Here is a 229,471-nt window from a genome sequence, read left to right as displayed (position 1 = left end):
CAGGAAGTCACAGGCTCTGGGCTGGTCCTCCAGGTCTGGCCGCGCCCGGAAAGGCGCCTCTGTAAACCGCCCGGGAGAGACGCTTATTCCTGGCCCCTGAGCGCGCTAGGTATTGGGGAGGCACAGACTTTACAACAAGCACAGGACAGGGCAGCGGGGACCAGGACGCGGAGGGCCCCAGGCGTCTCGGAGCACAGCGAGCGCGCGCACCGCAGTCCGAGCTGGAGGCGACCACAGCGCTGCCAAGCGCTGAGACATGTCGTGGGCAGCGCTTGTGGACACTCCGGCTCAGATCGCAGTGCACGTTCAGCGTGCACGCGGCTGGCGTGGGCCATGCCGGTGACCGCGTGGGGCAGGGGCACCACGGAGCTTGTGGCCTGCTGAAATGCTGGCGCAGCCGCGCTCATCCCTGAGCTTCGAGAGCCTCTGTCACTCGGCAGAAGGTGAATGTGCAGGCACCCTGAGGGGATGGAAGGTTCTGGGATGCCATGGACCGTTTGGAATGGCATCCACGCGTCGGTGAGCCCGGGTGTGCTGGCCCAGAGACCCAAAGGAGAGTCGTGAAGTCCCCCGCAGGCGGACTGTGGCCAAACACGTGGCCCCCAATGCCTGCCTCACTCACGTCCACAGGCTGACCCTACGTCTGGCCGGTGGGGCTGCAACTTTCTTTACTTCCTCCCTCCTCACACGCTCCCAATGACCCTTGCGCAGCTGGGAAATGTTTGCCGTGGATCAACTCCACACCCCCCCCCCGTCCCCCTCCCGCTGCAGGGGCGGGTGCGCGGAGGGAGCCCACCCTGCTAGGGACTGGCATGCCTGAGCCCACCCACAAAGCTTCCACAAAGTAGGCGGCTGCTGGTCTGAGCCTGGAGCTCCCGGCCTCTGGCTCCGTAGTCATTGCCCACCCATCCCTGGGTGTTGAGCTCAGGCCCAGCGGGAATGAGGACACTGTCCCTGGTCGAGGTGCAGTGCAGGGAGGGGTCCCAGTTTCCTCGGTCACAGGTGACTGGGGCCTGGCAGGAACCATGTGGCAATTCCTATATGGGGGGCAGGGGGGAGCAATTTCACCAAGGATCCATCTGATGACTCAGGGAAATCCCAAATTAGAGGCGTCCAGATGTCATGAGCTGAGGGCAGCATCGCTGGAGTGGGACATAAAGGCCCAAGGTGGCTATTTCGAAGTAGACGGGACTTGAACATGTACCTTGTGGCCGATCTGCAATAAAATCCCTTTGCTCACATTATAAGTGGCAGGTTTTGTGTGCATGCACATGTGTATGTATTTTATGTGCTTGTGGGCAACCCAGCCAAGGTGCCCCAGCCTCTCACCCTCCACAGAGGTGTGACCAACCCAGCACAACCCTGTCCCAGCCCTCCAGCCCCCAGTTCCCATGGAAACCTGTCTGTGTCTCCCCTATAGGAACAGCACCCTGTCCCAGGGGCCCATGGTCCCCAGCATTTGCCTGCTCAGACTGTGTGGCCCGTGTGCCCTGCTCCCCACAGCAGCCCACAGACGGCACAGCCCTGCACTGTCCCCTAGGAGATGTGGGACACAGAGGACCTGGGCAGACAGCCGGGGCAGCCTCCTTCTGCCTCTTTGCCCAGGTCAGAGAGTGACCCGAGAGAGGAAAACTCAAATGCGGACTCACTTGGGTGCCTTCACCCCCTGCTGTGACAAAAAAAAAAAAAAGTGACCATCTTTCCATGCTCCCAGACACTGGGGGGCTGAGATTCAGAAGGCACAGTGGAAGCAGCACGTCTATGCCCCAAGACAGTTGGGGTGGCAAAGGCGGGAGGCAACTTGTGTCCAGGGGCTGGAAGCATCTGGAGGTGCATGCATTCGCCCTGGGGACAGTCCGCCCACCCCCGTGTGGCCTCTGCCTGGCCAAAGCCCCACATGCAGGGCTGGCAGGTGTCACTTCCGCCACACCCCTGGCCAAGCCAGCACAGAAGTCAGGCTCAAGGGGACGGATGCAGCCCCAGGTTCTCAAGGGCGGACAGGTCAGAGCTGCAGTGGGGATGAGGGTGGACGGCTGGGGACCGGCCGCATGCAGCCTGCAGCTGGGGTGTCCACCTGTGCCCTCCGACCAGTGTCCACACTGCCTGCTGGGTCAGGCCAGGTGGCCACAGGTGCAGCAGTCTCAAAGGGACCACAGTGTGAGTCCCACGTTTGAGGACCCCCTTCCTCACTGGCCAGGAATGGACATTTGCAGTCGGAAGGACCTCAGTCTAATAAAGACAGGCAGGGTGACCCATCCGTGTCCTCTCCAGGGGTCCTGAGCTCCCACCCCCTGTGTGTGCAAGCCCCCTCAGGCCTGGCGCCCAGGATTCCCACCCTGCTGTCCCAATTCCCTACAGACGGGGCTGATTCATCAGGCTTGTCAGAACCACAGTCGGCTGAGCAGAGGATGAGCTGGGAAGGATTGAAACCCCCTGTTCCCGGGCTGAGGAGACCCTGAGGGTTCCCACACTCTGCTGCTCATGCGGGCTGACCTCCCTGAGCGCCCAACCTGTGTGTGGTGCCAGGGCCACCTGAGACCAGGGCAGGTGACAGCGGCCAGTGGCTTCATTCCGAGCAATGCAAAGCTGATTTTTTTATGAACTCTGGCATTTCAAGAGGAATGTCAACCTCCCTTCCCTTCAGCTGCCCCCAACTCAAAATATATTGCCTGGTTTTCCTAGTTAAGACGGCTTCCACATGCAGGGACTTAGCGAGCCCTCTGGCATTCCTAGTTAACCCACTGGTCACGGTGCTCTGGGCGGTGGGCCAGGCTGATGGAAATGACAGCTCCTGGGGTTGTTCACTGTTGAACCCCTGCCAGCCTTCAACCCCCAACGCTCACCAAGACACTGGGCCAGGTGCCACCATCTGCGGGTGACGCAATGCTGCTGCAAGACTTGGGCCCGCCAGACCTGAGCCTGGGGCCAGCGACAACAGAGCCAGAAACACAAAATAGGACTCGCCACACCTCCTCCTTGCCCCGGAAGGGAGTCATCCACACCTCAAATTCCATGGGACCTGCAGATAAAATCAGGCGACCCTTACCGGTGGAACTGGTATTCCCTTCCTCAGTTTACCTCCTGTAGGTTCTGCTGCACAAATTTCAATCTGCCAAACTGAACATAATGAGGCTTCATTCATCAGAAAAAGAGTGAAAAATTCAATGAAAGATGACAAGTAACTGTCCTGAAATTTGTCTTGAACTCAAGATAGTGTTTTTTTATTACGAATGTCAAAGTCCTATCGTTTTTTTGTTCTGTGTTAGTAAGAGGAACTAGATAATCCTCCAGTATTCCTGGAGTTAAAAAAAAAAAAAAAAAAGATGAAGAGCCCTGGCTGGGTGGCTCAGTTGGCTGGAGCGTCGTTCAGTACATCAAAAGGTTGCAGGTTTGATTACTTGTCCGGGCACACATAGGAAGCAACCGACCGATGTTTCTCTGTCTCTGAAATCAATAAACCTATACATGGGTAAGGATTAAAAGGAAAAAAAAAAAAAAAAAGACTCCAGGACCGTGTGATAGGAAGTTGCTTCCTGCAGTGGAGACACAGTGGCTGCGGGGAGCAAGGGGCTTGCCCACCTGTTCAGTCCCCATGGACAGCACACCCGAGGGGACTTCTGGGTCCTCACGCCGCAACAGTGCTTTTGGGTCTCAAGACCTTTTCCACTCAAAACCTCTTTGGGGTCCTTGATTTTTATCTGGGTTACCTCCACCGCACAATACTGGAGTTAAACCAGAAAAACACTCATTTGAAAATAAAAGCAAGCTACTGTTTCTTAACATTAACACTGTTTTGAAAAATTACTTTCTAAAACAAGAAAATCAATGACCGCGGCATTTCCTGCCTCACTCGAAGACGGCTGCAGCCTCCTTGTGGCCTCTGCAGGCCATGTATTGCGATACATTGTTTGGGCTGAAAGATGGGAAGCAAAGCTGGCTTTATACAGATTTATGTAGTTGGAAAAAGGGAGGACCTCGTGGCCACCATAAAAGGGACTTGGGAATCCCAGGGGGCCTCGCACGGGCTCTGAGAACCTCTGTCCTAAAGACTCACGCCAGCCCCCTGACCTGGGGTTGGCCCAGGACTGCGGGGGAAGACAGCTGGGCCTGAGTGAGCCCACCTGTCTGCATGCGGTCTCCCGGGTCCAGGGTCCTCAGAGAGCTCTCCGGCGACAGTTCCACCAGCAGCCACTCAGCCAGGACCAGCTGACCCAGATCGCTGGAGATAAATGCCGTCTCTCATTTGCCACTGACTCTAGGGGCAGTTTGTAATGCAGCCAAGGCGGGCTGGCGACAGCCCTGGCAGGTGTGGCTCAGTGGGTCCCACATCGTACTGCAAACCGAAAGGTCCCCGGCTGATTCCCAGTCAGGGCATGGGCCCGGGTTGCGGGTTCAGTCCCCACTTAGGGCACGTGCAGGAGGCAACTCATTGATGTTTCTCTAGCACATCAAAGTTTCTCTTCCCCTTTCTCTGTCCCTTCCCCTCTCTCTAAAAATCAATAAAATCTTGAAAAACATACCATACATCTTATGAAAATTTTGAACCCATTTGGTCACACGTAAGTCCCCAGAAAAAACTTCCTTTTCTCTTTGGATCTTCTGATGTAAATGATTGGGTCCCTGAATAAACAGTCTCCCACCACGAAACACCCACTGTGGGCCCATGTGGTACCACTGGCCTCAGGTCCAGCGCTCTAGGCCTATCCCCAGCCTGCCCCACACGGCCGAGGGGGCCCAGGGCCGGAAGGGACAGCCCACACGACTGCCCTGAGTGCCCCCAGCTCCCAACACCAGCTGCGCCCCCGACCCTCTTCACTCTGCTAATGACCACTCCTTTGTCACCAAGCGAGTTTGGGTTTTGCCACCAAAACCACCTAGCTGGACCAGAGTGGCTGTAACTGACGTCCCGTCCCAGACAAACTCGTCCTGTGGCAGCGGCACGCCACCTATGTGAGTCTGACCCTGTGGGACACTGGGGCGCGAGGTTTGGCGACGTGTTTTATTCATAGGGAATGAAGACTTGGGCAGGTACACGACATCAGCAGTGTGTACAGTGCGCCTGGCATGACAGGAGCATGACAGCGCTCAGGGGCCCGGCCCGACCGGGTCGCAGGCCGCTTTCGCCAAGACACCACCCGCCTCTGGGGGGGTGGCTGAAATCAGCTCTGGGTGTGTTCAGGTAATACTAGTCACCCCCTGTTCAGAAACGGTTAGTGAATTCGGAGTAAGCTGCATTATTTATAATTCGGCTGAACGGTTACACAGTACTTCCAACGTGCAGTCTGGGCGAGGTGCCACACTGGAAGGAAGAACACACACTCTATTGCACCCACAAGTAAAAAGGCTTTTTATTCGTTTCTGGGAGGCTGCAGGTCAGTATTTATATAAACATGTACACTCTTTAGTAAACACGAGAGTCCGACACGCGATGCAGCATTGCGGGTGAGGACACCCTCGGCGTCTCGGCGACGCCGGTGTCCACCCGGGGCGTCGAGCGAGGCAGATGTCCAGCAGCGCTCGGGCCCCGAGCCGCACGCCCGCCGCACGCCTGTCTGGGAGGGGACGCCGTCCCCGCAGGCACCTCTGCGGCCCTCCACGCCCGCTCAGTGTCCCGTCAGGTAGTCCTGCGTCGAGTCTGAAGCGAAAGACTCCGCGTCCTCGTTCTCTGAGTCGGCGCTGCTGTCCTCGGCCGCCGGCTCTCCTGTGAGGGCGATGCGCGCGTAGTCGTCGGTGTCTATAGATTTGCAGAAGTGGATGGCATACTTGAGCTTCTCCTCCAGCACCCGCTTACACGAGTACCGGGGCAGCTTCAGCAAGAAGAAGCAGGTGTAGGACTCAGGAAGGAAGTGGTCAGGGGGATTGTACTTGTCCAGCACCTGTGGGTGAGAAACGGAGAAGTAGCCAGAAATGAGTCAAGGGCAGGCTCCACCCCTGGCTGGTGTGGCTCCGCGGATGGAGCACTGGCCTGCTAACCACAGGGTCGCAGGTTCGATTCCCAGTCAGGGCACATTGTGGTCCAGGTTCCCGGTAAGGGGGGCGCAAAAAGCAACCACACATGAATGTTGCTCTCCCTTTTTCCCTTCCCCTCTCTAAAAAATAAATAAAATCTTTAAAAAAACACAAAAAAAAACCCCACCAGACTCTACTCACAAAACCCTTGCACGCTTCTAAGCAGAACAAGTATCATTAACGATATAATCCAGCTAATTTTAGAGCTAAAAAGGAAGGACACATTAGCTCCTAGACTTGTAGTAAAAAATACCGATTGGTTGTTCCTACGATTACTTTTGCCCCAATCAGCGCTCGAAGAGGGTGGGAGGGCTGGGGCGGGGCGGTGGGCGTGGCCTGTCACTCGGCTAGAGCGGCTCTCCTCGGTGCCCGAACCAACCAGTTTCCGCCGCTGCAGAGGAAGGTGCTGGGAAGCCAGCAAGTACCATTGGCAAAACCCAGAACTGCCTACGTTTTGAGAGAATACCTAGCTGTGCTCTCTCAGACATCTCCCTCAGAGATGAGGGTCAGGCTGCGCTCATCGCGAACGCAGGGGGTGGCGGGACCCTCCATCCTGCCCCGCCCCCTACGGTACTGCTACCAGGAAAGTCTGGGGTGGGGGAGGGGTGGTCATGGCACCCGGTGATGGGTCCGTTGCTTCCTGGCCCGTTGGATGCGGGCGCCTGGCCACGTCCTGTTTCAGACCATTGGACCACGGAGTTAGGACGCAAAGCAGAACCGTTCAGCTGGGTTGAGCACTCTGGTTTTGGTAGGGGGCAGCGTCAGGTGGTGATGCACCCAATGCACCCAGAGAACCGGGCAAACGCTCCAGGCGGAGTGTGCGCGCACACCCACGACGCGCCGACGGGACAGCAGAAGGTTCTGCCGGCGCCAACACACGTTTTGTAAAGTGGGTAGTGCCACCCAACGTCTGCAGCCACAAAATTCTGAGCTCTCAAATCAAAGGAGTGGGGGTGTTTTTCCTTTATTTTTTTTTTATCTCCAGAAAAAGGCACAAGCACACAGGGCCGCAGACCGGTTCCCGACCTGCCGCAGGAGAGAGCGCGGCCGCCCTTGCTGCCGGCCAGCCCCGCAGGAGCCGCACCTGGATGACGAAGTCCCGGCCGCGGAAGTCGGCGATGGTCCTGGGCAGCCGGGTGCGGCCCCACACGAAGCGGAGGAAGAGGGAGCGCTCGGTGTTGGAGAAGGACTCCATCACCTCCCAGAACCACTGGGTCAGGGACGCGGACGGCTCCACCCCTTTGTACGTGGCCACCGACTTGAGAAGGTGCAGGGGGATATCCGGGCTGCCGCACACCTGCGAAAGGACACACGGTCAGGGAGGTGACACTTCCCAGCCTCCCTGTCGGCAGGGTATAGACCGCGCTTTCTTCCCACCCAGGCCAGTGGGGGAGGGGAGGGGCGGGGACAGGTCACGCACACATCCAAGTGGACCTGCATTCGGCTTGTGACCCCGTGGCCCGCCGTGGGAAGGGGCGGCAGAGGGCACTGGCTTCCTGGGCACCTCTCGGACTTCCGAGTGCTTGGTGTAACTGAGATAATCGAGGGGCACGGATTCGGGGGGGTCACCACGCAAAAGGCAGTTCCCTGGGTGGCAGTTAGCAGAGGCCGGCGTACCATCGTCTCCAACTCGTACCCGGTGAACAGAGAAAGGAGGGGGACAGGCACGACACGGGCCATCCCCTCCCGGACGGCAGCAACCTGCTCATCGAATTCATGGAGTCTGAAAGAGAAAACTCTGCTTTTCTAGGTGACACAGGTCTTGTCCTCGTCCCACCTAGCATCACCCCACAGAGGATCTGGGTGTGTGCTTTACAGACGAGGCCTCGCAGTCTCCGTCCTGAGGTCGCCCAGGCTGGCATGTGGAGGATGGCCACACACTGTCCACAGTCCTCCACCTCCCTCCTCCCTTCCCCTCTGACAGCTGCCTCGCAGGCCCCACAGATAGAGCCCTCTGGAAACACACTGCCTTTGGGGCCCTCAGGACTGGCGAGTTAGGGCACCAGGCAGAATGGGATGCAGGGGACAGAAGAGGACACCTACCAGGACCACCCTCCACCAAGGCCCAGCAAGCAAAGCTGGCCCGTCACGCACCAGCTCGGTGCCCCTGGGGCACAGGGCCCGAGGCCTGTGCAGCATGGACCCAGGCGTCAGGGGGCAGGGGGGGGGGCAGCGGTGAGCGGGGAAGGGCGAGTGCTGTTGCGAACCAGCCACGCAGCAGCCACGCCTGAACACTGGGGTGAGGGCCACATGTGGGCAGAGACGGCCTGACTCGGTCCTGCCCCAGAAGAGGCGACAGAGGACGGGGGCACACAGATACCGTGTCCGCAGAATGTGGGCCAGCCAGCAGCCTCAGGCGAGCGCAGCCAGCCCCCTGACCCTGACCTCAGAGTTGGCTCTAAGGGCTGCAGGTCAGCAGCCCTCGGAGCTGAGTGCGTCAGCACCTCGTGCACAAGACCACGCACGCAAACCCCGCCCACTGTTTTTGCGGAGCCGGGGCGGGGGGGGGGGGGGGGGGCCGGGGCCTGCGCACCTGTAGTTTATGGCCAGCCGGACGTACTCCGCGCGGTTGTCCAGGGTGATGTGAGTGTACTTGGAGCTCAGCTGGATGTCCTGGCCGCTGGCGCTCGGCACAGTGAAGGGCAGGCTCATGGCCTCGAACTCCTCCGACGTGGCTTCGTTGTCACGGATGTACATGAGCCCTGGGATGAAGTCTTTGTCCACCTTTCAGGGGCCAACGGGAGTCTGTGTTGGTCGGGGGCTGTTCTCACACCCCAGGCCCCGGCTCACAGCCCAGCGCCACTCAGGCCCGCGGGGACTCCGCCGGCCTGGGGAGCGTGGCCAGGCGCCCATGCATCCGACCGGCCGCAATGCAAGAACCGGTAGTCCAAGGACCTCCTTAAGAGGAACCGCTGAGCGCGCACTGGCCACTGCAGCTGGAGGCTCCACCCCCGCCCTGCCCTGCCCTGCCCTCAGCTCCCTCACAGCAGAACTCAGGAGCCCCGTCTGCCCAGATGGTCTAGCGAAGTCTCGGAGCTGACCGGCTTGTGTCCACACGCCTCAGCTGCTCTACAGGACGGCATTGTGCAGCAAGCATCCCAACCACCACGAGAGGGTCAGAGCCTTGGAACAGGCTGCACCTCTTAAGCGACCCGGGGACCCCACTTTCCCCAACCCCTCCCTCCTAGGGGTTACCTCACTGAGGTCTGCGATGGTGAGGCTCATGCCCGCGAGCTGCTTCCAGACGGGCTCGGCCAGGCTGAGGCTCAGGGGGCTCCCAGTGCGGATGGCGATACCCAGCAGCACACCTACAAATCCAGGGCACAGAGACGGGAGGGGTTGGAAACCACAGGCAGGACGCCCCAGCCACTCGACCCCACGGGGACTGGCTCTCCCCTGGGGCCCTGGCACTTTCTGACCCACCCACCCCAACTCAAGAGGCCCGTCGTTAAAGCAGCTGCCCTGTTTCAAATTCCTCGTGGCTTTGGTTACCAAGGGCCAGTTTCTGACCCTCCCCCTCTGTCCAGCATCAGGCATCAGCTGCCCTGAGGCCCAGCCCCACTGCTATGATGGTGAAACCCCGAATGGAAAAGGCGTGAGGGACGGAGAAGCCACCCAGAGCCCTCAGCTCCGACCCACCACTCCTGACACAGGCAGGACACAGAAACGTGTTGCCCCTCTATGTGCCCAAGGTCCTCCCAGGCCCCAGCAGGTCCCCGCTACTGCAAGCAGAGGAAAGCTAATGGTGGACATGCAGCGTGCCACGGCCCCTCCCGAGACACAGCGAACACCAGGTCAAGGGAGGGTGCCCAGGGGCCCCCAAACCACTCATGCCGGAGGCGCACCCAGGAAGCGGAACATGTTGGCGTGCACGGGCGCCCTGGCGGCTGGGCTGAACAGGTAGCAGTCGCGGTTGGCCCCCGACTCGTCCCTCCCGTTGGGCGTCACGATAAGCAGGGGGGTGAGTCCGTTCTGCAGCTCCTCACAGATCTCGGCTATGGACTCACTGTAGCCGCCGCCGCAGTCGTCCACAGATTCACCTGGGGGGTGGGGGGAGAGTTGGCTACACGGTCCCCCAGCAGAGCCCGTGGGAGCAGACGCCCCAGCCCTGCCTGCACATGGCTCTCACCCACAAACTTGACTTTCCAGACGCGGTGGGGCAGCAGCAGGCTGTCAGCGCTGAACGAGCTCATCTTGGCACACATCTGCCCGAAGACGGACTTGGTGCCGTCAGGGCCCGCCAGGCCGCCTTTGCTCCGCGAACGCTTGACCTGCAGGAGAGAGGCGAAAGGGACAGCAGTCGCAGAGGAGGCACATGGTAGATAGGCCCGGGGACGCCGGTGGCCAAGGCTGAGCCCTGTGGCCACACGCCTGTGTCACTACACTGCACTCCCCCTCCGGTCACCTGCACTCTGTTGCAGCAAGGCTCACAGACAGTGAGCTGCACTCATGTGGGCCCCCCAACAAGTCAAAGTGAGGCCCACTGAATTCCCAGTCAAGGTGAAGGGCTTCTGGACTAGCTGCACCTCATAACCGCCCCCCCCGCCCGCCCTGTCCCTCACCACACGCACCCCAGCACCCAGGCCCTCCGAGGACCTCAAAGGCCAACCAGGAGCTCCTTTCCCCGCGTGACGCCACGTGCTTGCTCCTGGGCCCTCACGTGCAGGAGGCCCACTGGATGCACGAGGCTCACCCCTCGGCGTGATGCCTAAGCAAACACCCCCAAGTGCGCCCAGACCGCGGTGCTGCGTGATCAGTCCCTATGCTTGGTGACCGTGACCTGGCTCACCCCATGGCCTCGGCTGACCACCTCCCCACAGGGCTTCGGTGAGGGAGCGGCCTTCCAGGCAGAGTCTGGGTGCTCGGAATGCTGGCACACGGCTCTGAGACCCAACAGGAAGCGTGGCTCTGCCAGGACCTGCCTTGTCTCCTTCCTGTCTGGTCCTACTCAGCTCGCGGGGTCACTTGTCTCCAAGAACGACCCCTTTTTCTTCCCGAAGGTCTCATCCCAGTCTAAGACATCTAGCCAGATCAGACAAGGGCCTGCAGCCCCCGCTGCAGCCACGCTCAGAACCACCTGGACGGTCAGTCACAAACGAGGCCATGTGACAAGTTAGGGACGAAACCATTATGAGAATGTGCCTTCAAGCTGATCCCTCCGGCTAAACACCCACCACCCGTAACTCCACGACAAAGACAGTAACAGATGCCCGTGGGATGAACTTTTCCAGCGCCAGGCAGTTCGCTTTGTGTCCACGGACGTTAGCAGCCTTGCGGGCCACCCAACCCCTGCAGGGAACTGAGCTGCGGGCAGGAAGGGAGGGTGGTGCCTGCACATGAGGCATGAGACCTGGACCCGCTTCCTGCCCTGGGCGTCACACGGCCGCTGTGTCCAATGCCCAGTGACAGACGGCGCTCTCAGCTGCTACGAAGGAGCGGGCTCTGTGACCCCAGCGGCCCCATGAGGACAGGGACCGGTGAGCTGAAGGGGTGGGGCGAAGGGGGGGTTGATCTGCAGAGCAGGAGCCCAGAGAACAGTCACAGGCTCTAGTCACAGCAGCCTAAGTCTGCGGAAGGGAGCATGCATACATTCCGCACTAGCTGTGTAGTGAAAACGTGTTGACGTGCGCTGATTCTCAGATGCTGTTACACACCCTACGTGCAGCATCTCTAGGCCACTTCCCACGGGGTGTCCCCACGGGGAGAGGCCTGGTGCCCTCGAGGCCTGCAGCCATGCCCGGGGCAGGAAGGGGCCAATTGTTTGCTTGAATTCCCCTCCCTGCCCCCGCCCGGGCTCTGCTTTTGGTAAGAACAATTCCGTTTCCATCTCTGGGGAGGGCTCTCCAGCCACCATGCGCATGGCACCGGTGCTGGAGGCTGTCTGCCTGCCTCGCAAAGACACCTAATGCAAATCTGGGAGCCCTCTCCCCACCTGCTCCCTCACCACACACTGAGCAGGCCCCCTGCCCCAGCCCCCGGGCTGGGATGCAAGGACGGGAGGGGAGGAGGCACCCAGCACAGGACGGACACACCCGAGACACAGAGGTGGCGCCTGGCATGACATCCGGATAGCCCAGAAGCCGGTTCCCGTCCGAGGCTGAGGTGGGCACATGATCCAGGAGGCTATGATCTGTGGCCACTGGCTCAAACTTCAGTATCTAAAACCTACTAATGCAGAGACAGACAAATGCTCCTCGAAGGTGTGGAAATAAAAGCTTTTTCATGAGCCTCACTCAATAGCCCGTTTGTCTGCGGAGCGGGCTGCCTGGCCTCCAGCGCAGCGTTACGCATGCTGACGTCCGTGAACGGACCACTTCCATCAGCGCGGCCGCACGTGTCCTCCAGCAAACCACGAGCGTTGGCATTTGATTCCAAGTGCCCCAGGTCTGGGAAAGCTTCCAGTCAGGAACCCACAGCAGGGTGGAAATCATGTGTTACCACAAAGGCGCAGGAACAAACTATCTGTTCTTTGTGGCTCCGCCTCTGTGCAGGAGGCAGGGCCCGTGCCGAGTGGACTTGAAATGCCAGGTGCCGCCGGGCTCCTCATCAGGGGTAGTGACGGACTGACGGGCGCTCGCCACACCGGCGGCAGCAGCAGGAAGGCAGAGCTGGTCCACGTTCCACGTTCTCAGTTACAGCCATGAGACACATTAGTGACCAGCTTGTGAACTGTTTAGTATGGGGGGAACCCCCCAAAAAACTCCCCTGGAACTATCTTCTGGAGGGCGGGCCCATGTAGTCCAGGCTTCCCCCACTAGGTGAGTGTTTTAGGAACCTATCTGTATCAGTGCACCAGCTGGCGTTGTTGTGAGAGGCTGCGATCGGCTTCAGTGCTTTTTTTTTTTTTTTTTTTTTTGAAGACTATTCAACGTGTTTGCCTATGTCATGATGGGCAATTTTCAAGGGCACCTGCCCACACCGTGCTGAGTGTTCCACAGTTTTTGACAAAAAACGGCATGACCCCTGTGCCCCACCCTCCCTATTCATCTGATCTCACCCAAGCAACTTTTTTTTTGTTTCCCTGGATGAAAAAAAGTCCTCAAAGGAAAACGTTTTGCCAACATGGAAGAGGTGGAAAAGGTGAAGCATTAAAACGCAGCAAAATCAGCAAATTCAAACCCTATTGGAAAAAAGGTCTCCCTAGGTGTATTGTATCAAATGCAGAGAACTTGAAGGTGACTGAAGTTTAAACGTGTCAGAACGCATACACAAATGTTTATAAACAAATGCCAGGGTTTTTGCTCACCCCCACCCCGTAAGCCCTGAGAGCCAGGAAGCGTGTGAGGCTGACGGCACAGGGACAGGGACGGTCACCACCTGCACTCGAGGCCCCTGACCAGACCTGCTTCTCAGAGCCAGCCACAGGGGACAGAGAGGCACGGCCAGCACCCCAGGGGGCACAGCAAGGTACAGCGGAGTTGCCTGTGGGGCTGCCAGAAGCACCCCCCGCAGCCCTGCCCCTGCCCATCAGCGGCCGTGACCACCATGGGGCGGAAGGTGGCCATGGTTACTTTTCCCACTTTGCTAATCTGTCCTTGTGCTTCCGGATTCGGGCTTCTTGCTTGTTATAAAGAAAATACCTCACACCCCCACCCGCGGCCTCGGTACCCAGGATGGCTGCACCGCGGCACTGGGTCTCCAGGACAAGGGTGTGGCTGAGGCCTGCCCACCCGGGGCCACCCAGGACACCATCACCTCTGCAGGTCAGCACCCGCCCCTGTGGTCACCTGGATCCGGTTCAGCTCCACCACGGGGCCGTGCTGGCGGTCTCGTACCATCGTGGCTTGAACCACCTTTCGGAAAGCCACCTCCTAGAACAGGACAGACAGGGTGAGAACGTGACGCAGAAAGTGAGACCCACAGACAGACAGATCATGACGTGGTTTTAAAACCCACCAGTCCCCGCAGTCCTACTTCCTCAAGAACAGGTAACTACAAACACTCTTCTCCAGGTTGTGAGGCTGGCCTCCACGTCCACACAGGGCGCTCGGGACCCATCAGGGGGACGGAGGGCCACAGGTGCTGAGGGCCCGCTCCAACTGGGGTCTCGGGCCAGGCTCTGAGGAATGACCAGGGAGCCAAGGCCTCCCGGGCAAACCCGAAGTCCCCCCGACTGACCCCAAAGCCTAACCACGCCTCAGTGTCACTGCGCGAACCACACAGCAGCAGCAAGGCCCGGGAGCCCCAGGGAGCGGGCAGGCCAGCCCCCGGAGGGGAAGATCAAGAGGGCGTCATGGAGGGACCTGGCCAGCAGGGGGGTGCCCCTGGCCACACACCCTCATCCACCCCCACATGCTAATTCTGCCCTGGCCCGCTGGTCCTCTGCTTTCCACACTCCTGGCCCGCAGCCAAGCAGCCTTTCTGAGCTCTGAGTGTGTCCTGGTCATTACGCTCCAGTCACCTCCCCAAATCCCCCAGCAGAGGGGACCACCCTCACAGGACTGGGCAGGGCCCACCTGCAGGAGCCTGGGGCTGAAGGCGCCTCTGAGAACCCCCCACTGCACTGCCATCCTGCACTCACAGCCTCTGTGGGCACACCCTACCGCCCACCATCCTCTCCTGACGAGGAAAGGCTATCCCTCCCTGCCCAGTGCCCCCCATTTGGAGGGGTAAAAGTGGTTGAAGTCAGGTTTCCCATCCGTTTTCCCTGTTCCCCGTCATCAGCCGCGTCCTGTCGTGACCACAGCCTCACCACTGTGCACATGCCTCTAAACCATACGCGACGATGACCCGTGTGCGGTCCCCGTCCGCTCGGTGGGAACAGAGCCAGTCCTGAACCAAACCTGTCTGGACGGGACTCCCAGCACCTGAACTTTATTTCAGTATGAACAGACTGTCATCTTGGAGAACTGCGACATCACAATCCCAGGCTCGCGGGAGCAGGGCCCCCATCCCGACTGCTCCGCCTTCCCTGCACAAGCATCCCCCCCCACCAACCCTCCACACCACCTCAGAGCCTCTGCTAGACGGTCCCGCCCAGCTGCCTGTGGAAAACTCAGCGACTTCCAGTCACGGGAAACCCGGACTCCTGAGTTGGGTACCCCATTTCTGGAAAGCTCAGACGACTCCAAGTGTCGATGGGCTGGGCTCTATCTAGAGCCTTTCAGATGCTCCTTCACGGTCTGCTCACAGGCTGTCAAATCAGCCTCCGACCCGCAATCCGCACAGCCCGGGGCGGAGCCTCCTCGGGGTGCCCAGGACAGTAGCGCTCACAAAGCCTCAGGGCCAGGGGAGCAGAGAGCACAGCAAGGATGGAAGCTCAATCCCGCGAACCCCACACAATCCATGCGGGGAGGGGAGTGGCAGAGACCACAAGGGGGAAACGCGGCACCAAACGCAGAAGAGATGTCTGTCTGTCCGTCAAGGCGCGCTCTGACACCCAGAGTAGAGCCGGGCAGGCAGCAGGTGCCCGAGGAGCAACTGCGGAACGAGCTGCACGCAGGCAGTCCCAGTGTGCGTTTTCGCCCGGTTACCTTTCCCTGGGATATCAGGATTCCCCGCAGGGTGTCGAAGCCCACAGACGGCCCGAGCCCGGCCTCGCCGAGGGCGCCCTCCAGGTCGAACATGGGGATACAGGGGCAGAAGAGCTCGGACAGGTGGTGCAGCAGCAGCAGCCGGTTGCGCAGGGCGACGATGGGGATCTCCTGCAGGTGGTTGTACTCCATGGGGACCTGCAACATCGGCACCCGTTAGTGCGCCTCGGCTTCCAGTGCACAGACGAGCACTGCACTCCAGGTGGATTCTGAAACACTGCTTTCAAAACAGAGATGCAGCCCTGGCTGGTGTGGCTCAGTGGATTGAGTGCCAGCCTGCGAACCACAGGGTCGCCAGTTCAATTCCCAGTCAGAGCACATGCCTGTGTTGTGGACCAGGTTCCCCAGTAAGGGGCGTGTGAGAGGCAACCACACACGGATGTTTCTCTCCCTGTCTTTCTATCCCTCCTTCCCCTCTAAAAAAATAAATCTAAAAACAAAACAGAGATGCGCCTGATGAAAAATCTCACTGTAATAATATTCTGGCCACTTTGCTTCAGCCAAGTAACATAAACTGAGGAGAATGCTGATAAAATTAGTCTACACAGACATAGTTCACTAAAGAACAGGGGCGGCCTGGACTACCAGAACGGTTTTACATAGTTCCTAAGATTTGGAATGAAGGCGGCACATTTCACTGATACACACAGACTGTTGGATGATGGGAACGTTAAAGTTCTCAAAGCGCTCATTTCAACACAGTGAGCCTGAGTGGTTTCCAGTGGGGCGCCTGGCCACGCCCAGCTCGGTGCGTAAGCAGGAGCTCTGCCCCGACATGCATGCCCAGCCTGCCCGCCCACCAGCACTGACCTGTGCAGGCAGCTTCCCAGCGCTGGCAGGCTTGCTGGTGGACCAGGCCAGAGTGTGTGCCGAGCCGCAGGCCACGCGGTTGACCTTCTTACCCTGAAGGGCAGCGACCAGCCGAGGCCTCTGGATGGCGTTTGTCGTTCCGTCCCCTAGCTGCCCCTCATCGTTGTCACCCCATGTGTACACCTCACCTATAGCAGCGAATGCAGGAGGGAAAGTGGGTGAGGACTGACGTGTGCGCAGTCCCTCTGTGTCTCCCCCACAGAGGGTCATCACTGCCCATCATCCGGGGTGACCTCTGGGTGACCAAAGGCTCTGACAACAGTTCCAGAGGCACACGCCTCTGAGATTCTCGGCAGCCCTGTGGCCAACAAGGCTTCTCTGGTCTCAGACATCCAGTGATGTCCACAGGATGAAGCACGGGGGGCAGCGGCTCTGAATCGGAACAACACATTAAAACAGACGGTAATAGCGGCTGACTTCCAGTCAAGATGGAGGCGTAGGCAGACATGGCTCTCCTGTCCACACAACCACATCAAAACTACAACTAAAACAGAGAACAACCATCACTCAGAACCGTCAGAAATCGAGCTGAATGGAAGTCTGACAACTATGGAATTGCAGAAACCACCTCCATCCAGACTGGTAGGAGGGGTGGAGGCGCAGAACAGGCTGGTCCCACACCCACGTGGGGTGGATAAAAATTCAGGAGGGATATCTTGGGAGGGAGGAGTCCCAGCCCCATACCAGGCCTCACAGCCCGGGGTTCCAGTGCCAGGAAGAGAAGTCCCCACAACCTCTGGCTGCAAAAACCAGTGGAGATTGAGTCAGTGGGAGAAAATTCTGGAGCCCCAAGCAGTTCCTATTAAAAAACCCACACACAGACTCACCTACTCAGACTCACTCCCTCTGAGCTCCAGCACTGGATGGCAGCTGGGAAATCACCAGTGGTATACGGGGAGGAACTGAAGTGTCTGGCATCAAGGTGAGCGGAGGCCATTGTCCCCTTTCTAAACCCTCCACCCACAGTGCCGGCAAGCTGGTACCCTATCTGAGACTCCATCAACCTGGCTAACTCTGTTTGACCCAACTTGGAGATCCCCAGACTTCGCTCCAACTTAGGGGCCCACCCAAGCTGCCTTTCCATCTGAATGGCTGGTCTGGCTTATGCTTTACGACTTCCTAAATCCTCTTAAACAAGCAGCAGCTGGCCTCAGTGAGTCCCAGGCCCAGCTATAACAGCAGGCAGCCTAGATTCACAGCTTGGCTTCGCCTGGGAATCTCCAAGCCCAGCACAAGGAGCAGCCATCTCAGATTGCCTTATAGCTCAGGCAGGGTGGCCCCGGGCAGAACACAATTGGGAGCTGACCCTTGGCCTGCACCACCCGGGAAACCCCAGGGCCTGTGCACCCAGTGGTCAGCTACAGACCACTTCAGAGCGCCACCACCCTGCCCCTGCACAGCTCAACCTCCACAGAGGGCGGAGGTTGGAGGTCAGTGGTCACAGCCAGTCCTAGCAGCTGACTGGCCTGGGTAAATCCTTCCCATTCATCTGCCAACCAAGGCTCAACTACAAGAGGAAGGTGTACTCAGCCCACACGAAGGGTGCACCGGGAGTATCCAGCTTGGGTGATAAGGAGGCTGTGCCACAGGACCCTACAGGACACCTACTACATGAGGCCACACTGCCAAGACACGGAGTCAAAGCAGCCCTTCCTAATACATAGAAACAAACACAGGGAGGCTGCCAAAATGAGGAGGCATAGAAACATGGCCCAAATGAAAGAACCGATGAAAACTTCAGAAAGGGCTAAAGTAAATGGAGATAAGCAATCTATCAGATGCAGAGTTCAAAACACTGGTTATGAGGACGCTCAAGGAACTGAGCGAGGACCTCAGCAGCATAAAAGACCCAGTCAGAACCAAAGGATGAACAAATTGAAATAAAGAACTATGTACAGGGAAACAACAGTCGAGTGCATGAAGCTGAGAATCCAATCAATGATTTGGAACATGAGGAAGTAAAATACCACCTACCAGAACAACAAGGAGAAAAAAGAATCCGAAAAAATGAGGACAGTGTAAGCAGCCTCTGGGACAACTTCATGAGGTCCAACATTAGCATCATAGGGGAGCCAGAAGTAGAAGAGAAAGAGCAAGAAATTGGAAATCTATAATGAAGGAAAACTTCCCTCATTTGGTGAAGGAAATAGACACGCAAGTCCAGGAAGCACAGAGAGTCCCAAACAAGACGGACCCAAAGAGGCCCCCTCCAGGACACATTCTAATTAAAATGCCAAAGGTTAAAAATAAAGAGAGAATCTTAAAAGCAGCAAGAGAAAAGCAGTTAGTTACCTACAGGGGAGTTCCCATAAGACTGTGAGGTGATGTCTCAAAAGCAACTTTGCAGGCTAGTAGCACCTGGCAAGAAATATCCAAAGTCATGAAAAGCAAGGACCTCCAGCCAAGACTGCTCTGCCAGCAAAGATATCACTTAGAGTTGAAGCCAGAGAGAGAGAGCTTCCCAGACAACAAAAAAAACTGAAGGAGTTCATCATCACCAAACCATTATTATATGGAATGTTGAAGGGACTTAGTCAAGAATAAGATCAAAACAATGAACAATAAAACGGCAATAGATACAAGTCTATGAACAATTGAATCTTAAAAACCAACTAAACAAGAAGAACAGAGACAGAATCATGGATATGGGGAGGATTTTGATGGCTGCCAGATGGGAGGGGGCTGTGGGCGATGGGTGAAGAGGTGAGGGGATTAAGAAGCACAAATAGGTAGTTTCGGAAGAGCCACGGGGATGTAAAGCACAGTACAGGAAATGGAGCAGCCAAAGAAGTTAGACGCAAGACCCAGGGACACAAAGGTGTGGGGACTGACTGAGGGGGTGGGGGTGGAGGGGGAGGGGGAAAGAGGGACAAATCAGGACAACTGTAACAGCATAATCAATAAAATAGTAATTAAAAAAAAAAAAAAAAGATGGTAGTGGCCTAAGCAGCCCAGACTGATTCCAAACAGAAGACAAAAGTCATTTTCTAACTAAGACCCATGTTTCCGAAGGAACACGGGCCCTCCCCACAGTTCATCAGTGGAGAGTCCCCATCCAGCGTCCTGCCCCAGGTCCCCACCCTGAGGCACCCCCACCGCTCTGAGGGTGGGTCGCTGCTGGCTGCATGAAGGTCAGTTCTCTGCAGACTCCTCTGAGGTCAGGGGCAGGGCGCCTGCGTCCCACCCCTTCCTGCTCTCCTCAGGTCAGCCCTAAAGCCACGGGGTGGCGGTCAGCACACAGGCAAGGACAGGACCCACTCTCTGTGGAGGCGCAGCTGGGGACAGGCAGTCAGCGTCCATGAGTGACAAGGGCTTCCACACAGGGGCCCTGGGGGCAGAAGCTGCCCAAGAGGGGGAAGGGTCCACTCGGCAGAACGCAAAGGCAGTGACGGCACACTGGTCCCCTAGAGGACCTCGACCGAATCACTCTGTCAGGGAGGACGGGGTCCGGGTCTGCCACCTCAGGAGAGAGGAGGTACAAGTGTGGATGGAGGAGACACAGCAATGGGCCCCGTGGAACGGAGCTGGAGCCCAGGGGCCTGGTGCGAGCAAGTGGTATGAACACACGGATGCCAAGCCCTCCCAGAGGCAAGCTCATGCACCACACACAGACAGACACACACACACACACACACACACACACCCCTCAGGCTCTGTCCCCCTGGAGGGCCTGGGAGCAATAACCCCCCAGTGGCACTGAGCACACCCAGCAAAGCCCATTCTTTGAACACAGCTCTCCTGCAAAGGCATCAGCTCCTGGGGGGGGGGATAGTCGAGCCTACATTCAGGGCCAGGAGAGTCAGGGGGACCAAGTGTCCCACTGTGCCGGCAAGCGAGGGGGATGCTCCGCAGACACAGCTGCCCAAACAGAATGTAAGAGCATCAGAAAACGGCACCCAGGGACGAGCGAGGGCCATCTTGGAGGGGAGGAGACAGGACGTGACAGCTAGGTTCGGCCTCTCTGCCCCGGCGCTGTGCCAGGACGCGTGAGGCAGGGCCGCTTGTAGGACACAGACAACGCGCCAGGGGACAGGCCCCGGGGCAGGGCCTGGCTCCCCATGGATCAAACCATGTTCTTTGTACCGGCTCCCACCTGTTCTGTGAACGTGGGCTGTCTTTCACAAGTTAAAGAACTAAAAGAAAGCAAATAAAAGGCATGCCTTCTCCTTCAGCTCTGGGTCAGATCCACCGGCAGGCTCGCTGGGCCAGCGCCAAGGTGTCGACAGGCCGCCCCTGTCTGGAGGCCGTGGGGGAACCTGGTTCTTTGCTCATTCAGCGGCCCCACTTCCTGGCTGGCTGTCAGCTGACGGCTATTTCCAGCTTCCAGGGGCCACTACATTCCTACCCCGCCGCCCCCCACCAGAAATAGTAGGTCAAGCCCCTCTCACACTTGGTAAATCCCCCCTTTCCCCTCTCCCTTCCCATATATCACTGGTCTCCCGCCCCTTTCCACTCTGAAGGGCCGCCTCTGATTTCACTGGGCTCACCCGAAAATCCAGCATAACCCCCGTGCCACAGGGTCAGCTAGTCAGTGATCCCAATTCCACCTTTAAGTCTCTTTGGTGGGCTCCCCAAGACACCCCCAGGTGACCGGAGGTGTCACAAGGTTCCGCACACAGTCACATTCAGAATCACGATTCATTCAGCGAGAGGACTCGGCGCAAACTCAGCCAAGGGAATGGGTGCGGGGCGGGGTCTGGGGGACACCAGACACCAGCCTGTCCCCGTGGGGCCCCACGGGACGCATGAGCTGGGACTCATGTATGCGTGAGGTGCCAGCTGCCCGGGAAGCTCTGCGGGGCCCGGCACCCAGGGCCTCCACGGGGCTGGTCACCTGGGCACCTCTGCCTGGACAGACCCCGGCTCCAGACCCCAGAGGGAGGCAGGTCACGGCCGAGACCATGTTGTTAGCGCCCACAGGTCAGCACAGTGAGGCCTCCTGTCACTCAGGGAGCGGGGTGGGGGCGCCCTCCCGAAGTCCAGGCTCCCAGAGGCCGGCTGAGGGCCCACCGAGCACCCAGAACTTTCCGAGGCCAGCAGTCTTGGGCCGGCTGTGTGCCTTCTCTGCGCAGCCATTCAACATACCTTACTCACGGGGGCTGTCCCCAGGGGCTGGACCCACCCTCTCAGGACACGGGTGACCACCCCCCACCCCCACCACAGCTGCACAGGACCCTGGGCCGACTCGGAGATCCAGGGCCCTCCCGCCTACCGTCCTCCGTGCAGCACACGCAGTGCAGGGAGCCCGTGGCAATGGCAATGACCTTCTTCCCCTGCAGCCCCTGCACCTGCCGCGGCCTTCTGACGTGGTCGTCGGATCCGTGGCCCAGCCTGTGGTAATCGCCCTTGCCCCTGTGCACAAGGAGACCCGGGGCTCAGCAGGGCGCCCCCTCCTGGTGAAGCACTGAGCTTCAGGACCCATATCACAGCCAGCCATGGAGGTCACCCACCAACCACCCACAAAGGGCAGCAAACATAACCTCGAGCCAACAGCCTGCTCCCAGTGGGGTCACACAGTCTTGCCTACCAAGTGTACACAGTGCCGGACTTGGTCAGGGCCACGGAGAACTGGGACCCGCACTCCACCTTGACCACTCCGAGGCCCGTGAGGGAGTCAATCTACAGGGAAAAGAGTCAGTTAGGCGGACCCCAGGAAGTGCCTGCCTTCGGCCACCCAACAGAGACCGAAACCCACCCAAGGAGGAAGCAGGACAGCCTTGCCCGAGTCACACCTGTTTTAATCCTCACCTGAGGATACGTTTATTGGTTTTAAAGAGGGGGCGGGGAGAGAAAAATCAAATGAGAGAAACAGCAATCAGTTGCCTCTTGTACGCGCCCCAACCGGAAATTGAACTCGCAACCCGGACATGTGCCCTGACCATGAACTGAACCCGCAACCTTTTGGTGTACGGGACGACGCTCCAATCCACTGAGACACCCGGCCACAGCCCATGCCAAATATTCACCATGACTGAAAACCCGCCTCCACCCAGCAAGGAGAGGTTCCCAAGAGGAACAGACGGCCTGGCCCTGCGGGGATACATGCTGACAGGTGGCTCCTAGCCCAGGCCACCGCCGATGAGCTCTGGGACCTTTTCCCCAGAATTCACTCTCGCCACTCGGTTTCCCTTTGGGGCACGGCGGCCCCTCCTCCAGCCAGCCCTGCACCTGTCTGCCCATGGCCGAGAGCACCAGGGCTCTGCCTGCACCCATGGTGCCTCGGCCAATGCACTACAAGACCAGCTCAGCCTGGCCAGGCCTGGAGCCCACCTTGGCCCCTCACAGCTGGCATCCGGGGGCCACCGGGGCCCACTGACCTACCTAGTCATCAACTTTCCTTACCACCTGTGACTGCTTTCAGACTTCAGTTCCCACATTTACATTTAAATTAATGAAAACCTCACTGTCTTCATTCATTTTCTCCCGGCCCCACCCCCGCTGCCAGTACCTCAGTCAAGGCCTCTGCCCACTCACTGTGCACCATCCTGGTCCCTGGAGGTGCAAAGCCTATGTCCAAGCCTTCTTACAGTGAGAAAGCCCACAACAGTTTTTTTTGCAGGGATGTGGAAGCCTAAATAGCTTCCTCGCCTTAGGCTTGTGAGGGAAGAGAGTGAGCAGTGACAATGACAAGGGACAGCCGCTCATCCCTCCCAGCAGGGCTTTCCAAGGCCACCGGAGAGGAGAGTGTCTCCTTGGAGCCCCAGGCACAGTGCAGCCTCCAGGCCACGCCGCCCCCACCCTCTGTGTGAGGTGCTGTGCTACACCCCTGGGTTGAAACCACCAGCCACATGCAGTTCCTGAGCCAGCGATGAGGCCAGTGCCTCCAAGGGACTGAATTTTCTTTCTAGTCTTAATGGATTTAAATGGAAACTGAAGCCGCCACACGTGGCCAGCGGCCACTGCCCTGGGCAGCCCTGCTCCGGGAAGAGGAGCTGTGCAGCTTGGGCCAGGCTCCTGGGGACCTGTGGGGCTCCAGTGGCAGGCAGCCCCCGAGTCTCTGTTCCACCCGCACCAGCCTGGGGCCCCAGGGAGAGGCCCCCATGCAGATGGCTTCTTGCACCCTGGCACCGCACTCACACTCCCAAATCCACGGCAAATGCCGACGTCCTGACAGCCCTGACAGCCAAGCACTAAAGGCCACTCAGCGGTCACCATGCGACCGAAATGCATCAGTGAACGTCACCTCTGCCAACTACCAATCGCAGGGCGAGGGAGTCCCGCAGGTCAGGGCACCGCCCAGGTGCTCAGCTGGAGCAGGGCAAAGCCATCGGACCCCAACCTGACCCGGGCTCCAGCCTCTTCTGTGGCTTCTCCCGGGGTGTCCATGTCTCAGCCAATTGCAACAGCTCCGGTGCCACGACTGTCCACTGTCCACAACACAGACCAGCTGACGGGCGTGAACACGTGCTGTCCTTCCTCTCAAAGGTCTACACCTGCAGCCCTGGCCAGTGGCTCGGCTGGTTGGAGCATGTCTGCACACCCAAAGGTGTGGTTCGATCCCCAGTCAGGGCACGTACGAGATGCAACCAATCGATGTTTCTCCCCCCCCCCCCCCCCCCAATTCCTCTCGCTCTAAAATCAGTGAATCCATCCTTGGGTGAGGTGTGAGAAAAAACGGCTCCGTGGCGCCCGCTAGATCCCACGAGCTTCCCGCAAGAGCAGAGGCAGCATGTGCAAGGACCCATTACACTGTCTGTGAGAAGGTAAAGGCGGGCGGGGCTGCAGCCAGGAGGTGTGCAGACTGGGAAGGGGCAGCAAGCTGACCCCGGCGCACAGTGGACGGCACCCATGAGAGGCCCGAGCTCCAGGTCAGCCTGGTGCGTGGGACCCAGGGGGCGCCAGGCACCAGGGTACCTTCATGGGCACTTTGCAGCCGTCGCTGCCTCCTCTGCCGAGCTTGCCATAGTCACCGTCACCCCAGGACCACACGGTGTCATCGTCGGTGAGGCACAGGGTCTGGGCGTCTCCACTGCCGCAGGCGACGTCGACCACGCGGTGGCCCTGCAGGGCCTCCACCTTCAGAGAAAAGCGACAGGGAGGTTGCCCGACCGCAGCAGGCGGGGGTGCGTCTAAGGGGAGGCTTTTGGGGTGGGGGTGCCCACTGAAGTCTTCACAAAGACGGGGATATTTTAATGACCCCGTGGGACAAAACGGAAAGCTCCTTCATCCAGCTGAGCTCGAAGCGTCTCAGCTGCAGGAGGTGGGTGTCCCCCCACAGAGCCGGCCCCACCACACTGCCTGACCACACGGGCTTCTAGAATGCACAGCGTTTCCTGAGATGCCAGGCAACACCTACTAGTATAAATAAAAACACATTTCTTGCACCATCCTGTTTACGTGACCCACGGAATACAGACCAAAGACGGTTTTCATTTCCACCAAAAATAAAACCTGCTTGTATATCCTGAGGCTGTGACCCTCAGCTCTGAAACGACGGAAGCCGCGCCCCCAGACCCAGCGCTGCCTCACCAGCTTGGGCTTCAGCTGGTCCTCACTGTCGCTGTGGCCCAGGCGGCCGTACCGGCCCTTGCCCCACGTGTACAGGTCCCCGGCTGAGGTGACGCAGGCACTGTGGGCTCCTCCGGCAGCGATGTCGACCACCTCGATGCCCCGCAGAGACTCGATGACGCGCGGGCGGTCACACGGACTGCAAGAGAGGTCAGCAAGTATGACGAAGGAGAATTTAATTCTCATGCGTTTTTACACGTTGGGCTTACTCACATGGTTGCTGTTCATTGAATCAATGTAGCCCTCTCAGTCTACATCCTTCAACTCGACTGTTTTATTTTCAATTTTAGTTTTACTTTTTTTAAATCATTTTTTATTTCTTGATCACAGCTGCCATACGGAATTATGTGAGTGTTAGGTGTACATCCTGAAATATTAGACATCATATAACTGATTATCCTGATAAATCTCGTACCCACCTGGCACTGTACCTAGTTATTGCTATGCTATTGGCTGGATTCCCTAAATTATCCTTTACCTCCCGGTTCTGTAAATACCAATCTGTGCTTCCTAACCCCTTCCCCTTTTTCCCCCCCTCCCCCCAGCCCCCTCCCATTCGGTAACCATGGAAATGTTCTCTGCATAAGTGTTGCTGTTCTGCTTGTTCATTTATTTGGTTTTTTAGGTTCCATTGTTGATAGATATGGATTTATTGCCATTATATTGTATTTTTAAAATCTTTTTCTTCTTCTTAAAGATCCTTTAACATTCCTTGTAATACTGGTTTGGTGGTGGTGAATTCCTTTAGCTTTTTCTTGTCTGGGAAGCACGTTATCTGCCCTTCCATTCTAAACAATAGCTTTGCTGCGTAATCTTGGCTGTAGGTCCCTGCTCTTCACGACGTTGAATGTTTCTTGCCTGTCCCTTCTAGCATGCAAAGTTTTTTTTCAGACAGTCTTGTGGAAACTGCCAGTTTCTCCCTTGCTGCTGTTAACAGTCTCTCTTTGGCTTTAACCTGTCGCGTTATTATGACGAGTCTTGGAGTGGACCTCTTTGGGTTCATCCTGTTTGGGACTTTCTGTGCTTCCTGGGCTGGTATGTCTATTTCCTTCACCAGGTTAGGGAAGCTTTCTGTCATCATCTTTTCACATAGGCTTTCAATTTCTTGCTCTCTCTCTTCTCCTCCTGGCACCTCCGTGATGCAAACGTTGGTACACTTGAAGGTGTCCCACAGGTTCCTTACGCTGTCCTCATTTGGGGGAATCGTTTTCTCTTTGCCGTTCTGATTGTTTTCTGCTTCCTTTTCTTCCAAGTCTCTGACTGGATCCTTTGCTTCATCTACTCTGCTGCTGATTCCCTGTAATGCATCTCTTCACTGGAACCCTGGGCTGGGGTCTGGGGCGGGGTGCAGACCCCTCACTACTCAGGAGCGACCTCCACAGCTGAGAAATCCCTCTTGATTTTTACCCATCACACGTGGGTGAGGGACAAGCTCATTTTGTGTCTCCCACCCTCCTACCAGTCTTGACGTGGCTTCTTCTTTGTATCCCTAGTTGCCGGGCTTCGGTTCAGCTAGGTTTCAGGCGTTTCTGAATGACGGCTGCTCTGCAGTTTTAACGTGGATGTGGGAGGATGCGAGTACCTGGTTTACCTGCGCCCCATCTTGACTGGAAGCCAACTCAATTTTTAAATCAATCAAGCAAAAGTACTCAGACCGGAACTCAAATTCCCACAATTTGCCGCCTGTCTTTTTACCCGAGCTGCCCTAATGCCAGAGCAGGGGGACTTTCAGTCCCAATCAGGAGCTGGATGACTAACACCCACCTGTGGGCCGAGTCTAGCCCATGGCCTGTTGCTGAAGGCCAGTGAGCTGAAAATGGGTTTTGCGTTTTTAAAAAGTTGTTTAAAAAAAAAAAACTTGAAAAGCAGTGTATACAACAGAGACTGTGTGGCTGGCCTGAAATATTTACTACCGTCTGGCCCCTGTGAGACACAGCTTGCTGTGAGTCAACACTTCATTCAGGGAGTTGAATCACATGAATGCCAACCGGCCCACAACATGGCGAGCGTCAGTAATGAACTTGTGTTCTTATTAGTGAGTGTCGAAGACTCTAATAATTCCAGATACATAAGATCCTAGATACAGGATGGCAAATATGCTTCCCCAGTCTGTGGGATATCTTTTCAATGGCTTGATGGTGTCTTTCAAAAAGCAGAAGTGAATAATTGTTAGGAAGTCCACATTTTCCTATTTTTTAAATTAGATTGTGCTTTCTAAGCTCTGCGTAAAAACCTTTGTTTGATCTAAGGCCACGAGGGTTTTCTCTCATGTTTCCTTCTAATTTTCAGTTTGTTCGTTTTTTTAAAAGATTTTATTTATTTCTTTTTGGAGAGGGGGAGGGAGGGAGAAAGAGAAGGAGACCTGGCCTGCAACCCAGGCATGTGCCCTGACTGGGAATCGAACCAGTGACCCTTTGGTTCGCAGTCAGGTGCTCAATCCACTGAGCCACACCAGCCAGGGCTAGTTTTCAGTTTTATATTAATGGCTATGAATCATTTGAGTTAATTTTGGCTACCATACAAGGTAAGCATTTAAGTTCACTGCTTGGCATGTGGTTATCCAATCATTCAAAACCACGTAAGAAGTTGTCTTTACACTTTAATGATTGTGCGTTGGAAACTAAGAGGGAGAATCCCAGTTCCACTTTCCCTGCACTCACTGTGCGGGCGTTGTGGGTACAAACCGACTTCCTGCTTGCTCTGCGTTGCTCCTGTCAGTGTTTTCATCTGTGATGACGCCCACGACTGTAGTCACCTCTTCACACCAACACCCGCTGTTGTCCTGGTAACTGTAGCTTTCCAACGAGGCTTAAAGTCGGGAAGGGCCATCCTCCAACTTTGCTACTGATTTTCAAAGTTGTTCGGACTACGCTACTGCTTCCCACTCCCACGCAAATCTTACAATCGGCTTGTCAGTTTTGACAGGAATTCTGAGTGTGAAGGGCTTGAACTGTAGGTCAATTCGGAGAAAACCGACCAATCAACAAGATTGAGTCTTCCTTCCACCCGTGTTACCTCTGGTCACCACACACCCCAGCAGGTCCTCAGAACTTACTCTCCTTCTACCTGGGGGTCTGTACGCTCTGACCACAGCCCTCCCCAGTTCCTGGCAACCACCAGTGTGCTCTCCATGAGTTCAGCTTTTTCAGATTCCACATATTAGTGAGAGGCATGCCCGATAATTTGTGATTAGATGAAGAACATCATCAAGTTTATCTTGCTGGGTATTTGATATGTTTGTATTCACAAAAATATTCTTGAGGTCTGCCCTGGCCAGTGTGGCTCAGCTGGTTGGAGCGCCCTCTCATAGACTGAGAGGTTATGGGTTCAATTCCCAGTTGGGACATATATCCAGGTTGTGGGTTTGGTCCCCAGTGAGGGTACGTAGGAGAAGGCAGTCAATCGATGTTTCTTTCTCTCTTTCTCTCTCTCTCTCTCCCCCCTCCCTTCCTCTCTCCCTCTCAAAGCAATGACACAAAACGTCTTCAGGTGAGTTTACATATATTCTTGACCTTTGATTTCTACAACATGGTTAAGTTACTTAGAAACAGTTTAATCCTTCTAGGTCTTGCTTTTAAGCTTTGTTGGTGGTTCAGAACAACGGAGAGGCCATGGAGCGTGTTCTCCCCTTCCGCACCAGTGCCCTGTGAGTCACGAGGCACGGGCAGGAGCTTTGCCTCCGGGAGCTCCAGGGACTGTCCCTGCAAATCATTCGGGTGGCTTGCTCCTCGGCCTCAGGAATGCTCCTCATACACACGTGACCTGTCATCATTCACCTCTGCAGACCTGTGCGTGTACTTTATGGCACGTCAGTCAATGTTTTAGAGCTGCTGTTTCATGCATTGTGGCTGGTGCTTTAGTTATTTGAGATACAAAGGCCCCTGTTGCTCCAACTTGGCAGGTAGTTCCTACTAATTTTTCAAAATAATGAGTTTGGCCCCTGGCTGGTGTAGCTCAGTGGATTGAGCACAGGCTGAGAACCAAAGGGTCGCCGGTTCAATTCCCAGTCAGGGCATATGCCTGGGTTGTGGGCTAGGTCCCCAGGTGGGGGAGCGCGAGAGGCAAACACACACTGCTATTTCTCTCCCTCTCTTTCTCCTTCCTTTCCCCTCTCTCTAAAAATAAATATATGCTGCTGTGATTCAGTGGACGAGTGGGGATCAGAGGAAGGGGACTTGGGGGAGGAGGATGGAAAGAAGCTCATCCCACTTAGTGCCTAGAAATCGAAACCGCAACATGGACTCACCCCAATCAGGGTGTCAAGTACACAAGACCACACCTACCGCCCCAGAAACTTATTTCTGCCCAAGAGTCCTCACCATTTAAGTAGATTACGGTCAGTGTCACTCTGAAAAGCAAGCGCCGATATCCCATGCAAGCGTTAGCACGAACTAGAAAAGGCAAACGCAGCACCACGAATCACGCTTGCACGCCGTACCTCCGGTTGCCGTGGCCCAGCTTCCCATCTTCCGCCTCGCCCCAGGAATACACCTCTCCTTCCGACGACAGGGCCAGACAGTGCTTCCCCCCGGAGTTCACCGCCACCTTCTTAATGAGCACGTGCTGGATGGACTCGAGCAGCGTTGGGGTGGACACCGACTCTGTCCCTCCCACTCCCAGGCGGCCGCCAGCACCGTACCCAGTGGCGTACAGCTAAGACAAGAGAGAGCGACAGAGGCGTCAGATTTTGTCCCGTGTCTTAGGGACTGCACCCCAACCAATGCGCTAGACATTTCTACCACAGGGAAATGACACTGAAAATGAGAAATAGCAGGCATGTTAAGGCTTTATGTGGGCTTTATCACAGCGCTAACAATGAGAGAAAACGTTACGGCCGTTAGAAATACCAAACGCTCAAAATGTAGTTTGGACATGAGGTCTTTTTCTGGAAGCATTTCTATTTTTGTGCAGAGTGCAAACTATAATTAATACCACGGAAAACAAAAAAAGATTGAGTTATCGACCACATATGCAAATCCCTGATAATAACACCCAGAGAAACACCCATAGGAAAATTATAAATAATATTCCAGAGAGGCGGCATGTAAATCACACAACAGAATACTCTGTTTTTCTTTCACTCTAAATGGGTAATTGGTTTGGGACATAAAACATCTCTGTCATTAATTTTTAAACAATCCAATGGCCATTTCCAAATGCAAGTCGAACATCTCTCCTGTAAGAATTAAATGCTGTTGCACATTGTTCCGAATGCCTTGCTGCGTGGAAAGGAAACAACGATAAAAAGGGAAGTGAAACCAAGAACACAGGTGGATGAAAGAGCTACGGCCAACTGCCCCGGGAAGGCAGGTCTGCGGATTCGAGCACTCGGGCTGTGGGCCGTGGGGGGTGAAGTGCTGGGAGATTCTGCAGGAGGCTGGGGCTCCCAGGGGCTCCGACTGTGCATGAGAACTGAGCCAAGAGCAGAGAGAGTTGCCTTCTCTCAGCATCAGCTCCGAGGGAGGGAGGGAAATCACTCCTGAGAATTCATAACCACAAACACTGACCACTAAAAGCTGCTTTCCAGGCTGAATGTACGGTCTACATTTCTGAGGTGGAGAACTTAATTTACAGTGTCTTAAGTTGGATACTACCAAAGGATTACAAATTCTCTTTTGGTGACTGATTTTGATGCCTAAATGTCAAAGAAGTTCTACGTAAAATTTTCCAAGGAAGATGGTCAGCTCGCAGGTTGAAAAACTCACATCATGGGAAAAGGAAGGACGGGGCCACAGGTTAGCGTCAGCAGAACAGCAGTTCAATCTTATGTTTAAAGAAACAAAAGCTTGAAAAAATCCCTAAGGAATAAGAGACTATAAAATACCCCAAAGCAGAACTTCCAGAAGTTAAGAAGATATTACTTGAAATTACGAACCCAGATGTAAGAAACAGCAGACGATAAACCGGGGAAGCAAGATTACTGATGGGGAGGATAGAACGGAAGGACCTACAGCAGAGAGACAAAGGACAGACACAGGACAAAAGGCCAGAGCAGTGAAGCGCAGACCCCACCGGGACACCAGTCAGGACTCGGCGGGGCAGGCGGAGATCGAACAGAGAACACGGGAGAGCAGTATTTGAAAAAAAATCACGTCTAGCGTACGGCAGTCCCACCCTGGATGTGCCCGATCTCATCTGAAAAACGTCACGTCGAGCTTACAGCCATACCACCCTGGACGCGCCCGATCTCGTCTGAAAAACGTCACATCTAGGATTTTACCAGAGTGATCGAAAGACCACTTCCCAGAGCCAGGAAGCCCACCCCCACCCCTCACACCGCTGAGCAAAAACAAAAAAGGGCAGCGTAAATTTTAAAAATTGCCATCTAAATATATTATAATGAAACTGCAGATCACTAAAGAAGTTTCTTAAAAGCGGTCACAGAGAAAGATCTACCATCTTCATCTGGGTAGAAATTATTCTGACTACTGACGTCCCATTAGCAACAACGAAGGCCAAAACTCAGAATAAAACTTCTAATAGGCAGACTGAAAATAACACTCAACAGAAAACTTTCTGCTCTAGAACAGGGGCTTGCCAGTAAGGGCCCACGGGCCGGACAAGGCCCCCCACCTGCTTCTGTAACGGCGTCTCACGGGAGCTCGGCTGCGTACGCTCATGCACTGGCCCCGCTGGCTCCGTCGACAGTTGCGACAGGGACTAAATGAGCTGAGCAGCCGTTGACACCGCTGCGCCCTGGACAGAAAAGGTTTGCAGCCCTTATGCTGGGAAAGGACAAGATGAAGACACTTTCAAAGAAAGAAACAAAAACAATCAGGATTAACCAACAAAATACCCCGTATGAGGAAATGGAAAAGCTCTGCTTAAAGCGGAAGAAAAATGGTCAGATCCCCGAGACAAGAAAGGATGGTGAGCAGAGGCGTGAGTTACACTTGGGTGAACCCAGAAGAACCGCGGTCTGTATAAAACCACCACCACGCCTGTCACTGGGGGCTTAGGTTCGTGCCAAAACCCAGCATGACAAGGGATCAGGGTTAAGTGTTATTTGGGCAGAGGGTAGAAATCCTAATTAACTTTAGATTCTAAATACTCGTATGCATGTTAAAGGAACTGTGAAACAACTAAAAGACAGAATTCTCCACAAAACAGAAAAGAAAGGGATATATTCCAGCCCTTTAGATGAGGCTAGGACACGCCCGATACTCTTGGGGGCAGCCTCGGACGTGGGTGCCTAGGGTCCCTGCTTGCGGCCCCCCCATCCCCCTTGAACATGGGCGGGACCTACTGCCTGGCTCCTAATGGAGGGAAATGGCAACAGGTCCCACAAGACTGTGACCTCCATCTTGTCGTCACTCCTCTTGCTCCTCCTCCCGCTCAGTGTGACAGAGGCAGCTGCCACGCTGTGTGAGCTGTGAGACGGCCAAGCACAGCGGCCAGGGACGACCCCTCCTCCTACAGCCTCGAGGCTGCTCCGGGCACAGGGCCGAGCTGAGCCGCCTCTGGCGCCCTGGCCGAGGGAAGGGGGAGACAGTTACCCTGACTTGCCACGTTAATCCACTGAAGGAGAAAACATGCAGAAGAGTATTTTTAATGCAGAAAGAGTGTTTGGCAAAAGTCCATCTCCACTCTTGAACAGAAACAGACGGGAACTTCCCGAATCGGATGGTGGCCGTCTACGCAGACCCCACGGGGTGCGTGGGACGCGCCCGCACCCCACAGCCTGGACCCAGATGGGAAGGGCCGGCGCAGCGCCCCCTCCATGTTACACCGCAGCCCCCCGCAACACTGAAAGACCCCCATCCCACACACAGATGGGGAAACCAGAAAGGAAGGAACAGGATTCACGGAGAGATTATGGCCCTCCATAAAGAAGATACGGAAAACCTTGAAACACGTAAGAAAGAAAGGAGCAGAATAAAGCAACTAGACATAGAGTCTACACATAAACATCAACTATTTCTACACAGCAGTGGCGATTTTTTAAAAGACAGCCTAACAACAGAGAAGAAAAAAAGGAATGCATCCCATTAATTATTGAATTGGAAACAGCTCCAACCTACTCATATGTACGCTGTGTTTCGGGGTTAAAAACTGTAATGCTTAGAACACAGGAAAGCTCAGGCAGGACTCTCTCAGGCTAACTGCTGCCTGCACACTAAGGCTGTCAACCTTTGGGGGGTTGGGGGGCCTCCCACGCAGCGCAAGCCACGCCCTGCACTGCAGCTACCGTGCCTCTCGGGGCTAACGTCCACGACCCAGAAAATGCCCCCTCACCTTCCCATCGGCCGTGACCGCGAACAGAGTCTGTTCTCCGCCAATTAACTGCACGGGTCGGAGGGTTGCCAGGGCTTCACATGGAGTGGGCACCTTAACCTTGGCCCCTTCGATGCCCCCGAGCTGGCCCCTGTGATTATGGCCCCATCCATAAATGGTGCCACTGCCGCCGGCCGACAGAGTCCAGTCGTCGGGTCGCCTGGAACCGACAAGAAGCGAACAGCTGGCGTGGGCGAGGCCCGCGCGGGAGCGCTTGGTCTCGCACGCAGCGGTTCTTGTCCCTGACGCACCGACCTGTTCATCCACTGCACCAGCTGCTCGTCTTGCTCCCTTTTAAACACGTCGTGGCTCTCGTGGAGGACATCCATGGTCTCGCTGTCTGCCATTAACTCACGGATTTTCTTCGCCACCTAGACAACGTGACGGTGAGATTGCAAGTCAAACGGTCATTTCCATACTGAAGTCAGAAGACAGGAGGGGCCTCGCGCGAGAATATGCGGGAACGCCAACATCACTGTGGTTTCACGGTGACTAAGCAAAACCAGTGATTGTATGCAGTCTAAGATACGAAAAACACCTATGCATTTATCTTAACTTCCTACAACTTCAAGTGAAAATCCCAATGTCAGTTTGTGAATTTTCACCTATGTGTTCTTTTCTTTACAGTATGTCTGGGCGCCAGACATGTTGCCGTGTCTGGTAACATCGGCCCCGTCTTCCCCTCTAGGTGCACGCAAAGCCAGCATCTTTGCGTTCCACATGCGATTCCGAAACGACGTGTCGTACCTCGTCGAGGAACAGCCGGGGCAGTGGCGCTCTCTTGTCCAAGGCCACAGCCACGCGGGAGGCCGTGCAGTACCTGCGGAACCAAGCCCACTTGTGCGTCTCGGCACAGCAGGGAAGGGTGTCCAGTTCCAAGTCACAAGCCAGAGCCACCAGCACCTGCAGCCGACACAGGGACGCTCAGAACGGCAGCTAACACCCCCGTCGCCAACACTGCGTGCCACAGAGGGTCACCCTAATAGGCCTGGACCTCATTCGGGCCTCCTGCCACACGCCCAGTGAGTACATGCGCATCCCTGCGCCCCAGGCGATGCACCCAACACACAGACCCCACGGCCGCGGCAGTGCTCCCACCTCAGTGGGCGCCTGGTGGAGCGCGCTAACCCCTGAAGTGGAAGGGCTTAGATTGCAGCCACTTCTGGAACACTGTCGGGTAATACTCCGTCGGTGCCTGCCCCTGTCCTCAGGAGGCCTGACAGGGGACGCACCGCACAGGACAGCTCGCTGGCTCTGCCACCGGCTAAACCAAGCCAAGATTACCTTAAAGAACGGGCTGTGGAGTAGCTGCTTGCCACCCCGCACGATAGGGTCCTCGTACTCGAACTGCCGCTCCAGAGCTTCCGGAAGGCCTTTCACCAGGGCGGCCAGCGCGCTGCCTGTGAGACTCTAAGCAAACACCCCGATTACAGCCTCGCCCGCGCCCCCACAATGCAGGGACAGGGAGGGACTTGTTCCTAAGGTCACGCGTTTTATCACACTGGTACCATTCACCCTAAAACATGAGCGTTGACAATTTCAAATAGGAAAGAAAATACCTCAAAGGACACAACAAACACTAGGAGAAAAGGGGAGTTCAAAATTCGCCAAAGACTCTGGTGTAGCTCAGTGCATTGAGCGTGTGCCTGCGAACCAAACGGTCGCTAGTTCGATTCCCAGTCAGGGCACATGCCTGGGTTGAGGGCCAGGTCCCCAGTAGGGGGCACGCAAGAGGCAACCATACACAGATGTTTCTCTCCCTCTCTTTCTCCTTCCCTTCCCTGCTGTCTAAAAACATTTTTTAAAAATTCACCAAAGGATCCTTGATTTCATTCAGTAAAGCCGCTCCCACGGAGCCCGTCCTTTCCCGGCCCACACACTGGTCTCTCAGCATGGTTAGCGTCGGGAAGCCCTCCAACAGAACTACCTCACCCAGCAAAACAAAGACTCGCTGTGAATTCCAGCAGGCACTGAGACGCCACTGTTTTTAAAATCAAGGCCTTGCCCCACTCAGTGTACGCAGCCATGTAAGGGCGTCTGTGTGTGCCAAAGGCCGACTTACTCTAATGTGGGAGTTCCCAATTTAAATGACCACACCAACATTTTATTCCCAGAGGGCCAAGCGTCTGGGGACCGTGTATTCCTGCTCCATACCAAAGCTCTCGCTTCCCCATCGTTGTCCCCCAGCAGCCGGTGGATGTTGATTGATTGTCCGAATTCAGTTGTCAGCAGTTTCCGCAACCTCTGCAGGGCCCACATTCTGTGGCTGGCAGCTGCAGAGAGCAGACAGAACACATCAGGAGCTCGGCCACTTTCCCGTGGAGTGCGACAGGCATGGTGGCAATCGTGGTGCCATTTACCTAAGGCGCTCAGCTGCGCGCACGCTGCTAGTGATGCAGCCAGGCGCGGGACGATGCTTCTGTTGGAGGCCAGATTGAGCCGGAAGTCGAGCAGACACGTCACCAAGTCCATGGACGGGCAGGAGAGGACGCATCGGTCAGAAAGGAGGTCTTTAGGGCCTGAGGAGTGAACACCACGAATGTCCTGTGTCCGACAGGCCAAGGGCATAGGGACACTTGCTTCCTCTAACTGACAAGGAGTGAGCCTTGCCCACCCAAAGGCTGTGGTTAGAGGGCCACCCACGGACCTGCCACCATCCACGTCACATAGCTAATCTGTACTCTGACATTTTATCTGAAAACCAAATGACGGAACAGCCACACCAGCAACTGCCGCTCTCCTGCTGGCGAGGGTGGGGCGCTACCTGGGGGCAGCTGGGGGCTCTGCGAGGTCCTGACCTCGGCGCCGTGGGGCCCAGGCAGGGCAGCCCCCCACACAGCAGGAGAAGGCAGACCCCAGGCCCTGGAGGACACAGTGGGCACTGGAAGCCCCCCTTACCTGCCGCTGGCATGATGGGATAGACCGTGAAGCGCCAGCCCCACCCGTTCACGGACCCGTCACTGATGAACTTCCACTTCAGCTCGTCTCCCGGGATCCGCAGCTCGCTGGACCAGTCGGACCACTCTCGGCCTGGGGAGGGAAGCACACCCTGGTGTCAGGCCCACTGCACCACCCGATCGCCACAGGTTGCTTTAGGTATAAAGCAGAGTCCTGCACACCCTGTCTGCAGAACGTGACCCATGCCCAGGTCGGGGGCCACAGGGGGCCCTGGGGAGGGTGTGATAGGATGGCTGTTACCCAGGGAACAGGAGAAAGAGCCCCAGCTTCCCCACAGAAGTCGCCTGCGGGCCGCCCCTGGCCAGATCTCTGTTTGGAAGGGCCCTGCAGCAGTGCTGTGGGAGTGCCTGGTGGGGATTCCAACTCAAAGCACTGATGACAGGCACAGCCAGCTGCCGGAAAGCTGTGTCGGCATTCGTCAAGCTGCCGGAAAAACATCAGTACTCGTCACTGGCTACACTACTTTGCCCAAAGATTTAGACTGGGGTTTAACTGAGGAACACCGTGTAAGACAGTTCTGCTAGGACTCGGCCAGGCCCGTCACACACGCTCAGGCTGCGGCTGCTTTCCCTGGAAGGGCAGAGGGGAGAAGTGGTGGCAGGAAAAGGCTGCAGACCCTCACTGGAGAGGGAGGATGGAGAACTCCCGAAAGGCATGCTCACAGACACCCCCTCCCCAACACGGACAGAAAGGCCGAGTGAAAGAGCACTGAACGAGCCACCCAGACTGGGAGGTCTGGCACCTGTCTGCCGAGCAGACAGGTCCACGGGTGCCATCTCACGTCCACTCCAGCGCTCCGTCCACACGTACCAGGCACCCAGTCCGTGTGCAGCCCCCAATTGCGCTCAGTTAAGACACCAGTCCCTTTAAGAAGCTTTGTGGCCCGTCAACCATTGCCTGACAGGAGCCTGGCTCTCCCATGGGGGAGGCTGGGCCTTCCAGGCGGGGACTGCTCTCTGGCTTGCCACCCAGTAATCCCGCCCATCCATGCCAACACGCACAGCCACTCGGATTATTAAACTCACTGAAAGCGTTGGGAAAAGGCAGATAAAACCTATATTCTTTGAGGCTAAAAAGCTTCCTGTCCCTTCCTAAGCCTCCATGATAAGCAGCACCACGGTGCTGTTAGCGACCATACATCTGAGCAGGCGGGCCCACCCGACCTGCCTCCCCCACCTGAGCGCACGGAGACGATCCTGTTGACGCCATCCATGACGGTGAGCGGGTCGTGGCGCCTCTCTGTGGAGCACTGCCGGTCAAACTCTACCCTGAGTCCTTCTGCACCTGGAGGACAGGGAGTGCAGAGCAGAGTGACCACCCCCACCTGACGCAGCGCAGGTGAGCCCGCGAGCCACCATGCACCGCGCAGAAACAGTGAGGCCAGAGCGGCGTCTAACACCAAAGGAAAAGCGGGGTGTCGGGCAGGACGGCCCTCAGAGACAGGGCCAGGGACTGACTGCCCTGCTTCCGCAAGAGACTGGCCTCCGAGGGAGTGGCCAGAGGGCGCTAGAACTCAGCCGGTTTGCTCTGAGCTCGCACTTCTGGGCTGGTTTTCGTGCTACAAACCGTCCGCAGACCAAGCTTTCTTATCCCGCCCGGCATTTAAAACCACATACGTCCGGTACGTAGCATTGGATCTAGAGCTTCTGTGGGACAAAGCAGCTCACAAAAGAATTCACAAGGGGCAGGACTTGGGCGTGGTGGCGAAAAGGGGGTAGCAAACCTTCTCCCCAAACAACTACAAAACCACGCAAAATAGTAAAAAATAAGGCTTCCAGGTCTTGGCAAATCAGTTAAAGGCAAACTACAAACTGAGAAGTGTTTATTCATGAACAAACTGCTGGACGCGGGTCGGTGGGAGCCCTGGGGATCCTGCCAGAGTTGCTCCCCCCAGAGCTGGGGCGGGGCTCCGCCGGGAAGGGGCGGGGCTCTAACAGGAGGGGGTGGGGCTCTGCCGAGATTGGAGATTGGGTTCGCCTAGGGCAGCCCCATGTGCTGGGGGCGGTACCAGTAAAGGACCAGCTAGAAGGCCCGCAGTAATGCCTTACTATTTTTAACAGTCTTACTATTTTTAAAAGACGAAATATTGCATAAAGCAGATCTTAGGGAACTGGAGTCCACAGGCCAGATCTGTGCCTCCTTCAGTACCTGCGTCGCCTGGGAGCTAAGAATGGTTTGTGCTTTTAAGTGGTTGGGGGAAAATTCAAAATAATATTTGGGGACGTATGAAAGTCTGCCCGTCCCTGGCATAATGCAGTACAGTTACTAATGTGTTGCACAGATGTGCAAGTTATATAAATGCAGTATAGATAGCATTGATTTAAAAAAGGAGGGCAGAAACACTAGAACTGTACTGAAGCAAAGCTGCAACTTTTAACCACAAGGAAAGTACTCACTTCAACTAGAGTGTGATACATTAAAATGCATGTCTTAATCCCTAGAGCAAATACGAAAACAAAAGGGTGAAAGTCGACAAAATCAGAATTAAAATGGCACACTAAAAAGATTTTGTTTCGCACAAAAGAAGCACTAAAGGAAAAACCAAAAATGCCATCAGGCACAGAGAAAATACACAGCAAAATGGCAGGTGTAGATGCAACCACATCCGTAATTATACTAGATGTGAACGGCCTAACCCTCCCTCTCAAAGGGCAGAGATTGTTAGGCTAGATTGGAGGGGGGGCAAAAAAGATACAACTAAAAAAGAAAAAGGTGCAGAGCCAAAGACAAACTTGGAGTTCAGAGTAAAAGGATGGAGACACATGTAGCACGCAGCGTAAGCACAGGAGAACGGGAGTGGCTACTCCCATATCATCAGAACAGAGTTTCAGAAACATTACGAGAGACAGAAAAGAAGATTTGGTAGTGAAAAGAGGGTCAGACATCAGGAACATGTAACAATTACAAAGGTTTGCACACCTAACAACAAAGCCCCAAAACACAGGAAGGAAAAAACGATAGAAAAGAAAAGTAACAAATTCACAGTTACAGCTGGGGATTTCAGTGCGCAGCTCTCAACCACTAAGAGAACGCGCAGACAGAAAATCAGTAACCCCCCAGAAGATTTCAACAACACTTCTGACCACCTGAACCTCAAAGACATTTACAGAACACTCCCCCCCCACCCTCACCCCCCCCCCCCCCCCCCCGACAAAGAAGAGTGCCCGGTCTTATGAAGCAGGCCCAAAACATTTTCTAGGACCACAGGCTATCAAGCAAGTCTCAACAAAGTTAAAGGAACTGAAATCATTCCATGTATATCCTCTACTTATAATGGAATTATAAATTAACAACAAAGAAATTCAGAAAATCCCAAAACGCTTAAACAGCACTCCTAATTAATCCATGGCTCAAACAAGAGATCTTAAAAAGAAAACTAGAAAATATTTGAGGCTGATCGTAACTTAGGGGATTCAGCTAAAGCAGTGCTTGGAGGGAAATTTGTCACTTAAACCATATTAACAGTAAAAAAGGTCTCATATCAATAATCTATGCTTCTTTGTTAAGAAAATAGAAAAAAAGCAAACTACAACAGCAGAAAGAAGAAAGTGATAAAGATCACAGCTGAAATCAATAAAAGATAAAACGGGAAAACAAGGAAAAAAATTAATGAAACATTAAGCTGGTTGTTTGAAAAGATCAACAAAAAAATTTTATTAAAGAAGAATTTTTTAGTTTTATTTTACTTATCTATTCTTAGAGAGAGGGAGAAAGAAGGGAGAGAGAAGGAGAGAAACATCAATGTGAGAGAAACACCAATCAGTGCTCCTTGCACACACCCCAACCGCGCCCCACTGGGGACCGAGCTGCAACCCAGGCACGTGCCTGGACCAGGAATCGACCTTCCCAGTTTGCAGTCTGATGCCCAACCAGCTGGGCCACACCCCACACGGGTCAGGGCAAGATCCACAAAATCAACAAACTTTTAACACGACTGACCAGGAGGGGAAAAAATTGAAGCCGCGGATGATCAAAAGCAGGAAGGGAGAAGGGGCCGCACTACTGTGGCATAATAGGAAATGTATTTGATCTTAGTTTTCGCCTCCTGGCTCCTAAAACAGTAGAAATTTCCCGACCTGAGCATCTTTTGTCATTCCGAAGAAGCCTTTGGAGCCCCCCTGCGTTTATGCTAACGAGGTAACTTAGTGTATGGCTGGTCAAAACAATGACCACGTGGTTAGAGGGATGGACCTTTCCGCCCCACCGAGGGGCCTCTGGGAAGGTGGAAGGAGCTGCAGATTAAGCTCCATGGACACTTCGGGTCAGTGAGGTTCCATGAACTGGTGCCTGCCAGCAGGCGACAACACCCCAGCTCCACCGGGACAGAGCTCCTGCACTGGGGGCCCTCCCAGGCCTCACCCTGCGTACCTCTCCATCTGGCTGTTGCTCTGTATCCTGTATAACGAATTCAGGAACGTAAGTAACTGTTTCTCTCAGTTCTGGGAGCTACTCCAGCGGCAACAGAGCCCGAGGAGGGGCTGGGGGACCTCTGAGGTCACAGCAGGCTGGTCAAGGAGTGCAGGTAAAAATCTGGATTTGACTGGCATCTGAAGTGGGGCGGTCTTTGTTTTGTTTTAAATAGATTTTATTGATTATGCTATTGCAGTTGTCCAATAATTTTTCTCCTCTTTATTCCCCTCCACCCTGTACCCCCCTTCCACCAGCATCCCCCGCCCCCTTAGTTCCTGCCAAATAGACAGGAGGAGGTTAAGAATGGTATGGGAAATGGAGAAGCCAAAGAACTTATATGAAGGGGGGCGGTCCTGGGAGGCTGAGCCCCGAAGCAGTCGGGGGGAGGGGGCCTGGCGCGACCTCCAGGGTCAGGATTCCGTTACACTGTAGGACACCCCGCTGCTGTCTCAGAACTGTAGATGCTCAGGAAACCCGCCCCTCTGGTGGGAACAAGTGTTGCAAGAGAGGGCTGATAGGGGGCTACGCGGGAGAGTGGTTTCTCGTTGGAACCAAGCGACCGACTGAAACTCATAAGATTTTGAGGGATGCTAGGAACGACTTTGTGCCAACAAACCAGGCCACCTGGATGAAACGAACAAATTCCAGAAAGACTCTGTAGTTTGAATCCTGGCCTTTGTTTTCTTTTTTGTAATTCAAGTGCCTGACTTCCTTCAGTTTTGATTTCCAAGGCACCCACTTCTGAGATGTCTCTCAGGGGAGACACTGCCCCCACATGCTAGAGCAGGGGTGTCAAACTCATTGTCACCGGGGGCCACATCAGCCTCGCGGTTGCTTTCAAAGGGCCAAATGTCATTTTAGGACCTTTGTATAAATGTAACTACTGCTTAACAGTTAAGTGCCAGCTTGGCGCTGCTGCCAAGTAAAAACAAGGCCCCAGGCCGGGAAAAACAAGGTGGAGGGCCGGATTCGGCCCGCGGGCCTGGTGTTCACCACCTGTGCCCCAGAGGAAGAGCCAGGCCACCACCCCCAACGCTGCTCCTCCTTCCTCCCAGCTCTCGGTTGATTTCAATAACTGTCTGTCTGGGCCACTTGTCTTCTTTTCCACAGCTTTACATCACCACTCTTTTCATTCTCATTAATAAAGAGTGAGCCCAGAAGCCCTCAGCCCCCGTCCTCGGCCCCAGTAAAGGCAGAACCCAGCCATGCGTGCGTGCTCTCTCTGTACCCATGACCTTGCTGTGTGGCCCCACGCCTTGTGCTGTGCTACATAATCCCCAGGCCTTGTAAGTAATGAACCTGCATGTCTTCCAAGTCTCCTCCGTGGTTATCACTGATGGGATAAGAACAAGGGTGGGCACAGTCATACCCTTGTTTCAGAAAAGCACAATGCCTGAGGGAAGTCCGCCCGCTGGGCCCCGGTGCGGGCCCGCAGGCTGAAGCTGGCACAGAATAGACCCATTCACCCACCAACTCAAAGGAAACACCATTTGACAGAGACAAGCCCAGGCTGAGACGGCTTCACAGTGAAGTCTATCACCCACTCAAAGAACAGCACCGATCCTACCCAGACGCCTTCAGAGGACAGGGGGAGGGAGCACTCTGCAATTCAACCTCTGAGGCCAGAGCTGGCCCCGTGCCAAAGCCAGACAAAGACAGCAGAAGCCAGACAAAGACTACAGAAACAAACAATTCACAAGGCAAAAAAAAGGCAGGAGAGCGACAAACCAAACCATTCATGGAAAGAGAGGCAAAAATCCTACACAAAATGCTAGTGCTGCTTTCAATCCGCTGAGGGTCCCGGGACCATCCGTCCCTGGACACGCTGGTGAACCAGCCCGAGGGTGAGGGGCAACGTCTCCCCATGAGGTATGCAATTAAGAAAGGAAGGAAGCAATTTGAGGAGCACCGTGTGGCAACCCCCACAGGCCAGCGACCCCGGGTGCTGGGCTGCTGACATCATCACAGAGCGGGGGACCAGCAGAGCCGGGAGCTTCCAGATGCTGGGCCACAGCCAGCCAGCGGTCTTGCTGAAGGGCCCCCACTACCTGGGCCTCCGAATCCAGCACATGTGCGACCAGCAGGGCCTGGGGGGTGGGCTGCAGTGCAGCAGGGGTGTGCACATCCAGGCCCAGGAAGCCCAGCGGGTCAAAGGCCCACGTTCCCCAATAGGTACATCAGTGAGAAAAGGCAAACAGTCAATAGAGAAACTTAACAGGTGGAAATCAATAACTAAAAGACTTAAGAGAATACACATCTGGGGAACAGAAACTGCCCAGAAATGCGGTTCAGGGACAGCTCTAAGTCAGGGCTCTGTCGCTTTGAGCGGGGCTCCTGGGGTGGGCACCGGGCTAGTTCTGGACCTGAGGTCTGGGCGCTAAGGCCCCCATCTGGCAATCATTAAGAAACATCCACGATGCCTGGTTTTCTGCCATGTTTTATTTTGAAAAGAGACAAGCCTATTTTAGGAAAAGTGGGGAGAAGTGTGTCTAAAGCGACCGTGAACTCTGCTCTGTAAGATGGTGCCAGCCGCCGCAGAGGCCGCAGAGGCCGCAGAGGCGAGGCCGGCAGCCCCAGCCTCCCCACCGCCCACAATACCTGGGATCTTCACTGTGCCGCTGGAGGAGGTGTCGTCCGTGTACGGGTGGCTGCTCTCCACCACCACGGGCTGCGAGGACAGGCGGCCGCTCTGCGAGTCTGTGGCCACGTCCTCCAACTCGGTGACGCAGAGCTCCAGCAGCATGTCCGCCACCTGCGGGAGGAAGCGCGATGCAAATCGGGAGCTCCTGGGGTGCCACCTCTGCTGGCCCAGCGTCCGGGTCCTTCTGCGGGGCAGGGTGGCAGAGCAGAGGACTCGGGGGGTTGAGAAATCTAGCTCACATCAGGGCTCGGTTTCCTCGAGTATGAAATGATGACAGTGCAGGGCTCGCAGGGGGCTGTGACGCTTGGGAGTAAACCGGGTACCAGGAGCGGGACACAGACCACCCAGCACACGCCGACTGAAGGAACAGAACGCCTGTGATGGCAGCAGTTTCTGTTCACCCCAGACGAGAGGACGTCCCCAAGAGGGGAGTCAGCGTCAGGAACAGACGAACCGAGGGAAGGAACAGAAAGGTGACCACAATGGCCAGGACCCAAAAGGCACAGGGCGTCCAGCTGGAGCGCAAGGTTACGACCCCAGACCCAGCAGGGGCTCCTGACCCGGGACTGGAAGGGCCAGCCGCAGCCACAGCAGCGGCCGCTCCACAATCCACAATGCCCAGATCCCGCCCGGACATTTGAGTGACTCGCGTCATTTAAGTGGTCCGTACTGGTGATTATAAACTCCTTGGATGCTGTCCCCAATAACAAGCAAGGACATGTCATTCCAGCAATAATACATCCACCGACACACATTTTTTTAACTTAGAAAGAAATGAAACTATTCTCTGTTCTATACTTTTCAAAAATATGTAACTGTTTCCTTATACGAAGGTAACCAACAGAGCAGGGAACGGCAGACGGGCTGATACCACTGCCATCTACGCATTATCGTTGTAAACTTCGGTCTCTCTCTCTCTCTTGTTTTTAAGAGTCCCCAGTATAAGAAAGGACACAGGAGTAACATCCTCCCACTGGCCAGGGCGGTTTGAAGACAACCCTACCTCTGTCCCCGTTCCCCTTGGACCTGGCGTGAGTCACTGACACACGGACACCGGTGTTACCCCACTGCTGCTGCACAGCCCAGCAGTCCCCCAGAGAGGCCAATGAGCCGCACGGGATGGCAACAGTGGGGTCCCAGGCACACAGGGCACTCTGGGCCCCACCCCCTTTCTCCTACCGGCCCACCACCTAGGTAGCCCCTAGGAACAATCTCTGAGGACGCCCACTGTCCCATCTGTAGCCAGAGGGGACACCTGCGCCTCGAAGCGGGTGCAGCAGGCATGTGCGTAACATTGTAGGGCTTGCCGCCTTGCCTGTGTGTTCTTGTCCGTGTGTCCTTCCTGCTCATGGTAACCGTGCGCACAATCAGTATTTTGCTTGTGGCTATTCCCCTTCATTAACCTCCCAGCATTATGCCAAGCGACTCGCCTTGGAAAACTAGAAAGCAGGAACCTGTAGTTTTTTAGTTCTTCCTGAATATGATGAAGAAATGACAAGCCCCTGAAGTATCTGCAACACCAATGACTGTGTCCTCCAGGCCACACCACTGTCTCCTCAACTACTTTATGGTGCAGGGGCGGCAGCAACGTGGGGCCCAGGGGAACAGATGGCGCAGCATGAGTTCCCCTGGCAGGGAGGTCAAGCCCACTGATGGACAAGCCCCTACGGAAGCCCCGGGACCTCAGGGCTGAATGATCCCGTTTGTAAGACATACTCATGTAACACCGATGTCATACCCTAGACCAGCCATATGTGGCTATTCAAATGCAAGTTCAAGTTAAAGAAAAGGAGTCCCCAGTTCCTCAGGTGCATCTGCCATGTTCCGAGTGCTCAGTGGCCACGTGTAGCTAGCTGGTGGCCGCCACACCGGAGGCTCAGGTGCAGGACATTTGCAAGGCAGGAAGCCCTCCTGGACCCAGTGCCACCAAATACTGGAACAGTCAAGACACTGTGGTATATTAGAGAGCAAAGAGTTAGATGAATGGAACACAGGGGCCTGTAAATGGACCCAAATACACGCGGGAATTAAGAATACAACAAAAGTCGTTTTCAAATTCCTGGAAAAAGATGAACGATTCAATCACTGATATTGACATTGATATTGGATAAACATTGATATGTTTATCTAGGAAAGAATCAAGTTGGATCCTAACTTACCCCTTCCATTGAGATAAATCTCAGGTGGCTCAAAAAGGCAGATATAATAAATAAAATCACAAAAAATTATTAGAGAAAAGTGGATGTCTTTCAGCAACATCACGGTGGCAAGCATATTTTCAGCACAACACAAAATCCAGAAGCCATAAACAGAAACCTGGCAGACCCGATGTCATAAACAAGTAGAAATTTCTAAACAGCTAACTACATCGAAGTGACGTCAAAGGCGAATTGGGGGGCAAACCTGTGGCACATTTGATAGAGAAGGGACTTGTTTTACCCAGAACCCTCCTAAACTGCCATCTACTAGAATGAAATCAAACACCAGATAAGAAGTCACGTCAATAGCCGCTTTGCCCGTGGAGAGAAGGGCCCACACCTCCCGCCCGGGGCTCACCTGGGGGTAGGCAGTGCCCATGCCAGACAGCACGGCCGAAAGCACCTCCCTGCCCTTGTCCCCGGCCCGGCCGCACACGGACAGCTTCAGCAGGTCCACCAGCACACGGGTGTCGTCCGAGACCAGCAGACTCGTGAACTCGTCCAACGACTGAGGTTCTGGGCCTGAGGCTTTATTTTGGCTTTCAACATCCTGAAGAGTCCAAGAGTGAAGTGAGGAATAATTATGTTACGAGATAGTCACCAGCTTACCCTGAAACTCAAAGGGTGTGTGACCACCACAGGTAAATAAGGGACTTTGTATGCGACGTTGAAGACCATGAAAACCCAGATTAAGAAGGGAAAGGCCCCTATTTAAAATCTCTGCCACCATGTACCGTTTCTAAGACCAATGAACTTTACAAATCAATAACAGCATTTGTCAGAAGGGATGCTTAAACTATAAAGAAAGGACAGTTCACACTGTGACCAAGTTCGTCTCACAGGCGCTCCCTGCAGGCAGGCTGGGGACGAGGCCTTGCATGTGAAGTCTATCCCTGCCCAGAAGACAGGCCTGGGCGTTTTCTATCAACTACACTTGTACAGAGTTTTGCATATTTTGTCTATATCCTCCCCATAATTCTTGCCTAGAGGCTCATCTGAAGTGACTCATTGGCATGCAAAACACATTATCCATCATCTCGTTCCTTGAAAAATATAAAGTAAGAGTCTTCATTTATCTCTGTGGATCTTGAAAAGAAATAGCATCTGCCAAAAAGGAGTCCTCGTCGTCAACAGTGCCCAAAGTCACAAGCAAAGCCCAGCAGTTGCTGACAGAGACCTCTCCCACACATGCTGCCGTTCAGGGAAGAGCCACAGACTCAGCTGCCAGCAGCGCCACCCCCCTCCCCCCTCAACCCCCACCCCCCCGCCGCCCACTGAGCGGACCATATAAAGGAGCTCCTGGTGTTGTATCTCAACCAATTGACCAAGACCTACCCCATCAATTGGTGCCGCACCACTAGATGCTCATTTGCATCTTTATCAACCAATCAGAGCAGCTCCATAATGACCAATCAGAAGGGGCAATTCAGGGCAATCAGGACAGTGCTATGTGGACCAATGACACTATGTAAAATTGGAGTCCTCATTTGCATAAAATGGACCAATCAGGGGCAAGGGCGGACACTTTCTCTATACAAACAGGCCTCCGCTTTGTCTCAGGTTTGGAGACTGCATGTCCTGTTTAAACTTCCTGAATAAAGTTTCTCCTTCTACTGTACCCTAGATGGGGGGGGTTTCTGTTGGCATTAGATTGATGGCAGTGACCTTGTGTTGACACCCTCCCTCTCCCCTTCAGCAGAGGAAGGGAGACATGTGCTTGCCTGGGGCGGCATCACTGCCCTAGCGCACCCCCTGGGGGTGTCCCGCCAGGCAGCTACCCCCAGCCCTGCAGCCTCCGGGAGGGCGGAGGTGGGGTTCAGTTTACAGAAACAAATGAGAAGCTGCCAGCACTGGGCAATCCCACACTTTTGAGCTTAGAGGGAGTGTGAGTCATTGACTGAACTCGGGAGGACCCAGGCCCCTCTGGGTCCCCGCAGACTCTGGCTCCTCAGAGGGAGGACAGACACCCAAACGCCTCTGCCCTTCTCACTGGCTTCCTGGACCTCAGCGAGAGCAGTGCCAACTCTCTCCAGAAACAACAGGGGGAAGAAAACCAGAAAGAATCCTGTGCCGTCATTAGAATGGACTGTGCTGCCGTGGACCAGGGGTTTCCTCTGTGTGTAGATGCGCAATGAAATAGACATGCAATGAAACAGACATTAGTGAACTGATGCGTTACTACCCTGTGGGCACAGGCACATCTATTCCCGAGCTCAGTCCGCTGAGAGAGACTGAATGCAAGACCCCAGTAACAGCAAGCATGCGAAGGCCCAAATCTGAGCTTCCAAATACCGTTCGCCACTAAAAAGAACCAAGACTTCGTGCAGAAACGTCTGATTGCCGTGCTGGAGCGGGAAACAAGTTGCTGAGCCCAGAGTTTTGTGTTGCAGCCGGAAGCCGAAAACACTCAAAGAGTGATGGGCACACGTAGGAGGACAGATAAAATCCTACCAACTACTTAAAGAGGAATTAACACCAATCCTTCTCAAAGTCTTCCAAAAAAAACCAGAAAAGGAAGGAACACTGTCCAGCTCATTCAGTGAGGCCAGCATTTCCCTGGTACCCAAACCAGGCAAACACATCACAAAAAACAAACACACACACACACACACACAAAAACTACACATCAGCACTCCTTATGAGAGAGGTGAAAAAATCTCCAACAAAACAGCAAACCCAGCCGGCGACATATAACAGGGCCACACGCCCCGAGTACAGCAAGGGTGATGCCTGGTCAAACCCTGGGGCGCTGAAATGGCACTGAAGCGCTGGTCTGTCCCAGCCGCGGAGGGAGAAGCCAACGCTCCCGTGCCCAGGGAGTCCCCCCCGAGGGCCCGCAGCAGCAACCAGCTTCCCAAACTCCCCGATGCTGTTTCCAAAGCTTATGGCCCATCGGAAGGAGCCAGGCCTCCTGGGAGAAACGGCTGGTCCCGGGCAGGGACAGGACAGTGAAGAATGAGTCTGGAACACACCATGGTGCCATACGGAAGTGGGGGTTCACACAACTATATGGGGACACGTCAGAAGGACAAAGGAATCAGCCAAGCGGGGCTCCCAGGGGCTAAGTCTAGGACAATCTGGTTGCCAAATGGTAACAGTAATGTGTTAAATACGATCCCATGACTCTACACCAAAAGAGACAGACAGACAGACAGACAGAAAGAGGAGGGGAAGTTCTCCCTTACAGGAGACGGACAACGATTACAGTCCCAAAGGCATGATGAAGTTGGAAGCAGCGCCCTGTGACTACGGCCCCAGCGACAACGTGTTGAGCCGGGCTCCTCAGGAGCTCCTGAAAACCGGTGGGTGAAATACAGTGAGGAAGCAGGTACTCTCAGGGGCTCGTGGCGTCTCCCCGGGCACCCGACTCACGACACGGTTTTATTAACCTCTCGCGCAGAAGCCTGGCCGACGCTCCTTGGCAAGTGGCAAGTCAACAGCGCGCACACCCCAAAGGGGTGCACGGAAAAGCTGGTCCCACGACTACAAGAGACACACACCTGGGCTGGGGGCGGGGGGCCTAGACCTAGAAAGGTACAATCAGGATGAGGGGCAAAGCCTGCGTGGGTGGGAAGGTGAAACACCCTGACCGGAGGGACACGCACTGCTGAGCGGAGGGGGAGGGCTGTGCCCACGGCTCTGCCACCCACACAGTGGGCCTGCGGGCACCCAGAGACACAGGGAACGGTGACTCCGGTGGATGCCGCGCCCTTGTTCTATGTGCTACTCCCGCCAGCCTCGTGCACATGCAAGATCATTTCAAAAGAAAATATTCGAGAAGCCCCTGGACCTCTTTGGTTTTGGTCATGGTTTCGGCAATGATGCTGGCAGCTCCTGGATCATCAGTCACTGGGATAAACGGCCGGGAAGAAGCTGAGGAAGCAGATGGGGTCACTGCGGAGGGGGTGACAGCGTCCTCGGAGGAGAGAATCTAGTTTAAAAAATACACAGAAAGAGCAAAAACTCAGCAGCGTGGCACACTTCCCACACAATTCCCGAAAGCCTTACCTGACCGCCCCCTGGCCATCTGGAACAGTCCAGGTTTTACAGCAGTGACTGGGTGCTTGTACCTAGCGGGGCTTGTAGCCCAGTGGGGTCAGGGGGCCGCCCTTCAGAGTCAGACGCCTTTGCGTTCCCAGGGAAACCCAGGGCTGTTCACAACAGGTCATGTGAGAAAGACTAACATGAGCTCACATCTTTTCAAGTTAGATTTTCCCCAAAAGTTCCAAAAACTTTTGGCTTCACGAGCTATAAGGTTTTAGAATTGCAAAGGACTGTGGACTTGAATTTAGCAACATTTTTTTTTTAAGATTTTATTTATTTATTTTAGACAGAGGGGAAGGGAGGGAGAAAGAGAGAAACATCAATGTGTGGTTGACTCTTGAGCTCCCCCTGCTGGGGACCTGGCCTGCAATCCAGGCATGTGCCCTGACTGGGAATCCAACCAGCGAACCCTTGGTTCAAAGGCTGGCACTCAATCCACTGAGCCACACCAGCCAGGGCATGCATACAGCAACTTTTTTAAAGAACAAATCGAGTTCCATTCACATGCTAAAAAGTCTTTTTAAATAGAATATTTTCTTTTATCATCACCCAAGGACACACGTACTGATTTTAGAGAGAAGGGAAGGGAGATTGAGATGGGGGGAGAGAAAGGTGGATGTGAGAGAGACATCAATAGGTCAGATGCCTCCTGTACACGCCCTCACAGGGAACCGAACCCACAGCCCAAGCACAGGCCCTGACCGGGAATCAAACCTGCGACCTTTCAGTTTCTGGGACGATGGTCCAATCAAGGGAGCCACAATGCCTGGGGCATAGAATATTTTCTAACTCAAGCCCCGAACCACAGCAACAGGCAGGAAAACACTCTGAATTAAGTGACAGAGTGACGAGACTTCCCTGGCCCTTCCCCTCGCTGCTCTAACACTGGCTGTCTTCATTCTTACCTCCCCTCGCTTTTCTTGCCACGGACTTGGACTCAGCCTCTCTTCCAAGTCAGCTGCCAGCACGCACTCATCTCCGTTCATGGGACTGGCCATGGCCGACGCATCAGAAGTGGGTGCCGAGGAGGAGAACGAGGGACACTCCACCGGGGCGATCATGCCAGCTGGCATCAGGGCCCCCACCACAGCGTCCCTGGCAGGAGAGAAAGCGGGGCGTGGGGTAGCTGCCCTCCCCACTGGAGGGCGGCAGGCCGGAGACCAGCCAGACACTACCCAGGGGGCTCCCTCGTTTGCACTGGATACACAAAACAAAACTTTTGGAAAAACACGGAACATCTGAATGCCCACGGTCATAACAGGAGAAATTCTGCCAAATGAAGAAATGAGCGGAGTGAGCCTCCAGCTTTCCCCACACAATCTTCCTGGGCTGTTAGAGCCGGAGGGTAATTTGGTGTTTGAGCTACATCCCAGGGGCGCCTCGCAGGAAGCGGCAGGGACTGCCCATCCTCTCGCGTGGTCTGCGGTCTGCAAGTGCCGTTCCCGGGAGCACTCACATCTGCTTGTCAGGCCCATAACCCCAACCCACTGACAGACGGGAACTCCTGAGGCTGGAAGACAGCAGGCGAAGGGCTGGGAAACACCCAGCTGCCACACCTCTGCCTTCCTGAGTGACTGAATGAAGGGGATTTCGAATGGCCTTAAACATTGCTGAGTATCAGTGTCAATGAATTCTTCCTCTGCCCCCAAAGATTCATGCTTAAGGTACTTTAATGGACAAATCTATTTTAACTGGGTTTTCTGATTCAAATTTCAAGCGTCAAAGTGTACGTGACCTAAAACTCACATTATTTAAAGACAGTAACACCACACTGTCTGAGAGATATTGGGTCAACCAAAAAACTGACACAAACCGCCAGCTTATGTAACTGCAGGACTTCAAACGCCGGCGAGCAAGCCTACCTGGCGTACATAATTTGCAGCGCGGTCAGTATGTGAGATAGGGCCTGCTGCTTGGCCAGGTTCCCGTCCAGGGACAGGAGGATCTTGGCAAGGGAAGGCCGATTTGGCTTGGAATTACTCGCACCACTGATTTTGTTACTGGCGGCAGAGGCATCGGCATCGGAAGGCACACCTGCAGAGAAAATGAGAGTTCGGGTCCAGTTTTGAAGATCACGGTTGGTTCATGTCTGTGATTTAAATCTTTCGGTTTAGTTCCAAAACACAATGCAGTCTGCATTTTGGTATTTCACAGGTGAGGTGTTAGGTTCATCAACGACCTTTCAAGGACAGAGAACCCATTTATTTTATCTTATTTATACTTCTGTAACTTCTAGAAAGTTATTTTCAGCAAAGGTTCACTGACACTGCAAAACAACGTAGGTACTTTTGCAAAATGCATTCACTACAATCTATGTTATATGTACAAACTGTAAAAATGTTACAATAGCTATCTATAAGTACTTACCATTGAAGAGTAAGGCTATGAATCTAAAACAATGGCAAGAAGACAAGATGCTCCCAGCAGCCCTGGCTGGTGTGGCTCAGTGGATTGAGTGCCAGCCTGTGAACCCAAGGGTCGCTGGTTCGATTCCCAGTCGGAGCACATGCCTAGGCTGTGGGCCAGGTCCCCAGTAGGGGGCGCACAACAGGCAACCACATATTGATGTTTCTCTACCTCTCTTTCTCCCTCCTTCCCCCTCTCTCTAAAAATAAAATAAATAAAACCTTTTCTAAGAAAAGAAGATGATCCCAGTAAAGTCTTCCTGGATGCAGGTCTCAGCTCACGGCCGAGAGGGGTGGTGGGGGAGCAGCAGTCTCACGAATACAGGAGGCAGAGCTCTGAGTGAGCGAGGCCCCTTTGGCCACAGTTCACAGGACAGGACCAGAGAGGAGAGGGTTGCCCAGGGGCGCCTTGGGGATGTGAAGTGCCCCATGCACCCTGGCTGAGGGTGCAGCAGAAGCTGATGGGTGCCTCTGAGCGGGGAGCTGCCCACAGCCATCAGCAGACCTGCACAAAAGACAGGATCAGGCCCAGCACACAGGCTGGGAAGACAGCGAGGGCTCAGCCCAGCGCCCCGCTCCATAGGTCACGTGACAAGATCTCCTAACTCACGTTCACCAGGTGGGCGCTCTATAAACTTTCTATGATGCTGCCATACTGTACGGGAAGGAGTCAGAAAATGCAAATCGGTGTTACCTAAATACGAAGCACCTAAAGGGTCCCTTGCAGTCTGGAACAGGACGGGCTCGTGGACGGCAGGCGTGGCCACATCGACAGTCGTCCACGCCACACTGTGTGACGACCCGCAAGCCACTCGCGTGATCTTCTGGCCTTCCAAGCCCTGCACCAGAGTGGGCTTCCTGTTCACGGTGGTCGTGCCGTTGCCCTGCTGGCCGTGGTCATTGTCCCCCCAGGCGTATACCTGTTCAGGGGAGACAGCCAGAAATTTTCTGCATTTCAGGACATTTTGTTTAAACTTCAAAATTCTTGCCAATGACTATAAATGATCATTAACTTAGTATCAATCCAATGAGTTCATCTATTGTTTTGTTAGAGGAAGCAGGAGTGGGGTCTCCTCATCATAAATGCAGTAACTTATTTTTTCCTATCCTAGTTTATTTTTAATCCTCTCCCAATTAAATCAATCTTTAATGATTTGAGAGAGAGAGAAAGTGCGGGGGAGGGAGAGAGAGAGAGAAACATCCATGTGAGAAACAGCGATTGGTTGCCTCTCATATGCACCCTGACTAGGGATCCAACCCACAATCCAGGCATGTGCCCTGACCGGGGATCAAACCCGCTGCCTTTTGGTGTACAAGACAATGCTCCAACCCACTGAGCTACCTGGCCAGGGCTACTTTTCCTTTATTTGCAAAGAAAAATGATCATAAACAATATGCTCGGTTTTGAAGTACAGCAGTAGTCCCCCTTATACACGGTTCTGCTTTCCATGGTCTCAGTGACCCTTGGTCAGCTGCAGCCCAGAAGCACTCCTTGCAGCTCAGGGCGCAAGGCAGGGCCCCACCCTGGGCGGGACGTTGGTCCATGGCAGGGCCCCTCACACGGGCTCAGATGGGGACAATTCTAACACGTGCCCATCTGCGGGATGTGGGAGCCCCCAGTCAGACATGGCAGGCACTGCACACGGACAGTGGCCCCGGCCAGAAACCGATTTCTCCCTCATCGATGTTACATCAAAACAACACTGACTGCGACACTATCCGAGGACCCACGATACATACAGGGCTCAGCACAGCCCACGGTCTCCCGTACCCACTGGGGGTCTTACAGCACACCCTCCACAGATAACGGGGGACTCACAAAATTCCCTTCTTGGTTTTACAGATTGAGAAGTTATAGCTGACTTTTCATTCATTTTGATTAAAAACCAGTGTGCTGCCCTGGCTGGTGTGGCTCAGTGGATTGATTGCCGACCTATGAACCAAGGGGTTGTCAGTTCGATTCCCAATCAGGGCACATGCCTGGGTTGTGGGCCAGGTCCCCAGCAGGGGGAGCTCAAGAGTCAACCACACATTGCTGTTTCTCTCCCTCTCTTTTTCCCTCCCGTCCCCTCTAAAAATAAATAAATAAAATCTTTTTAAAAAACCCACAAAACCCGTGTGCTAATTTGCAGTCAGACATGAATCTTAACAATACAACTCCCATGAGCCTGCTGTGGCAGAAGAGCCTCTCATAGCGGACGAGTGATGAGCATGTGGGGAGGACCACTCTTTCTGGGATGAAGCGCATCCATCTCCCCACTGGCTGTTCGTCCCTGAAGTAAAATACGGCTCCTACCTTAGCAGCAGGAGCGCCTTCAGTGGCAATCTCTTCACATTTCCCCGGGGACTTCAGAGTCAGAGAACCCACTCTGTTCTAACATGCATCGGTCAGGGACACTTTCCCGGTGTCCCCACCACTGACAACAGGGCAGACGCATGCAGGAACCAAAGCACATGGCCCAGCTCCTGGTCCTTCAAGCACGAGACGCACCTCACCCCATGGCGAGTTACCCCTTTGACACCACGGCCCATCCCGACCTCGGCTCACCTGCCCCGCGTCTGTGACCGCCAGGCAATGCAGGGCTCCGACGGCCACGTGCACGATCTTCTTCCCCCTGAGCCCTTCCACCACCTGCGGCTTCCGCACGTGCACATCCGAGCCGTGGCCCAGCCGGAAGTAGTCCCCCTTGCCCCTGCGGGGAGGTCAACACTGCGCTTCAGGATGCGATGGCAGCCTGGCGATGTGCCGCAGGCCGACACCCTGACAGCACATCCGAGCCAGCTCCACGCCAACACCACCCACCGCGCCCGAGGTCTCTGACGTGACGCCGTAAATCCGAACACCGCTCTTCTCTAGCAAGGTCCTGAGTGTGTTTCCCAATATTAAAGTTACTGATGCAGGTTTTCGTACATAGAGATCGAAAACTTGACAGCTCCAATACCTCTGACAGGTCCTACTCTGACAGGTGTCATTCTTTCTCAGCTGCCCCCGGGGCATGATGTTCCCGCTGTCCCCCGCTGGCGGGGTGCCCAGCTCCCCGTCTGGTCCTGAACTCCCTCAGGATCAAATAAATTAAACTCCATCTTCCACCCGAGTGATCCCCGGGGTTTCTGAGAAAGCTGAGCCACCTCACACACACCTCGCCTCACCAGGAGAGACACGCTGGGCTAAAACGTCCTCAGTTATGGTTTGCAAACAACTCAGTTATGGTGGGAATCTCCTCCTTCACTACCGTCAGCGATCCCGAGTTGAGATAGATAGATATGGGACAAAGGGGCCAGCACGCCTCCGGGGTGGGCGCAGGACAGGGCGCACACCGCATGGCACGCGTGCAGGGTGGCAGGGAGAGCACATACCACGTCCACACCACTCCTGACTTGGTGAGAGCCAAGGAGAACTGGGCGCCACACTCGATCTGGCACACGCCCTGTCCGTTCAGCCTCTCGATGTTCTGGGGCACGTTGCAGCCCTCACTTCCTCCCCGGCCCAATTTTCCAAAGTCGCCATCACCCCAGGAGAACACCAAGCCTAGGTTTAAGGAAGACACGCTTCAGCACAGAGTCTGCCCATGTCCACCCCCAGGCAGGAACGGAGAGGCAGGACGGGGCGCACCTTCGTCGGTCAGGGCCAGGGTCTGCGCATCTCTGCTTCCGCAGGCGACCTGGATCACTCGGTGCCCGAGCAGCACCTTCACCTGCTCGACCGCAAACGTGAGAGTAGAGTCAGGCGGGGCACTGAGCCCGTCTGAAAGCCCATCACGCACCGGTCTTCACGGACTTTCTCAGACTCCAAGCGTAGGTTCTCTGGAAATCCGCCAATGGTAAGGGTTCCATAAGTGACAGAAACGGGCGTACTCACCATCTTGGGCTTCAGCTGCGTCGTGTTATCGCCATGGCCCAGGCGGCCGTACTCGCCGAGGCCCCAGGTGTAGAGCTCCCCGCTGGACGTGAGCGCCGCACTGTGCGAGCTCCCGCAGGCGATGTCCCGGATGCGCTTGCTTTTCAGCGCCTCGATCAGCCGCGGCTTGTCGCAGTTCCTAGGGCAAGTTCAGGCAACACTCCCTATGATCGACCAGCTTTTGTTTTTTTAAAGGAGGAAGACAAGGACATCTACAGATCCACTTAAATATGGGCACACCTTCATACAGAACGTGTGAGGCAAAGCCACGCTCCTGGATAATGTTCAAAATACATTTTAGGTTCACTTCTCATCAATCACCCGCCCCGCGCCATTTACTTTTCTGAGAGAGAACGGTCAAAAGGCATTGGCTATTACCGGCCCAGATTAGCAAGCGACGAGGGGAGCACTTACAGCCTGCTGAAGTGTCCCAGCTTGCCGTCGTCACCTTCCCCCCAGGAGAACACCTTCCCGTCAACGGTGAGAGCCGTGGCGTGCCGGCCGCCTGCAGCGTGCACACGGGTGTGGCCGTCAGAGGCGGGTACGCGGGGTCACCACGCAGCCGCCTATTCTGCCTGGCGTGCAGGAGGCACTCAAAGAACACGTGTTAGATAAATGAGTGAAAAACAGGACCAACGTTTCAGGGGGAACAGGTACATAACATAAGCGAGCTTTTATTAAACTACAAGGGTGAGATCCTAGAAAGAATTTCACTTGCAAAGCAGCAGCAAAATCACGTCCTTTATTAACGGGACTGCTGCTATGTTAAATCTGTCAAGATTGAATTTCAGAAGGACAAGCAGGAGGAAGGACACCTGTCATCAGGCAAACCCTCAAGGGCAAGGGCAATCGAGCCTGTGAGGACTGCTCCCCGGCTGGGACCCACTTAAGCCAAACGCCATGGTGTGCAGGCAGGGCACCTCACTCTTCCCAGACATGTTGGCCCAGGCTCTCTCCCCAGGAAGAAGCCGTCTCCAGCCCAACTTCCCCTGAAGGAAGGTCACTGGCGTCCCTGGCAGATGCTGGGCCCCCAGCCTCCGCACCCCACCCCACGTATCATGCCAGGTTCCTTACCACAGGGCCTATATAAGAGAGCAGCAATGTGCTCAGCTAGAAACTACATTTCCCAGACTCCCCAGCTCAGAGAGGATGGAGAGAGATGAGAGACAAGTACGGCTTGTGTAAAAGAGCTTCAGGTGGGGGTCTGTCAGTGAGGGGGGACCAGGGGAGCCCGCTCCACCTGGGCACGGAGCTGCCATACTGGCCCTGGACCCACCCCCGGACAGTTACAGGGAAAGCAAGTATGCACCTTGCTCGAGCCCCTGCCGCTGGGAGGCTGCACCATGGCGAGACAGCTCGCCCCCTTGGCCCAGGCACACGCCAGGCTTCGTATTGGGTTCAGCTCCCGTCAGCAGGGGCCTCACAGGGTGCTTTGAAAGATCCGCTACATGGAAGGCGTGTGATCTTTGAAAGGACCTTTCTCATCACTGGGGCACAGGGGCACTGCAGCAATCTAAAGGAAGCTACAGGCTACTTCCCAGACAGAGGGCACACCTCCAAGCACAACCTGGGACCATTTCAAAGGGGCTGTGACACCAAGCCCACGGCTCCCAGACTGAAAGCTGCTCCCGGCAGGGTGGTGTCACTGGCAGAGGGGCCCCAGTCGCTGGCGGAGCACGAGCGTGAGGCTAATCCCCATACGAGCAGCAGCCCTGGGCAGGTACCTGAGTGTACGGCCACCTTCTTGACCATGTAGTTGCTGAGCGCCGTGATCTGGCGCGGGATGGGCACGGTCCCGCTGGACATGCCCAGCCCCAGCCGGCCGTTGGTGGCCTCTCCACAGGCATACACCTTTCCCTCCAAGGTCACTGCAGGAACCAGAGCGAGGACAGGTCTCACTTCTCACGCACAACAACTGTTTTTGAGCGCAAAGCTCGACCCTTAGAAATGTTTATATTGGAGTAATTGTACCTGCAAACAAACTTTTAGAGCCGCCAGCCACCTGAACCACATTCAAAGCAGACAGCGTCTCGGAGAACGAGGGAACCTTTATCTAGAGCAGGAGGAGAAAAAAGATCGTTTTCCTTACACTTTTAAAATTACAAGTAGCCTTATTAGGTGATACAAGGGATTACCGTTAACTTATATGATATTAACCAGAGGTTATTTTCTCTTAGGGATACACACTGAAGTATTTTAAGGATGAGATGAGGTTCTGAGGCTTACTGTAAATAAACAGGGGCAGGGCGTGTAGAAAATAAAAACAAAGCCGTGACCATCTGCTGGTAACTGCTATACGCTGGGACCAGGACACAGGGACGCTGGGGCCACAACCTAGTCTCTCTACGTGGTGCATTTAACACCTCTGTAATTAAAGGTGAAAAATAAGTACACAGAATGTAGACTTAAACACCTGATAAAGCATACTGTATTTCTGGTCATGTCCTGCTTATTCTCACATGATTCTGGCATCTCTGGAAAATTACAGGCTTCGATTTCCCGTTCCGATGCATGTGAGTGACTTTAAAATCCTCAGAGCCCTTAGGGACCCTTCCCCGCCCCGGTGGCAGGAACTAACAGCCGCTACCAGGATGGCAAAGGGTTTGCAGCACAACCACGGAGGGGCACCACACCTCTCCTTCCCGGGCACGCACCAACACGGGTGTGTCCCCAAGACCCCCCAGATCCCCCTCCCACCACGACCAGCTCTCGGGGATTACTGCCCCGCCCACCTCTGAGTGGGTCCAGGGCTGTGAAAAAATAAATAAAGATACAAATGCGTTAAGCTCGAAAGGACAGACTCAAATACGTATGTTCTAATGTTCCTGCTCCATGTCCCCACAAAGCAGGGAATGAGAAATCCTTCTACAGCCAAGTTGTGGAGAAACTGCTCCCGGCGCTGGGAATGGCAGGCACTGCTTTGTGACTCCCCAGGTGGGACACACTGAGTGACCGAAGGGACACTGGATGGCACGCCAGTTCAGACGCACGCTCCGTGGCAGCGAGTCATTAAATCACATCCTGCTCACCTCTGCACCTCTACCTACGGCACTTTCACGCACTATTTCGTTCATGTTAAGCAAACTGTGTACGTATCGAAGGCAAGATCAGCACAGTTATAGTCGGTAATTGTCTTTGATGCTCTTATCAAATCTTTTCAAGACTGTATTTTCTAGTTTATGAAACAGTAATAATGCAAGTAGAACTAAAGCGCACTATTTGCCCAAAACAGAGGTTTTCCCGAAACTCGCTTTGGCAGTGCCTATAAGGCGCGGCAGGATTACTTTGGGGAGCCCATCTGTAAAACGCAGTAGAGAAAGCCGGCCCATAGGTGGGCCTCTGGGACAAGGGCAGCGCTGAGCTCCTGCCGGGGCAGGGAGACAAGTGCAGCCACAGGGATGTACCTTAGAGCCCTTCAGGCCGCCCAGCTGGTCCTTGTCGTTCAGCCCCCACACAAACACCTTTGTCCTGATGGTGGCCGCCGACTCCAGCCCTGCCGCCTTCTTCCTGACGAGGCTGACCAAGGGGAAGGGGACAGGGACAGAGCCAGTCAGCGTTAAAGCACGTTTAAAACCAAAGGAAAGCGACTGCGCACACCCAGTTTGCCGATTACTACGAGAACTCTTCCGCATCTTGTTTTAACAGAATAAAACCTACAGTAAATACAGGAGTTAGTGTTCCACAGGCTCAGCCTGCTACCTTTTAACACTGAAGTGTCATTTCCGCCTATTGTTTTGGTGGCGATCTTTCTGTGACATACCATGTGCGACCTAGCGGCTGTGTGCAGGCTCAGAGCGGCCCCTGTCCGTCACCTCGACACCGCCCCCTACATACAGGTGTAACTGCAGAGAACGCTGGCTAAGTGGCCCAGGAGTCACCACTGGGGCTGGCACTGTGTCTGCTCATCGCCCCCCCGCAGAAGAAATAACGTAACAGATGTCACCATATGACCTCTGAGGCACTCTGACACAAAACACCACTGTCTTCCTTTTCACCGCCTGCCCGCCACACAGGCCAGCTGGGCTGAGGCCCCGCCTTCCTGCCCCACCGGCCAGAGGCTCCTCCCACCGCCCACTCCATCCCTACCCTCTGCCTGCCCACAGTGGGCTGCAACCCTAATCAAGGGAGTGCTCCCGGTCCGGAACTTGCGGGACCACACAGTGCGTGGGGCGGGGTTGCATTTTCCAGGTGGGTGGTCTGATGCCAGGTGCTAAGCACGTACCTCTTCTGCATGTGGGGTTCCTGGCTTTCGCTTGCTTTGTTCTACTTTCATAAGCCAGGATGGAACCCCAGAGCTTGACCAGGTTCTAGATGCGTAAGGTTTCTTTAATATTGACTTTAAAGGTCAAACTTTTATGGTTTAGGGATAAAAAACAAATGTAGGAAAACTCTTTCATCGGATACGAGGCACAGGAGAGCAAGCCCGTGCACACCGCAATTACCTGAAACATCTCAGAACATATTTTTAACTGAAAAGAAGCACAGGACGCCGGGAGCGCTACTCTGGGTATACGGTGACCAGTGGCACCTGCGCGGCGACCAGCCAGAGCGGGGCCGGCGGGTGGCCACTGTGGGCACAGCCCAGCTTCCCCACGGGAGACGGCCTGGACCACCATTCACCCTGGAATTATCAGCTAATGAATGACACCCCACAGAAAAAAGAATTACATTCAAATATCTAGACGTTCTTTTGTTACTCTAATCAATTATGTGGAAATTTCATCAATGAGTAACGCTCAAACGTTTTTGGTTACTTCTCATCTGCAGTTCATGTACTGATCCTATTATGCCCAATTCATTTGACTAAAATGCTAATCTATAAGCCTTCCCCTTAAGAAACCTCTGTGATTTATTTAAGTAAACTGGCATTTGCCTTAATTCATGTTTGTAACTACAATTGGCTTGAACTGTATCAGACAGTGTAATGCATACTCTAGGTAAGGTGATGTCACACACAATATTTCCTTTTCAGCTGCTATGCAAAGCTTTCAGAATAAAACAAGACAGAACCCAGACTCAGGGTCACGGGGCCCTAGAGAAATCCCTGGATCGTGACCACGGGTCTCGCCACTCATGACACAGAGCCCCTCTGTTGGCAGAAGACACACTACTCGGGCCACACATGGGAGAGCAGCAGGTGGCAGGCCGGGCCCGCAACACCCAGCAGCGCAGGACGCAGCCACGTCTGCGATGCGGCACCAAGTCGCATCGAGGGACTGTGCTTGTCTTCTGACTTAGCAATTCCACTTTTGGCAACTTAAGTAGGAAAATACAACTTATCCGAGGACCATGAGGGTTGCTGTTTGCTGCTGGGAGCCAAGGGGGGCTCAGGACAGCCCTCCCCCGCCCTCGCCCCCTAAATCCCGCATCCACACCTGGGCATGGAAAGCCAATGTAGGCAAACCCGGCAGTCGGCTTTCCTTGCCGTCAGTGCAGGCTGGTCCTCTGCTAGACACACCAGGTCCCGCCCACTCCGCTCTGATATCTGACCTTTCCCCAGAGTCTGCCTTTGGAGAGACGTCCCCTTGTTCTGACAGATCAAGGCTCCCTGGCAGCCTCAAAGCACCAGCGCTCCCCCTTCATGCGTGCCGGTGGCTGCAAGACCACTGGGCTGTGTGTGAGTCTCTCTGATCTCCCTTTGTGCATCCGCCCCCAGACAGAAAGCAGGGCCAGCCCCCGGTAGGCGCTCGGCAGACGTGGTGAGCACATGCACACACCAGTCACCAACTGGGGGGAGGAAACAAGAGCGCACTGGGAGAGGAGGCTGACAACAACGTCCCACAGCCAACACCAGGGCGCAGAAGGCCACGGAGGCAACGTGAGCGTGCATGATTCCACCGGACCACGTGCTTCCGAACAGTCCGCCTGGAAAATTCTGTCACGTGTATTTTATCACAATACATTTTCTAAATTCAAAAGTCAACAATAAAACGCTTAGCAAAGAAGGTAATAAAATATATGCCACACCATACCGTGTGTCTATAGGAAAACACAATTAGGGACAGATGAAAAAAAACAAGGATATATACATACCAAAGTATTAGGCATGATATTTCAAGTAGAATAATTAAACATGTTTAGTCGCCTTCTTTAATGGGGTTTTTCTAAATACAACGTGTTTCTACACTCAACACGCCCCTGAAGTTGATCAAATGATCATTTTTGCGAGCGCATCCACACCTGTCTACCATTCCCACGGGCGTCTCACTAGGAGACACCCGAATGAATGCTAACTTGTGGAAGTGCCAGTTTGGGAATGAGCGGCAGCACCCAGCGGCTCTCACCTCCCGTTGCTGCCTTTCTCGTCCTCTTCCTCCTCGTTGTCCGACGCCAAGAACGGGACGGCAGCCAAATCCTCCTCTTCCGGGCGGATGCGCCCCAGCAGGATGAGCCCGTGGATCTTGCAGTCGATGCCAGAGCTCCGGCACTGCTTTATGGCGATTTCGATGTACCTGTGGTACTGGACAGAAAGACGGTAAGCTGCGGACTTCTGAGCAGGACACGTTCATTCGATGCTGGCAGCGGAGAGCAGGACGCTTCAGATGTGGAGTGCGCACAACGTCAGAGCTCCTGGACGTCCGTCCTGGGGATGTCGAGCCAGTGAGGAAACATCTGGCCGTCTGCATAGGGTCTGCCTTCAGAAGAAGTCAACTCACCAGCGTGTGGGACTCACGTGGATTTTCATACAACAATGAGATAGTCTGACAGCCTCACTGCGTGACTGCCCACCCTTCTAAAGCTTTCTGGAATCAAGATGTATTAAGAAAGAAGATAAAGGTCAAGAAGTTCACAGAGCCTTCGTAATTTTTAAAACCTAACGAAAATACATGAGTATCTATAGATTAGAGTGAATAGCACAAAGAGCCCTGTGACTCCATCACGTAGCCGAACAACTACAAACGCACGACCGAGTTTGTTCAGGTGGGGGTTATCTTCAGAAGGTTTCAGGAAGCCGGCTGCTCCGAAACTTTGGCGAGCAGCCCTGAACTACAGGCATGCAGGTAACACATCCACACTGTGACTGTCACAGCTAAAATGGTGTCCCCTCGTGCCATCTAACACACTGCCAGTGATCAGATGGTCTCATCAACACTTCTGCACCGCTGGTTTGTTCAAACTGGGGTCCAGAAGAGGCGCGACCTGTCTGTGACACCTTTGCCGCATGGGTGGAAGCTGGCCCCGCCCCCCTCCCATGCACGCACGGGACACACACGCTGCCGATGACTTCTCCTCGGGACCTGCTCAGACCCCACAGTCTATCTATGACATCACCGGAAGCACTGCTTGACCAAACCATCGGGATGTGCAATACAAACCGAGAAATGAGGAATTCTACAGGAGGAAAAGACCCAGTCTCTTCCTTCCCTCAGCAAGGGAAAAGCAAGAGAATTGAGAGTTAAACGAAGTGCAAAGTGCAGGGACTGTTGGAATCACGATTCCCACAAACGGACCGCTAACGGGCATGAATGAGACACCTGGGAAACGGCAACACTGACGGGGAAACAGATGACGCTAGTGGCTGTTGGGTGTGCCTACGGCAAGGTGGCCACACTGCTAGGTCCTTATGAGAGAGGGACGCTAGAGCACACACTATTGAAACAAGGTCACTTTGGGGACTTGCTTCTAAAGAGTCCAGAAGGAAAAACACGGGGGGAGTGGACAGATGGAGGGAGATAGTGAAACGTGATTTGCAAAAACGTTGATAACTGTTGAAGCTGGCTTTGGGTTCATGGGGAATTCGGTATACCTTCCCTTTCTGGTTGTGGTAGGAAATCCCCATAACAAGCTATTTTTCTAGGGAAGGCAATGCTACAACATCTGGTAGCTTCACAGGAATGGTAATATTCTGTTTCGGTTTTTATAGTCCTCGCCTAAGGATATGTTTTTATTGATTTGAGAGAGAGAGGAAGGCAGGGGGCCGGGGGAGAGAGAGAGAGAAAGAGAGAGCAACAACACTAATGTGAGAGAGAAACATCAATTGGTTGCCTCCTGAGTGTGCCCTGACCACAGATTGAACCCACAACCTTGCGGTGCACAGGACAACGCGCCAACCCACTGAGCCGCCTGGCCAGGGCTATTCCGGTTCTCGAGTGGCTTACAGGGATGAGGAGTGGGTTACAAGCTTTCTGATTGTTCAAGGTTCTTCATACATCTCATATACGTGATATGCATTATTCTATATTCAGCAAATGTTCTATAATAAATTACTGTAGGAAAATTGATTGGATTGAAGTTAACGCATCTCTTATGAATAATAATCTCAGTTTATTGATTTAATGAACTCTGTAGTTGTTGATTTCCTTAAATACGAAAATATTCAGGACTATAATTAATATATTAGACAAGTAGTGTTTAGTTACCTAGCATCCATAAAACAATAAACTAAAATTCAATATCTCTTTCCAGAAAAACTCAGTATTATCGTTCATTTTAATAATTTGCCAGTGCACTCATTTATTAACACCACTGGTATTAATTAATCAAAGAGCATATCACAACATGGCTCAACGACATTCAGGAATGACTGGCGCCCCCCAATTCTATTTGCTGACGACTAAAAGAAAATACACAAAAACAGTAAGCCTCCCGGTGACATAAGGCTGGACCACCAAACCTGGGGCCCCGGGAAAGGAGCTGGCATACCCCCATAGACTCCAGAGGCACGTTACCAACCTCTCACCCTTGAACAAATTAACCTGCGGCTGTGGATCAGCTTCTTTGATGTTAACATACCTTGTCTACCTTTATTTGCACAGACCAAAAGTAAAAATAATAATGAGTGGTAGTCCTGGCTGGTGTGGCTCAGTGGATTGAGCACCAGCCTGTGAACCAAAGGGTCACCGGTTTGTTTCCCAGTCAGGGCACATGCCTGGGTTGTGGGCCAGGTCCCTAGTAGGGGGCGCTCGACAGGCAACCACACATTGATGTTTCTCTCCCTGTGTCTCCTTCCCTTCCCCGCGTCTAAAAATAAATAAATAAAATCTTTAAAAAACAATGATGAATGATAAACTTCATTTACTCGTTTAAAAATAAACTCACTGAATATTAGATAAATAAAAAGCCAGTTCCTTGATATCTTTATCCAGTACCATTTTACCAAGTAGCGTCCTCACGAGACAATGATATCGGCAGTACAAAAAGCCGTCTTCATTTGTATCACTGTAAACGCATCTATCACCATGACGCTGACACCGTGTGGACAGATGCGTGAGGCGGCCTCACTGCTCTGCGACACGGGGCACTGTTTAAAAGAACCTTCATCGAGCGTCCCCGACAGAGTTTTCGAGAGATACCATACACTTGGATGTGTTTGGAAAATCACCTTCTTAGTCATCCAAACCAATCCACAGCTCAGCACCTCACGACAAGTCCAGCACTTGAGGCCAGGAGGTGCGCACACAAAAAAGCAGCTTCGATGTGGTGTGCAGTGCAGGAAACCATCGTGCACAGACAGACGCTGTGCCCAGTGCGCAGAGCGGCCCATCTGCCGCCTCGCGACTCAGCCAGGCGCCCTGCGGCCACCTCTTACCAGAGGGAGGGTGTAAGTTACCCGCTTCCCTTTCGAGCTGAGCTCATAAACAGTGGTGTGCATGCCAAAGTTTAAAATAAATATAATTCAAAGCAGTGGGGGCTCCATATCCATACGGAAATGGTCAAAAAGGCCACCTCGTCGTGGTCTGCAAACTGTCACCATGGGGCACCACCGTACCTACTTACCTCTGCACAGTCACTCAGAAGGGGCACTGTGGTGTCCGTGGAATTGATATTGATTGTCTTTAGTTCGATTAGGTTATTCAGGGAATTCCCACCTAGAAGGGAAGGGGGCGGAGAGGGGATCAGCCCGGCAGGTTTTGTTGTATGACAGACGAGGGTCTCTGAATGAACGAACGCACTACCTGACACCACGACCAGGGAAGGCATGTAGCTGCTGTCCGCAGGGTCGACAGTCATTTTCAGTCGGTGAACAAGAACGTCGGGGAAAATCTCCAAACGGATCCAATGCTTAAAGAAAAGAACTCTCAGTAAATTTTCAGCTGCTAAAATAGTATCACGGAATCCCTGGCTGCTGTGGCTCAGTGGATGGAGCATTGGCCTGGGAACCAAAGGGTCACCGGTTTGATTCCCAGTCAGGGCACATGTCTGGGTTGTGGGCCAGATCCCCAGTCGGGGGTGCACGAGAGGCAACCACACATTGCTTTCTCCCTTCCTTCTCCTCTCTCTAAAAGAAATAGTATCACTGAAACCTGAATCCTTAAGTCTGTGAATACATCACTGGCATCGAACAGCGGGCATGGGGGACCACATGGTGGAGAGAAAGCCCCTCACCCTGTGTCTGACCTGCATGTCCAGAGGATATTACCCGCATGTAAGCGCAAATCCAGTAACATCCCAAAGGTCAGCTAGGACATATGAGAGACACTTCTAACCAGAGCGAATCCGAACCCTATTCTGCCCTCTATTAATGGGTCAGTGAGATAAAATCTGTCACCTGTACTGTTTAAAATCTCTGACAATAAAAACTGGATGGCACAGTTAAAGTAATTATAAGCTGAAGTACAAAATGAGTACGGACAGGTGCCAATACAGCCTAACCGAGTAGGTTTCCAACGTTCACCTGCAGCTCCGAGAGGTGAGACCATGCAGGCAAGGGAGGGTGGAGGGCCGACAGGTGAGGGGAAGGTGGGGAGTGAGGGAGGGCGGAGGGCCCGGCGCGCACGCTACCTTCCCCTGCGAGCCGGACGACTGCCAGCAGGGCTCGCTGCCGTCGATGAGCCGCGAGGCCTGGTTCACGGAGGACGACACGGTGAGGGACTTCACCATACGGGACCAGCTGTCCAGCAGCGTGCCGGGTGGACAGCTGTGACACCGCTTCAGCTGCCTCCCGGACCGGCCGCAGAATATGGCAGACTGCCCTGTTCGCGGTGACCAAACAGTGTTAATACGGCGGGGCGGAGCCCACACAACCAAGAAATCAAGAGCTTCACACAGCGATGAGCTTCCTAACCCAGGCGAGACACACTCCAGCCCTCAGGAGATGAAGCTCACACACTGCTGTGGTTTCTGCCACGTGACCCTCCGGGCAGCACCCAGTGGCACACTCCCAGGGGGAGGCGACACTCAGTTGGGGGCGAGTCCAGTCACAGGGGAACACTCCTATTAACAATGCTTTCACACGTGCAAAGCACAGACGTGCAAAGGGTTTCTTCCTCCACTGAGGGGGAAACTGAAGACTCCTCCCACTGAGGAAGGCTGGGAGAGGCGAAGCCTGGAAGAGGAATGAATCTCAAAAGCATCAGTTACTGAGGTGGCCGAGGATAACAGGGCAGGGACCTGACGGTATGAGGGAGGCTGAGGTGGGAGAAGGGATAGGGTGGGGGTGCAGTGTGAATGACAGGCTGCTTTCCCTGGGGCATGTGTCACTTCGTAAGGAGAGCCCACGGGCACTTTCGACTTTCCACGGGCTTGTAGGGGGGTATGGGGGGAGGCCAAGAGCTGGAGTCCAGAGCCCACCAACCAGAGGAGGGGATGACCGCAGGAAACCCACACTTTGGGTTGAGATCCCAACAGGAAGAAGCCCAAGAGGAAGGGCAGACTACGCACACAGGGCTGTTTGATTGTTTCTACAAATTTCGGCTCCACGTGACACCACACCGTGCATGCGATGGGACGGAGAAGAACCCAGAGAGTCACCTACCCCAGTAACCGGAACGGCCGACCCTCCCCCCAATCTCTGGAGCGATCTCTTAGGCCTCAAACTGACTCCAGAAACAATTTTGAAATATAATGTCCAGTACACAACGGCATGGGAGGAGGCTGAAGACCAAGACTGAAAAGCACCAGAAATAACAGACAACAGAACAGACCCACAGGGGCTCCGTAGAGTAGAGTTACGAGACGCATATTTTAAAATAACTCCACTTTCTATCTATGTTCAAAGAAGTAAAACACTGAATATTTCAGCAGAGAATCAGAAACTATTTAAAAAAAAAAAAACAGAAAGACTAGAAGTGTTCCACTAATCAAATGAAGAACTCACTGAATAGGTTTACTAGCAGGCTAGACTCACGTGAAAAGACAATGAGTGAAAACTATCCAGAATAAAGAATGGAGGAGCGAAAGTTTAGAGAACATAAATGGGAAGGTGAGAGGCTTACAGCAGAGAGAGACGGTCTAGCACAGGTGTGATAAGTAAGATTCGTGTTAATTCATAAGTCCGACTGCGGGAATCCGTTTGCAAAGCACCCATGTACTCAATTACCGCGCTGAACTCCTTAGCCTCACACGACGTTACAGGGCAATGAGACTGCCCTAAGGTGGGAAGGAAAAGAAATAAAAAACAAAATAAATAAATAAAAAGTCTCATGGACCCAAAGATACAATGTTACAGAGCACACCTCTACGCACACGTAACACGCGCATCAGAGAAACATGAAAGACTATCGCGGACGCAGCGCGATGGGCGGTGCCGAGACTGACGGGCGTGGACGGGCGGCGGCCACCCTCTCTGACGGCTTCCGCAGAAATAAGTGACCTGAGTGACAATGGAACAGTGTGCATAAAGTGCTAGCAGACACTTCACTGCACAATAGTTTTCAAAAACGAAGGAGAAATAAAGAAATTTTCAGAAACGTATGAGCAGAATTCATAACCACAGAAAAGCAAAGTATGAAGGGCCATTCTTCAGGTGGCTGGAAAATGATAATAGATGGAAAGGGAAAGATGCAGGAAGGAACAGAAAAATTACAGTGTTAAGTATGTGAAAAAACCTAAACAAATATGCAATAAATACTAGTATGTTTCACATAGTTAAAAACGTATACATAAGCCCTGACCAATGAGGCTCTGTGGGTTGGGTGCCGTCCCACAAAGCGAAAGGTTGCGAGTTTGATTCCTGGTCAGGGCACATGCCTGGCTGCAGGTTCAGTCCCTGATCGGGGTGCATACGAGAGACAACCAATCAATGTTTCTCTCCCTCTTTTTCTCTCTCTCTCTCTCTCTAAAAAATAAATAAATAAAATCTTTTAAAAAAATGTGTATGTGTAAAATTTTAAAACATGATAATTTAAATCAGAATAAGGGCAAAGTTAAAAGGATCTAAGGTCCTTGCTTAGGACGAGGGGAAAATATTAAATAATAGATTTTAATAAGACAAAGAAGAGTGTTATAATGAAAACTGTCATCGGTCCAAAGATGGAGTGGAGAAAAGGGACCAGGAAATGAGAGGACACGTAAAAACACTGAGAAGCTGTTCAATATAAATAAAAACATCAGCAATTGCCTTAAATGTAAATACCTAAATGATCCAAATAATGGACAAAAATCGTCACATAGAAATTTTTAAAAACTGTTCACAATGTATAAGAAATATAGCTACCCCTGCCTGGTGTGGCTCAGTGGATTGGGTGCCAGCCTGCGAACCAAAGGGTCAATGGTTCGATTCCCAGGCAGAGCACATGCCTGGGTTGCTGGCCAGGTCCCTAGTAGGGGGCGCACGCCAGGCAACAACACATGGATGTTTCTCTCCCTCTCTTTCTCCCTCCCTTTCCCTCTCTCTAAAAATAAATAAATAAAATATTTTAAAAAGAAAAGAAAACCTCAAATCAAAACCACCAATTAGGATGGCTGTAACTGAAAAGAAAGGAAAATAAATGTTGTTGAGGCCGTGGGGGAAGCGGAAGCCCCTCCACGCCCGTGGCAAGAGCAAATGGTGCAGTGCTGGGGAGAGCCTCTGGCAGCTCCTCCGACAGAGAACCGCACGTGGCCCTGCAGGTCCGCCCTAGCGCTGAGAGCAGGGACTCCCAGTCGGTACAGAATGCACACACATCCTCCCCAACAGCGACCATGGCCGTGAAAACACACAACGAACGAAACGCGGTGTATACACATGATGGAATGTAACGTAAGTATTAAAAAGAAGTGGATTTCTGACACGTGCTGCAATATGGAGGAGCGCTGGAAACAGAACGTGAAGTATTTCAGGCTGGTCACAGAGACAAATGTGGGGCGGTTTCACCTAAGACACAGGCAGCAAGGACAATCTCTGGAGCGATCTCTTAGGCCTCAAACTGACTCCAGAAACAATTTTGAAATATAATGTGAATATATTTCAAAGGCCCGGCGCCTTGTTTCTCCCTGGTGGAAACAGCGAGCTCTCGCTTCACTGTTAAGGAGTGGTTACATTTATCCAGTCCTAAAGTGACATCCGGCACTTTGAAGGCAACCGTGAGGCTGATGTAGCCCCCGTTGAAAATGAGTTTGACACCCACCCCTGACTTCAGGGATACCTAGAGGTATCAAATTCAGAGACGGAAAGCAGATTAGAAGTTGCCAGGGGCTGGGGGAGGACATGAGGGGCCTTTTTGCTCAACGGCTACAGAGTTTCTGTCTGGAATGATGAAAACGTTTTGGAAATAGTGGTGACAGTGGTGTACTGGTCCCTGAATTATACCCTGAAAAATGATTAAAACGGCAAAGCCTATGTTGTATAAATTCTGCCACGATAAAAAAAATATATAGTAAAAGACACACAAGGAAAAAGACTTGCTCTCCATCTATCCGAGTCCACGCCCACACAATAAACCATGTTATTAGCTACTTGAGGTCTTTTCAATGTTCTTTATGGAGAGACAAGCAAGCAATTTCCGTGGCCCCTCATCGCTGAAAAAGAGCCAGTCACCAAGCGGGTAGGATCCTCTTCCCTGCTTCTCGCTCATAAATGTGAACTTCAGAGAGCAAAGTCACCCCCTCGCTGTCACAACAGCGATGTCATGGAGAACACAACCGTTCCACCATACCTGGTTCGTTTATTCTGCCAAACGTATGCCTGGCGTTGTGCTTTCTGGTCTTGAAGCACGTTTCACAGAAATCGAAGTCATCACAGTTCCGGCACTTGAACCTGGGCCCGTTAATGGGGAACATCTGACAGCCGTCGCACCTGTGTGGACAACAGCCGTGAGATACTAAGAAAAAGAGGAGCCGCTCATTACACTTCATTCCAAAGAAGGCCACTCCTCCCAAGCAAACCCAGCAACAGACAAATACAGACTCACGTGACCCCGGGGTGGACGCTGGGCACCAGCTCCATCTCAGACAAGAGCCCCGTCCAGTGGGACTGCTGAGGGAAGTCGACGATGACGTCTTTCCCGTTGGCACTGAAAGCTGGGACAGAGCAGAACCTCCTGAGATCTGTGTCACCAGTAAGAACGTAAAATACAATTTGAACAATACCTCCCCGTGTGACCTGCATGTGTCACAAGGAATGTTTCGGTCTTAGAGAGACTCACAGAGGTGCTAGCCTCTGACCTCGAGGATTAGCTTCAAACTCAGGAAGGATGGGTCACGGGGTGTGGTGGGGGACAACTTGGGCCAGGAGTGACAACTGTGGAGGCCCGCCCATCGGTACATGCAGGCTCATTAGACTCCATTCTCTACTTTCGGATGTTTCAAATTTTCCACAGTAAGGTTGGCTGGTTTGTAATCACGCCACATCAGTTACCGTTCAGTACTTCCCGGAATGCCAATCACGTTAATAACGTGGAAACATTTCTCGCCCTCCGATGAGAGAACGATGCTACTCCAAGCAGTTTCCTCTAAGCCAAGTTCTTATTTTTACAATTTATCTTTGCTTTGACTTGTAAAGCTTTTAATAATCTCCTAAGAAAAATGTTAAGCCCAAGTGAAATGCTCAGTAAAGCCACTTGTTCTTGTGAAGCAGAGAAACGCCGTCCCCCAGGCAGCCCCTCCGCCACCGGCTGCCATCCCCAGCCGCAGCTGTGAGACAGCAGGGACTTTTCCACGAGGCCGGAACAAAACAGAACAAGGTGGGATCTCTTTATGACCCTGCGTGAGTTTAAAGATAAACTTACAGCGCACGCATGTTTAATTCCTTCCCAGGCAACGGTTAACACCGACACAGCGCACCTATGAAAGTACGCCACTTGTTTGACCTACAGGCTGAACGTCGTGTTAAATATGAAGTGAGGAGAAGTTTGTGTTTCCAGCTTCCTAACTCCCATCATTTGCACATTTCCGTTAGGTTTTAGTCCTGAATTTTCATAAAGCATGGAGGGAAAGAGAAAAATGGTCCCGGACAGAGGGAGCTGGCTCACACGCAGGCCACCAGGCGGAGCACGGGTACAACACTATCGGACGAGGCCCCCTGGGACTGATGGAGGAGAGAACAAACCCGCCCTCAGGCCTGTCTGCTGCAGTCCCGGTCCGTCCAAACCCGGAACAACCAGGCATCCTGGCTGGAATGAATGACGGCCTCCTTCTGCCAATCCTAATTTCTTCCTGGCTGCATTCTTCCAAAATGTTTATTAAGATACCCATCCCTAGAGTTAGCCCACTTCCTCGAACTCTCCCCAAAACACCCAGCACACACCCCATTAGCCCTTTGTGATGCCACTTATGGAGACGCCCCAGTTTCCAGGGTGCGCATCCTCCCAAGATGCAATGCGTTAGTGCCCCTGACCTGCAACTACAGGTGTGCTCCCACCTGGAGCCAAAGAACACTATTTATTTATCAGGAGGCATTCTTCACACTGGCTTTTCCTGCCCTTAGTAAAAAAAAAAATTTTTTTTTTTAGAAGCTCACATCAGTTGAGAATTGGGAGTTCTGTTGCACGGAGACATTAGTTACCTTTCACAACGCCCACGCTCTGGTGCGTCACGGACCCCCACTTGTACTTGGGGGTGGTCACCGAGGCTTTGACATGTACCTTGTCGCCAATCTTGATGTGGGAAGGAAAGCTCGGCGGGGGGTAGCCTGCGGAGACCAAAGACAAAGGCACCGCCGTTAGCACCCCAGACCTGGGCAGGTAGTCCCGAATGCGGAAAAGCCAAAGGACGAAGGCGGCAGTGGGCAGGCTCACCTGCCAGCTCCACGTGGATGTAGCGGACCCAGTACGTGCCGCCTTTGTGCTGCCAGTCGCACTGCACGTTGAGGTCGTGCAGCCCGTCCCTGTCCAGCTTGATCACTTTGCCCATGTCTCCTTCACACACCTCCTCGTACGTCCGGCAGCACCGCACCATCATCCCCACCTCAAAGTGAAATCAAGTGAAAGATGTGGCCCAGTGCATAGTGCGCATGAAGGGACCGCTGTCAGTTCTGGCGTTACTCCTGATGGGGGTTTCCTCCAGCGCGGAGGGCAAGCTCAAGCCCCTTTTGTATAAGGGGCACCAGGGCCCTTGGAGAGCCGCAGGCTCGCTGTGTGAGGCCAGAAACGCATCTGATGGGCTGGACCCACTGGGGCCAGAAAGCAAGGGGGCGCCCGAAGACACACATGCTCACTCCACAGAGCAACCTGATCAAGGGGAGCAATGACCGAGATGCAGCAAACCCAGACGAGCCAATGAAGTCACTGCAGCCATGGAGTACGAGGTTCTGGTCGCCCTCGTAAGGACCAGGGCAGCGATCTGCCATTCAGAAAATTGATGAAGCAAAAAACAAAACGCGACAAAGCGTTTATCCTGTCTTTCTTATATAAACTGTATTATCAAAAGTAACCAGAGTTGACAGGAGAGTTTTCTTCAAAGAACAGAGACCTCCGGCTAACAACTTGGAAGGGACAACAGTTAGAAAATCGCTACCCTGCAACACGCTGTGACAGTCTAGGCGAGGACACTAATGGCTGTGGAAGCGCCAAGAGGAACAACAGCAAAGGGAGACGTAGGCCCCATTCTCAATGGACGGGGCCAGCGGAGGGGCTGACGCAACCTAGCCCAGCAACACCACGGGCTGGTCCATGTGGCGCCTTTGTGCTTAAGAGGCCACCTGAGTCTGGACCCCACAGCTGTCACTCCGTATACAGGACACATAGAGGGAGGAGGAGGTGGGCTGGCGCAGCTTTAGCCACAGATAAACGGCATGAAAAAAAAAGGCAGGGAAACTGCTCTGAGTTACGAGACACATCGCCCTAATGTGAGGCATACAAGCTGGATCGTATCTGAATTGTTTTAAGTCCCATAAAAAGGTATCTTTGAGAACACTGGGAATATCTGAGCAAGCACTGGATTGAGATGGTATTAAGCAGTTAGTGTTCATTTTGGTAACAGAAATGTCACCTTAAAAATAAAATCCGCCCTGGCTGGTGTGGCTCAGTGGATTGAACACAGGCTGCAAACCAAGGGGTCACTGGTTCGATTCCCAGCCAGGGCACATGCCTGGGTTACTGGCCAGGTCCCCAGTAAGGGGCATGCAAGGGGCAACCACACACTGATGTTTCTCTCCCTCTCTTTCTCCTTCCCTTCCCCTCTCCCTAAAAATAAACAAATAAAATCAAAAAAGCAAATAAAATAAATTTTAAAAAGTAAAAAAATTTAAAAGTCCTTTCTCTATTAGCAATACATACTGACATATCTATTGGAGAAATGAGATGATTTGGGGGTTTTCTCTGGAGTGCCCTAACAGATGAAGTAGCACAAGAAAGGATTTAAGTGAAGGAAGGACTACACGAAACACATAACTAGATTTTCTAAGTTAGCAATGAGAATGACATATGCAAGCAAATACAGATTTGAAAACACATCCAATATGGGAAGCACGCGCCTCTGTGCCACGTCACTGTGGCACAGCCACCGCTTGCTCTCCGGCCCTGTCGCCCCCTCAGCCCCTGCCTTGGGCTCCTCTGTCCCCGGCCCCAGCCACAGAGACCTCCCTGCCAGGCGCTGTGCCTCCCTCTCCAGCTGCTGATGTTCTGAGAGGCAGGAACACTGGCTCACTGAGAGGCTGAGCGAGGCTCCCGCATCAGACATCGACTCACCTGAATGTTCTCCCTCACGTACACAGCATAGTCATCGTTGCTCAGGAAGTCCGCTCGTTTTTTGTAAGTCTGGCTCTCCGTTACCACAGCACCGGTAGACTGCAGAGGATGAAATAGGTTTTTTTAGGATCGTGAATCAGATAAACCTACTTAAAAAGAAAGAAGTGTGTGAAATCTCTAATATTAAGATATGAAATATTTACCATATTTTTCCATATAAATTTCTATGGATTTTTTTTGAAGCAGGGAAAAGTTTACTCATTGAGAAGGCCTACCTCAAGAAGATGAAACAACTAATTCTAAATCCATTTGAAGAGCTAAAACTCTTCATTTATGCATGTTTTTTTTTAAAGATTTTATTTATTTCTAGAGAGAGGGGAAGGGAGAAAGACAGGGTGAGAAGCATCAATGTGTGTGGTTGCCTCGCAAGCACCCCCTACTGGGAACATGGCCGGCAACCCACGCATGAGCCCTGACTGGGAATCGAACCGGTGACCTTTGCTTCACAGGCCAGCACTCAATCCATTGATCCACACCAGCCAGGGCTCAAATTTTTCATTTAAATAAGATTAATAGCAATAGCATAGTAAGCAGAAAGAGACTCAGAAGCTCAAAGTAGAGAAAATTCCTGAGGCATTTCCCAATTAATCCCAGGAAAGAATTTGCTCAGATCATTAGTAAGGTGTCATATAAAGCATGATTTTTTAACAAAGTATCTCCCAACGCCTACCCAACACCATCAGATGTTGGAATGAGGGTCTGTTTTAAAGCCAGAGTGCCCCCGTGTGCCCAGCAGGACTGCAGAGAGCCCGCTGGAGTGGACCAGAGGCACCTGGCACGGCGGACAGGTGGGCACAGGCGTGGGGGTGGCACCCGGAACCACTGACCATAGCGTAGGCCATGTCGTCGAAGTCCTCCATCACCTCCTCGTCCGAACAGTCCTCAGACCCTGTGTCTGCGTCCGAGAGGTCCGTGACCTGCGCGTCAGCGTGGTCCAGCAGCCACCCCACCAGGGCCTCCACGCCTGCGAGTGAGCACACAGAGCACACCCACAGTGGCCCCACGGCGCCCGCCTGCCCGCCAGCCGAACCTGCAGGCACACGCGTGTGCCATGCGGCACCCACGGGGAGGGCGAGTACCTGGCAAACCAGCAGCGTTCCCAGAGGTGCCCGTGAGCGACTTGAGCGCGAACTCGATGTTCCTTCTGGGGAACCCCATCTCCATGAGCTGACGCACAGTGGGTGGCGCGGGCGCTGGCGACTGCTTGCGCTTCTTGGCTCGGACGGGGCGCAGGTGCTGTGTGGGCACGGGAGTGGTGGCCTCGCTGGGGCTGCCATCCTCCGACGCCGGGCTGGACGGGTGAGTGCACTCCACAGCCAGACACTGACACACGGCCAGAGCAGCCGCCTAAGCAGAGGACAGCATCGCTGTGACACCCAGCGACCTCAGCCAGGCTAACGCGTACGCATTTGAAAGGATGGTAAAACCCGACACAGACGGCTTTCGTAGTTCAGTGCAGAGGGAAGATACGATTGCCTATTAACACTCGCCTGGCACTCACAGAGCCTGGGAATTTAGCCAGTTTTCAAAGTCCTTTAAAGAACGTTGCAGCAGCAGCCCTGAGCACTGAGCAGGATGCGAACTGAGGGCATGAAGGCAGAGTGAGGGGCCCCTCCCCCCAGAAAAAGCAGCGCCCACCACCTCCCCTGCCAAGTACCAAACTGTCTGCGAGACAGACTCCCGAGTCCTGCACCCAGTGCTGACAGATGCCAGAGCCACGACAACGCAACATCCCACACGCCCGGGATGCTACCGAAACCGTCAGGTACGCAAGGAGGCCAGACCAGGAACGGAGTGCAACCAAGAGAAACACCGCCAAGGGCAGACCAACGGGCAGCCCAGACATCAGAACTAGCAATGACGAAATTCAACCCAACTACCGAGACCTGCCTCAGAGTGTCCAGTACAAGAGGGACACGCGGGGTGGAGCGGGGGAGGCAGTCGGGGAGCTGTAAGGCACTGGAGCAAGAACCCCGTGGAAACACGAGGCCTGAAGACATAAGCCGAGGAAGTTCCTGGTGGCTTGAGGCAGACTACACCCACAAAAGCAGAGCGGTCTGACCCTGAAGACAGATGACACAGCTGACCGGGCTGATGGACCACGAGGAAAGACTGAACATAGAACCTCATGAACGTCTACCAGCTGTGCAGTGCATCGTAGACAAGAACAGGGAGTGCAGGACAGGAAAGAACGTCACCGTCAGCAGGGTCCGAACCGAGAGGGGGCAGGGGGTGCAAATGAAGCCCAAGATGCAGGCCGCCAAGCATGACCCCAGGAGCACAGAGGGGACACGCACACACGGATGCGTCTCAGTGAGAACCACAGGGAAACAGCACACGGCCCACCCACAGAATAAGAACCACGGGAGACAAACATGGAACGTGCTCTCCGGGCCAGCAGCCCTTCCCAGTCCTCAGAGGGCAGCCCCTCCCTTCTGGTTTCCTCTCCGCCTCTCTCCTGACCCCTGGGGACCCGGCGTGACTCGGGGCGCACTCTGCCTGGCACCCTCCTCCTCAATGCCCAGTGTCCTCTTCTATCTCTGCAGGTGCCTAGAGACACGGCCACGGTGAGACCATCGCTATCATTTTGAGGTTTGCAGACCTAACCAGTGGCTGGCCGGGTCACTGAACCCCTGCCCCCACCATTTCTGGCCTTTGCCCCCAGAGCTCCACCACACACTGGGGACCGCCGCCAGCTTCCCCATTGGCCACCAGAGGCAGCGGCCCTTCCCTCTGGACCCCGGCTCCCCACAGGGTCCTGGCCTCTGAGGATTTCTACCGGATGCTTTCTGCCTGCCAAACTGAGCATTGGAGCTCTTTCTTTGTTATTTCATCCAGCACTGTCTATGTATTAAGCAGCAAAAAGAGTTTTTAAACATATTGCGTTCTCCACGTCTCAGGCCTCGATGGCTGCCACCCTCAGACCAGGTCACGTGTCATCTCCTCTGGGGACACACGTCCACAGCCCCCACCCCTGAGCGGCTGGGAGTGCAGGGGTGGGCGGGGCCGGGGTTGAGGGCCCAGACCCTGGAGGAATGGAACATGTCCAAGAAAGGCTTTGGACTCAGTGGACAAATGAGCCAGTGCGACCGTCACAGGTCAAATGAGCTCCTTCCTGAGCAATATTTCCTGGGAAAAGACCCCTCCATGAATACTGACACATTTAACCCATGCTGAGTCTAATAATCTTTTTTCCAAATAATTCACAATAAGGCTAAAGTCCAACCCCTCCATTCTCTAGCTAGTATGAGGACGTTCTACGACTAAGAACCAATGTGACCCATCATTTAAAATTCACAACATATCAGGGAGGCCCCCCGAGCTCCACAGGGGCAGAGCCAACCCTGGGGCTGCACGAGGCACCGACACTGAGAAAGAATCTGTAAACAAGAAAATTCACATCTAGGGAAAAGCAACGTTCACCCAACGCTGTGCAGGGGACCGAGCGGCGGGGGACACTGCGGTACCTCGAGCTCCTGCTTGTCGAATATGGCCTTCACCGGGGACGGCTGGGTGGCCGAGGCCAGCAGCTGCTGCAGGAGGATCATTGGGGGCTGCGGCCCTTCGGGAGACATGTCCCCCAGGTCAGGGGATGCGGCTGCGCTGTCATCTGGATCGGAAAACAAAACATGCGTGACATTAACGACAATACGCTGAGCATGCTGAGTGGAGAGGATCGCTATCCCATTGCACGCTAGACAAGCCAAACCTTCAAGGCCCAGATGTCCCAAACTGGCCTCTGCAGAGCTCCCCAGCCCCTGCTTTTTTCAGCTCAGTCCTTCGTCAGGGCACCTGTCTCCTTAGAGCCGGCGCAAGACAGTGCCAGGCTCCCCTCCACCCCCACCCATCCCACATGCGTGTGTTCTCGATCTCGATCTCTCTCTCTCTCTCTCTCTCTCTCTCTCTCTCTGTGCGCACTCACCACTCAGCTGCCCATCTAGGGACACTCCACATACGTGCTTCTAGCCCTGGCTCACCCTGCCATCCCTTGTTCACAGCACAGTCAGGCGATGTCTGTCCGTCTGCCTCACACTGAGCAGCTCTGTGAGGTGGCTAATGCCCCCATCTGCCCCGGCCCCGACACCCACTGCCTGGAGCCCACTCAGCCCCTCGCAGCACTTGAGCTGGCTGTTTACTTTGGTGACACCTTCAACTAATCCTCTAACTGGAAATCTTTCCCTTGAAGGGTTAGAGAGTAAACGGTTACCATGGGCTGCCACTGACGAGGGACAGCGGCCAGGGTGTCCCCATGAAACGTGATCAAACCAGGTGGCCAGGGCACTTTGGGAGGCCCTGCCCTAGACAGCTCCATCTGGGGCCCATGCTTCCCCAGAGTGGGATGGCGACCCGACTCAGCGCCACCATGTGGGGGACCACACGGCAGCCAACCAGACTTCCAGGGCTCTGTGTCGTGACCTCCCACCGTGGTGGGCTACCTTCCGGGTCCCTGCTGCCCGACGCAGGATGAGTTTGCACCTGGGTCATCCTCACCTCCCACTCGGCACATTAAAATGAACTCACGATACCCACACCTCACACTCCATGGGATTCTCCCACTTTCTTAAAGGCACTCCTCACTGGCCTCCCTGAAACAAGCCTGAAATATCAGCCACCTTTGACTCTTCACTGCTTTTCCAGAAGTTTCTCATCTAAAAGACCGCACCATCCATGTCTCCTGGGACCTCTTTCCACTTCCCACACTTCCCCTGGGAGACACCTTCTCACCAGGCAGAGAAGCAATCCTCCCACCTCCACGACCCCCGTTACAAATACCCCTACATCTCAGCATCCAACTGGTCATCCTCAGATTCAGCCCTCCCTCGTGGGTCCCACCACAGCTTTCCACATGAGCCCGCGTCTCGCCCGGGCTCCCCGTCACATGACATCATGGGCGTCTCCAGCTTTACCCACAGTCATCCACAACCCAAGCCCCTCCCGGCCCCTCCACCGAGCAGAGACCTGGTCCCCTGCCCCAAGGGTCTGCCACACCCTTCAAAGCCCTCCCTGGCCCTGGGCCACTAGCGTCCCCAGGACATCTGTGAAACCATGCACACAAGTCTCGGGTCACTGGCCTTGGACAGAGTGGGCCGGGTTCGTGTCCTCTCCCACCCTGACCTCAGAGAGTAAGGGGCACAAACAAGAACTACCTTGTTCACATAACACTCAGCACGCTGTCTTCCCACAGACGATCAAGAAATATTTCATAGCTTCGTTTTTTCCTACTCAGAAAGCTCATTGCAGAAAACGGAAGTAGCTTTGAAAGTGTAAGGAAAGTCAGCTGAAGGTCCCTGGTCAGCGTCTCAGTGAGCAGATAAATCTACGGCCTAACCACCAACAGCGATACCCCACAACGGGCTTTGCTGTTTGTGTTTCCATGGCAATGAGCAAGTGTGCGTTTCACCACCCTGAACGGAGGCGCCAAGTTTCCCGCTATGCAGACACACCCCCCGGCAATGGCACATAGTTGTCTCCATATTAAAGACAGAACCCCGCCAACCAAGCAGCCCCAATGTGCATCTGTAAACACGTGTCTGGGCCTCAACGGGCGGGGCCTTCCCCAGGTGACTTGTGGCCAGTGGACAGAGAACAGGTGTCTGTACGCACTTCCTCCCATGCCCACTAGACAGCGGCACTGACATCGGCCCCAGGGGCAAGGAGTCCAAGCTGAGCTCTGGGCCTCGAACCAGCGCAGGGCCTTGTTGTGGTGCAGGCTCTTGCCTCAGAGGTCGGGGTGCGGCCTGAGAGTCTGCGTTTCTGGCACGCTCCTCTGCGCTGGCATCCATGCCGCTGGTGCCTGGGCCACACTTCCCAGCGCAGTGGGAGCCCTGTCCCCCTCCTCCCCACCTCAGCCCTCGGCCTTCATCCTTTAGGGCAGTGACCACGTCGGTCACAGCGCCATGTGACTCCTGGCCAGGTGCCCGCCCTTCTCGTACACTTAGGAGCCACCCCTAGCTCCTCACTATGGAGCGCCCACCTTCCTTGCCAAGGTACCTGTCTGCACGGCCACGGCCTCCTGCACGGCGGGCTGGGACAGGATCTGCCGCAGCTGGTCCTGGTGGGACAGCAGCGCACGGCCCGCCTTCAGGATGTACAGCTTCAGCTGCTGACTCCTCAGCAGGTCCAGGTCCACCTGTCCTGTGGGAGAACAGGCCTCAGCGGGAACGCATGCCCTGTACGGGCTCTGCTCCCCGAGGCAGCAATGCAGCGTAAACAACGCCCACCGTGTGGGAACTGGCTGACCAGGCCACGGGCTGTCAGGAACGGGGGACCGGTCTTCCCAGCACTAAGACTGGGGATTCAGGAAATCTCCCTCGCCTCCCCAGGCTTCCTCTCTCCTGCTCCCCACGCGACTGCCTTGGTGGGTTGGGCTGAGGATTAAATAAAAGGTCTAATACAGTTAGAAGTCTGTTAGCTATTCTCAGTAGAGTCCAATGTTTCCCAAATGGCTAAAATTTTACCCAGATACCCATGTCACAAACAAAAGACTTCCACCTTTTCAGCCAAGGCGCCACCTAGACAACCTGCCGACGGTCCCTGCCCAGAGCTGCTGCCTCATCAGGATGGCAGCCCTCCCCTCCACAGACCTGCCTCCAAGCGGAAGACAGAGCAGGGCCTGCAACCCCCAGAGCAGCAGGCAGAGGAAGTGCCCAGGGATGCAGGCGACGCAAGGAGCTGAACGCAGCCGTCACAGCGGCGTTCCCAAGCAGGACAGGCTGGAGGTCCTGGAGGCAGCATGGGGACAGGGAGGTGGGGGACGGAAGAAGCACAGGTGGCCTTCAGGCACCCAGCTTGACTCCCAGGCAGACGGGCTTGTTCACTGTGACCAGCTAAGGGGCAGGTGAGCTGAATTCTGGATGGACCACGATTCACATGCACCCACCCTCCAGCCAGCGGTGAGAACCGGAGATTCAGAGTAAAAGGCAGTCACCACTGCCAACGCCACAGCAGCAACCACAGCAGTGGGGGAAATGTGTGCGGAAACTCGAGAAAACAGGGCAGGGGGAGCCAGAGATGGGGTACCACCACAAGGATTCCCAACAGGCAGAGAACAGTCGGGGAGAAGGAGGCCCAGAGAGCACGCAGGGGCAAGGTAAGGAAAATGGAGAGGCCGGGGTCCAGACACGGGAAGCAGGAGTTTAAGCACAGGCGGGCCTAACCCACCATCCACAGGTGTGATGCAGAGCAGGTCCTACAGCGAAGGTCCCCGGAGGGTATATGGGGAGCAGGAGGGAACAGACTGCTCGCCAAACGCTCATTCAGCATACACCGGGCTGGCCACTGCCAGCACCAGGTCCCTCTCTGCTCTCCTTACGCACGCCTCTCAGCACGCCTCTCAGCACGCCCAAGGTCCCACACCCAACCGCCGCTCAGCAACGTCAGTCCGTCTAGGCCCCAACAGCGGCCACGTACTAACCTAAAAATCCCTGTTTGGGTGACTTCTTTATTTTGTGCTTCTCCAATTTGCTTCCGGCGAGGTTCACCAGCTGGGCCCAGACAGACAGCATGGGCTCTGAGAAGGGAAGGTTGGTGATGCTGAACGCCACGGCGGGCAGCTGGGGAGAGAGCAAGAACCGTCACCGCGTGGCTGGTGGCATGGACAAGTGGGGTGTTCTGGAAGTTATTGTGACCACAAGCTTAACTCCGAGAGACCTCACACAGCCAGAGTCTGATGACATCTGAGAATGATCATTTTAAAAGATGATGCTAAAGGAAAGATGTTTACATGTATAATAAATATAACCTAAATGAAGCTTTTTCTTCATTTACTTCTCAACAGTAATTATATCAGGGTGGTAGTTATATATTTATCTACTTAGGCATTTTCTATACGTTTCAAGTATACTACAACGTATATGTATTTTTAAAACAATCAAAAACTGTTTTATAGAAACACACAGTCAGAACACAACTTAGGTTTACGTGAGAATAACATAAACCGCTCCCTTTCCTGGGCAACCCTATTTCAGATTTCAGATGACAGTGGCTGCTAAAGAAGCCATATCAAGCAAAACAATTAAAAAGCATTTTCTCCATTGGTTATCTTTTTTAAAGATTTTATTTATTTCTTTTTAGAGAGGAAGAAGGGAAAGAGAAAGAGAGGGAGAGAAACATCAATGTGTGGTTGCCTGTCATGCGCCCCCTGCTGGGGACCTGGCCCCACAACCCAGGCATGTGCCCTGACTGGGAATTGAGCCAGGGACCCTTTAGTTCACAGGCCGGCACTCAATCCACTGAGCCACACCAGCCAGGGCTCTACATTGTTTTAAAGGAAACATTTTTAGGCTTTTTAAAAAGTTGAACTATTCAACAAAAAATAAACTTCAATTGCCGTTTTAAAATAACGTACAGGCTCATGGCGCCTGCTAAGTTACTGCGGCCCCCTCCCGTCTTTTGAGGCTAAAACGAGGCGTGAACTACTAATGTTCATAATAACCCTGTGAGCCAGGCCCTACTCATCTGGAGCGCACAGCCCAAACCAGAGAGAAAGGCAGGCAGCTTTCCTGAGGTTGGAAAGCCCCCGGAGGGCAGACGTGAAGCACAACAAGCCCTGGCACCGACGTGAGAGCCCAGTTCCGGTACTAAACCCCTCTGCCTGACTGCCTGGGGAACCGAGCACAGGCCACCTACCGGCTTCAGCTGGCTCAGCGGGCAGACGCGGCACGCCCGCATGTCCGAGAACTGCACGGTGATCCTGCCCTTTGGGGTGATGCGCGTCACGGTGCCTTCCCCAAATTCCTCGTGCGTGACCTGGCCCCCCAGTCTCAGGCGGCCATCGATGCCCCCGATGACAGCCAGGACAGCCATGAGGCCCCCCACCTCGGGGCTCTCGGGATCCAGGGGGCAGTCCTCCAGCAGGGCCTGAGGAGGACAGACAGCGCAGGTGAGGACAGACGGGAGCCGCGGAGCTGCCCACATCCTACCATTTACAGATGGGCCAGATTCACTTTTATACCCGTGTCTTTAATATTTATTGCCGGTAACAAGTACTTTAAAACGTATCTCTGAAGAAAACACGCAGCATTTGAAAAGATAACCCGTAAGTTAAAGTAACGTTCTGCAGATGCCAGCGAGCAGACGCAAACGCCAGGCACCCACCCCGTCAGCTGTCTTGGCCCCACAACTGCGGGTGACGGATTGCAGCTGGGAGTTGATGTACTTGTTGATGAGGCCGTTCCACTGGCCCAGCGAGTGCAGTGTGCGCAGCAGGGCCACCGCCTCCTCCGCCAGGGTGCTGCTGTGGGTGGCAGTCAGCGAGGCCTGAGGCCGGGCCCTCCGCCTCCGCAGGGTGGACTCTGCAGGAAACGCACAGACCGGGAGCTAGGCGGCGCCCGCTCACCCCACCGGCCAGGAGGAGAGAGAGGCGAGCGGCCCACCTCTGAGAAACGGGACGTCAGAGGAGCAGGTGGTGAGCAAGCTGCCCAGGAATCCGAAGAGCTTCTCCACCAGGCCCTTCATGTCCTTTGCCCGTTCGGTCTTGTCCCAGGACGGAAGCACGGCTTGCAGTAGATGTAGGGCTAAGATCTGCACAGGGTGATTCAAAACGGCCGACGTTAAGGAAAGCCACTATCTGACACGTGAGGAGACAAGAATTTTATTTTCTCTTTCTTTTCTGTTCCTATAATGGAATTAATCATGTGAGAATTCTGATTTCATTATTTAACAGCCAATCACACCCACGTCAATTAATGGTATGGATGGTCAGCCGTTAAAAAAAAAGAGCTACTTTACAATGCATGTATTTATTTAATTAAAAAATAGCCCTGGCTGGTATAGCTCAGTGGATTGAATGCAGGCCAGCGAACCAAAGGGTCACCGGTTCGATTCCCAGTCAGGGCACATGCCTGGGTTGCAGGCCAGGTCCCCAGTAGGGGGCGCAAGAGGCAACCACACTTGGATGTTTCACTCCCTTTCTTTCTCCTTCCCTTCCCCTCTGTCTAAAAATAAATAAATAAAATATTTTTTAAAAAATTTCCTCTCAGTTTGATTTTCCTCAAGACCATCACTCTACAACCCCTGGGAAGCAGATGAGATTTCACCCCTCACAGAAAAGCCCCTCGAGGACCTAGGCCCCTTGCTTCTGCAAAACCAACATTGGAGAGTGCCCTCCTAGCTGCGAGATGGGATGCTGCCCGCTTCTGAATCAATTAATAAACCCTCTTCCATTTTCAAGTGTTTAAAAATCTGCTTTCTGTCGGTTCGAGTTCTTGTCTACACTCATAGCTGAACCCAGCCGCCTGATTTCAAGAACCGGCAGTGTCGGCATTTTGATGCTGCTCCTCCCAGCGGTCCCCACAACCCCGAAGTCGCGCCGAGCAGGACAAGCCGGGCAGCACGTTACCTGGCGCTGCAGCGAGGCAGCCGTGAAGGGCGCATGTCCCTCGACGACCCGCATGAGCAGGGTGATCCACGGCGGGGAGCTGAGTGCAGCGCACATGTGCGGAGTGAGCGCAATGCTGCGCACGAAGCCCAGGGAGCACCAGCCGCGGTGCTGCTCCCGGCTCACCAGCCTGCTCGGGGAAGCTGCGGGCGACAGAGTCTGCTGACAAGGGCTCTTGAGAGACGCCCCGCCCGACCTGAACGTACAATTCATCTGCTGCTCCTTTCAATTAATAGGCTGCCTGGCAAATGTATGGCAATTTCATGCATTCAAAATGAGACAGAAAAGCGGGGGGAAGACTTCCGGGTTATTTCAAGGAACATCGTACAGCATTTCTAAAACCTTTAGGTGACGAGTAATGACTCACGGTGGTTAAGAACTGTATCTACGGTTTCCGGGTCGTAGGAAAATGATTCCCAATTCAATAGCATGATTTGTGGGAGTGCGCCTGTTACATTTGTTTGAATGTTCAGTTTTAAATATCCCCCATAATGCTGTTTGTATTTAACCTGCACCCTGAATGACCAACCCAAACATAACAAGTCTGTGTTAACAGAAGAGCTTGATCCCAAGGAACTCCGATGAGGCCCTACTGGCTGACTCCACCCACCCCGAGTCTGGGCCAACCTCTCCCCTCAGGGGCCCTGCCCCAAGGCCACGCCCCCAGGGCCCCGCCCTCCTGCTCAGCTGCCTTACAGGCCATGGGCTCACTCCTGCACTGCCACACCCACCCATTCTTGTGCACTCACGCCCACATACACAACAACCTTTACAGGTCCACTCACACCCCACAACCACACACACTCATAAACACTCAAAACCCCCCCCCCCCCCCCCCACCCACAAACAAAAACACACTTAATAATAATATCTCTCTCAATTATAAACATCTATATATATTATATTATTATATCTATTCATACCCTTAATAATATAATATATTTTAGGCACTCACGCATGCACTCAAACACATGCCTGTACACACACACTCACACCCCACTTCGTAACTGATTCTCCCCAAGCCCCCACACACTCACGCTCACACACACTCGAACACTGCAGGGGGCTGAACTGGGCCCCCCGCCCTCCCCCCCCCCCACCCCCGAATCCGTATTCATCCAGGACATCAGCATGTGACCTTATTTGGAAACAAAGTCCATGCAGCTGTAATGAAGGTCCTGACGAGGGTGACCCTAAATGTAGCGAAAGTCCTTCTAAGGGACAGAAGAGGGTGCACAGAGACACAAGGGAGGCGTCCATGTCCCTCCGAATGTGGCCTCACTCGGAAATAGCCACAGAAACTGTGACCCATTAAGTTATATGAGGTCACACAGAGCACAGGACCCTAACTGAAGGGACCTCGTGTCCTTACGAAAAGGGCAGTGTGGAGACAGACGCTCCCCGGGGAGAATGCCCCGCAAGGATGAGGGCAGACCTGTACCCAGGGGGGGACATCCGAGAGGGTCAGCAAACCACCGCAGAGAGGAGGGGGCCTGGGACAGAGGCCCTGGAGGCCCTGGAGGGAACAGGCCCTGCTGGCTGACACTGGATCTCAGACTTCCCGCCCCCAGGACAGAGGACAATGCCGTTGCGCTGCGCCAGCCCCTGCTCTGCGGTGCTTTAACGTGGCAGCCCGAGCAGACTGAATCAGCTACCAAGTTTGTGGTGACTGTAACAGCTGCCCTAGCACGCTCATGCACACAAGCACGCACACACACACACAACACAACCGCCACCCGGCCCTGGCTTAGTGAAACCCACAGACCCCACCGCGTACAGGTCTTGTCTGCTGTCCCGCTCTCCACCAGCGTCCGCAGCAGCCCACACAGAGTCTTGGTGGCTTCGCTCTGCATGACGTCGGCGTGGACGCCCGCGGAGAGACACAGAGTCTGCAGCAAGTTCACGGTGCTGGTCAGCAGCATGGCCGTGGGGTGCATGTTCCCGTCAGCTTGCTCAGCTTCTGAAAAAAAAAAAAACAGAACCTCTACTTCCAAGTAGAACTGGAAGGCGTCTCTGGGTGTAATTTAAGGCGCTTACTATCACATTGTTCTTTTTTCACTGTGGACAGGGAGGCGGCCCTTTACGAGAATAGGGGCAATGCCGGGCACACTGAAGGCCCAGCTTAACCATCTCTGTGTTCACCGTCCTCCAAGAAAGCAAGCTCCTTAAATTAAATTTTTGGAAACAATTGCAGCACACAGCTCGGAAGCACTGAGATGATTCCAAGGACCCCCCTCCCTGAGGGAGACGACCTAGCAAAGGTCACAGGCTGGCTGCTGACGAGCTGGCCATCCCCAGACAAAGACAAAGTCTCCAAGGACGGGGATCACAGGCTCGCCAGCCCAGGCCCCTGACTTTCAGACAAGGGGGCATGTGGCAGCCAGGCCCCCTTTCTGTCACTTAGCCAAGCCTACGCAGGCTCCCACTTCCCTGAATGAAGCCCGGGACAGAGAGCTGGGAGGAGGATGGGCACCCGGCCTGGACACGGCAGGCAGATGCAGTGTCAGCAAACCCGTGCTGACCCGTGAGGCAGGCCCACACGGCTTCTCAGGCGCCACTGCTGAGAGCCCACAGGGGAGGCGTTGCCTATTTACACCCGAGGGCCACGGCACCCACAGGTACACGCGCAGAGACCAGCCTTTCCCACCACCGCGCCGCCTCTGCTCTGCTGCGCTCAGCCTCTTAGCTTCCTGCTCCTACTCCTAACCGGGGAAGTGGCTTCGGAAGCCTGACCACACTGCTCATACAGCCGGCTCCTGAGCCCTGCAAATCAGGGCCGGCTGCCTGGACCTTCCCACCAAGACCAGCCATGGGACGCTTCACTCACACATCCCAGTGTCTTTTGGGCACATCTAGAAAAATGCCATGAAGCACTACTCTGAACACCATGGACTTCCTTTACATAGGACTTAACTTTCTGGGTCACTCCAAATTCTCACCTCTGCGTGTCTCAAGGCCATTAGTACTAAGGAACAGCATTCTGAGTGAAGGACCTTGGAGGGCAGGTGAGAGGAAGAGACAGACCCAGCCCAGGTTCTGACTGGGCTCCAAGCAGGGCCAGGCCCCGCCTCCCCACAGGCCCCACCTCCCACCAGGCCCCACCTCCCCCACTGCACACTCTCTCTCTGAGGGAGCATGAGAGGCCTGTCCAGCACAGTCGCCAGTGCCCAGAGGCAGCTGTGCCCCTGTGTCACAGCCACCTGGGGCTTACTTGACCTGGACTCTGGGGGCAAGCCCAAAGCCACGGAGCACCGTCTGCAGCTTTTTCCTGTGTGCCTCGCCCAGATGAACAGGCTGGCCAGCCATCCCATGTGACGTGGCATGCCAGGCTGGGCTGCACTGGACCCCACAGCCCCCAGGCACCCACCTGAGTCATCCTCCGTGTCCGAGTCCTCTGCCGAGGCCTGCACAGAGGCCGGCAGCTCCGCCAGCTTGAGGTCGTACTTGCCCTCCTTCCCCATCCTGTAGGAGTTGGTGCTGCCCGTGTCCCACTGGACCCTGATCCAGCCGTCCTCCCCCAGCTCACCGATCACACGGCCCAGGCCAGGGGGAGGGCCATCCTGCAGACGCCAAAACAAAGATCAGCTACAAGGGTGCGCGTCTGTCCTGTCCTGCAGAGAGGGCCTGGGAGAGCAGCCATGTCACTGCGCACAGACCCCGTGTATGCACACCACTCCCCCAAACACGCCGCAACACACACCGTGCACCAAGCACCAGACACCTGCCTCACACTCCAGAGGGGTGCGGGGGAGACTGTCGTCTCAGATCGCTCCCTTGCTGGGGCCCTGCAGGGACCAGGCTGCCCAGCCGTCCGGGCACCCTGCTCCTCGGCCCCCTCAGTCCCTCACGGGGCTTCGCAGCCTGCAAATCTGGAATGAGCACCTGTTCAGTTCCCCCTGCCCCTGTCTCTCATTTCTGAGTGAAAGCTGTTTCTGGCGGGCGCTACCCAGCTATTCCAGGACACATGGATTTCTGACGTGAGTGGGACAGGCCCCACTTTCAGGCAGGGCTGAGAAAGCCTGGCTGTGACACAGATGCTCCCACAGCGTAGGAAGGAGAGCACTGTCCTTGGCCGTGACAATGGTTATGACACAGCGACTGGCCCCCAGCCCTCTACCTGGGAGACCTCACCAACACTGGGCGCCATGTGCTACAGCGAGAAACGGAACCGCGGCCGCTGCCTGAGACTGCTGGGCCGGGGCACGGAGAGGGTACTCGCCCAGGGCACAAAGGCAGCACCGAGGGGCCATCCAAGAGCGCTCAGGACTCGCCAACCCAGACGAGGGGCCCACTCACCTGCTCCCTCCCACCCTTGTTCTGGCTGCACCTCAATCTGAGCCCCCGCCAGGAAGTTTCCCCAAAACAGCCACCACGCCCCACAGGCCTGAACTGCGCAGGCGCCCCAACGCAGGACGCTGTTACTCTCTCCTTGTTTCGACTCTATGCACCTGTCAGCAGGAAGCAACCACCGGGTCACCTGGCAACTGCACACATCCTCAGTGCACGGGGGTATTTGCTCCAAGCTCCACCCACTGAGAGAGCAGCTGAGGACGTGCAGCAGCTGCTGCGTCCGAGTCAGCCCTGAGTACCTGATCGCCCCACTTCCAGTCCACGCCCCGCATGACACGGGTGCCAATCTTCATCATGGCGGCCAGCTCCGGCCCCGAGACCGGGAGCTGTGCTGGCGTCGTCTCCTTCCTAGTCTCTTCCAGGACGGTGGCCGAAGCGCCTCGGGCAGATGCGCTCATATCTTCTTCAACATTGTCACAACTGGGGCCTGTGAGCACATCGAAAACAGCAGCCGTAAGGGCTCACAATTTCCTTGTCTCCACACGGTTTTGAAATGAATAAGCACTGAAGAAAATAATGATTTTAAAGCACCTATAGCGTAGAGTCTATTTTTTATCAGTGTCTCAGAAGATATAAAAGATATAAAAGCAGAGTCAGTAAGCTGAAAAAATGCTCATCGCGTTTTTATTAGAAGAGACAAAAGATAACCACCTAAATGTCTAACAATGAGAAATTACACTTTAATTACGGTGCTGCGTGGAGAAGAGCGCACACAGCTGGTCCGAGACTGCTCTCCACGGAAAGTTCTGGGTGCTCGGTGGGCCCTTGGCCAGCCTCTGGGAGCCTGGACTTCGGGGGGGCGCCCCCCACCCCGCTCCCTGAGTGACAGGAGGCCTCACTGTGCTGACCTGTGGGCACTAACAACATGGTCTCGGCCAAGACCTGCCACCCCCTGGAGTCTGGAGCCGGGGTCCATCCAGGCAGAGGCGCCCAGGGGAGTAGCCCCATGGAGGCCCTAGATGCTGGGCCCCGCAGAGCTTCCCGGGCAGCCAGCACCTCCCGCATGCTGTCCCAGCTCGCACGTCCTGTGGGGCCCCACTGGGACAGGCTGGTGTCTGGTGTCCCCCAGACCCTGCCCCACGCCCGTTCCCTTGGATGAGCTTGCCCCGTGTCCTCTTGCTGAATGAATTGTGGTTCTGAGTGTGACTGTACACGGGGTCCTGGGAGGTCTCCTAGTCTGTCATCGAACCTGAGGATGGTCTCGGGGACCCTGACAGAGGGATGGCAGTGGTGGAACCCTCTGGAAAGAACCACCCTCACTGTTAAAAGGATGAAGCAAGGCGGAGGGGGGCAGGAGGATATGCTGGTCTCTGGGGGTATGGGATCATCCTCAGTATACAACGGGAGCTGAGGGTCAGTGGGAAGCAACGCTTATCAGGGCTGAGAACAGTAAGTCCAACCCTAGGAGTCGCTTGCTGGATGCCCGGGCCGCTTGTGGCCTTGCTGGCTGAAGTGAGGGAGGCACATGGGCCTGAAACTCCTTCATCCTTATTCTCTCCTCCAGCAGGGGCAGAAAGGTACCCAAACATCATTCCTGAAGGTGGTTTGGGTAGGCCAAAAATGTAAAGCTTCTGTTCCTCTCCTCAGAGAGGGAGGAGACAAGGCACTACATTCTCGCCAAGATGCCGCCTCGCCTGCTGTCACATTAACCCTGGAGATGCCAGATGCACTGTGGGGGCTGGGAATGCACTGCATTTGTAGTTAGAAAAAAGGGGATCTTTTCGTAAGTGGCTTACTATTTTGTGGCTATTGTGCCTGGATGTATTACACATAAAATGACTATAAAGTATATGAAACAGAAACCACCTGGTCAGGGGAAGCGGCACATACAGGCATGAATTCCTGGGACATGGCCCCCTGGCTTTTGGCAGCCAGCCAGGAGGCTGGACTTTAAACTCTAGAGCACTGGGAAAAAGGGAGACAACATAAAAAGAGGGGCAATTTCACCCTGGCTGGTGTGGTTCAGTGGATCAAGTGCCAGCCTGCAAACCAAAGGGTCGCCGGTTTGATTCCCAGTCAGGGCACATGCCTGGGTTGCAGGCCACGTCCCCAGTAGGGGGCGTTCGAGAGGCAACCAATGATGGTTCTCTCTCACACAGATGTTTCTTTCCCTCTCCTTCTCCTGCCCTTCCCCTGTCCCTAAAAATAAATACATTAATTTTTTTTTTAAATGAAGAACAATCTCAAATCCGTAACTTAACTCTACACCTGGATGAACTAGAAGGTAAGAACAAAGTAAACTGGAAGTTACCAAAAAGAAGGACATAATAAAGATTCAGTAAAATCAAAAGATGGAGTTTTTGAAAAATATCAACAAAACTGACAGTCTTTTAGGCGCATTCAGAAAAAAGGGAGGATCCAATAACTAAAAGCAGAAATGGAGGTGGCAACAGCGCTGATTCTTTAGAAATAAAAAGGACTGTAAGACAGCGCTGTGAGCAATTGTATGCCGGCAAATCTGCACACCTAGATAAAATGGATAAATTCCTAAAAACACAAATTACGTGAACTGACTCAAGAGGAAACAGAAAATGTTCATAGACCTACATAACAAGTAAAGAGATTGCATCAGTAATGCAAAGACCTCCCAACCAAGAAAAACCCACGACCACGTGGCTTAACTTCTGAATTCTACCAAACAGTTAAAGAATTAATGCCAACTATCTAAAGTCTCCCCCAAAATAAAACACTTCCCAGCTGTGTTCTGGCAATACTTTCCAATTCACTCTATGAGGCCAGTATCACCCCAATAACAACAAAACTACAAAATGCTATTCAAAGACGACCTAAGAAGACCTTCTGTAAGAAGACCTACATAAATACCAAGCCATCCCAAGTTCAAGGAATGAAAGGCTTCATCTCATCAGAGGGCAACACTCGCCAGCACAATCTACAGATTCAGCAGAATCCCTGTAAAACACCAATGGTTTATTTTGCAGATGTGGGGAAAGCCAGCTCTGAAACTCATATGAATATGCAAGGGACCCAAATACCCAAAATAATCTTGAGATAAAACAATGGCCCTGGCTGGTGTGGCTTAGTGGATGGAGTGGTGGCCTGTGAACCAAAAGGTCGCTGGTTCAATTCCCAGTCACGGCACATGTCTGGGTTTCCAGTAGGGGGCGCACGAGAGGCAACCACACACTGATGTTTCTCTCCCACTCTTTCTCCCTCCATTCCCTTCTCTCTAAAAATAAATAAATAAAATTTTTTGTTTTTTAAATAAAGTTAGAGGGCTTATGTGTCAATTTTGAAACTTACCGCAAGGCTATCATTCAAAACAATGTGGTATTAGTATAATGACACACAGACCAAGAAGAACAGAAGTCTAGGAAGAAACCTATATACCCATGGTGAAACCATTTTTGATTAGGGTACCAAGACCTTACAAAAGAATTTTTTCTACAAATGGTACCCAGAAATCTGGATAACCCAAAGAAATAAAGTGAACCCTTGCCTCATACCATGTTTTCAAAAATTACCAAAAAATGGACCAAAGACTTAAATATAACAACTAAAAATATTAAGCTTAAGAAAGAAAAGACAGTGGATAATCCCCATGATTGTGAATTCGGCAATGGTTTCTCGGACATGACGTCAAACACAGGAACAACCAACAAAAGACATAAATTTTTGGATTTCATCAAAATTTAAAACTTCGGTGCACCAAGGAAAACACACCCCCACCAAGTGGGAGAAAATATTTCCAAATCATGTAACTGCTAACAGTGTAATAATATCCAGAATATTTAAAGGACTCCTACAAGTCAACAATACAGAGACAAACCACGGAATCTAAAAATGGGAAAAGGCTTTGAACAGACATTTATTTCTCCAACAAATACACATAACGGCCAGCAGGCACGGGTGAAGAGGCTCGGCGACATTTCTCACTAGTGAAATGTAAATCCAACCACAAAGAGAAACCAGTTCACGCCCACTGTGGTGGCCTCAATCCTGAATCCGAGACTAACAAGTGTTGACAAGGATGCAGGGGAATTGGCATCCTGTTGATGGCTGGTGGGGACCTGAACCCGTGTGGTGCCGTGGGAGTCTAGGGGACCTCAGCAGTTAAACACAGGGTTTCCACATGCCCCTGCAGCCCCATTCTGGGGTGTCCACAAAAGACCCGAGACAAATGTTCCCAGCAGCGCTGCTCACAGTGACTAAAGACAGAAACTAGCCAAATGCCTATAGATGGACAAATGGATAAATGAAATGTAATGTATTCATTCAATGACGTTCTTTTTAGCCTATAGTCTGACACATGCTAAACGAAATACGCCATAAACAAAAGGCTGAAACTGTACAGTTTCAGTCACGTGAAACGTCCAAACCAGGCAAAGCCGCTCTGTTGCTGCCAACAGCCGAAGGAGTGGGAAACCAGGAGTCGCCGCTAAATGCGAGCGAGTTTGCATGTGGGGTGATGGAAAGAGCCAGAACCAGGTCGTGGGAAAGCTCGTACAACCTTGTGGGTGCACTTACTGCCCCTGAATTATATAAACTTAAAGTGGTTACCATGCTCAGTTTTATGTTATTTGTATCTTGCCCCAGTAAAGTAAATGACAGAGACGGAGCTCGGCAAAACCGCAACATTTCCACCGCGGAAATGCACGGGGCACCCACCGATGAGCCGCAGCGCGGTCTGCGCCAGGGCGAGCGTGCCGGAGTTGAGCAGCAGGTTGAGGTTGTGCGCGCCGTGCTGCAGGGTCAGCATGCTGAGCATCACCAGGAGGAAGCGGGCCTGTGGGGTGGTGCCCAGGCTCGGTCCTGCGGGGTTCTCGTTGGTGATGGTCTGCAGGGGCACGGGCTGGATCCCTAAAAAGCATTGGCACCACCTAAATGTCTTGTGCGTGGACACTGGAATGGAACAGACTGGGTGCGGAAGGCATGAGCGAGTTTTTGAAACTGCATCTGTTTCGCAGGGGGTTCCACAGAGCATGGACGTCGGGGAGCCCCTTGTCGCTCTGTGATCACCCTGCCACCGGCACACCGCACGCGGCTGTGTCATCTGTCTACAAAGTCACCGCCGCTCCCCCCGCCCCCCTGTGTGGCTGACGCCTGGCACTGCGCATTTCAGAGTCCACGTCTCTTCCACAGAAGCAGTGCTAGCCTGTGTCTGCAGATGTTCAACTTACCATCCGAGCGAGCAAGCACTAATACAGGATACACGTTTTAAGGTGTCCGGTAGTGAGTGATACACGTAAAAGGCTAAGACGGCAGAGTTTTATATTAGGATACTGCAAGATTGTGTCATCTGCCAAATTTTGAACGTGTTGTTGAGAATCTGAGAAAGCTTAAAGCAGCTTCGATGACCATTCTCATGGACGAAGTTATTAAAGTCTTTTTCCAAGAGCTAAAATGGGCATTTGCAAGTTCCCACAACACATAACAAAGAGCCAGACTAGAAAATAACACTACTGTCATCGCTGACGTAACTTCAACAGCAGTTTTAACACAGCCTGTTAACCACGCGATTTTCGTAAAACTCACCGAGCTCTTTAAATTTGGCGTGGGCATCCATCAAAATGTTCCGAATGTTCTGCACGGCCCAAGTGTACAGCTTGCCAAACGTCACCTCCAGCAGCATCCGGTTAAAAGGTGGGATCAAATCAACATCCTTTAGACAATCCGTAAGGGGCTCCCTTTCAAACAAAGACAGAGAACGTCACGCACGCTACTGCCAAACTTTCAACCTCAGAAGAAGGATGCATTGTTGCCACTGCTTTCCTTAATTAAGAAATCTAATGAACAAAAGAAACTAACAAAGTAGAAGCTGACTCATAGATGCAGAGGACAGACTGACAGCTGTCAGCGGCCAGGGGTTGGGGGCTGGGTGAAAAAGCAAAAGGGATTAAGCAGAGAACAAACCTCACAGACACAGAGAACAGCCTGGCGATGACCAGAGGGAAGGAGGGGGTGGGGGGAGGTAGGAAAAGGTAAATGGGGGGGGAAGTGTTAGTGGAAAGAGATTTAACTTGGGGTAGTGAACGCACAATACAGTATACAGATGATACATTATAGAATTGGACACCTGAAACCTATGTCATTTTTTAAAGTTTTATTCATTCTTAGAGAAAAGGGAAAGGAGGGAGAAAGAGAGGGAGAGCAAAACAATCAACGTGTGAGAGATACATTGAGTGGCTGCCTGTCGCACACGCCCTGACCGGGGACTGGGCCCACAACCCCAGCTGGCATGGGCCCTGCCCCGGAATCAAACCAGTGACCTTTCACTTTTCGGGACAACGTCCAACCAACTGGTCGGGGCGAAATCTACATGATTTTATGAACCGATGGCCCCCTGATACATTGAATAAATAAAAAAGAATACAAAAACAGTAACAGAACATTTAAAACGTTAAGAAGCTTTACCCGATGTCGATCCCCTCAGGGATAAGCCGCTGCCACCCGCAGAACATGGCATACTGCACAGACGGCAGCAGGAAGGTTTTGGCCGCCAGCTTTAAGATGGTGTCTATCCCTTCCAGGCGAACCTCTGCTCTCTCCAGCTGCGAAACATCAACACGCGCAGGTCAGGGTCACGGGCACTGCGCACAAAGCCGCGAAGAGCACTCTCAGCAAGAACCTCTACCTGTTTCAGGAGGCACTTCCTCATTTTTTCCACATCCACCGGCTCTTCTTTCAGGGCGAACTCGGCAATGGTCCCGAGCAGCGCGGACTGCGGGTAGAGACCCTGGACGCTCTGCTTCAGCCACTTGTACCTGTGAACGCCGGTCACCGTGCTCAGCAGCGGCTGCCACTTATCCTGAGAAAGGAACACCACGTCACCGCGAGTCTGCCCTACTGACATCACGCGCTCCCGGAACAGTTACTCAAATACTACAATGTACATGCCCATGGGTTTAAGTTGGAAAAATATTTTACACTTAGGAACTAACGTAGAGTAAAAATAAGGAGGTCATAAGTATGCCCATAAATGAGGTTTACATCTCCTTGCTCGTGTGCATGGGAAGGGCTGCCTTGGCATACATACAAAGGTAAAGGATCACGCCTGTTAACACTGTCGGGGACCTGGCCAGTTCCTGAAGCAAAGGAAACAGCCATGAAGAATGAATGAACCGGTGGTGAGCGAGTAATGCAGCAATGCACCGCGAACAGTGAAAGGGACTCTCCTCCGGGGCGGCTCTGGCTGGGCACCACCAGGCAGCCTTGCTGAGTGGGGCGCAGTTACCCAACCTGCAATAGGCCTGTGCGGCACCCCCAGGCCAGCGGGCGCTGAAGGACAGAGAGAGGGGCCCAAGGGATCCCTTTGCTGTGTGCTGTTTCTCCACAGCCCGCCTCAGAATCCCAGCAACTCCTCACCTTGGGTGACTTAATTGCAATGGGTCTTTTGTCCACATTTATGGGACTGTGAGGCAGAATGCAAGCTTCTTCTAAATCACTCTCTTCGTTGCCGATTTTTTCTTCATCGTCGGTAGATTCTGGCTTCTTAGGAACTGGGTTTGAAAAAATCATTCCTTATAAAAACCACTGACTTAAACATAGTTTTAAATTATAAAATACTGAAATTTGCATAGAAGCACAGGACGCAAATATTTCAGTATCTACAAAAGTGTCAGTTACTCTCACACGGTGTCCACAAATAATCCTCTGCCACCCTGCCACCCGCGTCAGGGACAGGACAGAGGAAGCGAGGACCACCACGGAGAAGCCCAAAGCAGCAGTGCAGGTGTTGGCCAACTTGTTCTTAAAGGGCCAGACGGTGACATTTTAGTCTTTGCAGGTTATCTGTCTATTGCACAAATTCAGCTCTGCTGAGGCAGCGTTAAATGCAGCTAACTTTATTTATGAATATCGTCATTTAAACTTTAGGCAGTTTTCATGTGTCAAACATATGGTTCTTCAGATTTTTTTATAAAAACAACTTTAAACTGCAAACTCCGGTCCCAGCTCATGGGCAGTGGTCAGCACGCAGCAGGCTGCCCCTGCCCCTGGTGAGCCCACCCTGGACCGGTGCCGAGGGCGTCTGGAGCCCTTTGCTGTGTTAATCTCTGTAAGTACGGAGAGTTCTGAATGTGCCAGGTGCTGTGTGCTCTTGCTTCTCTGTTTTGGTCCCTTTCAAGGCTTTTAGTCTCCTTGTTCTCAGCACAGAATATAAACAACCAACAACACAGTAATACACCTGGGCAGCGAAACACCAACCCAGCAGGCCCGGTTTGCTTGAACCCTGTGAATTCCCAGAAGAGGCTGGTCCCTTCAGCACCGGCCACCGGCCAGCTCCCTCGAACTGGGCCCTGAGCCCTGGCCCTTGCTGGCTGAGGGGAGCGTTTCCGCATGCGCGAGGCCTGGGACCACGTTTACCAGTCTGATCCGCAAGTCTGTGCCAACAGTGTGACTGAGGGGAGTGCTGCCTCCGCGCTGGGGGCTGGAGTCCCAGTAACTGATAGCGGTCCCCGAGGCCCCACAGGTTGGTGGGGCCAACCTGAACAACCTCCCTGACACCAAGGCTCTGAGAAGCGTCACTGGCTGACAGCCCTTCACACACGGTGCCACCTGCCACTGCTAACAGAACTGGGCCCAAGCCATGCGATGCCCCTGGGAGGGGACCCTGGACGCCTGCAGGCCCTGGGTGCTGCAGAATCCCTCCCCGTGCCTTTCCTTCTGCTCACTGTCACCTGCACCTTTTCTCAGTAATCCATGGCACCTGGAGCACGACAGGTCTCCTGAGGCCTATCGAGCCCTACAGGCGAATCACTGTTTGTGCTACTTGGTTTTCTTTTTCACAAAAGAAAAAAAGAGAGCTTCAAACAGCAAACAGTTAAATACATGAACCCACAACAAGACGCTTTAAGAGGTGACAGCGTGGGCTCAGAATGGGCGCAGCTGGTAACCTGCTGGGGAGGGAGCGCTGTCCCCAAAGCTGAGACGCCAGCTCCTGCTTCTGCTCGGCGTCCTGGCTCCCTCCTGGAAGGGACCTCAGGAGTGTCCTGGCCCCAGCTCCCGGACCCAGGGCATCTCTAGTGGTTTGGGGTTTGCTGGGGAACAATCCAAGCAAAATGGTTTCTAGCACAAGTTAGTCTTTCGTAACATTATTGTTCACGATTCCATCAAACACTCAGTCATTAATGCTGTTCAGTGAGCTGGTCTTTGAATAAGTCAGTATGAGTCCAAAGAATCTAATCAGAAGTTTCTGCAGACTTATTTATAATTACGAGTGACTGAATTCTACTGTATTTTTATTCAAATTTGGGTTATTTAACGCAAAGAGTCTTTTCTATTATTCCTGCACAATCGCTTCCGAAAATCCTAGTAATTCTTCTAATTCCTTTTATAGCAATTCTCTGTGTATCAGAAAACTCAATATTTCCAGAGAAAAATATTTCTTTACAAGAATGACGAGATAAACTGAAAGCTCAAACCTTCCCACACATCTCGTTGGCAGGACAAGTGGTAAAAGCATTGCGTTTTCACCTTCGGCATAATCTAGTTTATAGCACTTACCTCTTTCCACCTCAATGTGCTAGCGACTGAATCGCAACCCATTCCACCCCAAAGTTGCACCCACACCTGGTGTCTGGGAAAAGTCGGCAGGGCTTGCCGATGTGACCCTAGCGCTCACTCTGGTTGTGGTGGGAACCACGGGTGGCACCCAGCAGCCAGCGACCCGCATCATCCAATCCCAGGTGCCACCACGCCTGGCACAGCACTTTCCACCCATTCCGGCCTTACCTCTCTTTTTCCTTCGTTCTCGAATTATCTTCTGCGCGATCCTCCGCCAGCGGGGCAAGGAGCTCAGCAGTTTGAACTTGGACATGATGGAGAGGTCGTTACAGACTGCGGGTCTCAGTTCATTAAAGAGGAACCTCAAACGTTCGATGACCGGCGCGCAGACCTCCTTGTAAGAACGGCCCTGCTCCTGGTGCGTCTGCCAAGTCAGAGATGACAAGGCAGCTTAACGACATGCTACCGACCGTCTACACAGCGCAGAAGGAAGAGTCGCGGGCCCTACGCACCTTAATGAGGGAGCACTTGGCTTGGTAGACAACCCTACACACATCCACCACAGACTTCGGCAGCGCTCTGCACTTCACTTGCTCGACACCAAGCGTGCCGGCATGAACTAAAGACAAGGCCACGTGCCCTGGAAGAGACATTTAGGAGGGTCAGGTAGGAATGGCCGGGGACTTCACGGACATCCGAGACTGCAGGACTATTAAAACACCGAGCTTCGTACCTAAATCTTCATGTTTCAGGAGGCAGCACAGCAGCAGGCGGCCCACCTCTTCCACGGGGTGTTCGGGAGGGAACGTGATTGGCGTGGTCAAGTGGCACTGCCTACAGCACCTCTCGATCTGGCACAGGAAGTCCTGCGACAGAAACAGCGGGAGGTGACTTCCGAGCCGCCCCGGTGCCTCGTCGGGAGACCTAAACTATGCGCGACCTCCAACGCACCCGCAGTCAGCCACGCTTCTACAGCCTCGCTGACACAGTGACCCCGCCAACCTGTCACCTCCAACCCCTTCCCCCCCCCCCAGGAGCACGCAAACCAAGTCTGTGAAGCTAATGGAAGAGCGAGCGTTCACACACATCAGAGTCCCAAGGGAAACGGGGACGGCGAGGGCGGGCAGGCCTCGCACACCTTCACAGTGTGATCCTGGATGTTATTGTCGGCCAGGGCTTGCAGGAAGGCCTGGGAGTGGTCGCCCAGGGCCCGTTTGTGGGTGCAGAGGCGGGACTTGCTGGCGGGGGTGCCGCCGGGGGAGCTGCAGTGGTCCTCGTCTTTCTCCTCATTGTAGCTGTAGTGGATCTGGCTGGTCTGCAGGCCTCCCGAGAAGATGGACGACTGCAGCCACTCTGGAGGACACGCGTGCAAACATTCATTAAAAAAACCCTGAGTGCGCTCTTCAGAAGTAAATAATGGGAAAAGAGAGGAAGAGCCGAGGGCTTCACTTAGCCGGTGAAATTCAGCATTGTTTGTATGACAGTCGCATCTAGTCCAGTCACATAGACGGTTATGTAACTGTACACGGATATCTTGTTCCACTGCACGTGGCTTTACTGTGCTTTGTGGATACTGAGTCTCCTCCATCAGCATCAGAGCAAAGCCATCCACCTTCTGCCTCCCTCTACTCAGACACGTCCCAGCCCTGCCCCCTGGCTGATGGAGAAGAAGCCTCTCTTCCCACAGACCCACAGGTCTTTGAGGGAGACGGGTGAGCCCGCCCCCACCCCGGCAAGGCTCAGCACACAGCAGGGCGGGCAGGGCTCTGCTCCAGACGGCTGCCAGATCGGGCATCACAGCCGCCCGGACCCAGAAGCCCCGCTCCTCTCAATGGTGTGCCTCACGGGCCTGAATTTCTGCCCACAAGGCTCAGACACCAGTTTACTTGGTCTCCAATTTCACACGTGGTTTGCTGCTACGGACCTTTCCGCCCCCAGGACCACGTACTGTCTCCACTGATCCACTACCCTGTGTATCTTCACCCGCTTCTCCTGTCTGGCTCATCAGCACATGGGAAGCACCTAAAAGCAGGGGTGTGTCTAATTACGCACCTGACACCCCGAGTGTCTAGCACACACCGGTACAGATGACCCTTGAACAACGCGGGTTTCAACTGCACGCCTCCACTTACATGGCGGTTTTTCCCACTGACCCGCAACCTGGGGCTCAGGGATGCACACATACAGAGCGCTGACTTAAGTTATACACAGGCTTCTAACTGCGTGGGTGGTCAGCACCCCGAAGCCCTGCACTGCTCAATGGTCATGTAATTACTCGATAATGCCTGTTGGATGGTTGGTGGACAGATGGATGGGGAAATGCACAAACGCATGAAGAAAAGCCCGTATTAGAAGAAATTTCATTACTGGCCCTGGCTGGTGTAGCTCAGTGGATTGAGCAATGGCCTGCAAACCAAAGGGTTGCCAATTCGATTCCCAGTCAGGGCACATGCCTGGGTTGTGGACCAGGTCCCCAGTAGGGGGCGCATGAGAGGCAACCACATATTGCTGGTTTCTCTCCCTCTCTTTTTCCCTCCCTTCCCTTCTCTCTAAAAATAATTATTTTTTTTAAAAAAGAAATTGAATTACTGTGGGTGATTACAAGGCTGCCATACCAAGCTATATTTGATTTGAGTGTGGCGAAAACAGAATACTGAAGCAGAACGGAACTCCCGACAGGAGAAGCTGATGCACGGAGCGTTGATTCCGGGGCACGCAGGCTGCTCACCACGGGCTGGGCCCATCCTTTAGAGCAGGGGTGTCGAACTCATTTTCACTAGGGGCCACTGCCTTCAAAGGGCCAAATGTAACTTTAGGACTGTATACATGTAACTACTCAACTGTCAAGCGAGAGCTCGGTGCTGCTGCCGGGTAGAAACAAGGCGCTGGGCCAGATAAAACAAGGTGGAGGGGCGGATTTGGCCCGCGGGCCTTGTGTTTGCCATCTGTGCGTTAGAGGGTGTGCGCGGGAGAACACACTCAGGACCCCCCTCTACACTTGTCGGCTCCCTCCGCTGCCACAGACGGTGACAGCAAGTGAATGCCACAGCTTGTTCTAACTACCTGTTGAGTCTCATTACCCTCCTTTTCATCATCAGCATCTTTGCCGATTCTTCCTCTCCTGCTCCCGCGGCCCATAAGGTGCAGCTGAAATAAACTGCCCATCTGTCAGCGGAAAACGAAAGTTTTCTTACTGGCACATTCGACCTCCACGGGCGACAGCGGCGTGCTCATAGCCAGGTAGGAGGCGTGCAACCCGAGTAGCAGGCCCAGGTTCCGCTCCGTGTCTATCAGAGGTGACGACAGGCTCCCCAGGTCTGGGATGGTGACGACTTCTTGGTCAGGCTGGGGAAGAGAAATGTCACCATCAGCCTGAGGACACAGGGTCAATGCAAACCATAAAACCCAGAGGAGCACCAGCTTCTATCCCCAGACCAGACGTGCGGCCATGAGGAAGAAGGCGTGTGCTCTGCGCCCCTGTTCCTACGTCTGCTCACGGTGAGCTCACACCCCTGGCAAAGTGACAGGAGCGGAAACCGCACACATCCTACAGGCGGACAGTGGCTGCTCAGGTCTGCGGGGATTGGTAGGGGGGGAAGCCAAAGAAAGTAAGCGACTTCCCTAGAGCAGGCCTTAGGCAGGGGTGTCAAACGTATTTTCACAGGGGCCACATCAGCTTCGCGGTTGCCTTCAAAGGGCCAGATGTAACTTTAGGGCTGTATAAATGTAACTACTCCTTAACTAGGGGCAAGGAGCTCAGTGCTGCCACCGGGTAAAAACAAGGTGCCGGGCCAGATAAAACAAGGTGGAGGGCCAATTTGGCCCGCAGGCCTTGTGTTTGCCACCCGTCCGTGATGGGATCAAGTAGAAGTCTCCAGAGTGACTGTATCCAACGCTTCAGAGAATATTACACGAAGACCCTGCAGCGAGACCTAAATAGGCCAAGCATTGCCGCGTCAGTCAACGGTGCCCGTGCGTGGAGGAAATAAATTCATGCAAATGGAAAAGACACAGTTGACATGAAAATAACCTTAAACTGTGCCTGTCGCACCAGACACATTTCAAATACAGTGCTTCAAGCCCTACCTTTGTTGTATTTAATAAACTTTACTGCCTCTATAGCCATACCTGGAAAGCCGATCCCAGTATATAAATACCAATGCATAGGAATAAGTAGAAAGGACCTATTTCTATTCTAACGGATTACACTACTAGATAGTTCTTCCCCCCAAAATATGGGACGTCATTAACCCCAAGACGGTAAATCCTTCCAAATTTCCACATAAGCTTACAATGAAATGATAAATACCAAACGTTAACCTGTCTATTATGTGTGGGAGTAGCCATGTTTCTTACAAGTTAATAATGTTAAAAGTCAGGTTTTAAGAGCAGTACATACATCATCAATCTGAACATGCATAAATGTAAATTTACTTATAAAAAGGCCTCTAGAGCATCTGTATGATTACCACGTAATGATACACCCACCCCCACCCCACAAAAGGCCTGGCCTCCATAGTTCCCGGTTAAAGCCACCCCGAGTCAATACACAGAGCAAGGCCGGGGCCGCCCGCCAGGTGGCGCTCGCCTCCCGCAGCCTCACCTCCAGGTAGTGGCCCACACAGAAGGCGTGCATGGACTCCCGCGTGTCTTCAAACTGGAGAGCGGCTTCCAGAGCTACCACTGGGTCTTCCCCGGCAAACTGAGCTGAAACAAATGACAAATTGACGTGATCCATACAATCTGCCCACACCGCCCCCCCCACAGAAACGGTGACAGGAAGTAGATTCAGATGGTTAATGATCTCTCACCCTCTCCCAGGGCTGCCTGGGCCAATTGAGAACCTGGAACACGTTCTAATAACTGTTGGAACAAAAAACTGTATAATGAGCAATGCTTCGAATGTACCTGAATTCCTTGACAGGAGAGACACCAAAATCATAGAGGGTTTAAAATGTGAAGGTTCAGGAGAAGCACCAAACCGATCACTGAAAATCCAAAAGCTTTTATACCGTGTTCAGGAATAGGAAGAATGAACATCATTAAAATGTCCATACTGCCCAGAACAATCTATAGATTCAACGCAATTCCTATCAAAACACCAATGGTGTATTTCACCGAACTAGAACAAATATTCCAAAAGTTTTTACGGAACCACAGAAGACCCCAAATAGCTTCAACGATCTTTACAAAGTTGAAGGTATCACACTACCTGATACCAAACTATGCCACAAGGCCATGGTAACCCAAACGACATGGTGCTGGCGTAAAAACAGACACATAGGTCCATGGCACAGAACAGAGAGCCCAGAAACAACTGCTTGCCTTTGTGGTCAATTAATACATGACAAAGGAGGCAAGAATACAGTGGGGTAAAGACACTCTCTTCCATAAATGGTGTCGGGAAAACTGGACAGATATGTGCCAAAAAATGAAACGTGACCACTTCCTCACACCATATAGAAGAATAAACTCAAAATAGATTAAAGACTTCAATGTAAGACTTAAAACCATAAAATTTCTAGAAGAAAACATAGGCAGTAAAATCTCTAACATTTCTCGCCCTGGCTGGTGTAGCTCGGTGGATTGAGTGCGGGCTGAGAACCAAAGGGTTGCCAGTTCGATTCTCAGTCAGGGCACATGCCTGGGTTGCGGGCCAGGTCCTCAGTACGGGGCGCACGAGAGGCAACCACACATTGATATTTCTCTCCCTGTCTTTCTCCTTCTCTTCCTCTCTCTCTAAAAATGAACAAATAAAATCTTAAAAAAAAAATCTCTGACATTTCTCGTAGTAACATTTTTTTCTGATCTTTCTTCTCAGGCAAAGGAGATAAAAGAAAAAAACTAAACAAATGGAACTACAGCAAACTAAAATGCTTTTACACAGCAAAGGAAACCTGCAACAAAATGAAAAGACAACCCACTGAATGGGAGAACGTATTGGCAATGATACATCTGCTAAGGGATTAGCACCCAAAATTTATAAAGAACTTACAGAACTCAAGTTAAAAAAAAAACAAAAAAACACAATCCAATGAAAAACTGAGCAAAGGACCCAAATCGACACTTTTCCGCAGAAGACATACAAATGGCCAACAGATACGTGAAAAGATACTCAATGTCACTGATCATCAGAGATGCAAATTAAAAGCACACTGAGATACCACCTCCCACCTGTCAGAATGGCCACCATCAATAAATCCACAAACAGCAAGTGTTGGAGAGGATGTGGAGAAAGGGGACCCTCATGCAGTGTTGGTGGGAATGCAGACTGGTGCATCCCCCGTGGGAACCAGTATGGAGGGACCTCAAAATATTAAAAATGGAACTGTCTTTATAACTGACCCAATCTTTACAGTTTGGGGAATGTATCCAAAGAAACCCCGATCACTAACTCAAAAGAATATATGCACCCCCACCTTTACTGCAGTGTTATTTATAATAACCAAGATTCCGAAGCAACCAAACTGCCCATCAGTAGATGAGTGAATTAAAAAAGCTGTGATATATTTACATAATGGAATACTCCTTGTCTGCTTTAAAAAAAAAAAAAAAAAAAGGAAATCTTAACTTTTGCAACAGCATGTGTGGACCCAGACAGCATTATGTTGAGTGAAATAAACCGGTCAGAGAAAGACCATACGATTTCACTTATATGTGGAATCTAATGAGCAAAATAGAGACAGACTCACAGACACAGAGGACAGACGGACAGCGGTCAGAGGGGAGGAGGACTGGGGGCTGGGTGAAAAGGGGAAGGGGTTAAACAAAAAATAAAAAACCTCACAGGCAGAGACTATGGTGATGACCAGAGGGAAGCGGGGTGGGGAGCAGTTCCAAGGGGATAAAGGGGGGACACGTGGAGAGGGAATGAAGGAGAATAGACTTTGGGCGGTTAACACACAACACGATATACAGCTGATGTAGTACGGAATTGCACACTTGGAAGTTACATGATTTTATAAACCAATGTAGCCCCGATAAAGTTACTTAAAATGCATACATATATGTATAAAAGAAAGGAAAAGCCTCACGTGTTGCTTAAAATGACGCAGGCTACAGCGTCCAGCCCTGCAAGAAAGGCGAGCCCTTACCGAGAATGCTGCTGCCGGTAAGGGACTGGGCCTGGAAGTCCTTAATGTCGTACACTTTCCCGTCGATGACGGTCCAGAAGCCCCCGTCTTTATTGTGGTTCTCCAAGTCAGCTTTGCGAATGAGGGTCACCTCCTCATTGTTTCTACAGTTCTGTCCCGTAAAAAACGACTCTGCATATAGAGAGACCATCATCAATCAATCGGTCGATGCATAGATATAATGACTAGAACTGTGTGGAAGAAATACAAGGGGAAACAGCCAAATTCACAACCAGAACAGGAGAGTAACACACCGCCCGACGTGCAAAAGTTCAGCAAGGACACGGAGTGATTTTAAACAAACAGAAACACCACCACGGCAGCAGCATTTGCAAACCTGACCCTAGACCAGGCAACAGAGGAAATTACAACAATTTCAAAGATTTACTGTTACAGAGCGTGTGCGCTGACCACGATGTGGTTAAATTAGAATAGGCAACAAAATAAAATAAAAATCCTCTATAGACTTGAAAACTGTGAAATGTATTTATAAGTCACCCAAAATTCCCAGAAAAAAAATGACTGTGGAAATTAGAAAATGCATGGAAATAAACAATACTGACATCCAGCTGAATGTACGTTTGATGGCATTTATAGCTTTAAATGTATGTGTTAGGAAAAAAAGAAAAGCAAAAAAAGTAAGTAAGTTAATGAACATCAAGTCAGTAAAGTTCTACAAGTTCATAATGATACTCCAAAAAAGTCACTGGTCCCCTTTGGAAGCCCTAGGATGCCAACTGAGTATTGTGAAAACTGGTCACAGGGAAGTGGGGGAATGAGAGACCGGAAGCACTTATCAACCAACTGCAACCTGGAGAACTTTTTATTTTTTAATCTTTTTTTTAAAGATTTTATTTATTTTTCTTTTTAGAGAGAGGAGAAGGGAGGAAGAAAGGAAGGTAGAGAAACACCCATGTGTGGTTGCCTCTCGCATGCCCCCTACTGGGGACCTGGCCCACAACCCAGGCATGTGCCCTGACTGGGAATCGAACCGGTGATCCTTTGGTTCACAGGCCTGTACTCAATCCACTGAGTGACACCAGCCAGGGCCAAAAACAGGCTTTAAAATGAGTGAGTGGGAACTGCTGATCCAATTAAATGCCCTCAAGCATACTTTGTATAAAGACAAAACAACAAATACCCATTTAGTTCACAAAAGTAGGTGAATGATGCTAAAAATATAAAAGAGTGCTACATTATAAAACGTAAAAACCACACCCAACAATCTAAGACCACCTTCCTTGGGACGACTGCTAGTGGGAGAGAAACAGCCCACCTGGCTTGAGCTTCCCTATAAAAGGTGGTTTTTTTTTTAATTTTTAGAGATGAATTATTAATTGGAAAGTACTATACAATTATAATGTAAAGCTTGTTTTGGCCACTTTTTCCAATTTAAAAAGGTGTGCAATTGATCAAAATATTTACTTGTATCATAATAATTTCAGATCCGATGGCCTCAATTCCCCCTCCTCACTTTGGGAATTTAGTATTGCCCAGATGTGGCCTCCTGGTAATAAAATGAAAAGCCGGACCACAACTTCAACTAATTCCATGAGTCCAGGAAGTCGAAACCATTGAGAGTGTGGTTACGGAGACTCAAAACGTCCAGGTAAGAAGACAAGTCTCGTCCCACAAGGGTAGGGTGAGCACTCCAGGCAGCGGCTGGGACGGGGAGCGCCTGGCCGACCCAGGGCCTGCACCCGCACTGCTATCAGATGACACTAACGGTGCAGAAAGTCACCGGCTGCCTCCAAACCTGCACCTACCGAAGCACCTCCACGGCCCCTTCGGGAGACACCCAGGGAAGGGTTTCCCAGGGCTTTTAAAGCCATCCGCTTCAGGACATCACAGCTATTTCTAAGAGAAAAGCGTTCCTTAAATGCAACCTAAATGTCTCCTGACTGAAATCATCTCCACTGTCCTCTTAGCGCTACCACCAGCGGTAAAAACAGCAGGTACAAGGTCTTCCCGATCGCCGAGTCTTTCCGATGGAGAGGCCAGACCAGGCCAGACCAGGGCAGAGCCTGCTCAGAAGAGCCCCGTGCGTGAAGGTGCCGTACCCATGATGCCGGGCCACGCCAACTCTTCCTGGTCGTCTCTCTCCTTCCCCGGCGCCAGGTCATTGAAGCGGTCCAGCTGCTCTAAGAGGCCGCCCAGCAGCGGGACTGCGCCGGCCTCCTGCATGAGACTGGCGTTTTTACTGAGTAGAAGGACGATGGAAACTACAAGTTCTGGAAGGAGGACACCTAGAGAGGAAAAGGCAAAAAAATTTTAAAAAGCACTGAGATTTAAACAAAAGCGGTTTATCCTAGAGAAAACCAGTTTATCTGCCTGCTCGATGTTTAAATTCTGAAAAATCACAAAATACGGAATGTCAGTCCCGTAGTTCTACGGGAGTATTTTATCTTTCATTTTGAAAGAGACAGATAGAGATGTCAAATAGGACCCTTTGAGTTACAAGAACATATTTCAAAACCACTGTTTCAACGCAAAAGTATTAACTAAAATCTTTTATTCAGAGAAAGAAAGTGTCTACAACTAGTTTACTATCGGGAAAAAAGCACTCAATATTCCTCATCTACTGTCACAGAATTAAGTTGAAAAATATTAAGCAATATCGGAATTTATAAAGGTCCTGAAAGGGGCAACAGATTTTTTAAAGATATTATTTATTATTTTTAGAGAGAGGGGAAGGGAGGGAGACAAGGAAACATCAGTGTGTGGTTGCCTCTCATGCGCCCCCTACTGGGGACATGGCCCACATGTGCCCTGACTGGGAATCGAACCAGCGACCCTTTGGTTTGCAGTCTGACACTCAATCCACTGAGCCACACCAGCCAGGGCTGGGGCAACTAATTTTTATGCGGCTGAAACCGAACTAGACAATCACCACGGAACTCATTACTGGAGTGTCAATAATGGATATGACTCTAAGCCACTGATCATATTTACAGTGGTCTGATTCCAGTACCAGGTTGCTCAACAAGGTAATTGGCAGTAACGTACCCACAGAACAAAGGGCAAAGGGCAGCGGGTTACCAGGCAATGACAAATTGTAACTCTCATCACTCTCTGAAAATAACGTGCGCAGGCAGCAGACAGGAACCGTACCAGTGAAGTCCCCTTCCACGATGCTGGCCACCTCGGCAAAGTGGCGCCAGCTGGCGGACGCGATGCTGGCGGCCACAGGCAGAATGTCCCCGATGTGGGTGCACAGGAGGGCCGTGTACTTCTTCAGCAGGGAACCCACCCCCATGAGCTCGGGACCTTGGAGGAGGAGTAAGAAAATGTCATGTTCGCTACTCAAATTCACTTTGTAAATAAAGTGACTGACTCACTCCTTCGCTATCACCTACAATAACTTCGGCTGATTTACATCACACCATTTGAAACACAGTGCATTGGGTTATGATGATTTTCAGGCGCTGTCCTAGCCAGTACCTAGAAACCCTGGGTACGTAAACACTAATGTCATAATTTAGAGTTTTTCTTAAAGCCTTATGTTAACTATACGATGTTAACTACGTCCAGGTCTTAACGCTTGTCAATTATTCCCAATGAACTAAGGTGTCCTTCGATCTCATAAAGTTGCGACTTTTCTCCCTCCACGGTTCCTGCTAGCTTTTCAGTCCCTGTGACTTCATGTCTTCGAGACGGTCACCTCTTTTAGACCTGAAGCTCCCTTATTTCAGTCTGAAACCGTCCATCATCTACAAGAGCCTCATTCTTTGCAGGAGGTAACTAAGTTAGTGTAGAACAGACTAGCTCTGAAAAAACTAACAAGAGCAGGAAGGCTCTCCATCCGTGACAGAGAGCTAGCTTCGGGAGAGCCACAAGGGGCCTCTCTCTGTGCCCCGCAGAGCAGGGCACTCACATATTGTCCTATTTTAATCCTTGTAGGCTCCCTCAGCTGTCACCCCAATTCTGCAAGGGAGCAATCAATCAGCAGCCCCCAGCAGACCGAGTCCCCAGGCCACCAGCCAATAAACCAGAACTACAACTGAGACCCAGTCTGGCCCCAGTGCTGACTCACCCCTCCCACTCCCTCTACCCCGCTTCCCAGCGTGACGCGCATGTGCGGTGGCACCATTCTCTTCCCACACTACGTCAGTCCCAATCCGTTCATCACTGACACGTGCAATGAGTGTGGCAAATCGCCCACCAGACTAACCTGGGTGGAAAGAAAGGATGCTATTTGTGGTGTCTAAGGGAATGTAATGTTAAGACAACGAGATTAAAAACACTGATGAGTCTAAGACAGAAGGATTCATCAGAAAAAAGTGGATTTCCACAGTACGAGAAACGCGCATCTGCACGGGCACAACAGGCAGTACAGGCAGGTCAGGAAAAGCCTGACACTTACAAGACATTAACATGCTAGGCAACTTACTAGGAACCTCTGCCATCTGACAGATACTTTCTCCTGGGTACAGTTTACTGATAAGTAGGCGCTGAAACCGCAGCAGCAAGTCCAAGGACGCAGATCTGTCCCGACTCTGCTGCTCGAAGTCCATACATGATGAAATGCGCCGGGCCACGTCTTTCAATCTGGCCACCGTCTGGGAAGCGATGTTTCTATGCAGGTGTGAGAGAAGTGCGAAATGAAGCGAGTTATGTGTGTTTTAGACAGTGAAGGTGTCTTTCAAAATCACGACACACTGAAGTCAGAAACAGGCTGTGACCTGCAGCTGGTCTGTCCCCCCACAGTGTCAGGGGTGCCTGTAATGGCTCAGTCTCTGCCCAAAGTGAGCAGGAGGCAGAGAGGACGTGGGAGATAGGACGCTGCCCTCCGCTCTGCAAACGGGCCCCTGTGGGCTGCATGGGAGGTTCCAGGGTGATAGAAACTCCCATACAGCCCCTGGGAAGGAACAACTGTGTAGTCACTTTTTGACCAAGGCTGCATTCCTGAAGACAAGAATCGCTCGCATTTCTGTGTCTGCCTCTCACGTCTGACTTCAGACTTTTGAGGAGCACCCAGGGGCACCACGTGGGGATCCTCAAGGCTCACAGAGTACAGACGAAAGAGGACGAAAGTGGGTAACTGACCCAGCTCAGGGTCACGGGTGTTTGGAGAATATGACAGCAAGGAAAGAAGCAGAGGCTCCAATTTTGATGTGAGCCAAGGACCATCAACCAGGGGGAAGAAGGAGAAGAAACGCGTGTCCCGGAAGGTCCCCGTGGGACAGCGGTCAGCAATCCGGCTCCCTGAGCAGAATGCAAAGAACGGACAGGGTGGTCCAGCAGAGAAGGGAGCAAGGCGAGGCAGGGACGGAGTGCCAGGCCGCGGGGACTACGCCTGTAATGCTGAGCCACTGGGGTCCCGCGAGGAGAGTGGCCTCCTGTTTGTGCGGGGGGTGGGGAAGTAACTCTGACGTCACTGTGAAGGCAGATGAGAGGGGACCGGATCACCAGATGAGACATGCCGCCCAGGGGTGGTCCAGTGCCAGGTGGGAAAGCCTGATGCCCGGCATGTGAAGAGAAGGGGGGATTGGGTATAGCCCTGGGGCTGCTGTCAGAGAAGCCCTATCACGCAGCCCCCTCCCAGCCAGGAGGGTGAGGGCCAGCGGGTTGACCCCTGGGACGGCCACAGGGCGGGCGAGTCGGGGCCTCTGCACGATACCAGGCGGCGGGCAGGCACTCTGCTGCACGCGTGGGATCCCTGATGGGGCGCAGGTTTGAGGACGACCTGTCCATGGCACCCGGCACGAACAGCAGTGTAGTGGGGACAGACAGAAGCAGGGGACACCAGGGCTCCCCCCAGCTCTCCAGCTTGTATGCAGAGCCGCTGAGAGCCTGGGCTCCGCCTACTCTCCCATCCTGCACCAAACAAAGGTGGGCGCGCCGACCCACCAGTCTGCTTGGTGCTGGGTTGCCACCCTGATAACCCAGGTCTTAGCTTCTTCCCACCACCAACCACACTGAGTTAATTCACTAGACTTCCAGGTGTTATACTAAAGATCAGAATGTGCAAAATACTGATCAAAGGAAATATTCACAGATTAGAAAAACTCCAAAATTAGAAAAAGGGTTTTTAGTGTCAGCACTTACTAAACTCTATGTGAGGAACTTGCTCGAAAACTCCCTTTTGTTTTTTTTAATTTTTAAAATTATTATTAATTTTAGAGAGAGGGGAGGGGAGGAGAAAGAAAGGGAGAGAAACAGCAACGTGAGAGAGAAACATATCAATCGGTTGCCTCTCCGACAGGGGATAGGGACCCAACCCACAACCCAGGCGTATACGCACTGACTGAGAACTGAACCAGTGACCTTTCAGTCTGCAGGACGACACCCAACCCACTGAACCACACCAGCTGGAGCTAAACACCCCCTCTTCTAAAAGTTCACTGTGTGCCCACCCTGGCTGGTGTAGCTCAGTGGACTGAGTGCTGGCCTGCAAACCAAAGCATCACAGGTTTGATTCCCAGTCAGGGCACATGCCTGGGTTGCAGGCCAGGTGCCCAGTAGGGGGTGCTCAAGAGGAAACTACACATTGATGTTTCTCTCCCTCTCTTTCCCCCTCCTTTTCCCCTCAAAAAATAAATAAATAAAATCTTTTAAAAAATAAATAAATAAAATAAAAGTTCACTGTGAGCCCAGGCGCACCAGCCGCTGCTGCTCTGGACGCACACACAGAGGCTCCTGCTGCCGGGACCTGGCTGCCTGAGCCCGCCCATAGGCCTCTCCTGTCTCAGTGCATGGACGACAAACCAGGAGCCAGCTCCCACAGGGCAGACTCTGTCACAGAGCGGGGCAGTGCCCAAAGCCGTCAGCAGCTGCCCTCCTCCTCCCTTTCTGAATGGAAGGCATGGAAGGGCCTGTGGACATCCCTCGACAACCACGTGGGACCGCTTCCGCCCTTGTCAATGTCAGCCTCTGTGTGTGTCCTGAGTCGGACCGAGTCTCACCTCTTCCTGATGAATCCTTCAAAACCCATGCTCGCCATTCTTTTACTTACTTCAACTTCCACACTCACGTTTGTCTCACAAAGCAACAGGTGCAGAAGACGACGCGCAGAATGAGGCAATGGCACAACCAGCTTTTTAAAAGGCGACCTGACCTCCACGATTTCTGTGTGCTCCTGCCTGCTCGGGAACGAGGGCAAGAATCTCCTCCCGGGTTTGTCGCACAACCCAATCTTCTCCGAGTGAAAGTTGTTAGTGTCTCCAGCTCTCCCTCCTACAGCGCTCCAGCCTGCCCTCTTGTCGGTACTCAAGATTCTGCTCTTTATTATCCTAAAGCCTACCCGAGGTGATTTTCAGAGTATTTCCTCAACAGCCAAACACATTTTTGAGACCCTAGTTCCCAACTCGACTATCTTCATATGAAAGCAACAATCCCGTTAAAACATATCTAATACCATTTACCTAAGAAGCTGTTGAATGAGCTGAACCAGAGGCAAGCACTGTTTTCCAGAAGATTCATAGATGCCTGTGTTAATAAGGTCTTTATCCAACGGAGTCCTACTTCTGTGAAATGTCGAGGCATTTGCTTCCTGTTCGTCAATTTCTTTTTCCTTCTGGGCTTCTTTTTTGGCCTCGATGTCCTATAATTCATAAAACAGAGTCCGGTTACCAGTTATCTTAGGAACAGGTGTGGAGACACCCTGGGCTGAGCCCTGGTCCCACAGCCCGGCTGTCCCTTCGCCAACTCACACACCAGGAGACACTGGCCCACGCCCACCTGCTGAAATTCTGTCGCTCTGCTGCTCAGTTGCTGGACCTAGAAACCCAATATCCAGGCTGCCAGTGCTGATGGTCCCCAGCCCCCTCCTGGGACGTCCCTAAAATCCTGACCCCTGCTGCTGGCGCTCACAGACACCCCAGGTGATCTGCGCAAGCACACAGTTTGTCTGCTTGGCAGACGTCAACAACAAGGCGCAGAATGAAAGGATGTATTCCCAAGTCATATATCAGGAAAGAGACACGTGTCCAGAATGCAGAGCAAATCCTTATAGCTCAACAGTTCTAGCGACCCGATTTAAAAACAGGCAAAGGATTGCAAGACGTGGTGTCTTCAGACAAGATAAACAAGTGGTGGATAAGCACAGGAAAGGATGCTTGACGGTCAGCCACCGTCGGCAATGCCTGGGTGACTACACGGAACACAGTGGAGAGAGGCAAGCACTGGCAAGGGTGTGGAGACACGGGGACCCCCACGCACTGCGACTGAAAGGTAAAACGGCGCGGCCATGTACGGAAGCCATCGGGCCATTCCTCGGAACACTGAACTAACACCCCACTCCACGGCACAAGTGTGCAGCCGTAAGAAATAAAAACGTATGTCTGCGCAGCAACTCACAGATGAGTGTTCCTAACAGCATCCTTCATGATTTAACGGTGGAAACAACCCAAAGACCATCAGCTGATGAACGGGTAAACGCAACGCGCTGTATCCACACAAAGGGATGTCGTTGGGCAAGTTAAAAAAAACACAGTGCAACAGAGATGCTGCAACCTGGATGCACTTGGAAAACACTACGCAGGGTGAAAGAAGCGAGACACAAAAGGCCACAAATTGCAGGAATCCGTTTCTGTGAAAGGTGCTAAACAGGAAGTAGGCAGAGACAGGAAGTGGATCCGTGGTGGTCAGCAGCTGGGTGAGTGGGGGTGGGGCGTGTCTGGTAGGAGACACAGAGCCGCCCTGTGGACTGAGGGGAACGTTCTGAGATCACAGAGCAGCGGCGGTATGGCCACTCTGCGAATACACAAGACAAATCACTGAGTTATACACTAAAACCAGTGGATCTTACAGTATGTGTTTGTGAAGTATATCTCAGTAAAAGCAAGTACTAACAAGGAGGGGTATCTTTCGCCAATCTAATGAAAGCAATATGCCTGAGGACCTACTGTGTACCAAGCATTGTTCCAGTAACCAAATTTACCGTGAAAAAGTGACACTCTTTCTTTCTGGGCTTCTGTTCTAATGTGAAAAGCCAGAACCCCCTAAACACTAAGAAAAGCCCTCCCCAGTCCTGGGGAGTCCAGGACAAGGACCTCGCCTCAGTGGCGGGGATGAACGAGACCACCCAGTCCTACAGATAGAAAGGCAACGCGGGAAGCTTTGAATGAGTGTGCTTTTGACCCAGCAAGTTCAAGTCTAGAATTTTTCCCTAATCATCATTCTCATACTCAGTAGCTGATAATCTACAGGAACTAAAAATGAACGTACAGAGGTCAAGTCTAAACCCTCAATGGTCAGCAATGGGAAGTTGTTAGTTGTTTAAAAAAAAAGAAGTGATCCCTCTTCCAGATGACAGACTGCCCCAACGCAACCAGACAAACGGACACAGCAGCAGCATGGACAGTGAACACGGCTGATGAGTGAGGAAGATGCAGTCATACAGCGGTGAGACCGATTCCGGCATCATTATCAAGATCAGCAGTAAACACGTGCATCTTTGAAACTCTGGAAGACTACGCACCAAAACTATTAACAATGGTTATTCTGAAATGACAGGGGTTTTCGTTTGCTTTTACCGTTCTGTAGCTTCGAAACACTTCTGTTTTAAAATAAATGGCCTTCTGGTTACTTTTTGGCACCTTGATTATTGTGGCAGAGGTCACAATCGGCGTGTCTCTGTAGCTGTCCCCCACTCCCGGAAGGTCGGTCTCTCTCTCCCCCGCAGGAAACCCAGAATAAACATCTGCGACCTGAATGAACAGGCTCCACAAACACTGCAGAGGTCACATCACAGCGCCTGCCTGGCCCCCGCGTGGTCCCCAGCTCGCTGCCTGTGCGCTCCCGGTGCCCGCATCGGGCCAGCTGCCGCATGGGGCCTCGTGGGGCCCAGGACGAGAAGGCAGAGGCTTGGAGGCAGCAAACCTGCCACACACTGGTCACGACACCTCAGCAAATCTCTGCACGTCTATGGCACTTACGTCCCCGTCTAAAAAGTGCAATTTTAAAGGAACTTTTTCCACGGGACATGGCTGACAAGGTAAAAAGAGAAAAAGAAAATAAAGCACAGTGCCCGGAAAAGAACAGGGAGGCAAAGAATCCCCATTCTTTGCAACGTGATCACTTAGGATTTCTTCTCATGTTCCTCAATTTAATCCAAGTATTTGCCTGTTTTCTTTCTTTTTTTAAGATTTTATTTATTTATTTTTAGAGAGTGGGGAAGGGAAGGAGAAAGAGAGGGAAAGAGACATCAATGTGTGGTTGCCTCTTGAGCGCCCCCTACTGGGGAAGCTGGCCCTCAACCCAGGCATGTGCCCTGACTGGGAATTGAACCCACCACCCTTTGCTTCGCAAGCCTGCACTCAATCCACTGAGCCACACCAGCCAGGCTTGACTCTGTTTTCAAAGACACTTCATCTGACTTTGTCAATGTAAGTTTTCAAATCAAAGGTAATACAATGAAAGCAACAAAAGAAGCTATTATAATGGCCAATAAGCACATGCAGATACAAATGAGAACCAAACCACCCAAGAAGAGGTCAAGTTCAGAAGGTTGACACCCTCGGGTCCCACAGTGAGGTCAAGACGGAGCGCGAGCTCCCTCCAGGCTGGGCCGGGTGCAAAGGGCGCAGCTACTCTGGGCTCTCAGGCAGCCCAGGACGCAGCAGATTCTCACTCAGAGTCCTCGCTAAAGAGAAAAGGTGTGTGCCCACTGGAGGCCTCTGCACGGCGTGGTCAGAGCAGCCTTTCAAAGTCAGAAGCCCTGTGACGTCTATGAAAGTGAGAGCAGACAGACAGAGGGCCACACGCACGAACAGCAAGGGCAAAGTGCAGACACATACAGCAGAGATGGCTCGGACGCCCGTTACCTAGGCCAGTGCAGCAGACACAACAGAGCGCATGCGCTACAACTCTGTCCACATCATTTCCACGGGCACTTAAAGTGGGTGCATTTAATCATGCTTCATATCCCAATAAAAATGTTTACACTAGCAAAAGACTTGAATCACCAAAAATACTGCGTTGCTACTGAAAGCCTTATTTGAGTTTTTCAGTAATTATGGCAAAAGGCTGCTTGTTATTCCTTCACGAGCAGCAGCCGGGCGTTCCAGCCTCGTCTCCCCACTGGAAGGACCGCCTCCTCGGCTCCCACACACACGCCCCTGGGGCCGTACCTGGATCTCTGCAGTGATGGCCGCATTCAAGGCCGACTCTAAGCCCCCGTCAGCCATCAAGCTGCCCACCAGGAGATCGATCATGAAGCGGCGGCCTGGACTCACGTTAACTTCGTTGCCTGAAATTGGAAGAGGGAAAGAGTTTTCGGCCATGTGAGCTGACGCCCTGTCCTGCCCGCACCCTTCCCTGCTTCCCCCCCAGCCCCACCCCCTGGCTCCCCACCCAGCCCACCTGCACAGGGCAGGAGCGCAGAGAGAGCCCGGGCCCGCTCCTCGGCCGTGGGCAGCAGCACCGACCACCCGCTCTGCAGCACGGCCTGTGCAGCCGCCTGCACTGTGCCCAGCACGCCCGCACTGCTGGCCAGGGCCACCACCGTCTGCTTCAGGCTGCCCAGCAGGACGCTGCCCAGACCCAAACCAAGCACCTCCGGGTCAACCTGGTGGCTGATGGCAGCATGCAACTGAAATGACAGAAACAATCCTCACTCAGAAACCCTAAAAGCAAGTGGGCTTCCAATCTCATTAGACCCGTAATTCCTTCAGTTGAGTTTCATTCAAATAATAAAGGAAAAACTTCCAGTGTCTGTATTTGTAAAACTAGACTGGAAACTTTGAGCCATAGTGGTTGAGAATCCATAGTAAGGTATTTTGTGAGAGAAGTCTTTTTTTTTTAATTGGTTTATTGTTGTTCAAGTATAGTTGCCTGGATTTACCCCCAATCACTATCCCCAGACCCCAGGCACCCCCACCTCCCTCCCCTGATTCCACCCCGCCTTGGTTTTGCCCATGAGTCCTTTATAGTTGCTCCTGAAAACTCTTCCCCCCATTATCACCTCCCACCTCCCCTCTGGTTACTGTCAGATTGTTCTTAATTCCAGTGTCTCTGGTTCTATTTCACTTGCTTGTTTGTTTTGTTGATTAGGTTCCTGTAAAAGAAATGTTTAAAACCCAACTATAAATACTTACATGGAACACCTGTACACTGAAAACGAACAGAGGTTAAACCACGTGGAAACAACCACCTCCACCCCACCCCCAACCATCTGCACCAGACATAGAGAAACAGTGAATATATGACAGTGAAAAAATTGTTAAAAGATGTACAGCCAAGGTGCAAACCGGAACTCAGACGGGCACACCCAGCAGGTGCCGAGAGGCTCTGCGCCTGAGACCCAAACTGCCTGCAGCGGCCCTCGGAACCCGAGCTTCTGCAGAAGGCTGGGAGCCGCTCAGGATCACCTACCTCCCAGCCAGGTCCTGAGGGCAACACTCTGCCCATACACAGCTCTGGGTAAGACAGAGCCCACAAAAGAATCAGAGAACCGGCTGCCCTGGGACCACGTGTGAAATCAAATGTACACCGACCACCTGGGTACAGATATCCTGAGTCAAGAATCAAACACCGAAACTCATCGAGAGCCTGAGAAACTCCTGGAAGCCAGGAGGTGCAGATACGAAACCTCTGTCTGGGGACGTCTCACAGCCAAGGGCAAAGGGATCTGCCCAGTACACACCCCCCAGAAATCGGCCTCACACGAATGGGTCACCACGGGGGAGAGTACAGGCAAAGAGGCAAAGGACATGCCCCAAGAGGTGGCAGCAATAAAAAACTGGAATGAAGCCATCAAATAAGTGAATGTTCTCAGAGATCAAGGAAGGGAGGGAGCCCAGAAGAGGAGGATCTCATAAGCAAAATAAAAGCCTTGGAAAAGCCCCAAATAAAAATTCAAAAAATGAGGAAAAGAGCCACTGGAATAAAAGCCTCAAGGATGCAAAGAGGCCCCCTCCGAGACACATCATAATTAAAATGCCAAAGGTTAAAGGTAAAGAGAGAACCTTAAAAGCAGCCAGAGAAAAGCAGTTCGTTACCTAAAGGAGCGTTCTCATAAGACTGTCAGCTGATTTCTCAACAGAAACTATGCAAGCTAAAGGGACTGGCAAGAAGCATCCAAAGTCGTGAAAAGTAGTACTTAAACCAAGATTGCTCTACGCAGCAAAGCTATCACTTAGAATCAAGGGACAGATAAAGAGCTTCCCAGACAAGAAAAAGCTAAAGAAGTTTTATCACCAATATTATATGAAATGTCAATGGGATTTCTTTAAGAAGAAACACATTAAAAAATATGAACATAATGGCAATAAATACATATCTATCAAATTGAATTAAAAAACAAAATAAGCCCTGGCTGGTGTGGCTCAGTGGACTGAGCACTGGCCTGTGAACCAAAGGGTCACGGGTTCAATTCCCAGTCGGGGCACATGCCTGGGTTGCAGGCCGGGTCCCCAGTAGGGGCCACAAGAGAGTCAACCACACACTGATATTTCTCTCCCTCTCTTCCTCCCTCCCATCCCCTCTGTCTAAAACTAAATACATAAAGTCTTTTAAAAAAATAAATAAATAAAAATAAATGAACAAGCAGAACAGACACAGACTCATGAAAAAAAAAATTATGGCTAAAAAAGGCTAATCATCACCTGAGCCCTAAGTGAGGCATAATCCTTTTGCTGGGGGAGGGTCTTACCTTCAATTTGTAAAAATCACAACACCCATGAAGCGCAATAAAGTGCAATTAAAAAAGAAAAAGAAAAAGAAATCTGACAAAAAATAAATAAAAATATGATGTCTAACCTGCCATTAAATGTATGATGTAATTATCTTCTGAGGCAGGGGGGCCGGGGGGAGGGGGATTAAAGTACATTCTATCCTAGGACTATTGTTAAATGACCTTAAACTAGCAACAAGAATGACAGATGGAAAGCGCAAACGCGGAGGTACTGGCAATGAAGACCCAGAGGTAGGGGACCCAGTTTTCATTTAATTTGTGTGTTATCTGAAGGAGGGGTTCATGGCATTGCAAGGAACTTTTTATCTTGTGGACAGTTTTGGAGGGCTTTTTTAAGAAATAAAGAGTACTGGATTAAAAAAAGCTTCACAAGGGTATCTAACCTCAGAGTGAATGAAAATCATAACCTCAAGTTATATATACAAAAATAAAACCTCACCGAAACATAATGTATTAAAATTACAAAACAAGACAGAAAAATCTAAAAGGCTCCCAGAGAAAGACCAATCAGCTACAGAGTTGCACTGGGTGAGATTTCTCATTGGCAACAATAAAGGTCTGAAGAGAGCTGAGAGCCCTGGCTGGTGTGGCTCAGTGGATTGAGTGCCGGCCTGCGAACCAAAGGGTCACTGGTTCGGTTCCCAGTCAGGGCACATGCCTGGGTTGCAGGTCAGGTCCCAGTTGGGGGCCTGTGAGATGCAACCACACATTGATGTTTCTCTCCCTCTCTTTCTCTCTCCCTTCCCTTCTCTCTAAAAATAAATAAAATTTTTAAAAAAATAAATAAGCTTTATAAGCTCATTCTAAAAAAGCCCAAGTGCCCAGAAAGAGAATAAAGCATGAAAGAACATACAGCACACGGCAAACACAGAGAAAAAGGACTGGAGCCTAAGCCATGTATGCGGTTTCCCCACAGTGCCGACCACCACAACATAGTCACCACCAACCACGGGAGGTGACACACGACACCACAGGTGCCCCAGTATTAAGTGAGCTCCTACAGAAGACTTCTGGATTCTGGAGAGGGGAAGCACTCTCCAAACGTCTGCTAGTTTGATTAATGCAACAAAACACGCAGTTCTTTCCTCCCCAGGAGCTGAACACCCGGCAGAGAGGAAGGGACATGCGATGGGTCAGTTACACAGAAATCCTTGTATAAAGGGGGAAACGACATTGTCATAGGATTAGGAATAAAAATCAGATCACGAAAACACACAGACATTTTCATTAGCAGTTCCACAGGCTAAAACTCTGGGATTACAAACCTCGTAACAAACACCCGAGACACACAGAGACAGGGAGAGGAGAGGCCACGGCTCTCACCTGCAGCCGCAGAAGGTTCAGCGTGGCCACGGCCATGCACTCCTTCTCCTGGGGCGGCGGCCAGTCCGCCGTGCCGTCCATCCCCTCGCTCACCTGCCGCAGCAGGAGGTCCAGCTGCTCGAAGGTCACCGAGCAGATGTCCACCACAAAAGGGACTCGGAGGCCAATGGACCACTCTGAAGACGACGACCAGGCAAAGCTCTGTGGGAGAAACAGAAGAACGGGAAATGGATCGCTGCATTCAGCTACTGGGCTGTTCCACCCCTGTGATGAGACTCACCATTATGAGTGTTGACAAGTGCCTTAGATTGGGACTTCTTTATCCCTGCGATTGTCACAGATGCCCATGTATTTTTACGGTCGTCTAGCTCACAGACTACCGGCTCCCAATGTTCCCACTCATTTCACTACCCCACCTCATTGCGCCGCAAATAAAAAGGCAAAATGTCTTTCAAAAGTCGCTCTCAAATTTATTAATGCACAGTAAGGGACGGGATGAGCTAAAACTACTACAGAGACATACAACTCAGTAAGTGTAAATGGAATACTAAAAATTATTCCAATAATCCAAAAGGGTCTGGAAAAAGTGGGAAAAAAAGAGAGAGCAAACAAAACAAGTTATGGTAGATATAAACCCGAGTTATAAATAATTACAACTTGGGTTGTAATTATTTATAATCTAAACAAATAACCTAAATAATAAATAAAAAGAGATTGTCAATATGCATGAAAAACAGAACTTAATTACATATCTATAAGAAATCTACCTTAGCCCTGGCTGGGGTGGCTCAGTGGATTGAGTGCCGGCCTGTGAACCAAAGAGTTGTTGGTTCGATTCCCAGTCAGGGCACATGCCTGGGTTGCGGGCCAGGTCCCCAGTAAGGGGTGTCTGAGGGGCAACTACATTTCACATTTCTCTCCTTCTCTTTCTCCCTCTCTTCCCCTCTCTTCAAAAATAAATAAATAAAATCTTTTTTAAAAAATCTACCTGAAATGTAAAGTTACAAAGTGTCTAAAGGGAAAGAAAACAGCTGTATTAATAGCAGACAAAGCAGACTTCAGAGAAAGGAAAATGCCAGGACTAACTTCACCAAGAAGACAAAACCAGCAGAACAGAGATAGACTCATTAAAAGAAATGTATGGCTAAAAAAAGGCTAATCATCACCTGAGCCCTAAGTGAGGCACAACCCTTTTTCTGGGGGAGGGTCTTACCTTCAATTTGTAAAAATAACACTTGCAAGGTGCAATAAAGTGCAATTAAAAAAGAAAAAGAGAAATCAATCTGACAAAATATAAATAAAAATATGATGTCTAACCTGCCATTAAATGTATGATGTAATTATCTTCTGAGGCGGGGGGCGGGAGGTGGGGATTAAAGTACATTCTATCCTAAGACTATTGTTAAATGACCTTAAACTAGCAACAAGAATGACAGATGGAAAGCGCAAACGGGGAGGTATTGGCAATGAAGACCCAGAGGTAGGGGACCCGGTTTTCATTTAATGTGTGTGTTATCTAAAGGAGGGGATCACGGCATTGCAAGGAACTTTTTATCTGATGGACAGTTTTGGAGGGCTTTTTTAAAAAATAAAGAGTACTGGATTAAAAAAAAACTTCACAAGGCTATATAACACTATGTTGGGTGTAGCACTACTCACAAGAGCCCCAAAGTACAAACCGACATGTCCACTGAAGGGGGACTGGAGGAACAAAATGTAGGGTATACATATAATGGAATATTCCTCAGCCTTAAAGAAAAACAAAATCCTACATGCCCTACAACGTGGAGCACCCTTGAAAACATTATGCTACTCGAAATAAGCCGGGACACAAAGTGTTACATAATATCTGTGTATGATTCCACTTACATGAGGTAGCCCAGCAGGCAAATTCATAGAGATATAACGTGGGTTGGAGGTTAGCAGGGGGCGCAGGGAGGGCAAATGCAGTTACTGCTTAGTGGGTACACAGTTTCCGTTTGGAGTGGTGAAAAAGTTCTCATTATGTAGCATGTACTTCACGCCATTGTATATGTTACCATAATTTGTGAATGACCAAAACCAATTACTTTCAAAAAACCCGATAGAACAGAAAAAAAAGAGAAATGGATAAATCTACATGGATACTTGAACACTACCCAAATAGTAAAAGACAGAACGTGCAGAAAATCAGCAAGGACCTACAACTGAGTCACACTGTCATGGACGGGATCTCGCGGACATTACAGAATGCTTCAAGGGCAGCAAAACGCGAGGTCTGTCCAGAAGGTATCCAGCCATATAATGTGAAAAATAGAGATATTTACTGAAGAAGATACAAGATACAAGAAGGAACGTTGTACATAGGACAATGACACCTCAGGCCCCCTCAAAGTGGGCACCTTGGGACCCCACACAGTTCTCCCAATCACCATCAGCAGCCCCGTTGTATTATCCCGAATCTCACTGATGAAATTTCTTCCCTTTCAAAGGATGACTTTAGTTTGGGGAAAAGCCAGAAGTGGCAGGGCACCAAATCTGGGCTGTAGGGGGGCTGAGTCAGCTGGGGGATGTGATGTTTTCCAAAAAAACTCTGCATAAGATGTGACGCATGAGTGGGCACATTGTTGCGATGAAGCTGCCAATCACCAGCTGCCCATCGCTGTGGCCTTACGAATCATCTGAATTGTTTCCAAGGAGGAATGTTCAAACTTAATGCAAAATCTGATGCAGATTCGTTGCTCTAATCAGTTAGTCAGTTTGAATGTGACAGCCACACAGTACACATGCTCACTCAACGGCATCTACCACCCCTACTAACTAGTACAGTGAAGTCTCATTGTTCACGCATGTGCATTCCAGTCCACTCTCCTTGGCTGCCAGGTTACATCCACATTGCGCAAACCATTCTCGTTATATTAACGATGATGGCTGGACTTGAACTGAAATAGTAATGGTTGTTATCAAACCACACTGACTTTAAAGTAGAAATCAGTACCAGAAGGATAACAGAACGATCTCCAAACACTTCAAAGTTAACACACTTAACAACCCATAGGTCAAAGAGCAATTCTCAGGAGAAATTAAAAATATTTTCAACTAAACAAAAGTGAAAATATACCAAAATTTGTGGGTGCAATGAAAACACCACTTAGAGCCCTGGCTGGTGTAGTTCAGTGGAGTGGGCACCAGCCTGCGAACCAAAGGGTCACTGGTTCGATTCCCAGTCAGGGCACATGGCTGGGTTACATACCAGGTCCCCAGTAGGGGGCGCACGAGAGGCAACCACACACTGATGTTTCTCTCCCTCTCTTTCTGCCTCCCTTTCCCTCTCCAAAAGACAAATAAATAAAATCTTTAAACTAGATAAATAAAGCACCACTGAGAGGGAAATTTACAGCATAAGTCACAGAAGAAAGGTCTGACATCAACAACCTACGCATCCCCCTGAATAAACTAAAAAAGAACCCAGTGAGCCCAACCAAGGTGAAGAGGAAAAAAATAACAAAAATAAGAACAAATCCAATGAAGCTGAAAGTAAATAAAGTAAGGAGAACTTAATAAAACTTAAAAGCTAGTTCTTTCAAAAAATCAACAAAATGGATAAACGTCTAGCAAACATGACAAGGAGAAAAGACACACACTACGCATATCAGGAATGAAAGATATCGCTGCAGACCCGGAAGAGTGGAAAAGGTTAGAGACAGAACGCCAAGGAAAACATGACAGACAGAAATCAGACGCATTAGATGAAAGAATTCCTTGAGTGTCAAAACCCAGAAAAACCCACCTAAGGAGAAATACCCTGAATAGTTCTGCACCTATGAAAGAAATGCAATTTGTCGTTAAAAATCTTTTGAGAAAGAAATGGTCAGGCTCAGATGAACTCACAGATAAACACTGAAGGAAGTAACACAAATTCTACACAATCGCTCCTAGAAAATAGAAAAGGCAGGAACACATGTAACACTTTTTATGAGGCCGGTTTTATCCCAGTAAAGAGTTAGATGAGACAGCGTAAGAAAGCCACAAGCACCGACAAAAGGAATCCTCAGCAATGGATCAGCAAACCCAATCCCGCAACATGTACAAGGAGTAACGCACCACGACCAAGTGGGGTTCGTGCCAGTAATGCATGGTTTGGGGACTATTTGAAAATCAGTCAGCGTGTTCCATCACATAAACTAAAGAAGGAAAATCATTTGGCAAAATTCAACAACTTATTCAGAAGAAAAAAGGAGGACGTAAAGGCAACTTTCTTAATCTGATAAGAAAGCATCTACCAAAAACGCTACTGTGAACATCACAGCAAATGATGTTATTGACGTTAAAAGACTGAATGTGGCCCCAGCTGGTGTGGCTCAGTGGATTGAGCACTGGCCTGCGAACCAAGGGGTAGCCGGTTTCATTCCCAGTCAGGGCACATGCTTGGGTTGCAGGCCAGGTCCCCCGTAGGGGGTGTGTGAGACACAACCACACATTGATGTTTCTCTCCCTCCCTGTCTCCCTTCTTCTATCTCTAAAACAAAAGACTGAATGCTTCCCCCCACAATCCCACAATCAAGAACCAGGCAAGGACCCCACTCCTATTCAACATCACACTGGAAGTCCTGGCCAATGCAATAAGGCAAGGGAAAGAAATAAAAGGCGTAATACTGTAAAAGAAGAAATAAAGCTGTCTCCATCCTGAGGAATCAACAGTGAAGCTCCTAGAACTAATGAGTGAGCTTATTACAACTACAGGAATAAGGACGACGCACTGAAGTCCGTGGTATTTCCACGAACCAGCAATGAATGACGTACAATGCACATTCTCCAATGTTCCCAATGAAGTATACATTTAGTACCTGGGCAGGCCCACAGGCAATCCCAACGATGTGCTTGGTATCCAGCCCGGGCAGTGCAGACGGTTCCGGCTTGGTCTTATGCAAGGTGTCAAAGTGCTGACACTGGTCGTTGTTCCCCCAGCTGTGGACCTCACTGTCCTCGGTCAGAGCCAGGCAGTGGGTGGAGCCTGCGGCCACATCAATCACCTTCTTCCCTAGGAGGAAAGCAACGCAGTTACAACCTCATGCCTGTGACTCCCTGGGCCATAGAGATACTTATCCAGGCCACTCAAGGCAGAAGACACTGTTGTTGACTTCTAAAGGATAATTCACTTCTTTAACGCTATGCACAATTCATCATCTGCTTTGTGTATGTTATGAAAACCCCCATTCTGTTTTACTAGCTACAATTTTATTAAGACCTACAGCCTGCAAATAAAATAGTGCTAGGGCATAGAAACAATGTTATTTTTCTCCTCCTTATTCAGATTTTCATTTTCAGAAAAAGACAAGTGTATTTTAAATTAACTATCAGAGCACGTTCTTCTGCCCTAAGGTATAATAACTATGCAAAGAATTATTTTCTAAAAAAAATAAAAATAAAATAAATAACAGGACTTGCCCTGGCCAGGTAGCTCAGTGGGTTAGAGCATCATCCTGATACACCAAAGTTGTAGGTTTGATCCCCAGTCAGGGCACATACAAGAATCAAACAATGTATGTATGCGCCCTTGAGTGGAACAACAAATTGATGTTTATTTCTCTCTCTCTCTCCCCTCTTCCTTTCTCTAAAGTCAGTAAATAAAAATATGTAACTTTTTAAAATATGACTTTGGTTTTTGAAAAGTGTTAAGTTCACAGCAAAACTGAGAAGTCACGGGTTTCCCATGGACTCCGTCCCCCAATGCATGCATAGCCACCCCCATTAGCAATTATTCACTTTTTGCATGGGGCTGTCCCTTTGTTCCCACACCATTTGTTGTAAAAACTATCTTTGCTCCCTTATAGCACCTCTATTCCTCTGTACAAGATCCTTTGACTGCATTTATGTGGCTCAGTGTCTGAGATCTCTGCTCTGTTCCAATGACCATCTGTCTGTACTCCAGCCGATGCCACACTGTCTGATTACTGGGGCTTCATGGGAAGTCTTCATGTCAGTCCTCCAACTTGTCTTCCTTCAATATTCTTACCCTTTAAAGTCAATTTGTCTGGCCCTGGCTGGTGTGGCTCAGTGGATTGAGTGCTGGCCGGTTCGATTCCCAGTCAGGGCACATGCCTGGGTTGCGCGCCAGGTCCCCAGTGGGAGGCATGCAAGAGGCAACCACACATTGATGTTTCTCTCCCTTTCTCTCCCTCCCTTCCCCTCTCTCTAAAAAATAAATAAAATCTTTTTTAAAAAAGAGAGAAGTATTGGTCTGTGGTTTTCTTTTCTGTAATGTCTTTGTCTGACTTTGTTATTACAGCAATGTTGGCCTCATTGAATGAGTCGGGAAATATCCCCTTTGCTTCTATCCTGTCAGAGAAATTATAGAGAATTGGCATAATTGCTTCCTTAAATACTTGGTAGAATTCACTAATGAATCCATCTGAGCCTCATGCTTTCGGTTTTGGAAGGTTACTAATTATTCTTTTTTTTTAAATAAAGTTTATTTTTTAAAATTTTATTTATTTTTAGAGAGAGGGGAAGGGAGGGAGAAAGAGATGGAGAGAAATATCAATGTGTGGTTGACTCTCAAGTGGCTCCCACTGGGAACCTGGCTGGCAACCCAGGCATGTGCCTTGACTGGGAATCGAACTGGCGACCCTTTGGTTCGCAACCCACACTAGGTTACTAATTAATCATTGAACTTCTTTAATAAGCACAGGCTTATTCAGTTTGTCTATTTCTTGTGTGATTTTGGCAAATTGTGTCTTTCAAAGAATTGATTTATTTCAGCTAGATGATCCAATTTGGAGGTGTAGCTGTTCATAATATTGCTGTATTATCAATGTTCGTGGGATCTGTAGTGATGTCTCCTCTTTCATTTCTGATATTTTCAATTTGTATCCCTCTTCTCTTTTTTCTTATTGATTTTATCGCTTTTTTTTTTTTTTTTTAAAGAACCAGCTTTTGATTTCATTGATCTTCCCTATTGATTTCTGGCTTTCAATTTCATGGACTTCTGCTCTAATTCTTATTATTTCTTTCCTTCTTCTTATGTTGAAGTCATTTGCTTTTTTTTGTAATTTTCAAAGGTGGACATGGAGCAATAAATTTCATTATTTTTGTACATCCATCACCACACATAATTACAGATTTCTGCTTGTGATGAGAACTTTTAAGACTTATTCTCTTAGCAACTTTCAAACATACAATACAGTCGTGTTAACGGCAGTCAGCAGGCTGTACGGCGCATGCCCTGGGCTAATTTAATTTATAACTGGACATGTGTACCTTCTGACCCCCTCCACCCATTTTGCCCACCCTCCAACCCCTGCCACTCGCAATCACCACCCTATTCTCTGTAAGCTCAATTTTGGGCAGCGGGGGGGCGGGTATTAGATTCCAGAGAGAGGTGAGGTCATTCAGCGTTTGTCTTTCTCTGTCTGATATACGTACCCAGCAGCGGGAATGCTGGACCCTATGGTAAATTCTACCTTTAATTTTTTGCCATTTACATTCCCACCAACAGTGCACCGGGGTTCTCATTTCTTCACATCCTCCTGAACTTTTGTTGGTTGATTTACTGATGACAGCCATTCTGACAGGCGTGAGGTGGTATCTCATTGTGCTTTTTCATAGGCATTTCGCTGGTAATTAGTGACGCTGAGCACCTTTGCATATACCAATAGGCCATGTATAATCTTCTATGAAAAAAATGTCTACCCAGATCCTCGGCCCATTTTTTAATTGGATTGTTTGGTATTTTGCTATTAAGTTGTATGAGTTCTTTATATATTTAGGTATTAACCCCTTATCAGACATATGATTTAATATTTTCTCCCATTCAGTAGGGTGCCTTTTCATTTTGTTGATTGCTTTTGTGTGTGTGTGTAATGTATTTATTAAAGAAATTCAAACCATGCACAGTAGAAACAGGAAATAGCTCTAATTCTCTTTCCTAATCACGACTTTTCACTGTATTTCATCAACTACCCACTTCCTCGCTGGTCCTTAAACATTAAGACCACATTTTAGATTCCACGGTTCCATCATTGAAATGGTCTCACTAAAAACAAAAAGACTCGTGCTTGGTGTCCAAGACCAGTACCAGTGGTTTCCTTTGCTGTACAGAAAGATTATTGATTCTAGATGTTTCTTCTTTTCTAATGCATGCATTCCATGTCACATGCTTCCTCGTAGGTGCTGTTTTCGCTGCATGCCACAAATTATGAATCGTGGTTTAATTTTCATGCAGCTCAAAATAGTTTAAAATTTCCCTTGACATTTCTTCTTTGACCCATGTGTTATTTGGAAGTTTGCTACTGAGTTTCCATATACTTGGGAGTTTTCTGGCTTTTTGTTACGGATTTCTAGCTTTAATTCTGCTGTAGCCCGAGAGCAAACATTGTTTAATTTGTGTTTAAATGTGTTAAGGTGTGTTTTATGGCCCAAACTGTGGTCTGTACTGGTGAATGTGCGACACTCTTCATTAATGAGTTTTTCTGAAACAAAATCTATTTCTCTCCAAAGCCAAATGATAAAAATGTAAAATGCATTTTTCCTACTTACATAGCATAGCAAGATATCGTATTTTTGCTTTTTAGTAAGTCTAACATGACCAAAATTCGATCAGTCAGTCAATCGATCGATCGATCAATCTACCATGACCAACACAAGGGGTATAATCTACCATGACCAACACAAGGGGTGTTTTCAGAAATGCCAACATGTAAAAAATACTGCAGCTGAAGCCCCACTATAGCCAGGGGACCGGTTCTGTCCTAAGAGCCTGTCGTAAGTTAACAAGCAAAGCAACCGTACCAACAGTCACTTAAAACTCTCATAGTAAGTCCTCTATATATCTAATAAATGTAGCTGAGGAAGTAGATTTTTTTTTTTTTACTAAATGAAGGGAACATAAAGGAAAAGGCAAATGACATGCAAATACAGCTCCACAGCATACTACCAACTGTACCACTCTACCACTTACCCAGACTCTTAGAAAATAATAAACGTCACATGAGCGAACAAAACTTCTAGTCCACGAGGTGTTCCCAGGTTTTAAAATACAAATGGTGGGGAAAAGAACTGGCAAGTTCCACTTAAAAGTCTCACTTCTAAAATCCCAAGACGAAAAAGCAAAACGTACACAAAAATGCAGCTCAGGAAGCCAACAAACTTCCCCCCTCGTGCCAACCGCAGCCCAAGGCCTGTGTCTGCTAATCAACCAGGCCTCTCAGTCTGCATCTTCTCTATGAGTTCTTGGGAGCTACCACAGCAAAACTGAGTACTTGGGACACACAGCACATGACCCTTAAACCTAAAATACTGGCAGTCTGGCCCTTAAAAAAAAGTCCACCCACTCCTCAACTCACCAGCCTCTCCCACACTTCAGAAAGCACCTGCAAAGAACCTACATGCCTTTTGTCGCATTCATTCCCCTCTACCTAGAACGCATGCTGGGCTCTCTCAACCAAACTAGCACAACTCGCCCATCATGGAAGCGTTCCAATGAGACCCTCCCAGGCCGAGCCAACCCCATCGCCCACTGTGCTCCCAAAGCACCGTGCGTATCCACAATCTTAGCACCGTCGTCGATGGGACTACAGGTGACCTCACCAAACAGAAGCTGCTCTCACTGTGACCAGCTTACTAAGTGATATGCGGGCACCTGCCACAAGAAGTCCTCTGTCCTCCTGGCAAACTGAATGAGCTTCAAATTAAATTTGGTGATAAGAATTCTAGGCCATTTTTTTAAATATAAGAAACCACTTTCCATTTATTCACTACACCTACCAAAGGGGGGGAGGAGTTTCTAATGATGGATTGTTTGTGGATTTTCGGGCGAAGAGAAGAATAACCTTGCAATATCACTAAAGATGCCGCCTCAAAGAGCGTTGGAAGTTCACAGCTCACACTCACCTTGCAAGCCCTCCAGGAGTTTGGGGTAACGGACGTGTTCCTCTGTCCCGTGCCCAAGTCTCTGGCTGTCGCCCTTGCCCCATGAATACACTTGGCCGTCTTTTGTCAAAGCAATGGAAAACTGACTTCCACACCGGACTTTGACGACATCCAGGTCTTGAAGCTTTTCGATCAGCTTGGGCGTTTTGCAGCCATCACTGCCGCCTCTGCCCAGTTTCCCATAGTCGCCGTCTCCCCAGGACCATACCTGACCTAGAAATACAAATACGTTTAAGTGACAATGCCTGTACATTTTTTTTAAGATTTTATTTATTTATTTTAGAGAGGGGAAGGAAGGGAGAAAGCGAGGGAGAGAAACAACAATGTGTGGTTGCCTCTCGAGTGCCCCCTACTGTGGACCCAGACTGCGACCCATGCATGTGCCCTGACTGGGAATCAAACCTGCGACACTTTGTTTTCACAGGCCAACACTCAATCCACTGAGCCACACCAGCCAGGGCTATAACAGTACATCTTAACAGAACTTTTAAATGACTGAAAACAATGCATATAGCCAATGACACATGACTCTAGATCACTAATGTACATGGTTAACATTACCTAGATGGTTCTGACCAAATCAAATCTAGTTCACAGGGAAGCAATGAACAAACAGAAGCTTGGCTTTTCTTTTCATTTTACTAGATGAGCAATAAAGCCCTGAGCCTTCCTGGCGTGAGCTCAAAGACAATGCTTCCAACACGGGGCCCCGCCGCCACCACAGAGCACCGCCCTGGGCCCGTGGCTCCAGAGCAGCGCACTGACCTCCCTCACATCTCGTCTGGCCACGAGACCTGAGTCAACCACACACTGTATAGATGGTTAACATTCGTCAGGAGTTTTTGTTGTTGTTGTTTAATTGTCACTCAAGGATATGTTTATAGATTTGGGGGAGAAAGAGAGAGAAGCGTCGACATGAGAGAGTAACATCAGTCGGTCGCCTCCCATACACTCCCTGAAGGGGACTGAATCTGCAACCCTCTGCTGTGTGGGACAACGCTCCAACCAACAGTCACCATTTCAGGGCTGTTGAGAGTTTTACAAAGTATTTCAATCCATCTATAATGGACACTTAAAGACAATAAGAAATCAAATTACAAGCTTCACCCCAGAAGAAACCTTTTGGGTGACAGGAGAGACCGTCTTTTCTCTGATACACATAGAAGCAGACGCGAGATGGTGCTCACCACATCTGTTCCCCTCAGTGGTAGTCCACCTACTGGACGTGACGGGTCTGAAATGACCTTTGACCTCTCCCCAGAGAAACTCCCAGAAGTCAGTCAGTTCTAATCTGCCACTCAGCCTCTGTGGGTGAGCGCAGGCTGATGGGCCCCCAGCTGACTCTGACACACAGAACCATGAGTCCCAGCACACAGCTCAGACACTGACACAGTTTAAGAAACCAGCATGAGCCCTGGCTGGTGTGGCTCAGTGGATTGAGTTCTGGACTGCTAAGCAAAGGGTCGCCGGTTCGATTCCCAGTCAGGGCACATGCCTGGGTTGCAGGCCAGGTGCCCAGTAGGGGGCGCATGAGAGGCAACCACACATTGATGTTTCTCTCTCTCTTTCTCTCTCCTTCCCCCTGTCTAAAAATAAATTAAATTTTAAAGGAAGGTATATATATTTTATACACACACACACACACACACACACACACATGCCCAAACCAGAAGGATGGTAGCTGCTTGCTAGCCCCCTGGCTCTGGGAAACACAAGCTACAATTCCTGTGTAATCAGGTGACTGGGTGAAAAAGGTGGAGGGATAAGAAGTACTAACTAGCGGTTGTAAAACAGTCCCAGAGACGTAAAGTACCGCATGGAGAATGCAGTCAGTAATACATTCTGTGATAACTACGTACAACGCCAGGTGGGTGCTAGAAATACCACAGGACAAGTTTGTGAGTCTATGACTGACTGGCAACTATGCTGCACACCTGAAACTAATACAAAATGCTGACTGTAAAAACAAAATAGGAAATAAAAAGAAGTTGTAAGTCCTGTAACTTCAGGACCTCCGCCAAGGACACCCAGGTGCACACCCGCTTAGAAGACCGACGCCAGGGTGGCCTCGAGAGGTTCACCCCACTCCACTCTGAGGTCCCGTCCCCAGCAGGGAGGCCGGAGTTCCACATACCATTCTCCGTCACAGCCAGTGTTTGCGCGTCCCCACTCCCACACGCCACATCGATGACCTTCAGTCCTTTGAGCCCAGCCACCAGCATCGGAATGGCCTCGTCTTCACTGGAGCCTGCAAACACAAGGACTGTCATCACCCCCAGCCCCTGAAAAGGGTCCCCCTCCCGGCGCACGCTGGCGGGGGCTCAGAGCCCATGCACGCACCGTGGCCCAGGCGGCCGTAGTTCCCTCGGCCCCAGGTGTACAGCTCCCCCTCAGCAGTGATGGCCGCGCTGTAGGTGCTCCCGCACGCGATGTGCACCACGTGCTTCCCGCCCTGCTTGCCGGAGAAGGCAGAGATCATCTTGGGCTCATCCAGGGGCCTGTGGGGGGAGCGGGAAGACGAGTGAGGAAACGCGTTCGCTTATTCCGAGAGTGAGTTTTCTTCGCTGGGAAAGCCGTGAGGCACTGTCGCCCTTTGGCCGTCTCACGTGACCTGAAATCTCATTGGGTCGGAAGTGCCCGTGTAACGTTAACTCCTACATTACACTATGCATTTGCATGTTGTCGGTCACGTGGATTGTTTTCCGTCATTTAAGTGCCACTGAGATGAACAGTTACTTAAACATGGGTGTGTTTTTAGATGTGGAGCACGGACCCAAGGCCAGGCCTGGCCTCCAGCAGGAATCGTGCAGATTACAGATCCACACGGTCAAGTCCACACCCTCTGTGTTCACAGGGCTCCACGTGGCCCATCCACAGACAGACCACTCCCGGCCACCGGGAGGACTTGTGGCCATGCAGCAGAGCCAGACATAAACCACCGCAGAGTAGCAGGACAGCCAGATGTGGGGAGCAGGGGTCGACTGCGAAGGGTCCAGAGAAAGTAGTGGAGGCAGCGGAAGTGCCCTGCCTCGGTCCCCAATGGCACGCCTGCGCTAAAACTCATCACACTATACACGTGAACCTGATGGGTTTGCAGGCCTCCCACAGATGGTGGGAATGAACGCCTGTGGTTAAATGAATGTGGAAGAAATGAGGGAGCCGGTGCACAACCACGCAGCAACCCAGGCTGTACAACGCACATCAGGGGGCAGGAAGGACAGGGATAAAAGTCGCATTCGCTGGTTCTTCCCTTTCCAAATTAGCAAACTGTGTTCTGGGTACTTCAGAACACATTTACTACACTTGGAGACCCCCACTACAGCCTCTCCTAAGACACAGCTTACTCACTTCAGGACCCCAATTCCACGAAACACATGCAGGCACAGGGGCCAGTGGTGTGCACGGGGACAGCCCAATGGCTGGCCCTGGCACCATGTCTTGTCCTCTGCTCTGCCCGAGTCTCACCTCCACCCCCAGTCCGTCTCCAACCCCCGCCCTCAACACCGCTCTCATCTCTGTCCCTCAACTCCCCGAGCAACAGACACATTCACCTAGCCTTTCATCTCAACGGGGGGTTACTTCACGACAAAATGTTTCTGTGTGCTAAATGACAAATGACGAAGGTAGAAAGTCGAGGCCTCCACCCTGCACCTCGATCCCCTCAAGCCCTGGACGCCCCGTGGCAATGCAGCGCCTTCCAGTCGGACAGGAGCTACCATTCCTTCACGTCCGTGTTTTCTGCTACCACGTGACCGCCTGTGCCGGGATCCGTCACAACACTGTCCAGTCTGGAATACCTCTGCTGAGTGCAGCACACAGGTGTCACTCAGCTCCCTTCCGTCTGGGGTTCTTCCCAGCAAATGCCCATCATCACCTCCCCACCCCCTACCCTGGCAACAGGGGTAACAGCCGGGTCTCCCTGTGACTCTGCAGCTGCCCAGTCCCCACTCATGGCTCTGTCCCCCTTGAAGTGTGGCTGTGACTTCAGTTTAAACCTCAGGCCCGCACACGACACGGTACAGAGGGTCCCCGTCCTCCACACGGCTGCACGTTTACAGCCTTCCACTCAGAACCACCATAGAAGCAACAGCTTCCACAAAATGCATATGAAGAAACCACTCGTATTTGTACCTCAGAAATAATCATACTATGGTTCAATTTAGGAGAGGGGACCTTAGGACACTGAAGTGTGGGACCTGCTTCAGCACACCCCATGTAGTACAGCCCGTGCGGCCAAAGCAGGCACAGAGCTGCAGGGGCTGACGCTAGGGGAGACGCCACCCTCCACGCTGTGCGTCAGCCAGGAGCTGACTCTCCTGGTAGCCGTCCCCCTCCCAGCGCTGCCACCCTTTTCCACCAGGATTTCGACACAGCCACACAAAAGGAGAGCACGTGGGTTACAAGGGCAGGCCGTACGTACACGGTATCCCCATGGCCCAGCCGTCCGCCGTCCCCACAGCCCCAGGAGTACACCTCTCCAGTGGCGGCCAAGGCCAGGTAGTGGTGACCGTCGGAATGGGCAGCAATTTTTACAATGTTTCTGGAGGCAAGACCCTGGACCAGCTGCGGGGCCTGCAAGGGCAAACAGAAAGAACGGCATCAGTGAGAGGCCCAAGGATAATGAACACCGCACGCCACTTTTCCACTGCGTGTCTCCCGTTAACAAACTCTTGGCAAACCAAAAGGACAAGGGCTTCTAGTAGTGGCCAGGCCGGCGCTGGCCTGTGCCCTGCCCCAGCACCAACAGAAAGGCGTCCACGTGCTGCGTGTATGACCAGGCTGCCCCTGAGCAATGGGAACTCCCCACTCCAGGTGAGGAGCAGCTTCCTCTGACGGGAACCATCCCCGTGAGGCCCGGTCCCCTCATTTGTCCCTGCCTGACCCCCACAGGCACGTGGGCTGGGGCCTGCAGAGGCGGTTTACCCATGGGAGCCACGACCGGCCATGAGCATCACTGCGAGGAACCCTCAATCCTGGCAATGATGAGACTCTGCCTCAGACTCTTGACAAATTAAGATTTTAAACATGACTAATAATGAATGATGAATGGATGCTCATAAATCTTCAGAAGTCAAACAACTTAAAGATTAGACCTCTGCGGCTTCGGGAAGAGAGAGGCTGCTCCCCACTACACCCGCCCCCCAGAAGCAAGGGGCCCAGCCCTGGGACACCCACCAGCGTGTCACTGTTGTAGGCCTGCGAGTACACACGGCCGTTCCTCGACAAGATCAGGAAGCGCTTCTCCGCACAGGCGATCTGCGTGACACCCAGGGTGGCCAGGCCTTCGCTCTGAATGGGACCGATCACGTTGGCGTAGCACTTCCATCCTATCAGCCCCCAGCCTATGACTTCCTGCAAGGACCCCTGGCGGATGACAAAGGAAGTACACATTTACGGCAGCCAAGAAAATTGATTTCTTTTCAGAAGAAAGAATACATTAAGCTGGTGTAATGCTGAGACCCTGCAAGGTAAACTGAGATACAATAAGATAAAAACAAAGCATGTTGAGAAAGAAGCTGGTTCAAAACATGTGAATAACTGATAACATTTTGCCTCAGGTAACAGGTGAGATAAAGTGACTGAGTTATCTTCCACGGCATGTCATTTTCACGTTAAAAGTAGTGCAAGTAGCCCTGGCTGGTGCTGCTCGGTGGATTGAGTGCCAGCCTGGGAACCAAAGGGTCGCCAGTTCGATTCCCAGTCAGGACATATGCCTGAGTTGTGGGTTTAGTTCATGGTCCAGGCGTGGACAAGAGGCAACCCATCAATGTTTCTCTCTCACAGTGATCCTCCTCTCCCTCTTTTTCTCCCCCCCCTCTCAAAAATAAAAATAAATAAAAATAAATAAACTTAAAAAAAATAGTTAGAAAAACCTGGATTCAAAATGAGGATGAATGTGTGTGACCCTGGCAAGACTCCCCACCCCTGCACATGGCGGTTTCTTCCCGGTGCCAAGGGCCACACGGTGAGGACCAGGTGTGACTGTGTGCGTGAAGTCCCGGGGGGCCGTCCCAGCTAGGAGCGGCCCTGTCATCCACAGCCACGTTCGCCACACCCCATGTACAAAAAGGCTCTGGAACCTCCCCGGGGAGGTCAGGGGAGCCTGTGGTTATGTAAGTAAAGGGGAGACCTCTGGGGCCACGCCTCCTGAACCGGCGCCCCGGGCTGGGACCGAGCCCCTGTCCACCTCGGCCTCCTCTGACCAGGGATAACGCCTTACACTGCGCATGTGTTTAAAAGCTGGAAGCCAGCTCCGCCCCAGCCTGTAGGGGTGCGAGGAGACGTGGGAGGGCCCAGAGACCAATAGCGCCACCACCCACACCTTGTGAGACGTGGGAGAGCTGCACAGCGGCGGTGTGCAGGGCGCAGCCAGGCGGTCTAAGTGCGCCAGGACCACGACGGCGGTTTGCCGCAAGTCGATGGCGAGCTCGCTGTCTTGCGGGAGAACAAGGTACCGCAGGAAACTCTCGTTGGGGCTCAGGGGGCCCGACAGGAGCTAGAAGAAAAGTACACAGGCCTCATCAGACACACAGAGACAAGTACCACCATCAGCCTTCCACGACTCTGGATTTGGGTATTCAAGGTGACCCGGGATCTCTGGCTACCCAATGAGAGGTGTCACCAATGCGCCGACACTACTGGGCACCCCTCGCCCACGCGCTCAGGTCAGTGCCACAGCCCAGCACCCAGGCGTACCACCCAGGCACCCTCGGGAGGGCGCAGAGCCAGCTGCGTGGGAACACAGCACTGCGCCTCCATCTGCCTTTCAAAACTGCAAAAAAAAAAAAAAAAAAAAAATGCTTCTTTTATTCTAAATCCTGGGCCGCTGGAGAGAACCAGATTTTATTTGTGCATTATTAATTCTATGAATGTAAAGGCAGAACAACCTTATTGCCATTAAAGACTGCCTCATGCTAGAAAAATTAGGCTGAAGCCTAACCATGGATGGCTACGTCTTTCCAGAAAAGACCTATGAGGTCAAACCTGTGCCTCTAGAAAGCAGCAGGGTCACAGCGGGGTGGCAGCGGGGTCAGGGGTCAGACACACAGTGCGGGCAGGGCATGCTGCCCTGCCTCTGCCCCGTGCTCACTGACGCAGCTGGTGCTCGCCCACCTGAGGTCTTCTGGTAAATGGTGGGAGTGGGGGGATTAGGGGTGTGCCCCCTCTGTGTGACCGAGTGTGACCTCACTGTGCAGCACCTCCCCTGCACCAAGCACGGGCTCCTACCCACAGCAGCTGGGCGCCAGCCCCGCACCGCCTCTCCATTACCACCGCAGTGCCCGCCTTCATGCCCCCACTAACGCGCACTCGTGTGGAGTGTGTACGCCTTCACATCCTCCACAGCACCCTGACCCCGCTCCCCCACCACAGCCAGAGTGCAGCGTGCGTGGCAGCTGGGAATCGCAAGCACTAACCCCCCACACACAAAGGGCCCAGTGGCTGCCGTTCAGCAGAGAGAGCACGGCCGGTCACCAAGGCAGCAGGTGGCTGTCCCTGAAAGTGCAGGCTCATCTACGCCCAGAGAGAGATGCCCCGACTACACACGCAACGCAGGATGCACGCACAGAGCGCCATGTCCACCCACAGCCACAGTGAGCTCCGGCCACTCCTTACTTGCTCCGAAGAACCCTGATGTGTTCATGGGGTGTTCCCCCACTTCACCTGCAGCCCAGCGGATGACCTGCCACACCTGTACCACTGCTGGCATCACCAAATCCTCGCTCCCCGCGACCGACAGCCACCCCCACGGTTTGTCGAAGCCTTAACTGCAAAGCCCCATCAGCGCACTTACGTGGACGTCTCCCTCTGCGTGAGGGGCGTCCTTGCCACAGATCATGCCCTGGAATCGCTGCAGCAGAGGGAGAAGGGGCGCGCTGGTGCCCTGGGCGGAGCGCTCGTTGTCCGTCTCCTGGGTCCCGCTGTCCCACAACTGCAGCAACAGCAGAACGGCCGACAGCATTTGGCTGAAAGAGAAAATAGCTTTACTCTCTATGCAAAAAAAAAAAAAGGCAGATTAATTTGTTTTTTGCAGCGGTCTGTCAAAAGCAGAGAATAAAATAAAATTGAAGAAATACTTTAGATTTAGCAGGAAACTAAAAAATGCCATCAAAACAATTCTTGGCAGAAAATGGCTAAATCTATACCCCAGTTTTAGCACAAGACATCCACCTGGTGTAAATAATAGAAGACACGCTCAGAAGCTCAACCAGCGCTTTCTACTGGGAATTTCTGGGCATTAAATTAATGGTATAAAAATAATTGCACCATTCTGAGACTACTAGAGAATGGAGCATGATAAAGGAAGCAAAGGGGACTGCTGGGCGAGGCGGTGGTGTCAGGGACTGCTACCACCTGCCCCTCCACAGCCACATCAAAGTCACAGACAAGCTACAGAACAAACGTCATTCAGAGCCACCTGGCCCCTGGGGGGATGGAAGCAACACTGAGCGGGAAGGGGCAGAGACGCTGAATGAGCGGGTCCCACACACACGGGTGGGGGTTACAAACGGAGAGGGACATCTTGGCTGCCAAGGTCCCCCTGAGGAGCGAGGGATCCCAACACCCCAGCCCAGGGCTCCAGTCCTGGGAAGAGACGTCCCCATAACTTCGGGCCATGAAAACCAGCGGGGATGGAAGGTGAGTGAGAACAGGACTCCTGGAGTCCCAGGCACTCCTCTTAAAGGGCCAGCACACGGACTGTCTCTGACTCAGTCCCTCTGAGCGGCAGCGCTAGAACACCAGAGACACTCGGGAGAAACGGAACTGTCCAGCAATGGGGGGATAGCGGAGGGGCAACTTCACGCAGACAGAAGTACCGGCAGAGGCCATGATCCTCTGAGGAGCCTTCCCCACACAGCGCCACAGGAGGCGCCCTATCTGAGTCTCCATCAACCTGGCCCACAGTCTACCCCACCCTGGTGGCCTGCCCCCGCCCCCCCGGGAGGCCCCACATCCACGGCCCCCACGGAATGCTTCAGACTGCTTGGAAGCACCACCACCCAACCACCTCCGCAAGCGATACACGCAAGGGGCGGTCTCCGCGGGCACCAGAGCCCTGCTGAAGTAAGTGAGGCTCTGCGGGGTGGACCCCTGCACAGCTGATCCTCCACAGTGGTCAGAGGTCAGGGGTCAAAGCCAGTCTTTGCAGCTGATTGGCCTGGGGGTAAATCCCTCCCAATGACATGTCAACAGCAATCAAGGATCAACTACAAGAACAGGGAGGCTGTGCCACCGGACCCCAAGGGGCCCGGGCTACATTAGGCTGCTCGACCAAGACAGGGAGTCATAACAGCTCTACCTAATACACAGAAACAAACACAGGGAGGCTGCCAAAATGAGGAGACAAGAAACCTGGCCCAAATGAAAGACCTTATCAAAACTCAAGAAAAAGACCTAAACGAAATGCAGATAAGCAATCCATTAGGGGCAGAGTTCAAAACACTGGTTATAAGGATGCTCAAGGAACTTAGGGGAAGAGCCGATGAACTCAGAACAGCATAGAAAAGAACCAGTCAGAAATAAGGAACACACTAACTGAAATGAAGAATCATTTACAGGGAATCAACAGTCAAGCAGATGAAACCAGGAATCGAATCAGCGATTTGGAGTATAAGGAAGCAGAAAACACCCAATCAGAACAGCAAATAAAAAGAATCCCAAAAATGAGGATAGTGTAAGAAATTTCTGGGACAACTTGAAGTGTACCAACATTAGCACCGTGAAGGTGCAGAAAGAAGAGAGAGAGAGAGCAAGAAATTGAAAGCCTATTTTAAAACATTATGAATGAAAGTTTCCCTGACCTGGTGAAGAAAATAGATATACAAGTCCCAGAAGCTCAGAGAGTCCCAAACAAGATGAACCCAAAGAGGCCCACACCAAGACACATCATAACTAAAATGCCAAAGGTTAAAGACAAAGAGAGAATTTTAAAAGCAGCAAGAGAAAGAGAGTTACGTACAAGGGAGCTCCCAAAAGACTATCAACTGATTTCTCAACAGAAATTACGCAGGCAAGAAGGGATTGGCAAGAAGTATTCAAAGTGATAAAAAGCAGTATCTTGCAGCCAAGATTACTCTACCCAGCAAAGGTAGTACTTAGAATTGAAGGGCAGATAAAGAGCTTCCCGCACAAGAAGCAGCTAAAGGAGTTCATCACCACCAAACCAGTATTATTTGAAATGTTAAACTCTTCTTTAAGGAGAAGAAAAAAGATCAAAAATATGAACAATAAAATAGCAATATATACATAGCTATCAATTGAATGTAAAAAGCAAAATAAATGAGCAAGTGGAACAAAAATAGACTCATATATACAGAGAACATTTTGGCAGTTGCCGGATGGAAGGGGTGGGGGTGGGGGGACTGGGTGAAAAGGGGGAGGGATTAAGAAGTACAGATTACAGAACAGTCACGGGGACGTAAAGCACAGCACAGGGAATAGAGTCAGCAGCAACCTAGTAACTGTGTGTGGTGCCCAATGGCTGTGAGGCTTATCGGGATGACCACTTAGTAAGTTATATAGTGTGTAATCACTGGGGTGTACACCTGCAATTAATATAATAATGTATGTCGACTATAATCAAAACATAAAAATGACTTTTAAAGTGAAAGGGGGGGAAAAAAGAAAGTGAACAAAGGCTAAGTGCACCCAGGTTTGAAACCGCAGCGTGTCCGAGGGAACGGTCCTGTGATTAGAGAACACTACCCATTCGCTACAATCACAGACGCTTTGGTGAAACGCCAGAAAACACAACAGCCCTTCAGATCCACAGAGGTTTCCCCGAAAGTGCCCCAGGCCCGCGGCGCCCTCACCTCAGCGTGCCTCTCTGCACAGCCAGCTCTAGCAGGATGGCCAGGGCCAGGTGCTGGTCCTGCAGGGGGACGCTGCCCGGCCCTTTGGTAGCTGGCGTTCCATGAACATCCCTGAAATGACAGCAGCGATCAGGAAGAAAGTCAGACCCTAGAGACAGCGTGCTGACGTTAATGCTCGGATGTTAAGTACATTCTCTCTCAGGGAGAAGTATATTTTTAATATCTAGAATCTGGTTCCTGAGACTTGCTACTACAATTTTATTAGAGACTTTAAAGGGTACAATTAACCTGTAGGCATGTGATTGAAATAAAAGTATTAATTCAGATACTCTAGGATGATTCCATTAGAAGACATATTTCACATTCCAGCAGCGTAAAATTATTTACATCATTAGCATGAGTAAAATGTTTAGATCAGTTTCTAGTTTCACTGACGTGTAAGACTCATAGAGTATCAACATTCCTTTGCAGAACTGGAGAAGGACCGATTTCTAAAACCACCTGAAAAATCTATAGGCAACATGGCTATGCTTAGGTTTATCTGTGATCAAAAAAATAATTTTAACTTTTCCTTGTGCCCCAACAATAAATAACAAGGCTTCTTAACTCAAGCTGGGAGAGGATCTTCCAACATGACCATTACAATGGAATTTTTGAAATTAATTCGAAGCCTATTTTCAGGGACCCCTCGCCACAGCACCGTGCGGAGCCAAATCCACACTGAGACCACAGAGGGCCCTGCTTGCTGGAAGGGACACAGCAGTGACCTCTGGTGAAGGGGAGAAGAAGAGACTAAGTGTGTGCTTCCTGAATTCTGTATTGAGTGCGTGCATGTTCTTTAAATTTAAAAACCATGAAGAAGCCCTGACTGGTGTAGCTCAGTGGATTGAGTACCGGACTGTGAACCAAAGGGTCACCGGTTCAATTCCCAGTCAGGGCACATGCCTAGGTGGCAGGCCCAGGCCCCCAGTAGGGGGCGTATGAGAGGCAACCACACATTGATGTTTCTCTCCCTCTCCCTTCCCCTTTCTAATAAATAAAAAAAAAAACAAGAAGTACGGATAAGTACGGATATAATAAAGCACTGCGCAGGGAATACACTCAGAAAGACCATGAGTGCTAGAGTGCTATTGGGGTGCTCACAATGCCTTTGGGATGCTCACTTGCTAAGTTAGGCTCACTTGCTAAGTTAAGAAGAATAAAGTAATTAAAAACAAGAAGAAGGGGCCGGGGGCCGGGGCCCAGTTTCACGGGAAGGTATGTGGAGAGGGGCACTCACCCAGTCACCACGGCCCTGAGGAAGCGGGTGGCTCTCTCCACCACCTCGAGCCACACAGAGGACACGGCACTCTCATCGAAGAGCGAGGCCTCAGGCAACGCTCTCAGGGCGTCCAGGGATTCCTGCAACAGCTCGCTGCAGAGGTCCGCGTCCTCGCCTGCACACACGCACAGGTCAGCAGAGGCCACTCCCACCTCGGCAGCACGGACAAGCCACGCTGTCCCCACCCGCCAGGGGCGGGGTGCTCCTCCCAGCCCTGGGCCCGAAAGGACACCACTGTCCCATTTTCCACCCTCACCTCCCTGTCACTAAGCTCAAGAGACTCAAAAGGAACAGAATTGTCGCCTAAGTCAGTTCTGTATTTTATGACTCTGGCGTCAGGAAGTCGACTTTTGCTCTTCTAGAAAATTCATCAGCCCCGAGGCCCCGCGTTGCTTTTTATAGTTTTTTCCTTTTGATTAAATGGACTGGGGTGACACTGCTGAAAAAATTATATGGGGTCCTCGTGCACGATTCCACAACACGTCATCTGTGCACTGTGCTGTGTGTTCGCCACCCCAGCAAGTCTCCTTGCACTTTTTCTTGAGAAGCAGAAACCTGAAAAGTCGGACTCTGCGGCCTGTCATGCTCAAGGCGAAGAGGAGCCCAGGGCACACGCTGTCGGCCAAGGGGCCGTGGTGGCGGCAAGGAGGAGGTGGAGCCTCCCGGAAAACAGAACGGCCCACCAGACCCACATACCTGACCGCCAGGCCCTCCGCAGGAACGCAAAGGCAAAGGACAGGGCTGCTCGGGATCCGACTCGTGCCAGGCCCTCCACACCCTTGCCTGGGGGCCGGGAACTGCGGGGACACACAGAGAGGGTGGTGACAGGGGTCAGTCAGAGGAAGAGGCCACAGCAGATCAGAGGCATCATCAATGCCGGCATTCCCACCAAGAAGGAGTCGGTGGGTTTCTTTACATGTCCGAGTCACAAGGAATTTTTAGCTTCGTTTTTCAAAAACTTTTATCTCATGTACTTTGTAAAGGAAAAGTATCTTCTTTAAGGAAAAAAAAATTCAAAAAGGAGTTTAAATGACTTGCAAAACTGCCCATGAAAAAAGGCCTCAGGGAGCTGAGGTTATTCGTTGGGGAGAGGGGAGAAGGATAAACGGACACACACAGAAACTGGGCATGAAACTTGCCGCAGTGGCCCTGGCTGATATGGCTCAGTGGATTGAGTGCGGGCCTGCAAACCAAAGGGTTGCTGGTTCGATTCCCAGTCAGGGTGATTCCCATGCCTGGGCTATGGGCCAGGCCCCCAGGAGGCAACCACACATGGATGTTTCTCTCCCTCTCTCCTTCCCTTTCCCTACTTTTGGCCCATCCAGTGTTGGCCCAGGGACTACTGGGATGAGAGGCCGATGTCGGTGACACGCTCCCGAACTCAGTGCTTATCATTCCCATGTCTCTGCAGGCTTTTTCCTACTCATATACGTGAACTTATAGGAGTAGGCAAAAGCTCATATAACAAGACTGGCTTCATATGGCATATTTTAAATAGTTACACAAATGGCTTATATTTTTCTACTGCTTTGCACGTGGCTTCCACTAGGGGGCGTGAAGGGTATAAGGAATCTGTACTATTTCTGACAACTGCCTATGAATCCACAAGGATCTCAAATAAATTCATTTTCATTTTCAGAATTTCCTCTGTTCAATGAAAAAGAGATTTCAATTAACCCATCAACCCTCACGTGACAAAGGAGAGCAGAGAAACGTCAGGCACTCAGCCACCTCTGCTCCCAAGGGAACTGGGCCTGACTCAAACACAGAGCTCTTCGAGACACTCCCACTCTGCACCCACGTGCACCGGCCCTCTGGGGGAGACAGCCAGCTCAGACGGCGGCCCTGTGCAGTCGAGTAGAGGGGGACAAGGACAGAGCCTGCTCATCATGCGGGCAGGAATCCTCCCTGTCAGGAATCCTACCTATTTTAATTTATCCTAAAACTACTACTCAAATATATGACAGGGAACAGGATTTCAACTGAAAAACAAGGAAATAAGCTACACTTAGCACGTCTTTGTCTCTCTGGGAGGCAAGATAATAAGGTTTACCCCCCTGGCTTCTTTCTGCCTCCTGTACTTCCTCTGTGCTCTTTAGGGAGTAAAAGCCAATATTACAACCAAATAAAAGCAACTCTCCGAACTATATAAAGTATGAATTCTATCCAGAAATCTTTTCGTTTAGCTTTTCGGAACAACCTCATTCTGGAAAAATACACTTTTACACAATCCTTAAGGTTCTAGTGCCTGTTAAGTGCTCAGAGCAAAGCTGCTGATGTGTGCACCGATATCGTAAAAATCGTATGCCTGAAGGCAGCTCCTACAAAAAAGTGTCAGGTGAGGAAGAAAGAAGTGAAGCATCTAAATGAGTTAGGCAGTAAATATTACAATCTGACTGTTTCCGATCCAGTAGCAAAATAAAAGAAAAACGAATATAGCATTCTGATGCCATTGTCAAATCCGCACGTGCCCACGGGCACCTGTGCAGCAAAACAGTCAGCGACAGAAAAGGGTGTTTGAACAACAGCACAGGTTGTACAAACACCCTGTCACTGCAGGAGCGAATGGGCAAAGCCACTGTGCAAATGACATGAAACATTCAAAAAGGGAAGGCAAGCTTAAGACTTCATAAAGATGAGCCCTGGCTGGTGCAGCTCAGTGGATTGAGCGCCAGACTGTGAATCAAAGGGTCACCGGTTCAATTCCCAGTCAGGGCACAGGCCTGGGTTGCAGGCATGTTTCTGGGTTGCAATTGTGATGTTTCTCTCCCTCTCCTTCTACCTCTTTCTAAAAATAAATTAAAATCTTTAAAATAAAAATTAAAAAAAACTTCATAAAGATGGAAAAGGAACTCTACCGAAAGCCTCAATTCACTTTCCTGCACAAAACAGCCGGTACTTTCTATGTAGCTGGCACCAGAATTCCGTCTTCATTCCCTAGTTACCTTTTCTTGTCTGCAGGAGGCAGAGAGACGCTGCTGCTTTTCCACTTCACTTTGATATTCTCCTGGAAAACGGTCCTGTTCAAGGCAATGAAATACCGCTCCAAGATGACCAGCCGTTGCTTGAGCCTCAGGGCCGAGAGGGTGGTGGTGGCCGAACGGATGGCCAGGGCCTGCTGCTCCTTGACCAGCACAGAAAGGCATTCCTTCAGTTCGTTCACATCTGGAAAACGAGACAACGTCCCGTTATGCGGGGCCTAGTCTGCTATAATGTTAATAAGATGGGTAATAATAATAGGTGACACCTGGGTGCCTTGTATGTGACAAAAACAGCTTTAAGCACTTGACACATACTAGGTCACCTTCGCAGCCACTATCAAGGGGCGGAACTGTGTGTGCAATTTTATGGGGGGGGGGGGAACTGAGGCACAGAGAACTTGCCAAGGTCACCCAGATGGGGACACATGGGAGAGACCACTCTTAGTTGCCGTGGTGCGCGGGCTCTCAGTGAACACTGTACGAAAGCTTCTTTTAACCGAAATTAGGAAGTTAATGGTTATCAGTAGCACATGCTCTACCCATGAGTCTCCTGTTATGAAACCCAATTCGAAATAAAACACGGTCTCCATAAAATTGCCCCGCATAAAGATGCGTGGACGGTGACACGTGGGAATATTTCAGAGGAAGATAAAGTAGATACTTAGTGTGCATGATGCGTAAGTTCTCTCTGCTGTGCATGTCTGAAATGTCCACAGTAAAGGAATTTTTAGGAACCCAGAAGACAACTACCTAAATGGAAATGATTTAAGGGCCCTGATCTTCCAGCTAAGCATTAGGCTGCCTCACGTCCAACAGTAACCGAGCTGCCTGCCACGAACACCGTACAGAAGAGCCACCTGGCAGTGACAGCGGAGCTGTCTCTCAGGTTTGCCAGCACTGCAGCCAATACAGTCAGCAGCAGAGCAGCCTCAGACCCCAAGGGGCCATAGCCACACTCACGCACCCGGCACCTGGGCGAGCTTCACCTGTGGGAGAGCAGGAGCTCCCAGAGGCATTAAAGGGACACACCCAACCAGACCCAGGGCGCTCCTGGGGTGGAGCTGTCCTCCCCACCCACAGGCATGGTCACAGAGGGGCTCATCCAGTACCAGGGCTGGGCACTAGGTCTGGAAAGCTCCCCAGGCTAAGAGGGCTAACAGTTACAGAAAACTAGATGAAGGCACAGTAAATTCCACACGGGGCTCAAGATGAAGAGGGACAAAGGTTTACACATGACGCTCCAGCCCTACCATTCACAAGCGTCCTCCGTGAGTCACTCTTGGGCCAGCACAGAGAGGTGCCCAAGCGCCCACAGACACAGGGGACCCTTCACTGAGACAGCCCAGCCAATGATGAGTCACCAACGTGCCTCCCGGGTGGAACTTCTGCCAGCAGCCAGGAGTAGGAAAAGCTCTGCCTTCCTGGAGAGTTACTATGTTTTCTCCTTTTAAGTAATAATACGTCTCTCCCCTGCCTGGCTGAGAAGCCCAGAGCCAGCACCCATGCTTCCGGCACAGGGGTGCTCTTCTTCCCCGTCCTACGTCCGCTTCCCTGTCTCACCGCCTGGCCCATCCGACTTTAGGATACTTTGAAACACGTGTGTGAGTAAAGAAAGAAACAAAGTAAGCATTCCTGGAGACCCCCTGGGGAGGGAGCAAAACAGCCACCCACCCCGGCAGTAACAAAGTGTAGCCGGCGCAGGGCACAGAAAGCCAGCTCCGTGGCATCTGGGGACATATCATGAAAACGTCTGCATTTCGAGAGAAAATCGCCCATCATACCAACAACCAGGAAGCTCTCAAGCTGAATTTGAAGAAGACACTCAGATGAAAATAGCAAAATAACACACAGGTTACAACAATCGGGCAAGGACTTTAAAGCGGCTGTGATAAAAATGCTCCAACAAGCAACTACGAAAACACATGAAACACATGAAAACCGAAAAGGAAATTTATTTTAAAAATCAAAAGGAAGTTTTAGAACTGAAAAATGTAATAACTGAAAATAAAACTCCAGTGAATGGGCTCAACAGTAGCATTAAAAAAAACACACAACAGAACAAAGGATCAGTGGACTAGAAGGCAGAAGTTGCCTGATCTGAGTAAGAGACAGAAGCTACGCCAGCGGGGGCGGGAGTGGGGGGGGCGGGTGAACAGAAAAAGAGGCCACGGGAGTTCACCAGCAAACTCGACGAGACAGAAGGGAGGCCCAGTGAACCTGAAGACAGAGCGGTAGAACTCACGCAATCAGAGCACCAAAATGAAAAATGAAGTGAAGACAAATTCAGGGACATCAAGCATACTAACATCATATTACAGAGGGGAGAGAGGAAGGGGGGGAAGAGAGAGAGAAAAAGGGCAGAAAATTTACTTGAAATAAAGAGGGCAGAAAATATACTTCAAGATCCATGAAGCCCAGAGACTGATTTCCAAATAAGGGCAGCCCAAAGAGACCCAGACCAAAACACATCATCATTAAGATGGCAAAAGTTAACAACTAGAACAAATCTTAAAAGCAGCAAGAGAAAAACAACTTCTTACATACAAGAGAACACCCGTAAAACTGCCAGCAAATTTTTCAGCAGAAACTGGGCAGGCCAGAAGCGGGTAAGACAATACATTGAAAGTGCTGCAGGAGAAACCCAACCTAAAGGAGCTCAGCACAACTTAACAGGACTTGCAATAAATGTTAAAGGGACTTCGTTAAGCTAAAGAGAAAGGAAACTAATTGGTAACAAGAAAACATCCAGGGTCTGGCAGAAGGAACACCTGCTTGAGTGTGGTTGGCAAGGTAATAATATGGGTGTAGTGATTTATAGTTTTAATTTGAAATTTTCACTTAAAATGAATGTCCTATGGTGTGCTTGAGGGTGATTTTGTTATGTTACAAAATGACATGCTTATGATTTTTTAATAAAAGATTTTGTTCCCTGACTGATGTGGCTCAGTGGATTGAGTGCGGGCTGCAAACTGGAAGAAGGTCACCAGTTCGATTCCCAGTCAGGGCACGTGCCTAGGTTGCAGGCCAGGTCCCCAGTAGGGGGCGCACGAGAGGCAACCACACATTGATATTTCTCTCCCTCTCTTTCTCCTTCTCTTCCACCTCTCTAAAAATGAATAAATAAAATATTTTTAAAAATAAAAAATTTTTAAAAAGATTTTGTAATAAAAAAGGACTACTTGTGCCGGATTTCATATAAAAGTAAAATTAAAAAATCTCACCAGTAAAAGGTGAACATACAGAAAAGAGAGTGGGTTAATCGCATATAAAGCTAACGTAAAGTGTAAAAGACAAAGGTCGTCAAAATAACTATAATAATTAACAGACACACAAGATATAAAAATGTGACTTAGGACATCAAAAACCTAAAATGTGAGGGGAGAGTAAAAATGCACAGCTTTAAAATGCACTCAAACGTACGTAGTTATCAACTTCAAATGGACTTGTATAAACGTAAGCCTCATGGCAACCGCAAAGCAAAAGCATACACTACATCCAAAGATAATGAGAAAAGAATCTAAACATACTACTGGAGAAAATCACCAAACCTCAAAAGAAGAGAGAGCAAGAGAAAAAAGGGACAGAGGACTACAAAATAGCCGGGACACAACAAAAAACAGCGGTGAATACATGCCTATAAATAACTACTTTAAATGTAAATGAACTGGGTTCTCCAATCAAAAAACACATGGCTGAATGGATAAAACAATAAAACCCATCTCTATAACACCTCACAGAGACTCACCTCTGACTAAGGGAACACGCAGATGGAAAGTGACATGATGGAAGAAGGTATCCCACCCAAAGGGATACCGAAAGCAAGCGGGTCGCTACACTTGTATCAGACGAAATAGGTCTTAAAAGAAAGACGGCGACAGAAGGCAGAGAAGGGCAGCACACAATGCCAAAGAGTCAACCCAACAAGAGAATGCAACACTTGTGAACATTTATGCACCCGACACAGGAGCAACTAAATGGGTAAGACAAATATTAACAGCCATCAAAAAAGAAATGGCAACAACTTTTAAAAACTGTAAAAGAGATACACTCAGAATACTAGAGACAGCCCCAGCTGGTGTGGCTCAGTGGATTGAGCAACGGCCTGCAAACCAAAGGGTCGCTGGTTCGATTCCCAATCAGGGTACATCCTGCACTGGGGGCCAGGTCCCCAGTAGGGGGGCATGTGAGAGGCAACAACACATTATTAATGTTTCTCTCCCTCCCTCACTCCCTCCCCTCCCTTATGTCTAAAAATAAATAAAGTCTTTTTTTTTTAAAGTTTAAAAAATATTAAAAAATAAAAGAAAATAAAGAAATGGGCAACAGTACAATAATAGTAGGGGATGTTAATACCTCACCTATATCACGCAGATATAAAAGGAAACATCAATCTTAAATGCCTTTATAGACAATATGCACTTAAGCTACACTAAACTCTTTTAAAAATATTTTTCTTTCTTCAATAATAAATGAACCATAGCTTCTACATTTTTACATTATAAGCTTAATTTTTTAAACTTTTTTTAAAGATTTTATTTATTTATTTTTAGAGAGGGGAAGAGAGGGAGAAAGAAAGAGAGAAAAGCATCAATGTGTAGTTGCCTCTCACACGCCCCCTACTGGGGACCTCGCCCACCACCCAGGCATGTGCCCTGACTGGGAATCGAACCCGTGACCCTCTGTTTTGCAGGCCAGCACTCAATCCACTGAGCCACAGCAGGTAAATATGTATGTTAAATACATCAACCAGTAACATAGTCAATCATCATCGAGTGTCAGGCACACGTAACTGTACAAACTATGCTCTTACCCGACGGGCACACAGTGCGTGTGTCACACCAGCAGCACCACAAACAAGTGAGTAGCGGGCTGCACCACAGCGAGACTGCACCTACGTCATCAGGTGATGGGAAGTTTGCAGCTCCATCGTAATCTTACAGGATCTCTGTTATACATGCGGTCCATCACGGGCCAAAGCATTGTTATGGCATGCGTGACTATGTAAGATAAAGGACTAGTATCCAAAATATGTAAAAAATTCACGACACTCATCCTGATCCATGTGGCTCCGTTGAAAGATAATCATCCCACAAAGTGAGAGGTCACCAGTTCGATTCCCAGTCGGGGCACATTCCTGTGTTGCAGATTCAGTCCCCAGTTGGGGCCCATACTGTAGGCAACCTAGCAATATCTCTCTCCTTCCTCTCCCCTCCCTTCCCCTCTCTCTAAAAATAAATTATGAACACCTTTTTTAAAAAGGAACTTGCAAAACACAACAGTAAAAAATATATGTATGTATGTATTTATCTCGATGGTAAATAAGCACGTGAAAACAGGCACATCATCATGAACCACAGGGAACTGCAAATTAAGACCACAATGAGGGCCCTGGCTGGTATAGCTCTGTGGAATGAGCGTGGGCTGTAGACTAAAGGGTCGCCGGTTCGATTCCCAGTCAGGGCACATGCCTGGGTTGCAGGCCAGGTCCCCAGTGGGAGCCACATGAGAGGCAACCATACACTGGTGTTTCTCTCCCTCTCTTTCTCCCTCCCTTCCCCTCTCTAAAAATAAAATAAATAAAATAATACACACAATGAGAGATCACCACACACCCATGCGAACAGCTAAAATAAAAAAAAAAACAGTGACAACACCAACAGCTGGTGAGGATGCAGACGAGCTGGGTCACTCAGACATTGCCGGTGGGGATTAAAACAGTACAGCTACTGTGGGAAAGTTTGCCTGGTCCTCAAAAATGTAGATACAGAATCACCACACAATCCAGCAATTCCACAACCAGCTGTATACGCACAGATCTGAAAGCAGGGACTCAAACGTGGCCCACTTATGCTCACAGAGGCATTATTCACAACGGCCAAAAGGGGGCAGCAACCCAAACGCCCACCCACAGACGAACAGGTAAGTAAACTGCATGTGGAGCAGAGTATCATTCTGCCTTACAAAGGAAGGAAATTCTGACATGGCTGAACCTCAAAGACATTATGCTCAATAATAGAACAAGCCAATCACAAAAGTATAAATATTATACCATTCCACCACTTTATATAGGTAACTCAACTAGTCAAAATCCTAAAGATGGAAGTAGAATTGTGGTTTCCAGGGGCCAGGGCAGAGAAGAACGTGGAGTTACGGTTCACTGAGGACTGAGTTTCTGTTTTGCAAGATGAAAAGATTCTGGAGCCGGATGTGTAACACTTGCATAATGGTGTGAATCTACTCACGTCCACTGAACTGTACACTAAAGATGGCTGAAATTGTGCCCTGGCTGGTGTGGCTCAGTGGGTTGTGCGCTGTCTCACAAACTGAAAGGTCACCAGAGCAATTCCCGGTCAGGGCACATGCCATGGGCCAGTCCCCAGTAAGGGGCACATAATCGATCAATGTTTCTCTCACCCCTTCCTTCTCCCTCTTGTCCCTTCTTTCTAAAAATACATTTTCAAAATCTTTTTTTTTAAAGATTTTATTTATTTATTTTTAGAGAGGAAAAAGGAGGGAGAAAGAAAGGGACAGAAATATCAATGTGTGGTTGCCTCTGATGCGCCCCCTCCTGGTTACCTGGCCCGCAACCCAGGCATGTGCCCTGACTGGGGATCGAACCAGCGACCCCCTGATTCACAAGCTGGCACTCAACCACTGAACCACACCAGCTACAGTTTAAAAATCTTTTTAAAAAGTACAAATTAAAAGAATGTTTAAATGGCTGAAATTGTGAATTGTATTACATAAACTATACATAAACTATATTACATATAGTTTACCACAATGTAAACAAATTTCAACTTAAATTTTTTTAAACTCCACAATGAAATAAAAAGAAAAAAAAGTGCCATCTCTGGTGTATATCTAGAGAGTGAGAGCCAGACCCAGCTTTCCAAAGCAGCAGACGCTCGCTCAGGTCACCGCACCTGGTTGCTTGCCCCACACCCAGCTCTCGAGGATGGACTTGGACCGATACACAGGTGTGGGGGCTTCGTCTTCATCCTTCTTTTCTTTGTCATTCAGGTCTTCTTTCTTTGTCCCACTCTGAGTATCGACACCGTCATCTGAAAAATTAAAAATATTTTCTTAAATTTGTCACTGCCTTTTCAAAATGTAACATCACGTGTCAATCTCTTGGCAAATGCCCCTCCCAGAAATGGAAATGTAAGTTTCCATTTAAGTAAGTTACAACACAAATCATTTGCTGAATGTCTGATGATTTTTTTTAAAAATTCCATAAATTTGTCCTGGCTGGTGTGGCTCAGGGGACTGAGTGCCAGCCTGTGAAGCAAAGAATCTCTGGTTCAATTCCCAGTCAGGGCACATGCCTGAGTTGTGGGCTAGGTGCCCAGTGGGGGGCACATACATGAAAGGCAACCACACATTGATGTTTCTCTCCCTCTCTTTCTCCCTCCCTTCTCCTCTCTCTAAAGATAAGTATTTTTTTAATTACATGAGTTAACATCATAACAGGTACGGTGTGATTAACAAAGACATGAATTGCCCGGTAACCCTTTTAATAAAGAAATCAATAGAGCACCCAAATTCTTCTTTGAAGCATGTGTTCCAAAATATCCATCCATTTCCTACTGCATTTCACAGCTCAGAATCTTAGTCTTTAATGATTACGTCCTTGAATTTCACATTAACTGCTTTTATCCAGTGACTCCCAAATGCTTACATGTCCAGGGGAAACCGTTTTAACTCTGTACCCTGCCCTGCTCCACCACCAACTGAACACCGCTGTTCACGGGGCCCCAACGCAGACAGAGCGTATTCTGAAGCCCCAGGCACAAAAGGAAAGTGGAGAACCCTGGACTTAGGACAGTGACAACTGAAAGTTTCAGTGAAGAACACATGTCATGAAACCATTTATATGACAAGTGAAGAGTTAACCTTAACCTTGAAGTGTAAACTTGTCCTATCCTATAGAAGGCTCCTACTATAAGACTTATTTTCTAAATGCCACAATTAGAAATATACATCTAAGTCTGTAGCAGAAATCATATCATATACAAACAGTAAGGAGTATCTAAAAATATGTGAAACCAACAAGGGAGAAATATTCAAGAAACTCCTGAAAATAGAGGAGAAAAATCTGCCACCAAGCACTAGGCAAAAACGCCCAATGAGACCGAAACCACAACCCATGGAAGGAAAACTGTAGAAGACGCTGCTGAGAGAATGAAAAACCAAGGTACAAATCGCATGTCTGACAAAAGACCCGTAATGAGAATGTGAAGTATAAGGCATTCTCAAGGCTGTACAAAAGGAACACAAACAACCTAATTAACCAATGAATAAAAAGATCTAAACAGAAACTTCACCCAAGAGGCCATTGAGAGTGGCAAATAACCACATGAAAATGTATGCAACCTCGTTAGCCATTAAGGAAATGAAAGTTAAAACAATGGTGACATCCCACTATACACTTACGAGATTGGCGAAAATAAAAAACAGTGGGGATACCAAGTGCTGGACTAGATACATGCAATGGGTCCTTGGACGCACCGGTGGTGGGAGAGCAACATCCTAAAGCCACCTAAGAAACAGTGCGGCAGTTTTGTATAAAGTGAGACATGCACTATGCGGCCCAGTAATCACACTACTAGGTGCGCCAGCCTGCGAACCAAAGGGTCACCAGTTCGATTCCCAGTCAGGGCACATGCCTGGGTTGCACACCAGGTCCCCAGTAGGGGGCGCGTGAGTGGCAACCACACACAGATGTTTCTCTCCCTCTCTTTCGCCCTCCCTTCCCTTCTGTCTAAAAATAAATAAATAATTTTTTTTTTTAAATGGAGGCTTATATAATCTTGTAACATGGAAACCAAAACTGCCCAGAAAAGAAACTGCTAATACATTAAATAATGGCGGGCTCACCTCTCATAAAGGGAACCCTCGTGCACTGTTGGTGTGAGTGTGCCCCAGCGCAGCCACGTTGGAAAACAGCGTGGCTCCTCCTCACACAATCAAACACTGAAGGACCAGCTGACCCAGCTCTCCCACTGCTGGGTTAACATCCGAACGCAATGAAACACTAACTCGGAGATACACCTGCCCCCCAGTATTCACTGCAGCATTATTCACCATAGCCAAGCGGCGGAAACGACGTGGGTGTCTGGGACCGGATGAGTGAATGAAGTGTGAGCTATATTTATAAAATACTCCATTGTACGTGTGCGGCACGCACACACACTGGAGCATTCAGTCATAAAAAAGAAGGAAATCCTGCCCTTGACAGCAATATGGATGATTAAGACATTATAAAATTAAATAATTCGGAGAAAGACAAATACCGTGTGACCCACGTATGCATGGGATCTGAAAAAGCCAGACTCTGAGAGGGTAGAGCGGAGCCAGGGGCTGGAGTCGGGCTGAAGGGGAGGGCGGGGCCACAGCGCAGGACTTCAGGTCCAAGGGGGTGGGAAGCGGGGACCTCACGCACAGCGCGGTGGCTGCAGGGAACAACACCGCATTTGCACGCTGGAAAGTGGCTATGGGACATCTCCAACGCTCTCATCACACACACAAAAATAACCGTATGAGTGTTGGGTAACGAACCCTATCGCAGTCACTTCACAGCACATGCCCGTAGGAAACCGTGCTGTAGCCGTCATACCTACATAAGGCTGTGTGTCACCTGCATCTCAATCAAGTTAGCGGAAAGAAAAATCGCCCAGAAACTGCTAGCTTAGAAGCACTTTTACATGTAGAATCCGCATCCACATAACCCAGGCAGACCCCCAGAGAGCTCAGAAAAGGCAGGCTGGCTTGGGAACTCTGGCTGGAAGCGGCCCTGGGTCCTGAAGCGCTAGCGGTGCGGCACCCCACACAGCACCCATGTTGGCTTTCTCCGGAAGAGTCTAGTTCATCTGGATTTTCTAAACTTTCCACTTGGCAGGTAACCTGGCTTTCACATGGGTCAGACTGTGAAAATGCGAGATTACAGAGTCAGTCTCGTTGAATTATAAAATTCGGACAGGCTTTTTTTACATTGAGTTGTTCTAAAGTGCAGCTTGGAAAAAGCGCGCAAATCTTTCGTTAACTTGGACACTGGCCCAATATTAACGGATTTAATTGACAGCTGATCTGTGAAATCCTCAACACATGCTGGGCAAGAACACCGGCTCAGACTTCAAGGTCAGGTTTTGTCAGGGTGCAAACACACCTTTCCACCCCTTACAGAGCGCATTCTTGCTCCTTAAACATACAAACCGGGGTTCCGATAAAGAATGTGGGATCCAGATGTCTGCTAAAATGCTCCAACATCTACTTCCCACTTTTTTTTTAATCCTCACCCGAGAAAGAGAGAGACAGAGAAACAGCAACATGAGAGAGAAACATCGATCGGGCCTCCTGTACACGCCGTGACTGGGGATCAAACCCGCAACCTTTTGGTGCACGGGACAACGCTCCAGCAAACCGACCCGTCTGGCCAGGGCTACTTCCCCCTTTTATGCCTGTGGTATAATAATAAAAAGATATATTTGCCCTTGCCCCAGGTTCCAGGCAGAGCTCCTAAACCCTTGGGGTTTATTGAGACCAGGAGTGTCTTCGGTTGCACAGAGGGAGCCGCGTTCTACCTCGTTCTGTGTTTATGCTGATGTGCTGACTCACACAGAGTGGGTGGCCTCTACCTGGCTTCAGGGTGTGGGCTGGTCACCAGGAAGACCACACAGTGACAGGAGGGTGAGAACTATTGAGCCCCTTTCCTGACCTCCAGAGAGGGGAGCAAGGCTGGATGTTAAGTTATAAAAATTCTTAAGCCCCGGCTGGTGTGGCTCAGTGGATTGAGCACAGGCCTGAGAACCAAAGGGTCGCTGGTTCGATTCCCAGTCAGGGCACATGCCTGGGTTGTGGGCCAGGTTCCCCAGTAGGGGGCACATGAGAGGCAGTCACACATTGATGATTCTCTCTCTTTCCCCCTCCATTCCCCTCTCTAAAAATAAATAAATAAAATCTTTTAAAACTAGAAAAGAAAAATGTCTCATTATGTCAGAACAGGAGGGTAGATGGTAACAGACAAGTGAGCGCAGTTACATTACGGTTAACTATGGAAGACTGCCTTTATCTGCCCCAGGGAAAGTGGCCTTTATCTGCCCTGGTTTACAAAAAACCTGCCGAACTGTATCAGAATCGACAAAGTTGATCAATAAACAGAAGTGTGAGCCCTTACCACCAGGCTGAGCTTCCCGTCAGTACACGGATCCCCCGCCTGGACGAGCCTCGGGACGGCCACCCCCTGGAGCCCAGGCCAGCCTGCTCTGGAAGCTGTCTGAAGCCCTCTTCCCAGGATCGGACCTGAAATTCTGAACTATAAAACTGGCAAGGAGTTTTTTTTTTTACCCCCACCCAAGGATATATATTTATTGATTTTAGAGAGAGAGGAAGGGAAAAAGAAGGAGAGAAAGGAAAAAAAACATTGATGTGAGAGAGAGATATTGATCGGTTGCCTCTGGTACGCGCCCTGACCGGGGATTAAACCCACAACCTTTTGGTGTATGGGATGACGCTCTGACCAAGCCACCTGGCAGGGCAAAAGCTGTCACGGTGTTTTTACACCCAATCGGCCTCTGGCCCTTCCAGGATGACCAGAACAGCAGGTGCTGGCTCCGAGCTCCCGATGCAATGCCCACAAGCAGGAGGAAGGCTGGAAAGAAAATGCAGTCGGTTTGGGTGCCCCTGTTTCTTCATTAGCTCACCACCATCATTAGCGCTTCCCTGTGCTACAGGCCCACAAGAGGGGAACCTCAACTCATCGGGACAAAATTAACGCTCCCCAGATTCACTTGTGCAAGCAGGATGTTACTTACACAGCCACACTGGAGGTCCCAGGGCCGGGATGGGCCCCAGGGACGTGTGCAGGCCTCGTTGCCTGTGCTGCAGTTGTGACCCCCAGGTGGGTCAGGACCAAACCCTCACAGGGCAGCCACGACACCCCCCACCCATGGAGGGGTGTACTCCTTTCCATCCTGATGCTGTGGCTAAGTATAACCACTTGACCAGAGCCTTGCGTCTTACTACCTGCTTCCTCCCAATGCCGAAGGGGAGGAATCGGGCTCCAGTGAACACACAATGGCAGGGCCCCCCTGGCCCTTCCGTCCTACAGGGAAGGGACTCCTGTGGAAGCTGATGTCACCCCTCCAGCCGACAGCAGGCTGACTCCCAGGGGGTGTTAAGCTTTCCATGAAGGACTCAAGACCCAACACAATGAGAATTATGGGGGACAGAATAAATGTATGGGGAAGCTCTAACTGTGGCCACTTGTCGTGGGATGTGTTGGCGTGTTGAATGTTCTGTGTTCTGAGGAGCATAGGAGGCAGCTCTCCTTCCCCCTGGGTCTCTGACTCCCCTGTACAAGCAGACACCATGAGCTCTCTGAAAACCAGGCATCCGCAGCAGGACTGGGCACTAGGTTAGAAATGAGAATTCCGAGGCCCTGCCCCACTCTATAGAATCCCACTCGGGGCGGGGCCGGCCCTGGTAATCAGCAAAGTGTGAGGGCTAAGGGGTCAGATTTTGGTTCTCTGAGCTCCCACTGCTGGGAGCTCAGCCTGACTCTCTTACCACCTGCATCCTCCGCCCAGTGCTTCTCAACTCCAGTGTATAAAGGCGCCCTGTGGGGTGTGTCCTGCAGGATCTGGAAGCAGTGGGGCGCTCACACGGGCACACCTCCTGGCCCAAACCCTTCTGCGGCTCCCTGTCATGCTGCACACCCACTGCCTGGCTGCCTTTCCCAGTCGTCACCCTGGATGGCTGTGCCTGACCCTCCCATGTGACCCCGCTTCCCAAAACCCCAGGCTGGGACTCCCTGACTTCAGCACCACCACAGGAAATACCCCACCCCCCAACATCCTCCAGCCCTGGCTGCGGGTGACAGCTGGGGTCTCTGTCGCCCAGTTCTCTACCTTGGTAGGGGTCTGCCTTTCATGCCCAAACAATCACCAGCTCCTTGGGGGACAGGCCGCATTTAGTGCTTGTTTACATCCTGCAAAGAAAACTGTAAAACCAACAGGAAGCTGCTAGTGAAAGACCAGGGAAATGATGGAAACATCCACAGTCTTGTGATTTTGTTTCCCCAAAAACAAATCAAAAATTCATTTCTGAGCTCTTAAAAGTCACACACATAACTCAAGAGTCCTGATTAGTACCCCCTTTCCCCCTAGAAAAAAAAAAAAGCAAAAAATCTTCCATCACTACACTTACATGAAGTCAGATAAAGCCAAAAATAAGCTCCATGGAACTAGATAAAGGCATTCCTACGCCCATAACCTGTATTTGTAGTGTAACAGAAATATCAAGGAAACTTCTTCAAGAGGTTTGACTTCATGTTCTAGCTGTTCTCCCTGTTATGTTGCAAGCTGGGGCTTCTATTTCTTGGGAGAGTTGAAGATGAAAGGAAAGAATGAGAAAAAACTTTCAGAAAACATACAGCAGCTAAGCCAAGTATTGGCTGATGTCGTTTCTCGTGTCTGCGCAGATGGAGAAGGTTCACGATGAATGGAGGAGCTCGTGATCATTAACATTCTTCTAAGGATAGCCCTAGACAAAACTAACAATAAGCTGAGCCAACTTTGGTAGCCTCCTCCCGTGCCTTTCATCCGAGTCCCTCCTCTGCTTTCCCTCCAAATAACAAATACAAGCAACCCCACAGAGGGTGTGAATAAGAAGCGCTCCCCTGCAAAGCGCGTGAGACTGTAATGGCCCCCCCCACCCCACCCCCACCCCCGTCTGTGTACAGCAGGCCCATCAGAGACAAAGGCTTACTGCCAGGAGGGAGTGCCATTCCTCCGGAGTACTAACGAAAAATTCTACACGTGATTGCAAAAGAAAGGGAAGTTTATCCTACAGGAAGTGCAAATGATTGGAAACCGCTCTCCCAGAAGTACACCGTGAGGGGGTCAGGGGATCGAGGTGGACGCCAGCAGGAACGCACGCCAGGGTGGCTGTCGTGGAAGACTGCACAGGCACAGCTCGGAGACTCTGCAGGGTGGGTTTCAGGACACCAGAATAAAGCGAATACCTCACTGAAGTGAGCCGTGATTTATTATTTTTTGCTGTCCCATGGCATTATCAACGTGATGTTTACATTACACTGTAGACTATTAAGGGTGCAATAGCATAGTCTTTTTAGAATGTACATATCTGGCTCAGTGGATTAAGCTCCAGCCTGAGAACTGAAAGGCCACCAGTTCGGTTCCCAGTCAGGGCACATGCCTGGGTTGAGAGCCAGGTCCCCAGCCAGTTCCCCACTTGGGGGTGTGCCAGAGGCAACCAATCAATGTATCTCTCACGCATTGATGTTTCTCTCCCTCTCTTTCTTCCTCTCTCTAAAAATAAATAAATATAATCTTTAAAAAATTGTTTTAAATAAATAAATAAGCCCTGGCTGGTGTGGCTCAGTGGATTGAGTGCTAGCCTGCGAACCTGAGGATTGCCGGTTCCATTCTCAGTCCGGGCACATGAACCTGGGCCAGGTCCCCAGTAGGGGGCGCAGGAGAGGCAACCCATCAATGTACCTCTCATTGATGTTTCTTTCCCTTCCTCCCTCCCTCTAAAATAAATAAAATGCTCAAAACTGAATGAATGAATGAATAAATAAATAAAAGGTACATATCTTCATTAAAAAATACCGTATTGCTAAAAAATGCTAACCATCATCTGCACCTTCAGTGAGTTGTAATCATTTTGCTAGTGGAGGGTCCTGCCTAGTAATGTCAAAGATCTCTGAGCACAGCCCTGGCTGGTGTGGCTCAATTGGTTGGAGCGCCGTCTTGTAACCACAGGTTGCGGGTTCGATTCTTAGTTGGGGCATACACCTAGGTTGTGTGTTCAAGCCCCAGTCTGGGGGTATAGGGAAGGCAACCGATCCCTACTTCTCTCATCCTTCCCCTGCTCTAAATGCAATGGAAGAAATGTCCTCAGGTGAGGATTAAAAAAAGAAATCACTGACCAGAGGTCACCATGACAAATATAATACTAAGGAAAATGCTTGATATATTACAAGAATCATCAAAATGTGAGACAGAGTGAACAAATGCGGTTGGGAAAATGGCACCTATAGGCTTGCTTGACGCATAGCACAGTTGCCACAAACGTTCAATTTGTAAAGAACACAGTATCTGCGAAGCGCAATAAAATAAGGTGCCTGTAACGGATCCTGGGGAGACACAGGAAAGAAACTGCATTTAGGGAACTTCTACTCTGACTTGCAGTTTCCTCACAATCGGCTTCAACACAGCCGACAAATAAGGTGCATAAAATGGAATTGGACATGTATGGATACATCTGTGAAAAAAGTATTTTCTAATAATAAAAATCATACATCGTTCCATACTCAAAATAGAAACTTGTACTGAATAGCAAAAAAATGACCCCCAAAAAACTATTCAGCTAGGACCTACATGAAGAACAATGATGGTTTGCTTTCTAACGTGATTTTTTAAAAGAACGAAGAACAAAACCATTCATTGAATGTAACGAATAAGAAATACGCTTTGAATTTCTCAATGTAATTATTAGTTCATTTCAAAGCACCTTTTAGAACTAGCGTCTCATGAAACACATTTGGGGAAACACTGTTTTAATACTATGGGGCTGAAAAAAGAGGTATAAGATATTAAAAATAGACAGAATGAACTCCTGAAACTTCTAAAACACGAAAGAGTGAAAAGGGCCAGGCACAAATTACACAGTCTCACGGCAGGATTGCATCCGTGTGAAGCTCCAGAACAGGCAAACTGCTCAGCGGGGGAGAAAGACCAGACCAGCTGCCGGCCCAGACGCGGTGGGGGCCAGGGAGGGGTGCAGGGGAGGGGCAGGTTCTGAGGGGAATGCTGACAGAGTTATCAGTTACACAGATCCCCGTATTTTTGCCGTGTATAATGCAGTCCTGTGTATAATGAGCACCCACATTTTTGGGGCCCAAACTTCCAGGGAAAAAATCTTTCATTTTAATTTTTTAATTCAATTGTTTATTTCTTTGTATTTAGATCCGTGTTTTTTGTATTTTAAAGGAATTTTCAGCCATGGCTGGTGTGGCTCAGTGGATTGAGTGCTGGCCTGTGAACCAAAGGGTCACTGGTTCGATCCCCAGGTAGGGCACGTGCCTACGTGGTAGGCCAGGTCCCCAGTAGGGGGCTTGCGAGCGGCAACCACACACTGGTTCTCTCCTCTTTCTCCCTCCTTTCCCCTCCACCTAAAAATAAATAAATAAACCCTTTAAAAATAAATAAATAAAGGAATTTTCAAGTCTGCTCCAATTGCTTTTGCACTTTGTGTAAATTGGGCCTTGAAGCGATCAAAAACAAGACAAGCTGGTTTTTTAAGTATCTAGGGCTGCCCATGTATATAATGCAAAAATTTAGGCAAAAAAAGTGCTCATTATACATGGCAAAATACGGTATATTTGTCAAAACCTGGGGAAGAGTTAAACTTACAATATATACATTCCATGATGCATAAATTTCACCTTCAGGACAAAAAACTAAACTGGATCGCATTAATTACATGCATGCAGTGTCTAGGGGAGCCGGGGTAAGCGGCATGGATGGATAGATGGACAGAGTCAGGGAGCCCCCGTGACGCACAGGCGCACAGAAGAACGCAAGGGGTGGGTTTGGGGGAGGGGGCAAGGCTGCTCCCTGCCTGTGCCTCTCCGTGTTCTGGGTGTGTGGGAATTTTCACAGTAAAGTACCAGGGAAAAAAGGGATAACTGTGATACACATTGTAAATAAGAAGATACGCTAAAGTTTTCCCAAAGTATTTTCTTCTTTTAGATTTTATTTATTTATTTTGAGAAAGAGGGAAAGGGAGGGAGAAGAGGTAGAGAAACAACTTGTTGTTTCCTCTCGAGCGCCCCCTACTGGGGGGCCCGACCTGGCCTGCAACCCAGGCCTGTGCCCTGATTGGGAATCCAACCAGCGGCCCTTTGGTTTGCAGGCCAGAGCTCAACCCACTGAGCCACACCAGCCAGGGCAGTTTTCCCAATGTATTCTCAAGTGGACACTTTTCCCAATTCATTCTACAAAGACAAAAATAACTATTTCTTAAAATAATGTTTTTTATCCATCTGGATGACTTTCAAAAAGTGGGACTAACACACTTCAGCAGTGGGTCTCGAGTAAGGCTTTTCAGTGTCTGCGGGTTGGGGGGGGGGGGGGCAGGCACCCATTTACTTTTAAGCCTCAACAACAATTCTAATTCACAGCCAAAGTCTAGATCAACTGAAAGAATGCCTCATAGAGTTTTCCTAACTACAAACCCATGCAAGAGTGTTCACCGGTATTTCCTTCCCTTCAGGGAGGAAAAGATGACAGAAAACAGGGGACCGGGTCCTATCTGTAAGGCAAAGGCTTCCGAAAAGGAGAATCATACAGGAAACATTTCGGAAACAATTATACGTACCCAATCTTATAAGAATCACTACTTATGAAACAAAATAAATGAGCCAACAAAACAGAAATAGACTCAGATACAGAGAAGTAATTGATGCTCACCAGACAGGAGGGAGTCTGGGGGGATGGGTGAGAAGGGGAAGGGATTAAGATGCACAATTTGCCCGCAAACCGTCCCAGGGATGTAAAGTACAGCACAAGGGGACGCAGTCAATCATACTCCAATAACCATGTATGGGGGCAGATGGGGACTGGACGCATCAGGGGGATCACTTTGTAAATTATAAAATGTGTAATCACTATCTTGTACACCTGAAGTTAATATGTCAAGCTTATATGTCAACTGTAATTGAAATTTTAAAAAGTATTTTTAATAATAAAAAATAATTTTTAAAAATTACTATTCGCCTTGGCCGGGTTGCTGAGTTCGTTGGAGCATCGTCCCATACACGAAATCTGGGTTTGATTCCTAGTCAGGGCACACACCTGGACTGCCGGTTTCATTCATGGTTAAGGTGCACATGCCAGGGCAACAGATTTATGTTTCTGTTCTTCCCTCTCTCTCTCTCAACCCCCACCCTCCTCTCCCTCTCCTTTCCTCTCTAAGCAAATCCTCAGGTGAGGATTTTTTTAAAAATCACTATTTATGGCTAGCCAAGGCAAGACATACTTTCAAAACGTAAAAGAGGCACCCTGACTGGTGTGTCTCAGTGGGTTAGGCATCTTCCCACAAACTGAAAGGTCGATGGTTCGATTCCCAGTCAGGGCACATGCCTGAGTTGCAGGCCAGTCCCCCAGTAGGGGGCGCATGAGAGGCAGCCACGCAGTGATGTTTCTCTCCCTCTCTTTCTCCTTCCCTTCCCCTCTCTCTAAAACGAAATAAATAAAATCTTTAAAAGAAAACTTAATAGAAACATTAACTGATGTGCCTGTAAGTTGCAGAGGAGATATCAGAGGAAGGTTTTGCAACAAAGAGGCCTTCCACACACACAGCGGGATAAAATCGCAGCAGCCGTAACATGAACTATGTTTAGATCACCACCACCAAAGGGAAACAAAACTCCACAGAGTTATTCTCAGATACCCCTGTTTCTATAACACACTCCAAAAAGTCTATAAAGCGTAACTTATGCATGTCTTCACCAATGAGAAGGACTAGTCAAAGTTGCTTACCTTTTCTAGCAGGCAGGTCTGCAGTCGGGGGTGACTCTGCCCCGGTGTATACAATCTCTCCATCTTTAACCATCTCGTTCCACAGACCAAAGAGCCCATCTCTCGTGAACGCGAGCTGGCAACGACAAGGAAGACGCGCTTACAGAGCGTGACCACGCTCACAATGGCATTCTCGAATAGCGACGTGAGAAAAAAAATCTCCTTTCCTCTTCAACATCGAATAAAAACATTATCCCAAGGGAAGCAGTTAAATGAAAAGGCACAGAGTACATAACCATGTATATACTATGCTAATTTTTGTGTAAGCTGCAAGAGAAAAAGACGTGTGAAGCCTGTGCTGTGGGAAGATAAACCAGAAGCAAATAACAGTGATTACTACGGGGCACAGGAAGGGTACGGGAGTGGAAGGCAATAGAGAAGAACGAAAACAAGATTGTGAGTGTAACTCCTATGTTTTTACTTCTAACGCGATAAATGATTACCGATTACAAAAGTTAAAATTAAATCATAAAAAAGCAAGACCTACAACTGGCAAAAAGCAAATGAACCTGAGTTTATTAAAAAGAAAAGTATTTCACCCTGACCAGTATGGCTCAGTTGGCTGAGAGTCACCAGGCAAAGCAAAAGGTCATGGGTTCAATTCCTGGTCAGGGCACATGCCTGGGGCTGCGGGTTTGGTCTCCTGTGGGGGCGTGTGCAAGAGGCAACCGGTTGATGTTCCTCTCCCTCTCTTTCTCCCTCCCTTCCCCCTCGCTAAAAATAAATAAATAAAATCTTCAAAAAAGAAAGAATTTCAAGGGACGTGTGAACTACACATCTTTAGTCAGATAAAATCCAAAGGGAAAAAAAACTGAAACTTCATGCATTGGTCTTATTGATAATCCCGGTATTGACATTAAAATCTTTTATGTTTCATGTATACTGATACGGCGATGTTAAACTCATAAAAACGATGTTTATGATAAAGTATGTTCATTACTAGAAACTGAGGTTTTAAGTGAAAAAGAGATCAAATCAAGGACCTTTTTAAGAACAACTTGAACTGAAAATCTCAGTAGGATTGGTATTTGACTCTATCTGCTGGCCCAGTCTTTGGAAGGGACCTAGAGCGCAGGCAGCAAACACAAGGCCCACGGGCCAAACCCGGCCCTCCGCCTTCTTTTATCCGACCCGGGGCCTTGTTTCTACCCAGCAGCAGCACCGAGCTCTTGCTTAACTGTTATGGAGTAGTTACATTTCTACAGTCCTAAAATCACATTCAGCCCTTTGAAGGCAACCGCGAGGATGATGTGGCCCCCGGTGACAATGAGTTTGACACCCCTGCCCTAGAACCAACGGCACTTTAACAGGGATGAGTGCACCCCACACCCAGATACTGGTTTCCAAGGACCACTTCCTCTGTATAAAATCTGGGCCCTTGGAAAACAGGCTGATCCGAGGACCAGACCAGACAAAATGAGCCCGTATGATCTTAATTTTGCACCAAAAAAGTTAGTCAAAGCCTGTTGGAGACTCTACTGGCCAAATTTAGAATAATTCTGAGCATCCAATACAAAACAACTGTAGTGGACAGCAAATGTAAACAAAAACATTGAAGTCCACACTGATATTCAAAGAAAAAAAACAAAAAACAAAAAAAGCCCTGGCTGCTGTGGCTCAGTTGGTTGGGCATTGTCCTGCAAACCGGGAGATCACGGTTTTGATTCCCAGTCAGGGCATGTGCCTGAGTTGCAGGTTGGGTCCCAGATGAGGCGTGTGCAATAGGCAACCAATCAGTGTTCTCTCTCTCTCACATTAATGTTTCTCTCCCTCTTTTTCCCTCCGTCCCCTCTCTCTGAAAAGAAATAAATAAAATCTTTTAAAAGTGCCCTGGCTGGAGTGGCTCAGTGGATTGAGCACCGGCCTGCAAACCAGAGGGTCACTGGTTCCATTCCCAGTCAGGACTCTGCCTGGGTTGTGGGCCAGGTCCCCAGTAGGGGGTGTGCAAGAGACAACCGCACGTTAATGTTTCTCTTCCTCTCTTTCTCCCTCCCTTCCGCTCTCTCTGAAAATAAATAAATATATAAAATCTTTTAAAAAAAAGAATGTAGAGTAGGCGAAACTCTTAAGAAGAGCGTGGCACCCTGGTGCACACAAACGCTACACAATCCCGAGTGTGGATGGGACAGGTGGACACAAAGACATTTCACCCTGTGACTCAGTTGTTTCCTTCTGGGGCAAAGGTAAAGCATTTCAATTAAGAACAATCTGACAGTAACCCGGTGGGAAGGGATAATGGGGGGAAGGAAGTAGGATTTTCAGGAACAACTATAAAGGACACATGGACAAAACCAAGGGGGGGGGGGTGGGTAGAAGCATGGGAGGGAGGTGGGGATGGCTGGGGTGGCGGGGAGAGGTGAGGGGTAAATGCAGACAACTGTACTTGAACAAAAATAAAATAATTTTTTAAAAATAAAACTAAAAAAGGCAATGAAGAAAAAAGAATCTCTCACATATAATTAAGGTCCCATATAATTCAGGTCCCACATCCCAGCTGATCATGAAACAGGTTGTTCTGGGCGCCGCACTGGGTGCGGCCATCCAGAAGAGCCACTCTCCCCAGCTGTGACCCGCCACGGCCTGCCCGTGGAGACAGGTGACCCCTAGGAGCCCACGACAGTCCCACAACCGCACAAACTGAACTCTGCCAACGAGGATCCCAGCGCGGCCCAGCTCACACCCTGTGAGACCAGAAGCAGAGGACCAGCTAAGCCATGGCCACACTCCTGGCCCACACAAACTAGGGGAAAGAGCACACATGAGTGGTTTTAAGCAGTTAAATTTGTGACCCGTGACAAGATAAAATCAATTCGGTATTAAACTCAGTTTTCAGAGCAGCCACAGATCTGTTCCCACCACCAACAGTGTAACTGCCATTTACGTACTCATGAGTCCTGGCAAAAAGTATCAACTGTCAGGGAGAGAAGTCAGCTCCTTCCTAAAAAGTGAGCTGCGCCCTGGCCGCCTGGGGAAGCTCCGTTGGCTACAGCATCACCCCCGTACTCCAAGGCTGCTGATTTGATATCTGGTCTGGGCACATGCAAGAAGCAACTGGTGAATGCAAAGCTGGGTGGAGGAACATAGATAACTCTGTCTTTCTCCCTTGCTCTCTTCCTTAAAAAAAAAGTAAATCAATAAAAAAATCTTTAAATTTTTTTTTAAGATTTATTTATTTTGAGAGAGAGGGGAAGGGAAGGAGAAAGAGAAGGAGGGAAACAGCAATGTTACCGTTGGTAGTTGGCTAATTATTAAAAGGAAAAGGGAGCAATGGAAATTTGCCATTGAGCTTAATACAATGGGGAGCAGGAGCCTGTATGCTGCCCCAGGAAGCTACAGATCACACCCCAGGGGACCAAAGCATTGCTCCACCAAGGGGATGAACCTCCCCCGTCTGGTGCCGGAGTGTTGAAGGAGAGTTCCTAGGCCTGTCAGTCAAATTAGGGGGTAGACCTATCAAAAGTCCACAGAAACACGGGAAGTTGACTGGTTCCTTAGAAAAAGCACATGGTCCTTCCCAAACCCACGCTAATATGATCCCAGAAGAACAAAGACGTGCTTGCACACACGCTCGCACTCTCTCTCTCTCTCCCCCCCGCCACACCCAGTAACACACTTGCCCCATGCATTTGCATGCTCTCTCTTGCCCAGAGCACCAGACCACGCAGGTCTAGCAGCTACCAGGGCCCGCGACAGACTGTGGGCTCCAAAGGACTGAGCTTTACTATGAAGCAGAAACTCTGGACACTGGATTTTGCTTCCGCCTTGGTAAAGACACGGTTGGACTTTTTCCATGGTGGGACAGAGGCAGATGGGACACTGGGAACCCCGGGGGCAGCGACTATTTCCATTTTGCCACACGACCATCTCCCGTGCGTGGGTCCTTGGAGTGCTATCCTCGTGATCCTGTGGAAGTGCCTTATTTCTACCTACAACACGAACTCCGAGTTCAAGCAATGGATGGAGGCAGAGGAAGACACTAGAAAGAGAGAAAATAACTTGGGAGGCCCTTGCCAAGTGTGCCCCCGGCAATGAAGGATGAGAACCTAACCCAAGACACCGACAGTAGAGTACTTAAGACATTTTAGATCACACGGGACAGACGTGCAAGGTGAAAACGATGCTGGAAGCAATGGAAGTGAGAGAGAAGTGGCTCAGTTTTAACCATCGAGATCTGCACTAACTACAGAGCATAACAAGGCACTCCTCTCTACACACACGTGATAACTAAACGCAAATTCAGACAGCAGTAGAGCAGTCAGGGCTAGAGATTCAGGTCCATGTCTACAGCGTCTGAGCCCCATCGCACTGGATGACCCCAGGGTGGCTGGGCTCCAGGCACCAATGTTTTCTTGAGGAGCAGCCCAGGTTAAAAAGCATTGCTGTTCAGTGCTATGAAAAAGAAGGAAAAAGGCCCTGGCTGGTGTAGCTCTGTGGATTAAGCGCAGGCCTGTGAACCAAAGGGTCCCAGATTCAATTCCCACTCAGGGCAGCAGGGGGCGTGGCGAGAGGCAACCACACATGGAAGTTTCTCTCCTCTTTCTCCCTCCCTTCCCCTCTCTCGAAATAAATAAACTCTTTAAAGGAAGAGCCAAAAGATGAAACTTTTAACAAAAAGCCACGTGGAAATACATGGCCCACTCTTTATCACTTGGGGCATGTGTCAGGAGGGCAGAGGGCGGGGCAGTGCTGTGCAAGGTAGGGACTTGGGAACTGATCACCCAAAGATGGGAATGAGCCTCAGGCTCCAGTGACTGCCATTCACAGTACAAGGTTCGGGGCTGGAAAGGATTCCAGGAAGGAGGGACATTACCTAAGGCAATGAAGCAAGCTTCCGGGAGGAGGGCCTGAAGAAGCACACTGTGGAAGGCAAAGATGAAGCCCTGGGGGAACATGCCAGGGCACTGGGAGGGGAGCTAGGCTGCCCAGGAAAACGGAGAATAACTGAAGCATTGTAGGAACAGCCTGCACAAGGAATGAAAACCACTTCAACTTGTCAATTTAAGGGTATCTGTATGGCCCTGACCGGGTTGGGCATCGTCCTGCAAAGCAAGGGGTCGTGTGTTCAATTCCTGGTCAGGGCACAGGCCTGCGTTGTGGGCTCGGTCCCTGGCCAGGGCCCACTAACTGATGTTTCTCTCTCACACTGATGTTTTCCTCCCTCTCTTTCTCCCTCCACTTTCCCTCTCTAAAAATAAATAAAGAATTTTTTTTTAAAAAAAGAGTGTTTGTACAATAGTCTATACTTAGTCTTCATTAGCAGTTAATTTACACAGAACTTCCCAATGGGTGGTAATAGAGGTTTTACATTTTCTTTACTTTTGTACAGAATCCAGATACTTATAATTGGCACTATTCCATCCTAGCAGCCTCTTCTGTTGTGCTCATTCTTATCTCTAAAAGGGCAAAGCGGGTAAAGGCCACATCCTGGCAAGAAGCCAGTGGGCTGGTGGGGGAGGCCCGATAGGCCCAGGTTTGAGGGAGCGTGAACAGAGGTTCAAGGACAAGGACACATCCCAGACCACCCACAGCCAGGGCAGGACTGGGGAAGAGGCCTAACTCCCAAGTTCTTTCATTCTTTCTCACCACCACCACCTCGAGCACCCACAGGTGCAGGGAGGAAGCCTGGGGGGGCCGCCAGGTCCGCCGCGTGGGCACTGCCAACACCTCAACACCAGAAAGGATCAGGCAAAGCAACCCTTAAGGTCTCTATTAAAATGACCACTAAAAACAAATAAATAAAATGACCGCTTCACAACTGCATATTTATACAATATCACCCAAAATAGAATGGGCCAAATCAATACATGGAATCTGATGACCTGACAGGTTAGCAAATGTTTATTTTTCCTATCTTTCAAATATGCCTGAAATGTTGTCTGTTCAAATACTTGTGGATGTAAAACAAAGGTATCTGGCTTTTTTCTTTTTTTTTTAGCCTTGCAGAAAAATACTGAGCACCTACTGCACATACAGCAACAGAGCAATTCCCAAAAATGTGAAGAATGAATTCCAAGAGCAACTGGGAAGGTCAGGCAGAAACATGAAGTGCATCCGTCTGTAGACAGGTAGGCAGCGAGGACACGCAAGCCCGGGACTCCAGAGAGGAAGGGACTCAAGCTCAGAGAGCCCAGGCTGCTTCCCCGAGAGGCACCCAGAGCCAATCTTCACGACCATCGTCACAGCTACTGTGTCCCCAGGCTGTGGTGGGGGGTGGGCTGACGGAAGGGTAAGGTGCTCTGAGGGGTACCTCAGAGGGCCGCACGTCCAGGTGAGGTGGAAGCAAGCAGACACCTCCCCCCCCCTGAAGGGAAGGCGCTCAGTTTTGTGTCATCTCAGCTCCTGCAGTGACCTGGCATTGCTTGTGCTGCTAATTCAGTAATCCTCTGGGGAAGAGTGTGCAGTTACCGGGAGCCGCAAATGATCACAGGTTTTTATGTACAATGTGGAATTCCAAACTAGTGACAGGTAAGGCAAGACCAGGGGACTGAAAAAATGAAGAAAAAAAAAAGGGCAGACAATAGAGACAGATCGAGAGTGAATCCGGAAACCGGAAACCGGAAACGTAGACACACACTTGGTCCTGAAAAGAAGAGCCCCAGCAACGGATGACAGCGCTGACAGCACTGGGCAGGCGCCAGCCCAGAGCACAGACCAGAAGAGGAAAGCGGAATACAAAATACGGAGCTGAGGCCCTGGCCGGCAAACTGGGCCAGGTGGAGCATCATCCCCATGCACCCAGGTTGCGGGTTCGATCCCCAGCCAGGGCATATACAAGAATCAAGCAATGAACGCATCAATAAGTGGGACAACAAATTGATGTCTGTCTGTCTCATATCAATAAAAGAAATAAAAATAAAATAAAATAATTTTTTCCAAAACTAAAAATAAAATACAAGACAGGAAGCCCACGAACCCCATGACACAGCCTGTTACTACAGGCGTCAGCAAACTACAGCCCGGCCCACGGGCCAACTCTGGCCCGCCACCTGATTTTACATGACCCACACACAGGCTGAGAGTGCCCTTCCCATTTCTCAGTGGCTGGAAAGCAATCGAGAGAAGGAAAATATTGCTCGGCACCTGAAAATGACGACGTGCAAACTTCGATGCCCGTAAAGTTTTATTGTTTAGGTATCGTCTGTGGCTGCTTCCGCGCACCAACCGCAGGGGTGGGCGGTCGTCACGGAAAACTCACAGCCCACAGAAACATTTACTACCCGACCCGTTCCAGAAAAAGTTTGCTGACCCCGTGATACTGCGCTGGGCCCCACTGCACAGCGAGCCGCCGATACAGCAGGTGCTCAGCGGGCACGTTCACTCCGCACGGGAGGGACCGTCCCATCAGGTTGACAAGAAGAAACCACAGACTAGTCCAAGGAAGGAAGCAAAAGGCGGGAATTAAAATAGCCAGTTCCCTTATCTCTCCCTGCCAAATGGTGAGCGTTCGCCCCGCAGGGAGCTAGCTCCTGCCGTCCCCTACCCCTTCCAGGCAGTGTCATTCACTCCGGGGTAGGCAGCTGGGAAACCATAAGCCATGTCCCGTTGCATGACACAGAACTGAGACTGAACATGGAGGCACAGGCCACCGGCACGCTGGGGTGTCCAGCCAGAGGGAGGAGGAGACGCAGTCAAGCACAGAGGCTGTGCAAGGCTTGATATGCACAAGCAACTGAAAGATTAGACTGACATTTCAACAGAGAAGTGGAAACTATAAAGCAGTACACAACGTGGCGGTTAAACTGACAAAACGCTAGACACATTTAAAATAGATGCATTTTTCACCCTGGCTGGTATGGCTCATGGGATGGAGCACCGACCTGCAAACCAAAGGGTCGCCAGTTGGATTTCCAGTCAGGGCACATGACTGGGTTGCAGGCCAGGTCTCCAGTAGGGGGCGTGCCAAAGCAACCACACATTGATGTTTCTCTCCCTTTCTCCCGCCCTTCCCCTCTGTCTAAAAATAGATAAAATCTTTAAAAAAAATAATAGATGCATTTTCCTAAATGGACCCCTAATAAAATTTGAGAATCCAATGAATGAGATTAAAAGCGGATTAGCAAAACCTATGCTTCTAAGTTCTTTAGGAGAAAACCAGACAGAATATATCAAACAACTGTTTTCAAACCCTGGACAACAGGCAGCCCAGAACTGTGATCCCAGAGCAGGGCAACAAAAGAAGTAAGGCCTACAACTGCCCAAGCTTACTGCCTAGAAGCAGCCTCCAGGCTGCCACGCGGGAAAGGGGAGCCAATCAGACCCCAGAGGTCTTGCTGAGTTGAAGACCCAAATCAGCTATAAGTAGGTCAAAATAACAAGAACACAGGAGAGGGGGGTGCTGCAGAGAGAAGGTGATCCCTGGGAGTGGGTAGAGGGGACCCGAGTCTCTGGCTGATCAGGACCAGGGATGAGAAGACCTCCAAGGCTGGCGCCGGAAGCATTAGGAAGGAGGAGGCAGAATCCCCACGATCACAGTGGGGAAAAACTGATGTTTCCACCAAGCAGCTGGAAAGACCTCCCCACACAACAGCCTAAGGATCTGCCCTTCGCAGGGCAGATACATTAGCCCAAGACTAACGAAGCCCGTGCTAGATCAGCCCAAACAAACGTGATGATCAAGCTTGGAAGAGATCAGATTGACCAGCACTTTCCACCACAGGTGGCAAACACAAGGCCCGTGGGCCAAAGCTGGCCCTCCACCTTGTTTTATCCGGCCCGACGCCTTGTTTCTACCTGGTGGCAGCACCGAGCTCCCATTTCACTATTAAGGAATAGTTACATTTATACAGTCCTGAAAAGACATCCAGCCCTTTGAAGGCAACTGCGAAGCCGATGTGGCCCCTGGTGACGATGAGTTTGACACCCCAGCTTTACACATATGGCAGGCAAAACTAAGGCTCTTTAAAGAAATAAAACAAAATCCAACGCAGAAGAACATAATCCTTATAATGCCCAGTGTTCCATAAAAAATGACCAGGCATGCATCCATGCCCCAAACCAGAGCCATCAATCAGGAGCAACGACAGAATCAGTCAGTAGAAATAAATATGCAGCAACGACCGAGATGACGGCACTGGCAGGGAAGAACATTCGAAGTCCTGGGACAGATATGATCCGCATGCGCACACACAGAAGAGAACGTGAAAGCGATGACAAGGGAAATGAAATGCGTAAAAATGGCCTCTCTCGAGATAACAAATACATCTCAAAGGAAAACTTCAATGCATAGATTAGACACTACAAACAATACAGTTGTTCCAAGCTTCGCTCTCTCCCGTTTAAAACTCGTTTAGTCTATTTCTACCCATAAATACAGGTGTAACGCCCACCACCAGCCTTCTTGTCCACTGCAGTCAGTCAGATGTCGCCAGGCCTTTGTGTACTCAAAGGGCCCATGGAAACAGTATGTTCCGAGTTCTCACTCACTGATAAGTATGCGTCCCTTTTACCGGGAAAGTCAGTTTTGCTAGAACATAAAATCATGGGCTTGCGTTGTCTTTTCCTGGGTGCCTGAAATATGTTACTCCGTTTTCTTCTGCATAAAGCCTTCTTGTCAAAATTTAATAATAAACTCATTATCTTTCCCTTGAAACTATTAGTCTTTTCCAAGAAGCAAAGCTAGAAGCTAGTTATTTAGAAGGAAGGAAGGAGGGAGGGAGGGAGGGAGGGAGGGAGGGAGGGAAGGAAGGAAGGAAGGAAGGAAGGAAGGAAGGAAGGAAGGAAGGAAGGAAGGAAGGAAGGAAGGAAGGAAGGAAGGAAGGAAGGAAGGAAGAATAGCCCTGGCTGGTGTAGCTCAGTGGATTGAGAGCAGGCCTGCAAACCAAAGGGTCACCAGTTCGATTCCCAGTCAGGGCACGTGCCTGGGTTGCGGGCCAGGTCCCCAGTAGGGGGCGTGCAAGAGGCAACCACACACTGATGTTTCACTCCCTCTCTTTCTCCTTTGCTTCCCCTCTCTCTAAAAATAAATAAATACAATCTTTAAAACATAAAAGACTAACAAAATGTACAAATCCCCAACAAGGGTGACCCAAAATATAAAGATATAACCAAAGCATGAATAGAAAACACATGGAAGTAATAAGTCATCCCCACGAACCCAAATTAAGCTACTTGTATGTGCAAAGTCTTCCATTTCCACATTTCACCTACGAACTGTAAATCCTGAAAACAGAATGCACCAAGATGTTCACATTTACGTTTTTTAATCTACCAATATTTCTAAGCATAAAGTGGCAAGATATAAACTTAATTCTGTTTAATTTTATTTTTTTTAAGATTTTATTTATTTACTTCTAGAGAGAAGGGAAGGGAGGGAGAAAGAAAGAGAGAAACATCAATGTGTGGTTGCCTCTCACACGCGCCCTTCTGAGGGCCTGACCCGCAACCCAGGCATGTGCCCTGACTGGGAATCGAACTGGTGACCCTTTGCTTCACAGGCCCGCACTCAATCCACTGGGCTATACCAGCCAGAGTCTAAGTTTAATTTCAAAAGCTAACATTTATGCTTAATCATTTCAAATTAATGGTTATAAGAAAAGACAAATAAAGGATCCGAGGTGAATTATTGATATACTCAACAATTTTGATGGACCTCAAGGGCACTTTGCCGAGTAAACAAAGCCAGTCTCAAAAGGTCAGGTACCATATGACAAGATTATATAGAGGGGGAACAGACTAGCAGCTGCCAGGGGGGGGAAGGTGGTGAGGGAAGGAGAGCGTAGCTGGAGGGGAGATCCCTGTGGGGAAGGAGTAGCCTGGCTCTGCCCCTGTGGGGGTGGTTTCCGTAACAAAAGTAACAAAATAGCCAACAATGAGAGCAGCTGAACCCACGTCAATTCCCTGGTGTTCACATTGTCGACAATGTTACCTAAGTGTATCCACTGGGGAAGTCTGGCTGGACAGTAGGCAGTGACCTGTCTACTTTCTGTGCAACTTCCCGTGAGTCTATTATTATTTCAAAATAAAAAGTTTTGCAAAATTGCTTCATATGTATCTCATTTCATGTTCCACTTCAAAGGAGCCCAAAATAGACACTGTAGGAAATTCATCTCAGCACAGCTTATCCAAGAAAGAACAGGATAAGGCCATTCCTGGACCCCGAGCCTTACATCAAGACCAGTAAATAAATAGGTGTGTATGTTTTAAGACTAAAAAGCTTTTAAGGTTTCCTGTGCTATTTTTTATAATAGTTCCTTTGCTTTGTTGAGGGGGTGCATGAGAGGCAACCACACATTGATGTTTCTCTCCCTCTCTCCTTCCCTTCTCTCTAAAAATAAATAAATAAAATCTTTTAAAATAATTTTTAAAGAAGTCTAGAATCAATATCTGTGTTCTTCATCATACTCATGAATTAAAAGTTTTCACAGTCTCTATAAACTTTTACTTTCCACAGCCGCTAAAAACTTCTAGGGCATTTCAAAAAGAAATGGCCAAAAAATATAGATCTGCTAAATCCTACGGCTAAGAAACAGGTTTCTGCCCCACATATTAGTCATTAACCAGGTGTCAATTCTATTCCCAGTACAAAGCCCTGCACGCCCCACTGCAGGCGGGAGAGGCATCAGGGTAGAACCCGTCAGTACCCAGCTGGCATCCTCTGTATGCATCGGTCAGAAGGACTCCAGCGAATGAAACTATGTCTAAGGGATTCCTTGGGGTAAAACAACGGCACTCATTCTTCGCATTTAATAGGCAGAGCTGGAGGAACTGTATAAAACCAGCAATCACCTTTTTCAGGATATTAAGTAGCTTCGATACCCGTAACATAGGTTTCCTCTGGTGCACAATCGCAAAACCTGTGTCTCTTCAGTTACCCCTAGGAGGAGTTTGGGAGACTTCTGAATAATATTCAAACCATCTAAGAAGGGCCAAGCACTGGGTATCACACTGGATGAATCAAAAGTAAAGTGGTGAGCACTCTCGAAGTCTAGCTGATACTTTTTACGTATATCTGCCCGACTTGTCGCGGGCGCTCAGTGCAGCCTTAGACGAGTTTTCGATCAAGAGGCTAAAACTTGGATTTAGCAGTTATTTGATCATGATTACTAAGAAGGAAAAAAAGTCATTAGGTAAAGTTCTCTACTTTGAAAAGTTTCCCACAATACATAAACACTAATATAAAAACAATCCTGAGCCCTGGCTGGTGTAGCTCAGTGGATTGAGTGCAGGCTGCAAACCAAAGGGTTGCTGGTTCGATTCCCAGTCAGGGCACATGCCTGGGTTGCAGACCAGGTCCCCAGTGGGAGCCACATGAGAGGCAACCACATATTGATATTTCTCTCTCTTTCTCCCTCCCTTCCCCTCTCTCTAAAAATAAATAAATAAAATATTTTTGAAAAAATTAAATGCAAACAAAAAATACAAATTAATTTCTTAAAAAAAAATCCTGAAAATCAGTTTGCCTGAATTTTCAAGTTTCAGAAATAAGAAATTCTCTCTCACCTTCCCCACCCTGCTTAAAAATAACATGTCAAAGAAACAGACAGGAACTGCTAAATAAAAGACAATAACCAAAAGAGTTACTACTGTGCCAATTCTCAATTCAATTCTTTGTGCTTTTTTTTTTCTTTAAGATTTTATTTATTTATTTTTAGAGAGAAGGGAAGGGAGGGAGAAAGAGAGGGAGAGAAACAGCAATGTGTGGTTGCCTCTCGCATGTCCCCTACTGGGGGCCTGGCCTGCAACCCAGGCATGTGCCCTGACTGGGAATCAAACTGGTGACCCTTTGCTTCACAGGCCTGTGCTCAATCCACTGAGCTATACCAGCCATGGCCTTTCTGCTTTTTTTAATCTTATGTTACACCACTAAAAACAATCCCATTGTCCACAACGTAGTTCTAACACTTGGCTCTCATATCTGTCAGGACTCGAAACTCGGAAAAAATAAAAGAGGGGCAACTTTCCTTCACTACCAGTATCTGTGGGTTTTGATAAACCATCATGCAGTACATAAAATTGTATTTTCAAAGGTGGATTACTTGAGCCCTGGCTGGTGTGGCTCAGTGGATTCAGGGCTGGCCTATGAACCAAAGGGTCCCCAGTTCAATTCCCAGTCCGGGCACAAGCCTGGGTTGTGAGCCAGGTCCCCAGTTATGGGCGCACGAGAGACAACCACACATTGAAGCTTCTGTCCCTCTCTCTATAAATAAATAATCTTTGAAAAATAAACAAAATTAAAAAGTAGATTACTTGAGAAATAGTGAAAATGTTTAACCTCAGGGAAGAGAAAAAATACATACACTACAAAGTATTCCCGACATTTCTTTTTGCTGGTATTATGGAGTTACAAAAGCAGTTTTTCCCAATCATCTGCAAGTCAAAAACAACCCTGGGTGAAGAACAGTCCATAGAAATATTACCGCTATTGTTTATTCCATGATTTCTACCACAAGCTTGCAATTACCTTATTACATCAAAACATCGGCGAGTCTAACGGCAACATCTGTTTCCACATGTTCTTGTTTAATTAAATTTATTAGGGTGACCTAGGTTAATAGGATTATGTGGTTTCAAGTGCACAACTCTACAACACGTCATCTGTCTATTGCGTCGTGTGCTGTTTCTGAGTTTTACATGCTACAATCCAAACCCTACTCTACATAAGAAATCACAACAACAAAGCAAACAGCTCAGCTCAACTCCAGAAGCACAAGCACAGGACACCATAAAATGAGTAAGTCTGTTCAGAACATAATAAATTGTGGCCCGTCAGTTCTCTGCCACATAATTAACTGAACACCTTAAACACTATCACGATACAGTTACCAAGATATAGTTACAAATGATACAGACCTCTTAAAAATAATGACACAAAATTTTGTATAACTAGACGTCGTTTCTTGCACTTACAAATAATTTTAATAAAATGTAGCCACACACTCTGTGAAAACAGCAATGAAAACCGACACAATAGCCCTGGCTGGTGTAGCTCAGTGGATTGAGTGCAGGCCTGCAAAAAAAGCGCTGCCAGTTGGATTCCCAGTCAGGGCAAAAGCCTGGGTGGCAGACCGGGTCCCCAGTAGGGGGCGCGTGAGAGACAACCACACGTGGATGTTTCACTCCCCCTCTTTCTCCCTCCTTTCCCCTCTCTCTAAAAATAAATAAATAAAATCTTTTTTAAAAGCCCAACCCCATAAACAGTATGTTCTAACTTACAGAAAATAAACCTGTTTCTCCAATATTGCAAGATCCAATCTGCATCACCCTTCACACCCTGAAGAAAACCTTCACCAGAATCTAAATATGGAGGCAGAAACACACCAAGAAAAAGACTGATCAAAGCCCCACCTGTATATCTGTTTTCAACCATTTGGAGTCCAGTCGAGCCTGGGCCGCCAAACAGAAAGACTCGGAGGGCATCTTTCCTCCAGCTTCCTCCCAGCTGTCAGACCTGCAGGTAAAACAAATGCTGAAGACGAAGGCTTGTCAGAATTTTACCAAGACCCTCCCGCCAGGTGTAATGCGGCAGAGAGAGAGAGAGAGAAAGAGAGAGAGCAGACAGGAGCGAGAAGAGTTGCGGGAGGAAAGTGAGAGGTGGCAAAAAGGAAGGAAAGATGGAGAGACAGGAGGGAGAGAGTGAAAGCCTACTTCCAACCAGGTGAGAGCCACACACGGGGTTAGCCCAGCTCCTGGACTCCGTCAGCGAGACCTTGAGGATAATGGTCGGTCACAGGAGACCGGACCACAATGTCATCCCCTTCCCTTAAACCCGACAGGGAAACACAGACGACAAGAATCCCACATTTCAACGACAAATGACAGCACCATGCATCGGCCGCTTCACCCCAGAGCAGTCGATGGAGGGTGAAACATATTAATCGAAATTCACACATGCAGGAAAAATCCAAAACAATAATCACTTAGAGAGGGGAAGACAGCCCGAGACCTGCGGCGCGGACAGTCCGCGCAGGCCCAGGTCCGGCGGCCGCACCCACACCCGCTGCGCCCCAGCTGGGCCCAGCCCCAAGCCCCAGCCCGCGCTGTCCAGGCCGGCGGCCGTCCTCGTTATCCCCCTGAGACTAGGACCTGAAGCACAGAGGCCCGGCCGCCCAGCTCCAGCGGCGGCGTGCGGACACTGCCTCCGAGCAGCCTCTGGCTCCGCCCGCGCCCGCGATCCCGGCTCCTCTCGCGGCCGGAGGGGTGTGCCCATGCGGGACTGCCGCCCCCCGCTTTCCAGCCAATCGAAGCAAGGCTCCTCCTCTGACCCAGCCAATGGAAAAAAAGGATCCCGTTCGCCCCTCCCCCCGATCCTCCTGCTTCCTTCAATCCTGCTTATTTTCCTCGTAGGAGGGCAACCCTTGCGGTCACGGCCAATCGTAGGTGCAGGGAGGCGGGATTTCCGCCACACGCACTCACGTAAGTACGCACACACTTACTCCGATTCCGGGCTTCGCCCAGCCCTGCGGGAAAGCCTTCCTCAGCGCGGGACTTGCGGAATTTGAGGTACTCGGGAAATACGCGGCTGGGTGGACGTCCGGAGCCCGTAGAAACGAGGACCCTGCTCGTAAAGTTGGTTCGAGTCTTCAAGGGCCTTGTCCAGTCTGTCCCAGTGAATACAACCCAAATCCTGGACAGGAAACGTGGGCCATCTGGTAGCACTGAACCCGTGGTCATAAAACAAGTCTTAAGAAACATATAACATCACAGTAGATGTTCACCAAGTGGTAGCCATGCAAAAAAAGAAAGAAAGAAGGAAAAGAAAAGAATATATAGCAGAATTATGTCCTCTGACTATAATGAAATTAAATTAAAAGTCAGTAAAAAATAGGAGGACAACCTCCAAACATTAAAAATTAATGAGCGTACTTCTACAAGGATCAAAGAAGAAATCTCAAGGGAAAATGGAACTATTTTGAATCGAACAAAAATTAAAATATCACATCCAGATTTGTGGGATTCAACTAAAATGAAGTTTATGCATTAACTACTTATCTTGAAAGAGAAATCTAAAATCAAGCAAAGCTTCCATTTTAAGAAATTGGAAAATAATAAGCAGCAGCACTAATTCTACACAAACTCTAACAGAAAATTGAAGAGGAATGAACATTTGCGTTCGTAAGCCCATCGTTATCCAGAAAAAGGACATTAAAAGAAAATTAAGATCAGTATTCCTCGTGAACAAAGAAGCAGAAATTCCTAGCCAAGTTTTTGCAGCTAGATTCCAACAACATACAGAAAGGTTAATAGGTCATAACTAAGTAGTGCTTATCCCAAGTATTCAAGGTTGGTTTAACATTCCAGGTGAAGTGTAGTTCGCCATGAGGTCATCTCAATAGATACAGGAAATACTTTTGACAAAATCTTATTACAAAAATTCTCAGTTCACTAGGACATCTATGAAAACCTATACACAAGCCAAAACGACCTTGAAAAAGAACAAAGAGGACTCACTTCCTAATAATATCAAAACTAAATAATAACAAAACTACAGGAAGCACAACAATGTGGTACTTTCATAAGGATGAACGTAGCGGTGGCTAGGTGGCTCGGTTGGAACATCGTCCTGTATACCAAAAGGTTGCGGGTTTGATTCCTGGTCAGGGAACATACCTAGGTTGTGAGTTCAATGCCTCTCTCTCTCTCCCTCCCTCTCTCTCTCTCTCTCCCCTCTCCTTCCCTCCTTATTTCTCTCTCTAAAGTTCAATAAACATATCTATCCTCAGGGGAGGATTTATTAAAAGAAGGATGAACATATAGATGAATAGAACACAGAAACACACGTCCAGTCTATTGATTTCTGAAAAGGATATCAAGACCATTCGATGCCGAAAGGACAATTTTTTCAATAAATGGTGCTGAAAAACTGGATATTCATACGCAAAAGAATGAAGCTGGACCTTTACTTTACACCATGTATAGAAATTCATTCAAGTCCTGGCCCAGTAACTCAATTGGTGAGAGCTCTATCCTGATACACCAAGTTTGTGGGTTTGGTCTCTGGTCACATCACATAGAAGAATCAACCAATGAATGCTTCCATAAGTGGAACAAATCAATGTCTCTCCCACTCTCTAAAATCAGTAAATGAAAAAAATATTTATTTACTTTTAAAGAGAGGAAGGGAGGGAGAAAGAAAGGGAGAGAAACATCAGTGTGTGAGAGATACATCAATTGGTTGCCTCTCACACACCCCCAACTGAGGACCTGGCCCACAACCCAGGCATGTGCCCTGACTGGGAATTGAACCAGCTACCCTTTCCCAGGCTGGCACTCCATCCACTGAGCCACACCAGCCAGGGTGGTAAGGGAAAACATTTTTTTAATTAATTCAAAATGGATCAAACCTAAATGTAAGGCCCAAAGGTACAAAACTCTTAGAAAAACACAGCAGGAAAACATTATAGCAGGGTTCCCCAACCTCTGGGCAGAGCACCAGTACCAGTCTGGTCGTATTAGGAACCAGGCTACACAGCAGGAAGTGAGCTTGAATGTAATGCGCTTGAATCATCCCAAAACTACCCCCCCACTCTGGTCTGTGGAAAAATTGTCTTCCACAAAACTGGTCCCTGGTGCCAAAAAGGTTGGGAATTGCTGCTTTAGAACATTGGATTTAGCAATGATTTCTTAGATATGACATCAAAAGCACAGGCAACCACCAAAAACTAGGTAAATTGAATACGGTAAATTAAAGCTTTGAATGGCCCTAATCTTATTGAGGTCCCTACTTTTGATCTAATTCCCCCACCTAAACCCCAAAACCTATAAGGTGTCGCCAGCAACATCTTCAATTTATTGTGTAATGTTTTCATCATGTTACTCTTGTAATGAAAAGCCTGCCCTGGCTGATGTGGCTCAGTAGATTGAGTGAACCAGAGGGTCGTTGGTTCGATTCCCAGTCAGGGCACATGCCTGGGTTGCAGGCCAGGTCCCCAGTGGAGGTAGTGTGGCAGGCAACCACACACTGATGTTTCTCTCCCTCTCTTTCTCCCTCCCTTCCCCTCTCTAAAAATAAATAAATAAAATCTTGTTAAAAAGGAAAAAACCTGTGGCGTTTTACTCTCCCACATCCATCCATCTTAGGGCATGAAATGGGTCCCTGCCACTTTTAGACCATTATTCCTTCTGCTTTAAAAGAACAACTTCTTCGTAACACTTGCAATCAGATTATACCGCCCTGTGTTCCTGATGGCAATCATCCTCAATCTTTCCCATCACTTCCCAAGCTCACTGATGATTGAAGTTCCCAGCTAGGAACTTTTCTCCCCACCCGATGACCCCATTGCTACCACGGGCCCCATACTCAGGGCCCTTCCTAGCAAAGGAGTCACTTGCTTGGTGCCTTACCTCTCAGTTCCTCATGGTCTTGCTTTTAACCATCCTGCTTCCCACTCCACCGAGCTACTTACCACCACAATCGGTTCCATTCACCAAATCACCATGCAGGTTACAATTGGGAGCCTGTGGCTCATTGATCGTCGCATCCTACTTTTCTAGTTCACTTCCTGGAGTAACTATGCCGACTGTCTTCAACTCCTTTAGCAGTCTTGATTTACATTCTCACTTCCCTTTTCTGTCAAGTTAGGTCCGATCACGTGATGTAAAACACCTTCATCTCTGAGCTGAACCTACGCAACAGCCTCCTAACTGCTCCCCCTGCTTCCACTTTTGTGCCCCTAGCAACCGATATGATGCTTTTCAAATATACTTCACCTTAGCTCTCTCCCTGAACAAAATCTTCTCATAGCTTCTCATCATACTTTGGATAAAATACAAGGTCAGCCCCAGCTGCTGTGGCTCAGTGGATTGAGTGCCATTGGCCTGTGTGCGAACCATAGGGTTGCCAGTTCAATTCCCAATCTGGGCATGTGCCTGGGTTGCAGGCCAGGTCTCCAGTTGGGGGCATGCAAGAAGCAACCAATCGATGTATCTCTCGCTGGTTGAAGTTCCTCTCCCTTTCTCCCTCCCTTCCCCTCTCTCTAAAAATAAATAAATGGAATCTTTAAAAAAAAAAGTACAAGGTCATTACCATGCCTATAGGCCCTACCTGATCTATCCCTGGCTTCTCTATCCTCACTTCCTTCCACGTTCCTCTTCACTCACCTTTCTCCAAGCACACATCTCCTTGCTAATTTGCCAACAAGGCAAACATGCTTCTGTCTCAGGGCCTTTGCACTGGCTATACTCTCTACTTGGAATGCTCTTTCCTCAGAAATTTGTCTGGCTTTCATCTGTTTGGAAATGACTCAAAAACCCACCAGCATCTGCGTGACTTCACACCTCAACTCCAAATTCCCAAGAGAATAAATCTCGTTGGCTACTCCCACGCCATGGAGTGTTCCCCTTTCTTGAGGCATGTACCACCCTTGTGTCAATCACCAGATCCAGCAGAAGGGTCACGTGTTTCAAAACACGTACTTTGACCTAGTCCTTCACAGCAAACTGTCAGTTCAATGCAGGTTCAATGCATTTCCAAATACAATGCATGAGTTGGGTAGGTGTTTGGAACATGTCTGCTCTGATTTCTTTTTTCTTTTTTAAATATTTTGTTTATTTATTTATTTTTAGAGAGAGGGGGAGGGAGAAAGAGAGGGAGAGAAACATCATTGTGTGGTTGCCTCTCCCTTGCCCCCTCCTGCAGACCTGGCCTGCAGCCCAGGCCTGTGCCCTGACTAGGAATCGAACCTGCGACCCTTTAGTTCACTGGCCCGTGATCAAGCCACTGAGTTATATAGACAGGTGTTCTAATTTCCTTACCAAAGTTTAGTGTGCATATGTGTGTGTGCATAGAAAAACATCTGGAAATGTATATTCTAAAGGATGTCAGTAGGAAATGATGTTATTATTTTCTTAGATATGCTTATCTGTGTTTTCTACTATCTAAATACACGAAGATTAAATTGTGTTCTCAGAAATATATAAGACTTCAGAACAAAAGAGTATAATATTTATCTTAGTTAACTAGCAAAGTTTCATTTCTGAAAATAGGATGGAATAAATTCTCTGAGAAAAAAAAATCCTTCCACTTAAAAACACCTAGACATATTGCAAATGGTGTTTCCATCTAAATATAGCCAAATTTTTAAACCGCTAGAATATCTCTGGGTTCAAAGGTAGTAGAAACTGACAGTTAAAGTGACGGTAGAGTCAGAAAGCTTTTCTTCTTTCAAAAACATTTTTTAGAGAGTAGAGGGAGGGAGAGAAAGAAAGAGAGAAACATCGATTTGTTGTTCCACTTATTGATACACTCATTGGTTGATCCTTGTATGTATCCAGACTGGGGATCAAACTCACAAAACACCAGCATATCGGGATGATGCTCTAACCAACTGAGCTAACCTGGCCAGGGCCAAATCAGAGAACTTCTGTGACACAAAATTAGTTGCCTACACTCAGAACCTAGGTGCCCAGGGCCTAGGAAGGACATGCAATGTGGCCTTTATGCCCAGGGAGTAGAGGCTCATTCCCAGAACTTAGAGACCTGGGATGCAAAAAGCAGAGGAGGCAGGGCCTTGATCCTACTTGGAACCTAGGAATGTGGGACCCTCATAATCCGAACCCGGAAAACTGGATTCAGACAAGCCACAGAACAGGAACCTGAGATCTGACCAACAGAGAAGAGATGAGCTCTGTGCCTGGGGGAGAGCAGACGATGTTGGATAACAAGTCTCAGGTTATCCAACAGGCAGAGGAGACATGACCTTAGAGCCTGGAGCATAAAGACTGTGGACCCAACAAACAGCGGAGACAGGTCTTGATGTCCTTAAATTAGATCCCCCTACTTAGAATCTTGGCTACAAGTTTCAACAAGCAGTGGAGACAAGACTTGGTGCCCTAAGACTAGTGGTCAACACCCAGAATTTACACTAGGAATCCAAAAGACAGACGAGCCTATTCCTTGGTGCCCCTAATTCCCATAATTAGAAACTGAGATCCAGCTCTGGCTGCTGAGGCTCAGTGGATTGAGACATTGATGTTTCAATGTTTCATTGAGAAACATTAATGTTTCCTTCCCTCTCTCTCTCTCTCTCTCTCTCTCTCCCTCCCGCTCTCTCTAAGAGGTGATTCCTACCAGGGGGACCTCATGGTTGGTGCAGCTTGGCTCTTTAACCAACTGTGCAGTTGTCAATATGTTTATTGAAAATGATGCCTTTCAAATTAATGTCTCGGCGACATATGAAAAGATGCTCAGCATCGCTGGCCATCAGAAAGATGCAAATTAAAACCGCAATGAGATACCACTTCACACCCATCAGAATGGCCATCATAAACAACAACAAGTGTTGGAAGGATGTGGAGAAAAGGGGACCCTGGTGCACTGTTGTGGGGGGATGCAGACTGGTGCAGCTACTGTGGAACACAGTATGGAATTTACTCAGAAAACTAAAAATGAAGCTGCCTTTTGACCCAGCAATTCCACTGCTGGGATTATATCCTAAGAACCCTGAAACACTAATCCAAAAGAACCTATGCACCCCAATGTTCATAGCACCACAATTTACAATAGCCAAGTGCTGGAAGCAACCTAAGTGCCCATCAGTAGATGATTGGATGAAAGAACTGTGGTACATTTACATGATGGAATTCTACGCAGCAGAAAGAAAGAAGGAGCTCCTACCCTTTGCAACAGCATGGATGGAACTAGAGAGCATTATGCTAAGTGAAATAAGCCAGGCAGTGAAAGACAAATACCATATGGTCTCACCATTAACAGGAACCTAATCAACAAAATGAACAAGCAAGCAAACTATAGCCAAAGACTGAAATTGAGAGCAGGCTGACCAGAGGGGAGAGGGGAGGGGAAAATGAAGGAAAAGGGTGAAGGGTTTATAGGAACAATTGTAAAGGACACATGGACAATAACAAGGGGGGATGGAAACAGGGGAGGGAGGTGGGGAGGGCTGGGATGGTGGGGAAGGGTAGGGGTGGAAGGCAGAAAACTACTTGAACAACAATAAAAAAATGTTTAAAAAATTTTTTTAAATAAAGAAAAAAACCCAAATTAATGTCTCAGCAATTGAAATCAACGCCTGGGCAATCCAAAGCTTGATGTCAGGCACTAATATGGAAATCAAATCGCTAACTGTCCAGCACTTACACTACACTTCTGGGATCGAACACGCAGTGGAAACAGCTGGAAAGCCCTGGAAGTAGGTATACTTACTGGGAACCTAGAGGTGTTATTTGCAACAAGCAGTGGTCTTGATGACCTGGGAGTGTTTTCCATACTCAGGACAAAGACCTGAGATCCAACAAGCAGAAGGGAGAAAGAGAAGTTGGTCACATGTAGAACAGAAAGAAGTGTAATTCAACAAGTGAGGGACACTTGGTGATGTGAAGATTAATAAACAGATACCTTATTTAAATTGGAGCTGCACCCTGTCTGGTGTGGCCCAGCGGATTGAGTGCCAGCCTGCAAACCAGAAGGTCGCTGGTTCGATTCCTAGTCAGGTCACATGCGTCAGTTGTGGGCCAGGTCCCCAGTAGGGGGCGTGTGAGAGGCAACCAATCAATTTATCTCTCGCACATTGATGTTTCTCTCCCTCTTTCTCCTCCCTTACCCTCTCTCTAAAAAGTAAAATAAATAAAAACTTTTTAAAAATTGGAGTTGGGGAGGTCTACAGGAGGAGCTCTCATCCCCTACCACTCGGAACAGAAAGAGAAGTAGGTTCCACATTCCCAAGAAAGATGTTTTGCTATTGCATCACTGGAGCAGGAAGAAGGTGGAACTTCTCCTTGCTGGGCAACCACTCAGCCAATGAAAGACTGTTACAACTCAGCCAATGAAAAGCCAGTACACTTTGCATATCCAGTTTCCTCCAATGAACTCTTTGTTTCCAATAGCACCTCTGAATTTACCCTTTCCTCTATAAAAGAACCTTCTTCTTCCTTATTCTCTGAACTTGTACACGGTTTGCCATTAAACTGCAATGTCCAGAATTGCAATTTTTTATTGTTTCCAAATAATATTTTAAAAAATTATTTAATAAAATATTAAATAATATTTTATTTGGAAACAAGTTTGCTGGAGACATATCTGGCTATTTGTTTAATGTCAATGTTATCCTAAAAGTAGTTAGCCTCCTTTGAATTTAACAGTCTTAGGAAATGAGGTCTTACTCAATAGAAACTGTCTTTCAGGCAGCCCAGACATTGGAGTTATTTAGACATGGAATTAAAGAAAGCTATTTTAGAGTTGGCTGGTGTGGCTCAATGGATTGAGTGCTGGTCTACAAACCAAAGGGTCATTGGTTTGATTCCCAATCAGAGCACACGCCTGGGTTCCAGGCCAGGTCCCCAGTAGGGGGCACGCGAGAGCCAACCATGCATTGATGTTTCTCTCCCTCTCTTTCTCTCTCCCTTCCCTTCTGTCTAAAAATAAAAAAGTGAAATCTTTAAAAAAGAAAAGGATTCCTGCTCTTGCTCTGCCTATTCAACAAATTCAACAGGAAGCTCTCAGTAGAGCAATTAGGCATGAAAAGGAACCTGAGCTGAAAAGAAGTAAAACTCTGCTTGCGGATGACCTGAACTTTATAAGGACAATCTTGAGCATCTATTAAAAATTTACTTGGCTCCGTTGGTTGGAGTGTCAGTCATGTAACCAAAAGGTTGCGGATTCAATTCCTGGTCAGGGCACATGCCTGGGTTGCAGGTTTAGCCCCTAAGTGGGGCGTGTCCAGGAAGCAACTGATTGATGTTACTTTCTCACATCAATATTTCTCCACCTTCCTCTCTAAAAAGCAATGGAAAACAAAAAGTAAAACAAAATGTATTTCTATGCAGTAGCTATCAATAATTCAAAGGTGAAATTAAAAGACATTTCGGTTTATAATAGCTTCAATGGACTGAGCATTGCACCACGGGACTCTTTGGCTAGGTTTCTGCCTTACAGCTGAAGGAGATTGCCAGAGAAGTGGGCGGTGCGAGGCCGCAGCCGGGAACCCGGCCAGCAGCCGGGGGGAACTTGGTAAAACATTCAGCAGGAGACAGCAAACTACCAGTTTGGAAGATCATACACTAAACCGGGAGGACAGCAAGTTTTTTTCTGGCAAGAGCCAGATAGGAAATATTTTAGGCTTCGCCGGCCACCTGGTGTCTGCAGCAAATGTTCAACTCTGCTCTCAAAGCATGAAAGTAGTCACAAAGGAGTCGGTGTACTTATATCCCAGGAAGAGTTTATTTAGAAAGAGTCGGGCCCTGGCTGGTGTGGCTCAATGGATTGAGCACGGGCCTGCCAAACAAAGGGTTGCTGGTTCAATTCCCAGTCAGGGCACATGCCTGGGTTGTGGGCAAGTTCCGGTGGGGGGAGTGTGAGAGGCAGCCACACATGGATGTTTCTCTCTTTCTCCCTCCCTTTCCTTCTAAAAATAAATACATAAAATCTTTAAAATAATAAACCGCCTGAGGTCAGATTTGGTCCACCAGCCGTAGTTTTCTTGCTGTTAGGATATGAAACCAAGAGAAATGGGTCAGTAGTTTCTTCCAGCGTGGGAGGAGGTGGATGGGCCATAGAAAGAGCAGACGGGTGCTTGGGACGGCTGCCAACAACCTAGGTCTTGGCCTGGGAGGTGGTTACCTAGGAATTAACTTTATAGTTAAAGTTACTTTGTTCCGTTGTGCATTTGTTTGTTTGTTTTTTTCAATTTAAGTATTTTATTGTTTATGCTATTACAGTTGTCCCAATTTCTCCCCTTTGCCCCCCTCCACCTAGCCGGGCCCCCCACTCCCACAGTCCGTGTCCATCGGCCATTCCATTGTGCATTTGGCTGATGTAATATTTTTCCATATTTCACAATAAAAGTATAAAAACAACAAGACAGAAAGAATAGCCATGCACAGCTAAAGCTATTTAAATTTCACTCCCTACAAAGAATTTTTCTTCTTTGACCTAGGTAGTTACATCTGCAGAATTGCTGGGAGGGTTTACGGAGTGGGAAATTTTTTTTAAATGTTTTATTTATTTATTTTTACAGAGAGGGGAAGGGAAGGAGAAAGAGGGGGAGAGAAACATCAGTGTGTGGTTGCCTCTCGTGCTCCCCCTACCGGGGACCTGGCCCACCACCCAGGCATGTGCCCTGACTGGGAATCGAACCAGCAACCCTTTGGTTCACAGGCCAGCTTTCATTCTACTAAGCCACACCAGCCAGGGCTAACATAGCAAGCTTTATGTTATATACATGTATGTTACCACAACAAAAAAGAATAAGCAATGGTCTGGATTTATTCAGCATAAAAGTTTTCATACAGAAATACACTAGTATATTGTATTGTTCCACAAACTAATAATGCTGCAGGTAGACATAGGTTTCTATTCTCTAACCTATATTTTAATAGAGAGTAAGTTTACTATTTTAAATTTGTGAACATGTTCTTTATGCCACCATTTATAATGGAAAAAAACAGGTAGCAAACTAACAACCAACAACAGTTAAATGGTTAGACAAATTATGGTAATTAACTTTATGGGAAGTTATATTGTTACTAAAATGATTGCAATTATGTAACAACATGGAAACTGGTTGTGACACATTAAATAACAAAATATATTTTATACATTGTAACTGGAAACAAATACAATATATACAATGTTTATTTTCAATGGAAAAACATCTAAAAGAATAGTTAGGCTAGGGTTGTGGTATTTAGTAATTTTTAAATAAATATTTCTTGGTTTTCATGCTTTCTGTAATTTTGATATATTTCAATAAAAATAAATTAGGTAATTACCCAAAATATGGAAGCAACCTAAGTGTCCATTGATAGATGGTTAGAAAAGAAGAGGTAGTACATATATACAATAGATTACTACTTGGCCATTAAGAAGAATGAAATTTTGCCATTTTTGACAACATGGATGGGACCTAGAGGGTATTATGGTGAGTGAAATAAGTCAGGCAGAGAGAGACAAATACCATATGGTTTCACTTATATGTGCAATCTAAAAAAATTGCAGTAGCCCTGGCTGGTGTAGCTCAGTGGATTGAGTGCTTCCCTGTGAACCAAAGGGTCACTGGTTTGATTCCCTGTCAGGGCACATGCCTGGGTTGTGGGCCAGGTCCCCAGTAGGGGGCGCATGGAAGGCAACCACATATTAATGACGTTAATGATTCTCTACCTTACTGTCTCTCTAAAAAATAAATAAATAAAATATTTTTATAAATAAAATAAATACAGTAAATGAACAAATAAAACACAAATAAACTCAGATACAGAGAACATTTTGATGGTTGCCCAAGAAGGAATTGAGAGACTGAGGGGAAAAGGGGAAGGGACTCAGATGTACAATTTGCCAGTTACGAAAACAGTCACCAGGGAATACAGTCAATGATATTCTAATAATTGTGTATGGGGCCAAGTGGGTTCTAGACCGGGGGGCGGGAATCACATCGTAAGTTACATACCGTATTTTGCGGTGTATAATGCTCACTTTTTTGTGCGAATTTTTGAGGGAAAAATAAGGATGTGCATTATACATGGGTAGTACTAATTCTGTATCTATATAAATGTGTTTAAGTCTTTTTTTATGCTTACGGATTAAAAGGACAACTGTAGAAAGCAATGATGATATCCGTATGCAAAATAATACCCTGTATTACGATCATTGGTTCTGTTTCTAAATATAAATAAATAAATACTTGGATTAAGCAATTGAAATGAAAGATTTTTTTTCCTGAATGTTTGGGCCAAAAACGTGGATGTGCATTATGCATGGCAAAATATCATAAATGTCTCATTAATATGTTTTATACCCAAAACTAATGTAAAATTATATGTCAATTGTAATTGAAAACTTAAAAGATTACCTTTTAAATATAATAAAAATGTCAAAATTTGCAAATTGGTTTTTTTCAAAAGTTGATTGTTCAGAAGACATTTTGCTTTCTTTTCAACAATTATAAAGGAATTCAATTATTGTTATGAATAAAGACTAGTGAAGGAAAAAATAATACATGCTAATGATAAAAAAGAATAAAGTAAATATTATCCAAATTTTCACTATTCATTTTAGTGCTAATACTACAAGAAATCTGTTTATGTGTATGCATATAATTGGTTTTTTAAAGATTTTATTCATTTACTTTTTAGAATGAGAGGAAGGGAAGGAGAAAGAAGAGAGAAACGTCAGTGTGTAGGTGTCTCTTGTGTGTCCGCTACTGGGGACCTGGCCTGCAACCCAGGCATGTGCCCTGACTGGGAATCAATGAGCGACCCTTTGGTTCACAGGCCAGAGCTCAATCCACTGGGCCACACCAGCCAGGGCGCATATAATTTATAATAAATGGGATCATACTATTTCAAATATTGTGATATCTGTGTATGGTGTCAGGTGGGTAGTAGACTTATCTGGGTGAGCACTTTGAATGTTACAGAAATATCTGATCATTATGCTGTACATTGGTTCTAATATAATGTCAACTATTGAAGAATAAAAAGTAAAAATAAAAACATAAATGACGAAATTAGATGTTATGATCACAATCTCCAGGGTGTGTGTGGCTGACTCCACCCCATTGGGTAGTGCTATCTGAGTTTCTACAGCGGACAGCTCTGGTTTCTGGCACCAGGAGCAGCTGGCTCCCTGTTGGCCTCTGAGCAGAAGAGGTTCAGGGACTGTGATCCTGGAAGGCCTGTGTCATGTGAGCGTTCTTCAGCCCCAAGTAGTTCATGGGACACACACAATTATTACTTTTTAAAGAAGTTTAGGCATGGCTGGTGTGGCTCAGGGGACTGACGGGCGGCTTGCTAACTGAAGGGTCACTGGTTCCATTCCCTGTCAGAGTACATACCTGAGTTATGGGCTGGGTCTCCAGTAGGGGGCGCGCGAAGACAACCAATCTATGTTTCTCTCTCTTCCTCCCTCCCCCTCTCTCTAAAAATAAAGAAATAAAATCTTAAATAGTAAAAAAAGAATTTTATTTTTGTGGTGTCAGAACTTTTATTTAAGTCTTTTATCCATCGTGAGTTTATTTTGGTGTGTGGTGTAAGTTGGTGGTCCAGTTTCTTTCTTTTTTTTTTTTTGCATGTGCCTGCCCAGATCTCCCAACACCATTCAGTGAAGAGTCTATTTTTACTCCATTTATTTACTCCTCCCCCTTTGTCAAATATTAATTGGCCATAGAGACATGGGTTTATTTGCAGGCTCTCTATTCTTTTCCGTTGATCTATGTGCCTGTTCTTATGCCGGTTCCAGACTTTTTGATTACAGTGGCCTTGAAATATAATTTGACATCACGTATGGTGATCCCTCCTACTTTTTTCTTTCTCAAAATTGTTGAGGATATTTGGGGTCATTTATGGTTCCATATAAATTTTTGAAATATTTATTATATATCTGTGAAATAATTCATTGGTATTTTGATAAAGATTACATGAAATCTATAGATTGCTTTATGTAGTATGGACATTTTAATGATGTTAATTCTTCCTATCAATGAACACAGTATATTCTTCCATTTGTTTGTATGTTCCTTAATTTCTTTCTTTAGTGATTTGTGGTTTTCTGAATACAGGTCTTTTACCTCCTTCATTAAGTTTATTCCTAGGTACTTTATTTTTCTTGTTGCTATGGGAAATGGGATTTTTTCCCTATTTCTGCTATTTCACTGTTGGTATACAGAAATACCTTTGATTTCTGAATATTGACTTTGTATCCTGCTGTTTTGCCAAATTCATTTATTTGGTCTAACAGGTATTTTTTGATAGAGCCTGTGGGGCTTCCTATGTACACTATCATGTCATCTGCAAACAATGACAGTTTTGCTTCCTCCTTTCCAATTTGGATGTCTTCTATTTCTTTTTCTCAAAAACATAGGCAGTAAAATGTCAGATATCCCACCAAGCAATATCTTGGCCGATATATTGCCTAGGGCAAGGGATATAAAGGAAAGAATAAACAAATGTGACTACATCGAATAGCTTCTGCATGGCTAAAGAAAACAGCAAAATGAAAAGGGAACCAACTGTATGGGAAAACATATTTGCCAATGATACCTTGGACAAGGGCTCAATCTCCAAAATATATGAAGAACTCATATGACTCAGCATCAGGAAGACAAACAATCCAATTAAAAAATGGGCAACGGACCTAAACAGACACCTCTCCAAGGAGGACATACAGATGGCCCATAAATATGCGAAAGATGCTCAATATCAGTAGCCATCAGAACGATGCAAATTAAAACAATGAGATACCACTTCACACCTGTCAGAATGGCTATCATTAATAAATCAACAAACAACAATTACTGGAGAGGATGTGGAGAAAAGGGAACCCTCGTGCACTGTTGGTGGGAATGCAGACTGGTGCAGCCACTGGGGAAATGGAGTTTCCTCAAAAAACTAAAGATGGAACTGCCTTTTGATCCAGCGATCCCACTGCTGGGACTATACCCTACGAACTCTGAACCACCAATTGAAAAGAAGCTATATACCCCAATGTTCATAGCAACATTATTTAAAATAGCCAAGCGCTGGAAACAACCTAAGTGCCCATCAGTAAATGAATGGATGAAGAAACCATGGTACATTTACACAACGGAATACCACGCAGCAGAAAGAAAGAAGGAGCTCCTACCCTTTGTGACAACATGGATGTTACTGGAGAACATTATGCTAAGTGAAGTAAGCCAGGCAGTGAGGGACAAATACCATATGATCTTACCTATAAGTGGAACCTGATCAAGCAAACAAACAAATGAGCAAACTAGAACCAAAGACATGGAAATAAAGAACAAACTGACAGTAACCAGGGGGGGAGGGAGAGAGCTAAGGGGAGAAAGAAGGGGAAGGGTCTAGTTAAGGAACGTGTATAAAGGACCCATGGTAATGGACCACAGGATGGGGATTGACTGAGGGGGGTGAGGCAGGAGAGAGCAATGGGGGAACAATTGGGACAACTGTAACTGAAAACAATAAAACAAGAACTGTATTTGTATTGATTGATTATTAGAGAGAGAGAAGCAGAAACATCGTTTGTTGTTCCACTCATCGATGCACCCACTGGTTGATTCTTCCGTGTGCCCCCACCCGGGATTAAACCCCCAGCCTTGGTGTATGGGGACCATGTTCTAGCCAACGGAGCTACCCAGCCAGGGCCACACTCGCAATGATTGACGTGACGTGGAAACTGAAAACAGCAAAAATGAAAAGGGAACCAACCTTTTGCGCCTGCATATTTTGGTTTGCCAAATCTGGGAACCCCGTCTGCCCACAGACCCACCTACATAGCCCAACCCCCTTCCTCGCCACTCCGAGAGCCCCCCACAACCACGCCCTCCTCTCCACTCTTGCTCCCAGGACCGAGCCCGCAGACGCTTGAGCCCGCCCCGCCCCGCCCCGCCCCCGCCCCAGGCCCGCCCCGCGGCTCCAGGCCCCGCCCCGAGGCCGGCGGCTCCCTGCCCCGCCCCCCAGGCCGGCGGCGCGCGTGCGCAGGCGCGGAGGGCGGGCGCGGGCGGAATGGGGACTGCAGCGGCGGCAGCGGCGGCGGCGGCCGGGGAGGGGGCGCGCAGCCCGAGCCCCGCCGCCGTGTCGCTCGGCCTGGGCGTGGCCGTCGTGTCGAGCCTGGTGAACGGGTCCACGTTCGTGCTGCAGAAGAAGGGCATCGTGCGCGCCAAGCGGCGAGGTAGGGCGGGCCGCGGGCTGCGCTGGGGTCGGCGGGGGTGGAGGGCGGCCGCGGGCGCACGATCAGGGCCCCGCCGGGGACGGGGACGGGGACGCGGCCCTGCGCCTTCGTCTCCGCCGGGGCCTCTCCCGAGGCCGCCCGGCGTCGCCCGGCGCCCCGAGCGATGGTGGTTGGGTCGCCGCCACTACTTCTGTCCCTTCCCAGCGGCCGGCGGGGCCTGGTGCAGGTCGTGGCTCTCCTCCAGCCCGCTTCTTCCACCTGCCCGCGCCGTCCGCGTCCCCTCGCCCGCCGCCGGGGGAGCCGCCGGCGCACCGGCTCCCCAGAGTGGGCGCAGCCCGCGGCCCGGCCTGCTTCCGCGCTGCCTGCGGCGGCCGCGCGGGCGCCCACGTGAGACCCGCGCGCCGGCCGGCGGGCGAGGGGGCTGTGCCCGCCGGGGCTGCGGCGCGTGGGTCCGGGCTGGGTCCTCCTTGGGTTTAGACGTGAACCGTTGGCCCGCAAGGGCTGTGCGCCGCAGGAAACGCAAGGCACCGTCCTAAAACCCCAAAGGGCCGGCTGAGCCTGGCGCGGCGGCGAGCCCAGCGCTCGGCGCGCGGACGGGGACGGCGTCGCGGTCCTGCTCCGCCCGTGCCCCTCGGGACGGACGCGCTTTGCAGGTGAAGGGTGGCGTGCTGGCCGGAAGGACTGAGACCCTGGGCCGAGTCGGAGAACCAGCCAACTCCTTTCATAGTTCGCATTCCATCCAGATCGCTGGGGACCCGTTCCCTGCCCGGCCTCGGGTCCCGGAGCGCCTGCAGGAAAGCGATAAAGGGACCTAGAATAAGGAGCGAAAAGTCGTGGGTATTTGTTTAAAGAGTTCAGCACTGAGGCGATAACATGGCTGACTGTACCCACAATCTAACTAAAACTAAGTAGCGTTTCCTCCGCCCGCAGATGGGATGTGTCTCTCAGGTGACAGACATGGGGGGGGCGGGGCTCCTTCCTGGGGGAGTGTCTGTCAGCCTGCAGGGCGTCCGGGGTGGCTGAAGTGTTTGCTGTGGCTCAGAAATAAAGAACTCACTCGCCCAGGTCAGGGCGGGTGAGACGGGCACCTCCCCCAAGCCCACCGCCCCCGGCCTAACCGTGAGAAAAACATCTCACAAACTATTGGGTAGGCCAAAAAGTCCGTTTAGTTTTTTTTCCATAAAATGAAAGACACATTTTTCATTTTCCCCAATAACTTTATTGATTTGGATATTTTGAGTATGTTAGCTCTCTCCGGCTTTTGGCTTCCAGTGAGTAGAGGCCAGGGGTGCTGCTAAACATCTTCCAATGCATGAGACAAACTCGTAGCAAAGAATGATTTGGCTGAAATGTCAATGATACCAAGAAATTTTGTAAACCACTTTTGACATGTTCGGTCCGTCACAGCACCTTCTCCATACACTGCAGAAATTGTTCCTGCCTTTCAGTTGCGTTTTTACCTTTCTTGAAATCATAAAGCATAATGGGCTGAAAATGTTGCATATTGTCTTCCATCTTCAATGTTAAAATGGCTGCACAGAAGTTCACCAGTTTTGATAAGTTTTTTTTTTTTAATGCACGCTAATAGGACAGCTGTGACAATACAAACTAACACAATTGTTTCAGATGGAGTTAAAGACAGCTAAGTGCTACTAGAGCCATCGTAGGGAAAAAACCACGTGAATTTTTGGCCCAATAAACTGAGGGGCAGCCTGTTAACGCTGTACAGTCTGATACATTCTCGTGGGCGGGAGCCTAAGGACACGAGATAAGACACAAGGTAATCTCTACGAAAACCTAAACATAGATGTCAGCTAATGAAAACCAAACAATCATGGGGTCAAACTAAATGTGTTACTTCAGCTCAGCTTATGTGTCCACAGGAGTTAGTGAATCTGAGAAAAAAAGAAATCAACCTGAGCCCTGGCTGGTGTGGCTCAATGGATTGAGCATAGGCCTGCCAACCAAAGGGTCACTGGTTCGATTCCCAGTCAGGGCACATGCCTGGGTTGCAGGCCAGGTCCCCAGTAGGGGATGCACGAGAGGCAGCCACCCATGGATGTTTCTCTCTCTATCCCTTCCTCCCCCTCTCTCTAAAAATAAACAAATAAAATAAAGTTTAAAAAAAATCAACCTAAAAAAAAAGAGAAAACCTATGACTGATGCTGTTACTTGTACCTGCCTACCATGCCTTTAAACTTAAAAAAGTGAAAATGTGACCTTCGCTCATTTCATATTTCCCCAATTGCTGCTCGCCACTTCCGGCTGGTCATGGTTGGGGAAGACAGAGAGAGTCTTGTTTTGATGACTTAGTGTTGATTTGTTCAGCAGGCCTTTGTGAAGCTCTTCTTGTGCGCCAGGCATTGTTGTGGATATTGAGGTTACCCAATTTTAGAATCTGCTCCTTCTAGGATCTGTCCTCACCTCTGTTAACAAGCCGCAGAGCCGACTGTTGTGAAAGGCCTGTAGCCGAGGAGATAAGACGAAAGAGGAGATAGCTAGGAACTGGGGCCGGTGGGCGGGTTCTCACATGGTAAAACCCTTTGTTTCTCTGGAAGTTTCGACTTTAGATGAACTGTCACGCAGTGGTATTTCTTTGGAGTTTCAGCTTCAGGAGAGCCAAGGGTGTGGCTTTTGCTGGTAGGGGCTTTCACTTTTTTTTTTTTTTTTAAGATTTTGTTTATGTATTTATTTATTTTTAGAGAGAGGGGAAGGGAGAGAAACATTGATGTGAGAAAGAAACATTGATCTGTTACCTCTTATACACTCCCAGACCGGTACCGAACACAGAACCCAGGCATGTGTCCTGACCAGGTTTCGAACTGGTAACCTTTTGCTTTGGAGGACGGTGCCCAACCTGCTGAGCCACACCGGTCAGGGCTCACTGATTCTTGAATGGAGAGGGCCAGGAGGTCTGGCCACAGTGTAGGCTCAGATGGACTGCCTGGCCGCTGGGGAGCCTTTGAAGTATCCTGCCGATGGGCAGAGGGCAGCAGGTGGCACTTGGGGCGACAGGTCATTTATGGTATGTCCAGTGTGAGAGCCCAGTTGAGGCAGAGCTTCGATGAGAGAAGCAAGGTAACCGTTGGGTGTGGAGGCATCTGTGGAAAGCCAACCGCGATGTTAGAATTTCTGTGTGTGGAGGAGTGTGGGTGAGGAGGGCCAGGGAGTCCATCAGTGGGGGGCGGTGTCCTGCCCCCCTCCCCCCCCCCCAGGACAGGCTTTGCGGAGAGTCTCTCGAAAGCCAGGCCTTTGAATTCTTGGGAAGCTTCGGAGAATTGAAGAGATAAATAACTCTGTGTTAACTCCTAGACCAGGATGAACCCATGGATCCTTTAAAAAACCTCTTTCATCAAAACCAAGAGATAGCAATTCACAGCCATTAGGATGCTATTGTAAAAAAGAAGAAGAAAAAAAACCAAACACAGAAAATAACCAAGGTGAAACCGTGGAGAAACTGGCACTCTTGTGCACTGTTGGTGAAAATGTAAAATGGTGCAGCTGCTGTGAAAAAAAACTGGTGATTCCTCAAAAACTTAAACATAAAATTACCACATGGTCCAGCAATGCCTCTTCTGTGTACCCAAAAGAAAGCAGGAACTTGAACAAATGTTGGTACCCCTGTGTTCATAGCAGCATTATTGTCAATAGACAAAAGGTACAAGCAGTCAGCTTTGGCCGTGTGGCTCAGGTGGTTGGAGTGTCGTCCCATACACCAAAACGTTGTGGGTTTGATCCCCGGTCGGAGCACACGCTTGGGTTGCAGGTTTGATCCCTGGTCGCGGTGTGTACAGGAGGCAACTGATCAATGTTTCTCTAAAGCCAATAAACATCCTCGGGTGAGGATTAAAAGAAAAAAATGTGGAAACAACCAAATAGCCATCAACAGATGAGTGGATGCACAATCTGTGGTGTATACATTCAATGGAATATTATTTAGCCATAAAAAGGAAGGGAATTCTGCCACCTGCTACAACCTGCATGAACCTCGAGGACGTGATTTTACTGAGTGAAATCAGCCAGTCACAAAAGGACACATTCTGTTACAATTCCACTCATACGAGCCGTATAGAATGGGCAAAGTCACAGAGACAGAGAGTGGGATGGTGGTCTCCAGGGGCCAGAGGAAGGGAAATGGGGAATTAGTGCGTAATGGGGACAGAATTTCAGTTTGGATCGTGCATTTTGTACTATGTATATTTGACCACAATTTTTTTTTAAAAAGCCGTTTCGGATTTTGTCGTCTCCTCCCCGAGGGACGCACAGCCCAGAGGTGAAATCACACTAAGATACTCAGAAGGTGAGGGACTTGTCCTGCAAGAGATCCAGGCATCCGCCCGCTAATCCACACGCACACCCTTCCGCAGGGTAGCTTTCTGAACAGCACGTGCTCGCTCCCGCGCCGCGGGACGTGCCCGCGCTTCCTCCTGGCCTCTCCTGCCATCTCCTGGCACGCAGCCAGCCGGGAGCCCGGGACCCGGGACCCAGGGCCTAGATGAACACACAATGTCTTCACTCCTGCAGCCCTAGGGGTCTGTGCTTTTGCCATGATTATGCGCTCCCGTGTCTAATGCGCACCCACGTTCTTGCGCACAGTATACACGGGATTATTATACCCATGTATAATGCACGTGCTTGTTTTTCCCTCAAAAATTTGGTCCCAAAAGTGCACATTATACACATCAAAAAGACGGTAATTCCGCTTTTTCTGAGAACCTTCCACACGTGTCATTTGGCGTCAGTGGCCTGGCCCCCCGGGGTTTTCTTGGCACCTGTCCTCAGCCTCTTCTTGCCTCTGACACCTATGGGGTGATGGCCCGTCCACTTGTCTACGCTGCCCCTAGATCGAGGTTCTGGCAGGACACACGTCCGGTCCACTGGGAGGCCTGTGGTGGCCACTGAGTAATGCCGCCAAGCTGGCTATGAATAGCCATGGAGTGAAGAGGGTAAAACCAGATCTTAAACTTTAAAAAAAAAAATTTAAACATTTTATTTATTTATTTTTAGAGAGAGGGGAAGGGAGGAAGAAAGAGGGAGAGAAACATCAGTGTGTGGTTGCCTCTCATGCGCTCCCTACTGGGGACCTGGCCTGCAACCCAGGCCTGTGCCCTGACTGGGAATCGAACCCACAACCCTTTGGTTCGCAAGCCGGCGCTCAATCCACTGAGCCACACCAGCGAGGGCCGGATCTTAAATTTTATGAAAAGATTTCAGAGCTTGCTTCAAGTTACTCCCAGTTAAGTAACCTACCTGTGGCCTCTACTAAGTTAACAAAATCCAGAGTCCTTGCCAAGGCAAAAATGCTGTATCCCTGTCCGATCTCTATCTAGCCTTAGGGGACATTTTCAATAAGGGACAAGGCGAGAATAGGGAGCCCCGACCTGGTTTACCTGATACTGTTTCCAGAAGAAGATAAAGGAGGCCCTGCTCACAGAAGGCCCACGATGTCCCTGACTCATTTATCTGTCACCGTTCTGTGGGTTGACCGGACTCCAGTGGGCAACTGTCCCTGGGGTCCCTTGGTGGCCAGGACTGGAGTCACCTGTGTGTTTGACTGGACTGGCCATCCACGGTGACTTCTTCACTCATTGGCTTGGGGCAGCTGGCACAGCTTCAGGCTTGCTGAGACCCTCTCTGTCTTTATCGCCCTCCCTCCATCTCTCTGCTCGGTCTCTTCACTCCCGGGTTTCCTCGTGCCAAGGAAGTCCCCAGGAAGTCAGACCCCTTATGTAGCAGGTAGCTTCCCAAACCTTCCATGGAGCACACTGGAAGCCACGTGGATCCTTGGGACCTGGCCTGGGAAGTCTTGCAGTGCCACTTCTGCCACATTCAGTGTGGGAGGGGACTGTGTATGGGTCCCAGGAGGCTGATCCAGAAGAGGAAGTTGAGGCATGCCCAGATACAGGAATGGTGGGGCCAGGATTTGAACTCAGCTCCCGCTGGTTTGGAAGAGGACATGCCTCATCCTGCTGCCTGTAGGGGAGGGGAGGAGGATTATAGGTAAATTCACCTATAAATTAGGCTTTTCTGACGAGGGGAAAAGCTTTTATTTGGAAACGCTGATATTCTGATACTGGGTTATTATAAGTATAATTAATACCCAAACGCTTATTCAAGCAAATAAGAATTCTTATTTTCACATGAGGAGGAACAGGTCACTAGCTTAATTAAATTCCTGCCTGAAATAAATACCCCTTGGTCTTCTTACTGAACTGCAGCGAGACAGAGTATATGTTTTCCTCAGAAATATTTCTAGAGTGTAAAATTAATGTAATTTATATTTTTGGTCCCTTAATTAAGTCCTTAATGAGTAAACAATATTTTTACAAATTTTTAAGAATTAATATTGAGACAGATCAATGTTTTGTTCCACTTATTTATGCACTTATTGATTGATTCTCGTATGTGCCGTGACCGGGGATCAAACCTACAACCTTGGCATAGTGAGATGACGCTCTGCCAATTAAGCTACCCAGCCACTGCCTAAGCAATCTTTTTAAAAAAATATTTTGCCCTGGCCAGGTAGTTCAGTGGGTTAGTCAAGTTTGTAGGTTTGATCCCTGGTCAGGGAACATACAAGAATCGACCAATGAATGCATGAATAAGTGGAATGACAAATCAATGTTCCTCTCTCCCTTCCTCTCTCTCTCTCCAAAGTCAATAAATTTTTTAAAAATTTACAAACATTTTCAACCATGAGGGACTAGAAAAGACTACTTTTAAAATAGAGTTGGCCAAAAAGTTCGTTGAGTTTTTTACTGTTCTGCTTTGTTTATTTTAAGATTTTATGTATTTATTTTGGGGCAGAGGAGAAGGGAGGGAGAAAGAGAGGGAGAGAAACATCAGTGTGTGGTTGCCTCTCGAGTGCCCCCCACTGGGGACCTGGTCCACAACCCAGGCATGTGCCCTTCTTGGGAATCGAACCAGCAACCCTTTTGTGTGTGGGCCAGTGCTTAATCCACTTAACCCCACCAGTCAGGGCTTAGTTTAGTTTTTCTTTTAACTTCATCCAAAACATTTTTTTTTTGGTTGTATTGTGACAGCTGTCATATCAGCATGCATTTTTAAAAAACTTATCAAAATTGATGAATTTTTATGTAGCCATTTTAATATTGAAGATGGAAGAAAATTATCAACACTTTCAGCATATCATGCTCTATTATTTCAAGAAAGGTCAAAATGCAAGTGAAATGCAAAAAAAAAGATCTGTGCAGTGTATGGAGAAGTTGCTGTGATTGATGGAACATGTCAAAAGTGGTTTGTGAGTTTCATGCTGGAAATTTCTTGCTGGATGATGCTCCATGGTCGGGTAGACCAGTTGAAGTTGATAGCGATCAAATCGAGACATCAATTGAGACCAATCAGCATTATGCCACCCAGGAGATAGCCGGCATACTCAGCTATCAAAACCAATAAAGTTATTGGTGGAAATGAAAAACGTGTCTTTATTTTATGGAAAAAAGTAAACGAACTTTTCGGCCAATCCAATACAAGTCCTCAATTCAACTCTTCCTAAGCCCACACACCCCTATACTTATGCACCAGGAGCCTGTAACTGCAAGCTAACCCCTTTTAGACATTGGGGGCATCAGCGTGGGAGGCAGGAGGCAGTGCCCTCAGCCCAGGGAGGGCAGGGAGAGTGGTTGCCTGGTGCGTTCATGCCCAGGCAGAGCCTGTTGGTACAATGCATGTATTGAGTAGACAGAACCTGGCATAGTTAAGTGTTTAAAAAGCATCTTCCTGCTTATAGAATATCTGGTCATCGATTAACATCTGAGAAGTGCCCTGCCTGGTGCGGCTCGGTGGACTGAGTGCCAGCCTCTGACTGGACGGTCGGCAGTTCGAATCCCTGCCAGGGCACATGCCTGGCTTGTGGGCTAGGTCCCCATTGGGGGCGTGCGTGTTACTCTCCCTCTCTTTCTCCCTCCCTTCCTCTCTCTCCGAAAATAAATAAATGAACTCTTTAAAAAAAAAAAAAAATCTAAGAAGTATCTAATACTATGAACAGAAAAATGGAAGATATTCATGTCCTCACCTTAACTGCTGATACAATTAGGATGTTTTTATTTCTAGTCACATTCAATACTTGTATTTCCAAATTAAATTAAAATGAAAAAAATCTTATGGATTAAACTAATAACACATGTAGGTTAGAGAGAATACAAAACAAATACCTCGCATCAGACATTCCAAAAACATGTATATCCTTAAAATATTTTTAAAATTTTTTTAGTTTGGAAAATGTCAAATATAGCCCTGACTGGTGTGGCTCAGTGGATTGAGAGCCGGCCAGCGAACCAATGGGTCGCGGGTTCAATTCCCAGTCAGGCCACATGCCTGGGTTGTGAACCAGGTCCCCAGTAGGGGGCGTGTGAGAAGCAGCCACACATTGCTGTTTCCTCTCCCTCTCTTTCTCCTTCCCTTCTGCTCTCTAGAAATAAATAAATAAAATCTTAAAAAAAAAAAACCCATGTAATAATTCTTTAATATTCTACCATGTCTGGTCAGTGTTCAGATTTCTGTGACTGTCTACTGAGTTTTCCCCCATTCTCTCTGAGAATCAGGACCCAGCTCTGACGCATACGTTGCCGTGAGGAGGCCACCTCCTCGTGTGCATTAAAATGCAGTAGCCCCTGGAGTCTGTACTGTGTGCGCTCTGCAGGCGCTCTCGGTCCCCATATTCCATATAACATATTCTGTTGGCTGTCCTTGCTAGTAAATCTTTGAATGTCGAGCATTCCTTTGGATCGCTTCCTCAAAATAGACTTTTAAGGTGAGGATGCTTATACAAACTGTGTATGAACTGTGTACACAGTGGGGCGAAAGTAGGTTTACAGTTGTTCATTTGGAAAATAATATAGTAATTAATAAATAATAACACAACTATAAACTCTGCATGTTGTGCCCTCACAACTCAAAATCTACTTTGCCCCACCCTGCATGTTCTCATTTAAATATGTATGTAGTTAAATTGATTTCCAGGAACATCACACTATTTCTATTCACCAGCAATGGTTGAAAGAGGCGTGATCAGCCCTGGCCAGGTGGCTCAGTTGGTTGGAGCATCGCCTTGTACACCGAAAGGTTGTGGCTTCAATTTCCTGGTCAGGGCACATGCCTGGGTTCTGTGGTTCGATCCTCAATGGGGGCACATACCGGGAGGCAAGCAATCAGTGTTTCTCTGTTTTTCCCTCCATCTTCTCCCTCCTTCCCTTCCTCCCTTTCTCTCTCTAAAAAATCAATGAAAACATATCTTCAGGTGAGGATTTTAAAAATAATTTTCAAAAAGAAAAATGGCAAAGGCATACTTATATTAAAGTGTAGTGGGAATGTACACATATATTCCAAATATTTTTCCCCCATCATTTTGGGTTCTCCCTGCCTCAGTTCCTTTCTTTCTTTTTAAGATTCTATTTATTTATTTTTAGAGAGGGGAAGGGAGAGAGTGAAGGAGAGATACATCAATGTGTGGTTGCCCCTCGAGCATCCCCCCACTGGGGACCTGGTCCTCAACCCAGGCATGTGCTCTGAATAGGAATCGAGCCTGCAACCCTTTGGTGTGCAGGCTGGCACTCAATCCCCTGAGCCACACCAGCTAGAGCCTCAGTTCCTTTCTTGCAGTCATGGCTGAGGGCGCATTATTGCACCCTATGAGGAGAGAGAATGTGTCCATCTGTGCTGGACTCTTACTTGCCCTTTGGAACACAGAATGGAATTTCCCGTAGAAACTGGGAGAAGCTCAGTCACACCCGTCATTGCATTATGCTCAGCATTGTGTGGCCTGCTAGAGTTTAGCTACTGTTTAGAAACTATTCCTTTAAAAAAAAAAAAAACGTGGAGTCTAATTACATAGAGTAAGCTGCACAGATCTTAAGGATATAGTTTGAGGAGTTCTGAGAAATAAATAGGACACGGTCTGTCCAGAAGGTATCCAACCATATAATGTAAACAATAGAGACATTTATTGAAGAAGATAGAAGATACGATGAGAAACACTGTACATAGGAGAATGATACCTCATTCCCCTTCAAAGTGGGCACCTTGGGACCTCACACAGTTCTCCCAATCACCATCAGCTGCCACGCTGTATTTTCCTGAATCTCACTGGCTGCCTCAAATCTCTTCCCTTTCAAAGGTGATTTTAATTATGGGAAAAGCCAGAACTTGCAGGGTGCCAAATCTGGGCTATAGTGGGGCTGAGTCACCTGGGTGATTTGACGTTTCACAAAAAAACTCTGCACGAGACGTGATGCGTGAACAGGCGTGTTGTTGTGATGAAGCTGCCAATCACCAGTTTCCCATAGCTGCAGCTTTCTGAATCACCCCCATAGTTTCCGCTGAGGAATATTCAAGCTTAACTCAGAATTTGATGCAAATTCATTGCTCTACTCACTCAGCCATTTTGAATGTGACAGCCACACAGTACACATGCTCACTCAACCACGTCTGCTGCCCCCACTGACTAGTACAGTGAAGTCTCCTTGTTCCCGCATGCACATTCCAGTCCACTTGCCTTGGCTGCCAGTTACATCCATGTCAGGCCAACCATTCTCACTGTATTAACGATGATGGATGCACTTTTTTGCGGACAGACCTTGTATACCTCTCTAACCAATTCCCCAGTAAGGAAATTGACTCCTGCCAGCACCCTAAACAGCACCCTGTGCGCATTCCTCCCACCCTCCCCACACTAGAGCTCCCGCTCCCCTTCACCTGTCCTCAGAGTGAAATCACTTCCTCCTGCTCTTGAACTCCATACAAATGGAATATTACAGTATGTATTTTCTTGTGTCTACCTTTTTTTTTTTTTGGCTGAGCATACTTTGAAGATTCATCATCATTAATTATCAGTAGTACCTTCCTTATGTTGCTGAGTAGTGTCCCGTTGTCCGAATCAACCACAACTTGCTTGTTTATTCTCCTAGTGACAACCATTTTTGGTTGTTTCCAAATTTTTGCTATTTGAATAAAGGTGCAATGACAATTTTTTAAAATTTATTTATTTTAGAAAGAGAAATATTGATTTGTTGTTCCACTTATTGATGTATTCATGGGTTGATTCTTGTATGCGCCCTGACCAGAAATCAAACCCACAACCTTAGCATATGGGGATGATGCTTTGAGCTCCTTGGACAGGGCATTTGTTTTTCTTTTTAGTCTTTTCTTTGAACAATTTTAAAGATTTTATTTATTTGTTTTTAGAGAGGGGGGAAGGAAGGGAGAAAGAAAAGGAGAGAAACATCAGTGTGTGTTTGCCTCTTGTGCGCCCCCTACTGGGGACCTGACCTGCAACCCAGGCATGTGCCCTGACTGGGAATCAACCGGTGATGCTTTGTTTCGCAGGCCCACACTCAACCTACCAAGCCACACCAGCCAGGGCTGTGTAGTTTTATAATAAATCTTAAAATCAGCCAGTGTAAGTCCTACAACTTTGTTCATCTTTTTCAGAATTGCAAAACCACGTCTTTTTTTTTCCCTTTAAGTTCTAATTGGCTTTCTTGGACAACACATGAATCGGGTAGCGTCTCATCTAAGCAACTAAAAGGGAGCTCCCCAAACTACGTATTTCTTTAGGAAAATAACTTCTCCATGTCAAATAACCAACATACAAAAGAACTTCAAGCACTCAATCCATTCCCGGGTTGATGAATACCGGTGCTCACGTTGATTCGAATTCACACCCTCACGTTCCTGGGGTGGTGTCAGAAAGCAGAATTTCTTGATTTGTAGTCGTTTTGTAAGAACTTTGGACTAATTATGTAGCATCTTTTTTACACATTTTTTAAAGAAACTTCACGGCACTCACTGATTAGGAAAGGACCTAGTGACCCATTCTTGCTTTGCTGTTAGAGGTGACTTCTGTCATCGGGAGCACACGGGGTTGGGGACACTTTCTCTGTAATCAGAAGGCAAATAAACTAGGTGACAGTCTGTATTTTTGTGCTAGAAAGTCATATGTTAAGGACATTTCTGATGCCCATTTTTCACCAAGCGGAAGGTTTACCACGCTGTGGAAGGAGAGCCTCGTTGCCAGCTGACACCCCCATCCTGACAAGTCTCTCTTGTGTTTGCACAGCGCTGCTTTGTCTTACAGTTCAGCTGTCATAAACAGCTCTCAGCTGGCCCCCACAGTTTCCAGCAGGGGGATTTAGCCAGAATGTCGCTCTTGCTCCCTCTGCAGCCTACCCCGGGGGGGGGGGCACGAGAGTAGACACACACACGAACACCCCACCATGCTCCTTGATTCTGTGGCTCCCTGCTCTTCCTCAGGCCGGAGGGCTTGAGTCCCAGGCATCCACTGGGAAAAGGGGGCACACGGGCATAAGCTTGAACAGGTGCCTCCTGAGGGTGTCAGGGCAGTGATGCTTGAAGGTGACACTGTGAATAAACCAAGTGGTTTTGGGGCATAAGAGAAAAATATCTATGTGTGACGGGCTGAGGGCTAATATGGAATGCGGACACCAGGGAGCGTCTGAAGGAGCATGGGGCAGCTAGCTCAGGGAGGGGCTGGGCATGGGTGGGTGGCCAAGCTGAGCTGTGGACTGTCTTCAGGACAGAGTGCGGGGGCACCCCTGGACTGAGGCCCTTCGGGACCACCTGATCTACAGCTAGGGGTATGCGTCAGGTATCCAGACAAAATGTGATGGGCTTTCTGTCCATGGAAGTCGAAAAATTTTGCCTAATAGTGTCCTCAAAGGTGAGGGTGAGCTAGACATCCTTTGCTGGATTTCAGCAGCTCCTGGAGGGTGTGAGTGCATTTCCTGGAACCTGAGACACTTTGAACTGACCTGGACCCTTTAATGAAAGAGAGGCCAGAAGCTTGTCCTTTGCCCATCCCTGAGTTCTTTGTAGCCCAGCCTACTCCTCATTTTAAAGATTTTATTTATTTATTTTTAGAGAGATGAGAAGGGAGAAAGAGAGAGAAACATCAATGTGTAGTTGCCTCTCACGCTCCCCCTACTGGGGACCTGGCCCACAACCCAGGCATGTGCCCTGACTGGGAATTGAACCAGCAACCCTTTGGTTCGCAAGCTGGCATTCAATCCACTGAGCCACACCAGCCAGGGTGGTGAAGTAATAATGTACGCTGTATATAATGTTATGTCCTAAAGAAGCACAGAGACAAGGAAAGGAAGTGTAGACTGATAGCGTTTATGTGAATCTTTTTTTGTTTTCTGTATTCATTCTGTGCTTTCAAGCTACCACCAAGTTACCATGTCCTTACTCAGTAAAACATTGCTCACACTACATCCTTTGTGGTGGTGGTGTGAAACATATGAAATTCTATGTTACAGGTCCAACAATACAATTATATACATACTTACCCATTAGCTTTTGTTATCAGTGAAGGTGACAAAAAAAGGATAAATTTTCGTTCATGTTGTCTTTTATAATTGCATAATTACCTTTACCACTGTGTGTTTGCGTTTTTAAATTAGCAACCACGTCGCTTGCTTTCACCTGAAGAATTTCATTTAAAATTTACTGTAAGGCAGGTCAGTTCTCAAGGAGTTCTCTGTACTTTTATTTATCTGGGATGTGTTTATTTTGCCTTTGTATTGGAAAAGTAGTTTTGCAAGATAGAAGATTCTTGGTTGACCACTTTTTTCCTTTCAGGAGTTTGAATATATCAGCTCACTGCCTTCTTGCCTCCAATGTTTTGCTGAGAAATCAGTTGTGAATCTTATTAGGATCCCCTTGTATGTTTTCAGTCATTTTTTAAAAAATTATTTCCTTTGTCTTTGAGTATTTTTACGAATATGTGACTCGGGTGTGGATCTCTTTGTTTGGCCCTACTGAAGTTCGTTGACCTTACTGATTTGTAGGTTTCCATCATATTTGGTAAATTTCAGCCTTTTTTTCCTTGATTTTTTTTTTTTTATGCTATCTTCTCTCTTTTCTCCCTAGGGGTAATAGTATGACTGTTCATGTGCTTAATGGTTTCCCACAGTTCTGTGAGGCTGTTTATTTTTCTTTATACCTTTTCCTCTCTGTTCCCTGAGATGTATAAGCTTTATGAATCTATCTTCACATTCTGCCAGGAAATTCAAACCTGCTGTTGACTGTTTTTCACTCCAGTTATTGTATTTACTTTTCAACTCTAGAATTTCCATTTGGCTTTTTCTTTTAATCATTTCTATCTCTTTTTGATGTTCTCTATTTGAAAGGTTCTCATTATACCTTCCTTTATCTCTTTAAACATGGAATCTTTTAATTATTTGAACACATTTTTTAAAGAGTTTATTTATTTATTTTTAGAGAGGGGAAGGGAGGGAGAAAAAGAGGGAGAGAAACATCAATGTGTGGTTGCCTCTCACATGCCCCCTACTGGTGAGCTGACCCACAATCCAGGCATGTGTCCTGACTGGGAATTGAACTGGTGACCCTTTGGGTCACAGGCCAGTGCTCAATCCACTGAGCCACACCAGCCAGGGCTGCTTGTTTTTTTGTTTTGTGAGGAGGCCTCTGTGTGGGTGAGATGAGCCGGTCTAAGCTTCTGTGCTGGAGATTCTCCCTGTTCTTACTGAGATTTAGTAGTTTTTCTTGAATAAATGCATCTTTTATGGTAGGCTCTATGCTCTTAGGACTATTTCCAGAGACTCAAAAATGTGTTTTAGTACTTGTTTCACCGGCAAGGGTTGTTTTCCTAGAGACCTGGCTGATGAGCCTCCTCCCACCCGTGTTCTGGCTGTGGACTCACCGTCTTTCCTTCTTAAAGTCCCAGCACGCATGGGTGCGGGGACACCCTCTTCAACAGGCACGGTGCCATTCGCACACCCGGGGATTCACATGGACTCTGTGCTGCTCGCTGGTGACTGCCCCACAGGGTGAACTGGGCGCATTTTAGGCTCCGCTGTAGTCTGTCACTCACGGGGTGACATAGGCCACATTTGCATCAGACACACTTAGGAGGACAGGAGCCACTGCCAGGGTCGCGCCCTCTCCTGCTGGAGGCTTTCAGCGGAGGCAGAACTCCAGGCCGCGGGAGAGGTGCCTGTCCCTAGAGCCACCGCTGCCCGCCCCACCCCCGCCTCCCCACCCCGGGCCAGGGTGCCCGCCAATGGTTCTCCAGCAGGTCGGGTGCCGCTGCCCAGCAGAGGTCGCTGTTGGCTGAGTGCTATCCCCTGGCCGGGTGGCCGCAGGCTCAGACTCGGCCCATTGCCAGTACTGTCCTGTCTCCCACTGCACACCGCACCGTGTGTCATGTTTAGTCACCTGTACTCTGCCACAGCTGTTAGCCTTCCTGTGTCTTTCATGACCTCGCCGCTTCGGAAGGGTAGAGGCCGGCTGATTCCTTGACTGTCTCTGCTTCCTCCTGATTAGATACGAGTGCTGCACTTTGGCAGGGACCCCGCCAAGGTGACACTGTGCCCTCCCCAGTGACCTCTCAGGAGGCACAGGACGCTGGTTTCTCCTGTTGCAGATGCTGTTCGCTTTGACCCCTGGGTTAAGGTGGTGTCTGTCCAGATCTGCAAGTACGATAAAGATAACTTTTATCTGCCCTGGCGGGTGTGGCTCAGTGGATTGAGCACCGGCCTGCAATCTGAAAGGTCTCTGGTTCGGTTCCCAGTCAGGGCACAGGCCTGGGTTGAGGGCTGGGTCCCCCATTGTGGGCGTGGGAGAGACAGCCATATATTGATGTCTCTCTCCCTCTCTTTCTCCCTCCCTTCCCCTCTTTCTAAAAATAAATAAAATCTTCAAGAAAAAAAAGATAACTTTTTCCTTTTATAATTATTGACAAACCAGTGGCGCTGACTCAGCCCCGTTCACCCACTCGTCCCACTACCCATCGACGCTTCCTGTCTTAAGTCGCTCGCTCATGTGAGGATGTCAACCGGTGACATTCTGACGCAGCCGTTCCTCCCACTCGGTCACTTTGGGTTTTTTTAAGCACTTACCGTGAGGACCGTAGCTCTGCGCCTCCGTGTGGTGGGCCGGCTTCCTGCGCTAATTATACCAAATTACCCAGAATTAAAATGTCCAATCAGAAGTAGGTACTGTACCCTGCTAGGAAAGAAACCTCTCCAGCGAGGAGCTTTTTGACAGACCTGAAGGACAAAGGTGTGTCTCAGAAGCAGGGAGACCTTCTTGTTGAAGGCTCTGTCATCCTGCAGGAAGAGGGACAGTGATGGTGGACCTAAGGGAGCTCTGGGGACTGGGCAAATGTCCCAGCGCCGAGGGAGCGCACAGGTCTGCTGCGTGGGTGGTTGGCAAAGAGCCACCCCAGAAAGGTTCTAAATTATGCTAACTGAGTAACCTGTAAAACAATTTTATATGAATTGGTTATAGGAAGTGCATGAGAAAATTGCACTTTGAAGAACAAATCTCATTTGAAAGGAACATAAAACTTTACTCCAGCCCCGGACAGTGTGGCTCTCAGTTGGTTGGAGCATTGTCCCCTAAACCATAGGTCACGAGTTCGATTTCTGGTCAGAGCACATGGGAGAAGCAACTGATTGATGTTTCTCTCTCTCTCTACCCCCGCCTCCCTCCTTTCCCCTCTCTCTAAAATCTATAACCATGTCCTCAGATGAGGATTATATTTAAAAATACTTTATTCTAACAAATATCTGTGTCTCTGGGAGGGCGTGTTGCACCCTCCCCCGTCCAAATCATAAAGGTTCAGCTTATTGTTTGGGTCAGCTTGACTTTGTTGCAAAAAGCATCTGCCACTTTTAGTGGCTTGTCATGCTGCTATTTGTAGACTAACTTAGATTTCTGAGTGTACAGTATGACATTCATTATTCTTTCAAAAAATTTTAATATATATTCAGTGCTAGAGAGAGAGAGGCGTGAATTCGTTGTTCCAGTTATGTATACATTCACTGGTTGATTCTTCTATGTGCCCTGACTGGGAATCGAACCCACAACTCTGGTGCATCCAGACGACGCTCTAACCAACTGAGATATCCGGCTAGGGCGTTCTCTTCTTTTCAGTTTTACTTTTCATGTAATTCCTCTCCTAAGTATGCAGCTTGTAACCCTCTTGCTTTTTGCCTTCCTGACATTTCCGTCTCGCTCTCTCTCAGGTACCTCCTATTTAACGGACATTGTGTGGTGGGCAGGCACCGTTGCAAGTAAGTAGTACCCTGTGTGCTGAAGAGCTCGTTTGCTTTCTTTGTTAAGATCAATCATTCCCTGGGCAGAACTGGGGGGGTGGGGGGATGAGATGGAGGGGTGGAGGTGGGCTCTGTCCTTAGGAAGGAGCACCAGGAGGGCGCGAGGCCCCTGCTGCCTGCAGGTAGCCCTGAATAGCCGGGGCCACACTCTCCTGGGCCCAAAGAAACTAAAATAGCTCCTGATTACTCACGTGTAGTCGGGCTGTTGGCCTTTGGTGAAATTACATGTTTTTGCTGAACGTAATCGGTTTTACAAAGGCGGCTTTCTTCCCTCAGCCGGAAGAACCAGATCGTTCGCTATGACCGAAAACGCACTCTGTATAGTTAGAACCTTTAGATCTGTAAAGGAGAATGATATGCGAAATTTCAGAAACATCACGAGGTTCACTTGTCTCACGCTGTCTGTTCGTTGAGAAATGGCCTAGCAAACGGGATGGCGTTCACGGAACAGCTGCTATTTAAGCTCTCGCTCCCCACCACCCGGTGCGCTCCTGTGGCAGTGCGGCCCAGCGGCCGACACTATCGGAGCAGGTCCCAGGCCATTTCAGGAACACGGGGAGCCCGGCACGATCCGTCTTAAAACAAGGGTGTTTTAAGGAGAGAGTGGAAATATATGGTGTTGCACCCACTGTCAGTCACTGTGTTTAGCCGGGGAATTAACAGAGACCAATGAAGCTGCTCCCCAACCAATCGGGACTGTGACTCGGGGAGGAGGGGGGCGGGCACTGCTCCCCAACCAATCAGGACAGTGATGCGGAGAAGGGGGCGGGCACTCCTGTCCTGCGCAGTCACCGCCCTTAAACATGCAAATGAGGCTCCTCCTCCCACATTTGGTTTCTCACAAGCCCTGGAAAGGAAGTGGATGTTTCAGGGCCCGGCCTCCCCAAATGCAATTCTGATCCTTGCCAGGAGAGAGCGCTGGCATTACAAGCGACATCCTGTGATTCTCTCCACAGTGGCTGTTGGCCAGATTGGAAACTTCCTGGCTTACACGGCGGTCCCCACGGTTCTGGTGACGCCCCTGGGTGCCCTTGGAGTGCCGTTTGGGTGAGCGCTGGTGTTCTGTGTTTTGGCTTTTAATGTGCCATATATATAAGAAACTTCATTTTAAGTGTTTCTGTTCAAATAATAAAAGGAAAATCATAGCTAAAGACAGGTCTTCAGTGTTCTCCTCTATATGGTTTAGTTATATTCTTTCAAATTTATTTTTTTAAAGATTTTATTTATTTATTTTTAGAGTGAGGGAAATATCAGTATGCAGTTGACTCTCGCGCACCCCCTACTGGGGACCTGTCTGGCACCCTGGGCATGCACCCTGACTGGGAATCCAACCAGCAACCCTTTGCTTAGCAGGCTGGCACTCCATCCACTGAGCCACGCCGGCCAGGGCTATTCCTTTCAATTTAGTTGTGTGAATTATTAACCCCTCTCTTAATAATGTGTGTTAGTATATTTCAAATCCTAACTTACTCCTGGGGATCAACAAGTGTCATGCTGTCCTCCGAGTTTGCCCCAGAGGATGTCCAAGAGACTTAGAGCTTTCCCAATGCCTTGGCAAGTGACTCAGAGAAATCCTTAAGCAAAACTAGCCAGCCGGTATTTTATTTGGGCTCCTACCATCCCCTGCTGGACACTGAGCCACCCCTCAACCCCGGGAAACTGGAGGTTGGGACGAGTCACACCTGGGCGCCAGTGGGTATGCGACAGAATTCCTGTCTCACCAGAGTCACAGCAACTGGATCCCCCAGGAGAGGGCTCTGTTTGCTCTGGAGCAGGGCTGTCGACCTTTGGGCATCTCGGGGCCACACTGGGAGAAGAAGAATTGTCTCAGGCCACACATTCAGTACACAAACACTAATGAAAACTGATGAGCAAAAGAAAGGTTTTAAGTAAATTTCTGGTCGCCTTCATAGCCATCCTGGGCCTCATGTGGCCTGCCGGCTGTGGCTTGGATACCCCTGGTCTGGGGTGAACCAGGAGGGAGGCAGGGCTTTGGGTTTTTACTGGAGTTAGGTGGTGAACTGGGTGGGGGTGCCCACCCTCAGGCTGGGGTTTGCCAAGGGACTGGGGACAGCGGGACTCAAGAGCATGCGCAGACCTTCTTCCCAGGTTGCCCAGATGTGGGGCAAATGGGAAAAGGAAGGAGAGGGGTTGTGAAGGCTCCCAGTCACCATCTGACGTCCCAAATAGAATCATTTTATTACATGTTTTTATACAGAAAGGACTAAATAATAGATCTCCTCCCACAAACCTATTCATACTCGATTTTGCTTTTGAAGAAATCATTAAGATGTGATAGAAGAGAAAGAAAACCCAAGGTCCTCATTCATGTAGACATTTGTCTTCTGCTGTGCTCCAGACAGACCCCGAATCCTCGCGCAGACATGTGTCTGTGGTGGACATATTTATGAATTTATTTATGTATTTGTTTATTTATCCATCCCCACCCGAGGGCATGCTTACTGATTTTTAGAAAGAGGGGAAGGGAAGGAGAGAAGTATCGATGTCAGAGGAAAACATCGATCGGTTGCCTCTTGCTCCCACCCCAACTGGGGACCAAACCTGCCACCTACGTGTGCACCCTAACCGGGAATCGAACCCACCACCTTCCAGTTCAGGGGACGATGCTCCAGCCTGCCAGAAGTATAATGGATGAATCTAATTTTGTGTTTTTAAGCTTTAAGTTTCTCTGGTCTAAAAAGCACAAACATGTTTGGCTCAGGTGAACCTTTGAAAATGTGTCTGTAGAATAGCATGCGTCCCTTATCCAAACATAAGGCTAATACCACACACGGCTTGACGTCATTTTGCGTGTTGGTTTTGGAAAGCTCGCGTTGCCTGAGTGGTGCTCACATCCAGGAATCATTACTCCACCACAGTGTCTGACTCGTTCCCCTGAAAAGTAATCGGGCAAACAAACAACCCGACCCTGTGACCTCTGCGCATTGCACATTTCAGTGCAGGTATGGAAATGCCTTGCGTGGTTAATTTCCAAAGAACTGTTCTCATGGACTTTGATAATTCAATCCCCTCACCGGAAATGTTCCCTGCTCCAAGTATTCGGAAGACGTCACTCAAAAAAAAAAAATTGTGAGGTGGTATTATGGATTAAAAGGCTGCCTTTAACTGAGAATCCCAATAAAAAAAATTTTTTTAAAGACTTTATTCATTTATTTTTAAACAGGGGAAGGGAGGGAGAAAGACAGGGTGAGAGGCATCATTGTGTGGTTGCCTCTTCTGCACCCCCTACTGGGGAGCTGGCACAGAATCCTGTGCCCTGACTGGGAATCGAACCAGCAACTCTTTGGCTCATAGGCCGGCACTGAATCCACTGAGCCACACCAGCCAGGGATAGTTCTCCTCTCTTCTTGAAGTAGGCCTTCACTAACAATTAGCCTTTCCCTACTCGAAACCTCTCATCTATTGAATTCTAGCCTTTCTCTTGAAGCTTCTGGTACAGGAACCTTGGGCCTGTAACACAAAGATGCGTCACCCCTGTCCCCTGATTGGAGTGCTATTGGGCTTCTGCCTGAGTCAGTGCCTCCCAAATAGCTGTTCTTACTGATCTGAGTGCATGCTTATTACCACTCAGTTTGAAAGGCCTTTTTATTTATTTATTTTTTTAAGTTAACAGCCTCACAGGCCAGGCTTGTTCCTGCCTCTGTTTTCATGCACACCAGCCCCTCCCCACCATGACAGAGCCCGCCCTCCCTGGCTGGTTGGAGGCCCACCTCCTCCTGCTCCTGAAGGCCCCCCACCCCGCCCTGTGGTTCCCTCCTGTGCAGAGTTACTCAGAACCCCTGTACTAATGCACAGGCTGCGTTCCGATGTCACTCATTGGCTCTCATTGAACTCATTGGTTCCGATATCACTCAATGTCTTTCAGTGACGTTGCTGGTTCCCAGCGACACTGCCGGGGTTTCCCTCAGGGACAGACACACAGGGTACTAGGGAGAAGATGGCAGCCTGGGCTTCATGGGGATGTTGCCACAGCGATATCACCTCCTGTTAGCTTGGTGGCCTTGGGTTCAAAGTAATCCTTCCTGAGGCTCAGTTTCTTTATCTGTACAATGAGAATTAAAAAGGAAACAATCCTATCTGATCTGGCCTGGTGGCCAATCGCTGGATTTCCTACAGGCCCAGGTTTTCTGCCTTGGCTGGTGCGGCTCAGTGGGTGGGGTGTCGTTCCACAAAACGAAAGGTCTCCCATTTGATTCCTGGTCAGGGCATGTGCCTGGGTTTTGGGATGTGTCCCCAGCAGGGGGCACTTTCAAGAGGCAACCAATTGATGTTTCTCTCCCTCTCTTTCTCCCTTTCCCTCTCTCTAAAAATAGATAAATAAAATACATATTTTTTAAAACCCCAGGTTTTCCAACCCAAATTACACACTGATGTTATACAAGAAATAAGAAAAGAACCATGTTATTAGCCTTAAGATTGTACATGTTTTAGGAGCAACTTAAAAATGCAATGCATTTTAAATGTCTTGGGTATTAGGGAAAAGAAAAATAATCATCCATGTTCCTCCCATAATGCAGTGACTATTAGCCTTTTGATTTCTTTTTTCTTTGTGCATTTTCTCAATTTATTTTAACTTGATCATGAACTACTTGTCATTATTTTAGCAATTTTCATATCCCACTTTTCTGCTTAGCCTCGGTTTTCTGATTATTTGCTTTTAAAAATGAGAAAGGAATATTTTTATTGGTCAGTCACAAAATTTACTTTTTGGGCCTTGGCTGGTGTGGCTGAGTGGATTGAGTGCCAGCCTGCAAACCAAAGGGTCACTGGTTCGATTCCCAGTCAGGGCACGTGCCTGGGTTGTGGGCCAGGTCCCCAGTAGGAGGCGCGCAAGAGGCAACCACACATTGATGTTTTTCTCTCTCTCTTCCTCCCTCCTGTCCTCTTTCTCTAAAAATAAATAAATAAAATCTTTTTAAAAAATGTTAAGGCCTGAGCAGGCCCTTCTTTAAAAAAAACCTTACTTTTCTACCCTGGCATATTTCATACCCATGGAGCAACACCACAGTTAGCTGTGTATACATTAACTGTACACTGGCTATGCATAGAGTTCATACAAAAACCCTGTTTGTGTTGAATAAGTTGGTGTTCGATAAATTTCTGATCTTTCCCACTTTTTCAAACTAAAAAGTACAATACAGCTATATAGAAAATGTAGCCTCACAGTGTCAGCAATAAAAATATATGTATTTTTTTAAATGTGCCTTTTCTAAAGTAACTGCAATGAGTAGATACAGGTCCGATGGTATGATTTCAATTCTGATTTCTCTTTTTAATCCAAGGTCCATTTTAGCCTCTTACCTTCTGAAGGAGAAGCTCAACATCTTGGGCAAGTTGGGGTGTCTGCTCAGCTGTGCAGGCTCTGTCGTGCTGATCATCCACTCCCCCAAATCCGAGAGCGTGACCACACAGGCCGAGCTGGAGGAGAAGCTGACCAACCCAGGTGACCCTTTCCAGCCTGCGGGTGTCCCGTGTGAGCCTCCGGGGGACACTGTGCCATGTCCCCAGACCCTGTCCCTTCCTCTACAGAGTGTTCCTGCTTCCCGCACCATCCTGCTGGGTGGCTCTTGCCCCCTCCAACCCCCATTGGCGACCCCGTGTGTCCCGGCCCCACCTTCCCCTAGTGTGCCGCTGTCTGAGAGCCATAACCCAGTTTGGTTTACCTTCACACTCCCCACAGCGGTCTCCCTTTTTCCTATGTGTTTTTGATGTACAATAACTTATTTTTTTTTGACAAGTGCAGTATAAAACCAACAGTCGGCATAATTATACTGGTCTGAAAGTAGAGATTCTTTGAAATTTATTTCCAGTAGACCATCTGCTTTCCAACCAACACCTTGAGACAGGGGCAACCCAAAACCTTGGCCCCCATGTCCCGGTGCAGGTGTGTCCTGGCCACGGAGAGTCTCCCGCTCCCCTGTAGCTGTCCAAGACAGTGGGGACACAGCCACGAGATGCCTGTGAGATATGAAAAGGGAATTCATGGCGAAGCTATTGGAGACTGTAACTTTTCATGCCTGAACCCTTAGTATTGTGGTATTCATTTCCCCCTGTAAAAGACAAAATACGCTGCAGAGACGGGACAGGTCAAAGCTAGAGCTGAGTGTCCCAAGGGACTTACTGTATTTTGCCGAGTATAATGCTCACTTTTCCTGTGAAATTTTTTGAGGGAAAATAAGGGTGCACGTTATACATGGGTATAATGCGCACACAGTCATGGGTGTGCGTTATACATGGCAAAATACAGCCCTTTATCTACCGTTCAGAGCAGTGTGTGTGGAGGCTTTTGCTTTTTGGTGAATGTGGGTGTTGCCACTACAGGCAGGTCCCAGTTTGTACAAAAAACATTTTGTCTAATTTGAATAGTTTGGTATGAAGACATAATGGCCGCCAGAAGATTTTTCTCTTTAACATGAAAACTTTTTTAAAAAAGATTTTATTTATTTATCTTTAGAGAGGGGGAAGGGAGGGAGAGAAACATCAATGTGTGGTTGCCTCTCGTGCGCCCCCTACTGGGGACCTGGCCCGCAACCCAGGCTTGTGCCCTGACTGGGAATCGAACTGGTGTGCAGGCCAGCGCTCAATCCACCGGGCCACACCAGCCAGGGCTGCATTTTGATCCGGTGGTACTGTCTGCACATCCCTGGGCCCCTGGCCTCTGCCCATGGGGTGCATTCCTCCTCTCTGTCCCCCAGCTTCCCCTGCTTTCCCAATGTCCCCCCCCCCAGACGCACACACAGGGGGCTCCCGCTGCCTCGCGTGCCCAGCTGCCTCTAACGTAGGACGACCCGTGTCTTCCAGTGTTCGTGGGCTACCTGTGCATCGTCCTCCTCATGCTGCTGCTGCTCATCTTCTGGATTGCGCCAGCGCACGGGCCCACCAACATCATGGTGTACATCAGCATCTGCTCCCTGCTGGGGAGCTTCACCGTGCCTTCCACCAAGGGCATCGGGCTGGCGGCCCAAGACATCTTCCACAACAACCCCTCCAGCCAGCGGGCCCTCTGCCTGTGCCTGGTGCTCCTGGCGGTGCTGGGCTGCAGCATCATCGTCCAGTTCAGGTACATCAACAAGGCGCTCGAGTGCTTCGACTCCTCCGTGTTCGGGGCCATCTACTACGTGGTCTTCACCACGCTGGTCCTGCTGGCCTCCGCCATCCTCTTCCGGGAGTGGAGCAACGTGGGCCTGGTGGACTTCCTGGGGATGGCCTGCGGCTTCACCACCGTCTCCGTGGGGATCGTCCTCATCCAGGTGTTCAAGGAGTTCAACTTCAACCTGGGGGAGATGAACAAGTCCAACGTGAAAACAGACTAGGGGGAGGCAGGGGCTTGGCCGGCGCTGGAACGCGGAAGTGGGCGTGGTTTTGGAAGTGGGTGTGGTTTCTGGTCCCCACTGGGCGGGAGGGACGAGAGACCCCCCAGCGCTGGGACTAGAGTCGCTCGGCTGTCAAGGTGCGGTCTGGTGGATGGGGCGGGGCCTGGCCCTCTGCGGGCCGAAGTTGCCGCGTGGGCGCCTGGGCGTCGTCTCTGTGAGAGGAATCTCATGTGCGTCGCCATGAATCTGGAAGCTTTCGTGAATTCCCTCTCCTTTAACACGTTTTACCATTCTTTAAGTAGAAAACAGAGGCGGTCTCCGAGTGGTTCGTCCTGGCAGGCCTGTCCCTCCTGGGACGATGACTGTGGACGTGGGAGGGAGTGCGTTGAACGTGACTTCTGTACAGTACATGCATCTGCAGTTGTGTTATTTTGCATTAAGCCTGTGAACCCTCGCCCGACGAAGAGGCGTATGCATTTCATTGTTTCCAACCCCCTGAGGAGCTGCCTCTCCCTGCCCCCCTACCCACAACACACCAACTGCTGCTGCAGAGAGGGGCGTGGCCGGGCCCACCCGCTCCGTTTCCCAGGAGGACTCTCCGCAGCTTCAGTCGATTTCAGTGCCTTTACCACTTGAACTGCTCACTTAATTTAACTCTGACTGTGTGTATGTTCTGTTAGCTTAGAGTAACGCCACCTCCTTGACCATTACTTTACTATTTCACTATTTAACACATAAAGGTATCAAGCGATTGTTAAGTGACAGAATATCCGTTTGCTGGAAGGGAGTCAAGACTGAAGACGCGTTAGAGAGAGGGACCCCACGAGCATCTAGTTCTTGTCCAACTAAAGATGGTTGACTTAGCAGCATGGGGTATTTATTACATTTGCATCCTATCTATGGAGCTGGGATCCAGTATCAAGTATACCCACGTTCTCTTTCAGCGACCCCGGCGGCCACGCAGGAGAAATGAATTATTTATCCTGCTCATCAGTCTGTGAGCGCCGAGAGTGACTGTCCATCCGCGCACACAGCAAGTTCCCTGTGGTATAGGAACAAGCTAAGGGACACGGGCAAGTTGAGGCTAGTCTGACGGGAGCGCGCAGAGGGAGATGCAAACGAATCTATAGCAGAAATGAGAACCATTCATTTAGCCAGCTCCCCGTTGTTTAGGTGGCGGAATTCCCTACAGTTACTCACCTGACTGTTGTTAAACTTCTGAAATGCAGGAGAGCCATTCATTATGCTAATATGTGGATCAAAGAGACCATTGGTCTGTTTAGAGGAAGCTTCCGTGTGTATTAAAGGTGAACAGAGCACAGAGTGAAGTGTTATTTCATCCAGAGAGCTAGAGCTTCTGGTGCAGTTTTATCTAAATAGGGAGCTGTACCACCTCCTACCGCGGGGTCAGGTGCCCGAGATTCACTGAAGCAGAACATGGAATCTGATAATACCCAGTTAAAGTTATTCACTAAAGAAAAAAGTATGCTTTTCCAACATCGCTAAAGACCCAAGGAATAGTTTCCTTAGGTGTTGACCAAAGAGGCTAAGCAGAATGTGACGCTTTCACCGAGTGAGAAACACAATTATGAATTAAAAGTCCTCGGGATGATCATGGGTTGTCAGTGATTAGTGAATGGAGAACAGCAATGAAATTATTTAAGTGGTTAAAGAATATATATTTACTGATAGTTAATAAATGCTCAAAAAGTTCCTCTTTTTATCAGCTCGCAAAGGTTTGTTTTTTTAATCTCAGTATTTAAAGGAATGCAGGCCTTAATTCATGGAACTGAACTTTCTGAAAATATAATGTAGCCGCGTTAGTTTACTTTTAGGCATAAAACTAGTTCGCCAGGGAAGGATTCCTCTTTGAGAAATTGAAAGAATCTGTCTGGCAATACGCCTCTACTGAGAAAGTTACAAGTCCTACGGAAGTGACTGGGTTTTGTTTTTGTTACAACTTACCTAGGAAGCTTAGCTGCAATGCCTCTGTTGGTGTTCCTTGTTATATTTTTATTCACATTTATACCATACCAGAGATACTCAAAGAAGAGACATTTTCAGGATAATCGTCTCCAGGATTTTTTTTTAGAGTAAACCAAAACCTCAAAGTATTAATAACACACCCTCCTTTGAAGGCGGCTGCTCCCAGGCCAGGTGCGTCCCCCAGGTTCACTTCTAGGCAGCAGATTATCTCGGTCGGAGATTCAGCTTTCCTTCTAGTGGAACCAAGTTCACGTCGTCCTTGGTATTTCACGGGTGGCGCTCCACCCTCAGAGCAATGGACGTGGCCAGAGCTGGAACAGCCTAATGGTCAACTTTGCCTTCCGACTTTACTGTATTTCTCTTATAAATTCATGTGTTCATAATTCATTTGGAATTGCAGGAAAAAAACGTTTGGAAGTGTCGGCCTGGAATGGTAACGGGTGTCTGCAGAAGTGAACACCACATAAAACATTTTCATTGTCAGCCTATCCTTTGGGTTTTATCTCTGATAGAACTAAGAAAAATACCTACCGTGTGCTTGTTCTCAAGCTGCCTCGGAAATGTTTGTGATCACAATATGCAGATTTGCTATGGATAGATACTTAAATAGGCATTTCTGTCGTCTCCTAACTTGGATGATGCCTTATTTTCTCATCAGAATCTGGGCGTTTAAAAAGATTGCTCACTTATCAAGTGTAGAGACTAATAAGGGTTCCCACCCAAACCCAGCCCCAAACCCCCCTCTCCCCCCCCCCCCCCGGGCATTGTGCTGATCTGCAGGGAGCTTCGTCTCTGCAGAAAAGGTTCTGGGGACGGGGCTGTCAGCTCCCAGCCACGCGTGGGGCGAGACCTGCCCCCAGTGGGAACTTCAGGGAGGACCATCATCCACATGGTTTTTTCACCGCTCCTGGTTCAGCAATAAGAAATACTCCAATTCCTACCTTTCAAGCCAGTTTGTCACACTCAGTTTTATTTGCACAAGTCCATTCCGGTAGTAGCATGTGGGTTTGTTCTTTCTCTGGGTTTCACGTCTGCTAGAAAAGAGCGCTATTTACAGGATGTGGTCACCTCTCATTGTTCTTGTCGGCAGCTCAGCTCTTGGTAGCTACTAAGCTCACTTCCGGAGGACAGTTCCTAGACAGGTGTGAAGCACTAGAGGGGCAGCGTCTCCCAGGTGTGGACGACCACTTCTGGCCTTGGGACCTGAGGCATTGCTGAGCACAGGCCCTTGACGTGCAGCCTGAGCCTTGTTGGGAGAGATCCCTTTTTTCCAAGCTGCTCGACTCATCTCCAAGAGCTGAGCAAACGCTCCCATCGGGGGCAGATCCACACCCATGGCTCTTTGCTGATGCGTCCTTGATCCTGGCTTGGGTGGCCATTGACTGAGGAGGCAATGGGGGAGAGTGCTTCCGTTTAGCGCTGTTCCCCACTGTCTGCTGGGCCCCCAGGGTCTGCGGGAGTTATGTTCACTGTGTGGGATGTAGGTCACCCACGGAGCAGGATTGGATGGAGTCTCGGTGTTCTGCTTTCTCAGGGACCAAACATGCAACATTCACTCTTTAGTGTGGGCCTTGCTTCCAAGAATGTGTGAGTTTTACAAGTGTTGCGTTCATAGCTAGAGATCTGTGAACGTGAGCAGAAAGGGGAAAGATCGTTTGCACACACGATCACACCATAAAACGGTTTGTCATATCAAATACCTCAATTTTCTCACTTCCACCTCACATGTGTACTGCTTGATGAACTTTAACAGTCAGTCCTTTAGCTTTCAGTGATTTAATTTTTTTTAAAGAATTTATTTTCAGAGAGGAGAAGGGAGGGAGAAAGAGAGAGAAACCTCACTGTGTTGCCTGTCGCATGCCCCCTACTGGGGATTTGGCCCGCACCCCAGGTGTGTGCCCTGACTGGGAATCGAACCGGCGACCCTTCGGCTCACAGGCAGGTGCTCAGTCCACTGAGCCACACCAGCTGGGGGTTTTTCGGTGATTTTTCACATCTGGCTGGATTCTTACACCTCGGTCATATACCTGAAAAGATTAAGAATAACAGTGATGGGAAGAAGGATTTGGCGCAATATCACAGCTCATTTATTTTCATGTACGTTTCTCACATGCTGATAAATGCAACAAAAGAATTCCATTTTAAGAAAATGTAACTTTGTTGCATAAAAAAAAATCATCCAGTAAAAAGTACGTACTCAGTGGAACAAGGATCATGTAAATAACATCTACTTCTAATGTACCCAGTGGGGTAAGAACATAGGCGAGGGTCCAGAGCGTGATCAGGGAGAAGGATTTATTTGTTCTTTTCTCTATTTTTTTTCTTGAATTGTGCAGCTCTTAAGTCACTTTACCTTTCTGTGCCTCAGTTTCTCTACCTCTAAAGGGTTGGGATGGTTCTCCAAATCGACTGTCCGAGGGTGCTTGTACTTGAGCTGGTGCCAGCAGCCTCGGGTGACAGCGTCATGTACGGGATGGCCCGGGAGTGACCAGAGGACACTCGGCTCGTCTGGGCCTCCTGTCTGCTCAGGACGAGGCTGCAAACCCGCGGCTTGGAACAAGGGAAGTGCTGGCTGTGAAGTTTGCATAATTCCATGAAGCTTTCGTTTTTCTTCTTTGTTTATTTTGAGAGGAAGGATGTGACACGTTCTACTGTAAAGTAGGGAAATTGAACAGGGACTGGGAAAGCAGCGCTGAACGGTCACACTCCGACGGGGTGATGCGCTTCTTTGGAGTCCTGCATAGGTTTATGTTCTGCAGGAGATTCAGTCCATGGCTTGCGAACCAGACTGACTCCGTTGTGTTAAATTTGTCGTGAATGATGCTGAGCTGCCTGCTTTCCAGCCGCTCCACCCCAACAGCAAACTGCCTGACACCAGGTGAAGGTCCCGCTCCTGGACCACTAGTGCCAAAGGGTCTTTGAAAAGTTCAGCATTTCTTTTACTTATCAGCGCCCCCACCTTCATGTCAGTCTTTTTGCATTTCAGACGAATTTAAGGTTGCTGTTTTTAAGTACCATTTCTGAGTCTTTTTAGTTCACTGTTACTTTCTTGTAAAAGAGAGTATAATCATGAAAGAGAGGAAGAAAATGAGCTACAAAATGTAAAATGTGGACGGGTTGCATTAAAGGTTTTTCAAGGAAATGTACCGGGAGCTTCCAATTACCACGCACACACATTTGTCAATGGCTGACTGGCTTACATCTTGCTGTATAGAAGTAGTCATAGCATGTAATTGCCTTATGTAAATAAAAAGGCTATTTGTTAAGTTTTCCAATATTTATTAATCTGGATGTGTTTTAAAATAAAATAACATTTCTAGCTGAACGCTCGTTCATTTTACCCTTCGTCGGAAATGTTTGTGTCGTCTCAGGTTTCACCTCATTGTAATTTCTCATTCACGTGTTCCCCGTTTGCTCATTTCTCAATCACGTGTTTCCCGTTTGCTGTGTAGAAATGAGTTGCCCTGGCCTCCATCCCGATGTAGAAAACGTCCACCCGTGCTCATCTTAGGGAGGAAAGCCACGATACACAAAGGAGTTCACCAGTCCTGCCCCGGTGGCTCAGTTGGTTGGAGCGTGGTCCCATAAACCACAAGGTTGTAGGTTTGATCCCTGGTTGGGGCCCAGGACAGAGGCAACTGATCAATATTCCTCTCTGACATTGCTGTTTTTCTCTCTGTCCCTTCCTTTCGTTCTAAAATCAATAAGAGTATCCTCGGGTGAGGATAAAAAGACTGTGCTCTCTTTTTTAAAAAACAGGAATTTACCACATACTGATTACTTTCTGATACCACAAAATGATGGTATTAAAGAAAAGCACCTATATTTTAATATTAATACATTTTCTTTTATTTAATGTAAAAGATTTTATTTATTTATTTTTAGAGACAGGGGAAGGAAAGGAGAAAGAGAGGGAAGAAATATCAATGTGTGGTTGCTTCTCGCACACCCCCCCACTGGGGACCTGGCCCGAAACCCAGGCATGTGCCCTGACTGGGAATCAAACCAGCAACTTTTTGGTTTGCAGGCCCGTGCTCAATCCACTGAGCTAAGCCAGCCAGGGCTATACCTTTTAGATATTTTTGAAATGTATAGCAACATTTTATTAGCTTTTAAGCACATAGAAAATTAGAGAATTAGAACACATTGAATATTCTGTCCTCAGAAATATTGTCATTAATCTTTTTATTTTAAATCATTTTTTAATTACAGTTGACATAAAATATTAAAGGCAGGTGTAAACCCCAGTTACTAGACATTATATAACTAAGTGATCCTCCCAATAAATCTTGTTCCCATCTGACACCATAAATAATTATTAGAATATTATTGACTATATTCCCTATGCTGACCTTACATCCCCATGTCTGTTGTTACTATCAATTTGTACTTCTAAATCCCTTCATTCTTTCACCCAGCCCCCAACCCCCTCCCATCTGGCAACTGTCAAAATGTTCTCTGTATCTGAGTCTGTTTTTGTTCTGTTCATTTATATCATTTTTTTAGATTCAGTTATTGATATGTATTTATTGTCATTTTATTGTTGTTTTTTTTCCCTCTTAAAAATCATCCTTGCCCTGGCTAATGTGGTTCAGTGGATTTAGTGCTGGCCTTTGAACTGAAGGGTCACCGGTTCAGTTCCTAGTCAGGGCGCATGCCTGGGTTGCGGGCCAAGTCCCCAGTAGGGGGTGTGTGAGAGGCAACCACACATTGATGTTTCTCACTCCTCTCTCCCTCTCCCCTTCTCTCTAAAAATAAATAAAATCTTTTTTTACTAAAAGACCATTCTTAGCATTTCATGTGCTACTGCTTGGTGACGATGAACTCTTAACTTTTTCTTGTCTGTGAAGCTCTTCATCTGTCCTTCGATTCTAAATGATAGCTTTGCTGGATAAAGTAATCTTGGTCTTAGGTCCTTGCTTTTCATCACTTTGAATATGTCACCAATCCGTTCTGGCCTTCATAGTTTCTGTTGAGAAATCAGCTGACAGTCTTATGGGAGTTCCCTTGTAGGTAACAAACTGCTTTTCTCTTGCTGCAATTAAGATTCTCCCTTTATCTTTAACCTTTGCCATTTTAATTACGATGTTTCTTGGAGTAAGCCTCTTTTGGTTCATCTTGTTTGGGACTCTGCACTTTCAACAGGTTAGGGAAGTTTTTTGTCATTCTTTTTTAAAATGGGTTTTAAAATTCTTTCTCTCTGTTCTTTTGACAACCTCAGCATGTGAATGTTGGTTGCCCCTGAGGCTCCTTAAACTATCCTCATTTTTATAATTCTTTTTTCTTTCTGCTGTTCTGAGTCGGTGGTTTTGCTTCCTTATATTCCAAATCACTGTTTTGATTCTTGGCTTCATCCACTCCACTGTTGATTCCCTTTAAATTATTCTTTACATCTGGCTGGTGTGGCTCAGTGGATTGAGCATCGGCCTGTGAACCGAAGGGTTTCCAGTTCGATTCCTGGTCAGGGCACATGCCTGGGTTGCAGGCCAGGTCCCCAGTGGGGGGCGTGCAAGAGGCAACCACACATTGACATTTCCCTCCTTTCCCCTCTCTCTTAAATAAATAAAATCTCTTAAAAAATAAATCTTTTATTTAAAAAATACATAAATATAAAAAATAAATTATTCCTATTTCAGGTAGTGAATCCTTCATTTCTGACTGCTTTTTTTTTATGGTCTCCATGTCCTTTCTTATATTGTTGAAGTTCTCACTAAGTTCATCTGCCCTTCCCCTGACTTCCTTGCGCACCCTTATAACCAGTGTTTTGAACTCTGCATCGAATGGGTTGCTTGTCTCCATTTTCTTTAGTTCTTTTTCTGGAGTTTTCTTCTGTTCTTTCACTGGGGACATGTTTCTTTGTCTCTTCATTTTGGCAGCCTCCCTGTGTCTCTTTGAATGAGGTACAGTGGCTATGACTCCCTGTCTTGGTGGAGCAGCCTAATGTAGTAGGCTGTCACCCTCCTATTGTAGTCGAGCCTTAATTACTGTCGGCACATCAATGGGAGGGATTTCCCACCAGGCTAATTGTATGTAAAGCCTGGCTCCAACCACCGTGGAGGATCAGCTGTGCAGGGGCCCACTTCACGGAGCAGAACATACCTCAGCAGGGCTCTGGTACCCGCTGAGTAAACCGCTTGAGTGTGTCCCTTGTGGAGGAAGTTGGGTGATGTGCTTCGACGTGGTCTGAAGCTGTCCACCACGTGCGCTGGCTCTGGGACCTCCAGAAAGGTGCAGGCCAAGGTCAGCGCTGCCTGTGTTCTGTCAGGGGCCATGCGGCAGGAACTACAAAGTGACCTGCAGCTGGCTGCTACTTATGCTGGGCTTGGAGGTGCCCAGGAGAGGCTAAGCTGGGAACCAAGGCCCGCTGCTGCTAGTGCTGCACCTGGGGCCTCTTAGCAAGAGGCACGGGGCAAACAGGCCACAGGCTGCTTGTTTGAGAGAATTCAGGAAAATCTGAAGTGTGAGCCAAGACAGGCTGTTCGTATGGAAACCCCACTGGCAACAGCTTGTGTGGGCCTGAAAGTTGGGCGGGCGTCTCAGGGACTCACCAGAGTGGGGTGAACACTGGTAGCCAGGTTGATGGAGTCTTAGATATAGTGCCCATCTGCCAGCTTTGTGGCTGGGGGGCTCAGAAAAGGAATGATGGCCTCTGCCAGCACTTCCGTCTGGGAGAACGCTGCCTCTGTAGCTCTCGCCCGGATGCCAGACACCTCAGCCCCCCCCCCCCATATGTCCCTGGTGCCTTTTTTAAAAAGATTATTTTAGAAACATTGATTAGTTTTTCCAATTATTTATGCACTCATTGGTTGGTTCTTGTATGTGCCCTGACCAGAGTTTAAACCCACAATTTTGATATATCAGGACAATGCTTTCAGCAACTGAGCTACCCGGCCAGGGCTGTCCCTGGTGCCTTTCAGCTGCTGCCCCAATGCTGCTGCTCAGAGAGAGTCCGAGTAAGTCTGTGCACTGGCCCTTTAAGAGGAACTGCCTGGGACTCCTGAAGCCTCTGTCTCACTCAGCCACTATCCTCGCTTGTTTTTACAGCCAGAAGTCATGGGGACTTCTCTTCCTGGCACTGGAACCCTGAGCTGGGGGGCCTGGTGTGGGGCTGGGACCCCTCATGAGCTATGCTCCACTATTTTTATCTGCCACACGGGGGGGCGGGGAGCGGGGTAGGACCAGCTCTTCTGCGTCTCTGACCCTCCTACCAGTCTCGATGTGGCTTCTATATATCAGTGGTAGGACTTCCTTTTGGCTAGATTTCAGGCAGTCCTGAAGGGTGGCTGTTCTTTAATATAGCTGTAATTTGACGTGATCATTAATCTTTATTGGTGTCCTATTTCACTAGATAAAAATAATATTTTAATCTATCAACTATTGTTACCAGTGAATTTTTTTATTTTTTATTTTTCACTTTAGAAACATAATTTTAATTTTATATTTCCTTTCAAGTTTATATGCAATCTTATTTGCATTAGTTTCGGGTGTACATTATTACTAGTTTCAGGTGTACATTAGTGTATTATTGCCTAATAGTGGCTAGACAACAATATACTTTACAAAGTGTTTCCCTTGATATTTCAAGGGCCCATCTGCCACCATACATAGTTATTACCATGTGAGCGACTCTGTTCCCTCTTCTGTACTTGACATCCCGTGACTGTTCTGTCACTACCAGTCTGTACTTCTCGGTCCCTTCCCCTTTTTCACCCAGCCCCCCAACCCCCACCCCTCGGGCACCCATCTGTCTGTTCTCTGCATCTCTTGCGTTCGTTTCTGTTTTGTTATTTTATTTTTTAGATTGTACATGTAAGTGAAACTATATAGTATTTGACATTTGCTGTCTGACTTCCTGACTTATTTTACTCAGCACATTTTGTGGCAAATGGTAAGACCTCATTAAGCTACATATATGGTGTATATATAGGTATATATACATACGTACACTGTGTGTTGCCGTAGATGAAGTACTCTCACGTTTCTGGCCCCAAATT

The 229,471-nt window shown here is 49.8% G+C and overlaps 2 protein-coding genes across 6 annotated transcripts; one reads left to right on the top strand and one right to left on the bottom strand.

The window, feature by feature from the left end:
- Window positions 1-5,329: 5,329 nt before the first annotated feature.
- Window positions 5,330-183,119, bottom strand: HERC2 (HECT and RLD domain containing E3 ubiquitin protein ligase 2). Of its 5 annotated transcripts, XM_053913371.2 has the most exons (94): window positions 182,826-183,119; window positions 179,856-180,102; window positions 178,768-178,870; window positions 164,446-164,560; window positions 152,803-152,940; window positions 145,841-146,060; window positions 143,592-143,692; window positions 142,854-143,010; window positions 141,575-141,685; window positions 138,556-138,727; window positions 137,086-137,259; window positions 135,939-136,127; window positions 135,184-135,335; window positions 133,104-133,261; window positions 132,898-133,011; window positions 130,725-130,976; window positions 125,681-125,874; window positions 120,855-121,055; window positions 117,200-117,428; window positions 116,968-117,086; window positions 113,260-113,438; window positions 110,286-110,470; window positions 109,007-109,162; window positions 107,956-108,141; window positions 105,857-106,027; window positions 103,366-103,469; window positions 101,957-102,107; window positions 99,901-100,115; window positions 99,496-99,628; window positions 99,275-99,402; window positions 98,991-99,186; window positions 96,624-96,757; window positions 95,893-96,066; window positions 95,673-95,809; window positions 94,794-94,945; window positions 93,927-94,118; window positions 89,540-89,727; window positions 88,318-88,510; window positions 86,728-86,910; window positions 84,912-85,093; window positions 83,947-84,094; window positions 83,669-83,865; window positions 83,201-83,431; window positions 81,987-82,125; window positions 80,564-80,707; window positions 78,040-78,182; window positions 75,652-75,919; window positions 75,400-75,536; window positions 74,513-74,611; window positions 72,623-72,791; window positions 72,391-72,516; window positions 70,799-70,907; window positions 70,544-70,683; window positions 66,471-66,661; window positions 65,645-65,750; window positions 65,466-65,557; window positions 62,033-62,208; window positions 59,153-59,264; window positions 57,720-57,801; window positions 57,473-57,616; window positions 56,163-56,253; window positions 55,710-55,887; window positions 55,464-55,545; window positions 55,208-55,379; window positions 54,399-54,543; window positions 52,545-52,770; window positions 51,308-51,479; window positions 50,351-50,540; window positions 49,192-49,332; window positions 45,760-45,951; window positions 43,161-43,314; window positions 37,329-37,436; window positions 36,093-36,224; window positions 35,555-35,713; window positions 35,349-35,467; window positions 34,479-34,604; window positions 33,942-34,097; window positions 33,450-33,565; window positions 33,156-33,354; window positions 29,359-29,573; window positions 24,882-25,059; window positions 24,267-24,428; window positions 21,940-22,031; window positions 21,625-21,764; window positions 16,353-16,540; window positions 15,483-15,680; window positions 13,737-13,820; window positions 10,139-10,280; window positions 9,855-10,049; window positions 9,205-9,317; window positions 8,543-8,733; window positions 7,627-7,732; window positions 7,094-7,306; window positions 5,330-5,876 (listed from the first exon to the last, which is right to left on the bottom strand). In XM_053913371.2, the coding sequence occupies exons 3-94, from the start codon at window positions 178,837-178,839 to the stop codon at window positions 5,604-5,606; spliced, it is 14,508 nt and encodes a 4,835-aa protein (XP_053769346.1). In that variant the 5' UTR covers window positions 178,840-178,870; window positions 179,856-180,102; window positions 182,826-183,119; the 3' UTR covers window positions 5,330-5,603. The 5 variants fall into 5 exon arrangements, with proteins under 5 accessions (XP_053769346.1, XP_053769345.1, XP_045052563.2 ...); XM_053913370.1 differs by lacking the exons at window positions 179,856-180,102; window positions 182,826-183,119 and adding an exon at window positions 179,506-179,609; XM_045196628.3 differs by lacking the exons at window positions 179,856-180,102; window positions 182,826-183,119 and adding an exon at window positions 179,366-179,388.
- Window positions 183,120-194,855: 11,736 nt separating this feature from the next.
- Window positions 194,856-225,279, top strand: NIPA1 (NIPA magnesium transporter 1). Its single transcript, XM_053912954.2, has 5 exons — window positions 194,856-195,037; window positions 212,068-212,115; window positions 213,114-213,204; window positions 217,461-217,621; window positions 218,980-225,279. Exons 1-5 carry the CDS (start codon window positions 194,872-194,874, stop codon window positions 219,489-219,491), a joined length of 978 nt encoding a protein of 325 aa, XP_053768929.1. The 5' UTR covers window positions 194,856-194,871; the 3' UTR covers window positions 219,492-225,279.
- The last annotated feature ends 4,192 nt before the right edge of the window (window positions 225,280-229,471 follow it).

Source organism: Desmodus rotundus, chromosome 10, assembly GCF_022682495.2.
Source record: "Desmodus rotundus isolate HL8 chromosome 10, HLdesRot8A.1, whole genome shotgun sequence".
NCBI classification, from domain to species: Eukaryota; Metazoa; Chordata; class Mammalia; order Chiroptera; family Phyllostomidae; genus Desmodus; species Desmodus rotundus.
This window is presented reverse-complemented; position numbering and strand designations above follow the sequence as displayed.

What these genes read in the sequence shown, in the direction of transcription:
- HERC2 (XM_053913371.2), bottom strand. Translation starts at nt 178,839, where the DNA reads ATGCCCTCCGAGTCTTTCTGTTTGGCGGCCCAGGCTCGACTGGACTCC. An exon ending in CATCCACGTGGAGCTGGCAG is followed by an intron (nt 72,517 to 72,622) that starts GTGAGCCTGCCC and finishes TGGTCTCCGCAG; the next exon opens with GCTACCCCCCGCCGAGCTTT. An exon ending in CGGCTGGCCATAAACTACAG is followed by an intron (nt 7,733 to 8,542) that starts GTGCGCAGGCCC and finishes TTTCTCTTTCAG; the next exon opens with ACTCCATGAATTCGATGAGC.
- NIPA1 (XM_053912954.2), top strand. Translation starts at nt 194,872, where the DNA reads ATGGGGACTGCAGCGGCGGCAGCGGCGGCGGCGGCCGGGGAGGGGGCG. An exon ending in CGTGCGCGCCAAGCGGCGAG is followed by an intron (nt 195,038 to 212,067) that starts GTAGGGCGGGCC and finishes GCTCTCTCTCAG; the next exon opens with GTACCTCCTATTTAACGGAC. An exon ending in GGAGAAGCTGACCAACCCAG is followed by an intron (nt 217,622 to 218,979) that starts GTGACCCTTTCC and finishes CGTGTCTTCCAG; the next exon opens with TGTTCGTGGGCTACCTGTGC.